Source organism: Petromyzon marinus, chromosome 28 (genome assembly GCF_048934315.1).
Source record: "Petromyzon marinus isolate PM22_M1 ecotype Great Lakes invasive population chromosome 28, UKy_Petmar_22M1.pri1.0, whole genome shotgun sequence".
NCBI classification, from domain to species: Eukaryota; Metazoa; Chordata; class Hyperoartia; order Petromyzontiformes; family Petromyzontidae; genus Petromyzon; species Petromyzon marinus.
This window is the reverse complement of record NC_133694.1, coordinates 899,179-1,129,618: the sequence shown is the minus strand read 5'-3', so window position 1 is coordinate 1,129,618 and position 230,440 is coordinate 899,179. Positions and strand designations below refer to the sequence as shown.

Below are 230,440 nucleotides of genomic sequence, written 5' to 3'. Positions count from 1 at the left end.
TCACATATGTCCAGTCGGGGCACGGGATCACAACGTCTGGGTGCATTGTTAAAGCTCAGGGCCGTGAGAGATGAGTGCGGCGGCTCGGGGTAGAGCTTATCCAGCAGTGGATCGACCATGTTCCGTTGGTGATTGTCGTGTACGTAATGGGTTCACGTGACTTCTACAGCCGCTGGAGGGCGATACATTCAACAGAATGAGTATTTTAACGTAATCGATTCATGGAACGAATCATCGGTTGCGGAATCGATCCACCTCATCGCTCGTGAGACGCAGCGCCGCCTAGCGGTGAGAAGTGGCAGGGGACCGCTTGGGGCAGGCGGGGGGAGGGGCTGGTGATGGATTCCGGGGGCTGCTGAATGAATGGATTACAGAGCAGATGGCTTAGAAATTCATTCATCGTTCATGCACTCGAGTCGTGTGAAGGCCTCTTGTCCTTCCCCACAGCACGGTTGGCTACGTAGAGTGCGAAAGAAGTTCAACATACGCACAAGGGAGGCGAGGAAACATGGTTGTGGTGGAGCAGAGTGTGGGTTTGAGATTGTGTGTTAGAGGTGTGATTGTGGTGGGAGTGTGTGGCTGTGTGTGTGTCATAGGTGTGATTATGGTGGGAGTGTGTGGCTGTGTGTGTGTTACAGGTGTGATTATGGTGGGAGTGTGTGGCTGTGTGTGTGTCATAGGTGTGATTATGGTGGGAGTGTGTGGCTGTGTGTGTTACAGGTGTGATTATGGTGGGAGTGTGTGGCTGTGTGTGTGTCATAGGTGTGATTATGGTGGGAGTGTGTGGCTGTGTGTGTGTTACAGGTGTGATTATGGTGGGAGTATGTGGCTGTGTGTGTGTCATAGGTGTGATTATGGTGGGAGTGTGTGGCTGTGTGTGTTACAGGTGTGATTATGGTGGGAGTGTGTGGCTGTGTGTGTTACAGGTGTGATTATGGTGGGAGTGTGTGGCTGTGTGTGTTACAGGTGTGATTATAGTGGGAGTGTGTGCCTGTGTGTGTGTTACAGGTGTGATTATGGTGGGGAGTGTGTGGCTGTGTGTGTGTTACAGGTGTGATTATGGTGGGAGTGTGTGGCTGTGTGTGTGTCATAGGTGTGATTATGGTGGGAGTGTGTGGCTGTGTGCGTTACAGGTGTGATTATGGTGGGAGTACGTGGCTGTGTGTGTGTTACAGGTGTGATTATGGTGGGGAGTGTGTGGCTGTGTGTGTTACAGGTGTGATTATGGTGGGAGTGTGTGGCTGTGTGTGTGTTACAGGTGTGATTATGGTGGGAGTGTGTGGCTATGTGTGTTACAGGTGTGATTGTGGTGGGAGTGTGTGGCTGTGTGTGTGTCACAGGTGTGATTGTGGTGGGAGTGTGTGGCTGTGTGTGTGTGTGTTACAGGTGTGATTATGGTGAGAGTGTGTGGCTGTGTGTGTGTTACAGGTGTGATTACGGTGGGAGTGTGTGGCTGTGTGTATGTTACAGGTGTGATTGTGGTGGGAGTGTGTGGCTGTGTGTGTGTCACAGGTGTGATTATGGTGAGAGTGTGTGGCTGTGTGTGTGTGTTACAGGTGTGATTATGGTGGGAGTGTGTGGCTGTGTGTATGTTACAGGTGTGATTGTGGTGGGAGTGTGTGGCTGTGTGTGTGTTACAGGTGTGATTATGGTGGGCGTATGTGGCTGTGTGTATGTTACAGGTGTGATTATGGTGGGACTGTGTGGCTGTGTGTTACAGGTGTGATTGTGGTGGGAGTGTGTGGCTGTGTGTGTGTGTTACAGGTGTGATTATGGTGGGAGTGTGTGGATGTGTGTGTTACAGGTGTGATTATGGTAGGAGTGTGTGGCTGTGTGTGTTACAGGTGTGATTATGGTGGGAGTGTGTGGATGTGTGTGTGTGTTACAGGTGTGATTATGGTGGGAGTGTGTGGATGTGTGTGTGTTACAGGTGTGATTATGGTGGGAGTGTGTGGCTGTGTGTGTTACAGGTGTGATTATGGTGGGAGTGTGTGGCTGTGTGTGTTACAGGTGTGATTATGGTGGGAGTATGTGGCTGTGTGTGTGTTACAGGTGTGATTATGGTGGGAGTATGTGGCTGTGTGTGTGTGTGTTACAGGTGTGGTTGTGGTGTGTAGTTGCGGTAGGGGTACCTATGTTTACACGAAAATAACAGAGAGAGAGAGAGAGCGTGGATAAGGAAGAAGAGGCGAAGAGAGGACCAGAAGGCAGAGAGAGAGGGGGGAGGGGGGGGAGGTAAGGGAAACAGAGAGAAGGGATCGGTAGTGCGCGCAGAGAGGAGGAGAGAGAAGGGAGAGGCCAAAGACGGCAGGAGAGGCGAGAGAGAGAGAAGGGAGAGAGCGCTGCCAGAAGGAGAAGCGAGAGAGGTCACAGAGAGGAGGAGAGAGAAGGGAGAGGCCAAAGACGGCAGGAGAGGCGAGAGAGAGAGAGAAGCGAGAGAGGTCACAGAGAGGAGGAGGCTAAGCGGGGCGTGCCCGTTGCCCGCTGGAGAGCCGCATAAGTTATGCAAATGAAGCGAAGCCCCTCGCTTCACTCTCCGCGTCCCCGCTCTCGGCTCTCGAGAGCTCGAGTCGCTGCGGACACCGCGGGCTCCCCCAACCCGCCGCCTCTTCAGCCCTCCCCAGCTCCACCGGGGCTCCGCACGGGACCCCTACGCTCGCAGGCGAGGCGCTGGTGTCGCGGGTTGAGAAAGTCGCGCATCGCCCTGCATCGCCCTGCACCACCCTCCGCGTAGGAGTCGCGTCCGAGACCCGGGACTGCGTGCGGGGGGAAGTTGCGGATGCGACGAGAGACGCGGGGAGACGGAGCGGGAGACGCAGACGGAGACAGGGAGACGCATACAGGGGGGACACCGCGAGACAGCAGGGAGAGAGAGAGGGAGTCCAAGTGAGACCGAAACGCGGAGACACGGGGACAGGTAGGGTGGGAGTACTATCGGAGACAGCGCTCAGGTGCAGAGGCGAGGGGTGAGCGGAGACGCGGGCGGGCACACGGAGACAGGGAGACGACACACGGAGACAGGGAGACACACGGAGACACACGGAGACAGGGAGACACACGGAGACAGGGAGACACACGGACAGACACGTGGACAAGAGGCACGCGGACACAGAGAGAGAGAGACACGCGCAGACGTGGACGGTGTGGGCACCATGTCGCCTTTCCGCTACTGCCGCTGGGGGTGCCCCTTGCCACTGCTGCTGCTGCTGGCGCTGGGCGGCGGGGGGAGCCGCGCGGCGCGGCTCCGCTGGCTCGGCAGCGCCGACTGCGTGCGCGGCGACGCGGCCCTCGAGCAGCGCGAGGAGGCGGCCAACGTGGTCCTCACGGGGACCGTGGAGGAGATCCTCCACAGGGACCCCGTGCTGCACACCTACGCGGGCATGGTGAGATGCGGGGGAGCGGGGGGCGCACACGCGGGGGGGGGGGGGGCACACACACGGGGGGGGGGCGCACACGCGGGGGGGGGGGCACACACGTGGACTCACGTGGACACAGCGGGGATCTTGGTGGGGGGAGGCACGGGGACCCAGCAGTGGGGGGCACGGGGACCCAGCAGTGGGGGGCACGGGGACCCAGCAGTGGGGGACACGGGGACCCAGCAGTGGGGGGCACGGGGACCCAGCAATGGGGGGCACGGGGACCCAGCAGTGGGGGGCACGGGGACCCAGCAGTGGGGGGCACGGTGACCGAGCAGTGGGGGGCCGAACGACGGAGCCGCAACGTTTTTTATTTGCTTCCTCGTGGCGGGCAGCAGAGGGTGGTGCAGAAAACTCCGTAGTTGTACTGTACTTCTACGCGGCCTGGGTCTGTCCGTGCTCCCACACCTTCACCAAGCCGCACTGACTAGCGTGGCGAAGTATGGTCAAATACCCCCCCTCCCCTGCCTCCCGCACGACGTGGAGAGGTCCTCATCCAGCAGTGGATTGACAAAAGGACAACGCCGCTCTGTGTGTCCGTGTGTGGCCTTAAAAGGAACACTGCTAAATATAATAGGCGACGTTCCGGGCAATGGTCCCTTCTTCAGAGCGTCATCGCCGTGGAAACGTGGAATTCTCCGGCGTGGAGAAGTTGTCGAGGCGTGACAGACCAATCTCACTCCCCGCAGGCAAAGTGACACACTTCCATAACGACTTTAGATGCATGTTCTTATATAATAATTATTGCAAAACATTTTTCCGGCAATTCCGTTTTTGACGGCCCAATCGAGCGTCTGTCCTTGCACCTGCATCGCCTCACCAATGCTTATTTAGTTATTTAAGATATCGGCAGTCACGGAAGATAGATTGTCCAGGTGTTCCATAGACCAGAGCGCAGACACACAGGTTTGAGTATGTACGGGTGTCGAACTTCTTTCGCACGTAGCCAACCGCGCTGATCGAAGGAGCGGGGGAAGGACAACAAACTAAAAGCTGAAAAGTAGTTCTAAAGAAACTAGTTTGTAAATCTAGATGATGATTTAAAAGTGCATATCTCCCAGTGGCTTCCTAACAAGGGAAGGAAGAGCGTTCCAGACGGCCGCGGAAGCGCATCTGAAAGCGACGCAGTGACCGTCAAGAGGCATCACCACGTTGTCTCGAGTGGGATTTGGCAGGACGCGTCATGGCTAGACGAGGGGGGAATGGTGATGATGGTGATGATGGTGGTGATGGTGGTGATGATGGTGGTGGTCCTGTGGTCGAGACGAACAACCCAGTGACAGCCAAAGGAATGGAACGCGTCCGTGAGGAGGGGATGTCGCGCTGATGAACTCGGAGGTTGCTGGCGACTCCGGAGTGGCACCCACGGGAGCTAAATGCGCCCGAGAGGGGACGTGCAGCCCGCGGACATGGAGCGGAGTGTTGCGTTCACGCGCGGTCGCTGGCAGGGTCGCTCTTGCGTCGCAGCCTCGATAGTGAGAGATCGCAGTAGCTTGCGGTGATGGGGGGGGGGCAGGAAATCCTTCATCCAACAGTGTATAGATCATTAATGGCTGATGATGATGACGTTGACGAATTGCGCAACTGTGTTCCAAGCAGGAGCAACAAAATTGCAGCGTCGATCGCGAAGAGGTCGCGCACAGAGCAGCCACGGCGTGTGAGCGGTGCAGGCCACGTGCCCCCCCCCCCCACCACGTGGCTGTCGTCATGGTGACGACATACACGTGGGCCCCCCTCCACGTGTATGTCGTCATGGTGACGACATCCACGTGCCCCCCCCCCCCCACCACGTGGCTGTCGTCATGGTGACGACTCGACCACCGATTCAAACTCCCGTGTGGCGCTCCGAGATGAGAGGGAAGCCGTCCCTGGTCACGCCGCTGCGTCCGTTCCCCCTCGACGCGAAGTTTGATTCTTCAAAACGATGATCGGCTAAACAAACACAACAACAAAAACCGGTAACCGTTTTTTTAGAATCCATCCAAAACGGCAGGGCCCGGCAATCGATTTCAGTAGATTGTTGGTGATGAATGCACCGAGTGGAGGGTGACGTTTGGCCTAATCTTCCACGCGTAGCAGACGCCTTGGCAGAGAAGGGAGCACCCACACTTTACCCCCCCGCCACAGGCCACCTCTCGATCGGCCAGCCGTGCCTCTGCTGTACCCCATTGAACAACTGCCGGGAAAGAGAGAGATAGAGAGAGAGAGAGAGCGGTGGGTTTAAGAAACTTGCCTCATTCTTCAAGCTGCCGCGCCGAGAGGTCGAATGGAACCGACGCCCGCTGACTTGCGATGCACGGCGCGCTGCGAGCCTCCGTCACGCCCCTGTTGGGGCAGCAGCGACCTCCTCCATTCGTTTCACGGCTCAAGAGGCGACAATGGCGATGTCCTCTAGGACGTCTGTGACATAAGAGCTTCATAGCTCATCGGATTTCTCCAGTCCGATGTTTACTTCTAAACACTTTCTTTCATACGTTGGGGCAAAACCGGTATTAACCGGTTTGTTCCCCCGCCATGCGGTCACAGGTAGTAAACACAAACCAAGCGACTTTTAACAACCCCAAGTTGATTTGAAGCTTTCGTGACTGCAGGAATTACTCTTTGGTTTTAAGGCCTCTACACAGAGGCATTGGGTCTCTGTGTGTGTGTGTTGTGTGTCTCTCTCTGTGTGTCTCTGTGTTGTCTCTCTCTCTGTGTGTCTCTGTGTTGTCTCTCTGTGTGTCTCTGTGTTGTCTCTCTCTGTGTCTCTGTGTTGTGTGTCTCTGTGTGTCTATGTTGTGTCTCTCTCTCTGTGTGTCTCTGTGTTGTCTCTCTCTCTCTGTGTGTCTCTCTGTGTGTCTCTGTGTTGTCTCTCTCTGTGTCTCTGTTGTGTGTCTATGTTGTGTGTGTCTCTCTCTGTGTGTCTCTGTGTTGTCTCTCTCTGTGTCTCTGTGTGTCTATGTTGCGTGTCTCTCTCTGTGTGTTTCTGTGTTGTGTGTCTCTCTCTGCTTGTGTGTCTGTCTGTGTGTCTCTGTGTTGTCTCTGTGTGTCTCTGTGTGTCTGTGTTGTGTGTCTCTCTGTGTGTCTGTGTTGTGTGTCTCTCTCTGTGTGTCTGTGTTGTGTGTCTCTCTCTCTGTGTCTATGTTGCGTGTCTCTCTCTGTGTGTTTCTGTGTTGTCTCTCTCTGCCTGTGTGTCTGTCTGTGTGTCTCTATGTTGTCTCTGTGTGTCTGTGTTGTGTGTCTCTCTGTGTCTCTGTGTTGTGTCTATGTATCTCTGTGTGTCTCTGTGTTATGTGTCTCTCTGTGTCTCTGTGTTGTGTCTCTCTCTGTGTGTCTGTGTTGTGTCTCTGTGTTGTGTGTCTATGTGTCTCTGTGTGTCTCTGTGTTGTGTCTCTCTCTGTGTGTCTCTGTGTGTCTCTCTCTGCTTGTCTGTCTGCGTCTCCGTGTCTGTGTTTTGTCTCTCTCAAATTTAGTTCTACCTGATGACGGTTGCTTGTGTTGCAATCGAAACGTCGTACTCTATCTTTCTCCGTGACTTTACCGAAAGCACCAAAGAGTAACCCCAAGTTGCCACTCGCGGATTTTAACAAAAAAAAAATCCCCGCGTCATGCGCGGCTCTCGCAACCTTCGCTCGGAGCGGAGGAGGATCTAAACTCCGTACAGTGTCCCGCCAGCCCAGTGTGGGAACACACACACGTACACACCACCACCAACAACAACCACTCAACTGCGGTGACGCAACCACGGCGCTTGTGCCAGGCTAGGTGCACCAAGAAGGGGCTATGCCGCCAAGTGTCGAAGGCTCTCGCTGCTGGCTGAACAGGAAGGTCACGGAACAGACCCAGGTGTCATGGGTCGACTGCGATGACTGGCAGATGCTCCCACCACCTGTGCACCACATTGTGCTAACTTGTTGCGATTTAGTCAGCCGGCGCTCCGCTCGTTGTTGTGAGCGTCGCTCCTCTGACCTCCGTTCTTGTTGGAGGGCGACTGCCTCCAACTGCCCAGTAGCAGCAGCGTCCTTCACGAGCCTCCTCCACAGGGGCCGATCGTGCACTACTAGAACCAAGCATCTGCGAGCCCAATCAGCTCGACATCTTTCTGTGCCGCATCAGTCCATCTCTTCTCCAGCCCCAAACAGGCTGTTGGGGCAAGTGCTGTTAGCGAGCACGGCACACGAGGGGTGGATGGCCAACACCATGCTCGGCCGCCTTTGTCTCCCTAGTGGCGATGTTTACACACCACACCAGGTACTGATTTGACGCCGACCTTGGGGAGGCCCAGGACCGGTGCAGATAATCGTCACCGGTGTTGACTGTGAGCACGACCGCTCCCCACACTCTACCACAATATACTCTCGCTCTATACATGGCGACATAACACTGGCGCTGTTATAAACAGAGTCAACATCTATCACGTGCAATAAACCGTGGCGCCCGAGCCTTGGCTGTTGAGATGCTTCACGTTCAGAAGGCCCCGCCGGTCCATGGACAAGTAAGTAAATAAACATGCGAGTGTGATTTTATTGGACCGTGGTGTCCGGTTCGTCGTTGCTCACCCACGCTCCTCGATGGCAGCCAGCGACGTTTGCGTGCGGTCAGCGGCTGGCGGTGGCACAAGGCACCTTGAGGGGTGGGAAGGGCTCTGGCTCACGGTGACCGATTGCGTCGCCCTCGGAGGGGGGAGCGGTGTCACTCCGCGAGTCTCACCTCCAGTGGGGCACTCCGCACGGAGAGACGAGTCCACGAGTAATCTAAGCAATTAAAAAATGTTTTTATTTGACCAGGTAAGGCGCACCACTGAGCTACACAGCTCTCTTTCAGAAGCAACCTGGCTTCACAAATCATAGCTCAGCGAAGTGGCTTATCGCGTGGGAAATGCATGGTGGCCAGATACTCTAAACGCGTGACATTGAGTCTAAATGTGGAGGGAAAAGCCGGAGGACCCGGAGAAAATCGACGCGACCACTGGTAGAGCGAGAGAGAGAGAGACGCGCAAACTCCAAAAATACAGCAGGCATCAGGGGTCGGGATCGAACCAACGAGCTTCTACATACCCGGCGAGGCAGTTAACATCTCGCCACTCTCTGTTTTGTGTGCGTCCCCAGGTGCGCGTGTGGCGCTTCCTCAAGGGCCGCGAGACCCTGTCCCCGAACGCGCTCATGGACGGCGGCCGCAAGGTGATGGTGGGCGGCTTCGGCGAGCCGAGCATCTGCGACAACCAGGTGTCGACGGGCGACACACGCATCTTCTTGCTCAACCCCGCCGCCAACGAGCTGTGGCCCGAGCACCACGAGCTGCTCCAGCTCAACTCAAGCCTCATCCGCATCTCCCTGCGCAACCTCGAGAAGGTGGAGCTCGCCGTGCAAGGTGAGCGACGCTCGGGCGTCCGCGTGTTCCGCCAGGTGCTCCCCCGCCATGAGGCCCACCGTCGACGGTGAACATTAATTAGTTCCATCGTCTGCACCACACAGAGGTCCATCACTTGAGGCCACCATGAGTTCCACCACCTGTACTACCAGGGGTGCCATCATCTCCACCACTCGGGAGGTCCACGATCTGTTCCACCAAGAGTTGCATGACCCACACCACCAGGAGATCCACCACCCACACCACCAGGAGATCCACCACCCACACCACCAGGAGATCCACCACCTACACCATCAGGTGATCCACCACCCACACCACCAGGAGATCCACCACCCACACCACCAGGAGATTCACCACCCACACCACCAGGAGATCCACCACCCACACCACCAGGAGATCCACCACCCCACACCACCAGGAGATCCACCACCCACACCACCAGGAGATCCACCACCCACACCACCAGGAGATCCACCACTCACACCACCATTTGATCCACCAGCCACACCACCAGGAGATCCACCACCCACACCACCAGGAGATCCACCACCCACACCACCTGGAGATCCACCACCCACACCACCAGGAGATCCACCACCCACACTACCAGGAGATCCACCACCCACACCACCAGGAGATCCACCACCCACACCACCAGGAGATCCACCACCCACACCACCAGGAGATCCACCACCCACACCACCAGGAGATCCACCACCCACACCACCAGGAGATCCACCACCCACACCACCAGGAGATCCACCACCCACACCACCTGGAGATCCACCACCCACACCACCAGGAGATCCACCACTCACACTACCAGGAGATCCACCACCCACACCACCAGGAGATCCACCACCCACACCACCAGGAGATCCACTACTCACACCACCAGGAGATCCACCACCCAGACCACCAGGAGATTCACCACCCACACCACAGGAGATCCACCACCCACACCACCAGGAGATTCACCACCCACACCACAGGAGATCCACCACCCACACCACCAGGAGATCCACCACCCACACCACCAAGAGATCCACCACCCACACCACCTGGAGATCCACCACTCACACCACCAGGAGATCCACCACTCACACCACCAGGAGATCCACCACTCACACCACCAGGAGATCCACCACCCACACTACCAGGAGATCTACCACTCACACCACCAGGAGATTCATCACCCACACCACCTGGAGATCCACCACCCACACCACCAGGAGATCCACCACTCACACCACCAGGAGATCCACCACTCACACCACCAGGAGATTCATCACCCACACCACCTGGAGATCCACCACTCACACCACCAGGAGATCCACCACCCACACCACCAGGAGATCCACCACCCACACCACCAGGAGATCCACCACTCACACCACCAGGAGATCCACCACTCACACCACCAGGAGATTCATCACCCACACCACCTGGAGATCCACCACTCACACCACCAGGAGATCCACCACTCACACCACCAGGAGATCCACCACTCACACCACCAGGAGATCCATCACCCACACCACCAGGAGATCCATCACCCACACCACCAGGAGATCCACCACCTACACCACCAGGAGATCCACCACTCACACCACCAGGAGATCCACCACCCACACCACCAGGAGATCCATCACCTACACCACCAGGAGATCCACCACTCACACCACCAGGAGATCCACCACTCACACCACCAGGAGATCCACCACTCACACCACCAGGAGATCCACCACCCACACCACCAGGAGATCTACCACCCACACCACCAGGAGATCCACCACCTACACCACCAGGAGATCCACCACCTACACCACCAGGAGAACCACCACTCACACCACCAGGAGATCCACCACTCACACCACCAGGAGATCCACCACTCACACCACCAGGAGATCTATCACCCACACCACCAGGAGATCCATCACCCACACCACCAGGAGATCCACCACCTACACCACCAGGAGATTCACCACTCACACCACCAGGAGATCCACCACCCACGCCACCAGGAGATCCACCACCCACACCACCAGGAGATTCACCACCCACACCACCAGGAGATCCACCTCCCACACCAACAGGAGATCCACCACCCACACCACCAGGAGATCCACCACTTACACCACCAGTAGATCCACCACTCACACCACCAGGAGATCCACCACCTACACCACCAGGAGATCCATCACCCACACCACCAGGAGATCCACCACCTACACCACCAGGAGATCCACCACCCACACCACCAGGAGATCCACCACCCACACCACCAGGAGATCCATCACCTACACCACCAGGAGATCCACCACTCACACCACCAGGAGATCCACCACTCACACCACCAGGAGATCCAGCACTCACACCACCAGGAGATCCATCACCCACACCACCAGGAGATCCATCACCCACACCACCAGGAGATCCACCACCTACACCACCAGGAGATTCACCACTCACACCACCAGGAGATCCACCACCCACACCACCAGGAGATCCACCACCCACACCACCAGGAGATTCACCATCCACACCACCAGGAGATCCACCACCCACACCACCAGGAGATCCACCACCTACACCACCAGGAGATCCACCACCCACACCACCAGGAGATCCACCACCTACACCACCAGGAGATGCATCACCTACTCCACCAGGAGATCCACCACCTACACCACCAGGAGATCCATCACCCACACCACCAGGAGATCCATCACCCACACCACCAGGAGATCCACCACCTACACCAACAGGAGATCCACCACCCACACCACCAGGAGATCCACCACCTACACCACCAGGAGATGCATCACCTACACCACCAGGAGATCCACCACCTACACCACCAGGAGATCCATCACCTACACCACCAGGAGATCCACCACCTACACCACCAGGAGATCCATCACCTACACCACCAGGAGATCCACCACCCACACCACCAGGAGATCCATCACCTACACCACCAGGAGATGTGCTCGCTCACTCGCTCGCATCCTCGGCCCCGTCTCCCAGCCCGTGTTCCACAGCACAGACGCCATGGGTCACTTCTCAGCGGACAGCTGGCGCTGCTGTGCTGGGAATTTGAAAAATGTTTGCGGCAACGTGCGCGAGGCGCGGTACGTCGTGTGTGGATTAATTTTATTTTGGAAAGAGTGGTGCGGAGTTGACGGGGGTGGAATGTGTCGGAGGCCGAGCGCCGAGCAGGCAGCGCCGGGCAAGTCAATCACCTCCACGCACATTTCGATCACCTCGATCACCTTGCTCGTATTCGGATTGACGTGAGCTTCGATCCGTGATCCGGAACCCAAATATCAGAATTCATAGAGGATCGCAAAGCTTGGGCAATTGTTGGTAGCACCGACTTCTTAGAAAGTGGCTGCTGCCTTCACACTTGGACTGTGGTTCCTCCTCCCCCTCCTCGTGTCTCTGAGTCGCTCTCTCTCATCCAGAGCGAGTGAACACTTTGCTATTGTTTTTCATATTATTATTATGAAGGGATAACAACGCGTCAAGAATGTAACTTACATTTCCAGAACCGGCAATGCCGAGGGCATGGGTTGGAATCCAGGTTTTAACTGTCCGCGTTTAAACCGGGTTCTCGGTCGTCACGAGTTGATGGTCTCGGCCCGGTTGTCGATGGCTGCACAAAAGTAAAACACCACTTTACGTTGAAAATTTCCAGCTCGGGAGAGTTAAATCGCTTCGTTTGCGGGGCGTTTAAAAACGCGTAGCTAAGCACGGAATTGCAGCGACCTCAGAAGAAGCTTTGTGACGTCATTTCCGGGGTCCATTTTCCCACACGCGGTGGTGATGACGCTGCCGCTGCGCGCCGTGCGTCAATCTTTACTCCAGGACAAACGCGATTGGGAGAAACGAAGGAGATGGTCAACGGGCCTCTCTCGGCTCCGTGGTGTTCATCTCTCTTGATGGCCCTGAGACAAATGTAATAATATCCACATTAGTGTGTCAGGGGCCAGTCTCTCTCTCTCGCACCATCACTGCGGACCTCCCATGAAGTGGTTTTCAATGTATTCACCCCAGACGAACGATGCTGGTGGTGATGATGATGATATTGATGGTGATGATGAGTGGATCCTCCGACCCGGGATTTTCGATTCTCGACCTCCGTCGGGATCGTGAGCCATGGGCCACGCGCCGCCGCAGCCCCCCAAGCTGGGCCACGTGACGGCGCGAAGCAGCAGCGGCGGCGGCCGTAGCCGGCGCCAACAAAACAACAAAAATCCGACTGCGGTGGGGCATTAATTTCTAGGGAGCGTTTCACGTTCACGGCTGCAGATCCGGAGCCAGGGGAATTTCTCCGTCGCGGACGCTCTCGAGCAACGCCGCAGATGGGAACCGAGAGCCACGCGCTCCACAGCCGTGCCCTGTGGGAGGGGGGAGGGGGGTGGGGATGTGCGTCCAGCTGCCGGGCTATGGAGAGATGGGCCTCGATCTCATCCCCTGCCAACCGCGCTAAACTACTGGCCCGTGCCCTGTGGATAGTTCAATTAGATCGATAGATCAATTTGAACGTGCAGTTTTATTGAGAGACTGTGTGTTGTTGTCTTGGTGCGGTCTGGGACTGTTGTTGTTGTTTTGTTGCCTTGCTCAAGCTTGCATTTGGTGTTCACCAATCGGCAGGAATTTTTGTACTTTTGAAATTTGAACTTAGCTCTGTTTGTTCATAGTGACTTGCTTACCTTTGTGTCTATTTTGCCCAGGGTGGGGAGGGTTAGTAAACACCTTGTTCAAGTTGCTGGTGACGAGCTGCTCGTGCGCTCGTGTCAAGTTGCTAGTGTCGAGTTACTAATGACAAGTTGCTGGTTACAAGTTGCTAGTGTCGAGTTGCTGGTGACAAGTTGCCGGTGACGAGTTGCCGGTGACGAGTTGCTGGTGACGAGTTGCCGGTGACGGGTTGCTGGTAACGAGTTGCATGGACAGTGCCATCTGCTGTCTCGGGGACAGTTGCCTCCCGGTACCAGGCCTGGTGGTTTTGTAACAATTTAGCTTTGTATAATTTATTTACCCCACATTCTTTACATTGTTTTATTAATTCACATGCAAAGTCTCGACTACCAAGGCATACGCCGATGTCAAGACATCACACCCCGCTGCCTTTGTCTTCCCGGTGCTGATGTTTACACACGCGACTAGGTAGTAATTTACAGGCTGAGTCGATGTAGGAGAACCCCAGGACCGGTTCACTAACCACGTGTCACTGATGTTGGGCAGAAGCAAGACTGGGAACTCTGGTCGCAGGGTTTGCAGTGCGGTGCGCTTATCACTGCGCCACCGCTCCCCACACTCGGACACACGCTGACTGGCCAAGATGTGGCCCAGTCGCAGAAAGGTGATGTGCTGGGCAAACTTTGGATTGACAGGTTCATCAACAAACTTGCTGTACTGCCATCTACTTTCCACCGCACAACTCAGCGGGGTTGTCAGTTTCCCAAATCTCTACGGAATCCACCAACCCTTGCCTCCAAGGCACCAGCTCACATACTTGTGCCACCACACCCAGCTGACAGCTGATCAAATGAAGGGGCGAATGAGTGACTTAATGAGTGGAGTTAGTCAAGGGTTTAGCAAGTGAATGAGTGAAATGGTGAACAGTTGAATTAATCAATACTCGAATTGGACAATAACTTAGTTAAATGGTCAAGAATTGAATGCAGGATTGATTGATTGATTGAATGACGACTGCATTAGTTAACACAATCCCACGGTATACATCATGTACTCAATCACTCTGCCGTATCTGTGGGGTAGCTCTGGGTTTTTTTGTATCTCTCCCTGCGTCTCCTTGTCTCTCCAATTGCTCCCCCCCCCCATCTCCCCTCTCTTTGATCAAAAAAAATCATCGCAGGGGGTAGAAGCGCGAGGGCCGACGCACGGGGCCTCCGGGGTCACTAGAGGGTCACGGGGCCCAGGCCACGGCTTCGTGGGGGGTCCCAGTCCCGATGGGCCCTGGGAACTTTGGGTTCTGGATTCCATGGGCCCTCGGGTCCTGGCCCCAAGGGGCCCGGTCCTGTGCTGCTTATGGCCAAATAATCCTGAATGCGTTCGATCTCGTCCGATATCGACCAAGCTCGTCCCAATTCAATCGCGTCCAATCTCATCATGGGACCTCCCTTGCCAATATCAAAAGATAAGAATAGGTTTTACCCTTTCTGGCAATAAAACAGGTGTAAAGATGTTCAAACAACAAACAGAAACCTTTTGCAAGGGGTAAAGTCTGCATTAACCACACACAGTACTTGTGGTGAACATGCAAACAAACAAAAAAAAGCTCTGATAGTATATGATGATGCATTGTATTTGAAACTGATTGGTTCACACCAGAGAGAGATTTCTTTCGAACCTAGTCTCACACAGTGTCAGACCAGAGGACGCCAAATAGCAAACAGAACAAAGATAACGCACTATCAGGTCTTATGCGATCTCATCCGATCTCCCGAGCTATGCAGGGTTGAGACGGGAGTCTGCCTGGAGACGCCCCTGGGTGTCGTGGGCTGAGTTGTGCCTCACCCCCCCCCCACTCTCACCCCCCCCCCACTCTCACCCCCCCCTCGTGGGCTGAGTTGTGCCTCCCACCACCCTCACCCCCCCCCTCACTCTCACCCCCCCCCACTCTCACCCCCCCCCCCCTCGTGGGCTCCCTCCAACACGAAGCTACGCGGCCATGAATGAAATTGGCCAAACGTCCAGAGACGGCAGGACTCTCCTTTAACATTGTCGGAAGCCACCGCACTCGCTCCCGTCAAAGGAATGTGGAATTTACACCACTCGGGACGGTAAAGTGGCAAAAAACATCCACGCTGTTTTCTCTCCATTAATAACGATGCGATGCAAGGCCTGGCGCTCGGGTTGCCACCTATCCGGTTTTGACCGGTACATCTCGGGACTTAGCGTCTGTGTTCCAGTGACCGAGATCTGTGTTCCAGTGACCGAGATCTGTGGTACAGTGACCGAGATCTGTGGTACAGTGACCGAGATCTGTGTTCCGGTGACCGAGATCTGTGGTACAGTGACCGAGATCTGTGGTACAGTGACCGAGATCTGTGTTCCGGTGACCGAGATCTGTGTTCCGGTGACCGAGATCTGTGGTACAGTGACCGAGATCTGTGTTCCGGTGACCGAGATCTGTGTTCCAGTGACCGAGATCTGTGTTCCGGTGACCAAGATCTGTGGTACGGTGACCGAGATCTGTGTTCCGGTGACCAAGATCTGTGGTACAGTGACCGAGATCTGTGTTCCAGTGACCGAGATCTGTGGTACAGTGACCGAGATCTGTGGTACAGTGACCGAGATCTGTGGTACAGTGACCGAGATCTGTGGTACAGTGACCGAGATCTGTGGTACAGTGACCGAGATCTGTGGTACAGTGACCGAGATCTGTGGTACAGTGACCGAGATCTGTGTTCCAGTGACTGAGATCTGTGGTACAGTGACCGAGATCTGTGGTACAGTGACCGAGATCTATGGTACAGTGACCGAGATCTGTGTTCCAGTGACTGAGATCTGTGGTACAGTGACTGAGATCTGTGGTACAGTGACCGAGATCTGTGGTACAGTGACCGAGATCTGTGTTCCAGTGACCGAGATCTGTGGTACAGTGACCGAGATCTGTGTTCTAGTGACCGAGATCTGTGGTACAGTGACCGAGATCTGTGTTCCAATGACCGAGATCTGTGGTGCAGTGACCGAGATCTGTGTTCCAGTGACCAAGATCTGTGGTACAATGACCGAGATCTGTGTTCCAGTGACCGAGATCTGTGGTACAGTGACCGAGATCTGTGGTGCAGTGACCGAGATCTGTGTTCCAGTGACCGAGATCTGTGGTACAGTGACCGAGATCTGTGGTACCCGCGGGTCTCGCTGTGTCGAACTTTACTCCAGGACAATTGCGCAGTGGTTGATGATAGACTTTCGTGCTGACCGAGGAATGCGTCTGGGCTTTGGTCTACACTCCGCTCAGCGTTAAAGGTGGCAGCCCCAACCGTGACGTCCGCCGCAGTAACGGGGACAGGCGGCGTCATCGCGCAGAGCGCAGAGACACGCCGGGGTCGTGGTCGTGGTGGTCGTGGTGGTGGCAGCGGTGGAGAGCGATGGAGCGGGAGTTGGGGTGGGGGATGAGTAAAGATTCCCAATCATCGCGGGCACCGCGGATGGGATGGGATGGATGGGGTGGGATGGATGGGGTGGGATGGATGGGATGGGATGGATGGGGTGGGATGGATGGGATGGGATGGATGGGATGGAATGGACGGGGTGGGATGGATGGGGTGGGATGGATGGGGTGGGATGGATGGGGTGGGATGGATGGGGTGGGATGGATGGGATGGGATGGATGGGGTGGCATGGATGGGGTGGGATGGATGGGGTGGGATGGATGGGGTGGGATGGATGGGGTGGGATGGATGGGATGGGATGGATGGGGTGGGATGGATGGGGTGGGATGGATGGGATGGGATGGATGGGGTGGGATGGATGGGATGGGATGGATGGGGTGGGATGGATGAGGTGGGATGGATGGGGTGGGATGGATGGGATGGGATGGATGGGGTGGGATGGATGGGATGGCATGGATGGGATGGGATGGATGGGGTTGGATGGATGGGGTGGGATGGATGGGGTGGGATGGATGGGGTGGGATGGATGGGGTGGGATGTCTCATCGCGCTCGGGTTCCTGTGTGGGGTCAGAGGGGACAGGCAGACGAGGGGGACATTCTACAGTCGGTGGGGGGAGGGGAGGAGGTGGCCTCCACCCAGGACAGGTTTCCGTGGCGATGGAGTGAGGAATGTCCGGAATCTGAGGTGTTCCATCATCGCCAACTTCAATGCGCGTGTGGCCAATTATGCCCTCTGCTCATAGCTGCACGCAGCTCAGTCATAGCACGGTGCATAGCATGCACAGCACTACACCCATCGCATCTACACGGTGCTCACAGCTTGTACACTCGACTAGAGGCATATTCTGAACGCGTCACTCTCCATCCCTGATAAAAAAAATATATCAAACAGTAAGTATACTCACCCACTCCTAACTTCTCCCCAGCCCACACTCTTCCATTCCAATCTGATCTGTCTGTCCGTGCATTCGCCATGACCTAACGTTTCGGACCACGTCCCTGCTGCAGGGCGGGGAGGGAAGGTCCCGGTGGTATGAGCTAGCCGTGGCCGAGAGCGCAGTTGGCGAATGCCTCCACGCGTTGTGGTGACATCGCCACGCCGGGCGCCGGCGATTATTGACGTACGGCGTTATTCGCTAATCTGAGAGTGCGGGGCGAGAGAAAGAATGGAGGTCGTCGGTGCAGCGCAGCGTTTGGAACGGACTGCCGCTTTCCGCGCCGCGGCCTGCGCGGAATGCAAAACGTTCGATTCGCCCTTCATTATTCGCGGGGACCTCCCCCCCCCTCTCTCTCTCTCGCCCCCCCCCCCCCCGGGACACAATCGCGAGGTTTGTGAGATGCGCGGCTCGCGAGTTGCGAGCCCCTCCCCGCCCCTCCCCCGCCCCCTCCCTCTTTGATGATCTTCGCTGCCACCGCCGCCGCTGTAGCGAGCGAGAGTCGCGGGAGGGAAGTCGTCTCCGCACCGTCGCAACTTGAAAGGGGATTTCAGTTTTTGGTGTCGGCATTTTTTTCTAAGAATGTTTTTTTTCAGCGGTGGGGTGGATGGTGGGGGCAGTGAGTGGCGTGGTCGGTTTGGTTGACGCGGCACGTGGAGCAACGTGCGGGATGGGTCCTTCTGCCCCTAACCCCGCACCTCCAATTAGCATGGTTGGCTACGTACGGTGCGAAGGAAGTTCAACGTACGTAACCCACCCCCACTGTCCACATTCCTCCCCGTATTTTGTAACACGGCGCCTGGGCCCCGTTGCAGTTGCACCGCCTGCACACTTCGATAGCCACCGCGCCAGCGCACAGCCCGGCGTGCGGCTTCACAGGAGGCCTGGTCTGGTGGGATACATCACTGGTGCAGCAGCAGCATCCACCATCATCATCACCACCAACATCACCATCATCCACCACCATCATTGTGACACTGCAGGTGTTGCTCTGCATCTACATCAGTAGCAGCCATACACAAGATGATCATCCATCATCGTCATCACACGTTTCCGTTGGGTTCTGATTATCAATGAGTTCTATTAACTCACGCGGACATCCAGGGACTCACAAGAAGACCCATTGAGAAACTGGAATTACCAATTTATTATTCTTGCGTTTGATGGCAGCAGCGATGTGGTTCAGGAGCTAAACGTCCAGGTCTGCTGCTGCTGGCCACGACGAGAGGGCTCCAGCAGAGAGAGCGTTCGTGTCGTGTCACTCTTCCTCCTCCTCCTCCTCCGTTGTGTACAGCACTGTGCGGTCCGTATCTATCAATAATGATCATGATGATCAATTAGTTCCCTTACACTCAGGATCACCGGGGACTGGAAAGCCCAAAGCGTGCCCTGTGTACCCTGCTCAGCCCGGAGCGAGGGCTCGCCACCCGGTGCCAGCCCAAGTAGCAAACCCCACCACCACCATGACCATCACCACCACCACCATCACCATGACCACCACCACGACCACCACCACCATGACCACCACCACGACCATCACCACCACTAATACCACCACTATGACCACCACGACCATCACCACCACCATGACTACCACCACGACCACCACCACGGTGGTAGCGGTTGCAGTGATGCTGGCGGTGGTGGTGGCATGCCTAAGGATAGGTTCACACCTGTGGTGTCTCACCTGTCTCACACTCACCTATATGTTTCAAACGTACCTGTGTCTCACCTGTCTGACCTGCATGTGTCTTACACTCACCTGTCTCACCTAGATCTCTTACACTTACCTGTGTCTCACCTGTATGTGTCTCACACTCACCTGTGTCTCACTTGTATGTGTCTGACACTCACCTGTATGTGTCTCACACTTACTGGAGAGTTTCACTCACCTGAGCACCCCCTCATCCCCCTGTTATGTCTGGCTCGCTGTCACTGGAATGCTGTGGTCGGGTTCACATTCCCTCGCTCCTCCCCACATCCCCTCTCTCGTCCCAGCGGCCCCCTCCCCCTCGCTACCCCCTCGTGCCCCACCCCAACCTGGACCCACCTGGACCCACTAACCCACGTGCAACCACTGTCACCCACCTGCACCCACCTGCACCCACCTGCACTCACTTGGACCCACTTGGACCCACCTGCACCCACTCTCACCCACGTGCATCCACCACACCTCCGGCTGCTCCTCCCCACACTCATCCTAGGGTTGCCACCCTTGCCACTGCAGACCAAACCCAGACGCATTCCTCAGTCGGCACCCGGGCTACCATCACCACCATCATCACTGCGACGTGTCATGCTGTACCGGTCACACCGGGACGGGTGGCAACGCAAGCGCCAGGCCTCGCATTGCACAAGCACAGTGATCGCCATTGATGTGGAGAATACAGTGGGGAGTATTTTGTCAATTTACAGCCATTGAGACAGTGGTGGTAATTCCACATTCCTATGGACGGGGCGAGTCCGGTGGCTTCCTACAATGTAGTCATTCCCGGACAAGTGGCACTTCTCTTTCCTGCGGTTCCTCGTTCCTGGTTCTCGTCATCCTCCCTCCTCCTCGTCATCCTCCCTCCTCCTCGTCATCCTCCCTCCTCGTCATCCTCCCTCCTCCTCGTCATCCTCCCTCCTCCTCTTCACTGCAGGAGGCCGCCGGTTGCTGGCGGAGCCGTGCCAGGAGGCTGCAGCCCGCACCGCCCCCGCACCGCCCCCGCACCGCCCCCGCACCGCTCTCGCTGCTCTCGCCGCTCTCCTCCTTTCTGTCGCTCCCTCCTGGGACGTCTCTGCTGGGCTGCACGGCGTGTCACAGCACTTGCCCCAACAGCAGGCTAAGGCTACACGGGGGATCTTTGTCTTTGGTCGGGGGGTGTTCTGTGTGTGGTGTGTTCTGCGTGGTATGTTCTGCGTGGTGTGTGCTGTGTCCTGTGTGGTGTGTTCTGTGTGATGTGTGCTGTGTTGTGTGATGTGTGGTGTGTTCTGTGTGCTGCGTGGTGTGTTCTGTGTGATGTATTGTGTGTTCTGTGTGATGTGTGGTGTGTTCTGTGTGATGTGTGGTGTGTTCTGTGTGATGTGTGGTGTGTTCTGTGTGATGTGTGGTGTGTTCTGTGTGCTGCGTGGTGTGTTCCGTGTGCTGCGTGGTGTGTTCTGTGTAATGTGTGGTGTGTGCTGTGTCCTGTGTGGTGTGTTCTGTGTTCTGTGTGGTGTGTTCTGTGTGCTGCGTGGTGTGTACTGTGTGATGTATTGTGTGTTCTGTGTGATGTGTGGTGTGTTCTGTGTGATGTGTTCTGTGTGATGTGTGGTGTGTTCTGTGTGCTGCGTGATGTGTGGTGTATTCTGTGTGCTGTGTGGTGTGTTCTGTGTGATGTATTGTGTGTTCTGTGTGATGTGTGGTGTGTTCCGTGTGGTGTGTGCTGTGTTGCGTGTTGTGTGGTGTGTTCTGTGTCCTGTGTGGTGTGTTCTGTGTGCTGCGTGGTGTGTTCTGTGTAATGTGTGGTGTGTTCTGTGTGCTGTGTTGTGTGTGGTGTGTGCTGTGTTCTGTGATGTGTGGTGTGTTCTGTGTGCTGTGTTCTGTGTGCTGTGTCCTGTGTGGTGTGTGCTGTGTTCTGTGTGTATTGTGGCCGAGTAAACTTACGGAACGCCCAGAACACATTCAGACATCGCTCGCCACTGATGTTAGCCGTGGCCGCGATTCTAACTCGGGGCACCGGGTTTGAAGAGGCAGTGCGCTAACCATACGCCACCGTTACGCCAAAGAAACACATGATACATACAGAAATACACACATAAGACGTACACACACACAAGACGTACATACACACACACAAGACGTACATACACACACAAGACGTACACACACAAGACGTACATATACACACAAGACGTACATACACACACAAGACGTACATACACACACAAGACGTACATACACAAGACGTGCATACACAAACAAGACGTACATACACACACAAGACGTACATACACACACAAGACGTACACACACACACAAGACGTACATACACATACACAAGACGTACATACACGCAAGACGTACACACACACACACAAGACGTACAAACAGACAAGACGTACATACACACACAAGACGTACATACACACACAAGACGTACATACACACACACACAAGACGTACATACACACACGACGTACATACACACACAAGACGTACACACACACACACACGGCGTACATACACACACAAGACGTACATACACACACAAGACGTACATACACACACACAAGACGTACACACACACAAGACGTACACACACATACACGGCGTACATACACACACAAGACGTACATACACACACACAAGACGTACACACACACACAAGACTTACATACACACACAAGACGTACATACACACACGGCGTACACACACACACACAAGACGTACACACACACACACACGGCGTACATACACACACAAGACGTACATACACACACAAGACGTACATACACACACACAAGACGGACACACACACACAAGACGTACATACACACACAAGACGTACATACACACACAATACGTACATACACACACAAGACGTACATACACACAAGACGTACATACACAAGACGTGCATACACACACAAGACGTACATACACACACAAGACGTACATACACACACACGGCGTACATACACACACACGGCGTGCATACACATACAAGACGTACATACACACACACAAGACGGACACACACACAAGACGTACATACACACACAAGACGTACATACACACACACGGCGTACATACACACACACGGCGTACATACACACACACGGCGTGCATACACATACAAGACGTACATACACACACACAAGACGTACATACACACACACAAGACGTACACACAGACAAGACGTACATACACACACACAAGACGTACACACACACACAAGACGTACACACACACACACGGCGTACATACACACACAAGACGTACATACACACAAGACGTACATACACACACACAAGACGTACACACACACAAGACGTACACACACATACACGGCGTACATACACACACAAGACGTACATACACACACACAAGACGTACACACACACACAAGACTTACATACACACAAGACGTACATACACACACAGCGTACACACACACACACGGCGTACATACACACACAAGACGTACATACACACACAAGACGTCCACACACACAAGACGTACATACACACACAAGACTTACATACACACACACAAGACGTACATACACACACAAGACGTACATACACAAACAGACGCTATAAACTTGCCCTCACTTGAGTCGCAGAGTCGTTAGTTAATATTTGTCTGAAACGGAACCGTTTAAGAGTCAGGGAAACCGTTCTGCCGCTGGGCAAAACTCATTATGAAGCTACATTCATTGCTTTTGCCAACTAATAATCTAAACACACGCACACATATAAAGACAAAGATCCCCCGTGTAGCCTTGGGGCAAGTGCTGTTTACTATCATCTACTGCACACCGCACCAGGTACTCATTCGAGGCTGAGTCGATCTGGGGGGGAGGTCCAGGAGCGGTTCAGATAATCGCCACTGGTTATGGCCGTGAGCGTGAATCGTAGTGATAGAAGTGCGCTAGCCACTACACTACCGCTCCCCAAGACGAGCATACCCACACACGTTCAGACACTCGTATGCAAACACATTTAATTAAGATACAGATACACACAAACGCATACGCGTGGTACAGACACATTTGCAAAGACAGATTCTCACTCACACGCACATTCTGTACAGACGCACGCCATCACAAAGGCACGCATGCCCACAAATACAGACACAGACTTGCATACACTGGCACACACGCACACACTCACACGGACACACATAACACATTTACAATGACAAAGGTCCCTGTGTAGCCTACATAAACAATTGAAGCAGGTGCTGTTAGGAAGCAGTGATACGCACACACACTCACACATGTACACACACACACTTATGTACAGACACGCACGTACAGCCCTAAGAAACACACACAGCCACATCCACGCACTCACAAAGACAAAGATCCCCCGTATTGCCTCTACCAGACTGTTGGGGCAAGTGCCGTTAGCGAGCACCTATTAAGGGCACCACTGCACGTGAGGTTCTTGGTGGACAAGCACCACGCTCGGCCGCATTTGTTTCCCTAGTTGAACTAGGGGAGGTACTCATTTGAGGCTGAGTCCACCTAGGGGAGGTCCAGGACCTGGTCAGACAATCGTCACTGGTGTTGGCTGTGAGCGGGAATCGAACTCGTGTCGCTGGGTTCGCCTTTGTATCCCCTGGGGGTGATGTTTACATACACACTGCAACCAGATACTCATTTTGAGGCTGAGTCGACATGCACATACTCACATACATACACACTCACATACACTCACATACAAAGACAAAGATCCCCCGTATAGCCTTAACAGACTGTTGAGGCAAGTGCTTTTAGCGAGCACCTATGAATGCCGGAACGGTACACGAGGGGGTGGGTGGCCAACACCACGCCCGGCCGCCTTTGTCTCCCCAGTGGCGATGTTTACACACCGCACCAGGTACTTATTTGAGGCTGAGTCGATCTAGGGGAGACCCTAAACCGGTTCAGATAATCGTCACTGGTGTTAGCCGTGAGCGGGAATCGAACCCGGGTCGCCGGGTTCGCAATGAAGCGCGCTAACCACCACACTACCGCTCCCCACATACACACACACACACTCACTCTCACACACTCACATACACACACACACTCACATACTCTCACACACTCACATACACACACACATACTCACATACTCTCACACACTCACATACACACTCACATACACACACTCACATACACACTCACATACACACACACTCACATACCCTCACACACTCACATACACACACACTCACATACACACACACTCACATACACATACACACTCACATACACATACACTCACATACACACACACTCACGTACACACACTCTCATACACACATACACTCACATACACTCACATACACACACATGCTCACGTACACACACTCTCAAAAAAAAACAAAGATCCCCCATATAGCCTTAACAGACTGTTGGGGCAAGTGCTGTTAGCGAGCACCTATGAAGGCCGGAACGGTACACGAGGGGGTGGGTGGCCAGCACCACGCCCGACCGCCTTTGTCTCCCTAGTGGCAATGTTTACACACCGCACCAGGTACTCATTTGAGGCTGAGTCGACCTAGGGGAGGCCCGGGACCGGTTCAGATAATCGTCACTGGTGTTGTCCGTGAGCGGGAATCGAACCCGGGTCGCCAGGTTCATAGCGCCGCGCGCTAACCGCTACACTATCGCTCCCCACAACACACACTCTCATACACACACATACACACACATGCTCACGTACACACACTCTCATACACACATACACTCACATACACACACATGCTCACGTACACACACTCTCATACACACATACACTCACATACACTCACATACACACACACGCTCACGTACACACACTCACATACACTCACATACACTCACATACACACACATGCTCACGTACACACACGCCACACCCTGCCCCCACACCCCTCACCTCCATCAGCTCTGCAGGGGCGGGATGAAGGGGGGGGTAGTGTCGGAATCACTGAGGAATGCTCCGTGCCTCACAAAGTCCCCAGACCCCCACTGGGGCCGCACAAAGATCCCTCTATGTGGGGCTAGGCTTGCGGTTAGAGCATCAAGGCATTAGCGCAGTTAGCGAGCACCTATTAACGCCGCTTTACAGCCCACGCAGCGATCTCGACAGCGCTTATGCCCCCCTCCTGAGGTTAACAGGTACCACGTTTCGTGCCGAGTCCGCCTGAGAGTGTCCCAAGGTGGTGACAGACGGCGTGCTATGTACGACTGTGTGCCTGGGACCCATGTCAAAGAGAGAGGGAGACGTCCTTGCCTCTGCACAACTGGCAATTGACTCTGCTGATGAGACGCTGCACCTGCGACACAGGAGGCCAGAGTTTGCTTGCGTTGAACCAATGGCTGCTGCAGGCAACGTCAACTTCATATTTGTTTGATGTACAGGGACATGTATGGCTTATTTATGTTGTACCAATATGCATGGTCACTCGAGTTGCCATCTGTCCTGGGTATCCCGGAATCCTCTACTTGTGGAGAAGGCAGCGGCTTTCCGAGGTAATCTCCAAGTTTTCCCAGGGCATTCACACTTCTGTTTTTTTGGCGGAACTGTCGTGCAATTATAACAACGACAATAATAATAATTATATCATTCACGGCTCAAGACGATGCATTCACGTGTCGTAACTCCGCTCTTCTTGCACTGCGACATTCTCATCCGCCAGAGTTGGCAACCGCCCAAATGATCAGCCTAATTGACGGGGGTTCTGGAGCCGAACTCCACCTTGTAAGTTCAAGGCCGCGTGTAGAGAAAGCGGTCGATGGCCCCGCTTGCTGGCCACTGCCAAACCAAAGGGAGGCCCCGAACTCGTTGGCAAAAATCGCCGTGGGAGTCGCTCCGCTGAGCCCAGGGTTAGCGCGAGACAGCACGGGGCCGAAGGAGCTGCCAATAGTGTTTGTTTTTTTTTTATTTTGTGCGCGTGTGGGTGATGAAGCCGCGTTCTGCCCGAGTCGAGAATTGTTCTGGGTTGAGCGAGAGGAGCAGCAGGAGGAGCAGCAGCAGGAGGAGGAGGAATGACGCAGAGGCCGGACGCAGCAGCGCCGCTCCTCCGCGCGCCCGCTCTGAGCCTCGTGTCGTGCCCTGAGTGAGAGATGATTCAGCGACATAGTCAACATCATCATCATCATAGTGCCTCTGGACGTGATGAACATGGATTGACAAGAATAGGCTTCACCCTTTCCGCCAATAATAGAGGTGTGAAGACGTTCAAACACCAACTAGATATCTATCGCAAGGCATCATCATGTCTGCATTAACCAAACATCATGCTTGTGGAAGAACATGCGAACAACGCGCTGTGATAGAGTACGCATTGTCATTGGAAGTGATTGGCCTACGCCGGAGACAAACTCCTTTGTGGCCTTGTCTCACCACCGGTGTTTGGCCAGAGAACAACGGCAAGAGGCGAAACAGCGCTCGCGCGCACTGCAAATATCGACGCATTGATAGCTCGGCTTGACCGATCGATTGATGTTGGTGGCGATGTATCGGGGGTGACTTGTTGGTCACGACCACGTACCGAGCGCGCCAGGTTGCGCGTTAGGCGAGTCGCGAGGCCACGCTGCGGATAGAGGCCACGAGGACGGAGTCGTCGATCCATCTCCGAGCGAGCGATCTCTCGGGTCCAGATGGCTTCAGAATGAGAATATTTATATTGGGGGATGAATCCGTAGAGCTATACAGATCCTTTTTCACAGATGTCCTTGAACTTACAAAGTGGCGTTTGGCTCCTGACCCCTGTCCAAGCTCCCTTCCACCGCCAGGACATCGATGCCTTGACACCGACGGGATTCCTCCCGGCACGATCGCGCTTTTCTCAGCGACCGGGGGAGGCAACGTTCACGTTCCGTTGTTCCCTGGGAGAAGTGGCCGCGTTCGTCGGTGCTAGCCAGGCCGGGGGAACCTCCACCGGACGTTCGGCCGCGCGATTGGGTGACGTTTGTCGGACGTTCGCACGTGATAGGGGAGAGGGTGGGCACGTGGTGGGGGAGACGGCGGGCACGTGGTGGTGGAGACGGCGGACACGTGGTGGGGGAGACGGCGGGCATGTGGTACGGGAGAGGGTGGACACGTGGTACGGGAGAGGGTGGACACGTGGTACGGGAGAGGGCGGACACGTGGTGGGGGAGAGGGCGGGCACGTGGTACGGGAGAGGGTGGACACGTGGTACGGGAGAGGGTGGACACGTGGTACGGGAGAGGGCGGACACGTGGTGGGGGAGAGGGCGGGCACGTGGTACGGGAGAGGGCGGGCACGTGGTACGGGAGAGGGTGGACACGTGGTACGGGAGAGGGCGGGCACGTGGTATGGGAGAGGGCGGGCACGTGGTAGGGGAGACGGCGAGCACGTGGTAGGGGAGAGGGCGGGCACGTGGTAGGGGAGAGGGCGGGCACGTGGTCATCTTCTTCACCGTGGTTTACTCGACGGTCTCCGTTTGAGAGGTGGAGATGGAAGACATAGAGGGGATAATAGAGAGGTGTTGGGGTTAGATCGCGTAAATATATAAAAACTAGCTTCATCAACTAGCTTAATCAGGCGACAGACTTTTTGGCTGTCGCCTGATGGTGCTAGTTGTAATTACTGGCGAAACGTCGTACTCAGATTGTAAATGTTGTGGCTTGGCTCTCCAACACACCGGTGTGCTGTACTAGTGACGAATTGGCCACGTTCTGTTTACGTGACAAACCTTACTAGTTGGCTTTGTCGGGTGGTGGCAGGTTTTAACGACACATTTATGTATTTACGCGATCTAACCACACAACCTTTATTATGGATGATATTTGTCGCGAAACCTACTACGTGTTAAAATAGAGGGGATAGAGAGAGATGGTTGAACAGACAATGACGTTGAGAGAAAAGAAAGATGCGATAAGTTGAGAGATGGATAAACAGGTGAGATGGATAAACAGATGAAAAGGTGAGTTGAAATAACAGGTGAAAGATAGACTGGCGGAGAGATCGACTGCCGGAGATATGTGAAGGTGGTTGGACAGATGAGGAGGCGAAGAGCTATATGAAGAGGTACAGAGAGATGGAGAGGTGAGCGATGGATGGACAGGAAGAGAAGTGGTCAGGTAGATGAAGAGGTGGAGAGGGAGATGAAGAGGTGGGGAGGGAGAGAGGCGCAGGAGGAGTCCGCTCTGTGACTCCTCGGGGCTCTGTGCGTGCCGCATGCCGTGCCCGGGGTTCCAGACGGCCGCAGCATCCGGGGATGCAGCAATGAAGATGCCTCGCGGGATCAAAACAGCGCATGCAGCAATAGCCAGAGGCAGGGAAAGTCGCTTCCGTCTGCAGTGCGCGCACAGTGTTCCAGCATCACGGGTCGCCTCTGCGTGGGGGGTGTGGAGGGGAGCTAGAGGGGGAGGGGTGGAGGGGTTCCCCATCCATCAAACTTCGCCCACTCCTCATCCTCCTCGTGCTGGGATTAGACAAATACACTCCCTCCCTCCCTCATCCTCCTCTCACACGCGCCCTCCTTTCTCAGCTTCTCCCAGGCGACCTGCGGCGGATTGAGTTCGCGGTACTTTGGGTAATGCAAGTAATAGCTGCAGTATAATCAGCAGCAGCATCAGTGTCATGTATGTTGAACTGTTGATCAATGACAGCAGCAACAATTTCACAGCATCATTATCATCAACAAGGGCAAGAAAAGTAGTCGCATCATTATCATCAACAGCAGCATAATCATCATCATCAACAGCAGCGTGATCGTCATCGTCTGCAGCAGCATTGGGCGAACTTGAATACCCGAGTAGAGCCGACTGAGCTAAACAGCTCTTTCCCAAATATTAACACCAACACCCGCGCCATTCGCCACTAAGTGACATTGACGTCACCACGGCGCTTGTGCCAGGCTAGGTGCACTTTGAGGCCACGTGGAGTGTCGAAGGCTCGCTGACAGGAGGAGGTCACGGGGCAGACCCAGGTGCCATGCGTGGACTGACTGAGATGACTGGCAGATATCAATAATAACAACAGCAGCAGCAATAGTAACAGAGTCATCATCGTGAAAGCCGATGTGGGGTCTGCTGATGCTGATCTCCATCGTGGCCGTGTCGTTCGTTGGTGGTGGCGGTGGCGCCGGGCGGCTGAAACGCAGCAAGTTGGCACAGTGGGGGTACAGCTGGTGGAGCATCTACCAGTGGTCATCTCGGTCAGCCAACTCATGGCACCTGCTGGGTCTGCCCCGAGACCTCCTGCACCTAGCCTGGCACAGTGGGGGGTACAGCTGGTGGTGCATCTACCAGTGGTCATCTCGGTCAGCCAACTCATGGCACCTGCTGGGTTTGCCCCGAGACCTCCTGCACCTAGCCTGGCACAGTAGGGGGTACAGCTGGTGGTGCATCTACCAGTGGTCATCTCGGTCAGCCAACTCATGGCACCTGCTGGGTCTGCCCCGAGACCTCCTGCACCTAGCCTGGCACAGTGGGGGGTACAGCTGGTGGTGCATCTACCAGTGGTCATCTCGGTCAGCCAACTCATGGCACCTGCTGGGTTTGCCCCGAGACCTCCTGCACCTAGCCTGGCACAGTAGGGGGTACAGCTGGTGGTGCATCTACCAGTGGTCATCTCGGTCAGCCAACTCATGGCACCTGCTGGGTTTGCCCCGAGACCTCCTGCACCTAGCCTGGCACAGTAGGGGGTACAGCTGGTGGTGCATCTACCAGTGGTCATCTCGGTCAGCCAACTCATGGCACCTGCTGGGTCTGCCCCGAGACCTCCTCCTGTCAGCGAGCCTTCGACACTTAACGTGGCTTCAAAGTGCACCTAGCCTGGCACAGGCACCGTGGTGACGTCGCCATAACTTAGTGGCGAATGGCGAGTGTTGGTGGTGGTGATGTTGGTAGTGGCGGTGATGGTGGTGGTGTTGATGTCTCCACCCCAGCAGTTCTCTCCTTCATCTCTCCTCCCCACCCGTCCGCGCGGTCCCCCTCGCCCCGCGGGGGGTGCAGGAGGCGATGGCGATCGCTCTGATCCGCCCGCTTCCCGGGCCATCCTCGCCCTCCAATCATCAACTCCGCGCAGTGGGGGGGGGGGGGCAGTCGGCAGGGAGGCGACGTCCCACGGCGTGCAGCTCCCCTCCCCCGTCCACAGCCCTCTGCTTGCGGGTTTGGCCACTCACTCATAGACGTGACGGTTTGAGTCCAGGTTAAGTCGCTCCAGAAGTCTGTCATGTCTCCCCGTGTCCCCGAGTGCCATCCCGTCTCCATGAGTCTGCCTCAGTCCATGCCACCCAGCCGCTCCCGTGTCTCCTTGGGTCTCTGTGCGTCCTCTCGTGCCTCTCCAGGTGTCCTATTGGACATCTGAGCATCTGTGAAACCGACGGGATATGTGTGAACGAAAGCTTCATGGCTCATCGGATTCCTCCAGGCTAAATTAAGATTCTGATAAACGTTTCTGATTGAGTCCCTGAGACTCCCCGTGTCTACCCCTCTCTCTGGCCCGGGGGGGGTAGGGGAGAGACGTCTCAGAACCGCGTTTGTTTCGCCTCGTTCCCATTAACCAGTCGCTGCCCCTGTCCAGCTTGTAATTAGGCCTCGGGGCAGCTATTCTAGACCACAGAGAGAGGGGAGGAGGAGGAGGGAGGGAGGGAGGGGGCATTGTCACCACGTGTTCTCTTTGTGTGGAGGAGTCGGAGTGGCTCCTCTGCGCGGGTTTTGTCGGCGATTACCAAATTCCCCCAAGAACAAAGCGGAACTTTAACCGTGCCGTGCCGGGGGGCGCTGGGGTGGAGGCGGAGTGGACATCAAAAACTCCTCGGCACCACCACCAACAGCACCACCAGCACCACCATCACCACCACAAGCACCACCAGCACCACCAGCAGCAGCACCACCACGACCAACACCAGCAGCACCACCACCAGCACCACTACCAGCACCACCACCAGCACCACCAGGACTAGCACCGCCACCAGCGCCACCACCACCAGCACCACCAGGACCAACACCAGCACTACCACCAGCACCACCAGGACCAACACTAGCAGCACCACCACCACCAGCACCACCAGGACCAGCACCAGCAGCACCACCACCAGCAGCACCACCACCAACACCACCACCAGCACCACCAGGACCAGCACCACCACCAGCACCACCAGCACCACCAGTACCACCAGGACCAGCACCAGCAGCAGCAGCACCAGCAGCAGCACCACCAGGGCCAACACCAGCACCACCACCACCAGCAGCACCGCCACCAGCACCACCACCAGCACCACCACCAGCACCACCACCACCAGCACCAGCAGCACCACCAGCACCAGCAGCAGCACCAGGGCCAACACCAGCACCACCACCACCAGCACCACCACCAGCATCACCACCACCAGCACCAGCAGCACCACCAGCAGCAGCAGCACCAGCAGCGTGGCGGCCGGTGGAGGGGGTGGTGGCAGGCACGGGCGTGGCGGATCGTCGCGCTGTGGCCTGCGCTGCTAAGTTGAGTGGCTGTCGCCACGTCATTCACTTTTATTGGCCACAGTCACGCCACTGATTGGCACCGCTGGTGTGTTGTGACAAAGACTTCCAGCCTACTCTTTCGATTTTTCGGTAAAGTCACGTAGGTAAAAATCAATAACATAAAATAAATGAAAACAACTAAATTAAATCACGACTTTTCGGAGGCAACACAAACTTCCGTATTCAGGTGGAAACCGTCACAGCGTAATTGTTGTAGGATGTAGCTCCAAGCGCTGTTAGCGACCACCTATTCAGGTCGGTACGGCACACGAGGGGGTGGGTGGCCAGCACCACGCTCGGCCGCCTTTGTCTTCCCAGTGGCGATGTTTACACACCGCACCAGGTGCTCACTCATTCGTGTTGGCCGCGCTAACCGCTACACTGCCAATCCCCCTTTTCACACACTTACTGACACAACAACAACCGCCATTCGCCACTAAGTGGCGGTGACGTCACCACGACGCTTGTGCCAGGCCATGTGCACCTTGAGGCTAACACGTGAAGTGTCGAACGCCCGCTGGCAGGAGGTCACGGGGCAGACCCTGCAGGTGCCACGGGTCGACTGACTGAGATGACTGAGATGACTGGCTGGTGCACCACCTGTGCCCCCTACTGTGCCAACCTGCTGTGCTTTAGTCACCCGGCGCTCCGCTCGTTGTTGTGAGCGTCGCTCCTCCGCCCTCCGTTGTTGTTGGAGGGCGACTGCCTCCAACTGCCCAATAGCGTCCTTCACAAGCCTCCTCCACAGAGGCCGATCTTGACACCGCTGGTACCAGTCATCGGCAAGTCCACTCAGCTCCACGTCCTCCTGTACCACATCACTCCATCTCTTCTATAGCCCGTGCCGCGCCCGTTTAGCCCCCTCGATCCGGCCGAACAAAAGCTGTTTCGGCATGCGGTGGCTGGGCATGCGGGTTACATGACCCAGCCAACGCAGCCTTGCCTGCCGGAGGAGCTCACCAATGGGACCCTGCCCAGATCTTTCAAGGATTTGTGAGCTCCTCACACAATCCAGCCTGGTTAAACCCAGAATGGTCGTAGGCAGGCCATCCTAAATGTTTCTAACCGGCGAAGATGCTCCATTAAGGGGGTCCACGTTTCGCAAGTGTAGAGAAGGGAGGGAATGATCGTGGCCGAGAAGACCTGAAGCTTAGTGCAGAGCGACAGACCAGGAAGCTTCCACACAGCGTTACGCAACCGATGAAAAGATATTGCCGCTCGACTGATTCGGAGTGAGACCTCTGCTGTTAAGCTGGAGCCGGTCATAAGCACACTGCCCAGGCATGGGAAACTCTCCACTCTCTCCACAACTGCCCCATCACCGATTGGGAGTTGTGGGGGTGGAGTGTCCGATGGTACAAAATACCCAGGCAGGTGCTTAGTTTTGATGGGGCTGATGGTAAGGTTTTGATGGGGCTGATGGTAAGGCCCCATCTCTTAGTGGCACGCTCCAGTCTCAGCAGCAGCGTCTCCAACTCCTCCTCTGAATGAGCAGCTATACATAACGTGGTTGAGCAATAGGGAGCCATCCCTTGACCGCACCCGGGCATCGATCAGCCTACCATTATATCTGTGCCATATGGAGATTCCCCCGGTACAGCTATTGAAGGCTTCACGAACCACGTGGTCAAAATAGATGTTATATAATGTGGGAGCCAGAGGACATCCCTGTCGCACCCCAAGGTGTACAGGGAATGGCTCGGACTCCCGGTCACGTAGTTTTACCCGCGCCCGCTCACCATCATGAAGGTCCTTAATGATCGTGAGCAGAGGGTCAGGTACTCCAAAAGCACGAAGAACAACCCAGAGCCCAGGCCTACTGATGGTATCATAGGCCTTGACCAGGTCAATAAAGCAGAGATGTAGGTCTTGTTGGAATTCCCTACACCTCTGCTGTAGCAGACGGACAGAAAATATGGCATCTGTGCAGGACCGCCCTTTCCTAAAACCGCATTGGGGCTCCGCAAGCCTCTCCTCAGCGTGCCTGGCAAGGCGATGTTGAATAATCCTTGCCAGGACCTTTCCCGGCACACTGACGAGTGAGATGCCCCTGTAGTTGTTTCAGTCTGTGCGGTCCCCCTTCTGACACACACACATCAATTCACACACTTACTGACACACACACACACATCAATTCACACACTCACTTACACACACATCAATTCACACACTCACTGACACATCAATTCACACACTCACTGACACGCACGAACACTCTCACACTCTCGCACACACTGGCACATACGTTCACACTCTCTAACACACGCCAGCTCACGGCACCACCACCACACGCAGCTGCTGCGCAGTTCCAGTTTCCAGCTCTTGTGTTGAGAGATTTCTGGCCACGCTGGTATCGAGCGGGCCTGGAAATACCATCCCGTGCACTACATTACACATATATACACACACATACGTGTGTTTATATTTGTGTGTGTGTGCGTATATGTGCGAACGTGGTGCTAGCCACCCACCCCCTCGTGTGTCATAGGTGCCCCTGGCCAACAGCACCTGCTCCAACATTATGTTGAGGCTATAGGGGAATCTTTGTCTTTCTATGAGTTTTGTATGTGCATGGGGAGCGGTAGTGTGGCGGTTAGCGCTGCGCTACGAAGCTGACCACCCGAGTTCGATTCCCGCTCACGGCCACCAACACCAGTAACGATTTATCTGAACCGATCCTGGGCCACCACTCGGTCGACTCGGCCTCAAATGCGTGTCTTGCACGGTGTGTGAACATGGTCACGAGAGAGACAAAGGCGTCCGTGCGTGGTGCTAGCCACCCACCCCCATGTGTGCCGTGCCGGCAACTCATAGGTGCACACTCGCTAACAGGACTTTCCCCAAAAGTATATTGATGCTATACGGGGGATCTTTATCTTTGTATGCGCGGTGAGCGTTGGCGCAAGAGTTGGCGCCGCACTGCGCCACGAATCCGGTGAGCCGACATCGATTCAACACAGCATTGGATTTTGTAGCATTGCCCCCGTCTGCTGATCAGTACAACCGATGTCAGTCTGGCATGCACGGTGGTGACTCAGTCAAGCACCACTCAGCCCGGCTTGCTTTCTGTGATCTGGTGGGGTCATTTGGCCACGATGAATGATGTATGGATGGTGTTCTCTAGGAGTACATATCGTCTCGATGTATTCATATCTCTTCGCTCGTGTGTGTGTGTGTGCACGTATGTCCCCTTGTGGGGAGCGGTGGCGCAGTGGTTAGCGCACTGCACAATAACCAGGCGATTCCCGCTCACGGCCAACTTCGGTGACGAAAATCTGAACTGGTCCTGGGGCCGCTCTTAGGTCAACTCGGCAGTAGCAAAAATGAGTCTCTGGTGTCATGTGAAATCATCGACAATGAGGAGACAATGACGGCCGTGCGTGGAGCTAGGACACAACACCACCACTACCTCGTCCGCGTTGCCGCCTTCGTATCTGCTGGCGAACAACACTTGCCCTCGACAACAGGTGTGGGCTACACGAGGACCTTTGTCTTTGTGAGTCGCTATCAGTGTGTGCGCGTGTGTTGCCTTATCTTCCCACTGGCAGAGTCTTTTGTTCTCAGTGATCCGCCCGACTGATAACGCGAGCCCCGTGTTTTGGCTGCGGATGCAGCCCCCCCCCTTCTCAACCCCTCTCTACCCCCCCCCCCCACAACGGTGTAGGGGGGGAGTGAGGGGGGTTCAGAGTGGGATCATTTCAGATCAGTGCAGTGAAACGTGGCCGTGACAGGCGCACGAACATCTCTCGCGCTTAGCCCCGTGCGTAGCCAGCGAGCGTGATGACGTGACGAGAAGTAGAACAGACACCGGGACCACCCCCCACGCCCCCCACCTCCAAACCCCCCCCCCCTAACCTCATCAAACGCAGCAGCTCAACAATAGCCGTACCCGTGCATCATTAACCCGGCCAATGAGAATGCCATCGCCTGATGATCCGCTCGTGCCACGTGGACTTTCACGCAGCGAGCCACGCAGCAGCGCCCTCGGTAGCCACGGGCAGCGCTCGGAGAGACCCCCGCCGAACTTGGTTTGTACAGAGCCCCCCAGCTGCCATGGGGAGGGGGGGGGGGGTGTCGTGAAGACCTCCGACGGACCGTGGAGGTTATCCACGCGGAGACGCCTCGCTCTGTGGCCCGAGCCACTGGCGGCGTGCCACGACGGAGTGGGGTGCTCAGACCGACCCGAGTGCCTGTCGCAGACAGAGGTCACGGGTTACTGGCCGCACAGAGGCATTGACAATGGGGGGCAAAGTGATGCCGCCTCTGGTGGCACCGACGAGGGGGGCAGTGCCCCGTCCGGTCTGGGCATCACGGAGCCTACGGGACGATGGCCCGTTAGCAGCGCATCGCCTTGTGTTCGGTGAATGTCCCCTCCGTGAAGGTGGCCACCGAACCCTCGCCTGCTCAAAGGGGTCGTTCGCGTGGCCGTGAAAAGACACCGCCACGATGAACCCCTGGCGGTGCTCTCATGAGTTGACGCGAACAGCCGAGAGTGTGAGCTTGTCGGCATTTTATTTGTGCTGTCGTTTGGTGACAGCAAATCAACTTCCGCGAGCCTTCTGGTCTCCATCGCCCGCCCCCCACTCCGGGCCCTTAATGGAAGACGCAGAAATCGCCCCACCGCGCAGAGGTCAGCCCTGAGCGGTGGCGTCTCTCCCTCCTCTCTCCCTCCTCTCTCCCTCCTCTCTCCCTCCCCTCTCCCTCCCTCCCTCCTCTCTCTCGGCCGCCTTGCATCAACAAACAGCCGGGGCCCTGTTTGGTTTTAAATAAAAGGCAAATTTGTCCGGCGCTTTTAGGTGCCCGGGGGTGGTTTTATTGTTTTAAGCCGAGAGATTCCACAAAGTGGCGCGGAGTACCGCGAACCGACGCTGCGAGTGAGCGACGCGTTAATAATCATCATCTATCCGCGCCACCTCCGTCTCTTACCCCCCCCCCCCCCCCTCTCTGCCCGGCTGTCTCCCCGCTCGCGTCCCCGAAGTGAGTGGAATGTGACCCCCGGCACCACCCGAGTGAGTGGAATGTGAAGTGGCCGCTTCCCGACTCGGCGCGCGCCGCTCTTCCACTGCTGGGAGCCGAGATGCCGAGCGCCGCGCGTCCCCCCACGGAGCTCTCCGCGTTTGGGCGGCCCGGGGGTTGGAGGGAGGAGGGGGGGCTGCTGCGCTGCCACAGTCCTCGGCGACCTGAGTTCGATTCCCAGACACTTTCAGTGGAGCGCGATATCCGATCCGGTCCTGGGTGCCCCCTCCCTCGCCCTCACCAACCCGCATTGGCCAGCGTGATGAAGTATGGTCAAACGGTGTCCATGGAGGAGGCTCGTGAAGGACGCTGCCGCTACTATGCAATTGGAGGCAGTCGCCCTCCAGCAACAGCGGAGGGCAGAGGATCGACGCTCACAACAACGAGCGGAGCGCAGGGCGGCTAAAATTCAGCAAGTTGGCATAGTAGGGGGTACAGGTGGTGGTGCATCTGCCAGTCATCACATTCAGCCAACCTGTGGCACCTGCTGGGTCTGTCCCGAGACCTCCTCCTGTCAGCAGCGAGCTTTCGACACTTCACGTGGCCTCGAAGTGCACCTGGCCTGGCACAGGCGTCGTGGTGACGTCTCCTTCACTTAGTGGCGAATGGCGCTTGTGTTGGCATTGGCTTGACGGTGTGGTGAGGAGTGGTCTCTGGGTGCTCGATCGAGGAGGGCTGTAGGAAGTGGGCTGTGCGCGGTGGCTGTGTCCACACGCACAGATCTCTCTGGGTGTGCGCGCCTCTGTGTGAGCCCAACACTCCGGCAAAACACACACACAGTGTACACACTCCTATACGTGTGTGCGGGTGTGAGTACAGATGACAACCATAGTGTAGAGGCGGTGTAAATTGTCGTGTGCGTGTACACACATAGATGAGATACGTGGACACAAAGACAAAGACGATGATTTCCCGTGTAGCCTCTACCAGTCTGTTGGGGCGAGTGCAGTTAGCGAATGAAGGTCGGAATGGCGTATAAGGGTTTGGGTGGACAGCACCACGCTCGACCGCCTTTGTTTCCTTAGTCGACCTAGGGGAGCAGGAATCGAATTTGGGTCGCTGGGTTCTTAGCGGCAGCGTGCTAACCGCTACTCTGCCGCTCCCCACATTGACAGAAAGAAAGACAAAGACCTCCCGTATAGCCTTTAACAGAGTGTTGGGGCAAGTGCTGTTAGCGAGCAGCACGTATGAAGGCCGGTACAGCGCACGGAAGGTTGGGTGGTCAGCACTACACCCGGCAGCCTTTGTCTCTCCGGTGGCGATGTTTACACACCGCACCAGGCACTAATTTGAGGCTGAGTCGACACGCGCTCACACGTATGGTCACCATTACTGATAGCCACACGTGCCCATTGCTATCAGCCCTGTTCACGCAAAGCCTCCTGCGTCGCAGCCTCTCCCGTGGCCACCCACGCGAGCCCCGACGCTCGGACCAGGGGGAGGCTGCGGGATGCACGGGGGGGGGGGGGGGCCCGGACGGGAGTCCGAGGCGGTGGTGGTCGTGGTGGTCGCGGTGGTGTGCGACCGTGGTGGTGGAGGTGGTGGTGGTAGCGGTGATAATCGTTTTGAGATAATAAGAATAATAAAAGCGGGGCCTTTTGAGATGCTGGAACAAAGGTGAGCGAGTCCTGGGGCCGAAGCGGCGATGGAGCTGTGAGAGTGGCGAGTCGCGCCGATAGCATCGCCCCCACGCCGCCAGCCTCCGCCTCACTCACGCGCCTTTGAGGTGGCCCCGATCAGATCTGTGATGCGCGCACACTCGGGGCGGGTGTGCGGGTGGTGGTGGTGGTGATGATGGTGGGCTTCTCGTGTGGTGGTCACCAGACGTGGTGGTGAGCGGACGCGGTGATGGTGACGCGTGGTGGTGAGCGGACGCGGTGATGGTGACGCGTGGTGGTGAGCGGACGTGGTGATGGTGACGCGTGGTGGTGAGCGGACGCGGTGATGGTGACGCGTGGTGGTGAGCGGACGCGGTGATGGTGACGCGTGGTGGTGAGCGGACGTGGTGATGGTGACGCGTGGTGGTGAGCGGACGCGGTGATGGTGACGCGTGGTGGTGAGCGGACGCGGTGATGGTGACGCGTGGTGGTGAGCGGACGTGGTGATGGTGAGGCGTGGTGGTCACCACGAGAATACATTTGCGACGGGAGTTTGTTTCGTGACATCAAAATAACAAAAATTCACGCCCGAGTCCCCGCGGCCTGGGGGCCTCTCGCGACCCTCAGCGTCCTGTGGCCCCGTCGCCTGCGCCGAGCGACACCGACGGACATTAACATCTCATTTCGTGAGAACGGCTCTCTGTGCGTTTCGTTGTGTTGCCGTTCCCCCGCACCTCCGATTAGCGCGGTGGGCTACGTACGGTGCGAAAGAAGTTCAGCGTACAGTTGCATTCATCCGTGCTTGAACAGACGCCTCCGGCTGGCCGGCTCGGTGGCGTGGCTGCCTGAGGCGGCCTCGTGCGATGGTTGAGGAGGGACGCGTGGACGCGGGCCCTTCTGTGCGTGCGTGCAGCAGGAGGAATCCGATGAGCTATGAAGCTCTTTTTGAACAGAAGTCCAGTCGGGGCGGGGTCAGAAAGTTGCAACAAAAATCGGCACAAACACAAAACCCACCAAAGCAGTGTAGATTATAGGAAATGTGAGCAAATAACTAAAGCATTATTATAGAGAAAGAAAAAATATGATTTAATGGGTGTGAGTGGGTGAGTGATGTGTCTGAGTGAGTGATGGGTGTGAGTGAGTGAGTGATGGGTGTGAGTGAGTGAGTGATGGGTGTGAGTGAGTGAGTGATGGGTGTGAGTGAGTGAGTGATGGGTGTGAGTGAGTGATGTGTCTGAGTGAGTGATGGGTGTGAGTGAGTGAGTGATGGGTGTGAGTGAGTGATGTGTCTGAGTGGGTGATGGGTGTGAGTGAGTGAGTGATGGGTGTGAGTGAGTGAGTGATGGGTGTGAGTGAGTGAGTGATGTGTCTGAGTGGGTGATGGGTGTGAGTGAGTGAGTGATCGGTGTGAGTGAGTGATGTGTCTGAGTGAGTGATGGGTGTGTGTGAGTGATGGGTGTGAGTGAGTGAGCGATGGGTGTTAGTGAGTGAGTGATGGGTGTGAGTGAGTGAGTGAGTGATGGGTGTGAGTGAGTGAGTGATGAGTGTGTGTGAGTGATGGGTGTGAGTGAGTGAGTGATGGGTGTGAGTGAGTGAGTGAGTGATGGGTGTGAGTGAGTGAGTGATGTGTGTGAGTGAGTGAGCGATGGGTGTTAGTGAGTGAGTGATGGGTGTGAGTGAGTGAGTGATGGGTGTGAGTGAGTGAGTGATGGGTGTGTGTGAGTGAGTGATGGGTGTGAGTGAGTGAGTGATGGGTGTGTGTGAGTGAGTGATGGGTGTGAGTGAGTGAGTGAGTGATGGGTGTGAGTGAGTGATGTGTCTGAGTGAGTGATGGGTGTGAGTGAGTGATGGGTGTGAGTGAGTGAGTGATGGGTGTGAGTGAGTGAGTGATGTGTCTGAGTGAGTGATGGGTGTGAGTGAGTTAGTGATGGGTGTGAGTGAGTGATGGGTGTGAGTGAGTAATGTGTCTGAGTGAATGATGGGTGTGAGTGAGTGAGTGATGGGTGTGAGTGAGTGAGTGATGGGTGTGAGTGAGTGAGTGATGGGTGTGAGTGAGTGAGTGATGGGTGTGAGTGAGTGATGGGTGTGAGTGAGTGATGGGTGTGAGTGAGTGAGTGATGGGTGTGAGTGAGTGAGTGAGTGACGGGTGTAAGTGAGTGAGTGATGGGTGTGAGTGAGTGAGTGATGGGTGTGAGTGAGTGAGTGATGGGTGTGAGTGAGTGAGTGATGGGTGTGTGTGAGTGAGTGAGTGATGGGTGTGAGTGAGTGAGTGAGTGTTTGGGTGTGTGTGAGTGAGTGAGTGATGGGTGTGAGTGAGTGAGTGAGTGATGGGTGTGAGTGAGTGATGTGTCTGAGTGAGTGATGGGTGTGAGTGAGTGATGGGTGTGAGTGAGTGAGTGATGGGTGTGAGTGAGTGATGTGTCTGAGTGAGTGATGGGTGTGAGTGAGTGATGGGTGTGAGTGAGTAATGTGTCTGAGTGAATGATGGATGTGAGTGAGTGAGTGATGGGTGTGAGTGAGTGATGGGTGTGAGTGAGTGAGTGATGGGTGTGAGTGAGTGAGTGAGTGATGGGTGTGAGTGAGTGATGGGTGTGAGTGAGTGATGGGTGTGAGTGAGTGAGTGAGTGACGGGTGTGAGTGAGTGAGTGATGGGTGTGAGTGAGTGAGTGATGGGTGTGAGTGAGTGAGTGATGGGTGTGAGTGAGTGAGTGATGGGTGTGTGTGAGTGAGTGAGTGATGGGTGTGAGTGAGTGAGTGTTTGGGTGTGTGTGAGTGAGTGAGTGAGTGATGGGTGTGAGTGAGTGAGTGATGTGTCTGAGTGAGTGATGGGTGTGAGTGAGTGAGTGAGTGTTTGGGTGTGTGTGAGTGAGTGAGTGATGGGTGTGAGTGAGTGAGTGAGTGATGGGTGTGAGTGAGTGATGTGTCTGAGTGAGTGATGGGTGTGAGTGAGTGATGGGTGTGAGTGAGTGAGTGAGTGATGGGTGTGAGTGAGTGATGTGTCTGAGTGAGTGATGGGTGTGAGTGAGTGATGGGTGTGAGTGAGTAATGTGTCTGAGTGAATGATGGATGTGAGTGAGTGAGTGATGGGTGTGAGTGAGTGATGGGTGTGAGTGAGTGAGTGATGGGTGTGAGTGAGTGAGTGATGGGTGTGAGTGAGTGATGGGTGTGAGTGAGTGATGGGTGTGAGTGAGTGAGTGACGGGTGTGAGTGAGTGAGTGAGTGATGGGTGTGAGTGAGTGAGTGATGGGTGTGAGTGAGTGAGTGATGGGTGTGAGTGAGTGAGTGAGTGATGGGTGTGTGTGAGTGAGTGAGTGATGGGTGTGAGTGAGTGAGTGTTTGGGTGTGTGTGAGTGAGTGAGTGATGGGTGTGAGTGAGTGAGTGATGTGTCTGAGTGAGTGATGGGTGTGAGTGAGTGATGGGTGTGAGTGAGTGATGGGTGTGAGTGAGTGATGGGTGTGAGTGAGTGAGTGATGGGTGTGAGTGAGTGATGGGTGTGAGTGAGTGATGGGTGTGAGTGAGTGAGTGATGGGTGTGAGTGAGTGAGTGAGTGACGGGTGTGAGTGAGTGAGTGATGGGTGTGAGTGAGTGAGTGATGGGTGTGAGTGAGTGAGTGATGGGTGTGAGTGAGTGAGTGATGGGTGTGAGTGAGTGAGTGATGGGTGTGAGTGAGTGAGTGATGGGTGTGAGTGAGTGAGTGACGGGTGTGAGTGAGTGAGTAAGTGATGGGTGTGAGTGAGTGAGTGACGGGTGTGAGTGAGTGAGTGATCGACCTCCGTGTCGAGAATGCGGGGATCTCATTTCGCGAGTCAGACGGTTTCGTGAGTTTACAAATCGCGCCCCTTCTGCCTCGGGGTCTTTAACGTCCTCTCGGCCGCAGCTGTGTTTGTGTATCCGAGTCCACACAAGCCGTACAAAGGAATCACAACACAAGACAAACAATGGGGCGACAATACCCCCCAGCGTAGCCCCCGAGACAATGGGGTCACAGAGGGGCGGGGGATGAGTTGGGGTCAGGAACGGGGGGGGGGCAGGGGGGGAGGGGAGGTGGGAGGGGAGGGCGCGGCTCCACCACATTCCCACGCCCCCCCTCCCTCACCACTACCCCGCCTCTCACCCAGCCGCTATCACCCCGACGAACACGGCCAGACAGCGACTGACAAAAAGCTTTTTGACAATAGACGAAGAAGACAAAGCTTAAAACAGCCGTCAAGTATGACGCCTGGGGGATTGGAGGCGAGTGGGGGTGGGAGAGGGAAGCGAAGGGGGCTGCCCCGGAGCATCGCTGGAGGTCGTTTCAACCCCCGGCCCTTTCATTTAGAAGGCGGCTGTGGCCGCCGGAGTTGGCTGAAGGTGGCCGAAGTTGGCCGAAGTTGGCTGGAGGTGGCTGAAGGTGGCCGGAGGTGTCCGGAGTTGGCTGGAGTTGGCCGCAGTTGGCTGGAGGTGGCTGAAGTTGGCTGAAGTTGGCTGGTGGTGGCTGGAGGTGGCTGGAGGTGGCTGGAGGTGGCGTATTCGCGAATCCGCGACGTCGCGAGAGACGCCGGGCTCCAAAATAAAACCTCTCGCCCTCTGAGCGGCGTTGAGCGGCACTCTCGGGTTGAGGGGCGGGGCGGGGGGGAATAAAAAAATCCCTCCCGAGAACAAACCGAGCGCGTCCCGTAAAAAAAAACACAAGCGACCTCTTGGCTGTGGGCTATCGTCTCGTTTACTGTTCATGATAGTCCTTTCTTCTCCCCGGGGTTTCTAGGAGTTTATACATCCTCGGCCTGAGACGCCGTCGCCTCGCGGTGTTGGTCGTCGAGTTTGACCGATGATGACGATGGTGGTGTTGTGGCTCCATGATGGTGGTGTTGTGTGTGGTGTCCTGTCGACACCTTGGGCTGGGTTGGCCCAGCTTTGGCTGGCGATGTGTTAAGGTGCCCCCACTCGTGGCTTGTAATTGTGAGCGTGGTGTGGCCGATCGATGGTCTCTGCGTGGTGGTGACAGCGCGGTACCGCCTCTTGGTGGGGGTTACAGCGCACCGGGCAGCCTCGCCACCAGAAAGTTGCGAGTTCGCATCCGGACCGGTGGTGGAATGAGCCTCCTCTTCCTCCATCAGGGGCCAATTACGCAAAGTACCACTTACGTGGGGAAGTTAACCTCGGCTGCCCTGTGGATAGACTCACCCCCGGTTATATGGACGTGGAATTTCCACCACCGGTTCAGGACTGTAAACGGGAAATTAGCACCACCTCAATGGCCATTTAAGCAAAACAATCACTTGTTTCAGGGCGGGGCTCGACAATGTGGCCGTGGTTTAGTGGCTCGTGACGTTACACCCGTGGCCTCGCACGGTCGACGGTAGCCTCGTGTGCCCTGCGGCGGCCTCGCTCTGCTGGGGGATGGCCGCGGTCGACTGCCGAGTGATTTGTGGCCGCTTCACACTCGGCGGACCGGCGTGGCCTCAATCCATTCGGCGCGGTTCGCTGCGGCCTGGTGTCGCGACGGGGCGAGAGGGGGTGGTGGGAGGTGGTGGTGGGAGCGGGTGGCTTTCTCGCCCATAACCACAAATCACTCACCCCAAAAACCCTAATCACTCACCCCCCTCCCGCACCTCACCGCCACCCCCTCCCCACATCTCGGATGTGACCTGTGACCTGAGCACCACCGAGGGAAGGCTTGCCACGCACCCCCGGGTCCGCTTATTTATGGCTAAATACTTTTAACAGATTGCCTTGCTCAGGTTGGGGGTTTAAAAAAAAAGTTTTTCTCACTCTCTCTCTCTCCGGGCCACGTTCCTCGTTTTTCTTTGGTCGCTGCTGCTCCTGATGAGAGGAGCCCGGGGTGGGGGGGGGGGGAGGTCGAGCTCCTGGGTGCCGTGTTGTTGGGTGCCCACGGGGAAAGTGATCACCATCACCGCGCCCCCACCATCACCGCGCCCCCTCCATCACCACGTCCCCACCATCACCACGTCCCCTCCATCAACGCGCCTCCTCCATCACCACGCCCCCACCATCACCGCGCCCCCTCCATCAACGCGCCTCCTCCATCACCGCGCCCCCACCATCACCGCGCCCCCTCCATCACCACGTCCCCACCATCACCACGTCCCCACCATCACCGAGCCCCCACCATCACCGAGCCCCCTCCATCACCGCGCCCCCACCATCACCGCGCCCCCACCATCACCGCGCGCGTTCGCTCCCTGGCTCACCCGAGCAGGGCTTGCGACGCCGCCAATTCAGAATCCGAATCTGTGTTTACACTGGAGGAATCCGATGAGCTATAAAGCCATTTTTTTAACAGATGTCCAACTCGCCGCCCATCGCTCGCCCGGCTCCGTCTCGCGCCGTAGCTGCCGACGTAGTCGCTTGCTTAGCGCTCCTTTTTTTAAGAAGAGGTTTTACTTATTTTAATTTTACTTACGCCTCAAGAAGGGAGGCAGATGTGCCAGCCTGCGGCACGAGGCGCCAGCCTGCGGCACGAGGCGCCAGCCTGCGGCACGAGGTGCCAGCCTGCGGCACGAGGCGCCAGCCTGCGGCACGAGGTGCCAGCCTGGCTGCGCAGTGGTGAGGTTCGTGCCACACAGCAATAAGCGCCTGGGTTCGATTTTCTCCATGTTCAGCAGAGTGAGTGCGAATGAGTGACAGAGTGAATGAGTGAGCGTTAGTCTGTTGATTGTGAGTGAGTGGAGCGGTCAGCGTGCTACGCTGCAAACCTAGCGACTCAAGTTCGATTCCCGCATCAATGTTGGGATCGAACCCACGACCTCCTGCGTGCCTGGCGAGGGAGATAACATCTCGCCACGGCGGCGCCACTGGTACGTGGCCTGCGACGATCTACGGATCAGAAATGTCGACGAACAACAGCTGGAGAGTGCGCAAAGAAGCAGGGATTGTCACGTGATCGGCATTACGCTGCGAGGCAGGAAGAGGAGCACGTGGGTCGGTGACCGTATGCATGTTATGATTAACACGGTTGGCAACGTACGGTGCGAAAGAAGTTCAGCGTACATACACACATACACACGGTGGCGATCGTGATGGCTGTCAAGTAGAGCGAGCGAGCGAGCGAGCGTGGGCAGGACGCGGCTCGCGGTAGGGTGGCAGCCGAAGGAGCCGCAACGCTCCGCAGGCCACGTCCGCCGCGGAGACGGAGCGACGGAATCGGATCGCGCGCAGCCGGGCCGCACGCGAGCCGCATACGCCAGACCGTGACAGATGGCGACATACTCGGGGGCTGGGGGGGGGGGGGCGGTGGTGGGGGGGGAACTTTCATCCAGCGGTGGATAGATCATGACGATCATAACGTTGACTCTGATGCATGGGACTGTGCTAGCCTGGCCCCACGTGGGCTGGGCCGTGCCCCCCCCCCGCCCCTCTCTCCGCCCGCGCGGCGTGCGAGTGGCTCGCGTGGTTTTGCGGGACCCTGGGGGGCTTCTGTCACCGGACGCGGCTTCCTGTGCGGACTGACAGCAGCGTCTGGCATCACAGCGAGCTGTGCGCTCTCGCCTTGTGAATGTGTGTGTGTCTCGCTGTGTCTCGCTGTGTCTCGGTGTGTGTAAACAGCACCATGGGGAGTGGTAGTGTGGCGGATAGCGCGTTGCCCTACGAACTTGGCCATCCGGGTTTGATTATCTGAACCGGTCCTGGGCCTCCCCTAGGTCCACTCAGCCTCAAATGAGTACCTGGTGCGGTGTATAAACATCGCCACTAGGGAGACAAAGGCGGCCAGGCGTGGTACTAACTACCCATCCCCTCGTGTGCCGTGCCGGCCTTCATAGATGGTCGCTAACAGCACTTGCCCCAACAGTTTGTTAAGGCTATAGGGGGAATCTTTGTCTTCACTGTGTGTGTGCGTCTGCGTGCGCGCGTATCGCCACTGGGGAGACAAAGGCGGTCGGCCGAGGTGCTGACCAGCCGCCCCGGTCGCTTGCTGTTCCTGGCCTTCACAGGGACAACTCGCGAACAGAAACCTTCCCCCAAAGTGTCTTGAGGCCACACGGGGCTTTACCTTTACCTTTGTCCGCGTGAGTCGTGACTCGCTGGGAGTCGTTACCCCCTTTCGGCTCGGTGAGAATCTCGCCGCTGCACCTCGGGACGCGGAGTCGGCAAAAATTCCATTGAAAAAGAGAAGCCCCCCCCCCCGCCTCTCGCCTCATTGCTCCCAGGTCGTCGAGGGAGACATGAGGGCTGCCGCATAATTAAAATTAATTAGGGGGGAGGGGGACCTCTCCCGGCAAAGCCAAGTCGGGCAGAAAACGAGAACTTCCTCCAGAACTCCCCGAAGGTCTCCGCTCAGTCCCGGATGGACCGGCTCCCGGAAAATAAAACACACACACAACACACACACAGAACACACACAACACACACACAGAACACACACAACACACACGCCACACACACACAGAACACACACAACACATACACAGAACACACACAACACACACACAGAACACACACACAACACACACACAGAACACACACACAACACACACACAGAACACACACACACAACACACAGAACACACACAACACACACAACACACACAGAACACATACAACACACACGAACACACACAACACACACAACACACACAACACACACACAGAACACACACAACACACACACAGAACACACAGAACACACACAACACACACAACACACACACAGAACACACACAACACACACACAGAACACACACAGAACACACACACAACACACACACAACACACACAGAACACACACACAACACACACACAGAACACACACACACAGAACACACAGAACACACACAACACACACAACACACACAACACACACAGAACACACACAACACACACACAGAACACACACAACACACACAACACACACACAACACACACAACACACACACAACACACACACAGAACACACACAACACACACACAGAACACACACAACACACACACAGAACACACACAACACACACACAGAACACACACAGAACACACACAACACACACACAGAACACACACAACACACACACAGAACACACACACAACACACACACACCACACACACAACACACACAACACAGACACAACACACACACAGAACACACACAACACACACAACACACACAACACACACACACAACACACACACCACACACACCACACACACCACATACACACAACACACACACACCACACACACCACACACACCACACACACACACAACACACACACCACACACACCACACACACACCACACACAGACAACACACACAACACACAACATACACAATACACACACGCCACACACACACACGCCACACACATAACACAGGCCACACACACACAACACACACAACACACACACGCCACACACGCCACACACACACAACACACACAACACACATGCCACACACACACGCCACACAACACACACAACACACACACGCCACACACACACAACACACACACGCCACACACGCCACACACACACGCCACACACGCCACACACACACAACACACACGCCACACACACACGCCACACACACAACACACACCACACGCCACACACACACGCCACACACAACACACACACGCGCAACACACACACATACAACACACACACACAACACACACACACAACACACAAACGCCACACACACACGCCACACGCACAACACATGCAACACGCACACAACATACCACACAAAACACACACAACACACAGAACACGCAACACACACACACGCCACATGCACACACACCACACACGCGCGCAATACACACACGACACACACGACACACACACAGCACCACAGCACACACACAACACCGAAACACGCACACAACACACACGACACGCATAGATCCCTGTAGGCTGGCCGCTCATTGCCCGGGGCTACACCACGGGGAAGGGCAGTCGAGCCCGGGGTTGTGATGCGTGGGGAACAGAGCAAGGATCGGGAGAAGGAAGAGAGGAGAATAAGGGAACGAATGGGGAATGAGAGGTGAGGGATCGAGAAGGAACAGAGAAACGGGAGCGCAGGGGTCAGGAAAGACGAGGAGAGGGGAGGGAGAGGCTGCCTCAGGGCTCGACGCTGCTGCCGACAACAAAAAAAGATTTTGACTTTACCAGGTGAGGCCCACTGAGCTACAGAACTCTTTTTCAAAAGCGACCTGGCCACAAATGATAGCCCAATGAGGTGGCTTATCGCTGCTACACGGAGCGGCGTCTGTTCTCAAAGTGGGCGGGGAGAGGGGAGGGGTTTAAAGTGGGGGTGGCCACACGGAAGTCACGTGATTTACGGGAGGCTTTACCTGCCTTTTAGATAGATGATAATAATGATAGCGATGGAGCGGTGGTGTAGTGGTTAGCACACTACTTTATGAACCCGATGAGCCGAGTTTGATTCCCGGCCACGGCTAACATCAGTGGCGCCTGATATCTGACGTGACGTGGGCCTGGTCCTCCCTCCGCAATCCACGTCACCAACCACCACTGACCAGCGTTGTGAAGTAATGTCAATCAACCCCCATGACCGACGCGGCGTGGAGAGGCCGCCATTCAGCAGTGCATTGATGATGATGGCATTGATTTACGGACAAAAGCCTTAGGGCTCTTTTCAGGAGGGTTCTGCCACGTTGGAATGTCAGCCCAGTTGCATCCGATGGATTTTTTTGCTTCGTGTAGGACGGAAACTAACAGCACTTGGCCCCAACGGTCAGTTAAAGCTACACGGTGGTGGGGGGGGGGGGGGGCTTTGTCTCCTGTTTATTTGCCCAGCGTGTTCCACTGCTTGAGCGCGAGAGTCCTGCGTGCGCGAATTCGCCCGTTCCGTTGTCGTGGGACAAGACTCGACTTGCCCCCAGGGGTAGTCTCCAACTCCGTCCAGGGACACGGCTCCTCCTCGTCGCCCTGCCCACGACAAGGGTGTTTCACGCCACATGCGTGCGATGGTCCACCAACCCTCGCACATTACGAGCCACGTGCATAGCCACCGCCGACAGGTTATCGAGGAGAGTCTCAAGACTCCCGAGTGAGGAGGGTCCTGGCTGGCTCAGGGGTAGGGACGCACGCTGGGGGGTTGCGGTGAGGGCCGGGGAAGCGACCTTGAACTCGTGGAATCGTCACGGACAAACCTCCGGCTCGCTCTTTTGACCTCTCGCCCTTTGGCCGCAAGCGAGAGGCGAGCAAGCACCGCGCACGCCGCCCTCCCCTCGCAGACGCTGAGAATCCTGGGTTCAAGTCCAGGTTTCAGCCGCCTACGGTATGAAAACGATCGCTTCTCAAGTGGTAGAGCGTTCATGGCCTCAACCCATTTACCAAATCAGTGCACGAATAAAGCAGATGAAATGTGGCGTTGTTCTTCAAATAATTTGGCACAGTTCCTGCTTTTAGACAAATGTAAAAAAAAATATAAAGTTGACAGAGGGTGCTCGAGCAGGGATAAAATCGATAAAATCGAAACGTCGTGATTTGTTTTATTTTATTTTATTTCTACCTACGCGACTTTACCGAAAGAACCAAAGAGTACAGAGCAGGGATAAAACCGCCACTTGGAAGTAGCCGCAACCTCGCGGCAAGTCCCAGCTGCGGAGAGGAGGTGCAGAAGATGAGGAGGGACCGTGGGGAGTGGCGCGCGCAGCCCCAGGAGATCCACGAGGAACGGAGGGACAGACTGCGCCAGCAGCTACCCCGACTGGGATCTCTTGGCTATGATTTGGAAGTAGTTCTGCAATGTCAACTTCCACGGGCCGGCCGTTCGCTCAGCACAACGTGATGCACTGCCCGCTGCGCGCGGTTCCAAGGGACGCTCCTTCTCGTCGCGCGACTCAGTTGGCACAAGTGCAAGAACCAAAAATAGTTTAACAACAATAACAGGGGATAATGGGAAAAAAAAACATGAAACAACACGTTCGGCAAAATCACGAACACGTGTGGCTTCGTGTAACGCTCTCCAACACGCGCGTGTCTCGGAGAGAACGCAGCAGTAGCAGTTGCAGCAGCAGTAGTAGCAGCAGTAGTAGTAGCAGCAGCAGTAGTAGCAGCAGTAGCAGCAGCAATAGTAACAGCAGTAGCAGCAGTAGTAGTAGCAGCAGCAGTAGCAGAAGCAGTAGCAGAAGCAGCAGCAGTAGTAGCAGTAGCAGCAGTAGTAGTAGCAGCAGCAGTAGTAGCAGTAGCAGCAGTAGTAGCAGCAGCAGTAGCAGCAGCAGTAGTAGCAGCAGTAGCAGCAGCAGTAGTAACAGCAGTAGCAGCAGTAGTAGTAGTAGCAGCAGTAGCAGCAGCAGTAGCAGCAGCAGTAGCAGCAGCAGTAGCAGCAGTAGCAGCAGCAGTAGCAGCAGCAGTAGCAGCAACAGTGTGTAAGCCCTCTCTCGGCACGGGAAGCTTTCAGGACAGAATTCATTCGCGGCTGGTTCGCGTTGCTGTGCTTTGGGTCGCGCTCTGGGTCGACGCGGGCGCCGTGCGATGGGGCCCGCGACTCGCACGGAGCCCCGGGGTCGTTCCTATCCAACCCGCGTCACGGGAGTTCGCCGTGGGGCCCACGTTGTGCACGGACGGACCCACGTCGCTATGTACGTTGAACTTCTTTCGCATCGCTCGTAGCCAACTGGCAGGCGAACACGGCATCTACAGCCCTTGCTGTTGAGTTACCGGCGACTGCAGGAATGCCGGAGGTGGGGAGGGAGTGACGGGGTGGGGGGGTCGTGGCCCCCCACAAAGGGAACAATAGGATTTCCTAATCCCAGCGCTGCTTAGTTTGTTTTTGTTCATATCTAGTTTGTGTAAACACGCGTCGGCCTAAACAATACCGAGCCTCCTACAACGCCTTCCGCTGCGCGTTCCGCACACACGGGGCCATTCCCTGAGCGTGCGTCTCGTCATGTTGCGTTGTGTGTGTGTGGGGAGAGGCAGTGTGTCGGTTAGCACGCTGCGCATCGCCACTGGGGATACAAAGGCGGCCGGGCGTGATTCTGGTCACTCACTTCCTCGTGTACCGTTCCGGCCTTCATAGGTGCTACTCGCTAACAGCACTTGCCCCCAACAGTCTGTTAAAGTTATACGGGGGATCTTTGTATTTGTGTGTGGGGAATATCACAGTCCCAGGCTAAGATGTAAAGGCCGATTGCTTCCATATGTTGAGGCCGTGTCCGCCGCGAGCACGTGTGTGTGCGCGTGTGTGTGCGCGTGTGTGTGTGCGTGCGCGTGTGTGCGTGTGTGCGTGCGCGTGTGTGTGCGTGCGTGCGCGTGTGTGCGCGTGTGTGCGTGCGTGTGTTCGTGCGCGTGTGTGCGCGCTGCACTGCGAACCTGGCGACCCGAGTTCGATTCACGCTCACGGCCAATACCTGTGATGATTATCTGAACCGGTCTTGGGCCTCCCTAGGTCGACTCAGCCGCAAATGAGTACCTGGTGCGATGTGTAAACATCGCCACTGGGGAGACAAAGGCGGCCTTCATAGGTGCTCGCTAACAGCACTTGCCCCAACAATCTGTTAAGGCCATATAGGGGATCTTTGGCTTTGTGGGTGCTTGTGCGTCTGTCAGTCATCTCAGTAAGTCAACCCAAAGCACCTGGGTCTGTCCTGTGCCCTCCTACCAGCAGCAGCGAGCCTTGTATTGTGGTGGTCTACCGGCTATGTACCGTAGTGGTGGTAGTGGTGGTGGTAGTGGCGATAGTGGTGGTGGTTGTGGTGGTGGTAGTGGTGATGGTGGTGGTAGTGGTGGTAGTGGTGGTGGTTGTGGTGGTGTTGGTAGTGGTGATGGTGGTGGTAGTGGTGGTAGTGGTGGTAGTGGTGGTGGTTGTGGTGGTGTTGGTAGTGGTGGTAGTGGTGGTGTACCGGCTATGTATCAGGGTGGTAGTGGTGGTGGTGGTAGTGGTGGTGGTAGTTGTGGTAGTGGTGGTGGTGGTTGCGGTGGTGGTGGTGGTGGTGGTTGTGGTAGTGGTGGTGGTAGTGGTGGTGGTTGTAGTGGTGGTGGTTGTGATGGTGGTAGTGGTGATAGTGGTGGTGGTGGTAGTGGTGGTGGTTGTGGTGGTAGTGGTGGTGGTTGTGGTGGTAGTGGTGGTGGTTGTGGTGGTAGTGGTGGTTGTGGTAGTGGTGGTGGTTGTGGTGGTAGTGGTGGTGGTTGTGGTGGTGGTAGTGGTTGTGGTGGTGGTAGTGGTGGTGGTGGTAGTGGTGGTAGTGGTGGTGGTAGTGGTGGTAGTAGTGGTGGTGGTAGTGGTAGTAGTGGTGGTGGTGGTGGTAGTGGTGGTGGTAGTGGTGGTGGTAGTGGTGGTGGTAGTGTTAGTGGTGGTGTACCGGCTCCAGTCCTCCCCACCGTCACTCTGCAGGCCGCTCGCTCTGCTCATTGGGCGGGGCGGGGGGGGGCTGGGGGGGGGGCTTCCTGAGACTTAACCCCGGCCACGCCGCACGACCCCCGAGTGTGGGGGGTCTCTACCCCCCCCCCCCGCCACCTTGACCGCAGGGCAGGTGGGCAGTCCCGGTGACTGGGTGGCTCACGGGGAACTTCACGTGAGGCAGGCTGAGAAAGAGACGCAGGCAGGGAGACAAGCGGTCTCGCAGGCATTGAGACAGACAGACAGAGAGACAGACAGACAGACACACAGACAGACAGAGAGACAGACAGAGAGACAGACAGACAGAGAGATGGAGAGACAGACAGACAGACAGGCAGACAGACAGACAGACACAGACAGACAGACAGACAGAGAGACAGACAGACAGGCAGACAGACAGACAGAGATACAGACAGGCAGACAGACAGACAGACACACAGACAGAGAGACAGACAGACACAAAGACAGACAGAAAGACAGATAGGCAGACAGACAGAGAGACAGACAAACAGACAGAGAAACAGATAGGTAGAGAGACACAGACAGACAGGTGAACACACAGTCAGACAGGCAGACACACAGACAGACACACAGACAGACAGGTAGACAGACAGACACACAGACAGACAGGTAGATAGACAGACAGACACACAGACAGGTAGACAGACGGACAGAAAGACAGACAGGTAGACAGACAGAAAGACAGACAGGTAGACAGACAGACCGACACACAGATAGTGAGACAGACAGACACACAGACAGGTAGACAGACAGACAGGCACGCAGACAGACAGACAGGCACACAGACAGACAGGCAGACACACAGACAGACACACAGACACACAGACAGACAGAGAGGCAGACAGACAGACACACAGACAGTGAGACAGACAGAGAGAAAGACAGACAGACAGATAGACAGGCACACAGACAGACAGACAGACAGAAAGACCGACACACAGACACACAGACACACAGACAGACAGACAGACAGGCAGACAGACAGACAGACACACAGACATACATACACACAGACAGAGAGACAGACACACAGACAGACAGACAGGCAGACAGATAGACAGACAGACACACAGACAGACAGACAGACATACAGACAGGCACACAGACAGACAGACAGACACACAGACAGACACACAGACAGACAGAAAGACAGATAGGCAGACAGACAGAGAGACAGACAGACAGACAGACAGAGAGACAGATAGGTAGAGAGACACAGACAGACAGATGGACACAGACAGACACACAGACAGACAGGTAGACAGACATACAGGCAGACACACAGACAGACACACAGACAGACAGGTAGACAGACAGACACACAGACAGACAGGTAGATAGACAGACAGACACACAGACAGGTAGACAGACAGAAAGACAGACAGGTAGACAGACAGACCGACACACAGATAGTGAGACAGACAGATACACAGACAGGTAAACAGACAGACAGGCACACAGACAGACAAACAGGCACACAGACAGACAGGCAGACACACAGACAGACAGGCAGACACACAGACAGACACACAGACAGACAGGTATATAGACCGACATGTAGGCAGAGAGAGACACACAGTCATCCCAGCTGGCAAGATGGACAGAGACGGTGGTGAAGCTCTCGAGTGTACAGGCGGTGCAACTGCGCCGGAGCCCACGGGGCCAAAGGGACGCAGGCGCCGGGCTACGACGAGAGGGAGATGGGGGGCGGGGGGTAGCGAGGCGGGGGGGGGGGTGTTGTGTTCCTTGCATCAGAGTCCGTGGCATCCACGCTCTGCCGCTGGACACAGAGAGACCGACGAACGGACACTGGCCGCTCCACCCATGAGATCATCCTCACAGCCGCTCCAGTTCAATGGCTCTCCGCTTATCTCAACAGCGCCGTCCCATCACTCGAGCACGAACACGACCCTTGGGATAACACGACCCTCGTGATAACACGACCCCCGTGATTACACGATCCCCGTGATAACACGATCCCCGTGATAACACTACCCCCGTGATAACACGATCCCCGTGATAACACGACCCTCGTGATAACACGACCCTCGTGATTACACGATCCCCGTGATAACACGACCCCCGTGATAACACGACCTCCAAGCAAGGCTAACCCGGGGTCAATTGACGTGCTAATGCGACGTAAATTGCCCCCAGGCTGCGTCCATAGAGATATCAAGCGAAGCGACGCCTGAGCTCGAGGTTTCTAACGCCCCCCCCCCACGACCATCATCTCCACCCTGGCTGTCCTCAAGCTGTGCTTTGAAACAGAGCCCCTGCGCCCCGCTATAATAATAATAATCATCATATATTAATAATGTAACAATATAATATCATGAGCCAGCCCCCAACCACGCTGCTTCTCCTGGAACGGATTGTGGCCATTGTGGTCACGGCGTGCTTCACGAGCGAGCTGTCGTGTTGACAATGGTGGCGAACGTCGCCGCTGCTGCTGCTGCTGACGACACTGACCGCTGGTGCGAATCCTCATGCTGAGTTTGACGTCGATGCCGATGCTGTTGCTGCTGATAGAATTGACGATGATGCCGATGCTAATTTTGCTGACTTGGATGATGGTGATGATGGTGGTGGTGGTGATGGTGGTGGTTGTGGTGGTGGTGGTGATGATGATGATGGTGGTGGTGATGATGATGGTGGTGGTGGTGATGATGATGATGGTGGTGGTGATGATGATGATGGTGGTGGCGGTGATAATGATGGTGGTGGTGGTGATGATGATGGTGGTGATGATGATGATGGTAGTGGTGATGATTATGATGGTGGTGATGATTATGATGGTGGTGGTGGTGATGATGATGATGGTGGTGGTGGTGATGATGGTGGTGGTGGTGATGATGATGATGGTGGTGGTGGTGGTTGTGGTGGTGATGATGGTGGTGGTTGTGGTGGTGATGATGATGGTGGTGGTGGTGGTGGTGATGATGATGGTGGTGGTGATGATGATGGTGATGATGGTGATGATTATGATGATGATGGTGATGATGGTGATGATGATGATGGTGATGATGGTGATGATGATGATGGTGATGATGATGATGGTGGTGGTGGTGATGATGATGGTGATGATGATGGTGGTGTTGGTGATGATGATGATGGTGGTGTTGGTGATGATGGTGATGATGGTGATGATGATGATGGTGGTGATTATGATGATGATGGTGATGATGAAGATGATGGTGATGATGGTGATGCTGCACACCGATTGCTCCTCCCTACATCCCTCATCTTCCTCCTCCTCCTCCTTGGCCGTGGAGCGGCGAGGTTCGACTCCAGTCGGGGTCACGCCAGGCCTCGGTGCCGCGCTGGGGTTAATCGACGTGGACACAGGAATGTGTGAGGGGAGGGGGAATGAGTGGTGAGTGGAGCGAGGGCCTTTCTCTCCTGTTTCGTTTCACTTCGTACCTTACAAGTGTTTCAAAATAAATAAGCGGACTGTACGCCTCCTTCACACATCTGTCTATCAACGTTAGCGCTGTGTATTTACATATTGAGCAGCGTTATTCTATACATCACGTCAGCCACGCCGCGGTACTTCTGGGAGGGCGTCATTTCAGCAACATGGGATCGACACGAGACTCTGGAGCGGTGTCGACATTCAGGGTCAGGCTCGCTCGAACCAATGTTGGGGAACAGCCACATGGCAAGGACCCTCCCTGGTCGTGACGAGTCCCAGTTGCACGCTTAACTCATGGAGATTATGAGTAACAGCAGCAGGAACTTAATAATGTTTTCACACAGTTGTGTTGTCAGTGATGGGTTCACGTGTGGTGGTTGTGTAGTGGTGGTTGTGTAGTGGTGGTTGTGTAGTGGTGGTTGTGTAGTGGTGGTTGTGTAGTGGTGGTTTTGTAGTGGCGGTTGTGTAGTGGCGGTGCATGTGTAGTGAGTGGTGAGTGGTGGTGGTTCACGTGGTGTCAAGGTGCACCGAGCCTGGCACAAGCGCTGTGGTGACGTCACCACTTCGTGGCGACCGGCAGTTGTTGTTCTTGAGTGGAATTAAGATTGGGTGGTGTGTGGTGGTTGTGCAGAGGTAGTTGTGGGGAGCGGTAGTGTAGCGGTCAGCGCACTACCGCTCCTCTCGCTCACGGCCAACACTAGTGACGATTATCTGCACCGGTCCTGGGCCTCCCCAAGGTCGACTCAGCCTCAAATCAGTACCTGGTGTGGTGTATAAACATCGCTATGAGGGAGACATAGGCGGCCGAGCGTGGTGCTGTCCACCCAACCCTTCGTGTGCCGTTCCGGCCTTTATAGGTGCTCGCGAACAGCACCTATGGAACACAACTGTCTCTGAAGGCTCAAACCATCAACTCGCTTGCCCTGGAGCAGCCAGATTAACCAAGGGCCTGGGATTTAAATCCGGGGATCTCAGCTGTGCTGGCTCAGCGCTCTGCGGGCGAGGGGATGAGGCTCCCCCCCCGCCCCCTCCGAGGCACCGAGGCGCGGTGGACCGGACGCGTGCACAAACGCGTTCGTCCCGCGCCACGTGCTGCTTCACGCTCCTCACGCCTGCTGATGATGATGATGATCGTGCGCGTTCACGGAGCTCACGGGGAATCCACCGCGAGTAGCCGCAGCTGCTGTGTAGACCCAGCGCCCGTGATGACTACGACCACACACCATCACTCACTCACTCCAACACACACACCATCACTCCAACACACACACCATCACTCACTCACTCCAACACACACACCATCACTCACTCACTCACTCCAACACACACACCATCACTCACTCCAACACACACACCATCACTCACTCACTCCAACACACACACCATCACTCACTCACTCACTCCAACACACACACCATCACTCACTCCAACACACACACCATCACTCACTCACTCCAACACACACACCATCACTCACTCACTCCAACACACACACCATCACTCACTCACTCCAACACACACACCATCACTCACTCCAACACACACACCATCACTCACTCACTCCAACACACACACCATCACTCACTCACTCCAACACACACACCATCACTCCAACACACACACCATCACTCACTCACTCCAACACACACACCATCACTCACTCACTCACTCCAACACACACACCATCACTCACTCCAACACACACACCATCACTCACTCACTCCAACACACACACCATCACTCACTCACTCACTCCAACACACACACCATCACTCACTCCAACACACACACCATCACTCACTCACTCCAACACACACACCATCACTCACTCACTCCAACACACACACCATCACTCACTCACTCCAACACACACACCATCACTCACTCCGACACACACACCATCACTCACTCCAACACACACACCATCACTCACTCCAACACACACACCATCACTCACTCCAACACACACACCATCAGTCACTCCAACACACACACCATCACTCACTCACTCACTCCAACACACACACCATCACTCACACACACACCATCACTCACTCACTCCAACACACACCATCACTCACTCCAACACACATACACCATCACTCACTCACTCCAACACACTCACACACCATCACTCACTCCAACACACACACACCATCACTCACTCCAACACACACATACACCATCACTCACTCACTCCAACACACATACACCATCACTCACTCACTCCAACACACTCACACACCATCACTCACTCCAACACACACACACCATCACTCACTCCAACACACACATACACCATCACTCACTCACTCCAACACACATACACCATCACTCACTCACTCCAACACACTCACACACCATCACTCACTCCAACACACACACACCATCACTCACTCCAACACACAAACACACCATCACTCACACACACACACCATCACTCACTCACACACCATCACTCACTCACTCCAACACACTCACTCACTCCAACACACTCACACACCATCACTCACTCCAACACACACACACCATCACTCACTCCAACACACACACACCATCACTCACTCACTCACTCCAACACACACACCAACAGAGACAAAGATCCCCCGTGTAGCCTTAACAGACTGTTGGGGCAAGTGCTGTTAGCCACTAGCACCGATGAAGGCCGACACGGCACACGAGGGGGTGGGTGGCCAGCACCACGGCCGAGCGCCTTTGTCTCTTCCGTAACATTGCGCCAGGTACTCATTTAAGACTGAGACCTGGGGTAGGCCCAGGACCGGTCCAGGTAATCGTCACTGGTGTTGGCTGTGAGCGGGAATCGAACGCAGGTAGCCTGGCTCGTAGCGCAGCGCGCTAACCGCTGCGCCACCGCTCCCCACAATGATCGCTCGCACCGATGACTGCGCACACACAACACCAAGCTCGTGGGCGTCACACGAGCGCACCTGCAGGCCCCGAGTCGTTACTCTGTATGTGCCCCCCCCCCCCACCCACGAGGGGGGAGAGTGGGGGGCAGAGTTGAGGAGTGGGGCAGCTTCCGTGTGCCCCCCCCCCCACCCCCACCCACATCCACTACCAAGCGCAGCATTTAGGGCTCAACACCCAGAGGGTCGCTTTGAAGGGACCTCATCAGAAGTAGTTCCGCGCTAGCCACTTCCACGGGCCGTCGTTGGTCCGCAAGCACGAACGCCTGCGCCGCAATGTGGATAGCAGCATCTGGATAGCTTTGAGTGAAAAAGTCGAGGACGTTATTTATTTATTTACTCCGGAATTTCGCTGCGGTCAGCGCACGCACGGCGACGGGGCTTCGACTCATCCCGTCAGCTGCTCAGCTTTCCGGCGCTCGTTTCCTTTGCTTCTGCAGGTCCACTGCTGTTTATTCCATTACGGAGTTGTTTGGTAACTTGAGAGTGCAAATATAGCAACAACTTTGTGTGTGTGTGTGTGACATCCTACAGCCAGTGGACTTCTCACGCAAACAGGATGCGCAGCGGACCCGCTCGCCCACTTTTCCACCCTCGCGCGTCTCAAAACAAACGCGTTCGTCACAACAACAGCAACAAACGACGGCGCGATTCGTAACGCGCACAACGCCTCGCAGACGTAACTCGACGCGGATCGAGAGACAGAGATTCGGCCACGTGGCGGGCAGGAGGGGCGGTGACGTCACAATAGCGACGCCGCCGTCGTCACCCGCGGCGCGCGACCCCCGCCCGCCGCAGAACAGGAAGCGAGGCGGGGGGGGGGGGGCGGGGCGGGGGGGGGTTCAGGCGGCGTTCTTCCTCTCACGCCTCCCTCCGGTGGAAAGTGAACTCGGGCGATGTTTTGTCTCCGCCCGCTCGCGGTCACCGCCTGATACCGATCGTTGCCAATACACGGGGAGGGGGGGAGGGGAAAGAGACAAGGGGGCGGGCGGGGGGGAGTCTGGTTTGGTGTACATAGGAATGGAGAGATGGGGAGGGATGTCGAGACCGAGGGGTGGATATAAAGATGAAAGGGTGAATAAATAGATGGATAGAGATAGATGGACGGACAGAGAGATGGAGGGGTGATGAGTAGAGGGATTCGTAGAGGATGCCCGAGCTAATCGATTCATTCTTTGTGCGGCCGTGGGGGTGCGGGTGGGGGGGCTGGACCCACCAGACGGCACGGCCACCCATGCAGCAAACCCCCCCCCCCAGCCCCTCCGCCGACCCCACAATCCTCCGCTTCACGGCGCGCGCGATGCCGTGATGGACGGTGGGAGGGGGGGTGGGGGTCATAGAATGAAAGGGGCGCTGGAGGGTTAAACGCTAAGGAGAGAGCCTTCTATCGGGGCCAGGGCCTGGGGGGATTGTTGGTAAGTGGGATTGTTGGTAAGTGGGATTGTTGGTAAGTGGGATTGTTGGGAAGTGGGATTGTTGGGAAGTGGGATTGTTTATAAGTGGGATTGTTGGGAAGTGGGATTGTTGGTAAGTGGATTGTTGATAAGTGGCATTGTTGGCAAATGGGATTGTTGGTAAGTGGGATTGTTGGGCAGTGGGATTGTTAGGAAGTGGGATTGTTGGTAATTGAGATTGTTGGGAGGTGGGATTGTTGGGAAGTGGGATTGTTGTTAGGTGGGATTTTTGGTAAGTGGGATTGTTGGCAAGTGGGATTGTTGGTAAGTGAGATTGTTGGTAAGTGAGATTGTTGATAAGTGGGATTGTTGGGAAGTGGAATTGTTGATAAGTGGGATTGTTGGGAAGTGGGATTGTTGATAAGTGGGATTGTTGGCAAGTGGGATTGTTGTTAGGTGGAATTGTTGATAAGTGGGATTGTTGGTAAATGGGATTGTTGTAAGTGGGATTATTGGGAAGTGGGATTGTTGGTAAGTGGGATTGTTGGGAGCGGTAGGTGGGGGAGCGTGTGATGTTGGGATGGCTCGTTTTGGGGGGTGGGAGGTGGAGAGTGGGGGGCACACCTCCGTGCGTGCACACACACACACACACGCGTGTGTGTGTGTGTGCCCGTTAGACCCTATGCGTGCAGCGACGGCTGTTGTTCCCCATAAGATTTCACTCTCTGCTCGTTACGCACGCGCTCGCTAGCAGCGCTCGTCCCGGCAGCCCGTGCAGGCTACGCGGGGGCACCTTTGTCACCGATGATTGACTCCTCATCCTCACCCTCCACGCCGTGCGCCTCCGGGCCCTTCTGCCCGTTGTGACAGCAGCAGCAGCAGCAGGAGGAGGAGGAGCAGTGGGAGGATGCGCGCCGCGCCTGGCACCTCGTGCCGTGGTGTCGCCCACTCCTCCGCGGGCTTTCCTTTCACAGAAGTTCACGCTACCGCGACCGCCACCATCGCCACAAAGCGCCAACAGATGTGTTCATCTCCCGGGCGGTGTGCGCCCTATGGCTTGGGACCCCCTCCCCGTCCACACCCACCCGCAACCCCCAACCCCGAACCAGATCGCGGCCGCGAACAAATTAGTAACGCGGGGAGCGCCGCGTGCCCCGCCAGAAAGAGGGGAGGCAGATTCCTTACACCCCACGCTTTGGCGGAGGAGCGGCCAAGGAAGCCGCCGGTTTCTGCTGAATTGGGCAAGGATTAGTTTTCCGCCAGCATCTGCTTTGAGAAGTGGCTGCTGCTAACGCTTGCGTTGTCGCTAGTTGAGATGGATGCATGTTGAACTTCGTTGGCACCGTACGTAGCCAACCGTGCTAATTGGAGGTGCGGGGAAAGGACAACAACAAACGATACACTCCAAAAAAGCAGTTCGCGAGGGATGGTGGTGGTGGCTGCTTGGGGAGGCATTCATTGAGCAGTGGATAGATCATGGCTGGTGATGATGATTCGAGTGGAAAACCCTGCGAGTGAGTCTGGCATGTTCCTATTTGCAATTATTGTTTCGTAATGATATAGGTACATGTACGGAGGTTGGATAGGTGCGCAGTGGTTAGCGCACTGCACCGTAGTACTGGTGACCTGAGTTTGATTCCCGGCAATGGCTAAGGTGAGCAGCCAGAGATATCCGAACCGAATTCTGCCCCCCCCCCCCCCGCAATTCACCCACCCCACACATTGAGCACCGTGGTGAAGTATGGTCAAACAGTCCCCCACGACTGAGTGAGAGAGGTTTTCCGCCCGCAGTTGATTTACAAAACACTCCGTATTATTTAATTGCTTAACTCAACCATTATTATATTTATTATGCGAAGAAGAAGCCTCGCTGAGTTTCAAGACACTTTTCAGCAGTATCCTGCATCGGATGTTTGGCCAGCGATTTACATCTCCTCCGAGTAGCACGGTTGGCAACGTACGGTACTAAAGAAGTTCAACATACATACAGTGAATGGTTGTTATTGTTGTTGTCGAGTGGAAGGAAGCAATGGCAGAGGAGAGCTGTATGGGTTGAGTGCCATCATCACCACCATCATCACTGCCATCATCATCATCACCAGCATTGCCATCATAACCATCATCATCATCACCATCATCATCACCACCACCACCATCACCACCACCATCATCATCATCACCACCACCATCATCACCACCACCATCACCACCATCATGATCAGAGAAGCTTCGCTGCTGGCGAGTGATCGGCGTTGGCTTCGCGGCCTTGCAGGCAGGATAATTGCTCGAAGATGTGGTGATGATAGTGGTGATGGTGGTGGTGATGATGATGATGGTGGTGATGATGAAGATGTGGTGATGGTGATTGTTTTCCTCTCAACCCAGCAGCTGGGGCTGTGGTGGCACCCGTAATGATCAACTAGGGGCTGGGCCCACGTCAAGAGTTGCAGGAGCGGGCAAAGAGCCGTGCATACTGTCATAGTCCCACTGTTATAGTCCCACTGTTATAGTCCTGTCCGTTATAGTCCCACTGTTATAGTCCCACTGTTATAGTCCCACTGTTATAGTCCCACTGTTATAGTCCCCACTATTATAGTCCTCCTGTTATAGTCCCACTGTTATAGTCCCACTGTTATAGTCCACACTGTTATAGTCCCACTGTTATAGTCCCACTGTTATAGTCCCACTGTTATAGTCTCACTGTTATTGTCCACACTGTTATAGTCCCACTGTTATAGTCCCACTGTTATAGTCCCACTGTTATAGTCCCACTGTTATAGTCCCACTGTTATAATCCACACTATTATAGTCCCACTGTTATAGTCCCACTGTTATAGTCCCAGTTATAGTCCCACTGTTATAGTCCCACTGTTATAGTCCACACTGTTATAGTCCCACTGTTGTAGTCCTGTCCGTTATAGTCCCACTGTTATAGTCCCGCTGTTATACTCCCACTGTTATAGCCCCACTGTTATAGCCCCACTGTTATAGTCCCCACTGTTATAGTCCCACTGTTATAGTCCTGTCCGTTATAGTCCCGTGCATTATCGTTCTGCCAAACACCCCCATCCAGCATCCTCCTTCTCAACGAGCCTTGAGACTGGTCGAGGCGCTCGTGAATGAACCCGTGTCGGTATGGAAGCATTCCCCCCGGGGGCTTTGCGAGTGCGACGATCAGAGTTGACGATTGCCAGAAAAGTCGGTGCCATCTCGCCAGCGAAATCGTTCGCATTTCTTTTTGTATCCAGTGCCCGCTCCCTCGCACGCGACGCCGGTACCGCCACATGCGTTTGTAAAGCACGCGACTTCAAAAAAATAATTCGTTGCCAAAGTTACGTCCTCAATGCCAAGAGGAAGTCTCTCCCTTCCTTCTGCCTGATCACATGCTTGTTGCAGAGCTCAGCCCATCCCCATCCAAGGAGCGCTCTTGGCTCTGTATTGACAGCCACGGCCCAGGGCCAACACTCAACTTGAGCCGCTTGCTCTGAGCCCCGGCCCCAAGCCATGCGCTACATTTCTGTGGCCTGAGCGTGTGTCGAGCTACGTCTGATCCGCTCACTCACTCGGCTGTGGAAGCATCTGAGCGGCTCGAGCCTGAGCTGATCCTCAGCTGAGCCTGAGCGTTCGATGCCGAGCCAGACAGGCGACTGAGAACGCAACTCTTGATGTCGTCATCATCACCAACACCACCACCACGTGGCTTTTGGTATTTTCTTCCCCTTGGCCGCCAATGGCCGCATTCCACTCCAATGCCCATCTCGGTGACCTGCCCATCCTTCACCCTGCACACCACGTGTCCCACCCATCACAACCTCCTCCACCTCATCGCAACCACAGCTACAAGTCGCTTACCCTATCCCTCGGTGGAATGCCCTGGCACCCAGCGCACGCGGCTGTACGCAAAGGTCACAGGTCATCTCTGTCACAGCCGGCGGAGCGATGTCGAGGTTCCTGTTGTTGATAATCCACGCCGCGTGCGCGGTGCCATGTGCGCTGTGACGCCTCAATTACTCTACTGGACATCGTGAAAAAGGGATTTATAGTATAAATACACATTCTGATTCTGAAATAAAGTTTCTGAATTAATGAATGTGTTTGTGTCTCCCCCCTTCTCCCTCTCCCCTCTCCTCTCTCCTCCCCCATGAACACCGCCGCCGCCGCCGCTGCTGCTGCTGCTCATGTTCCTGTGTTCAGGTAAGTTACCGCACTCGGCATATACACACACAAAAGTAACAATCACAGACAACCCTCGTGTAGCCATACGTACAGACTGCTGGAGCAAGTGCTGTTAGCGAGCGCCTATTTAGGCGGGCGTGGCATACGAAGGGGGTGGGTGGCCAATACGGCGCCCCGGCCGCCTTTGTCTCCCCCAGCTGCTGATGTTGACACACCGCACATACAGATACCACAGCATCATCATCATCATCAACAACAACGACAGCAGCAGCCGCCGTTCGGCACGTCACCATCAGTGACGGTGATGTCGCCGCAGAGCTCTTGTGCCAGGCTAGGTGCACTTTGAGGGCTTCGCGTGCAGTGTGCAAGAAGGCTCGCGACGCTGGCAGGAGGTCACGTGGGACAGACGCGGGCGGCGAGTCATCTCCCGCGTCCCACGTGGTGCCCCTTGTGAGCGAGCGCCTGTCGTCCGTGACCTGCGGCTGTGGCCCCGTCTTCTTTCTTTCTTTGGTGCGGCGGCTGATGTAGATGCAGAGACAACGACCTCAATGTCACGTGCAGGTGGCCAAGCCCAGACAACCGCGTCAGGAGTAGTAGCGTCACCATCGCCATGGTGTCTCTCTCTCTCATTCGTTGTGCTACGGTCTCTGTTCTGGATGACCATCACACTACTACCGGAGACTTTTTACGTGTCCGTTAGTGCGTCATCGGGCACCATCCGCATCTCCTGCCATGGTTTGTGGCCCTGTGGGGCCCTCCAGGTGAGGAGCGCCACGAGCCGCTTTGTTTATTTATTTATTTGTGTGGGGGGGCGGGTGATGACCGTCACGATGGCTGTCACAGAGACAGGTCATGACGCGTTTGCGATGGATGAACGCTCGGGTTGACGTGCGCTGGTGCGTGCGTGCCATTGCCCATGTGTGTGCGTGTAGCGGTTAACGCGCTGCGCTACGAAACCCGGTGGCCCGAGTTCGATTCCCGCTCACGGCCACTGGAGCTTGGGCCCTTTTAAATGGAGATTGAAAACTCATTTCTGGAGAAATTAGTTTTGTGTTCAGATGTTTGTCTTTCCCCCGCACCTCCAATTAGCACGGTCGGCTACGTACGGTGCGAAAGAAGTTCAACATACATATACAGTGACGATTTTCTCAACGGGTCCTGGGCCTTCCCTAAGTCGACTCAGCCTCAAATGAGTAAAGTACCTGGTATGTTGTATAATTATCAGAACTGGGGAGACAAAGGCGACCGGGCGTGGTGCTGGCCACCCAACCCCTCGCGTGTCGTGCCGGTCTTCATAGGTGCTCGCTAACAGCACTGAGCCCCTAAAGTCTGTTGCAGGCTATACGGGGGATCTTTGTCTTTGTGTGTGCGCTCGTGTGAATAATTATTCAAGCTGGGAGAATATGGGGTGTGTGGTGGGTTTAGTACTGCTGGTGGTGGGGTGTGTGGTGAGTTTAGTACTCCTGGTGGGGTGTTTGGTGAGTTTAGTACTGTTGGTGGAGTGTGTGGTGAGTTTAGTACTGCTGCTGGTGGGATGTGTGGTGAGTTTAGTACTGCTCCTGGTGGGGTGTGTGGTGAGTTTAGTACTGCTGTTAGTGGGGTGTGTGGTGAGTTTAGTACTGCTATTAGTGGGGTGTGTGGTGAGTTTAGTGCTGCTGTTGGTGGGGTGTGTGGTGAGTTTAGTGCTGCTGTTGGTGGGGTGTGTGGTGAGTTTAGTACTGCTGCTGGTGGGATGTGTGGTGAGTTTAGTACTGCTCCTGGTGGGGTGTGTGGTGAGTTTAGTACTGCTCCTGGTGGGGTGTGTGGTGAGTTTAGTGCTGCTGTTAGTGGGGTGTGTGGTGAGTTTAGTGCTGCTGTTGGTGGGGTGTGTGGTGAGTTTAGTACTGCTCCTGGTGGGGTGGGTGGTGAGTTTAGTGCTGCTGTTGGTGGGGTGTGTGGTGAGTTTAGTACTGCTCCTGGTGGGGTGTGTGGTGAGTTTAGTGCTGCTCCTGGTGGGGTGTGTGGTGAGTTTAGTACTGCTGTTGGTGGGGTGTGTGGTGAGTTTAGTACTGCTCCTGGTGGGGTGTGTGGTGAGTTTAGTAGTGCTCCTGGTGGAGTGTGTGGTGAGTTTAGTACTGCTCCTGGTGGGGTGTGTGGTGAGTTTAGTACTGCTGTTAGTGGGGTGTGTGGTGAGTTTAGTACTGCTCCTGGTGGGGTGTGTGGTGAGTTTAGTACTGCTGTTAGTGGGGTGTGTGGTGAGTTTAGTACTGCTATTAGTGGGGTGTGTGGTGAGTTTAGTGCTGCTGTTGGTGGGGTGTGTGGTGAGTTTAGTGCTGCTGTTGGTGGGGTGTGTGGTGAGTTTAGTACTGCTGCTGGTGGGATGTGTGGTGAGTTTAGTGCTGCTGTTGGTGGGGTGTGTGGTGAGTTTAGTACTGCTCCTGGTGGGGTGTGTGGTGAGTTTAGTACTGCTCCTGGTGGGGTGTGTGGTGAGTTTAGTGCTGCTGTTAGTGGGGTGTGTGGTGAGTTTAGTGCTGCTGTTGGTGGGGTGTGTGGTGAGTTTAGTACTGCTCCTGGTGGGGTGGGTGGTGAGTTTAGTGCTGCTGTTGGTGGGGTGTGTGGTGAGTTTAGTACTGCTCCTGGTGGGGTGTGTGGTGAGTTTAGTGCTGCTCCTGGTGGGGTGTGTGGTGAGTTTAGTACTGCTGTTGGTGGGGTGTGTGGTGAGTTTAGTACTGCTCCTGGTGGGGTGTGTGGTGAGTTTAGTAGTGCTCCTGGTGGAGTGTGTGGTGAGTTTAGTACTGCTCCTGGTGGGGTGTGTGGTGAGTTTAGTACTGCTGTTAGTGGGGTGTGTGGTGAGTTTAGTGCTGCTCCTGGTGGGGTGTGTGGTGAGTTTAGTACTGCTGTTAGTGGGGTGTGTGGTGAGTTTAGTGCTGCTGTTAGTGGGGTGTGGTGAGTTTAGTACTGCTGTTAGTGGGGTGTGGTGAGTTTAGTACTGCTCCTGGTGGAGTGTGTGGTGAGTTTAGTACTGCTCCTGGTGGGGTGTGTGGTGAGTTTAGTACTGCTCCTGGTGGAGTGTGTGGTGAGTTTAGTACTACTCCTGGTGGGGTGTGTGGTGAGTTTAGTACTGCTGTTGGTGGGGTGTGTGGTGAGTTTAGTGCTGCTGTTAGTGGGGTGTGTGGTGAGTTTAGTGCTGCTCCTGGTGGGGTGTGTGGTGAGTTTAGTGCTGCTGTTGGTGGGGTGTGTGGTGAGTTTAGTACTGCTGCTGGTGGGATGTGTGGTGAGTTTAGTACTGCTCCTGGTGGGGTGTGTGGTGAGTTTAGTACTGCTCCTGGTGGGGTGTGTGGTGAGTTTAGTGCTGCTGTTAGTGGGGTGTGTGGTGAGTTTAGTGCTGCTGTTGGTGGGGTGTGTGGTGAGTTTAGTACTGCTCCTGGTGGGGTGGGTGGTGAGTTTAGTGCTGCTGTTGGTGGGGTGTGTGGTGAGTTTAGTACTGCTCCTGGTGGGGTGTGTGGTGAGTTTAGTGCTGCTCCTGGTGGGGTGTGTGGTGAGTTTAGTACTGCTGTTGGTGGGGTGTGTGGTGAGTTTAGTACTGCTCCTGGTGGGGTGTGTGGTGAGTTTAGTAGTGCTCCTGGTGGAGTGTGTGGTGAGTTTAGTACTGCTCCTGGTGGGGTGTGTGGTGAGTTTAGTACTGCTGTTAGTGGGGTGTGTGGTGAGTTTAGTACTGCTCCTGGTGGGGTGTGTGGTGAGTTTAGTACTGCTGTTAGTGGGGTGTGTGGTGAGTTTAGTACTGCTATTAGTGGGGTGTGTGGTGAGTTTAGTGCTGCTGTTGGTGGGGTGTGTGGTGAGTTTAGTGCTGCTGTTGGTGGGGTGTGTGGTGAGTTTAGTACTGCTGCTGGTGGGATGTGTGGTGAGTTTAGTGCTGCTGTTGGTGGGGTGTGTGGTGAGTTTAGTACTGCTCCTGGTGGGGTGTGTGGTGAGTTTAGTACTGCTCCTGGTGGGGTGTGTGGTGAGTTTAGTGCTGCTGTTAGTGGGGTGTGTGGTGAGTTTAGTGCTGCTGTTGGTGGGGTGTGTGGTGAGTTTAGTACTGCTCCTGGTGGGGTGGGTGGTGAGTTTAGTGCTGCTGTTGGTGGGGTGTGTGGTGAGTTTAGTACTGCTCCTGGTGGGGTGTGTGGTGAGTTTAGTGCTGCTCCTGGTGGGGTGTGTGGTGAGTTTAGTACTGCTGTTGGTGGGGTGTGTGGTGAGTTTAGTACTGCTCCTGGTGGGGTGTGTGGTGAGTTTAGTAGTGCTCCTGGTGGAGTGTGTGGTGAGTTTAGTACTGCTCCTGGTGGGGTGTGTGGTGAGTTTAGTACTGCTGTTAGTGGGGTGTGTGGTGAGTTTAGTGCTGCTCCTGGTGGGGTGTGTGGTGAGTTTAGTACTGCTGTTAGTGGGGTGTGTGGTGAGTTTAGTGCTGCTGTTAGTGGGGTGTGGTGAGTTTAGTACTGCTGTTAGTGGGGTGTGGTGAGTTTAGTACTGCTCCTGGTGGAGTGTGTGGTGAGTTTAGTACTGCTCCTGGTGGGGTGTGTGGTGAGTTTAGTACTGCTCCTGGTGGAGTGTGTGGTGAGTTTAGTACTACTCCTGGTGGGGTGTGTGGTGAGTTTAGTACTGCTGTTAGTGGGGTGTGTGGTGAGTTTAGTGCTGCTCCTGGTGGGGTGTGTGGTGAGTTTAGTGCTGCTCCTGGTGGGGTGTGTGGTGAGTTTAGTACTGCTCCTGGTGGAGTGTGTGGTGAGTTTAGTACTACTCCTGGTGGGGTGTGTGGTGAGTTTAGTACTGCTGTTAGTGGGGTGTGTGGTGAGTTTAGTGCTGCTCCTGGTGGGGTGTGTGGTGAGTTTAGTGCTGCTGTTAGTGGGGTGTGGTGAGTTTAGTACTGCTCCTGGTGGAGTGTGTGGTGAGTTTAGTACTGCTCCTGGTGGGGTGTGTGGTGAGTTTAGTACTGCTCCTGGTGGAGTGTGTGGTGAGTTTAGTACTGCTCCAGGTGGGGTGTGTGGTGAGTTTAGTGCTGCTGTTAGTGGGGTGTGGTGAGTTTAGTACTGCTCCTGGTGGGGTGTGTGGTGAGTTTAGTACTGCTGTTAGTGGGGTGTGTGGTGAGTTTAGTGCTGCTCCTGGTGGGGTGTGTGGTGAGTTTAGTACTGCTCCTGGTGGGGTGTGTGGTGAGTTTAGTACTACTCCTGGTGGGGTCTGTGGTGAGTTTAGTGCTGCTCCTGGTGGGGTGTGTGGTGAGTTTAGTGCTGCTCCTAGTGGGGTGTGTGGTGAGTTTAGTACTGCTCCTGGTGGGGTGTGTGGTCAGTTTAGTACTGCTGTTAGTGGGGTGTGTGGTGAGTTTAGTGCTGCTCCTGGTGGGGTGTGTGGTGAGTTTAGTACTGCTCCTGGTGGGGTGTGTGGTGAGTTTAGTACTACTCCTGGTGGGGTGTGTGGTGAGTTTAGTGCTGCTCCTGGTGGGGTGTGTGGTGAGTTTAGTGCTGCTCCTAGTGGGGTGTGTGGTGAGTTTAGTACTGCTCCTGGTGGGGTGTGTGGTGAGTTTAGTACTGCTGTTAGTGGGGTGTGTGGTGAGTTTAGTGCTGCTCCTGGTGGGGTGTGTGGTGAGTTTAGTACTGCTCCTGGTGGGGTGTGTGGTGAGTTTAGTACTGCTCCTGGTGGGGTGTGTGGTGAGTTTAGTACTGCTGTTAGTGGGGTGTGTGGTGAGTTTAGTGCTGCTCCTGGTGGGGTGTGTGGTGAGTTTAGTACTGCTCCTGGTGGGGTGTGTGGTGAGTTTAGTACTGCTGTTAGTGAGGTGTGTGGTGAGTTTAGTGCTGCTCCTGGTGGGGTGTGTGGTGAGTGCGAGCACCTAGCGTTTTAGGCCGAGTCAACCTCGAAGAATCCCGCTCCAGGTTCACGTTCATTTGTCAGGGAGAGTGCCAGGCCAAGTGGAGGTGAGAGAGGAGGAGGAGGGGCGGGAGATGGGCATGGATTAATGAGAGCAAGGAGAGTGGGAGAGATACGTTAAGGAGGGAACACTCGAGTGGGAGAGCGGTAGAGAAAGAGAGAGTGGGAGAGAGAGAGAGTGGGAGAGAGAGAAAGAGAGAGTGGGAGAGAGAGGAAGAGAGAGAGTGGGAGAGAGAGTGGGAGAGAGAGGGAGAGAGAGAAAGAGAGAGTGGAAGAGAGAGTGGGAGAGAGAGAGGAAGAGAGAGTGGGAGAGAGAGAGGAAGAGAGAGTGGGAGAGAGAGACGGGGCATGCAGTAGCGATCTCCACAAAGCCTCTCTTTCGTGGGGTCGCTAAGCAACAGCGAGGCAGATTTCGCTCTCCCTCCCCCACTCTTTTGTGAGCTCTCCCTCTCCTCCCTCCTCTCCCTCCACTCCCTCTCTCCACTCCCTCGGTTTTTACTCTCTTCTCTCTCCCATCGCTGGAGTTTCTCTTTCTTGTCACCTCACTCTCTGTCCCTGACCTTATCTCTCTCTCTGTGTCTGTCTGACTCTTCCTCTGTCCAACTCCTCGTCTGTCTTCTATCCCCCCTCTCTAATCCCCCCTCCTCTCTCCCCCAGTGTCCCCCTCCCACTTCTCTCCCCCCCCCCCCTCTCTCTTTCTCACACTTCTGTGTTCATTCTATTGCCTCTCCCCCCCTCTCCCCGCTGTCTCCTATCTCTCCCCTCCCCCCTCGTCGCTCTCATTTCTCGTTTGCTGTTTCTCTTACGTCTCTCTTTCATCTCTGCCACTCTCCCCACGCAGCTCCTCTCTCTCTCTACCAACTCCTCTCTCTCCCCTCTCTCTCCCCCTCCATCACTCCCTCTCTCTACCCCTCTCTCTACATCATCCCCCCCCCATCTCTCTCCCCCTCCATCACTCCCTCTCTCTACCCCTCTCTCTACATCATCCCCATCTCTCTCCCCTCTCTCTCCCCCCTCCATCACTCCCCTGCCCCTCCCCTCTCCCCGCGCGTCTCGTTGTGCCCTGTGGCTGAGCGCTTGGTGCCCGGGAGGGCAGCAGCGTCACCTGTCGCTCACCCCTCACCCCTCACCCCTGACCCCCAGACCGCACACTCTCACCCCTCACCCCCAGGCCACACACTCTCACCCCTCACCCCCAGGCCACACACTCTCACCCCTCACCCCCAGGCCACACACTCTCACCCCTCACCCCCAGGCCACACACTCTCACCCCTCACCCCCAGGCCGCACACCCTCACCGCTCACCCCTCACCCCCAGGCCACACACTCTCACCCCTCACCCCTGACCCCCAGACCGCACACTCTCACCCCTCACCCCCAGGCCACACACTCTCACCCCTCACCCCCAGGCCACACACTCTCACCCCTCACCCCCAGGCCACACACTCTCACCCCTCACCCCCAGGCCACACACTCTCACCCCTCACCCCCAGGCCGCACACCCTCACCGCTCACCCCTCACCCCCAGGCCACACACTCTCACCCCTCACCCCCAGGCCACACACTCTCACCCCTCACCCCTCACCCCCAGGCCGCACACTCTCACCCCTCACCCCTCACCCCCAGGCCACACACTCTCACCCCTCACCCCTCACCCCCAGGCCACACACTCTCACCCCTCACCCCCAGGCCACACACTCTCACCCCTCACCCCCAGGCCACACACTCTCACCCCTCACCCCCAGGCCACACACTCTCACCCCTCACCCCCAGGCCACACACTCTCACCCCTCACCCCCAGGCCACACACTCTCACCCCTCACCCCCAGGCCACACACTCTCACCCCTCACCCCCAGGCCACACACTCTCACCCCTCACCCCCAGGCCACACACTCTCACCCCTCACCCCCAGGCCACACACTCTCACCCCTCACCCCCAGGCCACACACTCTCACCCCTCACCCCCAGGCCACACACTCTCACCCCTCACCCCCAGGCCACACACTCTCACCCCTCACCCCCAGGCCGCACACCCTCACCGCTCACCCCTCACCCCCAGGCCACACACTCTCACCCCTCACCCCCAGGCCACACACTCTCACCCCTCACCCCCAGGCCACACACTCTCACCCCTCACCCCCAGGCCACACACTCTCACCCCTCACCCCCAGGCCACACACTCTCACCCCTCACCCCCAGGCCACACACTCTCACCCCTCACCCCCAGGCCACACACCCTCACCCCTCACCCCTCACCCCCAGGCCACACACTCTCACCCCTCACCCCCAGGCCGCACACCCTCACCGCTCACCCCTCACCCCCAGGCCACACACTCTCACCCCTCACCTCCTCCCACATACTCTCACCCCTCACCCCTCACCTCCTCCCACACACTCTCACCCCTCACCCCTCACCTCCTCCCACACACTCTCACCCCTCACCCCTCACCTCCTCCCACACACTCTCACCGCTCACCCCTCACCTCCTCCCACACACTCTCACCCTCACCCCCAGGCCACACACCCTCACCCCTCACCTCCTCCCACACACTCTCACCCCTCACCCCTCACCCCCAGGCCACACACCCTCACCCCTCACCTCCTCCCACACACTCTCACCCCTCACCCCTCACCCCCAGGCCACACACCCTCACCCCTCACCCCCAGGCCACACACTCTCACCCCTCACCCCCAGGCCACACACTCTCACCCCTCACCCCCAGGCCGCACACCCTCACCGCTCACCCCTCACCCCCAGGCCACACACTCTCACCCCTCACCCCCAGGCCACACACTCTCACCCCTCACCCCCAGGCCACACACTCTCACCCCTCACCCCCAGGCCACACACTCTCACCCCTCACCCCCAGGCCACACACTCTCACCCCTCACCCCCAGGCCACACACTCTCACCCCTCACCCCCAGGCCACACACCCTCACCCCTCACCCCTCACCCCCAGGCCACACACTCTCACCCCTCACCCCCAGGCCGCACACCCTCACCGCTCACCCCTCACCCCCAGGCCACACACTCTCACCCCTCACCTCCTCCCACATACTCTCACCCCTCACCCCTCACCTCCTCCCACACACTCTCACCCCTCACCCCTCACCTCCTCCCACACACTCTCACCCCTCACCCCTCACCTCCTCCCACACACTCTCACCGCTCACCCCTCACCTCCTCCCACACACTCTCACCCTCACCCCCAGGCCACACACCCTCACCCCTCACCTCCTCCCACACACTCTCACCCCTCACCCCTCACCCCCAGGCCACACACCCTCACCCCTCACCTCCTCCCACACACTCTCACCCCTCACCCCTCACCCCCAGGCCACACACCCTCACCCCTCACCCCCAGGCCACACACTCTCACCCCTCACCCCCAGGCCACACACTCTCACCCCTCACCCCCAGGCCGCACACCCTCACCGCTCACCCCTCACCCCCAGGCCACACACTCTCACCCCTCACCCCCAGGCCACACACTCTCACCCCTCACCCCCAGGCCACACACTCTCACCCCTCACCCCCAGGCCACACACTCTCACCCCTCACCCCCAGGCCACACACTCTCACCCCTCACCCCCAGGCCACACACTCTCACCCCTCACCCCCAGGCCACACACTCTCACCCCTCACCCCCAGGCCACACACTCTCACCCCTCACCCCCAGGCCACACACCCTCACCCCTCACCCCTCACCTCCTCCCACACGCTCTGCTGCATGGCGCTGCTCTCACGCGAGAGTAGAGAGTGTGCGGAGTGTGGGGAGAGTGTGGGAGAGTGTGGAGAGAGTGTGGAGAGAGTGTGGGAGAGTGTGGAGTGCGAGGAGAGTGTGGGGAGAGTGTGGAGTGCGAGGAGAGTGTGGGGAGAGTGTGGAGAGAGTGTGGAGAGAGTGTGGGGAGAGTGTGCAGGGAGTGTGTGCAGGGAGTGTGGAGAGAGTGTGGGGAGAGTGTAGGGAGAGTGGGGAGAGTGTGGGGAGAGTGTGGAGAGCGAGGAGAGTGTGGGGAGAGTGTGGAGAGCGAGGAGAGTGTGGGGAGCGTTTTCTGTTTAAATCCCCAACGCAGCGCGGAGTCTCCCGGTGAAGGATGCACAGCAGCAGCAGGGGGTGTGTGGGTGAGTAGCTGGGTGTGTGGGTGAGTAGCTGGGTGAGTAGCTGGGTGTGTGGGTGAGTAGCTGGGTGAGTAGGTGGGTGTGTGGGTGAGTGGCTGGGTGAGTGGCTGGGTGTGTGGGTGAGTAGCTGGGTGAGTGGCTGCGTGTGTGGGTGAGTAGCTGGGTGAGTAGCTGGGTGTGTGGGTGAGTGGCTGGGTGAGCGGCTGGGTGTGTGGGTGAGTGGCTGGGTGTGTGGATGAGTGGCTGGGTGAGTAGCTGGGTGTGTGGGTCAGTGGCTGGGTGTGTGGGTGAGTGGCTGGGTGAGTAGCTGGGTGTGTGGGTCAGTGGCTGGGTGAGTATCTGGGTGTGTGGGTGAGTGGCTGGGTGTGTGGGTGAGTGGCTGGGTGAGTAGCTGGGTGTGTGGGTCAGTGGCTGGGTGAGCGGCTGGGTGTGTGGGTGAGTGGCTGGGTGAGTGGCTGGGTGTGTGGGTGAGTGGCTGGGTGAGCGGCTGGGTGTGTGGGTGAGTGGCTGGGTGTGTGGGTGAGCGGCTGGGTGTGTGGGTGAGTGGCTGGGTGAGCGGCTGGGTGTGTGGGTGAGTGGCTGGGTGTGTGGGTGAGTGGCTGGGTGAGTGGCTCGGTGTGTGGGTGAGTAGCTGGGTGAGCGGCTGGGTGTGTGGGTGAGTGGCTGGGTGTGTGGGTGAGTGGCTGGGTGTGTGGGTGAACGGCTGGGTGTGTGGATGAGTGGCTAGGTGTGTGGGTGAGCGGCTGGGTGTGTGGGTGAGCGGCGGGGTGTGTGGGTGCGCAACTGGGTGAGCGGCTGGGTGTGTGGGTGAGTAGCTGGGTGTGTGGGTGAGTAGCTGGGTGAGCGGCTGGGTGTGTGGTTGAGCGGCTGGGTGAGTAGCTGGGTGAGCGGCTCGGTGTGTGGGTGAGTGGCTGGATGTGTGTGTGTGAGAAGCTAGGTGAGTGGCTGGGTGTGTGGATGAGTGGCTAGGTGACCGGCTGGGTGTGTGGGTGAGTAGCTGGGTGAGCGGCTGGGTGTGTGGGTGAGTAGCTGGGTGGCGAGCTGGCTGGCTGCGTGCAGCTGAGTCATCTGTGCATAGAACCAGGCGGGAGCCATTGAGACAGACGTATCGTGTTCGCAGTGCAGCGTCATCATACACATGCACACGTGCACGCGCACTCACGCGCACACGTGCACATGTGCACGCGCATTCACGCGCACGTGCTCCAATAACCGCCCACCGTTGCACCGTCAGGAGCGGTCATTCGTTAAAGTCCACGGCCAGCACCATCATCATCACACCACCACCACCACCATCATCATCACATTACCACTGCCACCACCACCACCAGCTGAAATAGGAGAACATCGTCATCATCCCCACTGCTACAATCATCGTCAGCCTCCCCCCCCCCCCCCCCGTGTAAACACCCAGCAGTAAGCGGTGTTCCCGTCACGAACGCGACAGAGTCGCGATGGCTGTGGCCTCCACAGGTGTGGGCACGGCACGGCGCAAGCGACGAACCCTTGGGCCCTGCGGTTGGGCCGTGGGGAGGGGGGCGGGGAGCGGGTGAGAGGGGTCTGTGGGGGTGTGCGGGAATCCAACTCGGTTCGCCGGGTTTGTAGCTGCTCGCCAACAGCACTTGCCCCCAATAGTGTGTTCAAGCTATATATACCTGGCATCTTTGTCTTGTGTGAGTGAGAGTGTTGGAGTGTGTTTGTGTGTGTGAGTGTCGGTGTGTGTCGGTGTGTGTGAGTGTCGATGTGTGTGTCAGTGTGTGTTGGTGTGTGTGTGTCGGTGTGTGTGTGTCGGTGTGTGTGTGTGTTGGTGTGTGTGTGTGTTGGTCTCAGTTATCTGATGAAAGTTGCAAGCGAGAATTTCATCATTGCTTGCGGCTGGGATTGGCATCGTCCCCCACTCCTCCTAATGTCGAGGGTAAATGGGCGAGGTTTAGGACTGTGACTCATGCAGCTGCAATGGCTGCTTTGGGTACGCGGTCCAGACCTCCCCAGAGACCCTGGCTGACAGAGGAGGTGTTCAGGATGGTTGAGAAAAAGCGACAGGTCCACTGTCATCGGCTACAGAATCCCACGTCAGAGAATGAGGAGGCTTACCGCAGCCTTCGCTCGGAGGTTCGGAGAGCCGTGAGGCGCTGCAAGAATGGGTGGTGGTCGCGGGTTGCTGAGTGGCCCGCGATCACAAATCTCTATTTAACTCCATCAAAAAAGTAACCTGCAGCGCCACACCCATTACCATCATTAGGGGAAAAAACGGTGATCCAATCTCCGACCCCCAGGAACAGGTTTGCAGATTTGCTGAGCATTTATGTGAGGTCCTGGGGGAGGGAAATTCCCTCAGCCAGGAAAACATCGTGGCACAAAGTGAGGATGACCCTGCTGAGGCTGCGGTGCCTCAAATATTGGAAGAAGTCATCCCCTGTGAGTGGCTGGCTGAAGTGCCATCTGTTGAGGAGGATCTGAAGGCGATCCGGAGTCTGAGAGCAGGAAAGGCAGCAGGCAGCGAAATGCCGAGGGAGGGTGGCGTTTGTGCACAGACTGCCCTATATGACATCATAACAACAGTCTGGACCACTGGATGGGTTCTGCAGGATTGGAAGGACTGTAACAACTACAGGGGCATCTCACTCCTCAGTGTGCCGGGAAAGGTCCTGCCAAGGGTTATTCAACATCGCCTTGCCAGGCACGCTGAGGAGAGGCTTGCGGAGCCCCAATGCGGTTTCAGGAAAGGGCGGTCCTGCATAGATGCCATATTTTCTGTCGGTCTGCTACAGCAGAGGTGTAGGGAATTCCAGCAAGACCTACATCTCTGCTTTATTGACCTGGTCAAGGCCTATGATACCATCAGTAGGCCTGGGCTCTGGGTTGTTCTTCGTGCTTTTGAAGTAACTGACCCTCTGCTCATGATCATTAAGGACCTTCATGATGGTGAGCGGGCCCGGGTAAAACTACGTGTCCGGGAGTCAGAGCCATTCCCTGTACACCTTGGGGTGCGACAGGGATGTCCTCTGGCTCCCACATTATTTAACATCTATTTTGACCACGTAGTTCGTGAAGCCTTCAATAGCTATACCGGGGGAATCTCCATATCGTACAGATATAATGGGAGGCTGATCGATGCCCGGGTGCAGTCAAGAGATGGCTTCCTATTGCTCAACCACGTTATGTATGCCGATGATTTGGTAATAGCTGCTCATTCATAGGAGGAGTTGGAGACGCTGCTGCTGAGACTGGAGCGTGCCACGAAGAGATGGGGCCTTACCATCAGCCCCACCAAAACTAAGCACCTGCTTGGGTATTTTGTACCATCGGACACTCCACCCCCACAACTCCCAATCGGTGATGGGGCAGCTGTGGAGAGAGTGGAGAGTTTCCCATACCTGGGCAGGGTGCTTATGACCGGCTCAGGTTAACAGCAGAGGTCTCACTCCGAATGAGTCGAGCGGCAATATCTTTTCATCAGTTGCGTAACGCTTTATGGAAGCTACCTGGTCTGTCGCTCCGCACTAAGCTTCAGGTCTTCTCGGCCACGGTCATTCCCTCCCTTCTCTACGCTTGCGAAACGTAGACCCCCCTAATGGAACATCTTCACCGGTTAGAAACATTTAGGCTAGCCTTCCTACGATCCATCCTGGGTTTAACCAGGCTGGATTGTGTGAGGAGCTCACAAATATTTGAAAGATCTGGGCAAGGTCCCATCAGTGAGCTCCTCCGGCAGGAAAGGCTGCGTTGGCTGGGTCATGTAGCCCGCATGGCCAGCCACCGCATGCCGAAACAGCTTTTGTTTGGCCGGATCGAGGGGGCTAAACGGGCGCGGCACGGGCTAGAGAAGAGATGGAGTGATGTGGTACAGGAGGACGTGGAGCTGAGTGGACTTGCCGATGACTGGTACCAGCGGTGTCAAGATCGGCCTCTGTGGAGGAGGCTCTTGAAGGACGCTACTGGGCAGTTGGAGGTAGTCGCCCTCCAACAACAACGGAGGGCGGAGGAGCGACGCTCACAACAACGAGCGGAGCGCCGGGTGGCTAAAGCACAGCAGGTTGGCACAGTAGGGGGCACAGGTGGTGCATCAGCCAGTCATCTCAGTCATCTTAGTCAGTCGACCCGTGGCACTTGGGTCTGCCCCGTGACCTCCTGCCCGCGGGCGTTCGACACTTCACGTGGCCTCAAGGTGCACTTGGCCTGGCACAAGCGTCGTGGTGACGTCACTGCCACTTAGTGGCGAATGGCGGTTGTTGTTGTGTGTGTTGGTGTGTGTGTTGGTGTGTGTGTTGATGTGTGTGTTGGTGTGTGTGTTGGTGTGTGTTGGTGTGTGTTGGTGTGTGTGTCTGTGTGTGTAGTGTAACGGTTAGCGCTACGCTACGCTTCGAACCTGGCCACCCAGGTTCGATTCCCGCTCACGGCAAACACAATCAGTGACGATTATCTGGACCGGTCCTGAGCCTCTCCTCGGTCGACTCAGCCTCAATTTAGTACCTTGTGCGATGTGTAGTAAACATCGTTACTAGAGAGACAAAGGCGGTCGGGCGTGGTATTGGCCATCCACCCCCACGTGTGCTGAGCCAGCATTTATAGGTGCTCGCTAACAGCAGTTGCCCCTACAGTCGATTAAGGCTATACGGGGGATCTTTGTCTTTGTGTGTGTGTTGGTGTGTGTGAGTGTGTCGGGGATATTCGGGATGATCTCACCACCAACCTCACGCTCTGCCTCCCACGCGGCCGCGGTCTCCGCCGACTCGCACTGAACTCGCAGTCCCGCGGGGACCTTTCAGCGGCGCTTCCCACAACAGCCGCCCTCTGTTTGCGACATTTCCCCAATCTCCACAGAGCGCAGGGCTTGCCGAGATAGCGTCGAAGGGTCTCCGTGGAACAGCGAGGGGTTGTGTTTTATCGCCGAGGTTGTGAGAGTGGAAAGCCAGTCGATCTGGCTGTGCGTCTGTGAGTCTGTGGTTGTGTCTGGAGGGAACGGTGGCGCAGCGGTTAGCGCGCTGAGCTACGAACCCGACAACCCGAGTTCGATTTCCGCTCACGGCCAACACCAGTGACGTTTATCTGAACCTGTCATGAATATCCCCTAGGTCGACTCAGCCTCAAAGGAGTACATGGCGCGATGTAAACATCGCCACTGGGAAGACAAAGGCGGCCGGGCGTGGTGCTGGCCACCCACCCCCTTGTGTGCCGTTCCGGCCTTCATTGGTGCTCGCTAACAGCGCTTGTTCCAACAGTCTGTCAAGGCTATACGGGAAATCTGTATCTTCGTGTGCGCACCACTTGTGATGAACGCGGTGCGCGCCACTCGTGATAAACACGGTGCGCGCCACTCGTGATGAACATGGTGCGCGCCACTTGTGATGAACACGGTGCGCGCCACTCGTGATGAACACGGTACACGCCACTCATGATGAACACGGTGCGCGCCACTCTCGAAGGACGCGCGGCGTTGGCCAAGTGTCCGCGGTGTTTCCCCAAACACTCTCTGGGCCCAGACGCGTGGAGAGGACTCTCCCGCCGCCGCGGCATCGATCTATCGATCGATCGCTGGGTGGGGGGAAATGGTGGTGGCGGCAGTGGCGGCGGTGGTGGCGGTGGTGGTGGGGGGAAGGCGGCGCGCGTCGAGACGATTCTAAAGCCGCTTTTACGGATCCCAAAGACGGATCTGGCTGTGACTTAGCGAGGCATTTTCGAGCCAAGTGTTTCCCACGACGCAGTAAACAGCAGCAGCAGCGTTATTTATGCTGCAGTGTTGTTTGTGTCGTATTGTTATCATCATCATCAGCCCCCAGGGGTCGTAAAATGAGCAATACTTTGTGGGAAGTCAGACAAGCGGTCCCTTGGATCAACTTGACCACGTTGTGAGAACGTGGAATTGTCACCACCGGCTGTGGATCCCCGATGTTACGAGCGCTGCTGCTGCTGCTGCTGCGCGCCCAAACAACTCCGATTCGATTGATCATCGCCGTCATCACCGGCCATGATTCATCGGCTGCTGGATGAATGCCTCCACAGACCACCTGCGTCGCCAACGCTCACGGAGCCGTGCCGCAGCCACAGCGCCTCGCTCTGATCTCTTCTCGACACGTCTCGAGCGCCTTCTGCCGAGGCGCCCGATACGTGTCCCATGTCATTTTCTTCCGTCTCTGCAGTCGGCGTCCTCTCGGGTGACTTTGCCCTCCTTTGGCTGCCACTCCGCAGCCGGTTTCGACCACGGCCACCTGCCCTGCTCACGCTCGCTCACTCTCCCCTCTCCTCCCCCCCCCCCCCCCCCCCGACATTCGCCTCGATCCGAGACGCGGCCCCGACGCCGCGGCTCGCGTCGGGTAACGCGAGAATCGACTTTTAATCCGCGGCTCGTTACGTCCGCGGGACGTAATCCGGAGGGAGTGAGAGGAGGCGGAGGAAGCGCGAAGTGCGCGGGGATTTCCCCGAGAGAGTGGCCGGGATTAGAGCCCCGGTCAGACGCAGGCGCCACTCCCCGCACCCAACCCGCCCACCCACCAACGCACAAAGAGCCCCCTTGTTGGGGCAAGTGGCTAGGTGTTAGCGAGGAGCACCTAGGAAGGCCGGCACGGCACGCGAGGGGGTGGGTGACCAGCACCACGCCAGGCCGCCTTTGTCTTGCCCAGCGGCGATGCTTTTAAACACAGTGCAAGGTCCTCATTTGCGGCTGAGTCGACCTAGGGGAAGCCCATGACCAGTTAAGATATTCGTCACTGGTGTTGGCAGGTGAGCGGGAACCAGACTCCGGGCGCCGGATTCGTAGAGAAGCGTTGTTCTGCCGCACCCACCCACCCACCAGCACCCCCACCCACCCACCATATACCCCCACAACAAATCCCCGGCGCGCCCACTCGTGTAGTCCGACTGAAGGACGCTCTTCCGAAATCCCCGCGCGGAGCCCTTGGAGTGGCAGAGCGAAGGGCCCCTTCGATGCCGAGGAGCCGCCGCTAATTTTGTGGTTGGGTGGGGAGCGTGAAACCATCCACTCCACCCAGCTTGCGCGCGCCGTCTCGGGGGCTTCTTCATCTGTCGCTCTCTCTCTCTGTCTCTCTCTCTCTCTGTCGCTCTGTGTCTCTCTCTGTCTCTCTCTGTCTATCTCTCTGTCTCTCTCTGTCTCTCTGTCTCTCTCTCTCTTCCTCTCTCTCTGTCTCTCTCTCTGTCGCTCTCTCTGTCGAGCCGGAAAAGCCCTCTGTACTAGCGTGGACGGCACCCTCGTGTTCACCTTCTGAAGCGCTCGCTCGTCACCGTGGCGTGCGCGAATGACCACCACAACCACGTGACTTTTCTTTCGTGTTGTGCGCGGTGCTTTTTAGCACCACAGCGCGTGGATTTGTAACGTTTATTTTCATTTGTTTGCTGGTAACTTTGTGTATTTCCTATCGAAATCGCCTCCAGTGCTTTTGCTGCTGGCGGCAATAAAAGTTGTTTAAAAGTCAAGTCCGTCTCTCTCTCTCTCTGTCCCTCTGGGTCTCTCCCCACGTTCTATTTACGATCGAGGGCAAGGAACAAGCGCAGCGATCTTCGCCGTTGACCCCCACCCCCCTCTCCACGCACCCGCCCCATTCCCGACAATCGCGACCGATCTGACCCCGCCGTAACCCCGGTGTGGAGACGACGCGCAGCTTGGAGAGCGCTCAGTCGCTCGGGAAATATCCACAAATACCACGCGGAGTGAGTCCCACAAATACCACGCGGAGTGAGTCCCACAAATACCACGCGGAGTCCCACAAATACCACGCGGAGTGAGTCCCACAAATACCACGCGGAGTGAGTCCCACAAATACCACGCGGAGTGAGTCCCACAAATACCACGCGGAGTGAGTCCCACAAATACCACGCGGAGTGAGCCCCACAAATACCACGCGGAGTGAGTCCCACAAATACCACGCGGAGTGAGTCCCACAAATACCACGCGGAGTGAGTCCCACAAATACCACGCGGAGTGAGTCCCACAAATACCACTCGGAGTGAGTCCCACAAATACCACGCGGAGTGAGTCCCACAAATACCAGGCGGAGTGAGTCCCACAAATACCACGAGGAGTGAGTCCCACAAATACCACTCGGAGTGAGTCCCACAAATACCACGCGGAGTGAGTCCCACAAACACCACGCGGAGTGAGTCCCACAAACACCACGAGGAGTGAGTCCCACAAACACCACGAGGAGTGAGTCCCACAAATACCACGCGGAGTGAGTCCCACAAACACCACGAGGAGTGAGTCCCACAAACACCACGAGGAGTGAGTCCTAACACGAGCTCCCAGCGGAGGAGTCGTCACCAGAAGTCATGGCCGCCACCACCACCACCATCAGCAGCAGAAGCAGTAATCTTCCCTTAGTGTGTTCATTGTCATCATCATCATCACCATCAGCTGTCGTCTTCTGGAAATGCTGTCATGATCATCATCACTTTCATTATCCTCACCGCCATCATCGTCGTCGTCATCACGCTTTATATCACGAGCTCAGAACTCCCACTGATACCACAAATGAGTTGGTGCTGCTGCTGCTGCGAGCTCCATTAGCAGTGGTACACAAACAACAACTCAACACGTTCTGTGTCAGTGACCTGATGACAATTATAAGATAGGTGACGTTTCGGGCGATTGCCCTTCATCACGGCACACAAACATAGAGGTCTGATGCGAATAACGTTTTGAAAATGTTTTCTGATTACCAATTTTTTTTTAATCGGCACGCGAATAGTTGCATTAATAGTAGCTACTGAGACACAGTCATTCCCTTCAATAATCACAAAGTATTATGACTCAACAAACTTATAACGTCACTCACATTCATGACCCAGCCACGTAAACCTGAGGCTCCCCACCACCTCTGTGGCCTCCGTAATTCGCTATGAATAAGGCTCATTGCTCGAAACGTCACCTATATTTTATACTTTTCCCTATAAGGCCACACGGTGTTGTTTGACGGACGCACGGAGACACCCCCACCCCCCATTGTGTCTCGCTCGCCTTGTCCGTGACCCCCAGCGATGTTTATTCTCCTCGCCCACAACATCGCATGCAGGTGCGTGAGTGCGCGCAGCGCCCTTCCCAATCTCCACTGCTGGATGATGGCCACCCCGTGCCACGCCTCCGCCGCCGCCGGTGGTGGTGGTGGTGTGTGTGTGGGTTCGGGGGGGGGAGGTAACGGCGTTGCACTCCATCTCACCATCATGGTGGTTGATGTCACGAGTTTAACCACAACGTTGTCATCAAACGGGCATCGACTCCGTTTGAGATCTGGAAGCATAAGTGGAAATTGCACATTCCTGTGGCGGGGAGCAACAGCACCGCCTGACGTCACGCGGCACTGCCCCACAAACAGCAAAGACAAAGATCACCCGCGCAGCCTTCGGTAGGCTGCGGGGGAGGAGGGGGGTGGGCAAGTGCTGTTCGCGAGCGCCGAACAAACGCGTCCACCCCTGCACGTGTGCGGACTTGTCGGAATGGCGAGGTGGCGAGGCGCGTGGGAAGACGACCTCTCGTTGTGGTCAAGCGAGGAGCCCAACGCGACCTCGCGGTCTCTTGCGTGGAATACAAAGGCGCAGCCCCGCGATTGCCCGATCACGCCACTGCTGGCGGAAAGCGGCCTGCCCACTATATCGTCGGGGGGCATACCCACACTTTACCCCACCGCACCACAAGCCGTCCGAGCGACGGGCTCGCGGTGCGATGCATCCATTGACGCTGCTGGGCGGACAGAGGCGGCGGGAGGAGTGGACGTGGGTTGAAGCGGTGCTCACAGCAGTCGGCAACCATTGCTTCAACTGCCGCGCCTGGAGATCTGACCGGCGACCTGTGGACCGCTGGACCACGGCAAAGCCGCCGAACCTGCGGCGGCCTGAACAAAACGGCGCCGAGGAGGGAGCGGTGAACGCGTTTCACGACGCACGCGGTAGACGCACGGATCGTCAGGCGAGTGGGTGACCACCTCCTGGCCGTTGCGGGCAGCCAGCGGTGCCCCCCCCCGCCCCCCCCGACTGTGAACCCCGCGGGCGTGCGGGCACGGTGGTTGTGGAGCTTCCTCCGGGGGGTAGCGGGTGGGACAAACCAGGCGGCTCTCACCGCCCCTCTATCCCCCTCCCTCCCTCCACAGTCTTCTTAAACACTTACCGCCGCTACGATTAGCGAGCGGCCACGGGGCTTAAGGGAGAAGGAGGAACACAAAGAGCTCCGTTTGTTTTGGGGTTTCTCCTCCGTCGCTCCGGGGCTGGCTTCTCTCACTTCTCCGTGCCCCCGGGGCGGCGGGGGGAGGGGGCGAGCGGGCGGGGGGGGGTCACGGTGGAGGTGGTGGGGGGAGAGGGGCGGGGGGGGGTCACGGTGGAGGTGGTGGGGGGACAGGGGCGGGGGGGGTCACAGTGGTGGTGGTGGGGGGAGAGGGGCGGGGGGGGGTCACGGTGGTGGTGGTGGGGGGAGAGGGGCGGGGGGGGTCACGGTGGTGGTGGTGGGGGGAGAGGGGTGGGGGGAGAGGGGCGGGGGGGTCACGGTGGAGGTGGTGGGTGGAGAGGGGCGGGGGGGGGGGTCACGGTGGAGGTGGTAGGGGGAGAGGGGCGGGGGGAGCCCCAGAGGAGGCGGACTCCGAAATAAAAATTGAGCGGCCCGTGAATCGCTCCGCTCAGCCTGTGAGCGTCACCGGGGTCGTCAGATCTCGGAGGCTAAGCAGGCGTTGATCCTGGACAGCGCTCGGATGGGTCGACGTTAGAGCTCACGGCAGGGTGCTCTAGGCTGCTGCGGGGCTACGTGGTGGTGGGCGGTACAGGGACGGTGCAGCTCGATCAGCTGTACTGTACCGCGTCTATGCTCCCGCCGCCTTCGCCAAGCCGCGTTGACCGGCGCGGTGAAGTATGGCCACGTAACACGCGCGACTCGCGCGGGCGTGGGGAGGCCCCTCACCCAACAGTGGAGTGACGTGGCGTGGGGGCTGTTGGTGTGCCACCCAACAACGTTGTGGACTTGAAAGAAAATAAATAAATAAGCGTACGACGTTTCGAGCAATTGCCCTTCTTCGTAGCACAACATTATAACATTGTCTCGTTGTTGAAAATCAGTCAAATGGATCAAAGCTTGCAAACTTAATCCAGCGCGAAAACTATTTACAAGTATGCAAATTCGTATGATGTGTGTTTGTGTGTGGGGAGCGGTAGTGTAGCGGTTAGCGCGCTGCGCTATGAACCTGGCGACCCGGGTTCGATTCCCGCTCACGGCCAACACCAGTGACGATTATCTGAACCGGTCCTGGGCCTCCCCTAGGTCGACTCAGCCTCAAATGAGTACCTGGTGCGGGTGTGTAAACATCGCCACTGGGGAGACAAAGGCGGTCATGCGTGGTGCTGGCCACCCACCCCCTCGCGTACCGTTCCGGCCTTCATAGGTGGTCGCTAACAGCACTTGCCCCAAACAGTCTGTAAAGGCTATACGGGGGATCTTTGTCTTGTGTGTTTGTGTGCGCGTGTCTGTGTGCGCGTGTCTGTGTGGGTGCGTGGCGCAGTGAGTCGTGACTGTTTTGTTGTGGCTGGAGGCTGCTTGGCTGTGGCTGTCCGACTGATTGCCGCTGCTCTGCTTCCTGCCCCTTGGTGGGACGAGTTGGAGAGCGAAGCGGAGATCAGAAGCGGGGGCGGTGGGCGAGGTGGGGGGGGTTGAAGGGTCGCGCTGTGTGTCGGGTCAGCTGTGTAGCGGATTATGGCGTTCGTGTCTGACGCACACCCCCACGACACACGCCCTGACACACACACACCGTGACATACACACACACCGTGACATACACACACACCGTAACACACACACCGTGACACACACACACACACCGTGACACACACACCCTGATACACACGCCCTGACACACACACACACCCTGACACACACACACCCTGACACACACACCGTGACACACACCGTGACACACACACCCTGACACATACCGTGACACACACACCGTGACACACACACGTAAACACACCCTGTGAAGACTACTGTTGGGGGTGAGGGCTGTTAGCGAGCACCTTTGAAGGCCAGCACGGCGCACCTATAAGGATAAACATTAACACAGAGTGACACACACAGACAAAGATCCCCCGTATAGCCTGTAACAGACGGTTGGGGCAAGTGCTGTTAGCGAGCAGCTATGAGGGCCGGCACGGCACACGATGAGGCTGAGTCGATCTTATATATACGTTAAAACCGGTACACTACCGCTCCCCACACGGTGACACACGCAATGACACACAGTGACACACACAGTGACACACACAGTGACACACGCAGTGACACACGCAGTGACACACACAGTGACACACGCAGTGAGACACACAGTGACACACGCAGTGAGACACACACAGTGACACACGCAGTGAGACACACACAGTGACACACGCAGTGACACACGCAGTGACACACGCAGTGACACACGCAGTGACACACGCAGTGACACACGCAGTGAGACACGCAGTGAGACACGCAGTGACACAGTAACAAAGACAAAGATCCCCCGTATAGCCTTAACAGACTGTAGGGGCAAGTGCTGTTAGCGAGCACCTATGATGGCCGGAACGGTACACGAGGGGGTGGGTGGCCAGCACCACGCCCGACCGCCTTTGTCTCCCTAGTGGCAATGTTTACACACCGCACCAGGTACTCATTTGAGGCTGAGTCGACCTAGGGGAGGCCCGGGACCGGTTCAGATAATCGTCACTGGTGTTGGCCGTGAGCGGGAATCGAACCCGGGTCGCCAGGTTCATAGCGCAGCGCGCTAACCGCTACACTATCGCTCCCCACAGTAACACACACAGTGACACACGCAGTGAGACACAGTGACACACAGTGAGACAGTGACACACGCAGTGACACAGTGACACACGCAGTTACACACACAGTGACACACACAGTGACACACAGTGACACACGCAGTGACACACACAGTGACACAAACAGTGACACAGTGACACACACAGTGACACACACAGTGACACACACAGTGACACACACAGAGGACACACACAGTGACACAACGAGAGCTGGTCATGGTGCATCGTGGAGAGTTTGCGGTCGCTTCCTCGACCTCCTCCTCCTGTTCTGGCTTCCATCTCAGCCTGTGAAGCCGCGTGCTGTTGTTGTTGTTGCTAGTGTTGTTGTTGTTGCTAGTGTTGTTGTTGTTGCTAGTGTTGTTGTTGTTGCTAGTGTTGTTGTGGTGATTCAGTGCTGCCGCTGCCGCCGGGTGAATGATTGGCGCGATTTCGTGGCGGGCCCGGTCTGTTTGTGTTTCCCTCTCTCGTCGACAGCCGTCGCCTTCAGCCTGAAGCGAAACGTCTGACTTGAGGCTGCGCGTGCGTGTTGGGGAGCGGTGGCGCAGCGGTTAGCGCCACGCTGCGACACGAACCCGGCGACCCGAGTGCGATTCCCGCTCACGGCCTCCAACACCGGTGACAGCGATTGTATCTGAACCGGTCCTGGGTCTCCCCTAGGTCGACTCGGCCTCAAATGAGTTCCCGGTGCGGTGTGTAGAACATAGCCACTGGGAGACAAAGGCGGTCGGGCGTGGTGCTGGCCACCCGCCCCCCTCGTGTGCCGTGACGGCCTTCATAGGTGCTGCTCGCTAGCAGCACTTGCCCCACAAGTCTGTGAAGGCTGTACGGGGGATCTTTGTCTTGTTGGGTGGAGATGCGGGGCTGTGCCGGGCTCCCATGTTAATGAGTCGCTGGAAGATATGGCGCGCGCGGGGCGGGGTGAAGGGGAGTCGGGGGTCAAAAGTCGTTCAGCTTCACGGAGCTTTGCGCTTTTCATGCCTGACGCCGTCTCTCTCCCTCCCTCCACAACCTCCCTCCCCTCCCTCCCACCATCTCTTCTCACCCCCTCTCCTCCCTCCCCTCCCCTCCCACCCTCTCTTCTCACATCTCTCACCTTCCCATCTTCTCACTTCCCCTCCCTCCCTCACCTCACTCCCTCGTCTCTCTAACCTCGCTCCCTCTCCCTCACCTCCAGCTCCTTCACCTCCATCTCTCCTTCACCTCCATCTCTCCCCCCTCTCCTTCACCTCCATCTCTACTTCACCTCCATCTCTCCCCCCTCTCCTTCACCTCCAAGCTCCCTCACCTCCATCTCTCCCCCCTCTCCTTCACCTCCAGCTCCTTCACCTCCATCTCTCCCCCCTCTCCTTCACCTCCATCTCTCCTTCACCTCCATCTCTCCCCCCTCTCCCTCACCTCCATCTCTCCCCCCCTCCCTCACCTCCAAGCTCCCTCACCTCTATCTCTCCCCCCTCTCCTTCACCTCCAGCTCCTTCACCTCCATCTCTCCCCCCTCTCCTTCACCTCCAAGCTGCCTCACCTCCATCTCGCACCGACACAAGACGCTCGCTCACGGAGCCTGCTGCTCGAGTTGTCAGTAACCATTCAATCTCTGGCGCGCCGGTGTCGTGAAATTAATTTTTTTGGTTCGCTATCCTCCACTTCTTTCCCCCAACATGGCTTTGCGCGAAAACGAATTCCTCGCCGCCGCTCGCGTGACCGCTTTGCGAGCTCCCCACGAGCGACTCCCGGTGCCGCCCGAGACCCTCACACGGACGACTCAGCAGACCCCCACCCCCCTTCAGCCTCGCCCGACGCGGGCGTCTTTACCCGGGTCGCCCCCTGTCCCGGCAGCTGGCGCCTGCGTGCCGCGTGCTGCCGCAGCGATGGATCTGTACCCAGCCCTTGTAGCCGCGTGGTAGCTGTGTCCACCTTTGCTACCGGCAGGGCCGTCCATGGGTTGTGCGGGGGAAATGACACCGCGGTTGGCTACGTGCGGTGCGAAAGAAGTTCAACATGCATACGACATACAAAACACTAAACCGGGAGGATTAACACCCGAGATCGTCGACGTCGAAGCGCGCCCGCCCGCCCCCCAAGCGCGGGGCCCGAGGCGGTTGCTCCGATTCGCCATCGCCTAGGGACGGCTCTGAATCCGTTTGGAAACCGCTGCTGCGCGTTTCTTGTTCTGAACCAGTGGCTGCTGCGATTAGACACTCGTCCCAGAAGGCCGTAGGGCTGATGGGATGGGTCAAGAAATACTTTCAGTTTTTTTGGCGGAGATGCAGACATGTGATGGAGAGGTATGGTCCGCTTATCTATGTTTTGTTTACATTCTCCACAACGATGTTGTTGAATAGTTTGTGTACAGCATACTGTACCGATCTGATCGACCTCGTGTGGCAGCGCAGTGGTAGCAGCCATACCTCTCTGCGTGTGGAGTTTGTGTTCTCTCCCTCTCTTCTGCTGGACCGCGTGACCGCGTCCACAGACATGATGAGGGGGACAGAATGAGCGAAGGGCTCTCTACCTGTGCTGGTGTGCGGTGGGAGTGTGCGCGGTGCGGTGGGAGTGTGCGCGGTGCGGTGGGAGTGTGCGCGGTGCGGTGGGAGTGTGAGCGGTGCGGTGGGAGTGTGCGCGGTGCGGTGGGAGTGTGTGTGGTGCGGTGGGAGTGTGTGTGGTGCGGTGGTAGTGTGAGCGGTGCGGTTGGGGTGTGCACTTCCTGTGCATTTGGTGTAACCGCTGTGTGCCGGGCTGCGCCACACCGCGGCGTGAACCCGCCGTGTGCGATCTCTGCGGCTGGCCGCTTGCCGCTGCTGTTTGCCGAGCCCATCGCGTTTGCTTGACAAGTTGCCGCGATCAGACGCGGCAACCCGGCCCGGCCCGTGACCCCGTGGCCTCCGCCAGGTCCCCGGGAGAATGAACAACTCTTCGCGAACACACAGACACACACAGACACACACACACAGCGATATATTTAGCAAGACGTAACACAGACAAAGGTCCCCCATATTGCCCTGAACAGACTGCTAGGGCAAGTGCAGTTGGCGAGCCCCTATGAAGGCTCGGTGTGGCTGTAGACCGCGCTTGCACATCGTACCAAGTGCGGAGCGCAGCGCGCTCACCGCCGAGCCACCGCTCCGCACGAGCCACAGGCGCGCCCGCTGTGCCGCTGTTGTTCACGGTGTACTGTAGAACTTCTTTCGTACCGCACGTAGCCAACCGTGTTAATAGGGGATCCGGGGGAAGGACAACAAACTAAGCACAGCGAGCAGTTCTAAAGAAACGCGTTCTCAATCGAGATTATTTAAAAGTGTATAAAAGGTGAATGCATAAAAAAAATACTGTAATATATTCTGGATGATACGAAATATGAAATGAGAGTGATCTAAAAATGAGAACTTGCTGCTTCACTGCCATGACTTCCCTTCTGAGAGTTTCCCACCAAGTAATATTGTTACTTGAACACTAATATTTGTACTCGTATCAATATTGGTACTTATATTAATAGTGCTACTTATGTTGATATTGCCTTTTATACTCGCCACAATGGCGCGAATAATCATGTCGTGTTATGTGTTACATAGTTTTATGTCCAACTAAGACCCATATATTATGACAGCTCAAGCGAGTCAGAAAGCTGATGATGAGACACTGAATATCGAAAACCTGTCCAGAGTTGAGCCTGTGTTGAACAAACGCTGCTGAAATAGTTCACTTCAGGGCGTTGCGTGGCGTTCGGTTTGTTTTATTGTTTTAATGTGGAGAGACAGATAGGGGTAGCGCGCGTGATATCTGCTAATTGATATTGCTGCTGGTTAGTTCCGCTGCTGGTTCGGTGCGTGATTAGCCGACTTGCACATGCGGCCACGACGTGCATGCTGTCACGGGGAGCAGCTGTCCTGAACACATATTGGGACAGTTGCCACAGGAATGTGTCACAGCTATTAGCCAGGACGCCTCGGATAAATATATACACAAGCAAGTATACTTGTGTGTGCACGAGGTTGTGTGTGTGTGACGGGGATAGCGCTACGCTGCGCTACAAACCCGGCACAATTTCCCGAGTTCGATTCCCGCTCACAGCCACCAGCACCATCAGTGACGATTATCTGAACCGGTCCGATGTGTAAACATCGCCGCTTGGGAGACAAAGGCGTTCGGGCGTGGTCCTGGCCACCCACCCCCTCGTGTGCCGTGCAGGACCTTGCATAGATGCTACTCGCGAACAGCACTTGCCCCCAACGACTAGTTGGGGGCAAGTGCTGTTGGGGGCAAGTGCGGGGAATTCTTTGCGGCGTGTGCGTGAGCCCGGCTCCTCGTCTGGGCGCGTTGTTTCTTCTCCCGGCTCTTGCTGTTTTGTGTTTTTGTGTTGTGTGTGTTGTGTGCGTGCGCTCTCTCTCGGCGACGTCCGCGTCACGGCACTCTGCCTTCGCCTCTCCCTTTGAAGTCGACCGCCGCCGCGTGGCCTTGAAGCCGCACCTGCACGGGGGGGGGGGGGTAGGTGGGGGGGGGCACGGGAGAAGGGGAGAGGAGAGCAGCGGTGCAGGTAGCCCACGGGCCGAGGCAGGACGTTGGTGCCGCCCGAGGTGGCGACGCTTCACCCGCACGGCCGCTAGCAGTGGAATGACTCGGTGACCGCCTCTCGTGTCACGTCGGCATCGCATCAGTCACCCAATTATTGGCCGCGCAGATCACAAAACAAAATGCCAACCGCGACAGTGACGCCACCTCCCAGACGCGTGGAGTCGGGGTGACGGGATCAGTGCCGACTCGGCCTGCAAGCTCGTTGACCGCGAGTCGCCGGGTTCCGCTCGCTCGAGAGTGGAGTTCGACACGGAACACAGTGTCCGTCTCCTCTGTGGCGTCTGCGAAGTTCGGTCGCTCCGTTCCGATCCGTTTCGTTCGTCGCACGAGCCTGAAGGGACACTTTGAATTTCTCTCCCGACTGTGATTTGTAAGTAGTTAAAGTATTCTGACGCAACGAGTTACATTTGTTATTTTTGCTGCCTTGCGTAAGCGTGATGAATCGGACTTATATCATGAATGAATGTATTATTTACTTACATTAAGTGGCTTGCTTACCCTTTTCTCGACTTTGCACTCCTGACTGTTTTTGTATTTTTTGCTGTTGTAATCTGCTGACCCGCCCATACTGGACATCTGCGAAAAAATAACTTCCTAGCTCATGGGATTCGTCCTCATGCAGTCTAAATTACGATTCTGATTCTGATCGAGATTTGGTTGCAGCGCCGCTGACGTTGAGAAATCGACCCCAGGAGCCAGAGTCGTCATCTCGCGCTCCTCCCGCTGACCACTTCGGCTCTCCGGGTTACTCAGCCGAAACATCGGCAGGCGAAGGGTCACAGTGGGGGTGGGGGCAAGGAGGTGCGGGGGGGGGGTGTGGGCGTTCCTTGAATCCAGGTGCGCTGAGCAGGTGTGCCTCTCTACCATTGGTTGTTTGTTCTCCGCACCTGAGCGACGGCGAATTCTTCAAAGTCCGAGAGCTCGAGCAGGTGATGTGATGGCCCCACCTCGGCTGGCCCTTCCACGCGAGAGGTCTCTGTCGATGGCAGCGTCCCGGTGCCACTGCCGTCGCTACGCAGCAGAGATCGTGGGGCGCTCGGCCCCTGGATTCGAGTCGATGCTGACGGCGGGGGTGTCACCCACACTCGCGCGTCGGGGTGGACAATGCTCGTGTGAGTGTACGGCCCTCTGAGCCAGTGGTGGTAATTCCACGTTCTTATGACGGTTATGATACTTTCCGTAGGACTCGGGGAGGGTGAAACGTCTACGTGCACGCATACGCAAACGGGCATGCGACAATAAACACTGTATGTACTGTATGCTGAACTTCTTTTGCACCGTGCGTAGCGAACAGTACTGATCGGAGGTGCGGACTGAGTTGCGGTGAAGTCTCCACGGTGCTTGTGCCAGGCTAGGTGCACCTTTGAGGTCAAGTGAAGTGTCGAAAGCTTGCTGTCAGAAGGTCACGGGACAGACCCACGTTTGCATGTATACACAAAGACAAAGAACTCCCGTATAACCTCAACAGACTGTTGGGGCAAGTGCTGTTGGCGAGCAATAATGAAGGCCGCCACGGCACACGAGGGGGTGGGTGGCCAGTACCACGCCCAGCCGCCTTTGTCTCCCTCGTGGCGATGTTTACACTCCGCACCAGGCACTCATTCGAAGCTGAGTCGACCTCGTGGAAGGCCTAGCACGGCTTCAGATATTGGTCATTGGTGTTGGTGTCCATGAGCGGGAATCGAACTCGGCTCTCTGCTCCCCACGCACTCAACAACACCAAAGATTCCCCGTGTCGCCGTACGGACAGTTTGGGGCAAGTGACGCTGCCAGCAAACAGCTATGAAGGCTGGCACAGCACACCTGTCGGTGGCCGTGTGCGCGACCTTGTTACTCGCTTAACGCCCAGTGCCGATGGTGGGACCCAGGACTGGTCTCAGAAAACGCTCGCTCGCCACATGTAACGCGAGGCGCACTGCGCTTCGTAGCGCAGTGCGCCAACCACTACGCCACCGCTTCCCACCTACACTTGTGACGCGCACGCTGAGCTGAGCTGAGAAGACATTTGAGATGCATCCTTGAGCTTTGGTGGAACAGGTCGGGCTTGAGTGTAGATTTAAACAGTGATTGCCGCCGCATAGGCTGTGCATCAAAAACATCGCACATACCTCCCCCTCCCTCATCGTCCGCGCCACACACGCACACGCGGCGGCGGGCAGAACCGCGGATCCCAGCCGCGAGAGACTTTGATGGTTCGACTTCCAATGCTCAGCCGAGCCGCCCGGCTGCTTCCAAAGACGCACGAGCCCGTGATCGAAGCAGAACGTGGCTCGGCTCAGGCTGGGGGCAATGGAATTGTGACCGTCCTTGGGGACCACGGCCTCCGAGCCGGTTCGAGTTCAGCACGGCTTTGAGCCGGCTCACTGGCTTGAGCCAGAGCCGAGCGTGCCACGGTGGGGTCACGGCCAGCACACTGTGAACTCGCGATCCAGAGGTCGCCAATTCGACGATTCGATCTCCTTACGCGGCCTCTGTTCACTCGGCAGTGTTGATGGGTGCCATCAGAGTTAGTCAATCGGCAGGTCGCGTGTGGCTGAGTAAAATGTGGAGGTACTCCCACGACAGCTGGCCAACAAATACCCTCACGAGCAGTCTCGAGCAGTCTAGAGAGACTGGGGCTCCCTCTCGTGGAGGCGCTTTCGCCAGCAGCAGCGTGAGCGATCGAGGCCAGCGCTGCGCTTCTACCTTTGTTTAGAGTTTAGCAGCTTGGGAAGTGTTGGGGCGGTGGTTAAAGCACAGGACTATGAAACCCGAGTTCAATCCCCGGGTCAGGGATATCTGAGTTGCTTCTGGGTCCTCCCATCCACGAACCCGCACTGACCAGCGTGGTGAAGTATGGTCAAAACACTTGAACTCGGCTTGTGTGAGAGCAAGCGACTTGGAGGTTCGCGGAGGAGAGCATTGTTGCAGAAGAAGAGGCTGTGATGCGCGGGACACGTGTGGAGGGTTGAGGGAGCGCATGTCACCGAGAAAGGCACAGGAGTGGTACCCAGAGGTTGGTGGTGGTGGTGGAGATACGGCTGTAGGAGCAGACCTTGAAGAAGCAGTCAAGCGTCGACTGTGGAACAGCTAAGAGATCTGGCATGAGGAAGGAAGCGATGTATGTCGGAGGGTTAGTCATTAACCCCTGACTTTAACTTTTTATTATCAAAAGCAGGAAATCGTTCCCACGCAGCTCCTGAAGTGGCGATCTCTGGCGCTTCCGCCGCTGTTCACCGAGGCGGAGGATTTATTCGTCATCGATTCGTGGCCTCCCAGCCGCTCATTAATGCCATTTGCCACAAAGCAGAGCAGATGTGCACTGGTGGGAACTAACATTAATTTCCCAGGGGGTGTACAAATATTCCAGCGGACATTTATTCCAGGGGAAGCAATTATTCGGGGGCAGTTGTTATTTCTTTACCCGAGCTGTGCGACTCGTGCATTCGAAGCTCAATTGACGTCAAAGTCGCTGGGCCTCGAGGTACGTTAGAATGAGGATCTTGATTTATCCTGGAATAATCCGATGAGCTATGAAGCGCTGTTTTCACGGCTGTGTACCGTGTTCGGGGTGCATCTGCCTCTCGCGGTAGTAGTGGTAGGAGTTGTGGTGGTAGTGGTGGTGGCGGTGATAGTGGTGGTAGCGGTGGCGATGATAGCGGTGGTGATAGTGGTTACAGAGGTGGTAGTGGTGGTGGTGATAGTGGTGGTGATGGTAGTGGTAGTGGTGGCGGAGGTGGTAGTGGTGGTGGTGCGATTTTGGGGTCGTGTTTTTTTAAAATATGAGATGAAGGAATTTGCATTTGTAATACTCAGAGTGAGCAGTACATCGCCTTATCTGGAACATGACCTTGCAGAACTACATCCTAGGCCCACTTCAACAGATATCTCCATCTGCAGTAGGGACACATTTTTGTACGCCCTGCAAAGTGGCGTTCGTCTCACGTCAATCAAGCCCAACCCTTCGCGTTTCCCTCCGTGCGGGGGAGGGGGGGGGGTGATTTACTGAAGCTAAAATGAAATAGAGATTTTGTTTAAATAGTACGGCGTTCTTGACGGGTCAACGCTTTCCGGACTGAGACGATCAGCTCGCCGCACTAGAGAACCCGGCTTTAATCACCATGGGCAGTGGTTGAATTACCCGGATTCGAGCCCAGGTACGAGCCAGTGGCGGAACGGCACCACCACCACCCCCACCACCCCCACCACCACCACACCTCCGTGTCTGAGATCGAGCACACGGCGGTGAAAGCGTTCAGCCACGGATGGGGCTCCATACCGGGAGCTCAGCCACGCGTTTCGCTCTCCTCCCGCTCCGATTTGGCGATTACAGAGCGAGAAGACGATCGACGCGGCGGCTCTTATCTTGTAACCGGCTCCCCGCGAGCCCCCAGCCCCCCTGCCCGCACGTGAGATTGACGCTGAGTTAAAGGGAAGAAGAAGAAGACGAAAGAGATTTGAGAGTTACGCTCAAGTGTTGCTCTCGTGACATCGGGGCCGCTTGGAGATGTTCCGGCACGATAGCGCGTCCTTTAAATGTTTAATTATATTATTATAGTTCTTATTGTTATCTATGGGCTGTGACTGTTTAGCACAGCGCCGCTTCAGGTTTCAAGTTTATTTCGTTTAACCAGTCGAGAACTCGACAGTGGGCTAATGTGGGCCCTGACGCCGGCACACACTCTTACGAGTGCCGTCAGGAGATCTCGAACATCCACTTTGAGTAAAGCGGACGGCACGTATTATTAGCCAGGGCGGCCCTCTGGATTCGAACCGTGAACCTCTGCAAACAGGTGGCGAACGCGCTGCCGCAGGCCCACGGCGCCACCGCCTCGCGTTCGATCCGTGCCCTGCTCGACCGGTCGCTGCGTTTTCAAGCGAACCAAGAATGAAAGCGATCATGATTGAGATCGCTCCGTCTTGTATAGAGGAGGGCGAGACCCCCCCCTCGCCCCCTCCCCTCGCCGCCCCAGCCCCAGTTCAACCGAATCACCGACACGACCCCCTCCGTCGGACCAAGCTGCGTACTGCAGCTGGTCCGCGATCCCAAGCCATGCCGAGAGAATCGGGATCGCGATAGAATCTGAACACGTCGGCGAGAATTTAGTAACTGTGTCAGACCAAAACGTTTTGGTCGCTGGCTGGCTGATGGCGTTTTTTGTTTTACGATTGTGGATGCAGGTGTGATCAATGCAGGTGTGATCAATGCAGGTGTGATCAATGCAGGTGTGATCAATGCAGGTGTGATCAATGCAGGTGTGATCAATGCAGATGTGATCAATGCAGGTGTGATCAATGCAGGTGTGATCAATGCAGGTGTGATCAATGCAGGTGTGATCAATGCAGGTGTGATCAATGCAGATGTGATCAATGCAGGTGTGATCAATGCAGGTGTGATCAATGCAGGTGTGATCAATGCAGGTGTTATCAATGCAGGTGTGATCAATGCAGGTGTGATCAATGCAGGTGTGATCAATGCAGGTGTGATCAATGGCGGAGCCAGGATTTTCAGGTAGAGGGGGAAACTCTTCCAGCAATGAAAAATGATAGGAGTTGTTAGTAAGTAAGAAGTTCATATTCTTAGCTCTTTCGGTAAAGTCACGTTGAAGGGAAACAATAAAATAATAAAATATATATAAAACAATAAAAATTCTCACGACGTCTCGACCATAACAAGAACGGTCGTGAGAGTTGTTAGTAAGTAAGGAGTTGTAAGGAGTTAGTGAGTAAGGAGTTGTTAGTGAGTAAGGAGTTGTTAGTAAGGAGTTGTTAGTAAGCGAGGAGTTGTTAGCAAGTAAGGAGTTGTTAGTAAGGAGTTGTTAGTAAGTAAGGAGTTATTAGTAAGTAAGGAGTTGTCGGTAAGGCCTTGTTAGTAAGTAGTTGTCAGTTAGTAAGGAGTTGTTAGTAAGGAGTTGTTAGTAAGGAGTTGTTAGTAAGTAAGGAGTTGTTAGTGAGTAAGGAGTTGTTAGTAAGGAGTTGTTAGTAATGAGTTGTTAGTAAGGAGTTGTTAGTGTGTAAGGACTTGTTAGTAGGTAAGGAGTTGTTAGTAAGTAAGGAGTTGTTAGTAAGGAGTTAGTAAGTAAGGAGTTGTTAGTAAGTAAGGATTTGTCCCTTGCTTGTTACTCGACGCGTGTGCGGCGATGGGGCAGCCATCGATCGAGGGTCGAATTCGAACCGCGTTGTTAGTGATCGGCATCGCGCTCGTTGAAGGTGTTGATGCCTTCAGGGAAGTCGGGTACTGTTTACGCAACTGCGCACAATTCTGAGTCACTTATAACTGCTTTGCCGTTACTTATTGCCAATTATGGACTCAGACTATTGTCCTATAATTTCATAGAGTCCCTGGCACGTAAAAATATGCTACACAGTGGCAGTAGGGGTCGCAAAATTCCGATTTATTACTAATAAACCCCAATGATCCGATCAAAATTAGGGATTTCGATCGGATCATTAGGGTGGCACGTGGGACAGGAGATCAGTGGGACAGGAGATCAGTGGGACAGGAGATCAGTGGGACAGGAGATCAGTGGAACAGGAAATCAGTAGGACAGGAGATAGATGGGACAGGAGATCAGTAGGACAGGAGATAGATGGGACAGGAGATCAGTAGGACAGGAGATAGATGGGACAGGAGATCAGTGGAACAGGAGACCAGTGGAACAGGAAATCAGTGGGACAGGAGATCAGTGGAACAGGAAATGAGTAGGGACAGGAAATCAGTGGGACAGGAGATAGATGGGTCAGGAGACAGATGGGACAGGAGATCAGTGGGACAGGAGACGAGTGGAACCAGGAAATTAGTGGGACAGGAGATCAGTAGGACAGGAGATAGATGGACAGGAGATCAGTGTGACAGGAGATCAGTGGGACAGGAGACAGATGGGTCAGGAGACAGATGGGACAGGAGATCAGTGGGACAGGAGATCAGTGGAGCAGGAAATCAGTGGAACAGGAGATAGATGGGACAGGAGATCAGTAGGACAGGAGATAGATGGGACAGGAGATCAGTGGGACAGGAGATCAGTGGGACAGGACATAGATGGGACAGGAGATCAGTAGGACAGGAGATAGATGGGACAGGAGATCAGTGGGACAGGAGATCAGTGGGACAGGAGATCAGTGGGACAGGAGACAGATGGCACAGGACACCTTTGGGACTGTAGACCGAGAGCGGTCTCTTTGATTGTCCACTAGAGGGCAATGCAGCACCATCAGTCCATCGCCTGGAGAAGACCTGGAGGCACGTGGTCTGGAAGTGTGTTTACCTCCAACGAAGCGTGCTTAATCACAATGGCCAGTTTGTTTATGCAGCAGCCTCAACTGCATCGTGAAAATATAGTCGGATGTTTTCAGCCAATTAATGAGTGTTGATACGTGTGGTAGGAAGCAGAGCACCCGGAGAAACCCTACGCGACAGACGGAGTTTATCCCACACTTCGCTGCGGCGAACCGGGATGATGGCACCTCCCACCGAAAGGGAGTTTTACATCTGTGTGTGACCGACCCTCGCTGCTGCCTCCACAGTACTGGATCACAGGTAGCCGAGCAGCAGGGTAGCCACCAGCGAGCGCCACCCGGCTGCGTGCATTTGCAGCGAGGGTTGCCACCCGTACGGGAATTGCCAGCAGTGTTCAGGTGGCAGGGATTGATGCTGCACCTGGTGACACCGCGATAGACTCTCTGACAGCACAGCACGTTACACTGCAGCCGTGTAGACTGTTGGGGAAGATGTTGCTCGTGAACAGCGGTTAAGTCCGGTGTGGCGCATGATGGGGTGGTGTGCCAAGTGATCACGCCAGGCCCTGTTTGTCTCTCCAGTGTCTAAGTTTACAGGGAGGTCCAGGACCGGTTCAGATATCACTGGCTATACCGTGCCGATGTTAGTCGGGGTCGAATGTCAAACTCAGGTTGCCGTGTTCGTATAGCAGTGTGCTAACCACTGCGCCACCGCTCTCCATAATACATCCCGTAAACAAAGACACATTCGTGCACACACCTCCACACCCCACACGGACGCGCACAAAGATCAAAGACAAAGATCCACCTATGAAGGCCGGTAACGGTACACGAGGGGGTGGGTGGCCAGCACCACGCCCGACCGCCTTTGTCTCCCTAGTGGCAATGTTTACACACTGTACCAGGTACTCATTTGAGGCTGAGTCGACCTAGGGGAGGCCCGGGACCGGTTAAGATAATCGTCACTGGTGTTGGCCGTGAGCGGGAATCGAACCCGTGTCGCCAGGTTCGTAGCGCAGCGCGCTAACCGCTACACTACCGCTCCCGGACACACACACACGGACACACACACACGGACACACACACGGACACACACACACGGACACACACACGGACACACACACACGGACACACACATACGGACACACACACGGACACACACACACGGACACACACACGGACACACACACGGACACACACACACACGGACACACACACGGACACACACACGGACACACACACACGGACACACACACACGGACATACACACACGGACATACACACACGGACACACACACACACACGGACACACACACACGGACACACACACACGGACACACACACACGGACACACACGGACACACACACACGGACGCACACACACGGACACACACACGGACACACACACACGGACACACACACACGGACACACACACACGGACACACACACACGGACGCACACACACGGACACACACACGGACACACACACACGGACACACACACGGACACACACACACGGACACACACACACGGACACACCCTCCCCGCCGTGGGCGCGTGGGTGGCGGCGCGGTTCGCCCGGGCCCCGTGCTCAACGTGGTCAGCCGGGTCCAGCAGGGGCTCGTGCCAACACCCCTCACTCTTATTATTCCCCCCCACCCCCAACTGTGTGGGAGGGACACATTTTATTTTTAAAAGACAATACTTTAGATTGATAAAAAAAAAGCATTCTATCCTTGTTGCGTGTGATGGAAACGTGTTCTGGAGTCAGTTGCCAATTTCTGGCCACGACGAGAAGGCTTCAGCAGAGTCGGTGGAGTCATCCTCCTCCTCTGTCGAAGGAGCGCAGACCACCGAGGGTTTATTTGATCGCCGTAGTCTGGGCTACGGGCCCACGATCGCACTCACGTGGCCTGTGTCTTTGATTTGACATCCGTGCAGGAGATGTACGCATCGGCCTGGCGATGTTTTACTGCGGGGGTTGATGGCTTTGCCAGGGTCTTCGAGGAATGATCATTTTAGGTCAGCACCCCAGACGATATGAAACCAATCATCTTGGCCGTTCGTGATTGAATGGGTACGTGCACGCAGAATTGTGTGTACCCTGGTGTCCGAGAATAATCGCCTATAACCCTTTGTCAATCCACTGCTGGATGAATGCCTCGCCAATGAGGTTAGCCGAGTTCGTAGTGCAGGGGGTTGAACATTGTGCCGCCTCTCTCCACCAAACATACAAAAAAACAAAGATCACCCGAATAGGCTTTAACAGACTGTTGGGGCAAGTGCTGTTAGCGAGCACCTACGAAGGCCGGCACGGCAAACGAGGAGGTGGGTAGCCAGCACCCCTGTGGCGATGTTTACACACTGCAACAGGTACTCATTTGAGACTGAATAGACCTAGGGGAGGCCCAGGACCGGTTCAGATAATCGTCATTGGTATTGACCGTGCACGAGAGTCGAACTCGCCGGGTTCGTAGTGCTGCGCGCTAACCGCTACGCTACGGCTTCCCACACAGACATACACACAGAGACACACACGGATAGTATATCCACCATGTGTTATTCCAGCTCGTCGCCTTTCATGCGTGTGCACGTGTTGGTGTGCGCGCGTTAGTATAGCCGAGTCATTTGGCAGGGAATCAAAGTCTGACCCCATCCACCTACACACACATGTTCACCTACACAAAGACAAATATAGCCTGAACAGACTTTTGGGGCAAGTGCTGTTAGCGAGCACCTATGAAGGCCGGAACGGCACGCGAGGGGGTGGGTGGCCAGCACCACGCCCGGCCGCCTTTGTCTCCCTAGTGGCAATGTTTACACACCGCACCAGGTTCTCATTTGAGGCTGAGTCGACCTAGGGGAGGCCCGGGACCGATTCAGATCATCGTCACTGGTGATGAACGTAAGCGGGAATCTAACCCGTGTCGCCGGGTTCATAGCGCAGCGCGCTAACCGCTACACTATCGTTCCCCACGCACTCACACACATACACTGACACACATACACTCACACACATACACACATAGACTCACACACATACACTCGCACACATACACTCACACACACACTCACACATACACTCACACATACACTCAGACACTCACACATATGCACTCACACACATACACTCACATACACACATTCACACACATACAGTCACATACATACAGTCACATACACACACTCACACACATACACTCACACATACACTAACATACAACAACAACCGCCATTTGCCACTAAGTAGCGGTGACGTCACCACGACGCTTGTGCCAGGCCATGTGCACCTTGAGGCCACGTGAAGTGTCGAACGCCCGCTGGCAGGAGGTCACGGGGCAGACCCAGGTGCCACGGGTCGACTGACTGAGATGACTGGCTGATGCACCACCTGTGCCCCCTACTGTGCCAACCTGCTGTGCTTTAGCCACCCGGCGCTCCGCTCGTTGTTGTGAGCGTCGTTCCTCCGCCCTCCGTTGTTGTTGGAGGGCGACTACCTCCAACTGCCCAGTAGCGTCCTTCACGAGCCTCCTCCACAGAGGCCGATCTTGACACCGCTGGTACCAGTCATCGGCAAGTCTACTCAGCTCCACGTCCTCCTGTACCACATCACTCCATCTCTTCTCTAGCCCCTGCCGCGCCCGTTTAGCCCCCTCAATCCGGCCGAACAAAAGCTGTTTCGGCATGCGGTGGCTGGGCATGCGGGCTACATGACCCAGCCAACGCAGCCTTGCCTGCCGGAGGAGCTCACCGATGGGACCTTGCCCAGATCTTTCAAGGATTTGTGAGCTCCTCACACAATCCAGCCTGATTAAACCCAGGATGGATCGTAGGCAGGCTAGCCTAAATGCTTCTAACCGACGAAGATGTTCCATTAAGGGGATCCACGTTTCGCAAGCGTAGAGGAGGGAATGACCGTGGCCGAGAAGACCTCACATACACACTCACACACATACACTCACATACACACACTCACACACATACACTCACACACATACACTCACACACGTATACGCATCCACACACTCACCCAAACACACCAATACACCCATCAACCAATGCAATCACCCACTCAGCCACCCATACACTCACGCACCCGTCCACCCACCCATACACTCAGACACCCAACCACCCACCAACCCACCCATACACTCACCCACCCATACACTCACACACCATCCACCCACCAATCCACCCATACACTCACCCACCCATCCACTCACCCACCCACCCATACACCATACACCCACCAACCCACCCATACACTCACCCACCCATCCACTCACCCACCCACCCATACACTCACCCACCCATCCACCCACCCATACACTCAGACACCGATCCACCCACCAACACACCCATATACTCACCCACCCATCCACTCACCCACCCACCATACACCATCCACCCACCAACCCATCCATACACTCACCCACCCATCCACTCACCCACCCACCCATACACTCACCCACCCATCCACCCACCCATACACTCAGACACCGATCCACCCACCAACACACCCATATACTCACCCACCCATCCACTCACCCACCCACCATACACCATCCACCCACCAACCCATCCATACACTCACCCACCCATCCACTCACCCACCCACCCATACACTCACCCACCCACCCATACACTTAGACACCGATCCACCCACCAACCCACCCATATACTCACCCACCCATCCACTCACCCACCCACCCATACACTCACCCACCTACCCATACACTCACCCACCTACCCATACACTTCACCCCCCCCATCCACTCACCCACCCACCCATACACTCACCCACGCATCCACCCACCCATACACTCACCCACTCATCCACCCACCCATACACTCAGACACCCATCCACTCACCCACCCATACACTCAGACACCCATCCACCCACCCATACACTCATCCATCCACCCACCCATACACTCACCCATCCATCCACTCATCCACCCACCCATACACTCACCCACCCATACACTCACACACCATCCACCCACCCACACACTCAGACACCCATTCACCCACCCACCCATACACTCACCCATCCACCCACCCACTCAACTTCAAAGTGGCGGCGGGGCGGGTGACGCCGTGATGAGCGATGGAGGTCGCGGCTGAGAGGGGGTCGAGGGGACTGAGCGGTTCGGAATCCGGGGACCACGAGTCAGGGGTTTGGGAGCAGAGGGACCGGGTAGAGCGAGCACGGGGTCCAAGGTCAGGGGTTGGGAGGAGGTCGGAGATTGAAAAGTGTGCACAGACACACAGATACATATACGCATATACACACATATTCGCACACACACATGTACATTTCACTGCTGGATGAGGATCTTCCCACGTCCTGTGCGTCACAAGGGTTATTTGACCACACAGGGTGCTGCGTTTTAGCCGTCCGGCGCTCCGCTCGTTGTTGTGAGCGTCGCTCCTCCACCCTCGATTGTTGCGGCAGAGCGGCTGCCTCCAACCTCTCAGTTGTGGCGTCCTTCACGAACCTCCTCCACAGAGGCCGATGTTGACATCGCTGGTACCAGTCATCAGCAAGTCCACTGCGCTCGACATCCTCCTGTACCGCATCAGCTCCATCTCTTCTCTAGCCCGTGCCCCGCCACTCTAGCACCCTAACTCTGGCCAAACAAAAGCTGCTTTGGCATGCGGCGGCTGGGCAAGTGGGCTCCGTGACTCAGCCAATGGAGCCTCTCCTGCCGGAGGGACTCACTGATGGGACTGTGTCCAGATCTCACAAGGATCTGTGAGCTCCCCAAAGCCAGGCTGCTTAGACCCAGGATGAATTGTACGAAATGGAAATTGCGCCACTAAATCCCAGCATGAGAGCCAAAGCACATCCCTGTTGCACCCCAACATGAACAGGGAATAGCTCTGGATTTTGGCTACGTATCTTTACCTGTCTCTCCACCATCGTCACGACCCTGAATGATCTCCACCAAAAGGACCGGGACTCTGAATGCCTGAAGAACAAGCAGGTGCCGTGGGTTCGTGATGGTATCTTCGGCCCGATTCCAGAGTGGCGTGTAGGCAAGAAGGGGGGCGGGGGGGGGGGGTCCGTGGGACCTAGATGTCACGGCTTCGAGTAGCATCTCCAATTAAAGTATTACAGAGGCATCGGCCAATCGTGATCCCACTCGGCCGGCCAGCTCGACAGGGGTCCTCCATCCTCGTGTTAATCACCACACCCAGACTCCGCACGGTCTGGCGACCCCCTCCATGATATCATGATCCTGGGATGGGTGGGATCGTATTCGGTTCTCTGAATGGAATTGCGATTCCAGCCGTGAGATTCTCCTCGCTCGAAAGCGCAGCGGGAGACGTGCGGCACAGAGACACGCGGCTTAAACAGAGACGCGTGCAAGACTCGCGTAAGCCGCGCTTTCTTTGCCTTAACCTTGAAGACTTTTTTTTTTAAACCGCCACCCTTCTGTCAGCCCGAGCCAAAACCGTCAAGGCGTCAAGTTCTAGCGCCCTCATGACCGCCACTCGCTGACGGACGCGCCGTGGACAGCTGCCCGTGAGCGGTTATTCAAAATAACGAGGAACGTTCCCAAAAAAAACCCGAGCGGAGCGGTCGCAGCAGCAGCAGCAGCAGCGACACGCAAGGCCACTGCTGCTGCTGCTGTCTCAGCTCGGCAACAGACGGCTGTGCCGCGTGCTCTGTATGGCTGCAGACTCGTGGCACGCGCCTCTGTCAGGGCATTTTTGAGCCGACGGTTGCAGACGAGAAGAAGCAAATAAAACTGAGAAAAAAATGACGGAAAAAATAATCGAATTCCTAAATCGTAACGTGGCCCTGAATTGTGAAGATTCATTGAGTAATTAATTCTGCCAAAGTGATGTCCTGGCTGAAATGAGCGTTGTAGTATTGGTGCGTATCTACTGTTTCCATCCCTGAGCCAGTCGTGGAAATGTCACGTTTCTATGGCCGGGGGTGAGTGGAGAATGTGTGGAGTAAAAGTAGAGGGAGATTTACGAGATGAGTGAGGTGAGGTAGGAGAGTGTGTGAAGGGGAGTGGAGTGAGATGAGAGGGGAGAGGCAGGAGAGTGCGTGGAGAGGAGTGGAGTGAGATGAGAGGGGAGAGGTAGGTAGGGGAGAGTCCATGGCGTGTGGTGACATTGATCGGGGATTGAATTGGGAGCCGGTGGAGGAGTCGGACTGTCGGGGTGACGTGGTGTGGTCTCGTTCACGCGTGCGAGTGAACCGTGACGGACGGGAGGCCTCTGAACTCACCGACGTCTCGGCCTGTGGCCACGGGACGGAATGCACACTGGGCGTTCTGTTTGGGAGCACAAATATTAAGATCCCCCGTATAGCCTGTGACAGACTACTGGGGCAAGTGCTTTATGTGAGCCAGTAGCACCTATGAAGGCCGGCACGGCACACGAGGTGGTGGGTGGCCAGCACCACGCCCGCTCGCCTTTGTCTCCCCAGTGGCGATGTTTATACATCGCACCAAGTACTAATTTGAGGCTGAGTCGACCTAGCGGAGGAATTTAACCGGTTCGGATAATCGTCACTGTCGTTGGCCGTGTTGGCTGTGAGCACACACGTGTGACGCACACACGCACACACGTGTGACGCAAACACGCACACACGTGTGACGCACACACGCACACACGTGTGACGCACGCACGCAGTGACACGGCGATCGGCGCTGTTGTTTCAGTGATGGACACTTAACAAGTGTAGCGTGACTCTCATGTGTTGCGTAGTTTACCAACCTCGCCTGGTGATACACGGAGAGCAACGATGATGATGATGGGAGGCGTGACCTCTGGTGACATGAAGAGAGACAGATATGGATCGAGGCATGCACACAAATGGAGAGACGGCATGAACGAGATCACGAGAGAGAGAGAGACACGCGTGGAGAGATACAGACACTGAGAAACGCAGACATGCACAGAGAGACATTGAGTATGTGTGGAGAGACGCAGAGACACGGAGAGGGAAGGAGGCAGAGATAACAGAGAGACACACATGAGAAAGAGAGATACACAGCTGCACAGAGAGACAGAGACACACTGAGAGACAGAGACACACAGAGAGACAAAGACACACAGAGAGACAAAGACACACAGAGAGTTACAGAGAGAGACACACACTGAGAGACAGAGATACACAATAGACAGAGACTTGGGGAGACACACAGAGAGACAAAGACACACAGAGAGTTACAGAGAGAGACACACACTGAGAGACAGAGATACACAATAGACAGAGACTTGGGGAGACACACAGAGAGACAAAGACACACAGAGAGTTACAGAGAGAGACACACACTGAGATACAGAGATACACAATAGACAGAGACTTGGGGAGACACACAGAGAGACAAAGACACACAGATAGTTACAGAGAGAGACACACACTGAGAGACAGAGATACACAATAGACAGAGACTTGGGGAGACACACAGAGAGACAGAGACACACAGAGAGTTACAGAGAGAGACACACACTGAGGGACAGAGATACACAATAGACAGAGACTTGGGGAGACACACAGAGAGACAAAGACACACAGAGAGTTACAGAGAGAGACACACACTGAGAGACAGAGATACACAATAGACAGAGACTTGGGGAGACACACAGAGAGACAAAGACACACAGAGAGTTACAGAGAGAGACACACACTGAGAGACAGAGATACACAATAGACAGAGACTTGGGGAGACACACAGAGAGACAAAGACACACAGAGAGTTGCAGAGAGAGACACACACTGAGAGACAGAGATACACAATAGACAGAGACTTGGGGAGACACACAGAGAGACAAAGACACACAGAGAGTTACAGAGAGAGACACACACTGAGAGACAGAGATACACAATAGACAGAGACTTGGGGAGACACACAGAGAGACAAAGACACACAGAGAGTTACAGAGAGAGACAGCGGCGCTTGCGGAATGCCTAAATGCATTAGCGCGCGGTCCCGAGGGTGCGCGGCGCGTGACAGCCACGCGGGGTGACTCCGAGAGGCGCATTCCTCCTGCTGCTGCTGCTCCCCCTGCCCTGAGAGGGACAGAGGCCATTACTGTGATTTGTTCAGAACCCAACAGCTGTGTTCCTCGCACTGCCTTGCGTCTCCACCTCTCTCACACCCCCCACCACCACCGTGCCCACAGCCCCCTCCGCAGAGAGAATGGCGATCGTAATTAAGGAGCGGATTCATTCAAATCGAATCACGCCGCGCCGCTCGGTGAGCATCACGGGTGAAAGACCGAGAGTGGAGTGGGAGCGACGTGAAGGGTTCGGGTTTGGGGGTCATGGTTATGATGAGCCCTGGGGTGTGGATGGCTGTTTTGTTCGGGTTAGTGCTTGGGTCTGGTTTGCTACTTTGTTAGGGTTATTGTGCGAATGGCTAGCTTGTTAGGATTATGGCTAGTGTCTGATTGGCTAGATTGTTATGGGTTGGGATTAGTGTCTGATTGGCCAGATTGTTATAGGTTATGATTAGGGCGAGTGACTGATTGGCTAGGTTTCTCGGGTTCGTGTCTGATTGGCTAGCTTGTAGGGCTTAGTGCACGATTTAGTAAACTCCACCTTGAACTGAACTCACTTCAGCAATCGACTCGGGGAGAGAAGGAAACTCATCTCCCACCGGGGCAGTGTCACTGCCTCTCTCTTGCTCTGCTCGCCTCCTCCGCCTTGCAGATAATCACCCAAATCACGAAAGCTAAACAGGCGTCCGAACTCCAAGGTGGCCAGGAGATGCCAGTACACGGGTGAATGATTGAATCCATCTGTGCGGAGGTTTTGAGTGTCACTCATTGCATGTGTGGTTGGTTTTCTCCGTGAACACCGGCGTCCCCAAACACTCATGAGTGGATTGGCCAAACATCCCAAGGATTGGCAGGGCCCACCTGAAAAAGAGTCGTCTCACTCAGTGAGGCTTTTCTGGGTAAATAAAGTGCACGGTTATTATTTTTGTTATTTTTTATCTTTAAATGGATCAGCCAGAGATGTTTTTTTTTGTTAGCTTTGGTAGAGCTTTCATGTTGGCACGTGTCTGGGAGTGTGTACGCGAGTGTGTGTACTTGCTTAAACTTCGAACGGCACGGAGCCTCACGACCACATGGCCGAACTGAAGGACAAACTCAGACTCCGCTCTCCCTCTGCGGGCGAGCTGCGTTTCCTCCCCGGGCTCCCGATTCGTTCAAACTCCCAAACACAAACACGGAGCAGAGAAGCCGCGCAGCTTTAATTGCTTCCACTCACCACGGGGTGCTTTTATTCCGCGCAATTAAACATCGTAGGTTGGTTTTGGGGAGAGGGGCAAGTAGCCCCTCTCTCCAAGGTTGTCCAGCGGAGATACTCGCTCTGCCATAGGAATGTGGAATCTCCATCGCTGACTCGTGGCTGTGAACAGATGAACACCAATGATTCCTCAATGGTGACGTGAGCAGCAGGAAATCAAGTTGACTTTGATTATTTATTCAACGCATCTCTCCGTCTGTAGATCCACCGTGTTTGTCTGACGGTCCGTCACCAGTCGGGGTCTGCACAGGAACCTCCAGTAGAGTCATACGATGCTTTTATTCGATAACCACGTTGGTGGCATTATTGTATCTGCTCGTGTTGAGAGCCGAACCCCACACACCACCACCACCACCACCACCCACTCGCTGCCGTCTCCTCGCAATTTTCCCAGAAAGATAAACAAGCACTCCACCCTCGTCTTCCTCCCCTTACATCCTGCCACACTGCCCACTTACAGCTCGTATCCCCGGAGAAAGCCTCCCGCGGGAAGGGGAGACATGCGATCGACCGATGCTAAACATCCCCAAACTGAGAACCTCTTCTTTGTAGTGGGCCCTTGCCCATACACACGTGACACGTGACGGGTCACCAGCATTGGTTCAAGCGAGCCCGACTCTGCCGATGAGGCACTGAATGCCGAAACCGGTCCAGAATGTCACCTTGTTTTGATGTTGCTGAAATAGAACACCCCCAGAAGAGAGGAAGTGGGGGTGTGGGGGTGTGGGTGTGTGGGTGTGTGGGTGTGTGAGGGTTTGTGGGTGTGTGAGGGTGTGTGGGTGTGTGGGTGTGTGGGGGTGTGGGTTTGAGGGTTTGTGGGTGTGTGGGGGTGTGGGTTTGAGGGTTTGAAGGTGTGTGAGGGTTTGTGGGTGTGTGGGTTTGTGGGTGAGGGTGTGTGGGTGTGTGGGGGTGTGGGTGTGTGGGTTTGTGGGTGTGTGGATGTGTGGGGGTGTGAAGGTGCGGGTTTGAGGGTTTGTAGGTGTGTGAGGGTTTGTGGGTGTGTGGGGGTGTGGGTTTGTGGGTGAGGGTGTGTGGGTGTGTGGGGGTGTGTGGGTGTGTGGGTTTGTGGGTGTGTGGGGGTGTGGGTTTGTGGGTGTGTGGTGTGAGGGTTTGTGGGTGTGTGGGTGTGTGGGGGTGTGTGGGTTTGTGGGTGTGTGGTGTGAGGGTTTGTGGGTGTGTGGGTGTGTGGGTTTGTGGGTGTGTGAGGGTTTGTGGGTGTGTGGGGGTGTGTGGGTGTGTGAGGGTTTGTGGGTGTGTGGGTGTGTGAGTGTGTGGCTACTAGGAGGAGTAAAATGAGGAGGCGCTTTGCCTGCTTATTCAGTTTGTTACTTAGATTCTCCACAACGACGCTGATGGTCATTTAGAGTTTTGTATTCTGTCGACGGGGTCCAGCCCCGGCCCCCTTCCCCCCGCTAGGCAGCGGAGATTCCGGTGAAGGTTCAGACCGATGGGGTGTGATGTCCGAGAGCGACGCGGTGCGTGGGATTGATGTCACGTGGTTTAACGTGGCGTGGCACGGCCCGGCGTGCCGCGGTTCGGTGTGGCGCAACGGAGCCGTGGGCGAGCGTCGACGGCCGCGGCGGCGGCGGCGACACGCGGGGCCGCGCGTCCGTCGCCGCGGCTGCGCGAGCGGCACCGCGCCACGCGGGGCCCCTCGTTAAGCCAAACGAGGCGCACCCCCCCCCCCCTCCTTGGCTCCCCTCAACCCCGCTCCCCTCCCCCCGCACCCCACGCCGCACGTGGCCCCCAGGGACCCCCCTTGTGAGCGGCGGCCTCTCCCGGCCGGCCGCCACCTCCGGCACTCGCCGCTCGACGCGCCACGACCGGAGGCTGCGTCTCGAGCCCGCTGAGCCGTCCGCGGGTTTGTTCGGTGCGATTTTAGTTTCGTTTAAATATCTCAGGGAGTTTTTGTTTTCGTTATTCTCTCCGCCACTTCGCGAGGAGGGGGAGGGGGGCCCGTTCCGTCCGGGCGCCGCTGTCGCCGGTGACGTCGTCGTCGGCCGCGTCTTTTTGGCATCGCGAGGTTTGAAACTCGCCGCGTCTCGCGCGACTCGGGGAGCGCCACGACGGTCGACCGTGACGTTGGTGTCGACGGTGTCAGAGATCGCGGGGTCCACGTGAGAGGCCTGGCGGGGTCAGGGCAGAGCGAGACACCGTTGCGGGCCGAGACCCCTTCATGTAAACTCCGCCACGTTTCTAAACTCGAACTCGGGAATTCCCGCCGCGCCGTTCAAACTCGTGGACCCCGCGCCCACGCGCCCTGCCTAGCCCGAGTCTTCTATCCCGAGCCGTGGCCCTCGTAGTCCCGCGACTCAAGAAGACGTGGGGATCGCGTCGATTAGAGCCCGCGGGGGAACAGCCGCAGCTTGGGAAGGCCACGGCGAAACGGTGGTGGTCGCGTCGCGATCCGAACCCTGCCCCGAGGTCGCGGTGTCAGCAGCAGCAGCAACAGCGGGCGTCGACGGTGGAGGGGACCGGGCGCAGCCTGGGCCATAACGCGATTAGCCGGAGGGGCGGCGACGGAGGGGAGGGAGAGAGCGACGGTAACGAGATTGAAGAGGACACGGGGGGAGCGTGGGGAATTGAGAGCTGCGTTCTGCACCATCGCTGATGTCATCGTCCCCTCGAAGACGGGGGCGCGCAGCGGGTTTAAGCCCGGGGATGTGAAATCGCTCGAAGGCCCAGACGTGCCAGATACGCTTTGCGAGTGCCACCGCGCGTGCGGTTGTGTGTGCGTCCGTGTCATTTCGCGCGTGCGTGAACACCTGGGTCGTTGCGTGTCTGCTCCATTGTCTTTGCGTGAGACTGTGTGCATCTGTGTCAGCGTGCGCACCTGTCACGTGTCGCCTGCGCGCGTCACCGCACGCGTGATTGTGCGTCACTGCGTGTCACTGCGCAAGCACGTGACTCCGTGACGCCCCGGTCGCTTCGAGACCGTGAAGTGACACCGCCAGGCCTAGGCCGCGTGCCCACGCATCCACTGGCTCGGGAACACGGCCCGGGCACAGGAACCTCGCCCTGCCCCGAGTTGCCCTTCACCGGCCAGGGACAACGTCGAGACAGCAGACGACTTCGAGACAACAGAGACAGCAAGAGGCAGCAGAGACCGCCAGAGACAACCAAAGACAGCCAAAGGCAGCATCGAGACTCCCAGAGGCGGACAGGAGGACTCGACCGTGTTGGCATCTGTGCAGGGAGCCAGACGTGGGCATGGCCGCTCGCGGATCGGCCAAGGTGGCGGGCAAACGGGCGGGCCGGGGGGGCCGGGGGGTCGGCTGGCCGGGCGCCCCGGGGATGTGGGTGGGGGGCCAGGCAGACGCGACGACGATGATGATGACGACGACACCGACAAAGACGCCGGCCGCGCCGTGGAGGCCTCCGCCCGGCAGGAGGCGGCGAGGGTGGCGCTGCCTTCTCAGCTGCTGCAACGCGCTGCTCGTCGGCCTAGCGGCCGCCACGCTGTGCTTCGCCGTGATCATGTTCACGCAGTGTAAGGCGGCCGGCTCCCCCACACCCCCCCCCCCCCCCCACGCCTCCTGCCACTCCGCCGCCCGGGTAGCTCTCCCGTCTGTAGCTGCCCCGTTATTTGGCGATGCTGGGCGTTGGCACCGACGCAACAGCGCAACAAAAAACACTTCGGGGGCGATGGCCCTTTTTTACGTGCTACGAAGAAGGGCCGTTACCCGAAACGTTGGCCATATGTTTTCTTCTTTGGGAATTGCCAGTTTTGTTTTCGCAGTGAATGATCATGTGCATGTTGTTGATACAAAGATCCCCCGCACAGCCTTAACACACTCTTTGGGCAAGTGCTGTTCGTGAGCACCTTTGAAGGCTGGCACGGTGCACGAGGAGGGGTGGGTGGCCAGCACCACGCCCGGTCGCCTTTGTCTCCCCAGTGGCGATGTTTACACACCGCACCAGGTACTCATTTAAGGCCCAGTCGCCCTCGGGTAGGACCAGGACCAGTTCAGATATTCGTCACTGATGTTGGCCGTGAGCGGGAATCGAACTCGGGTCGCCGTTTTCATCGGGCTAACCACTTAGACTACCACTCCACACGAGTACGCAGAGTATGCAGTACAAACATACACACGCGCAGTACGCCACGTATGTCACTTTATTGCTGGATGAGGGCCTGCCCACGGCGTTCCGATCATAGAGCTCTTATGACTGTCGATCGCACTGGTCAGTGGATGTTTGGTGGGGACGGAGGTCCATGAGCAGTTTAGATATCACTTGCCACTGTTAGCCATCGCTGCGAATCAAACCCAGGTCGCTGGCTTCATAACGCGGTGGAAGAACCACCCTGCCACAAAGCGGGAGCCTGCTGTGATCTATGGTACCAAAAAAAATGTTGTTGAAGGGGAGCACGCGCAGAGCACAGAAGTACAGTCTAACAGTTGATGTTACTGCACTGCCCTCTGCTGTCCACCACATCGCCACTTGACAGGCGGTGGATCACCCATCCAAGCACGCTGGCCAGGCTCAGGCCTCCACAAAAATATATGGTGGCTAGGAGATGCTAACTACCTCGCCCGGTCTACAGGAGGTCGTGGGATCGATCCCCACCCTGATGCCTGCTGTATATTAGAAGTTTAGGTATTTGGAGTTTGGGTATTCTCGCGCGGATTTGGGGGGTCCACGGGGCCTGCTCGGCCGCATGGAACCGCCGTGGAAACTTATGGGCAAAAAATGTCCCATGTTTCAACGGCGAGTCTGGCCGATATTGGTATCAACGATACCGGATACGCGGGCTCGTTCCTTACGACCGTCATCGTTGATGCGAGCGGTCTAAAACCGGTGCTGTGGCTCGCTAGGAGGTTTGCTGGCAGATCGCCCGTGCTGGGGCAAGGTGCGGGCGTTTGTTGTTGTCGTGTTGGGAGTGGGATTTGTGAGACGGTAACGCGAGTTTGGCTTCAGTGGCCGCTGTTTGGAACGCGATTGCAATCGGTAATTGCTGTTGTTGGGAGCCGTATTCGTAGTTTCGTGCCATATCTACGACGTGGTTGTAACGCGGTTAAATTTGCCGTGAAGTTGCACGAACGATAAACAAAAGCGACACAATCACAACCATTTACGTAGTGCCGCTCTTCCCCCCCCCCCCGCCTCAACAATCTAGGCCAAAGCGCAGCTGCGACGCGCATTATTTTGCCAATTAATGGGCCCGCGTGCCATTTCCTCCCAGCCATCATAGTCCATTGGCCGCGATCGGCCAGAATTGACTTCCCCCCTCCCCCGGCAGGAGGTGGTAGCGGCCCTCGCCCCGGGCCAGGAACTCATCCGCTCGCCACCGCCTCGTCCGTCACGTTGGGATGGCAGGGCCGCAACCTCGCGCTCCAGCTGCAGCCACCCCTCCCCGGCCACCCCAGGCCACAACCGCCGCCTTATTAAGACGACCGAGCGCGCAGGCGGTACAACTGCACCGGGGGCCCATGGGCCGAAGGGGCCCATGGGCCGGAGGGGCCCATGGGCCGGAGGGGCCCATGGGCCGGAGGGGCCCATGGGCCGGAGGGGCCCATGGGCCGGAGGGGCCCAGGCACCGCGCTACAAAGAGTGTTGGGGGTGGGGGGGGGGTAACTTGGACAGGGCGGGAGGCTGGGGGGGGGTCCGTTTCATTCCTTAGCCGTGGGTCCATGATGCCAACCACGCTACGCACGCCACCGCCCCTTACACCTGCTGCACCTGTAGGCCAGCGTGAGTTGCAACTCGGTTGCAGCAGCAAGTGTCATCCCCGTAACTTGAGGTACCTCGCCCGTCCATCTCCTCCCGGGCTCCGTCTGTCTCCATGCCGCACGTCCCATCGCACTGCCCTCCCCTCCAACCTCATCCCGACTCGCACCCCACCACCACCCACCTCGCCATGACTCGGCGAGGCATTCCGTTGGGATCTGGCAAATGAAAGCGGTGCTTGGCGCGGGTTCAAGGTTCGCGTGGTGCCTCGGTGCGTGCGGGTCGGGAGGAAGTGAGACTTTGGAGAAGAGGAGCGGTTTGACGGAGGAGCGAAATGTCCCCCGTCGCGGCTCGTTGCCGAACGAACCCCGTGACCCCGCTCCGGTGGGTCACCGCGTCCAAGGCCCAGGACACGGTGACTCCGGCGTCTCCGCTCTCTCGCTCGCTCGCTCGCTCTGCCAGTCGCTGATTCATGGGACAGGCATCCACACGGGCAGATGGACAGATAAGCAAAAAGATGGACAGAGACAGATGTACAGACACACAGACGTAAAGATAGACGCGTAATCAGACGCACACACAGGCACACGGACACACGCATACATAGAAATGTATACTGACTTAGACATTTTGTGGATCTGAAGCTCAATTAAACTATTTTCATTTCACCAGGTGAGGTCCACTGAGCTCTCCTTTGGCCACAAATGATAGCTCAACTTAGTGGCTTACCATCATGTGCAAATTTATAGAAGCCAAATACTCAAAACCTATGTTTGTAGATGTGGAGGGGGGAGAAACGGAGGACGCGGAGAAAAATCCACGTGACCACAGCGAGAGAGACACTGCAAGCTCCAAATATACAGCAGGCGTCAGGGTCGGGAGTGAACCCACGACCTCATGTATACCAGGCGAGGTAGTTAACATCTCGCCATCGCGAATCAGTAATAGGTATTCATTGTTTACCCTGCGAGGCCTCGCTGAGAGTCTCAAGGCTCCTCCTCAGGTGGCCGCTGCTCGGGAGTGTTTTGGCTCATCCCTCACGGGGCGTTTCCTTGTTCCAGGACGTGCACCGAGGCACCGCGCGAGACGCGAGACGGGAGAGCGCTCGCCGAGACCCAACTCGGGAACGACTCCGCGCCAAGCGTGCTCGCCTGCGCGCGAGTGTTGTGCGTGGAGCGCGCGTGTTTGTTGTGTGTTTACGAGCAAGACACACGTTGTTCCTTTCCAACGAGTCGCGGAAAGCGCGCACACGCGTTGCTCCCGTCGCACGTGAGCTCCGTAAGTGCTTCCTGTTTGTGTTCCCGCTCTCGAATTTGTTGCACGGACACAATCTGATATCCGCGCACTCGTAGCGGCGACGCCATTAAATGCCTCGCGTCTCACGGTGGCGGTCAGCACCGCCCGACCGGGGGTTCGATCTGAACACGGAGTGTCGGGATGCGGCGACTTCCTCTGAACCCGGTGACACGACCGCCGCCGTGAGTCCCGCGCCGTGGCTGCGTCGCTTCGTACTTCTTACCCCTTAGCCGGTGCTGCATTGTTTGTTCACCATCGTTCAGCACATCGGGGAGCTGGTGGGGTGTTGACTCATCAGGGTGGCAATTGCACCCCACCCCCCGCCTTAACATCACGAAAATAGGTATGTTTTTGATATTTCCAGATAAACCGCGCTGAATGGATAGTTACATATTGAGGGAGTGTCCTGTTTACACAGCTTGGCATGTTCCGGTACCGACTCGGCGCTCTGAGCCCACCCGACCACCCGATTGATTTGAACATTCGTGTTTGAAAACTCGCTTCTTTCGAAAAAGAGAAATCACCGAAACCTCACCCACTTACGGGCCCCGATCTCATGCACCCACTCACTCACCCACTCACCCACTCACTCACCCACTCCACTGCTCACCCACTCACCCACCCACTCACTCACCCACTCCACTGCTCACCCACTCACTCACCCACTCCACTGCTCACCCACTCACCCACTCACTCACTCACCCACTCCACTGCTCACCCACTCACCCACTCACCCACCCACTCCACTACTCACCCACTCACCCACCCACTCACTCACCCACTCACCCACGCACCCACTCACTCACCCACTCACTCACCCACTCACTCACCCACTCCACTACTCACCCACTCACCCACCCACTCACTCACCCACTTACCCACTCACCCACGCACCCACTCACCCACGTACCCACTCCACTGCTCACCCACGCACCCACTCCACTGCTCACCCAAGCACCCACTCACTCATCCACTCACTCACCCACTCCACTGCTCACCCACTCACCCACCCACTCACTCACCCACTCCACTGCTCACCCACTCACCCACTCCACTGCTCACCCACGCACCCACTCCACTGCTCACCCACTCACCTACTCACCCACACACCCACGCACCCACTCCACTGCTCACCCACTCACCTACTCACCCGCACACCCACGCACCCACTCCACTGCTCACCCACTCACCTACTCACCCACTCCACTGCTCACCCACACACGCCCCGTGTCTCCTACTGCTCGCCCACCCACCGGCTCGCTGCCCACGCTGTAATGTGCCATGTTAGTTTTGGCTTACTCGCACACAACACACGCTGCAGCCGTCAGAGATGGAGAACATTCTACACGAACCAGTAGTGTGCGCCACATAATACCAGTGGCGAATATGTGAACCTGTCCTGGGTTTCCCCAAAGTCGACTGAGCCTCAAATGACTACCTTGCGCAGTGAGCAAACATCAGCACTGGGCAGGCAAATGTGGCCTGGCGTGGGGTTGGCCACCTACCCCCTCGTGTGCCGTGGTGGTCTTCATAGGCGCTCGCGAACAGCACTTGCCACAATTGTCTGCTGAGACAATACGAGGGATCTTTATTATATTTGTATCAGAGTTTGTACATACACACACGTGTCATCATGGGGTTGCTGTGTACGTATTAACCGACACCTGTACTTCCTTGCACACGCGACGTCCCATCTCACACGAGACGTCCCATCTCACACGAGACGTCCCATCTCACACGAGAAGTCCCATCTCACACGAGACGTCTCACCTGACACGAGACGTCCCATCTCACACGAGACGTCCCATCTCACACGAGACGTCCCATCTCACACGAGACGTCCCATCTCACACGAGACGTCCCACCTGACACGAGAAGTCCCACCTCACACGAGACGTCCCATCTCACACGAGACGTCCCATCTCACACGAGACGTCCCATCTCACACGAGACGTCCCACCTGACACGAGACGTCCCATCTCACACGAGACGTCCCATCTCACACGAGACGTCCCATCTCACACGAGACGTCCCATCTCACACGAGACGTCCCATCTCACACGAGACGTCCCACCTGACACGAGAAGTCCCACCTCACACGAGACGTCCCATCTCACACGAGACGTCCCATCTCACACGAGACGTCCCATCTCACACGAGACGTCCCATCTCACACGAGACGTCCCACCTGACACGAGAAGTCCCATCTCACTCGACCCGCGTGCTCTGCTGTACCTGCGCTGCTCACTGACCGCTGCTGCTGTTGCTGCTGCTGTTGTTGTTGTTGTTGCAGATAAACCCATAACGGAGCTGCCTCATACCCCTCCCAGCGTCGTGGAAGGTGAGGTGCACTCACCCACACTCACCCACACTCACCCACACTCACCCACACTCACTCACAGTCACTCACCCACACTCACCCACACTCACCCACACTCACCCACACTCACTCACAGTCACTCACCCACACTCACTCACACTCACTCACAGTCACTCACCCACACTCACTCACACTCACCTACACTCACCTACACTCACTCACAGTCACTCACCCACACTCACTCACACTCACCCACACTCACCCACACTCACAGTCACTCACCCACACTCACCCACACTCACCCACACTCACTCACAGTCACTCACCCACACTCACCCACACTCACCCACACTCACTCACAGTCACTCACCCACACTCACTCACACTCACCCACACTCACTCACCCACACTCACCCACACTCACCCACACTCACCCACAGTCACTCACCCACACTCACCCACACTCACCCACACTCACTCACAGTCACTCACCCACACTCACTCACACTCACTCACAGTCACTCACCCACACTCACTCACACTCACCTACACTCACCTACACTCACTCACAGTCACTCACCCACACTCACTCACACTCACCCACACTCACCCACACTCACAGTCACTCACCCACACTCACCCACACTCACCCACACTCACTCACAGTCACTCACCCACACTCACCCACACTCACCCACACTCACTCACAGTCACTCACCCACACTCACTCACACTCACCCACACTCACTCACCCACACTCACCCACACTCACCCACACTCACTCACACTCACTCACACTCACCCACACTCACTCACACTCACCCACACTCACTCACACTCAGCCACACTCACTCACTCACACTCACCCACATTCACTCACACTCACTCACACTCACTCACACTCAGCCACACTCACCCACACGCACTCACACTCACCCAAACTCACCCACACTCACTCACACTCAGGCACACTCACTCACACTCACCCACACTCACCCACCACACTTACTTACACTCACTCACACTCACCCACACTCACTCACACTCACCCAAACTCACCCACACTCACTCACGCTCACTCACACTCACCAACACTCACCCACACTCACTCACACTCACCCACACTCACACTCACTCACACTCACCCACACTCACACTCACTCACACTCAGCCACACTCACACTCACTCACACTCAGCCACACTCACTCACACTCAGCCACACTCACTCACACTCACTCACACTCACTCACACTCAGCCACACTCACCCACCACACTTACACTCACCTGGCGCGGCCGTCACACGGGCACGCGCGCTCACACAGAGAGCCACCCACTCAACAACCAACCCAACAACCAACGCATTCACTCACCCAATCGATTATTAAATCACTCAGCCACTCATTCATCAACCCACTCACCAACCAACTCACTCACTCACCTAGGGCTAGTGACTGGTTGGACGTGGTTATAAGAGTTAGGGGTACGGCTACACTCAACGCACCGCTCGAATGTTTTGCCAGTTGCTTTTCGAATTCCGTACGAAATTGAGAGTCGAGTTGGCAATGTGTGGGCCGGCGCTGGGGTCTCCGTGTTCACCTCTCGGGATTAGCTTCCTGTTATTTTGCCCGCGGGGAGAGGCCCCCGGGGGCTGATCGCTCGCGTAATCGAGCATCCCTAATATCATTGCCACACGTGTGTGGCGGGGGGGGTTTGAAAAAGTTCAGTTGGGGGGGGGGGGCAGAGGTGGGGGGACGACAGCGGACAACAGAGGAAATGTGTTTTGGATTTTTTCGCGAAAAATCACCCCTGGTTCGAGACGATCTGTACCCAGATCGTGACTCAGAGTCCGCACCACTCACTCAATCACGGATTGCTCATCCAATTCCCCCGTTGAACCCCCCCCCCCTCACTCCACCACTGACCCTCCACCCTACCGTGCCCCGCCAACCCTATCCTGCAGCTCACACAAACCGTGGGTAGCAGTCTGTTCCACCCCGGAGTCTTGAGCCAGCCGAAGGCGGGAGCACGTTTGCTCGCTCTCTCCTTTACTGCGGTTTTGTTAAAAATAATTTTAATTGCTGCTGCTGCTTGAGCAAACCTAGAGGAAGATCACCGTGGTTTTCAGAAACAAGAGCACCAGGGTTTAGTTTCTGTTGCCCGAGAGGCAGACATCCGTATGGTGCAGGAAGGCAGCAGCATCAGCCTTCCCCTGAACCCCGTCTCGAACCCCAGCTACAGTTCTAAACTCAGTCCTAATCCTAAACTCAACTCTACACCTAACCTCAACTCTAACCCTACCCAACCCCAGCTCTAAGCCTAACCCCAACTCTATCCCTCACCTTAACCTCAACTCTAATCCTAACCCCAGCTCTATCCCTAACCCCTCCCCTTAACCCTAACCCCAGCTCGAACTCTAAATCTCAACTCTAACCTGAACCCCCCCCCCCCGTGCGAGTTCCTTATCTTATCCACAGCCCCTTATCTCAACCAGACCCTCACCCCCACCGCACCACCACTGCTAGACGCTTCGCAATGTTTTCCGTCGTAAATCCCATTCTGTGGGGGTTTTTATTTTGCCGAGGGGGGGTTGGGGAGCGGAGTGTGTGGAGTTGTGGAGGGGGATGGGCATGGTCACGTGATCTTAATCCCCTCTCCTATGTCTCTGGCTCAGGAACAGAGGGCAGTGCTGCCCTGGGGGTTGCAGGGAGGGGGGCGGGATGCGGGGGGGGGGCGCTGGGTAGAGGAATGTTTTGGTTCTTGCAGGATGGCTTCTTTTCATCTTTGCTCATCTTCGGTATTTTTCAGAAATTTGTTTTCACGCGTGCACGTTTTGTTGTTGTAAAGCGTAGCTGCGAGCGGCTGCACCTGGCTCGCGAGCGCAGGGGTTGCGAGTTCGGCTCCAGCTCGCGGGCCGGACGATGGAATTGCACGCTAAAGTTGTCCGCCATTCGCCACCAGAGCCTTTGCCGAGTCTCCCGAGACTCTTTCAAGAGAGTCACCCCCCCCCCCTCACATTGGCCGGCGGGGCCTGGGCACGACGCACGAGGATTGATACTCGTGCGCATCGTCACTGAGGGTCGGTTAAAGGAGTGCCACCTCATAGGCACCAAGTGCACAGCTGTTGTTCGTCATCTCGACCTTACCATAGGAATGTGGAATTTCCACCGCTGGCTCAGGGCCAACAACCGAGCGATTTGTTTGAAGGGCGCGATCACCGAGGATGGCGTTCGGGCTCCACATTCCCCGTGCCTCGTTGCGTAAAGCCAAACATTTCCACTGAGCCGACCTAAGGGAGGCTCGGACACTAATTGACTCTGACGTGGCGTGGCCAGGAATTGAGGATTGCTGGGACCCCGGCGCATCCGGCCAGAATAGACCGATCGGGGCGAGCGCTGTTGGGGAGCGCCTATTAAGGCCGACGCGGCACGCGTCGGCCTTAATAGGCGGAGGCGTTGTGGCCGGAGCGCACGCCCCGGCCGATGTTCGCATGCCGAATAGAGTAGTCACTTAAAGCCGAGTCGACTTAGGGGGGAGAGACGAAGATAGGTTGAGAGAGCGCTCGCTGGCAGTGTCGTCCGCGGTCAGAGTGCGCTGTGAGTCAGAGGGCGGAGGGGGGGTTGGTCGTTGCGGTCTGGCTCGTACCACCTCCCCGCCCCCACGCCCCCCTGCCTCTGAGGTAGCGGGCGCATGTGGGCGCGATGGCACCGCAGGTGTGTGCGCCATGCGACTCGCATTAGAGAAACACTTTGTTCCCCGTGGCTGCACTTCAAACGAGGCCCCTTTCATTTGCCTTCCACGCCGAGACCTGGCGACCAGCCCTCTCCGTGCGTCTGTGCCTGGCGCCCCTGTGCATGTTGGGGAGCGGTGCCCCGGTGGTTAGCACACCGCACTACGAGCCCGTGAGTTGGGTTCGATTACCGCTCACGGCCAACACCAGTGGCGATTATCTGAACCGGTCCTGGGCGTCTCTTAGGTCGACTCAGCCTCAAATGAGTACCAAGTGCGGTGTGTAAACATTGCCACTGGGGAGACAAAGGCGGTCGGGCGTGGTGTTGGCCACCCACCTCTTCGTGTGCCATGCCGACCTCCGTAGGTGCTCGCTATCAGCACTTGCCCCATCAATCTGTTTCAGGCTATATGGGCGATCTTTGTTTTTGTGTCTGTGTTTGTTTAAACTCAGCTGCTGAGCACAGGGCCAAAATCTCCCTAAGACGTAAAGCGGCCAGCAACAAACATCACCGTTAAAATTGCAATAGTTATACGAGCCTAGGAAAAGGAACAATGTGTGTATCGATGCGCGTGTCTTTGTATGTAACTGTGCATTTGTATGTATGTTGCACTTCTTTCACACCGTCCACAGCCAACCGTGCTAATCGGAGATGTACGTCCCGTTGAAATTGCCTGCACCTCCGCTGTAGGAGATGGACAGAGATTACGGCATTCCTAAAGTACCGCCATGGTCTGAAACCACAAGCTTCTCCGTGTGCTGCCTGGCATGGCGATGTTGGATAATCCGTGCCAGGACCTTTCTGCCCTTACGCTGAGGAGGGATATTTCCCAGTCGTTGTTACATTCACGTTGTGGTACAAACAGGTACGATAATGTCACGCAAGGCAGCCTGCACACTGTCGCTTCCCTTATCTACTGACTTGTTCTGGGGGTCATCTCTGCCTCGTGATTTACCATCTCTCATGCTCCGGATCACTCTTCACACTTCCTCGGCAGAGGGGACATCGGCCTCCACCGCAATTAAAACTAAACGGGGCAAGCATCACCGGACAGACTAATGCCTCGGTCGTTTTACGAAAATTCTCTGTAGTTCTCATCCAGTTAAACAGAATAAACTTGACCTCACAGAGGTTCAGTAACTTCCCTCAACCTATGAGGCTCCGCAACTGTCTCAGGATCGCGCTCCCCATTGCCCCCGGTTGTTGTTTGGACCGAGGGTTTCCTCCTCCACCGGGACCTCACAAAATTGCTCCGCAAATCTACAAACTTGTGGGTGGACGTCGGATATCGGATCGCTGTTTGTCCCCGGGATGATCACATTAGTGGGAGTTGCGCTGGTGGTCGACCCACGACCGCCAGCGTGCATCCTTGCAGCGCCCCACGGACGCTCCGAACATCTGGACGTGGGCTGCGTTAAGCCTCCTCCATCTCGGGCGTGAGATGCTGGAGACGGTGGGAGTGGGCCTGCTGCATCCTGTCAGCCAGCTGTAGCACCTCCTTCGCTCGCCGTAGTTTCTTAACAGGTCTGGACTGACTTCCCAGTACAGCCTTGACAGCTGAATTAACCACAGAACTGACCTTGTTTTGTACGTATCGGATATCTGCGTTATCTGTGTGTGTACGTATGTTGAACTTCTTTCGCATCTTTCGTAGCCAACCGTGCTCGTGTGTGTGTGTGTTCACTGTGTATTGTATGTGCCTGCGTGTATTCTCTCTGTGTGTTTATATTTGAACTCATCCCGGACCTCCCCGAGGTCGACTCAGCCTTAAATGAGTGGCTGGTGCGGTGTGTAAACATCAGCACTGGGGAAACAAAGGCGGCCGGGAGTGGTGCTGGCCACCCACCCCCTCGTGTTGCTGTGCCGGCCTTCATAGGTGCTACTCGCTAGCAGCATTTGCCCCAACAGTCTGTTGAGACTCTGGGGGGGGGGGGTTGTCTTTGTTTTGTGCATGTTTCAGTGTGCATACCACAGGCCAACAGTCGTTCTAATCGGTGAGCTAAGTGCGGCAGTGCGTACGTGCGGCACTTGGGCGCGCGAGCGATTTACGTGGGGCCGAGCCGTCGCAATGCGGCCGTGGGGCCGCAGGGGTCGAGAGCCAGGGGTCGACATTCCGCCAAGCGGGGAGCGAACCCCGGAGCAGCGGAGGCGGCGCTGCTCCACGCGCTCCTCGCGGGAAGGGGAAAAAAGAAGCCGACACCGCGCGTAAACACACCGGTCGTGACTTACTCCGCGCAGGTGGAGGTCATTAACCCGCACGGCCGCCGAGATAAATAAACAGAGCCGCTAGGAAAAATATATAATCGCACTTGATGAGCAAGCAGAGCTCCCAGCGCCTTAAACGCCAGCAGCTGCAGCCTCGACAGCAGCAACAGCAGCCTCAACAGCAACAGCCTCAGGAGCAACATCAGCAACAGCCTCAGCAGCAACAGCCTCAGCAGCAGCAGCAGCCTCAGCAGCAACAGCCTCAGCAGCAACAGCCTCCGCAGCAACAGCCTCAGCAACAGCCTCAGCAGCAACAGCCTCAGCAGCAGCAACAGCCTCAGCAACAGCCTCAGCAGCAACAGCAGCAGCAGCAACAGCCTCAGCAACAGCCTCAGCAGCAGCAGCAACAGCCTCAGCAGCAGCCTCAGCAGCAGCAACAGCCTCAGCAGCAACAGCCTCAGCAGCAACAGCCTCAGCAACAGCCTCAGCAGCAACAGCCTCAGCAGCAGCAGCCTCAGCAGCAGCAACAGCCTCAGCAGCAGCAGCAACAGCCTCAGCAACAGCCTCAGGAGCAACATCAGCAACAGCCTCAGCAGCAACAGCCTCAGCAGCAGCAGCAACAGCCTCAGCAGCAACAGCCTCAGCAGCAACAGCCTCAGCAGCAAGAGCCTCAGCAGCAGCAGCCTCAGCAGCAGCAGCAACAGCCTCAGCAACAGCCTCAGCAACAGCCTCAGGAGCAACATCAGCAACAGCCTCAGCAGGAACAGCCTCAGCAGCAGCAGCAACAGCCTCAGCAGCAGCAACAGCCTCAGCAGCAGTCTCAGCAGCAGCAGCAAAGCCTCAGCAGCAGCAGCAGCAACAGCCTCAGCAACAGCCTCAGCAGCAACAGCCTCAGCAGCAACAGCAGCAACAGCCTCAGCAGCAACAGCAGCAACAGCCTCAGCAGCAACAGCAGCAGCCTCAACAGCAGCAGCCTCAGCAGCAACAGCCTCAGCAACAGCCTCAGCAACAGCCTCAACAGCAGCAACAGCCTCAGCAGCAGCAACAGCCTCAGCAGCAGCAACAGCCTCAGCAGCAGGCTCAACAGCAACAGCCTCAGCAGCAACAGCCTCAGCAACAGCCTCAGCAGCAGCCTCAACAGCAACAGCCTCAGCAACAGCCTCAGCAACAGCCTCAAAAGCAGCAACAGCCTCAGCAACAGCCTCAGCAGCAGCAACAGCCTCAGCAGCAACAGCCTGAGCAGCAGCAGCAACAGCCTCAGCAGCAACAGCCTCAGCAGCAGCAGCCTCAGCAACAGCCTCAGCAGCAGCCTCAGCAGCAATAGCCTCAGCTGCAACAGCCTCAGCAGCAGCAGCCTCAGCAGCAGCAGCCTCAGCAGCCTCAGCAGCAGCAGCAGCCTCAACAGCAACAGCCTCAACAATAGCCTCAGCAACAGCCTCAGCAGCAACAGCCTCAGCAACAGCCTCAGCAGCAACAGCCTCAGCAGCAGCAACAACCTCAGCAGCAGCAACAGCCTCAGCAGCAACAGCCTCAGCAGCAGCCTCAGCAGCAACAGCCTCAGCAGCAGCAACAGCCTCAGCAACAGCCTCGGCACTTTGAACACGAGATTCAACTCCAAAGACTTTGTGCTGCTGTAGGTGATGAGATACCCCCGTCACGAGCGGGAGAATGCGTGCCTGCTGGTTTCCCAGTGGGGACGCTTTGTAACACCTCTGTGCCCCACAGCAACAAGGCCCTGGGTTAGATTGCTGACTGTGTGGGGTCTGCAGCTCCTCTGGTTTCCTCCCCGAGCTGAAACGTGCAATGTCAGTGGTGTTGGCCAAACATCCCAAAGTAGCGGGCCCCTCCTGAAAAAAGGAGAGTGTGGATTTCCTGAGTAGATCACTACACAGTTAAAATATTGCGTAAATAACATTTAACAGACAGGCACATGTGAAGCTTCTACTCGGGATCAGCAGGAAAGGCGCGACTCCCATCCATACGGCCGTCGTGGGGCAGTAACGTGGCCGGCGCCGTGCGTATGTCTGCCTGAGCCTCTCGAGCGACGTCCTCTCCGCACGGCCGAATCCTCCACCGAAACTAGAAACTAAACTTTTTATTTTACTTTACCACGTAATGCCCCTTGAGCTGCTATGTAAGCTCTTTTTCAGAAGCCACCTGCCTATCACAAATGATAGCTCAAGCAAGTGGCTCATCACGTAGAAATTGATAGCAGCCAAATGCTCTAAACGCGTGTTTCTAAATGTCGAGGGAAAAACCGGAGGACCCCGAGAAAAATCCACATGACCACGAGGAGAGAGAGAGAGACGCGCAAACTCCAAATATACAGCAGCAGACGTCAGGTTCGGGATCGAACCCTCGAAATCCTGTTTGCCAGGCGAGGTAGTTCACATCTCGGCCACCGAGAAACAGAGGCCCCCCCCCTCTGCCAGCTTGCGTCACGGCCAACGTCCCCGAGAGGCAGAGGTCTCTCCGCCTCCCCCCGGCGGTTGGGAAAACGCTGGGCAGATGGCGCTCGCTGTGTCTCCGCGCGCCACCTGCGATTGATTTAGCACAGCGCCGCTGATGAAGAAGCCCCCGCGGGTCGGGGGTCGGGATTATTCTCTGTTTTTGTTTTCATTTTCAGCCATAGAGGTCTCCCTTTGATCCCCCGGCGTCTCGCTCTGATCCTGCGTCTCGGGGCGTTATCTTTGGGTGGGGGGGGGGGGTGCGGTGAGAGTTGGGGGGGGAGCTGGGCAGGGAGGTCGTGAGAGAGGGGGCTGCGTGCGTGAAGGGTGAGCAGAGCAGAGGGCAGCGGGGGCACAGTGGTGGAGAGCGGCTGGTGAGGAATATTCTATTGAATTACAGTGAGTGTATTTATACTGCGAGATGTGGCTGCATGTCAGTGGGGATATTTATTTGATATCAGAGGGAATGAGGAGAGAGGCCGTGAGCCTTGGGCTTGAATAGTGGCAGGGAGTCGATGGCACGGATGGCTGGGGAGGGAAGGGAGTTCCAGGCCGTGATTCGGGGTCACGATTCGAAGTGCCCTTTGTGTGACGGAGCTGGCCAAACATCCCAATGTAGCAGCACCCTCCTGAAAATGTGTCTTGAGACTCGGCGTGATGTTTCCTGGGTAAAATAACCGTCATTCTATTGATTTACACCGTGTACTGTACCGCAACACGATATAACAATTTGCGTGCTTGTGGATAATATCCCTGATGTGACTGATATTGTCTGCATCAATGCAAATATGTTATTGTGTTGCGTACAATACAGTTTTGTCTCAAACTCGGACCCATATTTTACAGAGAGATCCCTTGACAATTCTAGATTTGAAGCTTTCGTGACTGCAAGGATCCATACTCTTTGGTTCTATTCGGTAAAGTCACGTAGGTAAAAAATAAAAATAAAAATCACCACGTTTCGGCCACAACGCAAGTGGCCTTCATCAGGTGAAGGGACCGTGCTGTCACGAAGACAGCGTTGGAATTAAGAAAGTCAAGCCAGGTCGCGTCCTTTAAGCTTTGTGGGAGGAAACCAAACGCTTTGACAAAGGAATTAGCATAAAGTGCTGATAGAACACTTAACACGGGGGGGAGGGGGAGGGGAGTTTACAAACGTTGTTTTGAAGGGATACATATATAGTAGGCGTTACTAAAAAGATCTCCAAAATTCTAAACAAACACAAGATCCTGGTCCGGTTCAATACAGTACACAAAATCCGTGACCTGATCCCATCCGTGAAGGATGTCATTCCTGACTTACAGTACCCCGGGGTTTACAAATTGAGCTGCACTTGTGGTGATTGCTATATCGGGGAGACGAAGCGATATGTCTCTGACCGAATTCGCGAGCACAAATCAGATTTGAAACACGGCAGAACGAATTCTTCTGCCGTGGCTGACCACTGTTACAACGCTGTGGGTGATCACGATATAGTGTTCTCCGATACCAAGGTCCTTTGCAAACCAATAGGTTATCATCAGAGATTTATCCACGAGGCAATTCAGATTTACAAACACAGACACAATTTCAACCGAGAAGATGGTTTCAAATTAAGCAATCATTGGAAAGATGTTCTAAATCATACCAAACATGAAACTAATTTTCAATGGCACAGTATATTTATCCAAGTAGTGATATACCAAACTTTCACAGCAGCTTATTTCCCTTCAAAACGACGTTTGTAAACTCCCCTCCCCCCGTGTTAGGTGCTCTATCAGAATTTTAGGCTAATTCCTTTGTCAAAGCATTTGGTTTCCTCCCACACAGCTTAAAGGACGCGACCTGGCTTGACTTTCTTAATTCCTACGCTGTCTTCGTGACAGCACGGTCCCTTCACCTGATGAAGGCCACTTGTGTTGTAGCCGAAACGTCGTGATTTTTGTTTTATTTTTTACCTACGTGACTTTACCGAATAGAACCAAAGAGTATAGATCCCTTGACAATCAACATCTAGCAGTTCGCCAGCCTTGGTTTAAGCGAGCCCTACTCTGCCAAGTATTTTTATGTTTAACTTCTTTCGCACCTACGTAGCTAACCGTGCTAATTGGAGGTACCCATTCAACGCTTGCCCAAATGAGATTCTTTAGCTTAATATTATTAACGTAATACTTGTTATGATTCATCCAAAGTATAAGATGGTGTCACATTGAGGCTGTTGGAGTAAATAGAAGTACAATAAGCAAGACCATGAAAAAAATCATAAATAGTAGAAACATCAACAGAGGAGTGTGGGGAAGGAGACGACCCGGCGGTTGTTGGCTGCTGTTGAGCGCCGCGCGCGCAGCTGTGAGTCTTCTCGGCAGAGCGGCGGGGCGAGTCCATTAACCACTTGACTCCTACGCGGGCCGGGGGACACGGGGCCATGCGCAGGGCTTCGCGGGACGTGTCCGCTTGCGTGTCCGCTGGCGTGTGCGTGTCCGTTAGCTTGTCCATTAGCGTGTGCGTTGGCGTGTCCGCCGGCGTGTGCGTTAGCGTCGCTGGCGTGAGCCCTGCACACAGTCTGCATGACGGATGTTGTTCTCTGTGTTTTCGGATAACCCCGCATTTTTTGCGGAATGATGCTGACCGGAGCATGGATCACGGCATTGTGGGGGATGTGGGAGGGTATCACGTGTGTGTGTGTAGGTGTTTACCTCTGTGTGAGGAGCGGTGGTGCAGCGGTTAGCGCGCTGTGCTGTGGACCTGGCGACCAGGGTTCGATTCCCGCTCACGGTTAACAGCAGTGACGATTGTCTGAACCGGTCCCGGGCCTCCCCTGGGTCGACTCAGCCTCAAATGAGACAAAAGCGGCCTTCGTAGGTGCTCGCTAACAGCACTTGTTTCAGGCTCTGCGGGGGATCTTTGTCCTTAATCCGGTGTGTTTATGTGTGTGTGGAGCGGTGAGAGAGAGCCCGCTGCACTACTACAAGCCTGGAGACCCGGCCACGGTTAACATCAGCTGTGAGCGATATCTGAACCGGTCTCGGACCCCCATTCCTTCCCCCCAAAAAAAGACACTGCCAAGTTCCGGTCTTCTCCTAGGTCGCCTCAGCCTTAAAATGTGCATCTGTTGCAGTGTGCAAACTTCAGCACTGCGGAGGCAAAGGCGGCCCGGCGTGGTGCAGTCCGCTCGTGTGCCGTGACGTCCTTAATAGGTGGTCGCTAACAACACTTGCCCGCGCAACCTGTGGGCTGTATGGGGGATCTTTGTCTTGTGTGTGTGTGTGGGGAGCAGTAGTGTAATCGTTCACTGCACTACGAAGCCAATGGCCTGGATTCCATTCTTCGTCATGGACAGCATCAGCGGCGAGTGTTGTCTGACCCTGCCCGGGGCCTCCCCGAGATGGATTCAGCCATAATTAAGTACCTGGTGCTGTGTGAATATCAGAACCAGGGAAGACAAATGCGACCAGGCTTATTACAATTCATCCCACCTATGATTTGATTCGCCCCCCCACCCGACCCACTCCAAGACCCGGACCGTACCGACTGAGCCTGAGCACAATGAGGGCGAAGGACGCGAGCACCGACTAAGAAATACAAATTAATTTGGCTGAGCAATGCCCTCCTCACTGCGTCCCCGCCGCCCGGAGTAGTTAAACTTGGCTACCTCGTGGTATCGTGTGTCCACTAACGCTGTGCCCCTTCGGCCTGCCCCTTGCCCTTTGACCCCTGCCCCCCCGACCTCCAACCCCCCCCCCCCCCGACCGGCCGCAGTGTGCCGCCGCGTGCTGTGTGGGTTTGGCGCGACGTGCGAGCGCGACCCCGAGGAACCGGACCGCGGGGTGTGCGTGTGCCGCCGCGCCGACTGCCTGGCCGTGGTGGCGCCCGTGTGCGGCTCGGACGGCGCCACCTACGCCAACGAGTGCGAGCTGGAGCGCGCCCAGTGCACGCAGCAGCGCCGCATCCGCGTCAGCAGCCGCGGGCCCTGCGGTGAGTGACGTCGCCGTTCGCCGGTCCGTCTTGGGGGATGTGACGCCTTAGCCACGTCCGTCCGTCCATCAGTCTGTCCGTCCGTCCGTCTGTCTCAGGTTTTTATTTATTCCACGAGTTTTCCACCCACGAGCCTCTCCAGCAAAACGGCTCCACCGCTGGGCCTAGGAGGATATTTTAAACAAATAGATGAATGTGATAATTGACATATATAAGGCGCAATTCATCCAGGGATCTCAGTGCACCATGCAAGACATCGGGAAATATAAATCCTACAATGAATGCACATAATTCATAAAGAAGTTAACTTTAATCAATGACACTCACATGCACTAAAATAACGGCTTGATATTGCGAAGGAGTCGAACAGTACACTTAATCACATTTCGTGATGTTGAAAACAATCAAATTTCCCGGGCATAGCTTCAGTCAGAGCTGGCAACCTCCTCACTCCCTCCTCCTCCTCCCTCTTCCGATCCGCCATCCCACGCGCACCTCTCCTCGCGATTCCCCTGCAGCAGCAGCAGCAGCTGCGGTGGCGACAGTGGCCTCCCAGCTGTCGCTGTGCCCCTGGGTGGGCCTGGACCCCTCCTAGACGAGGTTGCACAATCGGCGAGCCGAGGGAGCCGTCAAGCGCCCCGCTCCGTGTTTACAGAGACACCGCAATGGGGACCGCCCGGCTTGCAGAGTCGCCGCGACCCCACGCTGACCCCGCTCGGACGGCGCTCAGATCTTTGTCTTTGTGCTTGCGTACGAGGATCGGCGGGGCGCGGCGGTTAGTGCGCCGCGAACCTCAACAGCACCGGGTTCGATTCCCCACTCGCGACCAGTAACGGTGACGAATATTAGAGCCGATCTTGGGCCTCCCGTAGGTCGACTCCACCTTAAACGAGTGCCCGGTGCGGTGTGTACAAAACATCGGCATTGACCGCCCAACCTCCTCGCGCGCCGTGCCGTGCTCCTTAGGCGCAGCTCGCGAACGGCGCTTGTCCCGACGGCCCGTTAAAGGCCACGCGGGGGATCTTTTGTCTCTCGCAGGGGCGCGCGAGCCGTGCAGCGGCGTGGCCTGCGGCCTGGGCGCCTCCTGCGTGTCGGTGCCGGACGGCTCGCCGCCCCGCTGCGTGTGCCCTTCCTCGTGCGCCAGCGCCGCCAATGCCAGCGTGTGCGGCACTGACGGCGTCACGTACCGCAGCGCGTGCGACATGAACAAGCGCGCGTGCGAGACGGCCACCGACATCCGCTACAAGTTCGCCGGGGAGTGCGGTGAGTGCCGTACGGCTGGTGGGTCGGTCACGCGGAGATGGGCGCTGCCAAGTCCAAAATAAACTCCTGGTTGGAGATCCACTTACCACTGGTGGAACCATCAACTCACCCACCCACTCACCCACTCACCCACCCACCCACTCACCCACTCACCATTGCTGCAACCATCAACTCACTCACTCACCAACTCACCCACCCACTTACCACTGGTGGAACCATCAAATCACTCACCCACCCACCCACTCACCCACTCACCACTGCTGCAACTATCAACTCACTCACCAACTCACCCACCCACTTACCACTGGTGGAACCATCAACTCACCCACCCACTCACCCACTCACCCACCCACCCACTCACCCACTCACCATTGCTGCAACCATCAACTCACTCACCAACTCACCCACCCACTTACCACTGGTGGAACCATCAAATCACTCACCCACCCACCCACTCACCCACTCACCACTGCTGCAACCATCAACTCACTCACTCACCAAGTCACCCACCCACTTACCACTGGTGGAACCATCAAATCACTCACCCACCCACTCACCCACTCACCACTGCTGCAACCAACAAATTCGTCAGGATCATCGTGTGTGGCCTAACGCACAAATGAATGATGAGAGTCCTCGCAGGTTACATTTGTTACGCTCCCCTCCCTCTCCGCTCCCCCTCGGTAGACCCGTGCGCGGCCGTGACGCCGGGCCCCGACGAGGTGTGCCGCGTGGCACCGCGGTCCCGCAAGGCGGTGCTGCTGCCGCCGCCGGAGTCGTGCCCCGAGGGCGACGCGGGCGCCGTGTGCGGGGACGACGGCGTCACCTACGCCAGCGAGTGCCACTTGGAGCGCGCGGGGGCGCGGGCCGGCCTGAGGCTGCGCAGGCTTCACGGCGGGCAGTGCGCCCAGCACGGTACCCTTGCCACGGTGACGACGCGGGCGGCACGGATAATGGTGGCGGTGATGGTGACAGTGTGACAGCACGGTTGGCGTGGATGATGATGCTCATGATGGCGAGGTTGATGAGACTGATTGATAATTAAGGGGATGGTCGTGATTACGGTGACAAAATTGACAGCGTAGTTGACGAAGACAATGATGATGCTGTTGACAACGCAGATGGTGATTGTGACGATCATAGCGATGACGGTTGTGGCGATGACGACGATGACGGCAATTATCCTGATAGAAGAGTGGCAGCGTGTCGGTGACCACCGGCCAGACCCGCGCTGAGCACGACCCCCAGAACCCCCGTGCACCAAAACCCCACGGCGCCAACCACGGCGCGGGCCCGGGCGGCCGCATCGTCGGGTGACGTTAACCCCTCCCCCCCCCCCCCCGGCCACCTCTCCCCTCCCTTTTCCCCGCCATCTCAGAGCGGTGCCCACGCCCGTGCCAGCACGGCGCTCTCTGCGCCGTCTCCGGCGGGGTGGCACGCTGCTCGTGCGAGCGCGTTGCGTGCGACGGCGCCTTCCGCCCGCTGTGCTCCGCCGACGGGCGCACCTTCGGCAACGGATGCGAGCGGCAGCGCGCCGCCTGCCTGGAGGGGGCCGACGTCCCCGTGGAACACGAAGGGCCCTGCAGTGAGTGCCGCCGGGGGCAACGCGGGCGGTCGCGCGGCACCCTCGGAATTTTAATGCTAATGATATTGATTAATCCCGCGGTGGTGGCGAGATGTTATCTCCCTCGCCTGGTTTGCAGGAGGTCGTGGGTTCGATCGCGACCCAGACGCCTGTTGTACATTTCGAGTTTGCGTGTCTCTCTCCCCGTGGTCGCGTGGATTTTTTTCTGGGTCCTCCCTCCATGTTTAGGAACATGCGTTTAAAGTTTTTGGCTGCTATCAATTTCCACGTGATAAGCCACTTCGTTGAGCGATCTTTTATGCCAGCCAGGTCGCTTCTTGAAAATATCTATATAGCAGCGCAGAGGGTCTTACCTGGAAGAATAAAACATAGTTTAGTTTTGGAATTAATGACGATTGAGAGATTGCAAAGCGCGCTACGGGTATCCGTTCGCCGCCCTCGGATTGGAGGGCGGGGAAAACGATTCAGACGCGCGGTAAATCACAGACGACGAGGGAGGCAGCCAGAACCTGGCACCCACAATTGCATAAGCTCTGTGGTCCTATCTTGGGATGCTTGGCCAACTCCATTGCCAAGTGTTGAGACACGTGGGAGGAAACAGGAGTGTCCGGAAAAAAAACTCCACGGAACAAATTAATCCCACTTGCTGTCGTGTCCCACACCCTGGCTGCCTAACCGCGACCTTGACGCCCCGGTTAGGGAGGGAGTTTCACGAGCGCACGCGCGCGTGTCTGTGTGATCCACCAACCCTCTCGGCTCGCACAGTGATGGCTCAAAGTGTAGCCACGGGCGTTATTCACACGCACGCTCTCATTCCGTATTGACAACCGCCAGGTGGGCTCGCCCATCATCATCATCATCATCCTTTCGGGGTCAATAAAATAGCCACCACTTTGTTAAGGAGTCAACGGTGGTTGTCCTATGGATGGACTTGCCGCTGCCATGGGAATGTGTAATTTCCACCACTAGCTCTGCAGGGCTGTAAACGGGAAATGAGCCACAAGGCCTCAATGCATTGGTGCTCATCTGCATCCTTCTGCTCTCGTCCTCACGACGCCACCCTCCCCGCACCCCCAGATGTGCAACCTCCGCGTACGCTCACCCCCGCCAATCCTGTGTGCGGCGCCCCCACCGTCTCGTGCCTCCCCCCCCCCCCCCGCAGAGCCGCTGCTGGCGAGCCCGTGCCAGGGCGTGCGGTGCGGGATGGGCGCTCGCTGCGTGCTCAAGGGCGGCGCGCCGGTGTGCGAGTGCCAGGCCGTGTGCCCGCCGCACGTTTACGAGCCGGTGTGCGGCGCCGACAACCACACCTACGCCAGCACCTGCGAGCTCGAGAGCATGGCCTGCGCCATGCAGCGAACCATCGGCGTGCACCACCGCGGGGCCTGCGGTGAGGGCCGACGCGGCACGCTTGGCGCACGAGCGGCACGCGCGCGGCTCGTGGCTACGCACGCGGCACGCCGCACGCACGGCACGCGAGCGGCACAACGCTCGCGTGTTGAGCGGCACAACGCTCGCGTGTTGAGCGGCACAACGCTCGCGTGTTGAGCGGCACAACGCTCGCGTGTTGAGCGGCACAACGCTCGCGTGTTGAGCGGCACAACGCTCGCGTGTTGAGCGGCACAACGCTCGCGTGTTGAGCGGCACAACGCTCGCGTGTTGTGCGGCACAACGCTCGCGTGTTGAGCGGCACAACGCTCGCGTGTTGTGCGGCACAACGCTCGCGTGTTGAGCGGCACAACGCTCGTGTGCCGCTCAACACACGCAAGCCGCGCGAGGAGGGTTTCACCCATTGCGGCGTACCCAGGAACGCTTCCGAGATAGACTTCCCTACGAAGACTCGCGTGATTCCACGGGCAAAAACCGGGTTACGAACGAGAAGCGAACGACGATTTAACACGTAGGCTTTCGAAAACCTCTATTATGGACAAACGACGATTGTCGAATGTCGCGTGAGACGCCGCTGCTCGGCCACCGACGGCCCCTCGGTCGGAGTTTCGACGTCGGCGACTCGGCCCACGCGGCCCGTGAAGAAAAATCCACGGCGAGAATTTGGGGGCCGCAGCCCCCAAACCGCGGCCCTCCAGAGACGGCGGCGGCACCTCCCCCGGCGCTCGGCCTCCAGTGCCGCGGCCGCGGCCGCCAGATCCTCGCGTGGCCCAACCGCGACGCTTAAACCAGACCCCGGCGCGCCCGCGCGGAGGGACCGTGAGCGTCCTCTGCCCCCCGACCCCCGTGAGTTACGAGCCGACGGGGGCCCGGCCCGGCCGCGTGTTCCCGTGACGTCCCCGCCGCTCGCGCCCGCCGCCGTTCGCGTCTCATTAAACCGCGGTCTCGGCGTCCCGCTGAGCCGGCGATCCGGTGCGATGGAGACGCCTCCCTGGGCCTGAGCCCGAGCTCAGCGCGTCTCCGCACGAGCCGCTCCGCTTTGTTTTCTGTTCTCTGCGCGTCGCGACGGCGCGGCTTACACCGTAAGCTGCTGCACCGCTGCTCCCGCTGTGTTCCCCGTACTAACTGTGCCGTGAACCTTGCCTCTGGCAGGCTGCCTGAACTAGCAAGGTGCCTGGCTGGGAGCCTGACTAGCAAGGTGCCTGGCTGGGAGACTGACTAGCAAGGTGCCTGGCTGGGAGCCTGACTAGCAAGGTGCCTGGCTGGGAGCCTGATTAGCCGTGTGCCTGGCTGGGAGCTTGACTAGCAAGGTGCCTGGCTGGGAGCCTGACTAGCAATGTGCCTGGCTGGGAGCCTGACTAGCAAGGTGCCTGGCTGGGAGCCTGATTAGCCGTGTGCCTGGCTGGGAGCCTGATTAGCCGTGTGCCTGGCTGGGAGCCTGATTAGCCGTGTGCCTGGCTGGGAGCCTGATTAGCCGTGTGCCTGCCTAACTGGTCACCTGGTTCGGCACATGACCTGTAGAGCACCTGCCTGATTTCCAGCCAAGTTCCATGCAATTCCGGCCGCTTGGCCAGGCGGCCGGCTCATTGACTGTGGGGCTGCGCGTCTGCCTGGCCGACTGACCACTTGCTTACATGCCTGTCTAACTGCCTATTTAACTGCCTGTCTAACTGCCTGTTCGCTCGTCTGTCTGTCCGTGCGTGGGTGCGGCCGTTTGCCCGACTCCGTGACACCGTTACGACCGATCCTCCTTGGCGGTGACGCTGCACGGCTGTGACTCCCCCCAACCCCCGTTGGACCGCGCTCGCCCGCCTCCCTCGCCCGCCCGGCCCGCCCGGCCCGCCCGGCCCGCCCGGCCCGCCCGACCCGCCCGGCCTGTCGTCTCGACCCCGGCCGTCCCCGCACCGCCGATCGGCGCAGACCGCTGCTCGGGCTGCCGGTTCGGCGCGGTGTGCGACGGCGAGGCGGGGCGCTGCGTGTGCCCCGGCGTGTGCGCGGGCGCCCGCAGCCCCGTGTGCGGCACGGACGGGCGCACGTACGCGGGCGAGTGCGACATGAACGTGCGCGCGTGCGCGGAGCAGCGCCACATCGCCGTGGCGTCCCGCGGCGAGTGCAGTAAGTGTCCCGCGGCGCTGGAAATTCCACATCGCCCTGGTAGAGGGCGGCTTCTACGCGCTGCCCCGTCCTGCGCTGGCTGGTTGGCACGTCCCCTCCCTCCCCGCGATGGCCCTGCTGTGGCCGCCGCCACTGCCGATGCTCTTAGGCTGCGGTCGTCCTTCTGACGGAGCTGCTCGATGCGGCCTCACCGGCCGAGTCTCCGGGTCTCGTGAATGCACAACGTTGCTCCGAGTTGCAATGCGGTCGAGCAACAAAGACCCCGGCACCACGCGTACACGTGTCCAAAAGCAAACCCAAGCACGTGTGTGTGTCGATATGCGTGCCCCACGTGTTTGTGTGTGCATTTGTGTGTCCACACTCGTGCGACTGCGCGCGCGTGTGCGGCGTCCGTGCGTCAGGCCGTGTGTCCGCTGCGTGCACGTACGTGCTTTTGTATACTTCCGCGTGTCCGTCCGTGTCTCCGCGTGTCCGTCCGTGTCTCCGCGTGTCCGTCCGTGTCTCCGCGTGTCCGTCCGTGTCTCCGCGTGCCCGTCCGTGTCTCCGCGTGTCCGTCCGTGTCTCCGCGTGTCCGTCCGTGTCTCCGCGTGTCCGTCCGTGTCTCCGCGCGTCCGTCCGTGTCTCCGCGTGCCCGTCCGTGTCTCCGCGTGTCCGTCCGTGTCTCCGCGTGCCCGCGCACGTGAACGCCCCTACGTGCGCGCGCCCCTCCCGCCCCCGCCCCTTCCCCCGCCCCGATAGAGACGTGCGGCGGGGAGGTCTGCTCGTTTGGCGCCGTGTGCCTGTCCGGGCGCTGCTCGTGCCCCCCGTGCCCCCCGGGGGAGCGCGGCCCCCCCGTGTGCGGGAGCGACGGGCGCACGCACCCCAGCGCCTGCGAGCTGCGCGCCACGGCCTGCCGCCTGCGCGAGGTCCTCAACGTCACCCACGACGGCGCCTGCGACGGTACGCCCCCCCGCAGGCCCTCGTCCCACGCGCGGGGGTCACGGGGGGTCACGGGGGGTCACGGGGGGTCACGCTCTTTATTTCTTTGGGCCAATTTTAAGCGCCTGGCCCATAATCCAGCAGCAGGGGTTGGTGGATCACCGCACGAATGTTGCGAGGCTCCCTGCACGTGGGTGGGCGTCGAGGAGGAGCCGTACCCCTGGTTCGCCAGGAGAAGGCGGCGCGGCAGAAATGTGGACTCCACCTGTTCCATTTGTACGGGGATAGAGTGTTTCTCCCTCGCACGCCTGGCTTTTCTCCGTGTGCTCTGCTTTCCTCCTAACATGTAAACATTCGTCTATTGGCCGATAACGCATTCATATGGATAGAGGATGGAAGAACTTTGGCAATTGTTGGGAGCACCGCGTAGCTGCTGCTAATCTCGCGCCTCTCAGTCGCCCTCTCTCCTCGAGAACCAGTTCGTGTCTGCCTGTCCATGCCACCATCAATCTGACTATATACCTACCTCCATTTGTCCGTGTGTGTGTGTGTGTGTATGCCTGCGCGTCCGTATGTGCGTGTGTGTCTGTGCGGATCTGTCTGTTCGTGCGTCCGCGCGTGCGTGTATACCCGTGCGCGTATGCGTGCGTGTGCGTTTGCGTATGCGTGCGTGTGCGTGCGTGTGCCCGTGCGAGCGTGTATACCCGTGTGCGTGTGCGTGCGTGTGCGCCGCGTGCCCGCGCGTGCGTGCGTGCGTGCGCGCTCTCAGACTGCGAGGAGGAGGGGGGCGAGGGCGGCGTGTCGGGGTCGGGCTCCTCGGGCGACGTGTGCCTGGAGGAGCGCTGCCTGCGCTTCGGGGGCCAGTGGGACGACGACGTCGAGGACACGCGCTGCCTCTGCGACTTCGCCTGCCACAGCGTCGCGCTCAGCCCGGTGAGGGCCCCCGCCCGCCCAATCCTGCGCGGCAGCGCCGCGCTGCGCTACGAACGCGGCCACCCGAGTTCAATTCCCGCTCGCGGCCAACGCCGGTGACGACTATTTGAACCGGTCGTGGGCCTCCCCTAGGTGCACTCAGCCTCAAATGAGTACCCGGTGCGGTGCGTAAACATCGCCGGTGGCGTTGGGCACCCACCCCGTCGTTTTCGATGTCGGCCTTCGTCGCTGCTACTCGCTAACAGCACCAACAGTCTGTTGAGGCTCTATTGGGAACCTTGTCTTCGCGCGTGCTTGCAGGTGTGCGGCTCGGACGGGGTGACGTACGGCAGTGAATGCGAGCTGAAGAAGGCGCGCTGCGACCGGCAGACGGACCTCACGTTAGCGCGGCTCGGACCCTGCATCAGGGGTGAGCGCATGCGTGTACTGTATATGCACAAGCGTGCGCGTGTACTGTATATGCACATGCGGAGCGGTGGCGCAGCGGTTAGCGCGCTTAAACTTTTAACCCGGCGAACCTGGCTTTCCGCTCACGATCAACAAATGGCGAATATTTAAACCAGTCCTGGGTCTCTCCTAGGTAGTGTTAGCCTTCATTATCCGGTTCAGTCTGAAACATCATCACTGGGTAGACAAAAGCGGCCACCCACCCTCTCGTGTGCCGTGCCGGTCTTCATAGGTACTCGCTAACAGCACTTGCCCAACAGTCTGCTCAATGCTATACTCGGGATCTTTGTCTTTGTCATTGCAGATGATTGTGGGGAACAAATTCCCAAACAAACAATACCTCTCCAGACTCAACGTGAAATAGTGCCCCATTGTGCGAAGCTGTGCTGCACACGTGTGCACGTGTGAGTGTGCGTGTGTATGAGTTTATGTGCACGTGTGCGTGCGTATGAGTTTGTGTGCGCGTGTTCACGCACGTTAACGCACGCGAAACTCCTCCCCCGTACCCCCTCACAGAGCCTGCCCCCCTTCCCACGACCTCCGCCGACCCCGTGGCCCACTGCAGCCAATCGGTGTACGGCTGCTGCCCCGACAACCAGACAGCTGCCCTCGGCGTAGGGCTCGCCGGCTGCCCCAGTGAGTGGGGGCTAACGGTGACACGCACAGGACGTGACGCACGAGGTGTCACGCGCGGGACGTGATGCGCGAGACGTGACGGTTGTACGTGACGTTTGTATTTCGTGAATCCAAATCGTTTTGTACGATTTGGCTCATACCACGCTGCACGCTCACGCTCACGTCCTGGCACGTGTCCCTCGCACGTGTCGCCACTCAGGCACGTGCGCGTGTAACCGGCACGGCGCGTACGGGGCGAGCTGCGACGCGGCGACGGCCCAGTGCTCCTGCAAGCCGGGCGTCGGAGGCCTCAAATGCGACCGCTGCGAGCCCAGCTTCTGGAACTTCCGCGGCATCGTGGTGGAGGAGCAGCCCGGATGCATACGTACGGAGGCGTGGTGGTGGTGGTGGTGCGGTGATTGGGTGGTGGTGGTGGTGCGGTGATTGGGTGGTGGTGGAGGTGGTGGTGATTGTGGAGGTGATGATGGTGGTGGAATCGATGATGGTGGTTGTTGAAGTGGTAATGGTGGTGGCGATGATGGTGATGGTGGTGGTAGTGGAGGTGATGATGGTGGTGGTTAAGGTGGTGATAGTGGTGTAGGTGGTGGATCTGATGATGATGGTGTGGGTGGAAGTGACGATGATGATGATGATGATGGAGGTGACGATGAAGATGATGATGATGGAGGTGACGATGACGATGCGGTTGCTCTGCTGCCCCCGTTACTGCCCAGCGTGCAAGTGCGACCCAGCCGGCTCCGTGCGGGACGACTGCGAGCAGATGACCGGACGCTGCTCCTGCAAGGACGGCATCCTGGGGCCCAAGTGCAGCCAGTGCCCGCCCGGGGAAGCCATGGGGCCCGCGGGCTGCCGGGAAGGTACGGGGAGGGGGGCAGCGGTGGGGGGGGATCGGAGCGGAGTTGGTGCAGGGCCCCCAAGACGCAGCAGCAACCGTCTGTGTGAGACACGCGTGTGCGGAGACACGCGTGTTCGGGAACACGTGTGACGATTCTGGCGCCCCATAGTCCGGTGACTTGTAGCGATTCGAGGTCACGATTCTAGAGCTGATTATTTTGCGTCTCCCTGTGCATACGCCTCTGTCGCGTCTGTACTGTCTCAAGTAATCTGTAATAGTCGTTTAAGTGACTACGTGGGTGTCCACGACCGTGCGCGTGACCCCCAGAGCCGACCCCGGCCTCCTGCGGGCTGCTGTCGTGCCGCTTCGGCGCCGTGTGCGTGGAGGAGGGCGGCGCCGCTCGCTGCGAGTGCCCCACCGCGTGCTCCGAGCGCAACCTCACCAGGGTGAGCCGCCGCCACCGCCCGACCCCCGCGCGCCCGCTTGCTCGCGTGATTACCGTCGTCATCGCGATCCGTGGGCGGATAGCCCCGTAGGTGTCCGCTGGGCATTTCGTCAGTTGTTTCCACTTCCCTCTGCCTTGCAGCGCCAGTGTGCTCAAGAAGTGGCCGCATCTTTCTGGCGGCAACCTCTGAAGCCACTCTCTGTCGTGCGTGCGTGTAGGTGTGCGGCACGGACGGGGTGACGTACGCCGATCGGTGCCAGCTCTTCACCATCGCATGCCGCCAGGGCACAGCCATTTCCATCGCGTCCTACGGGCCCTGCCCAGGTCTGGCAAGCGGCGTGCTCCGTCAAAAACACACACGCGCTAAAAACACTCACTCGCTCAAACAACACTCGCTAAAAACACTCAAAACACTCGTTCGCTAAAAACACTAAAAACACTCGCTCACTAAAAACACTCGCTCGCTAAAAACACTCAAAACACTCGCTCACTAAAAACACTCGCTCGCTAAAAACACTCAAAACACTCGCTCACTAAAAACACTCGCTGCTCAAAAACACTCAAAATACGCGCTCACTAAAAACACTCGCTCAAAAAGACTCTCTCACTAAAAACACTCGCTCGCTCCACCGTCGCCATCACGATCGCCGCCGTCTCCATCGTCACGGTGAGCTTCTCCCTGTCGTCGTCCGCAGAGCCCATCCCCCCGTTCCAAGTGGGGGACCCCCACGTGGGGCCGCTGCTGCCCCCCTCCACCACGGGCCGCCCCCCCCACTCCGCGGTGGTGACGCCGCCCATGCAGGCGCCGTGGACCCCCACCCCCCCGGGGGCCAGGGCCTCCCACACCACCTCCCCGCACGGCGCCAGCACCATGGCCGCAGGACAGCAGGAACAGGTGAGAACGACACACGGAGACGCACGGAGACACACACACACACGCACGGAGACACACACACGGAGACACACACACGCACGGAGACACACACACGCACGGAGACACACACACACACACGGAGACACACACACACACGCACGGAGACACACACACGCACGGAGACACACACGCACGGAGACACACACACACGCACGGAGACACACACACACACGCACGGAGACACACACACACACGGAGTCACACACACACACACGGAGACACACACACACGCACGGAGACACACACACACGCACGGAGACACACACACACGCACGGAGACACACACACACGGAGACACACACACACACGCACGGAGACATACACACGCACGGAGACACACACACACACGCACGGAGACACACACACGCACGGAGACACACACACACGCACGGAGACACACACACACACGCACGGAGACACACACACACGCACGGAGACACACACACACACACGCACGGAGACACACGTGCACACGGAGACACATACGTAGGCACACACGCAGACACATGGAGACACATGAAGACACACACACGGAAACGCACATACAGAGACACACGCACATACAGAGACGTACGTCGGTGTCGGCGATCCTGACTGTGTCACCGGCGCCGTGTGCCAGGACGTGGTGGAGGCGCTGCCCCCACCGGAGGAGGAAGGCAGTGGCTCGAACAGCGGCGATGGCTCGGACCAGGAGGGCAGTGGCGGCGGTGGCGGCACAGCCAGCGGCACCGGTGAGACGGCGCGTCCCGGCGTGCGACCGCACACGGCGGCACACGCACAGCGCCGCACGCACAGCGGCACACAGACAGTGGCGCACGGCGGTGGCAGTCGGCACAGTTGCGACTGTGTCTCCGTGCCGGTCTCTTTGTGTCGTGTCATCGTTCTTGCCTCTGTGCCATCGTCAGATTACAATAATAACTAGAACACGAACTGTAAAATTTCTACAGGGCTCAAAATGCGATCTCACACGGCCGCTTTTGTGGTTCACCGCTCGCATCTCTCTCTGTCTCTGCGCCTCTCCCCGCGCCGCACCGCGGTAGCCGTCAGGGAAGGAGCGGCGAAGCCGGTCCCCGTGCCGGCCGCCAACGGCTCCATCGCGGAACGCTCCTCCTGCGAGAACTCCGCCTTCGGCTGCTGCCCCGATGGGCGCACCCTGGCCACCGACCCCGCCGCCTCCGCCTGCCCAGGTGCCGGGGGCCACGCGGCAATGTGGGGGTCACGTGGTGGTGACGTGGGGGTCACGTGGGGGTGACGTGGGAGCGATGTGGGGATGACGTGAGAACGATGTGGGGGTAACTCGGGGTAAAGAGGGTGATGATGAGTGAGTGAATGAATGAGGGGGTGAGTGAGTGGTCGAGTGGATGAGTGAGTGAATGAATGAGGGGGTGAGTGAGTGGTCGAGTGGATGAGTGAGTGTGCGAACGAGTGAGCGAACCGGTTACGCGTACTTGCTTGCCGCGTCGCTGAGCGCCTCTTCACGTGAGCGTGTGCCGTGGCGATGTGTGCACGTGTGTGTGTGTGTGCGCGTGTGTGTGTGTGTGCGCGTGTGTGCGTCTGCGCGCGTGTGTGTGTGCGTGTGTGTGTGTGCGCGCGTGTGTGTATGCGTGTGTGTGTGTGCGCGTGTGTGTCTGCTCGCGTGTGTGTCTGCTCGCGTGTGTGTCTGCGCGCGTGTGTGTCTGCGCGCGTGTGTGTCTGCGCGTGTGTGTCTGTGCGTGTGTGTGTCTGCGCGTGTGGTTGTCTGCGCGTGTGTGTCTGCGCGTGTGTGTGTCTGCGCGTGTGTGTGTCTGCGCGCGTGTGTGTCTGCGCGCGTGCGTGTCTGCGCGCATGTGTGTGTGTGCGCGCGTGCGTGTCTGCGCGCGTGTGCGACCGCGTGCAGCGACGCGCGTCGTGCTGGCCCAGCTATCGATCGAGGAGCTGGAGGGCGCCGAGACGACGTTCGGACCGTGGCTCTCGGACCCAACGTCCGAGCAGTTCGCCGAGACGCGGAGCAGCACCGAGAACGGCGTGAGTGTGTGCGCGCGTGTGTGCGTGTGAGCGTGTGCGTGCGCGCGTATGCGCGTGTGGTCAGGGCACTGTGCGTTGAACCAGGCAACGCAAGTTTGAGTCCCTCTTACACCCAACACTGCCGACAATTATCTGAACCGGTCCTGGGCCTACCCCCAGGTCGACGCAGCATTAAACGAGTACCTGGTGCGGTGTGTAAACATCGGCAATGGGGAGACAAAGGCGGCCGGGCGTGGTGCCGGCCACCAATCCCCCACGTGTACCGTTCCAGCCTTCATAGGTGCCGCTCGCGAACAACACTTGCCCCGACGGCCTGTCAAGGCTTCCCGGTGGGCGGGGGTCTTTGTCTTTGTGTGTTGCAGCTCAGCGACCTGCTGCAGCACTCGGAGGTGCGCAAGTGGTTCCGCAGCGCCCGCGTGCTCCGCTTCGCGTCCGCGCCTTCCAACGGCCACGTCCAGGCCGACGTGGAGTTGCACTTTGACCCCAGTAAGAGCCATTCGGACGCGGCGGAGGATAGCAGAGCTAGAATGCTCCACTGGTGGTGGTGGTGGTCGTTGCGATGGTGGTTGTGGTTTCTCGTGGTGGCATTAATGGTGGTGGTGTTGGTGGTGGTGCAGGAAGAAGCGTTGCCAGTGGTCGTAGTAACAGTAGTGCCAGTGGTAACCGTGGTGATAATGGTCACGGTCGTGGTAACGCTCATGGTAACGGTAGCCGTATCGATAGTGATGTTGGTAGTGGTATGGTATTCGTGGCGGCAGTGGCGGTAGCGGTGGCGGTAGTTGCGGTAGCGGTGGCAGTAGTGGTAGTGGTTGCGGTAGCGGTGGTAGTGGCGGTAGCGGCGGTATTGGTGGCTGTAGAGGTGGTGATTTTATGTGGCGGTGGCAGCAGCAGTAGCAGCGCTTGCACTCCGAGCCTGCGCCCCACGTCTCCACACCCAGACTCGCACGTCTCGGCGGACGCGGTGCGGAGGGCGCTGCTCAAGGTGCTGCGCTCGCAGAGGAAGAGAGGCATCGTCGTGACGAAGCCCGAGCAGGGACACGTCTCGCTCCTCATGCCCGGTACGGCCCGCACGCCACGGGATCGTGGGAGACCGCGCGGGATCGCGGGGGATCGCGCGGGATCGAGCGCCCAGCGCTCACCGGGTCAGACACGGAGATCCCCGCGACCGACGCGCGACCTCTCTCCCCCTCCCAGCGACGCCGCCCCCGGCGGCCGCCGCCGTCTCCTCGCTCCCGGCCGCGGCGGCGACCGCCTCCGCGGTAACTCGGCAGCGCGCCGCTCCTCCCGCCGCTCCTCCCGCCGCTCCTCCCGCCGCTCCTCCCGCCGCTCCTCCCGCCGCTCCTCCCGCCGCTCCTCCTCCGGCGGCGCCGTCCGCGGCTCCGCCGCCGAAGCAGCAGCGGCCCCGGCCGCAGCAGAGCGACAACTGCGCCATCAACCCGTGCCTCCACTGGGGCCAATGCCGCCCCGAGAAGCCCTCGGGCTACACCTGCATCTGCCCCGTCGGGCGCGGCGGCGCCGTGTGTGAACAAGGCAGGTCCAGCACCCCCTGGCCCCCTCGTTGATGCGTTCATAGGTCATACTGCATTGGCAGTCGCCTTACAATTAAAATAATAGTAAATTATTATTAAAATCATAGGCGACGTTTCTGGCAGAGATCGTTACACTCGTACAAAGACTCCCCGTATAGCTTTTAACAGCGCCTTTAGTGAGCGGCAGGAGCGAGCACCGCCCGCGCCCGCGCACATTTGTGTACGTTTGCGTTGCGAAGCGATGTTCTAACCCCACCGTCGGCGGGGCTCCGCAGAGGTCCACTACCACCAGCCGGCGTTTGGCGGAGAGTCCTTCCTGGCCTTCGAACCGATTGAGGCCTTCTACACGTTGCGCGTGAGCCTGCAGTTCCGCTCGATGCAGCCCAAGGGCCTCCTGCTCTACAGCGGCCAGGCGCAAGTCCGCGACTTCTTCTCGCTCGCGCTCGTCAACGGAGTCGTCCAGCTGCGGTCAGCGACCACCCAGCCCCCCTGACTCCCCACCCCCCGCCAAGAACAACTTTTATTCGATACAAATGAATTAAAATGGGCGCGGTGACCCGCCAACCCTCGCCTCCACAGTGCTCGGTTGCAGGCCACGTGACGCCTTGCCCAAGCTTGTCCGTGCTGTGTTGAACTTGCCTCGTGCCGTGCGTAGCCAACCGCGTGAATCAGACGTGAGGTTTATAAAGAAATTCGTTTTCAATTTAGAAAACGTGTTTTTAGTGTTGAAAAATTGGGAGGAAATTATGTAGTCACGTAATTTATATTTAAATACTTATTAACTTATTTTGAGTGCCTTGCTTACCTTTTATCTGCTTTGCACTCATATCGTTGATTTGTGTTGTTGTGTTCTTGTTATTTTAACTCATTTACTGGACTCATTTACTGGACATCTGTGAAAAAGAGCTTCATAGCTCATCGGATTCCTCCTGCAGAACAAACAAAGATTCTCATTCTGAGAGAGATATTATGAAGATAACACCACGAATAATCGAATTTTGCGAAAGTAAAATCCGTGAATGAACAGCTTTGACTAAAAATATGTTTTTGTATGCACGTTTCACGTCTTTCGCACCGTACATCGCCAACCGCGCTAATCGCGAGTACGGGAGAAGGACAACGAACTAAACACACAAAGCAGCTGTGAAGAAACGAGTTTGTCAATGCAGATGATGATTTCAAAGTGCGCAGCTTCAGTGGCCTCCTAACATCGGAAGGAAGAGCGTTCCAGACGGCCTCGGAAGCGCATCTGACGATCTTCGTCATCCCCCCCCCTCTCTCAGGTACAACCTGGGCTCGGGCATGGCGGTGATCACGAGCCGCGTGAAGCTGCAGCTGGGCCGCTGGTACAGCGTGGAAGTGCAGCGGACCCGCCGCACCGGCTCCCTCTCCGTGGGCAAGGAGCCCCCCGTGGAGGGGGAGAGCCCCCCCGGCTCTGAGGGTCTCAACCTCGACAGCGACCTCTTCATAGGGGGGGCACCCGCCAACGTCATGCAAACGTGAGCGCAAACCGTGGGGGGCGGGGGGCCTGGGGGGGGGGGCGGTGTGGGGTGGTGCACTGGAGGGGTGGTTACTGCGTCGCCGGTAGACGGGATTGGGCGCGTCGTATACAAACAGCCACGTCCACAAAGCGAGCGGCATACCGGACGTGGTGTGCCGGCTGCGAGTACAATTTCCTGATCGCTAACTCGAGACAGATCCGGCTCAAGTGAACCCTGGTTCGTTCTTCCCTCCCCCTCGCTCTGAGAACAACAACAACAACAGCAGCGATGGTAACAATAGCCCTGATGGTGCCGATTGTTGCTGGCCGCATTTCACCGCTTGCGCATTTTCGGGCCTTGCACCCGGCAAACCGTGGTATGTAAAAATAAATAAATAAATTTCGCGGCTGCGCAGACCCCCGATCGCTGCCCCACCACCAATCCCCCTGCGTCCCCTGCCCCTGCCACCCATCGCTGCCTCCCACCAGTGTAAAGCATCAGGCGATGGTGCAGCGGGGACTCACGGGCTGCCTGAGTCAGCTGCTCGTCAACGACGTCGCCTACAACCTGCAGGTAGCCACCCGCCCTCGCGTGTGTGCTGTGCCGGCATTCATAGGTGCTCGCTGACAGCACTTGCCCCAACAGTGTGTGCATGATGGGAATACGTCTGTATGTGTTTGTCGTCCTTTCCCCCGTACCTCCGATTAGCACGGTTGGCTACGTACAGTGGGAGAGAAGTTCCACACACACACACGCACACACATACGTGTGTGTGCGTGTGTGTGTGCGCGTGTGTGAGTACGTGGGGAGCGGTAGGGTAGCGGTTAGCGCGCTGCGCTACGAACCTGGTGACCCGGGTTCGATTCCCGCTCACGGCCAACACCAGTGACGATTATCTGAACCGATCCTGGGCCTCCCCTAGGTCGACGCAGCCTCAAATGAGTCACCCTGTGCGGTGTGTAAACATCACCACTAGGGAGACAAAAGCGGCCGGGCGTGGTGTTGGCCACCCACCCCCTCGTGTGCCGTGCCGGCCTTCGTGGATGCTCGCTGACAGCACGGGAACAGTCTGTGAAGGTTACGTGGAGGATCTTTGTCTATATTGTTCTTACTAACAGCACTTGCCCCTACAATCTGCTAAGGCTATACGGGGGATCTTTGTCTTTATATTTGTGTGTGTGTGTGCGTGTGCGTGTGTGGAAACAAGACATGAGTGAGTTTCTGGCTGAAATGAGCATTGAGACATTCGTGCTGATCTCCCGTTTACAGCCCTGCAAAGCCAGTGGTGTAAATTCCACATGCCTATGATGGGGATGAGTACTGTATATCCACAGGACAACCGCTGTTGACTTCCCCACAAAGTAGTACTCGTGTTATCCACCCCAGAGGGATTATGATCGTGATGATTTGAACTCGCGATCTTCCGCGTCGCTCGCGAGCCGCGGCGTTCACGCTGGCGCCGTTGTGAAGTTCCAGGGTGGCGAGGTGCGGTACGGCCAGGGCATCGGGGAGTGCGGCAACAACCCGTGCCGCCCCAACCCGTGCCGCAACAAGGCCGTGTGCCAGATGAGGGAGGCGGAGGCGTACCAGTGCATCTGCCAAGAGGGGTTTACCGGTGAGCACACACACACACATGCACGCACACACACACGCACACACGCACATACACACACACCGCTGGTACCAGTCATCGGCAAGTCCACTCAGCTCCACGTCCTCCTGTACCACATCACTCCATCTCTTCTCTAGCCCGTGCTGCGCCCGTTTAGCCCCCTCGATCCGGCCGAACAAAAGCTGTTTCGGCATGGGGTTGGCTGGGCATGCGGGCTACATGACCCAGCCAACGCAGCCTTCCCCGCCGGAGGAGCTCACCGATGGGACCTTGCCCAGATCTTTCAAGGATTTGTGAGCTCCTCGCACAATCCAGTCTGGTTAAACCCACGATGGATCGTAGGCAGACCAGCCTAAATGTTTCTAACACACACACGCACACACACACGCACACACGCACACACGCACACACGCACCCACACACACACGCACGGACATGCATTCTCCACCGCCACCTCTACCACCGCCTCCTCCACCACCTCTACCACCGCCACCTCCACCACCTCCACCACCATCACCACCTCCACCACCTCCACCACCACCACCTCCACCACCTCCACCACCTCCACCACCTCCACCACCACCACCTCCACCACCTCCACCACCTCCACCACCTCCACCACCTCTTGTTTATCCCCCACCGCCCCCAGGCCCGACGTGTGCCGACTCGACCAGCAGTGCGTGTGAGCCCAGTCCCTGCCACCCGGCATCGCGCTGCCACGTGCTGCCACGGGGCGGCTTCGAGTGCGAGTGCCCGCTGGGGCGCGAGGGCAAGCTCTGTGACCGAGGTGCGTGACGCGTGTGTGCGTGACGTGTGTGTGTGTGTGTGATGCGTGTGTGTGTGATGCGTGTGTGCGTGACGCGTGTGTGCGTGACGTGTGTGTGTGTGTGTGATGCGTGTGTGTGTGATGCGTGTGTGCGTGACGCATGTGTGTGTGACGCGTGCGTGCGTGACGCGTGCGTGCGTGACGTGTGTGTGCGTGACACGTGTGTGCGTGACGTGTGTGTGCGTGACACGTGTGTGCGTGACGTGTGTGTGCGTGACACGTGTGTGCGTGACGTGTGTGTGCGTGACACGTGTGTGCGTGACGTGTGTGTGCGTGACACGTGTGTGCGTGACGTGTGTGTGCGTGACGTGTGTGTGCGTGACACGTGTGTGCGTGACGTGTGTGTGCGTGACGTGTGTGTGCGTGACGTGTGTGTGCGTGTCACCCGGCGGAGCGGTGGCGCGGTGGTTGGCGCGCTGCGCCACGAACCCGGCGACCCGTGTTCGATTCCCACTCATGGCCATCATCGGTGATGAATACCTGATCGGGGTCCTGGGCGTCCACTAGGTCGACTCAGCCTCAAATTAGTACCTGGTGCGATGCACAAATAACATGAGCATTGGGGAGACAAAGGCGGCCGGGCGTGATGTTGGCCACCCACCCCCTCGTGTACCCTGCTGGCCTTCATAGGTGCTTGGTTGAGAGCATTTGGCCCGACACTGTTGAAGACTCCACGGGGGATTTTTGTCTCTGCAGCTGTGCCATCGAGTCAGGCCGGGGCCCTAGCGCCGAGGTTCCGGTCGACCTCCGCGTTGCCTTGCGTGGCGAGCGAGCCGCACTCACCAGCCTTGTCCCCTCCTCCCAGACGTGGCGGTGGACAAGACCGCGGCCTTCATCCCGGCCTTCAACGGCCTCACGTCGTACATCGAGCGCGAGAGCCTGGAATCCGTCAGCTCCACGCACCAGTGAGTGGCGCTGGGGTGGAGGGGGGGCGGGGGGCACGCGCGCCACTCCGCCGCCCGCGTGCCCTCACATCTCAGCCGCCACGTCATCCCGCCCACGTCATCATCGTCGTGGTCGTGGTCGGGTGAAGGCCTCGCCAAGCCGTCGTCATCTGTCACGGCCTCGCGATGCCACGATCCATCCAGCTCCTGTGCGCGAGCGGTGTCCCTCGGTGAATCTCGGTACGGTTGTTCGACAGCTGCGGGGGAGCGAGCGAGGAGGGGGAGAGGAGGAGGAATATTTCTTCGTTGGCTCCGAGGTCAGCGGTTAAACTATCGCGGTCTCGGCGGGGGTGGTGGGGGGGAGCGGCAGAGGACGCACGGTGTACGGTGCATCCGCAACGGCGTTCTGGAATTGGCGGCAGCCGTGCGGTTCCCGCCATCGGCTGCAACTCCGTCGCTAGTCTCGACCGCGCCGGCCGTCTTCGCTCGACGGTGACGAATTCCCCTCCCTCCACCCCGCCCCCCCCTCCCCTCCCACCGCAGGAGCAAGCTGACGCTGGAGGTGTCCTTCCTGAGCCAGGAGAAGGACGGCATGATCCTCTACAACGGCCACCAGACGGACGGGCGCGGGGACTTTGTGTCCCTCAACCTCGTCAACGGCTTCCTGGAGTTCAAGTTCGACCTGGGCAAGGGCCCCGCCGTCATCAGGTGCGGGGCGCTGCCGGCTCGCGGGACACCGGGGGGGGAGCGGGGGGGGGGGGTCCTTTGGCGGCTTTCCATGGCAAGCAGAGCGTGCAGCTGTTCCCGTGTGCAAGTACGCGCCTGTGTGTACGCGCCGGTGTGTACGCGCCGGTGTGTACGTGGGAAGCTGGCTTTGATTCTCGCTCAAGGTCGACTCAGTCTAACATGAGTACCTGGTGCGGCTATATGGGGATCTTTGTCTTTCTGTATGTGTCTACTCATGTATATGTATGCCCGTGTATGCCTGTGTGTGCCCACGTGTATGTGTGCCTGTGTGTGTACCCGCGTGTGCCCGCTTGTGCCCGTGTGCTCGTGCCCGTGCCGTGGGGCGACGAGCAGGAGCACCGAGCGGCTCCCGCTGGGCGTGTGGCACGTGGTGCGTGTGCAGCGCAGCGGTCGCTCCGGCTCCATGACCATCAACCAGGGCCGCCCGCTCACCGGAGAGTCCCCGGTATGCACGCACGCACACACACGCACGGACGGACACGCACGCACACGCACGGACGCACACGCACACGCACGGACACGCACGCACACGCACGGACACGCATGGATGGACACGCACGCACACGCACGGACGGACACACACACGCACGGACACGCACGGACGGACACGCACGGATGGACACGCGCGCACACGCGGCCCATCCACACGCGACCGCGCCAGCTTCCAGATTCACCAAACATGCGCGGATTTTCCATCGCGTTTGTCGTTGGAGGTTTTGAATCCGCGCCACGGAAGCCGAGGAGTGGCCGTCCGGGGCGATCGGCGTTCCCGGGCGGATCGTCGTCACGACACTTACCGTGCCCCCCCCCCCCGTTGCTATCGCATGAACACTCTCAACTTTAAAGCATTCACAAATACCGCACGGACCATGACCGTGTCTCTCCATCTCCCGCCCCCCCCCCCCATAGAGCCCCCACACGTCACTCAACGTGAAGGAGCCATTCTACATCGGGGGAGCGCCCGACTTCAAGAAGTTTGCACGGGCGGCCGCCATCACCACGGGGCTCACAGGCGCCATCCAGCAGGTGCGCCGCACCCGCCACGCCTGGGACTTTTAAGGCCGAGTTGATCTAGGGGAGGTCCGGGACCGGGTCTAATATCGGCCCGCCACTGATGTTAGCCGTGAGCAGGAACTTAATGACCGTGACCGATGATGATGGTGCTGTTAGCGAGAGCCTGGTCAGAACAAATTTTCGGCCACCTTTGTCTCCCCTGCGGTAATGTGCAGTGATTACGGCACCTGGGAAACGTTTGGCTAACATTGGTGGAAAGTTGTGGTTGAACGTCTACTGGACGTACCATACAACGATTCCGCGCATGGCCAACACCAGTCACGAATATCTGCCGGACGAGCTACTGTCCACACCCCCCCCCCCCCCCCACCGTGTGCTGTGTCGGTCTGAATAGGTGCTCGCTAACAACACTTGACCCAACAAAAGTCTGTTCGGGCTATACGGGGGATCTTTGTCTTTGTGTGTTTGTGAGACGTGGAGGGGGTGGGGATGTGGATGGGTGGAAAAAAATACTTTTCAGGAAATATTCCTGGAATGGTTTGTTGATGTTTGCGTTGGTTTTGTGAGATTTCTCCACCAGATTTGATTTGTTTGTTAGCCTTTGCCAAAAGGATGCTCGTGGACTGGTTTACACCAAAGATCCCCCACGTAGCCTGATCAGACTGTTGGGGCAAGAGCTGTCAGCAGGCACCTGTGAAGGCCGGCACAGCATACGAGGGGGTGGTGGCCAGCACCACGCCCGGCCACCTACGTAGTGGCGGACACGTCGGTGTTATAGCTCGCAAATGCGTTCCGCCCGCTACCAAAACAAATTCCATAACACCGACCTGGAATGCCGTTCTGGATGGACCATCACATCGTACATCCTCGCCCACGCCACCCCCCCCCACCGCGAGGGTTTAACCGCCGACCGTAGGAGAAAATGACGGAACCTTCTCCTCTCCCCCTCCGCGCTCGCTCCCCCGCAGCTTTCGATTGGTGGCACGGTCGTGCCGAGCCTCACCGAGGGGCACCGCGCCGCCGTGGACATCACCAACTTCGTGCAGCACCCGTGCACGTCCGGCCAGAACCCGTGCCGCAACGGCGGGCAGTGCCGGCCCCAGCTGGAGCTCTACGAGTGCCTGTGTCCACGCGGATTCTCCGGCCGCACCTGTGAAAACGGTGAGGCCCGTGGACTTGGCGGCGGTGGTGGTGTTTGTGCGGCCACCATTTAATTTCTGCGTCTGCCCGTTGACCCCCCCTGAGAGACAAAACTGGAAATGTAGGCAGGATAATCGCCGGATTTGTTTGTTGTTTGTTTGTTGTTGTTGTGTTTGTTTAATTGTCGTCGTTGTTGTGGTTATGCCAACAGCCCTGGAGCAGCGGGATCAGAGTGACAGCGTCGCGATTGCGTTCGATGGGAAAACTCACGTGGAGTTTTACAACGCCATCAAGCACAGGTACGACTTTACATACCTGTGGAATGTCACCACGTGTGCGTGTGCTTCACCACGTATGCCCGTGTTTCACCTCGTGTGCTTCACCACGTGCGTGTGCGTCACCATGTGCGTGCGTGCGAGCGCAGCGTGAAGTCGCAGCAGAACAACTCGCTGGTGCTGAGCGTGCGCGCCGGCGGCAGGCCGGGCCTGCTGCTGTGGCAGGGCAAGGCCCGCGAGGGCTCCGATTACCTGGGCCTCGCGCTGAGCGGCGGCCGCGTGCACTTCACCTGGTACCTGGGCTCCCGCCCGGGCCTGCTGTCCGCTCCGCTGCCCGCCGACTCCAAGGCCTGGGTCCGCATCAAGGCCTGGAGGTGCGTGGCGCGGTGGTGGCACGTGCGGCCTCCGTGGTGGCGGTGGTGGACCTCTCTGTGTCTGCGTGTGTCTATATTGTGTGTGTCTATATTGTGTGTGTGTCTATATTGTGTGTGTGTCTATATTGTGTGTGTCTATATTGCTATTGTAGGGAGCGGTGGGGCGGCGGTTAGCGTGCTGCACTGCGAACCCGGCGACTCGAGTTCGATTCGCGCTCACGGCCAACACCAGTGATGAGTATCTGAACCGGTCCTCGGCTTCTATTAGGTCGACTCAGTCGAAAATCAGTACCTGGTGCGGAGTGTAAACATCAGAACTGGGAAGACAAAGGCGGCTGGCCTTGGTGCTGGCCACCCACCCCCTCGTGTGCCGTGCCTGCCTTCGTGGATGCTCGCTGACAGCACGGGAACAGTCTGTGAAGGTTACGTGGAGGATCTTTGTCTATATTGTTCTTTATTGTACTGTACTTGGCTGCAGGCACCAGCAGGACGGGTGGCTGCAGGTCGGGGACGCGGAGGCAGTGACGGGGACGGCCGCGGGCGGAGCCACGCAGCTCGACACGGACGGGGCCCTCTGGCTCGGCACGTTGCACGCCCCGCACGCAGACACACCGCGACACACACAGCACGTCCACTTTCCTGCCCATTCACCCGACCCCACTCACACCCCCCACTCGCTCACCAACTCGGTAACTCGCTCGTGCGCTCACCAACCGTGTCATCCACCCGTCTCACTCACCGACTCATCCGCCAACTCACTCACTCGTCCACTGATTGTGTCGTGTGACGACGTGCTTTGTGACGATGTACCACGTGACGCGTGCCACGTGACGATGTGCTTTGTGACGATGTACCACGTGACGATTTGCCGTGTGACGACTCATGCCGTGTGACGACGTGCCGCGCGACGATGTACCACGTGACGCGTGCCACGTGATGACGCGTGCCGTGTGCCGTGCAGGCGGCACGGCGGAGCGGCGTCGTGCGCCGCGCCTGCCGCCCGGCTCCACCGTGGGCCTCGTGGGCTGCGTGCGCGACCTCGAGGTGGGGGGCCACCCCGTGGACCTCCTCGCCGACGCCCTCCACCGGCCCCCGCTGCTCCACTGCTCCTCCTCGCTCTGACCGCCCCCACTGTGACGCTCCGGTACGCTCACGCACACACGCACGCTCAACTACACGCACGCTCGCGTACACACATGCACACGTACACGCACGTTCACACACAACAGCAGCCGCCATTCGCCCCGAGTGGCGGTGACGTCACCACGGCGCTTGTGCCGGGCTGTGTGCACGTTAAGGCCACGTGAAGTGTCGAACGCCCGCTGGCAAAAGGTCACGGGACAGAGCCAGGTGCCATGGGTTGACTGACTGAGATGAGTGGCCGATGCACCACCTGTGCCCTCTGCTATGCCAGCTTGCTGTGTTTTAGTCGCCTGGTGCTCGTTGTGAGCGTCGCTCCTCCACCCTCCGTTGTTGTTGGAGGGCGACTGCCTCCAACTGCCCGGTAGCGTCCTTCACGAGCCTCCTCCACAGAGGCTGATCTTGACACCGCTGGTACCAGTCATCGGCAAGTCCACTCAGCTCCTCGTCCTCCTGTACCACATCACTCCATCTCTTCTTTAGCCCGTGCCGCGCCCGTTTAGCCCCCTCGATCCGGCCGAACAAAAGCTGTTTAGGCATGCGGTGGCTGGGCATGCGGACTGCATGACCCAGCCACATACACAAATATTGTCACACACACTCACACACATTCTCACACATTCTCACACACACACACTGATGATTCTGCTCGTGGTGCAGGGTCGCATGCGTGGAGCACTCCCCTTGGGTTCCTGGATGCCACACGGAGACCTCTCAGCTCCAACTGCTCCACCCAATTACTCCAAGCTCCTCCTGGGTCCAGCAAGCTCCTCCTGGGTCCAGCAAGCTCCACCTGGCTCCAGCCATTCCTCATTGTGAATGCTGATCCAGTGTTCTTAGCAGCTTCACATTTACAAAGTGCACCCAATAAAATGTAATCGATATTTTTGTGACTGCATTGGTGCACAAGCACAATTAACAAAAATAAACTCAACACGTTCCGTGTCGGTAACAACACTGTGGCCTTAAAGGGAAGGAAAAAAATATACAATTGGCCTCTTGTATGTTTTTTTCCTCCATAAAAATCAGGCAGGCCCATGCGCGTTTTGATTGGTTAGCGAGCGTCGAGGTGCACTGTGCATAGTCGTATGGGGGTGGGGTGGGTGGGTGATGCGCGTGTTTTTTTGGGTACGCTCTGTAAATGTGCAACTCGGATGCGCATGATTGACGTGCACGACGGATGTGGAAATTTGTCATCAGGAGGGACGCATCGATTCATCGGTTAAAATCGATTCTTATGCCCACGGTGCATTCATAGAATCGTCTGCGTAAGAGTTGATTATTTTTTACTCATGTTTTTTATACCACTATAGATTATATATTCATACCACTGTAGATTCTACACGCACCGCAAAGGATCGATTGGTCAATCGAATCGTGGAGCGTTGAATCGTTAAATCACTGATGATTACATTTAAATTCTTTAATGACGCGCACGCCGATACGCACTCATTTACACACACACACAGCGCACACGCGGACAAAGATCCCCCTTGTAAGCCGAAACGGCTCGTTGGGGCAAGTGCCATTGGCAAGCACCTGAGAAGTCCTGACGGCACACGAGGGGGAATCGATCCGGTTTCTCCCACGTGGAACCAGTCTGTTCGGGGCTGGGGTTCTGAACAACCCCGGGGGGCCCGGGGGGGGGCCCGAGGGGGGGGGGCCCTGCCACGTTTTGGCCGTGGGAGAAAACCCCCCGAGGAAGCCGCAGGGAAGCCGTGCGCAGACCAGGGGGGAGAGAGGGGAAGTGTGCATCCTCCACACGGGAAGGCGTCCCACGTTGGGGATCGAACCCAGGTGATTGTAGCCGTGGGGGTGCGGGGTTGTCCCTGCCCCGCTGCCCCGCTGCCGCACTGCCGCCTGCGATGGGAGTCGAGGCAACCAGCACCACGCAGCTGCGATGACGATGATGCCATGTCCGTGCCGTTCTTAATCGAGAGTCTGTCCCAAGACCCCCCCCCCATGCCCGTCGCTAGCCACGCGAGGGTGTTGAGGTTGGAGGGGGGGGGGGGCTTGAGACTGCCCCCCCCCAAATTCACTCATCCACCCCCCCCTCTCCACCACCGCCAAGTCACCACTAATCTGCTCCTCATCACCGCCTAGCCGACACCGTCGCCAGGGAACGCGCCTGCCTGTTAACACTGCGTCGTTGTCGTCGTGATCTTCGTCGTCGTCGTCGTCATCGTTATTATTATTTGTATTATTATTGTTGTCTTGTTGTTGTCGCGAGCGCGTTTGCCATTGACCGTCGTCGTCGTTGTTGTGAGTCAGAGGAGCACTGAGTGTCGGGCAGGTGAGTGTCGGGCAGGTGAGTGTCGGGCAGGTGAGTGTCGGGCAGGTGAGTGTCGGGCTGGTGAGTGTCGGGCTGGTGAGTGTCGGGCAGGTGAGTGTCGGGCTGGTGAGTGTCGGGCAGGTGAGTGTCGGGCAGGTGAGTGTCGGGCAGGTGAGTGTCGGGCTGGTGAGTGTCGGGCAGGTGAGTGTCGGGCTGGGGGCCCTGCACCACTCCCTCCCTGCCCCCCCCCCTATATTTGGGAGCGTTTTGTAATCCCCGATAGCTCAAGGTGTGTATATTGTGGCGTTCTACTAATTTTGTATCTGTTTCTACTCGCGGGTCTTCTTGCTGATGTAACCTGCACTGCAGAACTCAATAAACGGATATCTCCTCACCTCGTCACTCCTCCTCACCCCGCCACTCCTCTCTGTCTCTGTGTGTCTCTGTGTCTCTCTGTCTCTCTATGTGTCTCTGTGTCTCTCTGTCTCTGTGTCTCTGTGTCTCTCTGTCTCGGTGTCTCTCTGTCTCGGTGTCTCTCTGTCTATGTGTCTCTGTGTCTCTGTCTCTGTGTTTCTCTGTCTCTGTGTTTCTCTGTCTCTGTGTCTCTCTGTCTCGGTGTCTCTCTGTCTCGGTGTCTCTCTGTCTCGGTGTCTCTCTGTCTATGTGTCTCTGTGTTTCTCTGTGTCTCTGTCTCTGTGTTTCTCTGTCTCTGTGTTTCTCTGTGTCTCTGTCTCTGTGTTTCTCTGTCTCTCTGTCTATGTGTATCTGTGTTTCTCTGTGTCTCTGTCTCTGTGTTTCTCTGTCTCTGTGTTTCTCTGTGTCTCTGTCTCTCTGTCTCTGTGTGTCTCTGTCTCTGTGTCTCTCTGTCTCGGTGTCTCTCTGTCTATGTGTCTCTGTGTTTCTCTGTGTCTCTGTGTTTCTCTGTGTCTCTGTCTCTGTGTTTCTCTGTCTCTGTGTTTCTCTGTGTCTCTCTGTCTCTGTCTCTCTGTCTCTGTGTCTCTGTCTCTGTGTTTCTCTGTCTCTGTCTCTGTGTCTCTGTGTCTCTCTGTCTCTGTGTTTCTCTGTCTCTGTGTTTCTCTGTGTCTCTGTCTCTGTGTTTCTCTGTCTCTGTGTTTCTCTGTCTCTGTGTTTCTCTGTGTCTCTGTGTCTCTGTGTTTCTCTGTGTTTCTCTGTGTCTCTGTGTCTCTCTGTGTCTCTGTCTCTGTGTCTCTCTGTCTCTGTGTCTCTCTGTGTCTCTGTCTCTGTGTCTCTCTCTGTCTCTGTGTCTCTCTGTCTCTGTGTCTCTTTGTCTCTGCTGAAGCCCTCTCTCGTCGTGGCAGTAGCAACAGCAGCGCACCTCGACGCCGCACCCGGCTGCGACCGTCGAGGGCCACGAAGCGAATGAGTTACTTTAGGCGATGAAGCTGATGAGGCAATTGGGTCGGGGTGGGCTGGGTAACGAGACGAGCGCTGCTGGCGACAACCCAACCCAGGGGCAGCGCCTTGGACGTCCCCCGGGTGGAACCGGCGTGGCCCGGGCAGAGTGCTCACCGCGGAGAGGCAGCCACGCCGGAGCACTTCACAAGTGTGGCCAAGCAAACGAACAAGAAGGCAACCACAACAGAGCGAGGAGGTAACGTGACGAGGCCGTTTATTGACGAGTGTGCCGCTGTGCATGACGACGAGGTGGTGACGAGGTGCACGCGACGAGACGACGACGATGATAGCAGCCGCCGTGACTCCGAGAGGGCCGGCGGGCACAGGCGAGGGGCTGTGCCATGGGGTGACGTGTGTGTGTGTACACGTGTGTGTGTACACGTGTGTGTGTGTACACGTGTGTGTGTGTACACGTGTGTGTGTACACGTGTGTGTGTACACGTGTGTGTGTGTGTGTACACGTGTGTGTGTGTGTGTACACGTGTGTGTGTACACGTGTGTGTGTACACGTGTGTGTGTACACGTGTGTGTGTACACGTGTGTGTGTGTGTGTACACGTGTGTGTGTGTGTGTACACGTGTGTGTGTGTGTGTACACGTGTGTGTGTACACGTGTGTGTGTACACGTGTGTGTGTACACGTGTGTGTGTACGTGTGTGTACACGTGTGTGTACACGTGTGTGTGTGTACACGTGTGTGTGTGTGTACACGTGTGTGTGTGTGTACACGTGTGTGTGTACACGTGTGTGTGTACACGTGTGTGTGTACACGTGTGTGTGTGTACACGTGTGTGTGTGTACACGTGTGTGTGTACACGTGTGTGTGTGTGTACACGTGTGTGTGTGTGTACACGTGTGTGTGTGTACACGTGTGTGTGTACACGTGTGTGTGTACACGTGTGTGTGTACACGTGTGTGTGTACACGTGTGTACACGTGTGTGTGTGTACACGTGTGTGTGTGTACACGTGTGTGTCTAAACGTGTGTGTGTACACGTGTGTGTACGAGTGTACACGTGTGTGTGTTTGTTTGCGCATCTGTTAGAGACAGACCTGTGTGTGTGTGCGTGTATGTGGGAAGCGGTAGTGTAGCGGATAGCGCAATGCGCTACAACACCGGCTACCCGAGTTCGAATCCCGGCCACGGCTAACATCATTGATGGCTAATTATATGAACAAACATTTCCTGACACTCCCTTAGCTCGACTGTGCCACAAATAATCATTCCGACGTGCGGTGTGAGCCTCGGCACAGGGGGAGACAATGGTAGCCGAGCTTGGTTCTGACCACACCAACCCCTCGGGTGTGCCGTGTCGGCCTTAATAATAGGTGCTCGCTAACAGCACGATCACGGTCTATGTTAGGTATACGACACAAACACATTATATATGTACACGCGCGCGCAACTAAAATTGACAAGCTATTATTGGCCCAAATCAATCAACTCTGATCTCAGCCCCGACTCGAACCGTTTCCGTCTCACCGAAGGGGTTCCCAAACGTTGATGGACCTGTCCGTGTGGGCGGGTCAACCGTAATCCCACAATCTACCACCACCACCAACACCACCAACAACAACAACAATGATGCTGTGTTCCAAGTGAGAGCGGCTCCACGTCGTGGCATCTGACACAGTTCCACGGACGATTTCTCGAGCGCCTTTCGCGCAACCAAAGTTTAGACGCCCGCTGGGCTCGTCGGTTCATGATTGGTCGACTGGTGTCCCCAACGCAGTAAGACCCTAACCCGGACTCAAACCCTAACCCTGTGCTAAGAGAGGCCCTGCAGGGGAGAGGGATGGGGGGCCGCGGATTGCGAGTTGCTGGCAACAGTCGCCCTAACCGAACAACACAAATAAGCAGACATTACGACCCAGACACATTCCCCTAGGGCCACAAATAACACACACATTTTATATATATAAAGTAGAATGCGGTTCAACGCAAGCAAAACTCCGGACCGGTTTCAACATCCAGTGGCTGATCAGCAGAGGTCGTGTTTGATGGCACCAATCGCTACTGATCAATGGCCGATTGAGTTTTGCACTCCCAGCAGACGGAGTGGCTTATGGGATTTTTGAAACACTTTTTATTGGCCCAATCAGAAAGATCAATATATTTTTTTTATTAAAAATTTGTATTTCAATTAAAAATTATTTGTGGAGGGAACAGATGCGAAGGAGGCGAATTTTCTGCTCGTTATTTTGTATTCTCAACGCCGGCGCCAACGATCATCGATGATCGTTATGGATTATCGTTATCGCTGCGGCGTCTGCAACGCGCCGGTGCTGGCCCCGTAGAACGCGACGCGCTGTGCGAAGTGGAAACGGCTTTAGGGTTGGCGGTAGCTGTGAGCAACGGGGAGCTGCAGGGTTACATCCGCGGCTTGCCGTGTTCTCAGGATGATAAGACGCACTTTATTCCGCTGCATGTTGACACGAGCGTGCGAGTGAGACGGGCCATGCGGAACTCTTTCGACACCGCGTCGCGTCCTACAACCTGGAGAAGAGGGCCGTTCGACAATGAAGCTACAAGTCGCCCCCGCTGAGTCGCCCCCACTGAGTCGCCCCCGCTGAGTCGCTCCCGGCACAAAGGAGACGCTTTGTCAAGGCGCGGTTGGGTCAGGTTTTTTTGGCTACACTTTGAAAATGCGTCGGAGTCGTTTCTCTTTTTGCGTACATTATGCTAAGGGACACACCGCATTGATATGGGAAACATTCAACGAAAGGTTCCCTTGGGTCGTGTACAAATTGTGTACGTTTTGGAAACATGCCACTGGGGTGGGTTGTTTGGGGTACACGGGTACAAGATGCAAAGGTGCGTTTGAATTGAGATTTGGGGATACGCTTTATAAATGTGCCTCTCGCTTGGGTACAAAACAACACTTTTTAGGTGGGCTAGATGTATAAATGTTTGAGGGACACTTTACAAATGTGCGTCTCGCTTGGCTTTGGGAACACGGGGCCACGAACTCAGAAACCGAGAGAGAGAGAGAGAAGCGAACGCCTCTTCGGGTCGCGTCACAATCGCTTTGCTCTCCGATGCGCCGGGCTCACACGTGGGAGCTTTTGGCGTGGCTGGCCGGGCCGGTGCTGTTGCTGTTGCTGGCGGAGGCGGCGGCGGCGGCGGCGGCGGCGCTGGCGGTGGCCGGGTAGGCGTAGTAGCGCTCCTCCTTGCTGCCCGAGCAGCAGCAGAGCAGCGCGCCGCTCACGATGGCCAGCGCAGTGCCCACCCAGCCCGCGAACAGCGAGTAGCCAAAGTTCACCACCCCCTTGAGGCTCTCCTTGTGCGTGCCCACGGGGAACCACGTGGTGGCCACCAGGGTGCACAGGCCTGCAGGGTTACGGTCGTGAGGTTAGTAGGTCATTAGGCCATCGCTCGCAATCCCATCATAAGCATCATCATCATCATCCACCATCATCGTCTTCATAACGTCTTGTGTGATGTCGCCGCTCGCACAAGTCTGTATGTATGTTGAACTTATTTCGCACCGTACGTAGCCAACCGTGCTTATCGGAGGTGCGGGGGAAAGAGGACAAACTAAACACGAACAACAAACGATTGAACACAGCCCTGCGCACAAGCAGCAGCAGCAGTCACGACCTTGCAATGCCACCAGGGTTCTATGTAAGTCGATGGCTCTCTCTGTGAGTCGTCTTGGTCTCTATGTGAGTCTGCGGATCTCTGTGTGAGGCTATAAGTATTATGAGTCTGTGAGTCTATGTGAGTCTGTCTCCATGTGAGTCTGTAGTCTCTATGTGAGTCTCTGTGTGGCTCTTTGGGGGGTTCTCTATATCAACCTGTGTCTCTGTGCGAGTCTGTGTCTTCCTGCGAGTCTATGGTTCTCCACGTGAATCGATGGGTGTCTGTGTCACTACGCGTCTCGATCGATCGATCATGGTCATTCAGTACTTGCTGCCCAGCCGACCTCGACTGTCACGGACTCCTCCACTGAGAGCGCAGCGTTGATGCTCATCGAGGGTGAGCCACAACCCCTTCATCCACGAGGATGAGCAGCAACGCACTCACCCACAAGGGTGAGCAGCAACGCACTCACCCACGAGGGTGAGCAGCAACGCACTCACCCACAAGGGTGAGCAGCAACGCACTCACCCACGAGGGTGAGCAGCAACGCACTCACCCACAAGGGTGAGCGGCAACGCACTCACCCACGAGGGTGAGCAGCAACGCACTCACCCACAAGGGTGAGCAGCAACGCACTCACCCACAAGGGTGAGCAGCAACGCACTCACCCACGAGGGTGAGCAGCAACGCACTCACCCACAAGGGTGAGCAGCAACGCACTCACCCACGAGGGTGAGCGGCAACGCCCTCACCCACGAGGGTGAGCCACAACGCACTCACCCACGAGGATGAGCCACAACGCAACTCACCCACAAGGGTGAGCCACGACGCACTCACCCACGAGGGTGAGCCACAACGCACTCACCCACGAGGGTGAGCCACAACGCACTCACCCACGAGGGTGAGCCACAACGCACTCACCCACGAGGATGAGCCACAACGCACTCACCCACGAGGGTGAGCCACAACGCACTCACCCACGAGGATGACCAACAACGCACTCACCCACAAGGGTGAGTAGCAACGCACTCACCCACGAGGATGAGCCACGACGCACTCACCCACGAGGGTGAGCCACAACGCACTCACCCACGAGGATGAGCCACAACGCACTCACCCACGAGGATGAGCCACAACGCACTCACCCACGAGGGTGAGCCACAACGCACTCACCCACGAGGATGAGCCACAACGCACTCACCCACGAGGGTGAGCCACAACGCACTCACCCACGAGGATGAGCATCACTCCGCCGGCCACCACCCTCTGGGCCTTCTCGGAGGCCGTCTCCTCGCCCAGGCGGATGCATTTGAGGCCCGTGCTGGCGAGCAGGATGGCCGGCAGGCCCAGCACGCAGGCCACCACCATGAGTGCCCGGCACACCTGTATATACACTGACACACACACACACCTGTATATACACTGACACACACACACACCTGTATATACACTGACACACACACACACCTGTATATACACTGACACACACACACACACCTGTATATACACTGACACACACACACCTGTATATACACTGACACACACACCTGTATATACACTGACACACACACACACACACTTGTATATACACTGACACACACACACACACCTGTATATACACTGACACACACACACCTGTATATACACTGACACACACACACACACCTGTATATACACTGACACACACACACCTGTATATACACTGACACACACACCTGTATATACACTGACACACACACCTGTATATACACTGACACACACACCTGTATATACACTGACACACACACACACACACCTGTATATACACTGACACACACACCTGTATATACACTGACACAGACACCTGTATATACACTGACACACACACACCTGTATATACACTGACACACACACACCTGTATATACACTGACACACACACCTGTATATACACTGACACACACACACACACCTGTATATACACTGACACACACACACATACCTGTATATACACTGACACACACACCTGTTTATACACTGACACACACACACACCTGTATGTACACTGACATACACACACACACATGTATATACACTGACATACACACACACCTGTATGTACACTGAGACACATACCTGTATATACACTGACATACACACACATGCAGTAGTAAACCTCTCACCATGCTGTTGGCTCTGAGTCACGGGCTAAACTCCAATCTATCAAGCGGCTGTGACGTCACCGCGGTGATTGTGCCAGGCTAGGTGCACCTTAACCGGCACCAGCGGTATCAAGGTCGGGTTCTGCGAAGGAGGCTCGTGAAGGACGCGACTGGAGGCAGTCGCCCTCCGGCGACCACGGAAGGTGGAGGAGGGAGAGTGGCGGGAGGGTCACACGCATCTGGGGGTCTCGGTCAAGCCATGCCACCTGGGCCATTCTCGTCGCCTCCGGCCACTTTGAGCCTTGCACACAAAATGTGGCCTCGAAGTTAACCTGCACTGGTGCATACGCCCGTGTACACACACTATCTTGTTTGTCCATCAAGTTGATGATGACCATGGCACGTTTGTCATTTTGTTGGGTTTTGTTGAGTGCGCAGATGGCTGAACAGGCCAACCGGAGCCCGGGATTCTCTGTGGCAGCACTGGACAGGTCAGGGAGGATGCCGAGCTCTGAGGTGCAGCCACAAAGTCCTTGCTTGGTAGATTAGCGCTGCTGCCTCTTCAAGATAGCACAGGAGCTTCTCATGCTCTCACAGAGGCCTGCACCGTTGTTGTATATATAGACAACACCGTCCCGTACTTCTCTTCTCCAGGCAGGTCGGTGCTGAGCTAGGGGGTTCACAGCTTTTCAGGTCGAATCCAAAACTCTTCAAGGAAGCTTTAAGGGTGTCCTTTGTAGCGCTTTTTGGGGCCACCTTGCGCTCGCTTGCCATTCTTCAGCTCGCCAAAGAAGACTTGTTTTGGCAGTCTTGCGCAGGGCATTCTGGTCACGTGGATAGTCCATCTAAGCTGTTCCTTCGCAAGCAAGGTGTGGATGCTGGGGATATTGGCCTTGCTGAGGGCTTCCGTGTCAGGGATTCTGTCTTGCCAATTGATCCTCAGCAGTTTCCTCAGACAGCTCAAGTAGAGATGATTCAATTTCTTGGCATGGCGCTGGTAGACTGTCCAGACCTGGCACCCATACAGAAGAGTTGGTAAGACAACAGCCTGGTAGACCTTCAGTTTTGTCTCCTGCTTGATGCCAGTCCTTTCCCATACCGAGTCACGTAGACGTCCAAAGGCTGCACTGGCCTTGACAATCCTGATGTTAACTTCATCAGGATTTTGATTTAAAGCTTTCGTGACTGCAGTAATTCATATTCTTAGTTTTTTCGGTAAAGTCACGTTGAAGAGAAACAACAAAATAACAAAATATATATAAAACAATAAAAAAATTCTCACGACGTTTCGACCATAACTCAAACGGTCATCATCAGGTGTGTCGGTTTGCATAAATTTATTTTGAAAACGGCATATTTATTTATATATATAAAAATAACGTTTGCGTCACGCGCAACGATGGCAGTTTGCCAGGACTAGTCCATCTATTTTTTGAAAAGAGGAGGGGGGAGACGAAATTTGTTTTTATGTATGCTGTCTGAAAGGCACTGTAAGCGTGAACAATCAATCAAGAACTGAAATGATTTATCAAATCTTTCCAATGATTGCTAAGATAGAATCCATCTTCTCGGTTGAAATTGTCTCTGTGTTTGTATATGTGGATAGCCTCATGAACGAATCTCTCATGGAAGCCAGATGGCTTACAAAGAACCTCCGTCTTGGAAAAGTCAATGGCATGTGAGCCTACTGAATTAGAACAATGATCTGCTACGGCCGAGGTGTTGGTCCTACCGTGTTTAAGGTCTGCTTTATGTTCACGAATGCGGTCCGAGATATGGCGTTTGGTTTCTCCAATGTAACTACTACCACAGAGGCAACTTAGTTTGTAGACACCAGGGTATTGTATGTCCGGAATCACATCTTTTACAGACGGAACCAGATCACGGATTTTATGTAATGTGTTGAAACGGACCTGGATCTTGTGTTTATTCAAGATTTTGGAGATCTTTTTTGTGATCCCAGCAATGTAGGGTAAAGTGATGGTTTTGAAAGGCTCCTCAAGAGGGTTCTTCTTCATGGTTTGAGTGATAGCTTTGCGGATTGTATAGTCGGAGTAACCATTAGCCCTAAGAGCTTGGTGTACGTGCTTGAGTTCACTGCTTATGTGTTCCTGGTCGGATATGCATTGGGCTCTATGATACAGAGTCTTGATGAGAGAATTCTTCTGTGATGGATGGTGGTGGGAATCCGGTTTCAGATAAGCATCCGTATGGGTAGCTTTCCTGTAGACAGAGTGGCTCATTGAACCATCAGGTCTCTTTTTAATTAGGACATCCAAAAAAGGTATCTTGCCATCTATTTCGACTTCCATGGTAAATCTGATGGCTGGGTGTATGGAATTGATGTGGTCGAAGAATTTGTCTAGAGCAGGCCGGCCATGTGGCCAGATGACAAAAGTGTCATCCACGCACCTCTTCCATAAGGTTGGGCGCAGAGTGGTGAGACACTGTTTAACCAATACATACTTCACTTGGAATGGAACTTTCTACAAACAAACTGAGGGCACCCCAATGGGCTCCCCCCTTTCTCCAGTTATAGCTAACATTTTCATGGAGAAATTTGAGACTGACGCCATCCAGACTGCCACTCTGCGCCCAACCTTATGGAAGAGGTACGTGGATGACACTTTTGTCATCTGGCCACATGGCCGGCCTGCTCTAGACAAATTCTTCGACCACATCAATTCCATACACCCAGCCATCAGATTTACCATGGAAGTCGAAATAGATGGCAAGATACCTTTTTTGGATGTCCTAATTAAAAAGAGACCTGATGGTTCAATGAGCCACTCTGTCTACAGGAAAGCTACCCATACGGATGCTTATCTGAAACCGGATTCCCACCACCATCCATCACAGAAGAATTCTCTCATCAAGACTCTGTATCATAGAGCCCAATGCATATCCGACCAGGAACACATAAGCAGTGAACTCAAGCACGTACACCAAGCTCTTAGGGCTAATGGTTACTCCGACTATACAATCCGCAAAGCTATCACTCAAACCATGAAGAAGAACCCTCTTGAGGAGCCTTTCAAAACCATCACTTTACCCTACATTGCTGGGATCACAAAAAAGATCTCCAAAATCTTGAATAAACACAAGATCCAGGTCCGTTTCAACACATTACATAAAATCCGTGATCTGGTTCCGTCTGTAAAAGATGTGATTCCGGACATACAATACCCTGGTGTCTACAAACTAAGTTGCCTCTGTGGTAGTAGTTACATTGGAGAAACCAAACGCCATATCTCGGACCGCATTCGTGAACATAAAGCAGACCTTAAACACGGTAGGACCAACACCTCGGCCGTAGCAGATCATTGTTCTAATTCAGTAGGCTCACATGCCATTGACTTTTCCAAGACGGAGGTTCTTTGTAAGCCATCTGGCTTCCATGAGAGATTCGTTCATGAGGCTATCCACATATACAAACACAGAGACAATTTCAACCGAGAAGATGGATTCTATCTTAGCAATCATTGGAAAGATTTGATAAATCATTTCAGTTCTTGATTGATTGTTCACGCTTACAGTGCCTTTCAGACAGCATACATAAAAACAAATTTCGTCTCCCCCCTCCTCTTTTCAAAAAATAGATGGACTAGTCCTGGCAAACTGCCATCGTTGCGCGTGACGCAAACGTTATTTTTATATATATAAATAAATATGCCGTTTTCAAAATAAATTTATGCAAACCGACACACCTGATGATGACCGTTTGAGTTATGGTCGAAACGTCGTGAGAATTTTTTTATTGTTTTATATATATTTTGTTATTTTGTTGTTTCTCTTCAACGTGACTTTACCGAAAAAACTAAGAATATTCATCAGGATTGTCAAGGCGGAGTCAATCAAGTGCCAGTGGTGTGAACGAGGATGCATCCATGAAGTTTTCTTGCACTTTGGTAGTTGGAATATCGTGTTGGTGATGAGCAGGTCAAATTCAGAGCATGTTTTCAGCAGCAGAAGACCGTTGCTGTTACATTTTCCAATGCCATGTGCACCTATCACTCCATTCCATTATTGATGATCACTTCCAACTCTGGCATTGAAGTCACCAAGTATCAGGAGTTTGTCAGAGCTGGCTGTGGCAGCAATAATGGCTTCCAGGTCATTATAAAACTTGGTATTTGATCTCGTCAGAGTTGGTAGGGGCATAGACACTGATGATGGTGGCCTCCTTTTTACCCAATAGGTGGAGCTTTAAAGTCATTAAACGGTCGTTTATACCCTTGGGTTGGCTTGCCAGTTGGTTGACCAGGGTTTTTTTTACTGCAAAACAAACACCAGCATCACGTTTCTCCTCCTGGCCTCGTCCGCTCCAGAAGAATGTGTAACCTGCACCCACTTCAGTCACCTGTCCAGTATTGGCCAGTCGGGTCTCACTAAGGGCAGCTCTCTGCCCACGAGGGTGGTGCGTCTCTCAGGTCTTTTGATCCAGATGTGTCCGACAAAGTGCGCACATTCCAGGCGCCAACAGTGAGTGGTATCACTTTGGTCTTTTCATTTTATTTGTTTTTTGATCGCAGGTATGGGATCCCACCAGCTGCGGTAGGCTGGCCAGGATGTTTTGAAGCAGGCAATGTTTAGGGTACCTTTTCTCACCCTTTCCTCACTATGGAGGTGTGCAGTGTGATCCTGAATCGGGCTGCTCAGTGACTCAGGGTGCTGCCGGACTTCACTGCTGCTTCGGTCCAGTGAAGGAACGACCAATATCCTGAGCCGCCTGTGGGCAGGTTTGCGGCTACAGCTTCCAGCAGATCCGTGCCTGCTGCTTTGTCGCTCACCTATCGCCACAGGACTTGGGTAATAACGATAGTAAAAGTGCCATGACTTGCGCAGAGAACTTGGATTTAAGTGAGGGTGATTTGCGCAGCGTCAACCTCACTCTCTCGACCAGCCCCATCTGTACCCAGTGGCAAGACGTAGTCACGACGACTGGAGGTGGTCCTGGTTGCAGTGGAAGGTCCAAAGACCCTTTTGGTGGAATTTACTGCACCAGGGGTTCCACATGCCCAGGCTCAGACAAGCTTAGTGTTCCGGGTTAGTTAACCGCCGCCCGGGGTTCGGCTTTGGCAGCTGCTGACTGTCCCGACTCACCAGGGATGTTGAGCCTGGTGTGTGCCTACGGTAGCAGCTAGAGGGCCGGCCCAGATGGAACAAGCCTGAGGCACAACTAGCTGGTCAGACACACACACACGTGTACACACACAACAACAACCGCCATTCGCTAAGTGGCGGTGACGTCACCACAACGCTTGTGAGACTGGTGTACCCGCGAGTGAGTGGGTGGGCGGGCGAGCAAGTGAGTGAGGAGTGAGTGGGCGGGCGAGTGAGTGAGTGAGGAGTGAGCGAGTGAGCGAGGAGTGAGTGAGCGAGTGAGTGAGGAGTGAGTGGGCGGGCGAGTGAGTGAGGAGTGAATGAGTGAGTGAGGAGTGAGTGGGCGGGCGAGTGAGTGAGGAGTGAGTGGGCGGGCGAGTGAGTGAGGAGTGAGTGGGCGGGCGAGTGAGTGAGTAGGCGGGCGAGTGAGTGAGTGAGGAGAGAGTGAGTGAGGAGTGAGCGAGTGAGTGAGGAGTGAGTGAGTGAGGAGTGAGCGAGTGAGCGAGTGAGTGAGGAGTGAGCGAGTGAGTGAGGAGTGAGCGAGGAGTGAGCGAGTGAGTGAGGAGTGAGTGGGCGGGCGAGTGAGTGAGGAGTGAATGAGTGAGTGAGGAGTGAGTGGGCGGGCGAGTGAGTGAGGAGTGAGTGGGCGGGCGAGTGAGTGAGGAGTGAGTGGGCGGGCGAGTGAGTGAGTAGGCGGGCGAGTGAGTGAGTGAGGAGTGAGTGAGTGAGGAGTGAGTGAGTGGGCGAATGAGTGAGTGGGCGAGTGAGTGAGTGGGCGGGCGAGTGAGTGAGGAGTGAGTGGGCGAGTGAGTGAGTGAGCGGGCGAGTGAGTGAGGAGTGAGTGGGCGAGTGAGTGAGTGAGCGGGCGAGTCAGTGAGTGAGGAGTGAGCGGGCGAGTCAGTGAGTGAGGAGTGAGCGGGCGAGTGAGTGAGGAGTGAGCGGGCGAGTGAGTGAGGAGTGAGCGGGCGAGTGAGTGAGGAGTGAGCGGGCGAGTGAGTGAGTGAGCGGGCGAGTGAGTGAGTGGGCGAGTGAGTGAGGAGTGAGTGGGCGAGTGAGTGAGTGGGCGGGCGGGCGAGTGAATGAGTGAGGAGTGAGCGGGCGAGTGAGTAAAAAGCGGGCGAGTGAGCGGGCGCGTGAATGAGTGGGCGGGCGAGTGAGGAGTGAGGAGTGAATGAGTGAGTGAGGAGTGAATGAGTGAGCGAGTGAGGAGTGAGTGAGTGAGGAGTGAGTGGGCGAGCGAGTGAGGAGTGAGTGAGTGGGCGAGTGAGTGAGTGAGTGGTGAGTGAGTGAGTGGGCGAGTGAGTGAGGAGTGGGTGGGCGAGTGTGTGAGTGAGGAGTGGTGAGTGGTGAGTGAGTGAGTGGGTGAATGAGTGGTGAGTGAGTGAGGAGTGAGTGAGTGAGGAGTCAGTGAGTGGGCGAGTGAGTGAGCGGGCGAGTGAGTGGTGAGTGAGTGAGGAGTCAGTGAGTGGGCGAGTCAGTGAGCGGGCGAGTGAGTGAGGAGTGAGTGAGGCGTGAGTGAGGACTGAGTGAGGAGTGGGTGAGGAGTGAGTGGTGAGTGAGTGAGGAGTGAGTGAGTGGTGAGTGAGTGAGGAGTGAGTGAGTGGTGAGTGGGTGAGTGGGCGCATCTAATCCCACAAATCGTATTGACTCACGCGCCCGAGATGATTACGATAACGCGAGACATTAATGTGAGCAATTACCGCGTAAACATTCACCCCCAAAACCATTCCGCCTTGCCTCGGGGGGGGGGGGGGGGTTCAGACTTCTATATACTTTGTCCACTGTATATATAGTTTAAATCACAGTTTCTGAGAACAGGTCAAAATGCTCGATAAACGTTTCTTTACAAATCCGCCGTCGTGTGTGATTGTGGCTATGCAGCCCGACTTGGGGGCTATTAAGTAAACTCATAGAGACACGTAAAGGCTCATAACGATACGTAGATATGCATCGAGACTCACAGAAATACTCTACAGTAAAAACAAACTAAAATACTCTACAGTAAAAACAAACTCAAATACTCTACAGAATATACAAACTCATAGATCGAGAGATTGCGGCCGCGTAAACCGGCGATGCCATTGATGGCGCCAAATACCTCGCAAGTATCACCACCAAAGACAAAGATCCCCCGTGTAGCCTTAACAGACTGGAAGGGCAAGAGCTGTTAGCGAGCATCTATGAAGGCCTACCAGCACCACCATTATCACCACCATCACCACTTCCATTATCACCACCACTACTACCACCACCATCACCACCACCACTACCACCACCAATATCACCACCACTACCACCACCACTATCACCACCGCCACTACCACCACTACCACCACCACTATCACCACCGCCACTACCACCACCACTATCACCACCGCCACTACCACCACCACCATTATCACCGCCACTACCACCACCACTATCACCACCACCACTACCACCACCAATATCACCACCATTATCACCACCATCACCACCATCACCACCACCACTATCACTACCACCACCACTATCACCACTACCACCACCACTATCACCACCACCACTACCACCACCCTGCACACAACACGTGTCCCCCTGTGAGCGTGTCGCCTCGCTGAGTCGTCGCCGTCAATTGTTGTTGATTGGTGTTGGTGGTTGTTGTTTATTGTTGTTTATTGGTGTTGGTATTGATGTTGTTGTTTTTATTGTTGATTGTTGTTGATCTCGTGGACTCTTGCCAAGTGGCCGCCTGAGAGTGGCGCCGTTTTACAAGCTTCAGTGTTCTCCCTGCGCAAGCCGAGCACTTATATTTGTTTATGAAACGAGCCACCGGGTCTCGCTGTTGACAATGCTCTTCCAGATTCGTCATCACGAGACTCCTACATTGGGATGCTTGGCCAATTTTGAAGTAGCTCGTCTCCCCGTGGGAGAAACCCGGGAGAAAACCCCACCTCCGATTAACACGCGGCGCTCCGCACAGACTGGTTCACGATCACCCCCCCCCCCCTCTCTGGGCCGTACGACCATCCGCCTACCCCCCCCCCCTCTCACACTTGCTACACTCTGACAGCACGTGGCTGCAGGTGATCTCTGTGCGATCCACCAACCCCACTCAATAACAGGCACGCGCTATAACGAGGGCGTGGGCGCGAGCCTCTGTAATGCGGAGCAGGTGAGAGATTACACACTCACACACAAAGAGCCACTGAATAGCCTTTAACAGACTGTTGGGGCAAGTGCTGTTAGCGAGCACCTATGAAGGCCGGCACGGAACACGAGGGGGTGGGTGACCAACACCACGCCGGGCCGCCTTTGTCGCCCCAGTGGCGATGTTTACAACACACCGCACTAGATACTCATTTGAGGCTGAGTCGACCTAGGGGAAACCTATGACCGATTCAGATATTCGTAACTGGTATTGGCCGTGAGCGGGAATCGAACCCGCCGTGGCCGGATTCGTAGCGCAGCGTAGCGCTAACCGCTGCACCACCGCTCCCGACAGGGCGTGGGGAGAGGTGGTGCAGCGGTTCTAATTCAGAGCAGGTGGGAGATCAAACACACACTCACACACTCACGCACACTTACACACTCACGCACACACACACTCACACGCACGTCGCGTCCCTAAAATCCACACTCACTCATCCCACCCCTCCCCACACTCGCAGCAGCAGCAGCGCATTCCAATCCTCATTGGTTACACGTGCGGCATTCCGCACAGGTACACAGGAGAGAGCGAGGTGGACATTATAAACCACGTAACGGTTTTGGTAATCATCATCATCCTAATCATCAACAACAACAACAGCAGCAGCATCATCATCATCATCCTAATCATCAACAACAGCAGCAGCATTATCGCGACGTGCCGTGTAAATTGACAATCCCAGCCTGGGTTGCGTGGTTTGTGGCCACGGGGAGATGCCTGGTAGCACAGCAACTAGGACGAATACCTATAAGGCTATACTGTAATCGTGCATGGACATAGTTTGGATGTTTTATTGCGACCGCATAAATAAACGATTAACATCTCATTAAGGAATAAAACATGTTGATGGCCGAACATTAATCTAAACTCGCGATTGCATCATCCGCCCTGCTCCGGCCAAATAACTCATCCCAGCGTCACCCCAGGGATGATGCACTCACACAAAGATAGGCAAAGATCCCCCGTGTAGCCTTTAACAGGATGTAGGGGCAAGCGATGTCAGCGAGTCGCAGCAGCATCAGCACCTCTGAAGGCCTGCACGGCACACGAGAAGGGGTGGGTGGCCAGCACCACCAAAACCGCCTTTGTCTTCCCAGTGCCGATGTTGAAACACCGCACCAAGGGAAGGTTGCGGGGGGAGGGGGTCCAGGGCCGGTTCAGATTTTCACTCGCCACTGATGTTAGCCGTGGGGTGTAATTCAGGGCACGGGCTTCGTACGCAGCGCGGTGCACCAAACCACTTCGCCCACCGCTCCCCACACAGAGGAACGTCAACAAACAGGGCCGAGGGCGCTTCCTCTGGGGGGGGGGGGGGGGGGGGCACCGCTTAATGCTACCACGCACGCTCGAGCGGAACGCCGCAATTTAGGGGGGGGGGGGGGTAATGCGATTGTTTTTCCTGTGTTTTCGGGGCAATTTTTTAACGACGGAGCCAAGTTATTTATAAGTTTCGATTTTTGTTTTTAGACAACATCGGGGCAATTGCGGCACACCACTCCAGAGAGGATTTGGGGGGGGGGTCGCGTAGACCCCCCCCGCCTCCCCCCAACAAACAACACTCGTGTCCACCGCCTCTTCATTCTAACGCATCCGTTGTAGATGTTGTCGATGTGGAGACGGAGAGATGATGTGCATGGTGTGTGTGTGTGTCTGGCGTGTTTCGTCTCTCACTGCTCTTGTTTAACCACGCGGGTTTGTGAGCGGGAGCGGCGGCAGATCGTACACATCGCTCGCTACCGGAGGAATCCGAAGAGCTATAAAGCTCTTCTTCACAGATGTCGGGTAGAGGCGGGTCAGGACGTTACATTAACAAACAATACAACAACAAACCCACATCAGGAGTGCACAGTAAAGAAGAGGTCAACAAATCGCTCACAATTGTACAAATAAAACTAAACTATTTTTGTTATTTTACCAAGTAAAGCCCGCTGAGGCATTCACTTATTTTTCTGACTTGACGTGGCCACAAATGATAGCTCACCAAAGTGGCTCATCATCACGTGGACATTTTTAGCAGCAAAATAATCGACGCAATCTAAATGCACGTTTCTTCATGTGGAGGGGAAAACCCGGCCGCGGGTTCATAGCGCAGCACGTGACCCACTGCGGCACCGCTGCAACTCCAGACCCCCAGTGACCAGCGCGGTGAAGTATGGTCAGACAACCCCCACCTCCCTCCCCCCACGACCCGCACGGCGGGAGAAAGCCCTCTCATCCAGCACCACGCGCGCGCACGTGTTGCAGTCCATCGCTCCGTCACCAGAGGAGACGGAGCGATGGCATCGATGTCGTGAGCGCTCATTTAGTGGGAAAATAACATCACGTGACAGATGGCTTGCGGGTTGCGGAGGCCATCATCCAGCAGTGGATTGGTCACGATTAAAAAGCGTTTCCTTCACGTGCTAAATATGGACTGTTGGGACCAAGTGCTGTTAGCGAGCTCATATTAAGGCCAGCACAAACTCCAAGCCGCCAAATGATGCCTAATACAGGTTCAGGTATCACGCAACTAATATAGACTAAACTGTTTTTTTTTATTTTACCAGGTAAGGCCCACAGAGCTACCTATAGAGCTCTTTTTTTCAGAAGCGACCTGGCCACAAACGATAGCTCAACGAAGTGGAATTACGTCACGTGGAAAGATAAAGTTGACAAATTCTTTAAGCGCATATTGTTAATTCCAAATGTGGAGGGAAAAACCGAAGGACCCGGAGAAAATCCACGCGACCATGGGGAGAGAGACACCGCACACTCCAAATATACAGCAGGCGTCAGAGTCGGGATCGTACCCACGACCTCCTGTACACCAGGCGAGGTAGTTAACATCTCACCATCGAACCCACGACCTCCTGTACACCAGGCCAGGTAGTTAACATCTCACCATCGAACCCACGACCTCCTGTACACCAGGCGAGGTAGTTAACATCTCACCATCGAACCCACGACCTCCTGTACACCAGGCGAGGTAGTTAACATCTCACCATCGAACCCACGACCCCCTGTACACCAGGCGAGGGAGTTAACGTCTCACCATCGAACCCACGACCTCCTGTACACCAGGCGAGGTAGTTAACATCTCACCATCGAACCCACGACCTCCTGTACACCAGGCGAGGTAGTTAACATCTCACCATCGAACCCACGACTTCCTGTATACCAGGCTAGGTAGTTAACATCTCACCATCGAACCCACGACCTCCTGTATACCAGGCGAGGTAATTAACATCTCACCATCGAACCCACGACCTCCTGTATACCAGGCGAGGTAGTTAACATCTCCTAGCCACCGCGGCGGGTGGGGGATCACACGCGGACCCGTACCGCAGTGCGCGGAGCGCAGCGCCACCGCTCCCTAACGGCAAAGAGCCCCCGCAAAGGTGCACAGAGTTGATCACAACCTGTGTGGTATTGATCACGACCTGTGTGGTATTGATCACGACCTGTGTGGTATTGATCACGACCTGTGTGGTATTGATCACGACCTGTGTGGTATTGATCACGACCTGTGTGGTATTGATCACGACCTGTGTGGTATTGATCACGACCTGTGTGGTATTGATCACGGCCTGTGTGGTATTGATCACGGCCTGTGTGGTATTGAACACGACCTGTGTGGTATTGATCATGGCCTGTGTGGTATTGATCACGACCTGTGTGGTATTGATCACGGCCTGTGTGGTATTGATCACGGCCTGTGTGGTATTGATAGTTCAATGTTGTTAATGTGCCATTTAGAGAGGGGCTACTGATGCTGTGAGGCGTTGTCTTTGTGTCGTCTGGGACTGCTGTGTTGTTTTAGCTACCTTGCCCAGCCTGGATAAATTGGACTTATATAATGATTTTCATGTCCCTTTATTATTTATATTTAGTGACTCGCTTACTACCATCGTCTCTACTTTGCACGCCTATCGTGGGTTTGTATTGCTTGCTGTTGTAACTTGCTGACCCGCCCTTACTGGACATCTGTGAAAAAGAGCTTCATAGCTCATCGGATTCCTCCTCCTGCAGTCTAAATAGAGATTATCATTCCGACTTTTAGGACGAGTGCCGTTATCGGGCACCTATTGAGGTCGGCATGGCGCGCCTCAACCCTACCGCCTGAGTCTCCCCTATTGATCAAGTTCACACACCGTAACAGGTATCCAGTTAGGGCTGAGTCAACCTAGGGGAAGTACAAGATCTAATCAGATGATCGCTTCTGGTGATGGCCGTGAGCGGGAATCGAACTCAGGTCGGTGGATCCGTAGCGCAATACGCTAACCACTGCGCCACCGCTCCCCCCCCCCCCCCACCGCCGCAACCCACACACACACACAGAGGTGCACATGCGTGGACGTACCTGGTAGGGCTAATATCTCAGCGAAGGGCTTGCAGTGGTCGATGCCGTTGTTGCTGATGCACTGAGCCCAGAGGCCCTTGCTGCCCATGTCCTCGAAGCGCACGCACGCCGTGAAGCCGTAGGAGCAGAGCAGGACCCAGTCGTTGGTGGCCGTGGCCACCACCAGGGCCACCCAGCCCAGGAGGCCCAGCGACACCCCCAGCAGCTGGAAGCACGAAGCGCCCATGCCTGGAGCAAGGGGGGGGATGGGTGGTGGGAGGGGGGGCCGGCGGGCTGGTGGTAGATGGAGGTGGATGAAGCGGTGGTGGTGGAGGAGGTGGTGGAGGAGGTGGGGCGGTAGGTCCTGGCTGTAGGTGGACGAGGTTGCTGGATAAAGCTACTGGTTAAGGAGATTGATGGTGAGAAGGAGGTGTGTTGGGTGGAGGAAGGCTTCTCTGGTAGACCAAGTAGGTGCTGGCTGCGAGATGGAACAGGAGGTGCTGGCTGGTTGACGGCACTGGCTGAGAGTGGATGAACACAAGAGTTGCTAGCTGGTTGTAGGTCCTGGCTGAGAGTGGATGCCCGGAGGAGGAGGTGGTGGCTGGAGGTGCTGGCTGAAGATTCTGGCTCATAAACGGATGATCAGAGGAGGTTTGGGTGGGGGAGGAGGTGCTGGCCGGATGAAGGTTGTGGCCGAGAGTGGATTCCCGGAGGAGGAGGGAGGGTGATGAGCGTGGCTGGTGAGTGGCTGTTGAGGGCAGGGGCGCGTCTAGCGGTATTATGATTCGAGTGGTAGTGCCAGCCCCTCTATGCTACCCCAGAACCAGTGGTCACTCCGCGCGGGGTGTTACCTGCTTTGGCTGGACCTCGCCCAGGGGACCCCTACAGAAGCTCCCTGCACCCTCCCTCCTCTTTGCACGGCCGCGGCGCGCTTGAGATCCCCTCGCTGAGACTCCTGGGTGGGACTCCTGGGTGGGACTCCTCGCTGAGGCTCCTGGGTGGGACTCCTGGGTGGGACTCCTCGCTGAGACTCCTGGGTGGGACTGCTCGCGTGTTGTGCCGCGCGATGCTGCCGCCCGAGCGTTTTATAAACTCAGATAACGGTTCCTTAATCCCAGCCCACCGCTCAGTCGCCTCCACCCACCCACCGCCACCCGACTAAACCCACCACCAGCACCCCACTCCACCCGAAACACGCACAACTACAACTACCTCCACGCCCCGATCAACCCAACAACCACCGTCCATCCAGCCCTTTACACCACCACCACCAACCACCTCCACGCCCCGCCCCCCCTCTGCTCCGGTGCCATCATCTGGACAGTGTCCAGGACATCGCCCCGCGCCACGCGGAGGCGGAGACTCATGAGGGTCATTCCATCACTACATATCAACACAAACGCACAACAACAAAGACAACCACACACAACAAAGAAACACAAATACACAACAACACACACAACAACAAAGACAACAACACACACAACACAACAACAAATACACACACAACACAACAAACAACATCCCCCATTCTCCACTTAAGTGGCTGTGACGTCACCACGGCGCCTGTGCCAGGCCACGTGCACTTTGAGGCCACGTGAATTGTCCAAAGCTCGCTGGCAGGAGGTAACGGGACAGACCCACGTGCCATGGGCTGAATGGGATGATTGGCCGATGCATCACCTGTGCTCCCCACTGCGCCAATTTGCTGCGTTTAATCCGTCCGGCGCTTCGCTCGTTGTTGTGAGCGTCGCTCCTCTGCCTTCCCTTTTGTTGGAGGGCGACTACCTCCAACTGCACAGTAGCAGCGTCCTTCACGAGCCTCCTCCACAGAAGTCGATCTTGACACCGCTGGTACCAGTCTTTGGCAAGTCCACCCCACATCGGACTGTACCACATCGGCTCCATCTCTCCTCCAGCCCGTGCCCGGGCTCGAGAAGAGACACCACGTGTGTGTGTGTATCAACTCAGCCCACAACCCACTCCTCCCCTCCTTCACTCCTTCGGGTCAATAACCTTCGCCTCGCTCCCCTCCTTGACTCCCTCCCTCCATCTCCCTCCATCTCCCTCCCACCGTCTCCCCTCCCACGTCAACTCTCCTTTCCTCTACCCATCCCTCTACCCATCCCGCTACCGCCTCCACACACCCCATCCCACATCCCTTTCCCATCAGAGCCCGGTTTGTATGTTCAGGTGCGTGTCCCTAAGTTGACTCAGCCTTAAACGAGTGCCCAAGGCGGTGTGTAAACATCAGCACTGGGGAGACAAAAGCGGTCGAGCATGACGCTAACAGAACTTGCCCCAACATCTATTGGGGCAATCTTTGTATGGAGGTGATGGTGTCTGTCTATCTGTACGTCTGCGTTTGATGCTGATCCGTCTGTCTCCTCTGTCCACCTATCCGTCTGAATCTCTGTCTGTCTGTCGGTCCTTCTGTCTGTGCCTCTGTCTCTCTTACATCTGTCTCTCTGCCTCTGTCCCTGTCTCTCTGTCTTTCTGTCTCTCTGTCTCTATGCCTGTCTCTCCGTTTCTCTGTCTGTATATTCGTGAAGCGTTCCCTGTATGTCTGCCTCTCTCTGCCTCTCTCTCCGTTTCTCCGTCTCTCATTCCTATCTGAATGCCTGCCTCTCTCTCTGTCTCTCCTTCCTCTCTGAATATCTGCCTCTCTCTCCTCTCTGCCTCTCTCCGTGTCTCTGTCTGCCTCTAACCAGAGTTGCGTCCGCCTTGTTGCGTTCCGGGCATTCCTTTGGCTTCGCCTCGATAAACCCCGCGCGCTGCTGTTATTCCTGCTGCCCGTGTGTGTGCACACACACGTGCACACGGTGTGTGTACACACACGTGCACACGGTGTGTGTGTACACGTATGTGCGCACATGGCGTGTAAACACACGTGTGCACACGTACACAGGCGTGTTTGCGTACACGTGTGCGTGTATACGTGTACGCGTGCACGTGTGGACTCGAGTTCGACTCCAGCACACGTCCACCACCAGTGAGGAATATCTGAACCAGTCACAGGTCTCCCCTAGATCGGCTCAGCCTCCAAATAGTACCTGGTGCAGTGTGTATTAAACATCAGCACTGGGGAGACAAAGGCGGCCGGGCGTGGTGTTGGCCACCCATCCCGCTCATGTGCTGTTCCGGGCCTTCATAGGTGCTCGCTAACAGCACTTGCCACAACAGTCTGTGTCAGGCTATCCGGGGGATCTTTGCCTTGTGTGTGCATGCATGCACACGTGCGCGCGCGTGTGTGAGCACACTTCTGGTTCGGAGAACACTCAAAGGGTACCGGCTAGTCACAATGTGAACCATTCCAGTCGTATCTCTTCTCGAAGTAACAATCCCATTATACTTATTTAGCTTGCTGCGATTTCGTTACTCTGACTGCAGGCTGTGCGTCGGACACCAATGTTTATACGTCGCTGGTTTGAAATGGTGACGTGATCATTGTAATTTTGATTTAAAGCTTTCGTGACTGCAGGGATTCATATTCTTGGTTCTTTCGGTAAAGTCACGTAGAAGGGAAACAATAAAATAATAAAAATATAAAACAATACAATTCTCGCGACGTTTCGACTGCAACACAAGCAATCATCATCGGGTGTGAAAACCACAGCCAGAAAATTTGGAAATTTGGAAAATGTGGCTGTGGTTTTCACACCTGATGATGATTGCTTGTGTTGCAGTCGAAACGTCGTGAGAATTTCATTGTTTTATATTTATATTATTTTATTGTTTCCCTTCTACGTGGCTTTACCGAAAGAACCAAGAATATGTTATCATTGTAGTTGGTGAAAGTGAAAGTTAAGCGGTCGTGCCGAGTAAGAGGAATGTAAAAATGAAACGTGAATTACTTTGACGAGAGTAACGCGTTACTGCTGTGCACAGCGCTGCTCAGAGATGAACAGCGACGCCTCAAGCGTGGTGCTGACCACACCGCCCACTAGCGTGCCTTGCCGGTATAATACAATGGTACAACAGCACTTGCCGCTACGGTCCTGTGAGGCTACTCGGGGGAACTTTGTCTTGTTGTGGATTACGGTGTGAGTGCTGTGTCTGTGGGGAGTGGTGGTGCCGCCGTTAGCGCCACTGCGCTCCCAACCCGATAACCGGAACCAGTCCTGGGCCTCCCTTAGGTCGACTCGGCCTCAAATGAGTACCTTGGTGCGATGAGAACATTGCCACTGGGGAGACAAAGGCGGCCAGGCGTGGGGTATTGAACCCCCACCCGCTTATATGCCGTGCCGGCCTTAAAAGGTGCTCGCTAACGCCACTTGCCGCAAGTCAGTCAAGGCTATCTAGGTGACATTTGTCTTTGTCTCTACGCGTACATGAATCCGTGTATTTTTGTACAAGCGGCCAGCAACACACTCATGAAAGTTGTACAGTAACATGAGAGTTATAAAACTGCCCTTGAATTGAGCAAGGTCCTTATGATTGCATACTACAGTACGTGCTTGAGAAGAGATTATTTGGTACGGTTACTGATTCTCGTCCAGGGTCTTGGGATGGCCTTCAACCAGCAGTGGAAGACAATGGCCTATGCTGCTGCTGCCGATGACGAAAAGTGAATTCCCCTCCAGTCTGCTGCGGGTGAGCGGGGGAGGGGATCTTGGCCTCGATTACATAACCACGGCCGCGTGTGGCGGGGTGGATGGTGCCAGCCAGACTCTGGGATCGCTCGCATCCAGCAGTGAATAGAGCACGGCTTAGACCGTGCCGACTCCTGTGTTGAGTCGGCACGGCACGCGAGGGCGTGAAGTGGGTTGACCGGCACCACGTCTCCCGTCCGCCTTTGTCTCCCCCGGTGCTGATATTTACACACCGCACCAGCCATTCGTTTGAGGCTGGGTCTACCTAGGGGAGGCGCCAGAACCGGTTGAGATGATCGCCTCTGGTGGTGGTGGTGGCCGCGAGCGGGAATCTAACCGGGCTCAGAGGACCCCCCCTTGCAGGTTTGTCCATGGCGTGGGAGGGGGGGAGACGCGGGGACGTCCCCAGTTGCCCCTCCTCCCTCGTGCTCACGGGGAGGAGGAGGCCACCGCCACCTCGTGACTGGGCGCGGCAGCTTCCTCCTCTTCCTGCTGCTGCTCAACCACAGCCTGGACCCGGACGCGAACCTCGCCCACGGGACATCAGAGGCCAGACTCCACGTTCGCGAGTGTGTTTTTGTTTGCGCGACCCAAGGTGAGAGAGAGAGAACTCTGAAGGCTGCGCCTGGGGGTCGTGGTCTCAGAGTTGTGTAAGAGTCACCCAACCTGTGCCCCAAACAATTCGTTGAATAGAAACCACCACCACCACCATGATCGTCAGCAGCAGCAGTAGGGGCAGCGGCTCTTCCGTTACCGTGGGGCACAAGCGCCGTTCGCCCATCAGCATCATCACCGCCAGACATGGTATATCCACTGCTGGATGGAAGCCTCCAAGCTACCTGGATAGATATCGTGTGTCGCGTGCGGAAGTTACTTTTGGGTAATTCGCCGGCTCGCCGCTAAGCTGGGCGAGACGCCCACGCGCACGGCTGTGGAGCAGCAGCAGCAGCAGCCACGTGAGACTGGACGGCGTGTGCCGGGAGAAGATGGAGGCGAGCCAGGTGTGATCTGGCAGTCTACGGGGGTGGCTGGTGGAGGTTAAAATGCGTTCACCCCCCTCCCTCCATTGTCAATCCACTGCTGGATGAAGGCCGTCCTCCCTCCCCCGGCCAAAGCTGGTTCCTGGTTAGCCGTCTCAAAGCTGATGCTGCTGCTGTCACGCGCAGCAACATCGCCCCCTGCCGCGACAACTTGGCAGGAGACTTCCCGAGAGAACAAATCCCCTCCGTGTGTGCGCGCGCGCGTCAACCGCGGGGAGCGGTGGCGCAGTGGTTAGCGCACTACGCTCACGGACCCGGCCACCCGAATTCGATTCCCGCTCACGGCCAAAAGCAGTGACGGTGATCTGAGCCGGTGGCGGCGTCTCGCCTACTTGGATTGGGCCACAAGTGAGTACTCCCATCAGCACTTGGGAGACAAAGGCGGCCGGGCAGGATGTTCTACCATTGTCGCGCGCGCCACTATCCGACGAAACAATTGAACACAACGTTGCAGCAACGTACGGCAACGTCAGGATGATCTGAACTCCGTGATGTTGGATTGAAAGAACCGCCTTGCATCGGTCCGTAGTGAATTAGGTTTGGTAACGATTGGTCGAAATGAATGAGGTCCAAGTTGGAATGAGTTGGACTCCGGTTGGAATGAAAGGAAAGAGATGAGATCATTGATTCCGCTCCTGAAGACTTTAACACAAGCGCCTACAACAATGTATGCTGTTGCAAAAACTGGGTCATAAAGATTTGCAGTCATAAACTGGCCAAGTGAACACAATGCTGCTTTAATGAATCTCGCACAATCCGAGCGTGTCGTGCAGCACACTGGAGGTAGCCAGCCCATGAAACTACTGATGCACCTTGCAAGAACATTCTGGCAAGGCCTCATTGCTTTCGGTGATACAGAGCTACGGTATTTGCACATTCACAACAGCACGTGTACGTATCTCTACAAATATTGTCATGAAATACAAACGTATTAATACGGATATGTCCAAGCGATGGAACGTTAACCGCTTTAATTGACCACAAGGAACGAGATGGTAACCGTGGCTCCAACGCTCCGTCTTGCTATGGTCAAGATGCTGTGACGCCTGGTAGGGAGTCGCAAAGCGCGTGCTGACCCCCGATGTGCGTCACTTGAATCACCCCTAGTGGGCAGCACAACGTCAGAACGCCCAGCACCGTCAAGGCAGCGAACACGTGGTTACTGATCACCCACCCAGCCGCTCCGTGTGCCGTGCCGGCCTCCATCGCTGCTGCTGCTGCTGATGCTGCTATCGCTCACAACAGCACTTGCCCCCAGCAGTCCGTGAAGGCTGTGAAGGCTACCCCGGGGGATCTCTGTCTTTTGTTTTGTGTGCGTGCGCCAGCGCCGCCGTTATGAACGTGGACCACGAGGTGTCGCTGCTGCTGGAGGAGATCAGGCGGCTGGGAGCTCCCGGTACGACTGCCACTGTGACTCCCACTGTGCCCTTCTCCCCTGGTTGTGTATCGCGAGACGAGCGACGATCCCCCACCTCTCTCTCTGCCTCTCGAGTTTCGAACGCGATGACTCTTTAAGAGCTGCTGCCCAGAGCCCATCCGGTGACCTCTCCAGCACTGTCCGGTAGAGGGCAGCACTGCCCCCATTCACTGCCCCCACTCACTGCCGCCACTCACTGCCCCCACTCACTGCCGCCACTCACTGCCCCCACTCACTGCCCCCACTCACTGCCGCCACTCACTGCCCCCACTCACTGCCCCCACTCACTGCCCCCACTCACTGCCCCCACTCACTGCCGCCACTCACTGCCCCCACTCACTGCCCCCACTCACTGCCCCCACTCACTGCCCCCACTCACTGCCCCCACTCACCCCCTGCCCCCACTCACTGCCCCCTCACTGCCCCGACTCACTGCCCCCACTCACTGCCCCCTCACTCACTGCCCCCACTCACTGCCCCCACTCACTGCCCCCACTCACCGCCCCCACTCACTGCCCCCACTCACTGCCCCCCCTCACTGCCCCCACTCACTGCCCCCACTCACTGCCCCCACTCACCGCCCCCACTCACTGCCCCCACTCACTGCCCCCCCTCACTGCCCCCCCTCACTACCCCCACTCACTGCCCCCACTCACTGCCCCCACTCACCGCCCCCACTCACTGCCCCCACTCACCGCCCCCACTCACTGCCCCCACTCACTGCCCCCCCTCACTGCCCCCCCTCACTGCCCCCACTCACTGCCCCCACTCACCCTGCCACAGAGGCCTCTTCTCATCGTCTGGCAGTCTGTACAGAAATTGGATTCTCAGAGCGAGGACTGAATGCAATTGAAGTACAGAAGGAAATTTAATGCGAGGTCGTTTTGTGTGCAGTCATTGATCAACGTCACCTAGAACACCTCTCCTCCACTCCACCTCATCACCTCATCTTCACGTTCCTCATCTCTCCGCATCCCATACACCGTCCTCGAACTGTCATCACCTCATCCTGACATCACCTCCACCCTCATTGTCACCTTATCCAACCTCACCTACACCTCATCACCACCTCACCCTCCCCACCTCTCATTACTCACCCCATCCTCACCGTCTCTCCCCCCCCCGCCCCCTCCGCTCCACAGGCCAGGACGGCCTCGTGCGGGTGAAGTTCGGGACGCTGTTTGCGGACGACCGCTGCGCCAACCTGTTCGAGGCGCTGGTGGGGACGCTGCGCGCCGCCAAGCGCCGCAAGCTGGTGACCTACGACGGCGAGGTGCTGCTGCAGGGAGCTCACGACCACGTGGACATCGTGCTGTTGGCGCAAGCCTGAGGCCTGGCAAGCGCGTGGGAGGTGGCCTCGACGGCACGGGGGGGGTGCGGAGGGACGGTGGCGCCATCCTCGTCCACGTTACTGTGCCGCGACTCTCGCGCTCGGCTGAGAACATCGCCGTCGGTCGTGGTCTATACGCTGCTGGATGGAGGCCTTTCCCCTCTCACGGTCTTGCCATGTAACAAAGTAAAAGATCGCCCACGTAGCCTCGTAGACTGTCGGGGCAAGTGCTGCGTGATGTTCCTATAGTTGCGTTTACACCGCAGAGAAATACGTGAACGCGACGGTGAACTTGCACAGCTGTTGTGACGATGCCAGCTTTGGACGCGCTCACGGATCGTGGATAACCCAAGGATGGAAGTTGTGTGCGAGTTGGAACCCGAGGATGGTTGGGCTGCTGACGGTGATGATTTGTACGGTGGCTTTCAGTCTGCCACAATTAGCCAATGCCATTGTTACCTATTTGTAATTGTCAATCCACGTTTACTCGTTCATGATTGGTTAAAAAAGAGATCCACGGTCGTGTGCACTGCTGAAGCGGCAACTGTGATGGAGGGACACTGCCACTCGCCCACGCATGTCGCGTCACTGAGTTGTTCACTGGAATCCTTATTTTGGAGTGACGTGCGGAATTGTGAGATGTGGAATATATTTTTGTGGAACTGTATACATTTAAGACTTTCCGAATAAAACGGATTTGCTTCGTAAGGATGAGAATAGTGGAGTTGTGTTGACCGTGGCTCTGTACAATTCCATTGTTGGTCTTGGACATCACTCAACAGGGCAACTGGACTCGAGCCCGTGGGGACCCTGCGAGGGGGTTTGGCTTCACGAGGAGGGGCGGGAGGTAAGGGGGGGACCCCTTGGGAGGGTGCAGTGTGGATGGCACGGAGTACTGTAATTCAGAATTGTTAATGATTGTATGAGTTTACATTGAACTTGTACCCATATCCAACAGAGCGTCCTTGCCGATAAACATCTGGCATTTCGCCAGCATTGGTTCAAACAAGCCTGATAACCCACCCCGCTGGCTGCTGATGAGACACCGATTGTCGAAATCGATCTGGAGTATTTGCGTGTTGAACCAGTGCTGCCTGGAATCGTGCACTCCCAGAGGGCCGTGTGGTTGATGGGATGGGTCAACAATAGTCGTTTTGTGTGGAGCGACAGACCTGTGAAGGAAGGAGGTGAATGCCTGCTTATCGTGTGACTTAGATGCGCCACGACGATCCTGGTTATGCTGCAATGTTTCCTCACCCAGGGTTAAGCGTTGCCAATAGTCACGTGCGTGGTGACGTCACGCCGGTGTGAGCGACGCCCCGTGTGGGTGTAGCGTGCGTGATGACGTCATACACCACGCAATGACGCCACGAATACGCCCCTACTAACACGTGCAAGCAGCCTGTACCTGGACTCGAACCCAGACCCCAACGTGTCGGAGGAGCGGAGCCAGAGATGAGTGGGCAGGTGGGCAGGTGAGAAAGCGGAGGTGAGTGGGTTCAGGTGAGTGCACTGCTATAACTGTAGTTGTGTATACAGGTGTGTGTATATATTATACAGGTGTGTATACACTATACAGGTGTGTATACACTATACAGGTGTGTATACACTATGCAGGTGTGTATACACTATACAGGTGTGTATACAGGTGTGTATACACTATACAGGTGTGTATACACTATACAGGTGTGTATAAACTATGCAGGTGTGTATACACTATACAGGTGTGTGTATACAGGTGTGTATACACTATACAGGTGTGTGTATACAGGTGTGTGTACACTATACAGGTGTGTATACACTATACAGGTGTGTACACACTATACAGGTGTGTATACACTATACAGGTGTGTATACACTATACAGGTGTGTATACACTATACAGGTGTGTATACAGGTGTGTATACAGGTGTGTATACACTATACAGGTGTGTTTATACAGGTGTGTGTATACAGGTGTGTATACACTATACAGGTGTGTGTATACAGGTGTCGCAGTGGTTACCGCGCTGCGCTACGAACTCGGCCGCCCGAGTTCGATTCCCGCTCAGGGCCAACGCCAGTGACGATTGTCTGAACCGGTCCTGGGCCTCCCCTAGGTCGAACTCAGCCACAAACGAGTACCCGGTGCGATGTGTAATAAACATCGCCACTGGGGAGACAAAGGCGGCCGGGCGTGGTGTTGGCCACCCACCCTTTTGTGTGACGTTCCGGCCTTCAAAGGTGCTCGCTGACAGCACTTGCCCCAACAGTCTGTTCATGATATTAGGGGGGGGGGGGGGTTCTGTCTTTTGTACTAAAACACAGAAAAGTGGCACACACACAGCAAAGTGGCACACACAGCAAAGTGACACACAGCGAAGTGGCACACAGCAAAGTGACACACACAGCAAAGTGGAACACATACAGCAAAGTGGCACACACACAGCAAAGTGACACACACAGCAAAGTGGAACACATACAGCAAAGTGGCACACACACAGCAAAGTGACACACACACAGCGAAGTGGCACACACAGCAAAGTGACACACACAGCAAAGTGGAACACATACAGCAAGGTGGCACACACACAGAAAAGTGGCACACACAGCGAAGTGGCACACACACAGCAAAGTGACACACACACAGCAAAGTGACACACAGCAAAGTGACACACACACAGCAAAGTGACACACAGCAAAGTGACACACACACAGCAAAGTGGCACACACACAGCAAAGTGGCACGCACACAGCAAAGTGACACACAGCAAAGTGACGCACACAGCAAAGTGGCACACACACAGCAAAGTGACACACACAGTGAAGTTGTGTGCAGTTGCGATGGCAAATCCGCGGAGCTGCCGCTCGGAATCGCGAAGTGACGAGGGCGGCGCGCCACCGGGGGGCGCCACCAGAGGGCGCCATCACCCAGCGGAGGAACGTCACCAGCCCCACACGGCGCTCTCACGGGGGGGAGCGGGGGCAGTGAGACGATGGGGGGGGGGGGGGGCAGTGAGACGATGGGGGGGGGGGGGCAGTGAGACGATGGGGGGGGCATTGAGACATTGGGCCGTGTCCTCACTGACCTCGTAACGGAGACCTCCACTCAGCAGCGGAGAGGCCATGGCTCAATTCCGGTTGCTCGTTCACCGTTGTTTAAATCCCAGCCCCACCCCACTTCTCCGCACCTCCGATTAGCACGGCTGGCTACGTACGGTGTGAAAGAAGTTCAACGATCGTCACCATCGCCGCTGTCAACTCGGCACACGCTGCTGCTGCACAGGCGTTCACTCGAATGGAGAGAGTCGGCGCCAACAATTGCCCAAGTTCTGTGGTCCTCTATATATTATTGCGTTTTGAGCCAATTAACGAGCCTTTCCATGTTGGAGGAAACCGTAGAAACCAATGCGCGTGAGCGAGGGGGAAACACTCTATCCCGCACAGACGGAGCAGGCGGAGTCTACATCTTGTCTCTGCCGCCTTCTCGTGGCCAGCCAGGCGTATTGCACTTCCTCGACACCCACGGCAGGGGAATCTCACAACATCTTTGCGTGATCCACCAACCCTCGATGCTGCCTCCACACAGCGTGTTGGTTCACGGGCAGCCGCGTGCAGCAGCAGCAGCAGCAGCTACCTGCGGCCGCCACCCCGCCTGGTCACAGCGCTCTCCTGTGGCGCAAACGGCGCCCTCCAAACTGAGCGTGACGTGTCCGCTCCAAAGGAGGAGGAACTAGGGAGGGATCGTTGCCCGAAACGTCGGCCCGGTAGACAACGCTCTGCTCGAGGGCAGCGCCGGTGCCCCGGTGCGAGGGCATGCATCGTGGCACCCTCCCCTGTCGCACCGCCGATTAGCGCGGTTGGCTACGTACGGTGCGAAAGAAGTTCAGAATTCAGGGACATCGTTGGTGCTACGCGCAAAACAACCCGCACACAACGCACGGCGCATCCACTCGCTGCATTTTAATAAGAGAAAAAAAATACAACTCAATAAATTAGTGCTCATTAACATATTCCAACAAATATATACGTACACTTAAATTTGTGTTGTTCAAAAATCAAAATATCAATTTGGTGAAAGTGGGTGCAGCATTCGGCAAGCGATCGCCGGTGATGGCGGGCACGCTTCACGAGCGGAGAGCACGGCCACCAACTCCACCTCCACGTGCCGCACGCGCAGCCTTCACGGGGGTACCATCCACGGCATGTCCTTAGCGTGTCCTTAGCGTGTCCTTAGCGTGTCCGGTGTCCATGATGGGGTACCAACGGAGCGTCACACCGACGCCGTCCGCTCAGCCCCCCGGTGACGTCCGAGCAGAGACCCCCGCTGCCCTTCCGTCTTGCCCAGTGGTGAGGGTTTGTGGTGAGGGTATGGGTGAGGGTGAGATGTGAGCGGTGAGGGTGAACGGTGAGGATGAGGCGTCTAATGAGGGGGAGGGCTGGATGGTGAGGGTGGTGAGGATGGTGAGGGTGGTGAGGATGGTGAGGGTGGTGAGGATGGTGAGGGTGGTGAGGGTGGTGGGGGTTGTGAGGGTGGTGAGGGTGGTGAGGGTGGTGAGGATGGTGAGGGTGGTGATGATGGTGAGGGTGGTAAGGGTGGTGGGGGTTATGAGGGTGGTGGGGGTTGTGAGGGTGGTGAGGGTGGTGAGGGTGGTGGGGGTGGTGAGGGTGGTGAGGGTGGTGGGGGTGGTGAGGGTGGTGAGGGTGGTGAGGATGGTGAGGGTGGTGAGGGTGGTGAGGATGGTGAGGGTGGTAAGGGTGGTGGGGGTGGTGAGGGTGGTGAGGGTGGTGAGGGTGGTGGGGGTGGTGAGGGTGGTGAGGGTGGTGGGGGTGGTGAGGGTGGTGAGGGTGGTGAGGGTGATGAAGGTGGTGAGGATGGTGGGGGTGGTAAGGGTGGTGGGGGTGATGAAGGTGAAGGTGGTGAGGGTGGTGGGGGTGGTGGGGGTGGTGAAGGTGGTGAGGGTGGTGGGGGTGGTGAGGATGGTGGGGGTGGTGAGGGTGGTGAGGATGGTGGGGGTGGTGAGGGTGGTGAGGATGGTGGGGGTGGTGAGGGTGGTGAGGGTGATTAAGGTGGTGGTGGGGGTGGTGAGGGTGGTGAGGGTGGTGAGGATGGTGGGGGTGGTGAGGGTGATGAAGGTGGTGAGGGTGGTGAGGGTGGTGGGGGTGGTGAGGGTGATGAAGGTGGTGAGGGTGGTGAGGGTGGTGGGGGTGGTGGGGGTGGTGAAGGTGGTGAGGGTGGTGGGGGTGGTGAGGATGGTGGGGGTGGTGAGGGTGGTGAGGATGGTGGGGGTGGTGAGGGTGGTGAGGGTGGTGAGGGTGATTAAGGTGGTGGTGAGGGTGGTGAGGGTGGTGAGGGTGGTGAAGGTGGTGAGGGTGGTGGGGGTGGTGAGGATGGTGGGGGTGGTGAGGGTGGTGAGGATGGTGGGGGTGGTGAGGGTGGTGAGGATGGTGGGGGTGGTGAGGGTGGTGAGGGTGATTAAGGTGGTGGTGAGGGTGGTGAGGGTGGTGAGGGTGGTGGGGGTGGTGAGGGTGATGAAGGTGGTGAGGGTGGTGAGGGTGGTGGGGGTGGTGGGGGTGGTGAAGGTGGTGAGGGTGGTGGGGGTGGTGAGGATGGTGGGGGTGGTGAGGGTGGTGAGGATGGTGGGGGTGGTGAGGGTGGTGAGGGTGGTGAGGGTGATTAAGGTGGTGGTGGGGGTGGTGAGGGTGGTGAGGGTGGTGAGGGTGGTGAGGGTGGTGGGGGTGGTGAAGGTGGTGAGGGTGGTGGGGGTGGTGAGGGTGGTGGGGGTGGTGGGGGTGGTGAAGGTGGTGAGGGTGGTGGGGGTGGTGAGGATGGTGGGGGTGGTGAGGGTGGTGAGGATGGTGGGGGTGGTGAGGGTGGTGAGGGTGGTGAGGGTGATTAAGGTGGTGGTGAGGGTGGTGAGGGTGGTGAGGGTGGTGAAGGTGGTGAGGGTGGTGGGGGTGGTGAGGATGGTGGGGGTGGTGAGGGTGGTGAGGATGGTGGGGGTGGTGAGGGTGGTGAGGATGGTGGGGGTGGTGAGGGTGGTGAGGGTGATTAAGGTGGTGGTGAGGGTGGTGAGGGTGGTGAGGGTGGTGGGGGTGGTGAGGGTGATGAAGGTGGTGAGGGTGGTGAGGGTGGTGGGGGTGGTGGGGGTGGTGAAGGTGGTGAGGGTGGTGGGGGTGGTGAGGATGGTGGGGGTGGTGAGGGTGGTGAGGATGGTGGGGGTGGTGAGGGTGGTGAGGGTGGTGAGGGTGATTAAGGTGGTGGTGGGGGTGGTGAGGGTGGTGAGGGTGGTGAGGGTGGTGAGGGTGGTGGGGGTGGTGAAGGTGGTGAGGGTGGTGGGGGTGGTGAGGATGGTGGGGGTGGTGAGGGTGGTGAGGATGGTGGGGGTGGTGAGGGTGGTGAGGGTGATTAAGGTGGTGGTGAGGGTGGTGAGGGTGGTGAGGGTGGTGAGGGTGGTGAGGGTTGTGAGGGTGGTGAGAGTGGTGGGGGTGGTGAGGGTGGTGAGGGTTGTGAGGGTGGTGAGAGTGGTGGGGGTGGTGAGGGTGGTGAGGGTTGTGAGGGTGGTGAGAGTGGTGGGGGTTGTGAGGGTGGTGAGGGTGGTGAGGGTGGTGAGGGTGCCCGCCCCGTGTCTACCCGAGCCCCAGGCTCTGCAGTAGGATGGGCACGCCTCCCACGGCGGTGACTCCGATGGTGGCGTACGTCACAAACTTGTAGGGGACCTCCACCTGCAGGCGGCGGCGCGACTCGGCGTCCAGCGGGGACACGCGGCACGCGCGGCACACGGCGCGGAGACACACCGACTTCACCACCTACACGGGGGGGGGGGGGGGGGGACACGGGGGGGGCACACGGCGCGGAGACACACCGACTTCACCACCTACACCGGGGGGGGGGGGGGGGACACGGGGGGGGCACACGGCGCGGAGACACACCGACTTCACCACCTACACGGGGGGGGGGAGACGCAGAACTCAGCACCTACACGGGGTGGGGCCTGGTGGGGGTCCACCTTTATCTCACGCTTAGACCCACGGCGTCGAGCTGTACCTGTCTCGTGACGACCACCACGGCGATGCCGATGCCGAACCTGGCGAGTGCCCGCACCACGCCGTGCGGCGTCATGTCGGGCAGCGCCAACGGCGCCGCCGCCGGGCCGCGCGGCTCCGCGTCGAAGCCCAGGCGCCGGGTGAGCCAGCCGGCGAGGAGGCCGCCGGCGCCGGCGCCCATGATGATGGTGGTGTCGCCGCGCGCCGTGCTCCAGTGGTCCAGCTCGGGGTAGTAGAGGCACAGCAGGAAGGGCGCCAGCAGCACGACGGCCGGGGAGAGCGCCGACGACAGCACCAGCTCGTCCAGCACGTCCCACAGCGGGTAGGACACGGCGATCATCACCGCCGTGATCGCCACGCCGCTCACCACGTCCTGCAGCACCGGCACGTCGTGGGTGGGTGGGTGGTTAGGTGGGTGGGTGGGTAGGTAGGTAGGTGGGTTAGGTGGGTATGTGTGGGTAGATGGACAGGTAGACACAAATTGGTCGATGAACAGATGGATAGCTGGACAGACATACAGACGGATCGGTTGATAAATGGTTGGATGGACGGACGTCAACAGGTGGGCAGATGAACAGACAAGAGGATAGACGGACAGATGAACGATGTCCCACATTACGTGAGCCGTCGGGTTTGTTTGACCATACTTCACCACTGCGGTCAGTATAGGTTGGGGGGACCCGGGACGGGATCAGATACAACTCACAACCGCGGTCAGCTGCGGTTCGCAGCGCGGCACGCGGACCACCGTGTCACCGCTCGCCCCCATCGCACCGTGACACCCAGAGGACCGCTCCTCGTCCTCATCGTTCCACAATCGACCCGCTGCTGGATGACGGCCACCCCGAGCCGTCGCCATCACCCACGACCCGCGGCGCAACGATCCCACCGCTCCATCTGGGACGCCGTACGGGGGCGCAACCGCCCCGACCCCCGCCGGAGCCGCCACTCCCGTGGGCACGAGCGGTCGCTCTCTTCGCGCGCCCGGCACGTTCCCCAACACGACGACGACCGCAGGAGGAGTTGCGTCACGGCGGACGTGTCCCGTCGGCTTTCTCGTCCGCCCAGTTCAACCCGAAACACCGGGCCGGGTGGCACCCTGCTGAACCCCGCCAGCCCCTTCGCACCGCCCCCCCCCCCTCCCCCCGAGACAAGCCGGCACCGAAGCTCTCACGATCGTGGACAGGAGGTGTCAGCCGCATCTGATCGCTCCGAATTCTTCTGTACCCTGAGAACGTCAACTTCCTCCACCTGAGGGCGCGTTTCGTTCCCAGGCGGTGAGCCAGACTTACCGCCTGGGAACGAAACTTACACCCATGGTGTAAGTCTAGCTGTATGTCTCTCTCTCTCTCTCTATCGCTCTTGGAAAGGGTGCGAGATCAAATCTTGGATGGGGGTTGACACAGCCGGTCGTCTCGCTGGATAAACTCGCCATAGGAATGTGGAATTTTCACCACTGGCTCAGAGTTGTAAGCGGTGCCGTGAACACCAATGCCTCAGTGCTCATTCGAGCAGGAAACCGAACCGATATTTGTAAAGAGCTGGAAGTGAAATTTTGCGCGTAACCAAATTTCACGCAAATGTTTTTTTTGCGTGCAGGCAACGGTGACCGGGCAGAGGCGCTTATCTCGCGGTGGCTTTGACCGAGATTCAAACACAGGATCTCAGCGGTGCCGGCTCAGCGCCTCTGACCCCTGACCCACATGGCTACCTCACCTTGTTGTCATTCTTGGCAGCCAGAGACGCTCGTGCTTGGCAGTGGAATGAGCGTCGGCTAAAGGGGGGAATGCACTGGGGGGGAACCCAACCTGGGCGCTCCGAAGCCACCGAGCTACTCGCACACGGCTCCTCGTCGCTCGCCCTCGCTACGCGCTCGCCCTCCCTATACACTATAAATAATAAATTACGAAGCCGCACAACGCCATTGCCCAACCCTTGGCTCCGTGGTTACCTGCAGCGGCTGCGGCTGTGCTCGCCAGAACCAGTTGTACCTGTACCTTCTGTTGTACCTGTACCTTCTGTTGTACCTGAACCTTATGTTGTACCTGAACCTTCTGTTGTACCTGAACCTTCTGTTGTACCTGAACCTTCTGTTGTACCTTATATTGTACCTTCAGTTGTACCTGTGCCTTCTGTTGTACCTTCTGTCCAGAAATACAAAACGATTCGAGAAGAAACGACACGAAAACCCCAAAATTCGGCGCTAAACCAAAAAATAAAGGTGGCAGCCGTCGAGCTTGACCCGTCCACGGGGGTTACGCCGGGTTCATCGGCGCACGTCCAGCCGCGACGAGATCGGACCGCCGAGATCGGATCGCCCGGGTGAGCGCGGCGAGGGAGGGCATGGCGCGAATCACAACCACGGCCATCGCCGGGTGCTTGCTTGACGGCCCCGTCAGCCGACGGCGGCTAACGCGGGTGCCTCTGTCTGTTGTGCGAGGATCCTCACCAGCACCGTGTGCATCCCCGTGTAGAGCCGGCTCAGCGACACGAGCGCGCACACCAGAACTGCCACGAGCAGGCCCCATCCGTACGGGTACTGAGTGTGGGGTGGGGGGGGAGCATAACGTATCAGAATGTGGCGTGCCCAGCTGAGCAAGCACCTGCAGATAGACAGACAGACAGGTGTGTGTGTGTGTGCATGTGCTGCTGTCACTGATACTATGTGGATTTTCTGTTTGCACAGTCACATAGTCACTTTAAGATGTTTTCTTGTTCGTGTTTTTGTTTGTTGCGGTTGCACCCGATTCAAGAGCCGTATGGCTCACAGGGCTATACCAAATAAATGGAACTAAAAATGTGGAGCGTTGGAATAGCGACTAACGCGCTGCGCTACGAATCCGGAGACCCCGGTTTGATTGTTCCAGCTTAGGGCCACCAGTGACTTTTATCTGAACCTGTCCAAGAAATTGCCCGAGGTCGACTCGGCCTCAAATTCATATCTGGTGTGGTGTGAATTAATGTCGGTAGCGCGAGGCGATGCTCGTCGTTCAAGTTAGGTGATGCCGACGGTGCAGTACGACGCCGAGTTGCCCGCCCCCTCCCCTGCCACCTGGTAGCGACCGACGGTGGCCAGCAGGAAGCAGAAGGGGATGGCGGTGGCGGCCATGGCGTGCGTGGAAGGCATGCCGTACTCGGCGTCCACGCGCGTCTCCAGCTTCACCACCGGCGGGGAGGGCGGTCGGGGCCAGCGCAGCACGTCCTTGGAGGCCTGGCCCACGTACATCACCACCTGGGGACGCGCGCGCGGTGACACGTGGGGAGGTGGCGAGACAAACGCGTCAATCGAGCTCACGAAGCGAATCGACGAGAAAGGAAACCCAAGACGGACGCGCCCAGCAGGGGGTTTTTCTCCGGCGAATTCGCGGCGAGAGGCGACGATGGTGTGGGGAGAGGGCGCAGGTCATGGCGGGACACGGGGGGCCCCGAGAAACCCGAGAGACGAGATCCGCGGGACGACGCTCGCGCCGCGTCACCCCGGGCGACCGGCCGGCTACCCCAGCGGCGCCAACGGCGGTGGCCACGTTGGCGATGTCCCTCGGGGTGGCCCAGATATTGTTTTGAGACTCAACTCTTTGTTGCGCAGTGGACGTTAAATGACTTTCCCTTGAGGTGGTTGGTTTTGCGATGCTCCACGGGACGTGCGCATTCTGACAAGTGCGGCCACTGTGCGTGTTTAGTCTTGTGACATCATCATCACAAACATCACAATCACCACCACGAACAGCAACAACAACAACTGCCATTCGCCACTTTATGGCGGTGACGTCAACACGGCGCTCGTGCCAGGCTATGGGTATTAAACCACCACCACCACCACCACAAGTAACGCCACACTCTACCACTACCATCATCACCACCACGAGCAGTGCCACAATCACTCTAGCACCACCATCACCACCACCACAAACAGCAACACCATCACGATCACCATCACCGCAAACAGCACCACCATCACTCTACCACCACCATCACCGCAAACAGTACCACCATCACTCTACCACCAGCACCACCAACACCACAAATAACACCACCATCACTCTACCACCACCACAATCAGCACCACAATCACTCTACCACTACGACCACCACCACAAACAGCACCACAATCACTCTCCCACCACTTCCACCACCACAAACAGCACCACAATCACTCTAGCACCACTACCATCACCACAAACAGCACCACAATCCCTCTACCACCACTACCACTTCTATCACAAGCAGCAGCAGATTGTTGGGGTGTTGTCATTTTGGGTCAACTGGATCGAGGGGGCTGAGCCCTGTTTGACCCAAGGCAACGCCGCCCAATGCAGGCGATGCTTTCAGCATGCTGGGTTCGAATCCAGGTTGCGGCCACGATTAAACCGGGTACCCCAGTGGAGCGAGTTGATCGTATCGGCCGCCTGGTGTTACAACATTCTGTGGGCACGTAAGAAGTCGTTTGGCGAGTGGGCATGAAGAGGCTGTTCGCGTGGCTTCAGAAGCGGTTCTGTAATGTCCTCTTCCAGGGACGTTTTCTGACACGAGGTCGTGCTGCAGGAGTTTCCAATTGGATGTGTAAGGGAGGATTACTGTACATGTTTTGACACTTGGCAAACCGAGAGATAATTGGCTTCCTCTGTTTTTTACATTCATGGAAACTGTGCAGCAACTATAGTAATAGGTTTTACCCTTTTAACTGGCACAAAAACTGACACCTTTATTCAAGGAGGTCTCATAATGTGCAGCAACTATTTAAGTTATTAAATTTCACCTGCTGCGTAAGATTTGTCTGTACTGTATGTATTGTACACCGGGCTGGTGGCTTGCAGCAATCAGAAGGTCACGAGTTCAATTCCTGGTTAGGGGTCGACTCAACCCATCGTCCCTCCGGGGTCGATACAATCAGTAACCACTCTGTGGGGAAGTCAACATCGGTTGTCAAATGAACAGACTCGCTCCCGCCATAGGACGATGGGATTTCCACCGGCGCCCCAATGCTCACTTGAGCGGTAAATCACTTTGACAAGTGCAAAGATCCCCTTACAGAAGCTGTCTGTGTGCTGTTGGCAACCGCCCATTAAGGGTGGCAAGGGATGATCGCTCGCATGCTCTGGACCGGCCGCCTCGTCAGCAGGCAGGCTCTGGGCGGTTGGTGGGTTGTGTAAAACACTTTTATACGTATTTATTTTATGTGCAGAGACACATTTGACAAGGAGACGTGTTGTCTATATGCCTATTTGCGTGTTTCGTTATTATCTCAACCCTAGCAGGCCGCTTGTAGATGGAAGAATGCCAGGCTTCTGTTCTCGTGTCTGCCTGTGGGCCCCGTAACCACGGCGACCTGGCTTGTGGGTGCCGAAGTGGAGGCCGCAGCCTGGCCTCATTATTTTGTGCTCCAGAGCGACACTGCTGTTAATCTTTAACCTCTTCGTGAGCGCCAGCAAAAAAAAACACAAACAAAACGCTCCCCAAATTTGGCGCAGACTTCCAAAGTTCCTCGCCACCGAGTAGGCGGCTATTTTTGTTGGGGAAAATCAACCTTAGCACGGTTGGCTACGTACGGCGCGAAAGAAGCATACATGACACGATGTTTTTCGTTTAAATAACCAACCGCTTAATTGTTACCGCGTTCAACCCAGCAGTGTGAATGGACACAGCGCAGTCTGTGGCACGGCGGGACCGCTTGCCGCGGGGTAAAGTGTGAGGCTGCTCTCTCAGGCCCTCTCACGTGAAGCGACACAAACGATTATCGCGACTGATCGTGGACGAACGGAGGAGGGCGTCTGTCAAGGCGACTCAAGCCTCTGCACGGCCTCGCCCCCAGATCGTAAATTCGGTCTCGGCTAAGTGTATGACATTTAACTGTCCGATTTGAAACTTCCCGTTGCCGCGCCGTGCGCTCAACCTGTTCCGATGTCTATGCAAAACAAAATATAAAAAGTGCGCAGGTCTGTGGGTCTCCCGTGTTAAGTCCGTGCCAGTCTACGCCTGCCCCCATCAGTCTGTGGCAGCATGCGCCGGAAGACCCAGCTCTTCCTTCTCACTCTCATCTCACCTGCCCACAAAGGTCGTTTGCGTTTGACCTTCAGTTTTCTTTGTAGGCGTTATGGGTCCTCCATGCTAAAACTAAACAGTGTTTTTATTTTACCTTACCGGGTAAGGCCCACAGCGTTATACAACTCTTTTTAAGAAGCGACATGGATGCAAATATGAGCTCAACGAAGTGGCTTATCATCATCACGTGGACATTTATCGCTGCCAAATACTCTAAACTCGTGTTGTTGTTGTTGATTCTGAACGTGGAGGGGAAAAAGCGGAGGACATGGAGAAAAATCCACGCGACCACGGGAAGAGAGACGCATACACAAAACATGTTAATGGGTCTCTACGTGAGTCTAAGGTCTCTCTACGGATGAATGGTTCTCCGTGAGCGTTTATGGTGTCTATGAGTTAATGGATCTCTGCCCAAGTCTTTGTTGTTTCGTGGTACTTATTTACACCCGAGTTCCCCCTTGCGAAAGTGCCTTTTGTGCTGGGCTCTCGCGCGGCCATAAGCGGCGGCTACGGCTTGGGTGCTGCTCTGCTGTGCTTGGGGAGCGTGAACCCAGAACATCTCGGCTTAAACAAACCCTCACCACACTCCCTCACCACCCTCACCACACTCCGTCACTACACTCCGTCACCACCCTCACCACCCTCACCACCCTCACCACACTCCGTCACTACACTCGCCACACTCCCTCGCCACACTCCCTCGCCACACTCACCACACTCCCTCACCACACTCACCACACTCCCTCACCACCCCCGCCACACTCCCTCGCCACACTCACCACACTCCCTCACCACACTCGCCACACTCCCTCACCACCCTCACCACCATCGCCACACTCCCGCATCACCCTCGCCACACTCCTTCACCACCCTTACCACCCTCACCACCCTCACCACACTCCCTCACCACACTCCCGCATCACCCTCGCCACACTCCTTCACCACCCTTGCCACACTCACGACCCTCACCACACTCCGTCACCACCCTCACCACCCTCACCACCCTCGCCACCCTCGCCACACTCCCTCACCACCCTCACCACCCTCACGATCCTTGCCACGGTGAATTTTCGCACCGCATTAACGCTCCTCATATATATTTTTTTACGTCCGCTCTCTCCCCTTTCTCTCGTAAAACGGGGCGTGTGCAGCGTGCAGCACGCGTGCAGCGTGCGCGCCGCTCACCTGGTCACAACACGTGACAGATTGGCCGATCATCCGCCGTGCGCGAGACGCGCTGCTATCGAGCGGCCGTGACGCGTCTACAGAACCTTCGGACTTTGAGCCCCGACGTGCCATGTGCTCGGAGCGGCCGCGTTCTCCATCGAGATGGGCCCCGCCCGGGCCACCGCTCGTGAACCCGGCGTGCGTCCCCCCACCCCGAGCCCCATCGCGATAAGAGCACGAATGCATGCGCGAGTTCTGGTGCCTGGTTCTAAACTGGGATTTATAACGACCAAGTCATACCATGGACACAGGCCAAGCAGAACTCAATTTTGTGTCCTTCCGCGTAACACTGTGTGTTAAATTTTGATTCAAAGCTTTCGTGACTGCAGGGATTCATATTCTTGGTTCTTTCGGTAAAGTCACCACGTAGAAGGGAAACAATAAAATAATAAAAATATAAAACAATAAAATGCTCACTACGTTAAAAATAACCGCCACTTTTTTCAAATTTTCTTGTTGTGGTTTTCACACCTGATGATGATTGCTTGTGTTGCAGTCGAAACGTCGTGTTTTTTTTATTGTTTTATATTTGTATTATTTTATTGTTTCCCTTCTACGTGACTTACCGAAAGAACCAACAATACAGTGTTTGTTAGTCCATCAGAATGTTGTTAGGCAAGCGATCTCCAGACCTTCTGGGGCTCATCAGCAGTCGGGCTTGTACAACTGCTGTTGGATTGCGAGATGCTATTAGCGAGAGCCACCCACCATCTGTTTTATATATGTTGAACTTCTTTCGGACCATACATACGAGGTGCTGGGTGGCTCAGATGAGCTCGGCCGGTGGCTGGCTCAGGCTGACAGGCCGCTTGCTTTATTGAGACACAGCCGCTGCAGTGCAAGCTCTCGGAGACGCGGTGGCTCGCGGTGCCACCGCTGTTGTTTCACCCAGGAGGGGAAGCCTCAGCGAGCCTCGTGACTCTCTGCCAGGAGGGGGTCCTGCCAAGCTTTCCCAGGAAGGGGGCGATGCTGCTGCTGCTGCTGCGGTGTGCGATCCCAATTGAGTAATTCGTGGGTAATGTTTTAAAACATTTTTACAGTGACATCGGAACGCAACGGCCGTGCTCATCGTGGAATGAACGACGAACCTCGGCAACGGGAGGCGAACACTGCCACCGCTGGGCCGCGTCAACACGAGCAGACCGACGCGATGGGTGAACCCTCGGACGCGTCGGTCTACAGCGCTCTGCTGCCGTTGGTGGCGGCGGTGGTGGTGGTGACCTTACGACCTGGTTTCTGAACGTGACACTGCCTCGTTAACTGGAACCGCACGGGTTCGCGGATTGCACCAGCTTGCCCCGGTGCCACGTGCCCTCTGCGGGCCTCCGTGGAGGGCACGGTATCGCTAATTGCGTTGAACGTGGGGCGGGGGCGTAATTTGAACAGAGCGCTCTCGCCAATGACATCTGGTAATCCAGCGGCGCGTGTGTGACAAGCTTGACTCTGCTGATGAGAGATAACCCAGAAGCTCAAAACCGGTCCGGAGTTTGTCTGCTTGCTGAAACAAATGCCGGTTGTTGGTATTTGGTTTGAAAAGCCAATAAATCGTACGATGGATCAAAACACAATTTTGTTACGGGTGCTTGTGTGCTCCTCTCATGACCGGGGGGAGGTGGGGGGGAGGTATGGGGGCTGCGTCAGCTTGACGAGCGGTGGGGGGCCCGGCAGGAGAGGTCATGTGGGGGGGTGAGTGATCGGGGGGGGGGTACACTCACCATCCACACGCCGAGCAGCCTGCGTGCCACGAAGGGATCGAAGTTCCAGAAGCAGAAGGGCATGAAGGTGATGTAGAAGACCTCGCGGCCCAGCGTGGCGCCCGCCAGGAATAGCCAGTAGAGGAGGCGGCTCCGCACCCTGTAGGTGAGGACCTGAGCGCACCGCCACAAAGACCCCCCCACACCGTTAACCGGCGACTGCGGTGCGGCGAGAGCCGCGAGGCGGGAGAGACGCCTCGCCCGCACCGCTCCGGACTTCGTCGAGTGGCGAACCCGGGAACGGATTCGTGAGTTGACAAAGCGAGCAGCTCAACCACGGTGCCAATCGCGGCGAGCCCATGAATCACAAACAAGGAAGCACCCTCATCACAGAATGTCGCGTCTGTCAACAGCTCCTCAAGTGGAACAAAATATAGATAGCGGGCGACGTTTCAGCCAACAGTCCGTTCTTCAGAGCGCACCTCTGATTGGCACGTTTGGCTATGTATGGTGCGACAGAAGTTCAACATACATGCATACATAGTGAAGGTCCGTTGCCCAAACCATTGTTTATTATATGTTATAATTTTAAGGCCACATAGTGGGTTGTTGTTGACATGGAACGTGTTCAGTTTGTTATTGTGGTTATTTATGCACCACTGCCAATGCAGCAGCGGCATCATCGCCGGTATAATCTGTTATAACAACAATCATCGTGCAGGTTGCTGGGAAGAAAAAAAACAACAACCATGTCTGCCTGTACGCATGTTGAATTTCTTTCACACCGTACGTAGCTAACCGTGCGAATCGAAGGTGCGGGGGAAGGACTACAAACAACGTCGTCAGTTAGATCGCAGCTGCGTAAACATCCCACAGCCGCCACGGGGCCGAGACGAGGAGCGAGTGCACCAGGCCCACCGCCGTGAGAGTCACACACCCAGCGGGCCGATGATGGCCCCCAGGCCGCGGTGACGCAACGGTGGAACGACATCCCGGGCCTCGCGCTTCCACGAAGACGACACCCCCCTCGACACCCACCCGTGCCCCCACAAGCCCCCCAAATGGTGATTTCAATGAAGGGGGGAACAGAGAACAGATTCACGTCGATGGCTCGGCTCGAGGTACGGTACACGCGTCGCGTGTGCGCTGTTAGTCCTTAGGCAGGGGTGGCGCGTGCGGTGGGGGACACAGTGGGTACTCCCATCGGTCTACTCTCTGGGACGGGCGACAGTGAGGCCTCTTCTCGCAGGAGGGTCCTGCGAGGTTTTCGCGGTAGTGGGGGGAGGGGTGACGATCGCGATGTTTCCCAACTTCATAATTTGCGGGGAATTTGGAACAGTCACCGTAGAGCCTGAACACCATGGCCTACCCGTCGACATATGACGCCACGGGATATTGAATGTCCACTGCGAAGCAGATGCCGCGTGGTAGTATTTCGCTGTTGGTGCTGCACACACGCCACTGCAGATTGAGCCAGGGCGGCCCGCCGAGTTCAAACCGCCAGCATCTGCAACAGCTTTCTTCACTCATTTTCAGAGCGGGAGAGCCACTTTCGCCGCTAAGACGTCACCAGTGTGGTGAGGGCCGCCATGCCATTTGAAGGCATTGGGGGTTTGTGACCGCAGCACCACGATGATGCTGCTGCTGCTGATGGGGTTGTGTTTTCACCATTTGTGTTTTATCGGGGGCCACGCTAAAGGCCACGAGGGCCCGCCAGTGGCCCGCCAGTGGCCCGCCAGTGGCCCGCGGGCCTTGCCCTGAAGAGCAAAGCCGTGAACCCGCGTCGCTATCCGCAGTAATGCTCGACCCCCAAACCCACCCCAGCTCGAGGTGGACTCGGCTTTGAAAGAACAAACCCAGCGAGCTGTGGAAACACCGGCACTGGAGAGACAAAGGCGGCTGCGGGCGTGGCCACACCACGACGCTCGCTCACGGCTTTGTATCGCCGGATAACCCACTTGGATATCGGCGTCTCGCTATTTGTGCGTGTGTACGTATGTGTGTACGTGTATATGTATGTGTGTACGTGTAGGGAGCGATAGTGTAGCGGTTAGCGCGCTGCGCTATGAACCTGGCGACCCGGGTTCGATTCATGCTCACCGCCAACACCAGTAACGATTATCTGAACCGGTCCCGGGCCTCCCCTAGGTCGACTCAGCCTCAAATGAGTACCTGGTGCGGTGTGTAAACATTGCCACTAGGGAGACAAAGGCGGCCGGGCGTGGTGCTGGCCACCCACCCACCCCCTCGTGTGCCGTTCCCCCCTTGATCGGTGCTACTCGCTCACAGCGCTTGGCCCATACGGGGGATCTATGCCTGTGTGTATCTGTGTGTGTATCTGTGTGTGTCTGTGTGTATCTATGCGCTGTGACGGTGGTGGTGGATTACAGCTCAGCAAACAACAGCGGGCAGCCTGCTCGGCTTTCCTCCCCGTGGCGGGGGTCGCTTGCGACGGCGCCGACTTTGCCTGTGACTGCGATTTACCCTCCTGAGATTTACCATCCTGAGATTTACCCTCCTGAGATTTACCATCCTGAGATTTACCCTCCTGAGATTTACCATCCTGAGATTTACCATCCTGAGATTTACCCTCCTGAGATTTACCATCCTGAGATTTACCATCCTGAGATTTACCCTCCTGAGATTTACCATCCTGAGATTTACCCTCCTGAGATTTACCCTCCCCACTCCCACAGGGTGCGCGTCAGTGCTGCTGTATTATTTTGTTGTTAATTGTTTGTTGTTTATTGTTTAAGTGATTTGTTTACCTTTTCTTTGCACTCCTATTGTGTTTTTATATTGCTTGTTATTGTAACGTTCTGACCCGCCCCTTCTTGGCATCTGTCAAAAAGAGCTTTACAGCTCATCGGATTCCCCCAGCGTGACAAAATCGTATGATTCTGAGACCCGATTCTCCAGCAGCTCCTCCTCGCTGGCCACGTCGTGGGGGGGGGGGGGGAAGAGACGCGGCAGCGAGTGACGCCGAGAATGACAGAAAACGTGAAGAGTGCGCAGACTGCCCCGCGGGACGACGCGGGGCAGAGGAGGCGCGCTCAGCCAGAGGCCTCACACCGACCGACCGCTCAGCAGAGCGACGGGGCTCTGGGCCGGGCGGCGTCACAGTAACAGAAGGGCCGGTGGCCCGTGGCCTGTAGTCCGTGGCCTGTAGTCTGTGGTCGCGTGCAGGAGACGGACTCTGTGTGTGTGTCTGTGTGTGTGTGTCTGTGTGTGTATGTCTGGATATGTGTGTGACTGTGTGTAACTGTGTGTGTGTAACTGTGTGTGTGTGCCGTATCGTGAACTTATTTCGCACCGGGCGTTAGCCAACCGTGCAAATCGGAGGTGCGATTGCAGGACAGTAAGGGATGGGGACGACCTTCATCCAGCAGTGGACAGACCAAAGTTGATGATATCCCAGAGGGCATAGTTTGCCAAAGTATGCATGCTCTTACACACGCACGGCACACATTGCACACGTGTAGGTTTAGCCAGCAGTCAGACCTGTAAAATAAACGCATTGATTATGCGAACAGAACAGACGAAGCCCAGAAGATCGAAACGGGCGCAGGGTTGCCTCGCTTAGACGCCAGAGCATTGCTCCGGCAGGCCAAGTGGCCGATGGCCTCGCACGCACTTGTGGCGAGTCTGTGTGTGGAGACGGAACTAAGTGGGGGGTCGGGGCAACATAGTTCAATCGCAGTCAACCCACACGGTTTACCCCGAATTCTTGTACAGGGAAACTGCGTTTTCAGGTCCATACTGCGTGCAGCCGTTTCAATACGGCCAACAATGTTTTCGTCTATTTGTTTGTGTTTGTACCTTGTGATGGGACTTTGTAGGATGAACGTTGAGATTTATAAGGGCACGGGTTGACCAATAAGGTCCTGAAATGGTCTGAAACAATGTAGGGCACCGAGAAGGGGTTGATAGCTCTGGAGCAGGCTGTTTGGGGGTCCGTGTCGTTCCGCCGTGGAGATGGAGCGACTCGTAGCCGTGGGGGGGTGGGGGGAGGGTGAGCGCTGCGCTCGGCGTCAGTGGACGCGGCTTCTCCTCTCGGCGCCGAGGGAGTTCCGAGGGAGCCCCGCAACCCACACAGCGCCCCAACTGCCGCTCACGGCCACAACGCAACCACGGCGACTGGGACATGAGACCCGGTTAAGTAAACACGTTGAGCTGGTTTCCTTCACGCCACAAAGAGAAAAAAAGAGAGATACATGTTCCGAACGCTGTCCCCGGCTAGGTTTGGAAGCGTGTGCGCGTGTGCTTGTGTGCGCGCGCATTATCGCCGTGCGTCCGCCCGTATCGCGGGGTCACCATAACCGGCGTCAAGTTGGTCCAATGCGAGCGAAACTTTGCAGGAAAGCGGCATTGTTATTGGGAACTCGACTTGGAGAAAACCGGCCACATTGATCATAGCAATACCCTAGATGTGTGGGACTAAATTTAGAGCTAAAAGGAATAAAGTACTTAGCAAACGCGCCAACGCGTGCCAGGACAGGCTCGTGTTGGAAAGGGTTCCACGACCTTCCAAGCAATGTCGTCATTCATCCATCACCACTGTACTGTGTTTGTCTAAGCAGGCAAAGACTAGGACCGGGTTTATACCTTCATGGCCTCATCAGCACAGCGAGGCCCCTTAAGGCAATGATGCTTCAGGTCTTGAGGGCCGAGAGGCAAACAACAACAACAGCTAATAACAACACACGCTAATAATCTCAGCACTAGAGCTCCCTTCCTGGGCCACTCCGCCTGCACCCCCACCCCACCTTCTCCCTCTGCATTTAAATGTCTCCTTTATCCTCTCCTGGCTCTTTCAACTCCGCGCCTTCACACACCCTGCGTTGTTTTCTTCCTTTGTGTGAGCGAGCGAGCGAGTTGGTAAATGACGTGGAAAAATTAATCAGTGGGGAAATGAGTGGGTAAATGAGTGGGTTTGTTCGTGAGTGGACGGGTAAGTGACAGGATGAGTGGGCGACTAAGTATGTGTGTGAATGGGTAAATTAGCTAAAAAGTGAGTGAGTAAATTAGTGGCTGAGTGTATGGGTGAGTGGGCGGGTAAGCGAGAGGGTTCGTGAGTGGGCAGGTAAGTGAGTGAGCGGGTTCGTGAGCGAGAGGGTGAGTGAGTGGGAAGGTAAATAAGTGAGTAAGTGGGTATGTGAGTGTGTATGTGAGTGAATGGGTAAGTAAGTGGGTAAGTGGGGGAGTGGCTTTGTGAGTGGGTATGTGAGTGAATGGGTGAGTGAGTGGGTGAGTGGGTGAGTGAGTGAGTGGGCGGGCGGGTAATTGAGAAGCGAGTGGGTAGGAGAGTCGCTTTCTCTTCCTGCACACTCGCGCTCTGCCGTGTCCTCCTCTGCATCTCTCCTCTCGTCACGCGTGGCGTCGCGTGATTTCCCAATGTGTCCACGAGCTGCTTGCTCTTGTTGTTGCTGCTGTTAAATATTTGTTTAATTAGCATAACTCGTTCGATGAGCAATATTGTAATTAGATAAAACAGCCCATCGCCGCATGCATTATATGCTATCAAGAGAAGCGTTCCTGTACGAACCGTGAGTCTTTGAGCTGCGTTGTAAAATCAGAAGTGGATTATGGACGCTGGCTGTGAGTGAAGTGATCGCGACTGAGACGCGCCACATGAGGCCCACCGCCTTCTCCTCTCAACCTCCAAGCTCCTCACCCTGTGCGCGCGCGAGTCCCACCCATCACCACCTCACATCCACAGAAATGTCTCTCTCCCCTCCTCTCTCCACACAACAGGCGGTGGTGCACAAGCGCAGTCAACGACACCACGTTCCGTGTCCAATAACACCGTGGCCTTAAATGAAGAATTATAATAGCCGACGTTTCGGGCAATGGCCCTTCTTCACAGCACATGAATCAATATTCGTTAAGTAGTCGTTCTTGGGATGTACTGGGTCTCGTCGCGTGAACGGGACATTTCCACCAAATGGCCCTTTGATTCGTCATAATTGAGTATCGTAATTCGCAACACAGTGTAATAATAAAAACACTTAAATCCATTCATATCAAGTCACCATCGCTGCCGCGGTGTGATGGTCCGCACGCTGGACTCGCCACGCAGAGGGCACCGGTTCGATTCAATCTCCCGACGCGGCAGAAGAAACGATGGGAGCGAGCTTCTTAGCCCCTCCCCACCGTCACCTCTGCCCACCCAGCAGCAGAGTTCGTGGCTTCACAAACCACAGCTAGCCGATCGCTCGCGTGCGGTGTGGTCAAGTGTGGGCACTCCCATCTCTTCCAAGACGTCTGGTCAACGTGGAAGAGTAGGCCAAATACCTCCACCCCCCTCACCCCACTCTCTCTCGAGCTCCCTCGAGCATCGGCCCTTCCACCGGCAATGGCGTGAGCGGGCAGCTGCAGGGCTGCGCCTGTAGCCTCTCGCCGCGCGCCCACCTCGCCTACTCACCCCATCGGCAGGCTTGTACTCGCCGGTCCCGGTCTGCAACCACGCGCCGTTGCCTTCGCCGCCTTCCCGGTGCCCGGAACGCAGCCGAGGACCCGCGTCCCCGTGATTTGCGATCCCACGATTTTCGGTTCCATGAGTGGTGATCCCATTACTCTGAGCCCCATTATTCTGAGTCCCATTACTCTGTGTGCAATGATTCGTTATTCCATTAAGGGCGATGCCATTATTCTGCGTCTCGAGATTCGTAATCCCATGATTGGTGATTCCATTATCATTATTCTGTAATCCATGATCCGAGGTCCCATTATTGGCGACTCCATCATTGATGATCCCATGATTCTGCGTCCAATGACCGGTGATCCCGTGATGATGCGGGGTGCCGTTGTTCTTTGGAGATGGTTCCCAGGTGGCCTCCAGCCCGCAGAAGCGTTGGAAGTCCGCCACGAGTCGCGGGTCCTGCCACTGCGCGATGGAGTTCCCCATGTCCCGCCGAGAGCGCGAGAGCCGCCGTCACTGCCTGGCCGAGCAAAGAGCCACGACCGAGGTCGAACAGCGCTGGCCTCTTACAGCCAACTCAGCATCGCCTCCAATCAGCTTCAGCCGACAGCGCTACGAAGACCTGGCCCAACTCTACGCGTGAACAGTCGGGAGCCACCAGAGCCGTTCAAACGACACCGCGGACCACACAGACACACACCTGTCCTAGGCTTGACACCGACACTGCCCTCACACCCGTGTCGAACTCACTCGCACCTGTACTGGGGCAGAGCGCCGCAGCACACCTGCTCTGATCAAGTCACCCGAAGTTAAGACCGGTCCAGTCACGTGTCTCTCACCCCCCCCCGCTCCACCACTCCACCCCCATGACTCATTCTCCCCCCACCGCCATGACTCACCACCCCCTCCCTCCACCCCCCACCACCCCCTCCCTCCACCCCCCAACACCCCCTCCCTCCACCCCCCACCACCCCCTCCCTCCACCCCCCACGAAGCCCATGAGCTGCAGCGAGGCAGAGACGCAGAGCAAGACGTCAGACATTCCGCACGGGCACACAAAGAGGCCGTCCATAAATGACGTCACGCACCTGGGGGGGGGGGTGAGAAATGTGACGTCACATCAAAATGCGCAACTTTAAATATAGACAACACGTTCTAATTAATTAAATAGACTTTTAAATAAATGTTTTCTCCTACAACATCAGAGTTGCAGCGCCACGTTAAATACGCACTACAATGACAATAGTTTAAAGCGATTTGAAGCATGTTTTATTTTTTTGGGGGGGGGGGGGCAGAGCTTTGTGACGTCATATTTGAGGGGGGGGGGGTCTGACTTTTTGTGACGCCGTGTGACGAGGGGGGGGGGGTCAAAAAATCGTCAAAAATCGCGTGACGTCATTTATGAGCGGCCCCACACCGCACTTGCGTGCTGGGGCAGTCCTCTCGCTCTGTCAGGCCACTTGCTTCTCCCGCGCCCGCCGTGCGAGTCGTCATGCTGGGTTACTCGGCCATGCTGCAGTCGTTCCGCTCGCCAGTGCGGCCTCTCGCGAAGATGGCCTGGCGATGGCCGTGCGCGTTCACTTCAATGATGGAATTCGCAGCACTGCCCTCTGCCGACCGCCACGCGGTCCCTGCAGCAGCCTATAGCACCTGTTATGCACGGCGGCGATCGCCGCACATCCGAGCCTTGCCCGGGCTCACACCTGCTTCGCTGTCGAGATCGGACGCAGTTCCGGGATGATGTTAATTAAACTGATAATCATAATAAATTAGATCTGTAAGGCGCCCATAATAAACGGATGTCAGTCAGAGTGGCGTGCGTGTAAAACAGGAAGGAATGAGTGAGAAGTAACCGAGGAGGGAGGAGAGGGTCTCTCCACACAGGCGGTGGGGTCTTCAGTCGAGACTTGAAGTCTCCTCGGCCTCCAGGGGTCGGGGGGACCCGCAGGGCCCTGGGCTCCGTGCTGTGGAACCCACAGAACAACAACCACTGCCGCCGTGCTGGAGACCCTTAAGTCAACTTAACACTTTTTTGTTTTAATATTTTACCAGGTAAGGCTCGCCGAGCCATGTAGCTCTTTTTAAGAAGCGACCTGGCTATAAATGACAGCTCAACGAAGTGGCTTATAATGTGTAAATGTATTAGCAGCCAAACACTCGAAACGCGTGTTTCTAAATGTCGAGTTGAAATGCCGGAGGCCCCGGAGAACATCCACACAACCACGGGGAGAGACACACGCACACTCCAAATATGCAGGCGACAGGGTCCCAATGGAGCCCACGACTTCCAGGCGTCACCGTGGCGACCAAGCAGATGATGAGACAGGATGGAACGATTTGGACACGAGCACCACATCATCTGGGTCCACCAGAAGGCTGTGAGAGCCGGTGGATTGTGGTAACAAAATAAGACTCCACAGCCCGTGTGTCGTGAAGAAGGGAGGGTCATCGACTCATCGTCGAGTGGTGGTCGTTGTTGTTGGTTGAGCACCGGTGCCAACGCAGTGTCAGTCGCAGCACCACCACCACCAGCACCACCACCAGCACCAGCACCACCAGCACCACCACCATCACCAGCACCAGCACCACCACCATCACCACCACCACCAGCACCACCACCAGCACCACCACCAGCACCACCAGCGCCACCAGCACCACCACCATCACCAGCACCACCACCAGCACCACCACCAGCACCACCACCAGCACCACCACCACCAGCACCACCAGCACCACCACCACCAGCACCAGCACCACCACCAGCACCACCACCACCACCGGGTGGCATCTGTGGATTGATACAGTGGCGTCGAGATGCGATCAAATCTCCAAACGCTGCACCGTACGTAGCCAACCGCGCTAATTGAAGGTGCTAATCGGATGTTGATTATAGTGGCAGCAGTGGACACAGCCGAAAGTGGAGGAGGGTGTACAGCCTGGACTCACACCAGGGCAGGGAATCGACAGCACGGGTTGCTGGGGGAAGTGGGTTTTAGACAGTGGGGAGCGCAGTGGAGACGGAGCGACCTCCCACTGAGTGATGATTGACAGAAATCCTTGGTTGCTGGAGCGCAGAGTGCATGGAGGGGAGCAGGGTGAGATGAGAGGTAGGAGAGTTCCATCTCGCTTGTAAAGTTGTATTCACTCCAGATGATTCGGATATCGAGTTTGTGTGTGGCACAAATAATTGATCTTCACACGCACAAGTACAGCAAGTGGACCAATCGCCATCTGTTTCCATCTGTACGGGGATATAGTATTGCCCTCTCGCACAAGGCTTGAATTTTCTCCCGGTGCTCCGGTTTGCTCCGCACGTGTATATTAATATTAGACGCATCTCACCATTAGTTGGCTTTAAAAAAAGTAATTTTCAAATACAAACCGAATGTAGCAGCAGCATAACCCTTTTGGAAAAGAGTCTTATGCCTCAAGCGTGGCTCTCCTGGATAATCAAATAACAATAGTTGTTGTTGTAAACAGAATGGAATGCCCTGGGCTCTCGGCCATCGCACCGAGGAGCGTCACCTCCCCCTAGCGGCGACTCGGAGCGAGCGGTGCCGTCAGGTCCGGACGAGGCGGCTCGCAGAGCAGAATATTTATACCGCAAGAGGAATAATCCCATTAACAAAACACGTTGCAGCAACAAACAATATACACACACACACAACAGGAGTGCAAAGTATAGGAAAGGTAAACAAAACACTTACATATACAAACGAAACTATGTTTTATCCTACCGGGTCATTTGTATATTTCCAGCAGGGAGATCATACACGATTTGTAAACTCGTCTCTCTCGCCCTCTCTGTGTGTATGTAGAGTATGTAGAACCTCTTTCGCGCCGTACGTAGCCAACCGTGCTACTCGGAGGTGCGGGGGAAGGACAACAAACAACACAACAACAACACGCGGTTCTCTGTTGCAATCGTGCTGCTGCTACTACAGGTGTTATGTCATTTACGGCCCTTGGTCAATCCACTGCTGGACGAGGTCCCTCCCCATCACGTGCGCGTCGCGGGGGGTTATTTGACCATACTTCACCACGCTGGGCGGTGTGCGGGTTGGTGGTGAAGGCAGGGAACGTAGAAGCGCAGTACAACCGAAGCGGTTTTCCGCACTGCGCCCTGCTACTCGCCACGCAGCACACAGACGTTCTTACTGGCCAAGCCCCCGTGTCGCGCAGGGCCTTGCCTATAGACATCTGGCAGCTCACCAGCATTGATTCAAGCAGAGCCTGAAACTCTGCTGATGAGACACTGAGTGGCGAAACCGGTTGAGAGTTTTGCTTGTGAAGAGTCAATTCTGCCGACACCGCGCGCCCCCAGAAGGGCGTGCGGCTGCTGGGATGGGTTAGAAATACGGCACATGACTTGGAGACACGGATATAATATGGGAAGGCGATGAATGATCTGTTTACCTTTTTGATGCCTTTTTTAATATCCTCCACGATTGTTGCACGGCGAGGTGGGCAGCTCGCGCCGCCTCTCGTCTCACGCGTGGCAGGAAGCTCGTCGCGGCTCGATTTTACAGTGGCCGCCCTGGTTATCACTGCGGGTGCAGTAAGCGCACCGATTCTACTGCTCTGCGCCGTCTGCTTCACTCACCGTGCACGTCACAGCCCCCCTCTCCCGTGGCGTCATTCGCAAGAGCACCTCACTGCGTGCCGGTGTCACGGTCAACATTTGCCACGTGAGAAAATGACATCGAAAACGACTCAATTTGGGATTCCACACGCAGCCCAGTCGCAATCAGCGCCCTCTACTGGCTGCAGACTCAAGCCCCAGGTCACCTTGCGAATGCCGACTTCTCTCCCTGGTCTCTTTTGAGTTCTCGCCACCTGGTTACACGAAGTGAGCTTGAACGTTGGCATTCGCGTGAACTCGCTCTGCCTGAGCGTGAAGTCTCAGATGCCGTGTTGGTGTCGGTATCTAAGGGTAATATCTTCATACAGAGTCAAGTCTCGATATTCATTCAGTTGCAGATTGACCATGGCTGATGATGATGATAGTCAAGTCTCGATTATCCATCCAACAGTGGATTGACGTTATTATGTATCATTTGTACTCAATCATCTTAAGATTTTTGCATGAGCTATTAACATTATACCCTCTTCCGTAATCTTAATAAAAAAAGCTATATTTCCACAAAAGCAATTGTAACACGCTCTCCATGATCGTCGACATCATCTTCTATTGCTACATGAGCTACCGGCATCGTACGCCGTAAATCGTTATCACCATCTTAATTATCTAATATCGCCACGTGCTATCCCCCCCCCATCATCATCTCATCGGCGCCAATCGATTCACACGCGTCACGTGACCATCCATTGTTAAATTGCCACCACGTGCTGATGATGATTATGCACACACGGGAAATTAAAAACGAATCCATCCGGTGAGTGTCCGAAGACTTGTTACCGTGGAACATATGACGACTCTCTTCGCGATTCACAGGTACGAAGGATGAGTCTCCCATGGATGGTTTACCACGCCGCTACTCCCAACGCAGTTGTCTGGCTTGGCCACCTCAATGTGAATGTGCAGCGGTCGCGCTGCTCCAACTGTAGCCGTACGAGCTCGTGGCGTAGGCGCGTGCGTGACGTTGCGACTGTAGGCATGGGACCGATATTCGGCACACACAAAACAACGGAAGCTGAAATGTTATTGTGCACTGCGTCGCGTGCAATTTGCGCCGTTCGCGATGACGAAAAGCGGCGTGCGGGTTCGGTCATGGCCTGGTCGGAGAGACTGCACCAGACGAGAGCCCAGACGAGGAACGGACCTCGACTGAGACTCGATGGTCGGGATTCGAATCCTGACGATTCGCCGGGTCGCGAGGGGACGTGGGCGGGGTGCGGGGTGCGGGTTCGAGCCACCAGGCGGCGCTCTTGCTCCGGGCGACAATCCGCTCCGTCTCCTCGCGGGAGCGGTGACGCCTCGGAGCGCAGCGGTCCCCACTTCGTCTCGCCGCACTCGGCACCGTTCACTCGACGAATAAAAAGTTGTTCTTAGGGAACAATGTCAAGACCGATGGAACGGGGTAAGGGACGGTTCTGCAACTTATAACAACCCCTGTAGCCCGAATCGCCCGCGATGTCAATCTCCGAAGCTCAGCCTGGTGAGTGCTTTGCTGCGCTCCGTCTGTTACCCAGGGTTGCTGTCGGCTGCTTCGGGGCTACGTTACCGTTAGAACTGTACACTTGCAGCCGGTACTGACGGGCGCGGTGAAGTATGATTTAATAACCCCCCGCCACCCACCCGCTGGAGTGACGTTCAAGGGCGGTCACGTGGCGTGTAAAAGCCACGATAATCTCCAGGACGCTGCACGGAATCGATGACCCTGGTGACGGTGGCGGTGGGATAGCCGGTCGCAGAGTCGTGATGACTGCGAGCAGTTTCATCAGCAGGGAAGGTCGCCTCCTTGGCATACCTGGCCTCTCGCTTGGAATAAAAACCATAATATTGTTGCGCACACCATCCCATCAGCCACACGGGCTCGGCATGGGGCTGGTGTTGTCTTCGTACCCGATGCAGTTTATAATCCGAATCTTGATCCGACGATTTGAACTGGAGGAATCTGATGCGCTACGAAGCGCTCTTTCACAGATGTCCAGGAGGGGTGAGGTCGGTACATTTTTGACAGACAATAAAAAAAATGCAAGTGTGGGTCAGAAGGTGCAAGTGGAAGGAAAGAGAGAGGAATAAGAAGGCAGACGAAGAGGTGGGGGTGGGAGGGGGGCGATGTGGTGCGACCGGACAAGGGGGCACGAGGAGCGCAAAGAGATGGCGCAGTGCAGGGTGGAGAAGGTTGGCGAAGAGGGCGGAGACCCCGGGAGAAGGTTGGCGAAGACGGCGGAGACCCCGGGAGAAGGTTGGCGAAGACGGCGGGGACCCCGGGAGAAGGTTGGCGAAGACGGCGGGGACCCCGGGAGAAGGTTGGCGAAGACGGCGGGGACCCCGGGAGAAGGTTGGCGAAGACGGCGGGGACCCCGGGAGAAGGTTGGCGAAGACGGCGGGGACCCCGGGAGAAGGTTGGCGAAGACGGCGGGGACCCCGGGAGAAGGTTGGCGAAGACGGCGGAGACCCCGGGAGAAGGTTGGCGAAGACGGCGGAGACCCCGGGAGAAGGTTGGCGAAGACGGCGGGGACCCCGGGAGAAGGTTGGCGAAGACGGCGGGGACCCCGGGAGAAGGTTGGCGAAGACGGCGGAGACCCCGGGAGAAGGTTGGCGAAGACGGCGGGGACCCCGGGAGAAGGTTGGCGAAGACGGCGGGGACCCCGGGAGAAGGTTGGCGAAGACGGCGGAGACCCCGGGAGAAGGTTGGCGAAGACGGCGGAGACCCCGGGAGAAGGTTGGCGAAGACGGCGGAGACCCCGGGAGAAGGTTGGCGAAGACGGCGGAGACCCCGGGAGAAGGTTGGCGAAGACGGCGGGGACCCCGGGAGAAGGTTGGCGAAGACGGCGGGGACCCCGGGAGAAGGTTGGCGAAGACGGCGGGGACCCCGGGAGAAGGTTGACGAAGACGGCGGGGACCCCGGGAGAAGGTTGGCGAAGACGGCGGGGACCCCGGGAGAAGGTTGGCGAAGACGGCGGGGACCCCGGGAGAAGGTTGGTGAAGACGGCGGGGACCCCGGGAGAAGGTTGGCGAAGACGGCCGGGACCCCGGGAGACAAACGCGTGGAAGAAGAAGAAAACTTAGACTGCGATATGGTTCGCAAATCGTGAAAACAACGCTGAAGTACAATTTGCGCAAATACATTCATGCCGATTCTTCAACACTGAACGCAAGCTTGGGGCAAGGCAGCAAAACGACAAAAAAACCCAGACCCCACACCAAGGCAACAATCCCTCAATAAAACTGCACATTAAAACTGAGCTGTAGATAGACGGGTAAGGATCAAAGTTACAACAAAAACATTGGCGGTGGTTGTATCCGGCACTAATGTTCTGCTGCAGGATCTCTTTTTTTAAGGCAATTTTACGATGTCATGGGAGGAGACAAGGTTCAGCCACAAAGTTGGTGCTGTAAAGGCTTTGCCACCGAATGAAATATCTTGTTCTTGAGATACTTGAAGGCAATTGGATGGACGCCTGAGATTTCTTTAGTCTGAAAATGTGGATAATGAATTAGTTGAGTAGCGCAGATTTGCCAAAAAGGATGTTATGGATGAACAGGGCCAAATGTGGATTTATTTTTGCATCCAGTGATGCGAGATTTGATTTGAAGTGGAGGTCGCAATGTTGGGTCCTGTATGGTACATCCAGTGGTAATCGAAGAGGAGAATGAACAGTGGGAGGTTACGTCTGTTTAGTGATTAATTCGCTGATCTGTAAGCAGCGTTACTAGGAAGACAGTCGGCCGGGCGTGGTGCTAGCCACCAATCTCCTTGTATGCCGTGCCGGCCTTCGTAGGTGCTCGCGAACAGCACTTGCCCCAACAGTCTGTTAAGGCTATACGGGCAACTTTTTCTATGGGAGGGGCAGGGGGCTGAGGGGTTTGTGGTCTGCAGGAGGGAGGGGGTCTGAGGTTGATATCAGAGTCACGCGACTCCCCCTGCAGCCACAGACTCCACGTGATGGACTCACGCATGCACCCGGTCACACGCTTCGCTTTGTGGGCAAAGAGGAGGGGAGGAGTGGGTGTGGGGGGGGGTTAAAGATGTATAGGGGTAGTGTGGGGGGTTGATTGGGGGTGGCTGGGGGCTAGGTTTGTGTGAGCAAGGGGGGGTAGGAGGAGGAGGAGGGGGGTGCGGTGGTTTGGCACAATAGCTCCCATTGAGGAGCCGTAAGGTGCCACTTTGATGCCAAGAGAGGAATAGCAATAGCGGGTCATTGTGCGGGATTGTCCGTCAGTGGCCACTGATGGGCGCCGGGAGGCACGGATCTCAAAATAAGCTGTGATTAAGGGTCATCAGCAGCAGCAGCAGTGGCGTCGTGCGAGTGAGCTGAGACCCCTGCACGCACCGAGACCTCGCGTAGAGTCTACAACTGTTGGGGCACGTGTTGGGGAAGGTCAGCGCAGCACACGAGTGGTTGGGTGGCCAGGGCAATGCATGGCCGCCTTTGTCTCTCCAGTACAGATGTTACCGCGCCAGGCCCTCATTTAAGGCTAAGGGCCGACACATTCGCCACTTGTTGGACGTGAGCGGGAATATAAATCTGGTGGCGGGGTTAGTCGCTCAACTCCGCTCACTACGCACTATTCCAACGGCATTAATGGTGACAAGTCGAACTATTCACTAGATTTGTCCCAGTCAAGGGGCTGGAGTGGTGGCACTGCGGTTAGCCCGCTGCGCTACAAACCCGGCCGCGGCGGCCAAGGCGCGTGACGAGTGGTTGCTGAATCGGTCTTGGCTTACCCCCCCCCCCGTTTAACCCAAAGGGTGAAGTATGGTCAAAATACCCCATGGCAAACGCCAAGCGGGACGAGGCCTTCATCCAGTAGTAGATTGGCAACTACAGTGTTATGAAGGGCTGACGGTAACTGCCACTTGGAGTGGATGATGCTGATGGCTGATAAGAGGGGCGCTAATTGATGCTCGCTAATTGCGCTGAGATTAGCTATGGGCATGGACGTCACCTCATCAGTGCGATGCCTGGTAAAGACAAAGATCTCCCGTATAGCCTTAACAAACTGTTAGGCGCTCGCTATCAGCACTTGCCCCATGAAGGCCGGCACGGCACACGAGGGGGTGATCGAACAACACCACGCCCGTCCTCGTGTATCTTCCTAGCGGCGATGTTAACACTCCACACCAAACCACTCATTTGAGGCCGAGTCGACCTAGGGGAGGCCCAGGACCGGTTCAGATAGTCGTGTCTGGTGTTGATTGCGAGCGGGACTCGAACTCCGCTTCGCCGGGTTCGTAGCGCGGTGCGCTAACCACTGCGCCACCGCTCCCCCAACCCCCCACGGACACAGACACGGCCATGGGGGTGGCGTGGCGCACAGCTGTGAGCATCGCCGCATCGGGCATCGCTTAGCGGAGCAAATAAATCAGAGCGGGCAGAAGAGGCCCCCACATTCCCGCGCACACGCGGCCCCCACGTTACCACACAGGAGGAGCACCCCCCCCCCCCGTCGACCCCCGCAGCGCCCACAATAACATTCACTCACTCGGGAAAGCCTCACCGAGTCTCAAGACTCGAGCTCAGGCGGGTCCTGCCGCGCGTTGGGATGTTTGGCCAATAATTCCTTCCCATGGAATAGCGAGACGCACGTGGCTTCTTGTGGGGAGAGAACCCCCAGCGGCGAGGTGGGGGGGGGTGAGGGAGACACTTGGCACTTCCGTCTCCTGCCCGCACCTCGCAGCCTACAACACCTGGCAAGCCCCGGCGGTGTTGGTGGTCACCGATCCACAGGGCCGTCGATACGGGGAGTGCGAGGCTCCCGCCCCCCCGCCCCCAACGCCTTCAGACTAACCCAGCAGTATGATGTCTCGCACCGTAACGTGGAAGCGCGGGGGACGGCTCTGCCCATCCACGTGGTCCCCACCACCAGGCTCGACCCTGCTGTGCTTCTGGGGTCTCTCGAGATCGGGCGAAACGATTCGCTTGGTCCAACCCCCTCCCCACGGGGATTCGATTCATCGTCGCGATCTGTGTCCACCTCGTTTGTCTCGTCTCGGGATCTCTGTCTCGTCTCGAGATCTCTGTCTCGTCGCGTTGTGTTGAGCTTGTCTTCCCCCTCCCAGCCCGCATGTTTGGCTACGTACGGTGCGAAAGAAGTTCAACGTACACAATCGATTATTTACGTACGACTCGCTTAATTATTCTTGAGAATAGCAATCGGGTTTATTTAATGGAGGCATCGTTACGTGTACGGGAAACCGCGTGCAACAATGCGTCGACGATAATATTCACGATTCGTTGCGTGCACGTCACCGTGATGGAGACGAGGAGAGGAGCACGCGGGATCCGTGACCTCGTCCACTCGCTCGAGGGAAGTTGAACGCCGGGACTCCGCGAGGCGTCGAGACGACTCGCGGCCAAGGGACGGAACGCGTCCTCGAGGACGTCCACGGAGGAGATGAAGCTGATGCATTCAGTCGGCGTGTGGGCGCTCTACGAACTTTCCGAATAAACATCTTGACACGTCGAGGGCTTCAGAGCTTGGGCAATTGATGGTCGCTTCGGCATCTCGCCGGCTGGCTGATGATGCCTTCCCGCTCGTTCCCCGGCGATTCCTCGGCGATTGCGATGGCGAGGATTTGCATGACCGACGATGCTCAATATGAAACTAGACACTAGTACAATTAGACGCGGTCATGATTATAATCGTCGCCACTACAACACCCATTAACGTGACAATCATCATCGCAACACTATCTCCATTGATATCACATCATCAACATCAACAATGATACATGTCGTCATCACAATCACAGGCGTCATTGTCATGATTACAAGAATCGTCATACTCAGCATCATCGTAACGATCTTCAGCATCAGCGTTGTCTTTAGAAAACAAACTCACTGCTTTTCTGCGGATAAGTTGTGGGTGGAATCTGATGCAAAAAGAGCTCCGTTCTGTGTCTCCACGCAGACAGCAGCGGTGCCCGCCAGCCCACTGAGTGGCCTCGCCAGACAAAGTATCCTCAAGCCAGTAGGCAAGCAGACTCCACCGGCTTCGACATTCCGGGTCTCGCCAGCAGTGTCGGGCTCGCGTTTCAAGCGATGCTGTCGCACTTGCCAGATGTGTACACAAGGACTGTGTTAGGCACGAGTCGTGAGCAGGAATGCACGCGTCCGAGTGTTGAAATGTAATTGAAACGTAATCAGATGTAGGATGTGTAGCTCAGATTACACACTCGTTACGCCTGCACGCTAATATTTGCCCGATATAATGCGCGCAGCTCTTTAGTTGTGTCAACAAAAACGCTGCGCTTAATTACCGAGATCGCGCAATGTTGCACGTGCCTCTCCAAGACGGCGTGGAGGAGCGGTGGCGCAGCGGTTAGCGCACTGAGCCGCAATGAACCCAAGTACCCTGAGTTGAATTCCCCCCGAGCCTCTCGCCTGGCGAGTGCAAGATCTGGGCTTTTATCCCCCCCCCCCTTGACTAACTCGCACTGACTAGCCCGCACTGACTAACCTGCAATGACTAACTCGCACTGACTAACTCGCACTGACTAGCTCGCACTGACTAACCCGCAATGACTAACTCGCACTGACTAACCCGCACTGACTAACCCGCACTGACTAACCCGCACTGACTAACCCGCACTGACTAACCCGCACTGACTAACCCGCACTGACTAACCCGCAATGACTAACCCTCACTGACTAGCCTGCACTGAATAACCCTCACTGACTAACCCTCACTGACTAACCCTCCCTGACTAGCCCGCACTGACTAGTCCGCACTGACTAACCCGCACTGACTAACCCGCACTGACTAACCCGCACTGACTAACCCGCAATGACTAACCCTCACTGACTAGCCTGCACTGAATAACCCTCACTGACTAACCCTCACTGACTAACCCTCCCTGACTAGCCCGCACTGACTAGTCCGCACTGACTATCCCGCACTGACTAACCCGCACTGACTAACCCGCACTGACTAACCCGCACTGACTAACCCGCACTGACTAACCCGCACTGACTAACCCGCATTGACCAACCCGCACTGACTAGCCCGCACTGACTAACCCGCACTGACTAACCCGCACTGACCAACCCGCACTGACCAACCCGCACTGACCAACCCGCACTGACTAACCCGCACTGACTAACCCGCACTGACTAACCCGCACTGACTAACCCGCACTGACTAACCCGCACTGACTAGCCCGCACTGACTAACCCGCACTGACTAACCCGCACTGACTAACCCGCACTGACTAACCCGCACTGACTAGCCCGCACTGACTAGCCCGCACTGACTAGCCCGCACTGACTAGCCCGCACTGACTAGCCCGCACTGACTATCATAATGAATGAAGGCCTCCCCATATGGCATGGGGAGGCCTTCATCCAGCAGTGGTTGTCAAATCAGCTGTGGGTCTATGAATGCTGTCCTTGCTGCAAGGCGAGCGCCACCTATGAAGGCCGGCACGGCACACGAGGGGGTGGGTAGCCAGCATCACTCCCGGCCGCCTTTGTCTTCCCAAGTGGCGATGTTTACACATCGCAACAGGTACTTATTTGAGGCTGAGTCGAGCTAGAGGAGGCCAAGGACCGGTTCAGAAAATCGTCATTGGTGTTGGTGGTCGTGAGCGGGAATCGAACTCGGGTAGCCTGGTTCGTACCATGGCGTGATAACCACTACGCTACCGCTCCACTGCTATTTCATGCACACGCATTGCAATACAGTGTGGCCCAACACTCAGGACGCATACGGTTATTTAATGTATGTTAACACTGGCATTAGAACAGTTTAAATGTTTATTCTTTAAGTTTATATTTTATCTATGATTAATATTTATTTTTCTTCTGCTTCCTGTGTGGAGTTCACCTCAAATCCGTCGCTTACGAAACTCCACCCAGACCCCTGAATGAATTGAGACCACAAAACAGAATCGACGAGTTGGTTTTCCACGTCGGCCTCACGACCAATATTGTAGCGCTTGGCTGTGCAGGGTGGTGGTAGCGGGCTACGACCCATTTCTACTCGCGCCATGTCACCCAAAAACCTTTATTATGAATAATTGATGAGTGTTCAAAGATGACACCGACTGTAGTCTCTAAAAGGTCCGACATTAATGTCTACAGATAATTCATGCATCGCACGTTAATGTTAATGGAAGTCAGTTTTAATATTTGTTAAAATAAATAAGGAACGCTTTTATTTATTTAAATGTGTCCGGACTTTTGGGCCACTCTCAATACGCAAATTGCTATATATATACAGATTACTATGAATAAAAATACATTGTTATAAGAAAGCAGAACGTCTTTACAAATGATGATAATGAAATACACGCAATATAATAATATGCGGTATATACAACCGAACAAAACTCCGACATATGTTCGTAAAATCGAACTTAATATCATATTCGTCAGTTGTACTGTGGCCTTAACACAAAGCGTATATTCGAGGCGACGTTTCGGGCAATGGCCCTTTTTCACAGCGCGCACAAACACACACACGGCACAGAAGCGAGAGAGGTAGAGAAGGGACATTGCGAGAAAGGTCGCCGATCCCATCGCGTTGCATGGCCACGGGGCTGACCGCGAAAGTGTGGCCGTTTCGCCGTTGCCCGTCCCTCAGTATCCGCGGTGCCGGAACACGCCACGTGACCGCCTCCGCGTTCCGTGCGACGACTTCGCTCCCCGACCCAGCCGGGACAGCCGCACTTGCTCTGTCCCCGTGACGCCGTGGTGGAGCTGTGCGTTGGTGGGGTTGCAGGAATATGGGGTGCTATAGACTATGCGTATATGATTGTTTTGGAGAGGCATCCGGTAGTGCCTTACGCCGGTCTGTCCTCCTACAAGCCCAGTCGTAGCAGCGTTCCGGAAAATACCGAGTGAGATATGGAGCCTTGATTATAATTCATCATGTGCAACATCGTTCTCAAAGTATATCGGATCTCAACCATTCCTACCCTTGCGTGCCTCTGTGTGCACTGGTGAACCTTGCGACCGAAGTTCAATTCCCGGCTTGGGCTAAAATCGGTTGCAAGTGGTATCGCAACTTGAACTGGGCTTCCCCTAGCTCTACTCAGCCTTACATATGAACATGTTGCTGTGTCTAAGGACAAGAGAGGCAAAGGCCGTCGTGCGAAGTCCCAACCACAGTAGCCGCGTGTGTGTGTACCATGCCGACCTTCAAAGGTGTTTGCTAACAGCACTTGGCCCAACATCCCATGTAGGATACACGGGGGATCTTTGTCTTTGTAATCATGTATACGGCACACCATACATCATGTGACACGCATCACAGATCGCACCCTGCACATTTCCCATCACACCACACATCACACACGTGCCGCACAACAACCACACATCACACACACTACATCCCACGCAGCACGTATCTCATTACGCACCATCACACGCACCTGATATCACGCCATGCGTCAAGTCACACCACATCACTCATCACACCACGCATCACAAGCATCACACCATATCACGCATCACAATACACCACGCATCACAATACACCACGCATCACAATACACCACGCATCACACCACATCACGCATTACACCGCATCACACCATACCACGCAGCATACAACATTACACATCACACCACGCATCGCACCATGCCACGCATTAGACTACACCACGCATCACACCATGCCACGCATTACACTACACCACGCATCACACCACATCACTCATCAAACCACGCATCACACCAATACCACATCACGCATCACACTACGCATCACACTACGCATCACACTACGTATCACACCACGCATCACACAACACACCACGCATCACGCATCACACCACGCATCACACCACAGCACGCATCACACCACAGCACGCATCACACCACACATCACGCATCACACCACTCCCTGGGCGTGTTGGAGTCGGAGTTGCGTTCCCAACGCCGCGGCTTACGCAGCCGCGGAGGGGCGGGGCCGGGGGGTTATGGAGGAGGTGGGGTGTCCAAATTAGCAGTGGGGAGACAAAGGCGGTCGGGCGTGGTTGAGGCAATCCACCCCATCGTGTACCGCGGTGTTGGCCTTTGTAGGTGCTACTCGCGAACAGAACTTGCCCAATGTGTTGGTGCTGCTACTGCTGGTGATGTCAGTGCCGCTGGCGTTACAGATGCTGGTGTGAGTCTGTCAGTCCTAGTGACAGTCACGCTGGGTAGCAGCGCTGGTGTGAGTCTGTCAGTCCTAGTGACAGTCACGCTGAGTATCACCGCTGGTGTGAGTCTGTCAGTCCTAGTGACAGTCACGCTGATTAGCACTGTTGGTGTGAGTCTGTCAGTCCTAGTGACAGTCACGCTGGGTAGCAGCGCTGGTGTGAGTCTGTCAGTCCTAGTGACAGTCACGCTGGGTAGCAGCGCTGGTGTGAGTCTGTCAGTCCTAGTGACAGTCACGCTGAGTCGCACCGCTGGTGTGAGTCTGTCAGTCCTAGTGACAGTCACGCTGAGTCGGACTGTTGGTGTGAGTCTGTCAGTCCTAGTGACAGTCACGCTCTGTAGCACTGTTGGTGTGAGTCTGTCAGTCCTAGTGACAGTCACGCTGAGTCGCACTGTTGGTGTGAGTCTGTCAGTCCTAGTGACAGTCACGCTGGGTAGCAGCGCTGGTGTGAGTCTGTCAGTCCTAGTGACAGTCACGCTGAGTATCACCGCTGGTGTGAGTCTGTCAGTCCTAGTGACAGTCACGCTAATTAGCACTGTTGGTGTGAGTCTGTCAGTCCTAGTGACAGTCACGCTGGGTAGCAGCGCTGGTGTGAGTCTGTCAGTCCTAGTGACAGTCACGCTCTGTAGCACTGTTGGTGTGAGTCTGTCAGTCCTAGTGACAGTCACGCTGAGTCGCACCGCTGGTGTGAGTCTGTCAGTCCTAGTGACAGTCACGCTGAGTCGGACTGTTGGTGTGAGTCTGTCAGTCCTAGTGACAGTCACGCTCTGTAGCACTGTCGGTGTGAGTCTGTCAGTCCTAGTGACAGTCACGCTGAGTCGCACCGCTGGTGTGAGTCTGTCAGTCCTAGTGACAATCACGCTGAGTCGCACTGTTGGTGTGAGTCTGTCAGTCCTAGTGACAGTCACGCTGGGTAGCAGCGCTGGTGTGAGTCTGTCAGTCCTAGTGACAGTCACGCTGAGTAGCACTGTTGGTGTGAGTCTGTCAGTCCTAGTGACAGTCACGCTGAGTAGCACTGTTGGTGTGAGTCTGTCAGTCCTAGTGACAGTCACGCTCTGTAGCACTGTTGGTGTGAGTCTGTCAGTCCGAGTGACAGTCAGGCTGAGTCGCACCGCTGGTGTGAGTCTGTCAGTCCTAGTGACAGTCACGCTGGGTAGCACCGCTGGTGTTTGTTCCGTGGTGGGTGGGTGGAGGAACGAGTGCTGTTTTCTGCAATACGCGGATCGAGGGGAGAGACTTTTTTTGTGAAATCTAAGAATTCACCCCTGCGCGCGCATCCTCCTCCTCGCCTTTTAATTTGTCAGCGAAAAATGGGTAAATAATTGTGAGAAATTACTGCGGGGCATCTCGAATTGTCGCTAATTGTCCCAGCGGTGAGCTAAAACGCGTAACCTTTATTTAGCAGACGCTGTTATTTTAATAGCGACCTGAACGAAACGCCGATTTGAACGCGCCACAAAAGCGGGGTTTTAATAGCGAGGAAGAAGCGCCTCCCCCGCCGTTCGGTTGGAAGTTTAAGACAAATAAATAAATAGCGAATCATCGCTTTAGAAGGTTAACAAAAAAACATAACAAAGATGATTACAGATGCAATCGCCAATCGCAACCCCCTTCATTGCCAATCACACTTCTCCCCGATGATCGCGCGGAGCGGAGACTCCGATTCAGGCTCTCAGTTTCAGAGTCTCCAAACATCGGGGAGAGAGACAGCGTCTATGAATTCTAGATTTAAAGCTTTCGTGACTGCAAGGATCCAAACTCTTTTATTTTTTACCTACGTGACTTTACCGAATAGAATCAAAGAGTATAGCGTCTATGAAGACAAAACACAAAGAGAAAGATGCCCCCGTGTAGCCTTAACAGATTGTTGGGGCAAGCGCTGTTCGCGAGCACCTATGAAAGCCGGCACAGCACACGAAGGGGTCGGTGGCCAGCACCACGCCCGGCCGCCTTTGTCTCCCCAGTGACGATGTTTTCTACACACCGCACCAGTTATTCATTTGAGGCCGAGTCGACCTAGGGGAAGCCCAGAACCGGTACAGATTTTCGCAACTGGTGTTGGCCGTGAGCGAGAATTGAACTCGGGTCGCCGGATTTGCAGCGCAGTGCGCTAATCGCTACGGAACACGCGCACACATAATTAAGACAAAGACCCCCCCCCTCCACCCCCGTATAGCCTCTACATGATGTTGGGGCAAGTGCTGTTAGTGACCTGTACACACACACACGTGCGATACAGACTTTGTAGATCGCGAACTCGGCAACCAACTTGAATACGTGAGTTTGATTCCCAACCACGGCTAACATCAGTGGCGAGTCGTCTCAGAACTTGTCCTCGGCCTTCTCCGGTTCGATGAGTACCTGGTGCGGTATGATAACTTCAGCACTGGGGGAGACAAAGGCGGCCGAGCATGAACTCGACCGCATCACACCCTCGTGCGCCGTAGAATATGGTACCCAATAGGGGCTGGTGAACAGCACTCGCCCCAACAGTCTGTGCGGGATTTACGGGTGATCATGTTTACACAAATAAAGATCCCCTGCGTAGCCTTTACAGATTGCAGGGGCAAGTGCTGTTATCGAACAGCATCTATGAAGGCTGGAACAGCACAGGAGGGGGTCGGTGACCAGCACAACGCCTATAGACATATATATACCCAAATACACACAATCATGCAAACACACTTTGGAAATATGATACACGAACATATATACACGCTTATGCATAGACATAAAGGCGCATACGTATTATGTGCACACCTATGCATGAACATACTATAAACACAAACACCAACGCATACACCCATACATATACAAACACACGTGCACATACACATTTACACATACATAAACATACATATAAACACACACAACATATGTTCATACATATTGGCACACACGTACACATTTTCACATACGCAGTTTCACACACATATATACACACACGTACACATAGACATACATATACACACGAACACGTACACTTAACAAACATACACAAACACGTACACACACATATATACACCTATACATACATACATAATACACACAGACACGTACACACGTGTGCACACGCGTACAATGTCACATTTCTCATCGGCAAAGAAACACACAGTATCAGTGCATATTTCCCTCTTCGCCGCATTGATCAGCGCGATGAAGCATGGTCAAACAACGGCCACATAGCTGACACGGCTGCGCGAGCAATGCCTCCATCAGTGGGATTGGCACAGGAGACTGATCAGTATTGTTATTATTATTGTTGTGTTGGTAATGGTATGTTTTGGGAGCAGCTGCTAGGGTAGAGTGTGTGCACAATACCCAAGTACAATTCACAAAGTTAGGCATTTAAAAACTCGCTACGCGTAACTTACGAATAAAAATGGGCCGTTGGCCGAAACGTCGTCTATTGTATATATGCTTATATTTACCCCTCCCTTTGAAGATAACAATGTTACGAACGCACGTGCTGAGTGTTGTGTTCGTATCTGTGTGTCCGAGTGTGTGCACCTCTGCCAACGCAGCAGCATCGCACAAGAAACACGTGTGACACACGTGTGTGTGTGTGTGTACACGTGTACTCGCGTGCACACGCATGTGTACAGGTGCATGTGCACAGGTGCATGTGTACACATGCGCGTTCGGCCACATCAACGGCGATTTGCCGTAATTGTTGTTGATGATGATGATGGTAGTACCCCAACAGTCTGTGCGAGGCTATGCGGGGTATCTTTGGTGGTGGTGGTGGCAACGTCTTCATCTCTCTCGCAGAGCTCATCAACCATCACACCACGGACGTGTACACATGTGACAAAAACAAAGATCCTCCGTGTAGGCTGCTTACGGCTCCTGGGGCAAGTGCTGTAAGCGAGCGCCTATGGAGGTCCGCTGGTGTGTGCCTGTGTCGTGTGGGTGTAGTTCGCGTACAGCATCCTTATGCCACCCTGAGTGCGCGCGTGAATGAACGTGGAACACAAGTGTTGTACGACACACAGACACAGATCCCCCGGGTAGCCTGCGACAGACTGTCGGGGCAAGTGCTGTTCGCGAACACCTTTTTGAAGGTCGGCACGGCACACGCGGGGCTGGGTGCGCCAACACCACGGCTGGCCGCCTTTGTCTCCCGCAGTTTCTGATGTCTACAGACCGCATAAAGTATTCACGTAAGGCTGAGTCGACTTGGGGGGGGGGGGGATGCCCAGGAGCGGTTCAGATAATCGTCACCAATGTTGGCCGTAAGCGGGAAGCGAACTCAATTTGTAGCGTGGTGCGCGAACCACTGCACCACCGCTCTCTACATACATACATGCGTACATACATACATGCAATGACATGCGTACATACATACATGCAATGACATGCGTACATGCGTACGCATGTTATCGCATCCCCCACGGCGTGGCTCCACCGGTCTCTGTGCGGTGACACCGCCGTCAAATCACCTCCCGTGGTGTCTCTCTCCCACCACCCCGAAATCGAACGATGTTCAGTTCCATCGACCGGCCGTCGGCCTTCCACACTCCGATTCGCAGCACGCGAATAAACACGTGCAGGGTTCCCATCGATAGGGTTCCCCTCTTCTGGGGCTCATCAGCAGTGAGGCGTGCGAAATTAAATCCGCTGGTTTACCGGAATGTATTGGCACGTACTCTCTCTCTCTCTCTACACCATGCATGGGCCGCTCGTCAGAGCAACATTAAAAAACATGTGGAATTGCATTATTGTGGCATACGTTACAAGGGAGCGGTGGCACAGTGGTTAGCGCGCTGAGTCCCTGACCATCGTGGGGAAGAATGGTCAAACAACTCCACGTGACCGACAGGGTTTTTTTTGGAGAGGCTTGACAACGGGCTGTAAATTATTGTTATTATTGTTATAATTGATAATTGTGACGTATTTTACTCAACATATTATTGCGTCAGCATTTGAGTTGCATGGGACCGGTGCGAGGTAGCAACTTTGTTCCCAGCGTGAGAGTCGGTGACTCGGTGTGACAGTTGTGACCACGGCATCTTCGCGGGCGCGGTGTGGAGGGTGATTTATTATCGGTGAGACTCCATGTGAACGGAGCCCCCGAGTGTCGAGGATTGTTGAGCCCCACGTGTTTGTGTGATCACGGATTCTCCAGCCAGAGGGACAAAGCCAAAGACACACCGTGTAGCCTTTCACAGACTGTTGGGGCAAGTGCTGTTAGCGAGCACCGATGAAAGCTGCCACGATACACGATGGGGTGGGTGGCCAACACCACGCCCGGCCGCCTTTGTCTCCCCGGTGCTGATGTTTTCAACACCGCACTAGGTACTCATTTAAGGCTGAGTCGAACTAGGAGAGGCCCATGACCGGTTTAAATATTCGCCACTGATGTAAGTAGTCGCGAACTGGGGTCGCTGGGTTTGTGGCGCAGTGTGCTAACCATTACACTACCGCTACCCATTCGTGTACACACACACATTAACACATTTATCAAATCGCTAATAGGGCAAACGAATATTTTATTAGAATGGCATTTATACTTACAATTATATTTAAAACGTGTACTCTGAGTGCACTTATACCTATATATGTGTGGTGTGCGATTCATAGATGCGTTAAAGATGCGCACACGTGAATCGCGTTCTGCAGAACGACCAACGCCTACACTAATTATTACTGTCATGTCGTCTTCCGTAACACCCCCCCCCCCATCCAATTAACTCGATATTCACATTGCTATTGGTGATAGATTGATGTAGATCACCTGCGGTCCACGGTTCGATTGTGTCAAAAATCACTCCTAAAAATCCCGTGTGTCCGACGGTGATGGAGATGATGAAATAAAAAAATAGACTTTAAAATTTGTGTTGATCCGGAGAGACTGTGAAAATGCGACCTATTTTCGTCTTCTTATCTTAGTCGCAGCGCGTCCACCAGCTCGCTCCCCTACGCACCGACGACAGACTTCATCTTGTTGTGTTAACAAGTGCAAGTAACGGAGTAGAACTT

General features: G+C 56.3%; 4 protein-coding genes across 7 annotated transcripts; 2 read left to right on the top strand and 2 right to left on the bottom strand.

The window, feature by feature from the left end:
- Positions 1-2,279: 2,279 nt before the first annotated feature.
- LOC116946850 (agrin-like) lies at positions 2,280-158,542 on the top strand. 2 transcript variants are annotated; one of them, XM_032962053.2, is made up of 39 exons: positions 2,280-3,383; positions 8,504-8,765; positions 118,990-119,037; positions 131,138-131,353; positions 132,392-132,616; positions 133,304-133,531; positions 133,995-134,201; positions 135,364-135,588; positions 137,508-137,702; positions 138,441-138,641; positions 139,390-139,553; positions 139,854-139,962; positions 140,517-140,636; positions 140,836-141,000; positions 141,350-141,493; positions 141,799-141,917; positions 142,135-142,240; positions 142,612-142,811; positions 143,470-143,581; positions 143,891-144,037; positions 144,727-144,854; positions 145,217-145,340; positions 145,793-145,912; positions 146,049-146,384; positions 146,659-146,851; positions 147,667-147,882; positions 148,353-148,437; positions 149,335-149,479; positions 150,126-150,263; positions 151,108-151,207; positions 151,730-151,894; positions 152,267-152,378; positions 152,843-152,959; positions 153,916-154,108; positions 154,299-154,386; positions 154,512-154,736; positions 155,215-155,318; positions 155,698-155,880; positions 156,537-158,542. In XM_032962053.2, exons 1-38 carry the CDS (start codon positions 3,153-3,155, stop codon positions 155,856-155,858), a joined length of 6,174 nt encoding a protein of 2,057 aa, XP_032817944.1. In that variant the 5' UTR covers positions 2,280-3,152; the 3' UTR covers positions 155,859-155,880; positions 156,537-158,542. The 2 variants fall into 2 exon arrangements, with proteins under 2 accessions (XP_032817944.1, XP_032817945.1); XM_032962054.2 differs by lacking the exon at positions 137,508-137,702 and having other exon boundaries at positions 2,281-3,383.
- Positions 158,543-159,761: 1,219 nt separating this feature from the next.
- Positions 159,762-179,051, bottom strand: LOC116946849 (claudin-11-like). The gene is made up of 3 exons (XM_076070232.1): positions 177,916-179,051; positions 164,374-164,538; positions 159,762-162,892 (listed from the first exon to the last, which is right to left on the bottom strand). Exons 1-3 carry the CDS (start codon positions 178,139-178,141, stop codon positions 162,612-162,614), a joined length of 672 nt encoding a protein of 223 aa, XP_075926347.1. The 5' UTR covers positions 178,142-179,051; the 3' UTR covers positions 159,762-162,611.
- A 3,757-nt stretch (positions 179,052-182,808) lies between these two features.
- Positions 182,809-186,981, top strand: ABRACL (ABRA C-terminal like). Of its 2 annotated transcripts, none has more exons than XM_032962050.2 (3): positions 182,809-183,081; positions 184,852-184,922; positions 186,086-186,981. In XM_032962050.2, exons 1-3 carry the CDS (start codon positions 182,858-182,860, stop codon positions 186,271-186,273), a joined length of 483 nt encoding a protein of 160 aa, XP_032817941.1. In that variant the 5' UTR covers positions 182,809-182,857; the 3' UTR covers positions 186,274-186,981. The 2 variants fall into 2 exon arrangements, with proteins under 2 accessions (XP_032817941.1, XP_075926348.1); XM_076070233.1 differs by lacking the exon at positions 182,809-183,081 and adding an exon at positions 183,202-183,874.
- Positions 186,982-192,874: 5,893 nt separating this feature from the next.
- On the bottom strand, positions 192,875-213,994 carry SGPP2 (sphingosine-1-phosphate phosphatase 2). 2 transcript variants are annotated; one of them, XM_076070231.1, is made up of 6 exons: positions 213,097-213,994; positions 202,281-202,433; positions 196,352-196,531; positions 195,749-195,838; positions 193,301-193,672; positions 192,875-193,062 (listed from the first exon to the last, which is right to left on the bottom strand). In XM_076070231.1, exons 2-6 carry the CDS (start codon positions 202,341-202,343, stop codon positions 192,883-192,885), a joined length of 885 nt encoding a protein of 294 aa, XP_075926346.1. In that variant the 5' UTR covers positions 202,344-202,433; positions 213,097-213,994; the 3' UTR covers positions 192,875-192,882. The 2 variants fall into 2 exon arrangements, with proteins under 2 accessions (XP_075926346.1, XP_032817940.1); XM_032962049.2 differs by lacking the exon at positions 213,097-213,994 and adding an exon at positions 208,684-209,527.
- Positions 213,995-230,440: the final 16,446 nt, after the last annotated feature.

Bases quoted from the DNA above. Each gene is read 5' to 3' on its own strand.
- SGPP2 (XM_032962049.2), bottom strand. From the start codon at position 209,166: ATGGGGAACTCCATCGCGCAGTGGCAGGACCCGCGACTCGTGGCGGAC. The intron at 202,434-208,683 runs GTGAGTAGGCGA...CGGTGCGCTCAG, and splicing joins AGTACAAGCCTGCCGATGGG to GTCCTCACCTACAGGGTGCG. The intron at 193,063-193,300 runs GTACAGCTCGAC...CCCCCCGTGTAG, and splicing joins TGGTGGTCGTCACGAGACAG to GTGGTGAAGTCGGTGTGTCT.
- ABRACL (XM_032962050.2), top strand. From the start codon at position 182,858: ATGGCGTGGGAGGGGGGGAGACGCGGGGACGTCCCCAGTTGCCCCTCC. The intron at 183,082-184,851 runs GTGAGAGAGAGA...TGCGTGCGCCAG, and splicing joins TTTTGTTTGCGCGACCCAAG to CGCCGCCGTTATGAACGTGG. The intron at 184,923-186,085 runs GTACGACTGCCA...TCCGCTCCACAG, and splicing joins CAGGCGGCTGGGAGCTCCCG to GCCAGGACGGCCTCGTGCGG.
- LOC116946849 (XM_076070232.1), bottom strand. From the start codon at position 178,141: ATGGGCGCTTCGTGCTTCCAGCTGCTGGGGGTGTCGCTGGGCCTCCTG. The intron at 164,539-177,915 runs GTACGTCCACGC...TGTGTGTGTCAG, and splicing joins TGAGATATTAGCCCTACCAG to TGTATATACAGGTGTGCCGG. The intron at 162,893-164,373 runs GTGAGTGCGTTG...GTAACCCTGCAG, and splicing joins AGTGATGCTCATCCTCGTGG to GCCTGTGCACCCTGGTGGCC.
- LOC116946850 (XM_032962053.2), top strand. From the start codon at position 3,153: ATGTCGCCTTTCCGCTACTGCCGCTGGGGGTGCCCCTTGCCACTGCTG. The intron at 140,637-140,835 runs GTGAGTGGGGGC...GTCGCCACTCAG, and splicing joins AGGGCTCGCCGGCTGCCCCA to GCACGTGCGCGTGTAACCGG. The intron at 154,737-155,214 runs GTGCGTGGCGCG...ACTTGGCTGCAG, and splicing joins GTCCGCATCAAGGCCTGGAG to GCACCAGCAGGACGGGTGGC.